This window comes from Tachyglossus aculeatus, chromosome 10, assembly GCF_015852505.1.
Source record: "Tachyglossus aculeatus isolate mTacAcu1 chromosome 10, mTacAcu1.pri, whole genome shotgun sequence".
Classification (NCBI taxonomy): domain Eukaryota; kingdom Metazoa; phylum Chordata; class Mammalia; order Monotremata; family Tachyglossidae; genus Tachyglossus; species Tachyglossus aculeatus.
The window spans coordinates 19,321,488-19,591,015 of NC_052075.1; the positions used below are offsets into that span (position 1 = coordinate 19,321,488).

The following is a 269,528-nucleotide window of genomic DNA, read 5'->3' on the forward strand; positions in this document are numbered from 1 at the left end:
GCTTTCTGGCAAGTTTTTCTTCTTTTCTTCCAAAAAAAAAAGTCTGCCGCATTAGCGGACGATATACCCGTTGCAAGTGAGCTATGTTTGCGCCATTGCGCGATGCGAAGTTCTGACAAACAGAAGGTGACAAGTTTGCACTCAGTTACTCAATTATGCCAAAAAAGAAAATGTTTGAAGAACTCTACTCTCAGACATACGCTGTATTACTACTATTCATTCTAGGTCAAAATAATTCCACGTGTCCAAGCTGCCGTCTTTATGTAAACCTGACTGTTTAGGTTTTTCAAGCGTTGATATGGGAGCTGCCTTATCTCTCGAAGACATTCACTGTTTAACCGAGACGTTTTCCTATCTCTGGCAAAAATGTGTTTATTTATCGAACAAGCTGTATATTTGTGTATAGGGTGACATGAAATGTGAATACCTGCCACCGTACATGTAGTGATTTAGTGTTCTATACAATCAAATCGCATTTGCCGAACTGCAGACAACAGGTTGTCTACCAAGTGACGGCGCGGTCCGTCACCAGTTTTTCGCTTGGAATCGTCACGAGGCTTGCGCTCTTCGTTTCCGAGGGGAGGGAATGGGGACGTGAACCTAAAAACCGGAGAGAACGATGATCGGAGAGCCTCTCGGCTTCATCTAAACAGCCTGCTGCTTTCAGATGTTCTTCAAAATACATATATTCTCATGTAGTAAAATCATCCGCGTACCTGTGCCGGGATGCTCGTCGATCCTACCGTCTTCTGGCTTTTTTCAGTTTTTTCAGGTGACCCAAGTTGCCCCCAATTACAGTATTCGAAACGGAAAAGAGCGCTCTTCACACTCTCACAAATCTCACTTAGATTGCCGACTGCTCATTTCCGTCAGATTCCTAAGCGTGCACATTTGCAGTAGTTTATTTCAGTATGGAAAGGACCACCGAATCCGTCAAGAGAGAAGTACGCCGACGGTTATTCCTAAAGTTGGAAGTTCTGCTGTTTTAGTTCTATGGCTTGATATACATCTTGAATAAAGTCTTAATCTTTTCTTTAAAAAAAAAAAAGCTGCTAGTTCTTCTTTCGATGCTGGACGGACGGACGAAGGTGGCAGAGAAGCGGCGTGGCTTAGCGGAAAGAGCCCGGACCTGGGTTCTAATTCCGACTCTGCCGCTCGTCCGCTCTGCGACCTTCCCTCACTTGCAAAAGGAGGATTCGGTATCTGTGCTCCTTCTTTCTCTGGCTGCGAGCCCCATGTGGGACCTGATTATCTTCTATCTACCCCAGCGCTTAGTACAGCGCTTGGCACACATAGTAAGTGCTTAAATACTCCAAGTATTACTGTGGTTACTATTAAGAGTTTGCCACATGTGAATTCTTTTGTACAGGAGTAAATCTCAAGTCTGCCTTTTGGGAAGGGAAGTGGGTTTCTGGTCCTGGGACAAATGCAGGAGCAATTACAACCACCCATTTTGCTGATGGAAAAGGAGTGAAGCGGCAAGGCCAAGTGGAAAGAGCATGAGGGTGGGAGTCTGGAGACCTGGGTTCTAATCCCAGCTCCTGCTCCTGACCGCTGTGTGACTTCGGGCTAGTTCACTTCGCTTCTCTGAGCCTCAGTTTCCTTATCTGTAAAATGAGGATTCAATCCCTGTTCTCCCTCCCACGAGGTACGGGGGCTGTGTCTGATCTGCTGATCTCATATCAAACCCACCGTGCGTCGTCGTGCCTTTAGGCGCTCAACAGATACGACGACGATTATTATCGGCCCCCGAAGAGGAAGAGATGACCTCACAATTTAGATTCAGAAGCCGTCTCCTGGCCCGGTACAATCCTCCGTTATCCTCTGGCGGCACGTGCGTGAGAAAAATGCTCGCCCATTTCTACTTCCACAGATTTCTGGATCGTGGAACTGCGTCCAGCTTCCTGTTTTTCACAGACAAAACAATTTGGTGGCGACTGCTTTGGAGATAGGGCTGGAGGCTCCTGGGTTTAAGCCGTGTTCCCGGAGAATTCTGGCCGGGCGGTTGCGGTGGACTAGGAATTTCCTAATTGATCCAGAACTCCACCTGTGATACCCATTGCTCGAAAACACATAGAAATACCCCGGCTACCCTCTGCGCCGCTCCCGGTTTGTTATCAGGGTGCCCATTTCGTTCCCGCCAGAATGGGAGATGGGGCAGAGATGGGGCAGAGATGGGGCCGGGAGAGCTCCAAAATGCTCCCTGGCAGCACATCAGTATTTCCATCTCAGAGCTCCTGGAGACGACTGGGGCTTGGCCTAGTGGTGTGGGTGTATGTATATATATGTATGCATGCATGTATGTGTGTGTGCGCACATATATACACATATATAGTCAATCATATTTACCGAGTGCACGTGTGCAGAACCCAGCACCAGGCACTTGGGAGAGAATATAATAAACAATCTAAACAATGTAACAATAAATGGACACATTCCGTGCCCACAAAACACATCCCAAATTGATTGGGATAATAATAATGATGATGGATGATGGCATTAACTAAGCACTTACTATGTGCAGAGCACTGTTCTAAGCGCTGGGGAGGTTACAAGGTGATCAGGTTGTCCCACGGGGGGCTCACAGTCTTCACCCCCATTTTCCAGATGAGGGAACTGAGGCCCGGAGAAGTGAAGTGGCTTCCCCAAAGTCACACAGCCGACAACTGGCGGAGCCGGGATTTGAACCAAGCAATTACCCCTTAATATGTGGCCAAGAAACAGCACGGTCTAAGTGGATAGAGCATGTGGCTGGGAGTCAGGAGGACCTCGGGTTCTGATTCCGGCTCCGCCGCTTGCTGCTGTGTGACTTTGGGCTGGTCACTTCACTTCTCTGGGCCCAAGTTGCCTCATCTGTAATATGGGGATTAAGACTGCGAGCCCCATGTGGGACATGGACAGTGTCCAATACAGTGCCTGGCGCATGGCAAGTGCTTTGATACTATATATATATATATATATATATATATATGTGTATATATATATATATATATACATACATACACATACACACACACACACACACACACACATATAAATAAATAAATTCCTTTAAATGGTCCATATTTTAACATTGTTAGATATTTAGTTCAGGAAAAGAGACCAAGCAGATTTTCTGAACGCTCTTGAAAAGGCTGTGAAAATCCCCAGAGGTATGTGTCACATTTTTAACAGATTGTGTTCATTTTAAAGTTTCTTTTTTTCATGAAGTGCAACACATTCAATAAATGAGCGGTGATGATCTGAGTGAGAATCTGAATTGTTTATTGCCAGCCTTCACATCCCCACGTTTCAGACCAGTTCATACTTCGACATTTCAACCAGCCACGCGCTTCCGCTCGTTTCCGTGCCCGCCTTTAGTGACAACTGAGAAAGCACGAGGGACTTGCCGAATTACTTGCGCGTCTCGGGGCTAGACTTTAAGGTTGGTACGATTCTGATAACGTTGGTAGGGATCATCCACGTACCAATTTCGTCTCTTCCAGAAGGACGTCGTCATTTTATCGAGAAGTCTGCTCTGCGTCTTGCTACAGAACACCAATTCGCGCAAGCGTTTTCTCCTCACGGGCTTCTTCTTCCACAGTTTCTTCTTGTAACCGGCCTGTTGGGCGGCATTAAAAGTGTCTTAAGACTTGGGTACAATTAGAAGGGGGGGGGAAAAAAAGGGCAGGGGCCTGGGATCTGAGACTGGCTCTGCCAACTTGACTGCTGGGCAAGTCACTTCACTTTTCGGTGCCTCAATTTCCTCTTCTGTGTTGAAGCCCCCTCTCCTCCAAAAGGCCTTCCCAAATTAAGCCCCACTTTTCCTCATCTCCCACTCCCTTCTGCATCGTTTGCTCTTCCCCCCTCCCAGCCCCACAGCACTTAATCCATCTTTTTATTTATTTGTACTGATATCTGTCTCCCCGCCTCTACACTGTAAGCCCGAATGTGACTGTTTATTGTTGCAGTGGACTCTCCCAAGCGCTTAGTACAGTGCTCTGCACATAGTAAGCGCTCCATAAATGACTGTATTGAATGAATGAATCTGTAGAATGAGGATAAAATACCTGTTCTCTTGCCTACTTAGGCTGAGAGCTCCATGGGTGTTTGACCCATAGTAATATGTCATCATCATCAATCGTATTTATTGAGCGCTTACTGTGTGCAGAGCACCGTACTAAGCGCTTGGGAAGTACAAATTGGCAACATATAGAGACAGTCCCTACCCAACAGTGGGCTCACAGTCTAAAAGGGGGAGACAGAGAACAAAACCAAACATACTAACAAAATAAAATAAATAGAATAGATATGTACAAGCAAAATAAATAAATAGAGTAATAAATATGTACAAACATATATACAGGTGCTGTGGGGAGGGGAAGGAGGTAAGATGGGGGGATGGAGAGGGGGATGAGGGGGAGAGGAAGGAAGGGGCTCAGTCTGGGGCTCAGTCTAGCATATATATATGCTATATATTACTTATAATACATAAAAAATTATATAGTAAGTATATATAAGTAATTGTGGCACTTATATGCCACTATTAGGAGGGCGATGATTATCGAAATACTCTACCCGCCTGGTATTCATACATCCAAGGGTCTGCAAGCTTATCCTGCAGCAAAATATAAACCGGAGGGCTAAGGAGGCCTACATTTTTCAGGGGAGAGGCAGAGAGGGATTAAACAACCTGCCCAAGCTCACACAAGTCAGTGGTGTCCCTGGAAAGGAAATTCAGGCCTCTCCCTAGGCTCCAAACTGTATCATGCTCCCCTTCCTTCTTTCAGCTGGCTGCCAAACTACCAGAAAAAAAAACATACAAATACCATAAAAAAAAACACCCACCTATTCTGGGTAGCTGAGAGGCAGGGGATGTCAGAGTCCCATTTTCGAGTTAAGGGTAGGTCCAGGGTCAGAGATCATTATTATATTTGTTAAGCACTTATTATGTACGTACTAAGCACTGTTTTTCAAACACTGGGGTGGGTACAGTTTAATCAGGGTCAGACCCAGTCCTTGTCCCTAACTGGGGCTCCTGGTCTAAGGGAGAGGGAGATCAGACATTGAATCGCTGTTTTCCAGATGAAGAAACTAAGGCACGGGAAAGTGAAGGGACTTGCCCAACATCACAGTACAGGCAAGTGGCAGGGGCAGAATTAGAACCCAGGTCCCCTGGCTCCCAGGCCCTGTTTCTTCTGCTCCCCAGCAATGGGACTTCACTTACCCACAGCCTCTCTCTCTGACTGAGCCCCTTCCTTCCTCTCCCCCTCATCCCCCTCTCCATCCCCCATCTTACCTCCTTCCCTTCCCCACAGCACCGGTATATATGTTTGTACATATTTATTACTCTATTTATTTTACTTGTACATATCTACTCTAGTTATTTCATTTTGTTAGTATGTTTGGTTTTGTTCTCTGTCTCCCCCTTTTAGACTGTGAGCCCACTGTTGGGTAGGGACTATCTCTATCTGTTGCCAACTTGTACTTCCCAAGCGCTTAGTACGGTGCTCTGCACACAGTAAGCGCTCAATAAATACGATTGATTGATTGACATGAGGTGACTATAAAGAATCCAGTCCTCCCTGAAATCTCTCAGTAACTGAAAATGTCACCGTATAACCACTGAGATGGGAGAATACTAACTGGAGGTTCACGCTATTACAAAATGACATGAGAGCCCAGCACCGTCTCTCTTTCGAACCCAGAAAGTAACATTCCCTTCCTCTGAAAGAAAAAAAAAATCCTTCTGTAAATGGATCTGACCGCCTCGTTGCCTGGCAGAGCTGGGGTCGTATTTAATCTGTGTTTAAATTTAGGACTGTCTCTTCTATTTGTGTTTCGGAAGAATATGGCGAGAGCGTAGTGATTATGAGGGGAAAAGGGGAAATCCACGTTGTTATGCATGCTCCCTGTCAGGAATCTCAATGGCGAGGCATCGGATGAGGGGACTGAAGGTTTCACACGGCCTGAACCACAACCTTGTAACGGCGGGGAGCTCGCTGTGGGCAGGGAATGCGTCTACCATCCCAGGTGCTTAGTACAGTGCTCTGCACGCAATAAATGCCCCTGATTAACTGATTAAACAAGGGTGCAGATTCAAACGAAGCTTACGGACTTCCTAACGAGATGTGGCCCAGTCCTGGCAGAGATTAGCTAAACTTTGAAGCTTTGTATTTCTCGGCTCCAAGCCCAACCTTCCTCCTTCAGACTTTCCTCAGGCACTGGCATGAAGACTCACCCTTCTCCTTAGCCACAAGCCGGAATGCAGTCGGAGAAATCGGTAGATAACGGGTTTCACCGATTTCCTCTTTCCTTTTTTCAAGCTGCAGTATGTTAAGGTTCTGACCGGCTGGAGACTTGGGAGGACAGGAGCAACGCTAAAATGCATAATTCGAAACAGAGAACAGGAGGTTTTGAGGCGCTCTATGGTGTTAAAGAATCAGAAATAATAAGAATACGCGTTCTGGAATTGAAATGCGGCATCTATACTGCCTTCAATGACCTGATATCTGAATTAGTCAAGTTAGAAAAAAATTACCAGCCCAGGTTGTCATATATTTGCCAATATGTTTGATATATGTTGCCAATTTTGTACTTCCCAAGCGCTTAGTACAGTGCTCTGCACACAGTAAGCGCTCAATAAATACGATTGATGAATATTTGACATCTGATGGTGATGATGATGATGGTATTTGTTAAGCGCTTACTGAGTGCAGAGAAGCAGCATGGCTCAGTGGAAAGAGCCCGGGCTTTGGAGTCAGAGGTCATGGGCTCATTCATTCGTTCTTTCATTCATTCATTCATTCACTCACTCACTCACTCATTCATTCATTTTCTGGGCTTCAGTTCCGTCATCTGTAAAATGGGCATTAAGATGTGAGCCCCCCGTGGGACAACCTGATCACCTTGTAACCTCCCCAGCGCTTAGAACAGTGCTTTGCACATAGTAAGTGCTTTACAAATACCATTATTATTATTATTATTATTATATATACAGAGAGAGAAAGAGATAGAGAGAGAGAGAGAGAGAGGTGTGCATACCCTAGTCACCCCACTCTCAGTCCCACAGTACCTATGTCCATATCTTTAATTTATTTTAATGTCTGCCTCTCCCTCTAGACTGCAAGCTCTTTGTGGGCAGGACACGTGTCTACCACCTCTGTTGAACTGTACTCTCCCGAGTACTTAGTACAGTGCTCTGCACACAGTAAGTACTTAATAAATACCACTGATTGACTGGTAGCCAAAATGAATAAAATTAGCGTTCTTTCCCCCTCACCTAGCATAAAACGTCTATTTCTGAGATGGAAACACAACTTTCATACACAGCAGCTTGGTGAACAAACTTCATCTGCTCTCCAGGTTTCCCGCCTCATTACGCTGCGTGCTCAGTGTGGGGCAGGGACTGTGCCCAAGCTGATTCATCATCATCATCATCATCAATCGTATTTATTGAGCGCTTACTATGTGCACAGCACTGTACTAAGCGCGATTCATCTTGTATCTACCCCAATGCTTAGTACATAGTAAGCACTTCATACCATCGTTATTCTTTCACTGTCCCACCTGCTTCCCCCCACTAGAAATTGAGAGAAGTACGCAGGATTCAAGCCTTGAGGGGAACTCAGCACATTTGCCTCCCTGGGGCATCATAAGTTCTTTCTGTTTTGCAAGGCTGGTGTAATCATCATAAATGATACTTATTCTATATATGAAGCACTTACTATGTGCCAGGCGCCATTCTAACTAAGCCTCGGTGGAGATACGAGTTAATCAGGTTGAACCTAGTCCCTGTCCCACAAGCGGCTCCTAGTCTTCATCCCCATTTTACAGATGAGGCAACTGAGGTTCACAGAAGTGAAGTGACTTGCCCAAGGTCACCCAGCAGACAAGTGGCGGAGCCAGGATCAGAACCCAGGTCCTTCTGACCACCCCCCCCGCCGCCAGGCCCGGACTCTATCCACTAAGCCGTGCTGCTTCTCCTCTGTGCCCACCTGTACGTTTCCCCAAAGTACCTAATTATAAAAGACGACGGTACTTCCCAAGCGCTTAGTACAGTGCTCTGCACACAGTAAGCGCTCAATAAATACGACTGATTGATTGACAGAGTCAGCAACAGAGGCAGCCTATCGGTTTCAAGACCGCCTTCAGGTGATCTTTCAATTTTACGATTTTATTTTCCGTGTGATCTTTCCATTTTAGGATTTTATTTTCCGCGTGATCTTTCCCTTTTAGGATTCTATTTTCCGCGTTTTGTCAGCCGTACCTTTTCAGGATTGCCGCGGGAGAACCACAGGTCAGAGTTCTACCGGCCGGAAGAGGTTTGGAGGCAGCGAAGACATTCGGTACGCGGATAGGATGGAAAGGTTGGGGAGATGCTGCCGAAGCAAGACGGATGTTGCCGAGGGGGCTTCGGCACATCAGAGGGGCCCCAAATCTCAAGGGACGTAGGACTCCTGCGGAAAGAAAGAGAATCATTTTAAGAAAGCCCGAGGAATTACGCTGAATTTGCACATTCAAAATGACCGGTGAGTCAAAACTAAGGAGTTTTGCAAAATCCTGCTCTTGTGCATCCTCTAGCATTTTTTAATGGTAGCTTTTCGGCGCTTACTATGTGTCCGGCACTTTTTTAAGCAGTGGGCTGAACCTCCCCAGCGCTTAGAACTGTGCTTTGCACATAGTAAGCGCTTAATACATGCCATCGTTATTATTATTATCATCAGAATAAATAGAATTGTAGCTATATGCAAGTCAGACTCAGTGGAAAGAGCCCGGGCTTTGGAGTCAGAGGCCATGGGTTCAAATCCCTGCTCCTCCACTTGTCAGCTACGTGACTTTGGGCAAGTCACTTCTCTGGGCCTCAGTGGCCTCATCTGTACAATGGGGACGAAGACTGTGCGCCCCAAATGGGACAACCTGATCACCTTGTATCCTCCCCAGCGCTTAGAGCAGTGCTTTGCACATAGTAAGCGCTTAATAAATGCCACTGTTCTTCTTCCTTCCCAGACTGAGCCCCCTCCTTCCTCTCCCTCTCCATCCCCCCTCTCTTACCTCCTTCCCTTCCCCACAGCACCTGAATACACGTATATATGTTTGCACATATTTATTACTCTATTTATTTACTTTACTTGTACATATCTATTCTACTTATTTTATTTTGTTAATGTTTGGTTTTGTTCTCTGTCTCCCCCTTCTAGATTGTGAACCTACTGTTGGGTAGGGACCGTCTCTATATGTTGCCAACCTGTACTTCCCAAGCGCTTAGTACAGTGCTCTGCACTCAGTAAGCGCTCAATAAATACGATTGATTGATTGATTTTCTGGGCCTCAGTTCCCTCACCTGTAAAATGGGGATGAAGACTGTGGGCCCCCCGTGGGCCAACCTGATCGCCTTGTAACCTCCCCAGCGCTTAGAACAGCGCTTGTCACATAGTAAGTGCTTAATAAATGCCATTGTTATTATTATTATTAATATTATTCTATGTGCCTCAGTTCCCTCATCTGTAAAATGGGGATGAAGACTGTGAGCCCCCCGTGGGACAACCTGATCACTTTGTATCCTCCCCAGCGCTTAGAACAGTGCTTTGCACATAGTGCTTAATAAATGCCATTGTTATTATTATTATTATTATTCTCCGTGCCTCAGTTCCCTCATCTGTAAAATGGGGATGAAGACTGTGAGCCCCCCGTGGGCCAACCTGATCACCCTGTAACCTCCCCAGCGCTTAGAACAGTGCTTTGCCCATAGTAATCGCTTAATAAATGCCATTGTTATTATTACTATTATTCTCTGGGCCTCAGTTCCCTCATCTGTAAAATGGGGATGAAGACTGTGAGCCCCCCGTGGGACAACCTGATCACCTTGTAACCTCCCCAGCGCTTAGAACAGTGCTTTGCACATAGTAAGAGCTTAACAAATGCCATTATTATGTACATAGTTAAGCGCTTAACAAATACCACGATTACTATTATTATTATTATTATTATTATAGACGGCCCCTCCAGAGGAGGAGGAGGAGAAGCGGGAGGGCCCCAGGACTGACCTGCAGCCACCACCACTGCCTTGGCCACCAAAGCACGGCCCGCCATCTTTCCTCCTTCTTGCCCAGCCCCGAAGACGGCGGCCGCGACGGGACATAAGACTTTCGGCCGCGCGCGCGCATGCGCACCCGCTCGCCCGTGAGCACCGCTTGCACGCGCATGTGCACCGCTTGCCCGCCCATGCGCATGCGCACCGCTTGACCACCCGCCCGGCCTGAGGGCGCGGCCTCGAGGGAACCAGTATTTGCTTCACACCCACCCACTCACTCTTCATTCATTCATCCATCCATCCATTCATTCATTCATTCATTCATTCATCCATTCATCCATCCATCCATCCATCTTTATAATAATAATAATAATGATGGTATTTGTTAAGGGCTTACTATGTAACCCTCCCCCTCTCCATCCCCCTCGCCTTACCTCCTTCCCTTCTCCACGGCACCTGTATATATGTATATATGTTTGCACATATATATTTATATATATATAATATATATTTTTAGACTGTGAGCCCACTTTTAGACTGTGAGCCCACTGTTGGGTAGGGACTGTCTCTATATGTTGCCAACATGCACTTCCCAAGCGCTTAGTACAGTGCTCTGCACACAGTAAGCACTCAATAAATTTGATTGATTGATATGTCGCCAACTTGTACTTCCCAAGCGCTTAGTACAGTGCTCTGCACAGAGTAAGCGCTCAATAAATATGATTGATTGATATGTCGCCAACTTGTACTTCCCAAGCGCTTAGTACAGTGCTCTGCACAGAGTAAGCGCTCAATAAATATGATTGATTGATTTGTACGTATTTATTACTCTATTTTACTTGTACATATTTATTCTATTTATTTTATTCTGTTAATATGTTTTGTTTTCTTGTCTGTCTCCCCCTTCTAGACTGTGAGCCCGTTGTTGGGTAGGGACCGTCTCTATATGTTGCCAACTTGTACTTCCCAAACGCTTGGTACAGTGCTCTGCACACAGTAAGCGCTCAATAAATACGATTGAATGAATGAATGAATGTGCAAAGCACTGTCCTCAATCAATCAATCGTATTTATTGAGCACTTACTGTGTGCGGAGCACTGTACTAAGTGCTTGGGAAGTACAAGTTGGCAACATATAGAGACAGTCCCTACCCAACAGTGGGCTCACAGTCTAGGAGGGGGTGACAGAGAACAAAACCAAACATACTAACAAAATAAAATAGAATAGATAGGTACAAGTAAAATAAATAGAGTAATAAATATGTACAAACATATATACATAAATACAGGTACTGTGGGGAAGGGAAGAAGGTAAGATGAGGGGGATGGAGAGGGGGACGAGGAGGAGAGGAAGGAGGGGGCTCAGTCTGGGAAGGCCTCCTGGAGGAGGTGAGCTCTCAATAGGGCCTTGAAGGGAGGAAGAGAGCCAGCTTGGCGGAGGGGCAGAGGGAGGGCATTCCAGGCCCGGGGGATGACGTGGGCTGGGCAACATCTAGAGATGGTCCCTACCCAACAGTGGGCTCACAGTCTAGAAGGGGGAGACGGAGAACAACAAAACAAAACATACTAACAAAATAAAAGAAATAGAATAGATACGTACAAGAAAAATAGAGTAATAAATCCATACAAACATATATACATATATTCAGGTGCTGTAGGGAAGGGAAGGAGGTAAGGCGGGGGGGCGGGATGGAGAGGGAGAGGAAGGAGGGGGGCTCAGTCTGGGAAGGCCTCAATGAAGTGTGAAATGTAATTTCACTTAAAATGTAATTAAAACCAGGCTCTGGTCCTTATAATGGTCCTCTCCCCCTTGTCCCCCTCTCCATCCCCCCATCCTACCTCCTTCCCTTCCCCACAGCAGCTGTATATATGTATATATTTTTTGTACATATTTATTACTCTATTTATTTATTTATTTATTTTACTCGTACATATCTATTCTATTTATTTTATTTTGTTAGTATCTTTGGTTTTGTTCTCTGTCTCCCCCTTTTAGACTGTGAGCCCACTGTTGGGTAGGGACTGTCTCTATATGTTGCCAATTTGTACTTCCCAAGCGCTTAGTACAGTGCTCTGCACATAGTAAGCACTCAATAAATTCGATTGAGGATGATAATGAGAAGCAGAGTGGCTCAGGAGAAGGAGCCCGGGCTTTGGAGTCAGTGGTCATGGGTTCCAATTCCGCCTCCGCCACTTGTCGGCTGGGTGACCCTGGGCAAGTCACTTCACTTCCCTGGGCCTCAGTTCCCTCATCTGTAAAATGGGGATTAAGCCTGTGAGCCCCACGCGCGACCACCTGATCAATCAATCAATCAATCGTATTTATTGAGCGCTTACTATGTGCAGAGCACTGTACTAAGCGCTTGGGAAGTACAAATTGGCAACACATAGAGACAGTCCCTACCCAACAGTGGGCTCACAGTCTAAAAGGGGGGAGACAGAGAACAGAACCAAACATACCAACAAAATAAAATAAATAGGATAGAAATGTACAAGTAAAATAAATACATAAATAAATAAATAGAGTAATAAATATGTACAACCATATATACATATATACCTGATCACCTTATATCCTCCACAACGCTTAGAACAGTGCTTTGCACATAGTAAGCGCTTAACAAATACCACAATTACTGTTATGATTATAATGACCTGCCTAGACATTGAGCTTGGGGGGTGGGGGGGCGGGGTGTCTCTGAGGTAGTCTCCCGCCTCTCCCGTGTCGTCACGTGACATCCAATTCCCAGGCTCCTATTCGCCGGCTTCCCTGTCAATCAAGCCATCGAGGCGCCCGACGGGGAGGAGCCCCGCCGGTTGTTCCTGCGCCTGCGCGCTGCCGCCGGGCCCCGCCTCCCCGATGCGTCACGTGACACCCAATTCCCAAGCTCCTATTCGCCAGCTTCAACTGTCAGTCAACCGATTGATGCTCCCGACGGGGAGGCGGGGCTCCGCCGGCTGCCCCGGCGCCTGCGCGGTGCCGCCGGGCCCTGTCGTCACGTGACGTTCAATTCCCAGGCTCCTATTCGCCGCCTTCAATTGTCAGTCAACCCATTGACGCTCCCGACGGGGAAGGGCCTCGCCGGCTGTTCCTGCGCCTGCGCGTTGCCGCCGGGCCCCGCCTCCCCGAGGTGGCGTGACGCCCAATCCCCAGGCTCCTATTCGCCGGCTTCAACTGTCAATCAACTCACTGACGCTCCTGACGGGGAAGGGGGATTTCCCGGCGCCTGCGCGCTGCCACCGGGCCCTGTCGTCACGTGACGCCCAATCCCCAGGCTCCTATTCGGCGGCTTCAACTGTCAGCCAACCCATTGATACTCCCGACGAAGGGCCCGTCCGGCTGTGCCTGCGCCTGCGCGCTGCCGCCGAGCCCTCGGCCCGTCACGTGACGCCCAATTCCCGGGCTCCTATTCGCCGGCTTCAACCGTCAGTCAACCCACTGACGCTCCTGACGGGGAGGGGGGACCCGCGCTGCTGCCGGACCCTGTCGTCACGTGACGCCCAATCACCAGGCTCCTATTCGCCGGCTTCAACTGTCAGTCAACCCATTGACCCTCCTGACGGGGAGGGGGCGTCCCCGACGCGTCACGTGACTCCCAATTCCGAGACTCCTATTCGCCGGCTTCAACCGTCAGTCAACCCATTGACGCTCCCGACGCAGGGCCCGCCGGCTGTTCTCGCGCCTGCGCGCTGCCGCCGGGCCCCCGGCCCGTCACATGACGCCCAATTCCCGGGCTCCTATTCGCCGGCTTCAACCGTCAGTCAACCATTGACGCAACCGACGGGGGGGCCTCCCCTCCGTGACGCGTCACGTGACGTCCAATTCCCAGGCTCCTATTCGCCGGCTTCAACCGTCAGTCAACCCCCTGACGTCCCCGCCCGGCCCGCGGGTTGCTCCTGCGCCTGCGCGCTGCGGCCGGGCCCCGCCCGCGCGCTCCCCTCACACACACAGGCGCGCGCGCGTGCGCGCCCCCGCCTCCGCTCCTCAGTCGGGCGGCTGCAGAGGCGGCTCCCCCGTCAGCCCTTGCGGCCCCCTGGGTCCCCTCAGCCGAAGCCATGCTGCGGGCCTGTCAACGAGCGGGTGCCGTCACCGCCGCCCAGGTCAGAGCGCGGACCCTAACACCGACGGACGGTCCTGGGTGGTTTTTGTTTTTTTTTGCCCCCCGCCTTGATGGAAGCGGTCCCCGCCCGTCGGGCTGGGCTGAGTTCGGGGTGATTGACGGGGAGGGGGCGGGGCGTCGGCGCCGCTCCGGCCAATGGGCTCCCACGGGGCCGCCACGTGACGGCGCGCGGCCAATGGCAGCCCGCGCTTGGGGCCGCGGGTGGGGGACTACAAGTCCCAGAAGACTTTGCGCCCCGCGGCCCCTAAGCGGGTGGGGCGGGGCGCGCGCGGGGCATGCCGGGAGGGCGAGTCACCTTCAGCCTGACCCCCTCACGCCCCTGGGCCTCAGTTCCCCCACCTGGAAAATGGGGGGGCGGGTCACCCCCTTGGCGCTTAGTACAGTGCACCTAGCGTTTAATTAATGCTATCATTATCATTATTATTATCATCCCCCCATTGACCCGTGTCCGCCCCAGCGCTTAGTACAGCGTCTGGCGCGTGGTAAGTGTTTAAACCATCCCATTATTAGCGGCCAGGAATTGTCTCTCTTGCCGTATCGTAGTTTCCCCGGCGCTTAGTACAGTGCTCGGCACGCTGTAAGCGCTCAATTCATACGAATGAATAAATTAAGAATAATAATTCATTTATCCAATCCTATTTATTTAGTATTTATGTTATTAACGATGATAGTAATGATGGCGTTCGGGTCAGGAGCCCATTCGCGGTTGCACCGAAACTGGCCGATTGCTGTTGAAGAAGGCCCGCCTCGTGGGGATGGAGGAAGGACAGGAGGCGTGTCCTTCTACATTATTATTATTATTATTATTATTATTATTATTTTATAGTGTAGTAGTAATAATAATAGTGTTCGGGTCAGGAGCTCATTCACGATTGCACCGAAACTGGCCGATTGCTTTTGAAGAAGGCCCGCCTCGTGGGGATGGAGGAAGGACAGGAGGCGTGTCCTTCTACATTATTGTTATTATTACTATTATTATTATCATTATTATTGATTACTATTATTATTTTATAGTGTAGTAGTAATAATAATAGCGTTCGGGTCAGGAGCTCATTCACGGTCGCACCGAAACTGGCCGATAGCTGTTGAAGAAGGCCCGCCTCGTGGGGATGGAGGAAGGACAGGAGGCGTGTCCTTCTACATTATTATTATTATTATTATTATTATTATTATTATTATTATTATTTTATAGCGTAGTAGTAATAATAATAGCGTTCGGGTCACGGTCGCACCGAAACTGGCCGATTGGTGTTGAAGAAGGCCCGCCTCGTGGGGATGGAGGAAGGACAGGAGGCGTGTCCTTCTACATTATTATCATTATTATTATTATTATCATTATTATTATTATTATTATTTTATAGCGTAGTAGTAATAATAATAGCGTTCGGGTCAGGAGCTCATTCACGGTTGCACCGAAACTGGCCGATGCTGTTGAAGAAGGCCCGCCTCGTGGGGATGGAGGAAGGACAGGAGGCGTGTCCTTCTACATTATTCTTCTTCTTCTTCTTCTTCTTCTTCTTCTTATTATTATTATTATTATTATTTAACAATGATGATGATGGTGTTCCGGTCTGGAGCTCATATTCACGTCTATCTCCCCCTTTAGATTGTAGGCTCGCGGGCAGGGAACGTGCCTGTTGTACTCTCCCAAGCACTTGTCACAATGCCGTGCAGACTAAATACGCTTGACCGACTGACTTGGCTTCGTAGTTATTGAGCGCTTACAGTGTGCGGATCACTGTACTTAACGCTCCGGAGGGTGCCGGGCAACCCCAAGCGGACGCATTCCCTGCCCACAACGAGCTTACAGTCTGGAGGCGGGGAGACAGACACCAATACAGATAAATCAGCCGTGGATCTGTACGGAAGTTCTGCAGGGCCAGGAGTAGGAAAGAGCCCAGGGAGCAAGTCAGGGCGACGAAGAAGGGAATGGGGGATGAGGAAAGGCAGGGCTTTGTCTGGGAAGGCCTCTTGGAGGAGGCGGCTTGGACCTGGTGAATCGGACACTTGCAACCGTGAGAATCCAGGGAAGGCCGCATGGGACCGAGGACGTTTTCTCCACGGGCAGCGGGGAATCATCATCATCAATCATATTTATTGAGCGCTGTGTGCAGAGCACTGTACTAAGCACTTGGGACGTACAAGTTGGCAACATATAGAGACAGTCCCTACCCCAACAGTGGGCTCACAGTCTAGAAGGCCATCGTTATTATTATTATTGCTATGTGCTGGGCACTGTATTAAGCACTTCCGAGAGTACGACCTAAGAGGATGTGAGTCTCTGTGGCAGGATTTGGGCCCAGGAAAGTGGGCTCGTTTCGGCTCCGGGCATCGTCTGGCCTGGCAGAGCTGCCAATGGAGTTCTGTATTACACTCTTAGTACAGTGCTCTGCACATAGTAAGCACTCAATAAATACGATTGATGATGAGGACTTGGGCAAGGACTGGGAAAAAGGGCAACTAGCACTAGCCCCAAGTGGGTGCCCGCCAGGCCGTAGCGGACACGGGCCGGCTGCATCGTGGTGATTCAAGTGGGCACCGGCCTAGCACGCCGCCAGAAGCAGCACGGCATAGTGGTTAGAGCACGGACCTCTGAGTCAGAAGGTCATGGGTTCTAATCCCGGCTCTGCCGCTTGTCTGCTGGCTGATCTTAGGCAAGTCACTTCACCTCTCTGGACCTCAGTCCCCTTATCTGCCAAATGGGGATTGAGGCTGTTAGCCCCACTTGGGACAGGGACTGTGCCCAGCTTGATTCGCTTGCATCCACCTCGGCGCTTAGTACAGTGCCTGGCACACAGTAAGTGCGTAACAAATGCCGCAATCAGTATTATTATTTGAAGAGCACTCAGTGGGATTTTTGGCCCATCCAGCCCCCCTGAAAAAGGCTTAGGTAGATTGTAAGCTCGTTGTGGGCAGGGAATGGTTCTTTTATCTCCTCACCCTATTCACTCTCCCCTCTGTATCGCCTGTGCACTTGGGGCACGTATATATCACTTTAATAATAATAATAATAATAATGATTGCATTTATTAAGCGCTTACTATGTCCCAAGCTGGGGAGGTTACACGGTGACCAGATTGTCCCACGGGGGGGTTCCCGCTCTTCATCCCCATTTTACAGATGAGAGAACTGAGGCCCAGAGAGGTGACTTGCCCAAAGTCACCCAGCTGACAATTGGCAGAGCCGGGATTTGAACCCATGACCTCTGACTCCAAAGCCCGGGCTCTTTCCACCGAGCCACGCTGCTTCTCTGTGCGCTCTGCCGTTTCCCCCGTGCGTCCTTGATTTTGCTGTCCGTTTCCCCTACTAGTCTGTGAACTCCCTGTGGGCAGGGGACGTGTCTGCCAGTTCTTTTGTGTTGTGTTCCCCCAAACGCCCAGTGCCGCGCACACAGTAAGCGCTCAGTAAATGCCCTTGAGAGATTTACTTCATGAACCGAGAGCAATATCTGGCAGGGATGCGGGCGTAAAAGCAGCGCTGGCCAAATGGCTGGTCCGCTTTTCTTCTCGACGGGAGAATCCGTCATCCGTCATTCAGAGTCCCAGTTGAGCGACGATGGTTCAGTGAGTCGTGATATTCCCCTTTTTTTTTTATAGTTTGTGTGGTGAATAAAAAAAGGCAGCAGCAGGTAGATTGTGCTGCTTATTTACATCTGCTCTTTTTATCATCAATCGTATTTACTGAGCGCTTACTATGTGCAGAGCACTGTACTAAGCGCTTGGGAAGTACAAATTGGCAACATATAGAGACAGTCCCTACCCAACAGTGGGTTTAGGTTTTAATCCCTCAGGAAGCAGCGTGGCGTAGTGGCTAGAGCCCTGGCCCGGTAGTGGGTCGGTCCTGGGTTCTAATGCCGCCTCCGCCACTTGTCCGCTGTGTGGCTTGGAGCAAGTCACTTCGCCAATCTGTGCCTCAGTTCCCTCATCTGTAAAATGGGGATTAAGACGGGGAGTCCCCCCTGTGGGACAGGGACCGTGTCCAACCTGAGTACCTTGTATCTACCCGAGCTTAGAACAGTACTTGGCACGTAGTATCAAGCAGCGTGGCGCAGTGGAAAGAGCCCGGGTTTGGGAGTCAGAGGTCGTGGGTTCTAATCCCGGCTCCGCCACGTGACCTTGGGCAAGTCACTTAACTTCTCGGAGCCTCAGTTACCTGATCTGTAAAATGGGGATTAAGATTGTGAGCCCCACTTGGGACAACCTGATTACCTTGTATCCCCCCCCCCCCAGCGCTTAGAACAGTGCTTTGCACATAGTAAGCGCTTAACAGATGCCATCATTATCATTATTATCATTATGGTAAGTGCTTAACAAATGCCATCATTATTAGCTTATCACTTTTCACAAGCGCTGAAGTTTTTAAAGACCTCACTGAGTAAAGTACTGTTTATCATTATTATTATTTTTGTAATTCAGAAGAAAGAGTTAATTGGAAGTCAGGAGGAAAGAGTCGTTCCCACTTTGTGAACAAATCGTCACGCGCCCACTGGTGAAACAATTTCCAGACTTTTGGGTGTTCATCCAGTAATTGAATCCGTGTTTGTTGGTAGAAACTTGGTTTCCTGGGCTTCCAGCCTGAAATCCAGAACGGTGAATTGTGTGGTGTGGTGAATTTTTTCGCCGCAGGAAAAAAAGTACATTGTCTGCTCATGGAACGAGGCCTACAGAGAACAGTTATAAACGGAAGCCAATTTTGGATCAGTTAGGAAAAGCATTTTTGGATCCTCTAATGTTGGAATTAGGATTAGAGTCCTGCGAAGTAAGAATAATAATTGTGGTATCTATTAAGTGCTTACTGTGTGCCAAGCACTATACTAATCCTTGGGGTAAACACAAGATAATCTGGTCCCATCGGGGGTGCACAGTCTAAGTAGGAGGGAGAACAGGTATTGAATCCCCATTTTGCAGATGAGGGAGCTGAGGCACAAAGAAGTGAAGTGACTTGCCTAAGGTCACACGGCAGACAAGTGGTGGAGTCGGGATTAGAACCCAGGTCCTTCCGACTCCTAGGCCCGTGCTCTATCCACTAGGCCCCCTTTTTCCTCTCCTCCTCCCCATCCCCCCTGCCCTACCTCCTTCCCCTCCCCAGAGCACCTGTGTATATATTTGTATAGATTTACTACTTTATTTTACTTGTACATATTTACCATTCTATTTATTTTGTTAATGATGTGCATCTAGCTTTACTTCTATTTATTCTGACGATTTTGACACCTGTCCACATGTTTTGTTTTGTCGCCTGTCTCCCCCTTCTAGACTGTGAGCCGGCTGTTGGGTAGGGACCATCTCTATATGTTGCCGACTTGTACTTCCCAAGCGCTTAGTACAGTGCTCTGCACACAGTAAGCGCTCAATAAATATGATTGAATGAATGAATGCTGCTTCACTAAAGGGAAACTGGGGCTCACCTGAGATTTGAACCAGGGAAAGAGTTGAAGGGTGGGTATTCTGCTAGAACCAACTGCCTTGGTTAGCACTTTGGAGATTTGCTTAACTGATTGATGTCTTATATTTCCTTTCTTTCCTAGAACTGCCTTTGTGGAAAGTTTGTACTCCGCCCGTTACCACCATGCCGCAGATATTCCACAGCAGGAAGTTCGGGGTATGTAGTGTATTCCTCAGCTACTACCGATTCCTTCAAAATGGTTTTCTTTTGCCCCTCAGATATTGGGATTTGTGGTCAAAGAACTCCTTAGGGTCTTATTCTTTGGCACCTTTTTCTAAGTAGCTTTGGTATCTGCATAGAAACTCTTAGAACCTGGAATGAGGCTACTAATTTGGGGTCTAAAATAGACCTCTAAAAAGTTACGTCTTATGTCACTGTGGCTGCGACCCTCTTTGAGTGGGGGAATGCTGATCAATCTAATCAATAGTATTTATTGAGTGCTTACTGTGCACAGAGCACTGTGCTACGCACTTTTTTTCTTTATAGCAGTTAAGCGCTTACTATGTGCAAGCGCCGTACTAAGTGCTGGAATAGGTAGAAGCTAATCAGGTTGGACGCAGTCCATGTCCGACGTGGGGCTCACAGTCTTAATCCCCATTTTACAGATGAGGTAAATAAGGCACAGAAAAGTGAAGTGACGTGCCCAAGGTCACCCAGCAGACAAGGGGTGGGACCGGGATTGGAACCCATGACCTTCTGAGTCCCAGGCTCATGCTCTGCTCAGTCTGGGAGCATCGGAGGAAGCTGGGAAACCTTCCTTCGTTCCCACTCTGAAGTGACGGGGCTATAGCCGTGTGACCTCATTTAGGTCAATCAATCAATCAATCGTATTTATTGAGCGCTTACTGTGTGCAGAGCACTGTACTAAGCGCTTGGGAAGTACAAGTTGGCAACATATACAGTCCCTACCCAACAGTGGGCTCATAGTCTAAAAGAGGGAGACAGAGAACAAAACCAAACATACTAACAAAATAAAATAAATAGAATAGATATGTGCAAGTAAAATAAATAAATAAATAAGTAGAGTAATAAATACGTACAAACATATATACATATAAACAGATGCTGTGGGGAAGGGAAGGAGGTAAGATGAGGGATGGAGAGGGGGACGAAGGGGAAGGGGTCCTGCAGGTGTTTTCTCCCGAGCAGTTTCTCTTACGCTTTTCCATCACTGGAATGTGTACCCTTTTCAAATCGTAATAATTGTGGTATTTATTAGGTGCTCAGTATATGCTAAGCAGTGCCCTGTGCGCCGGGGTTATGAGATAATCCCCCGTGGGGCTCATAGTCTGGGTAAGGGGGAGAAAAGTTATTTAATCTCCATTTTACAGATGAGGAAGCCGAGGCACAGAGTTGTGGCTTGCCCATGGTCACACCGCAGCCAAGTGGCAACATCGGGCGCATAGCAAGCACTTAACAAATACCCTTTAAAAAAAAAAAAAGTCCTGGAAGGTAGGGGTGGAGTCGTTTTTGTATATTTTGTACATTTTGTACATTTGTGCTTTTGGGAAGCAGCGTGGCTCAGTGGAAAGAGCACGGGCTTTGGAGTCAGAGGCTGTGGGTTCAAATCCCGGCTCCGCCACTTGACAGCTGTGTGACTTTGGGCAAGTCACTTCACTTCTCTGGGCCTCAGTTCCCTCCTCTGTAAAATGGGGATGAAGACTGTGAGCCCCTCGTGGGACAACCTGATTACCTTGTATCTACCCCAGCGCTTAGAACAGTGCTTTGCACATAGTAAGCGCTTAACAAATACCAACATTATTATTATTATTACATCTTCGGCGTGCTGCCTCTAGCCGTTGGTGATGGGGAGACCTTTTTATAATAATAATAGTAGTAGTAATAATAATAGTAGTGGTATTTAAGCGCTATTTCTGAGCTCTGGGTGGATACAAGCAAATCGGGTTGGACAGAGTCCCTGTCCCTCATGGGGCTCACAGTCTCAGTCCCCATTTTCAGGTGAGGTAACAGATAAGTGAACTGACCTGCCCAAGGTCACACAGCGGACGAGTGGCAGAGGCAGGATTAGAACCCATGACCTTCTGACTCCCAGGCTCCTCAAGTTGGGGTGGTGGAGGGAGTTGCCGTGACTCCGTTCCGTTCTCTGCAGCCACCAGGAGATATTTGGGATAGGCTTCGAGGAGGAAATAGGATTACAGCATTTCAAGAGTGAGATTGGATTAAGGCAGGGTGCGAGAGAAAAGATACAATCATACAATCAATCAATCAATCAATCGTATTTATTGAGTGCTTACTATGTGCAGAGCACTGTACTAAGCGCTTGGGAAGTACAAATTGGCATCACATAGAGACAGTCCCTACCCAACAGTGGGAAGGGCAGACAGAAGGACTGTGAGCCCACTGTTAGGTAGGGACTGTCTCTATATGTTGCCAACTTGTACTTCCCAAGCGCTTAGTACAGTGCTCTGCACACAGTAAGCGCTCAATAAATACGATTGATGATGATGATGATTAAAAGAAAATTATGGTATTAAACGCTTACTATATGCCAGGCACTGTTCTAAGCGCTGGGGTAGATCCAAGATCAGCGGCTGCACACAGCCCCTGTCCCACATGGGTTTCACAGTCTTAATCCCCATTTTACAGATGAGGGAACTGAAGCCCAGAGAGGCGAAGTGACCTGCCCGAGATCACCCAGCAGACTGGTGGCGGAGCCAGGATTAGAACCCAGGGCCGTCCGACTCCCAAGCCCAAGAGGCCAGGCGGCTTCGAGGAATTGGTTTGGAGCAGAGAGAGACGAGGAGTCTTAGGTAGACTGAGGCAGCCTGGGGCAGGGCTCTGAATCTGTCTGAGGAAGGAATCAGGTCCCGGTGGAGAGGGCTTGAAGGGGGACCGAAGAAATGGAGGTTTGACCAGAGGTCAGCAACGAGAAGCAGTGTGGTGTAGTAGTAAAGGCATACTTCTAGACTGTGAGCCCGTTGTCGGGTAGGGACCATCTCTATATGTTGCCGACTTGTACTTCTCAAGCGCTTAGTACACCGTTCTGCACACAGTAAGCGCTCAATAGATACGATTGAATGAGTGAATGGGGCCTGAGAGACAGAGGACCTGAATGCCCGGCGCTGCTGCTTCTCTGCTGTATGACCTCGGACAAATCACTTACCTTCTCTGGGCCTTAGTTACCTCACCTGTAAAATGGTGATTAAATCCTCTTCCCTCTGACTTCATAATGACGGTATTTAAGTGCCAGCCACTGTTATAAGCACTGGGATATATAAGCAAGGTGATCGAGTTGGGCACGGTCTCTGTCCCATATGGGACCCACAGACTGAATCCTCATTTTACAGATGAGGTAACTGAGGCACGGAGAAGTTCAGTGACTTGCCCGAGGTCACACGGCAGGCAAGTGGCGGCGCCGGAATTAGAACCCACGACGTCTGACTCCCAAACCTGTGCTCTTACACTAGGCCACGCTGCTTCACTCTGAGTACTTCAGCCGTATGACTTTGTGCTCCGTTTGGGACCGGGATTGGGTCCAACCTGATTATCTTGTATTTTCTCCAGTGCTTAGTCCAACGCCGGGCGCAAAGTAAGGGCTTAACAAGTACATTTAAAAAAATTAAGAAATGAAGAGAGAGTAGTCCAGGTAGGAGATGGGGCAGCACCAAGAATTTGGAGCTGGGAGGCGAATGCAGGCTTTTTCTCTAACTTTGCAGCCCGTGGTATTTATTGAGGGCCGACTGTACCGAAGGCTTGAGGGGAGTTCAGTATAACAGAGTGGGTAGTCACGTCCCCTGCCCTCAAGGAGTGTATAGCCTAGGGAGGTAGACGGTAACAGAAGTAAATAAATAATAGATTTGTACTTAAGTGCTCTATTTATTTATTTATTTTACTTGTACATATCTATTCTATTTATTTTATTTTGTTAGTATGTTTGGTTTTGTCTCCCCCTTTTAGACTGCGAGCCCACTGTTGGGTAGGGACTGTCTCTGTATGTTGCCAATTTGTACTTCCCAAGCGCTTAGTACAGTGCTCTGCACATAGTAAGCGCTCAATAAATACGATTGATGATGATGATGATGGGCTGAGGGGAGGGGTGAATAAAGGGTGCAAATCTAAGTAGCAAGGGTGACAGATGGGAATGCTAATAATAATAATAATGATGATGGCATTTATTAAGCGCTCACTGTGTGCAAAGCACTGTTTCAAGCGCTGGGAAGGTTGCAAGGTGATCAGGTTGTCCCACGTGGGGAATGAGAGGGGAGTGAAGGTTCTTATAATTCCACTGGATTTAACAAAGCTTCTAAATATTAAAATCATTTCTTTCTGTTCCTTAGATCCTCCGCCGGCAAAGTCATCGGAGCAGGGCTTTTATTTATTGGCGGAGGAATCGGGGGGACGGTTCTGTACGCCAACTGGGACTCCCGTTTCCGAGAAAGCGTCGAGAAAGCCGTACCTTATTCCGACAAACTCTTCGAGTTAGTTCTCGGTCCCCCTCCTTACAGTAAGCCGCTCCCGAAGCCGGTAAGATTGAAGAAATGTTTGAATTTGGAGGAGTGTTGTTTCCAAACCCACCTGACATATGAAATATACCAGAATCTCCCTTACCTGTGTTTTTGAGGGGACCAGTTACGTAATCATCATCATCAATCGTATTTATTGAGTGCTTACTATGTGCAGAGCACTGTACTAAGCGCTTGGGAAGTACAAATTGGCAACGTATAGAGACAGTCCCTACCCAACAGTGGGCTCACAGTCTAAAAGGGGGAGACAGAGAACAAAACCAAACATACTAACAAAATAAAATAAATAGGATAGATATGTACAAGTAAAATAAATAAATAGAGTAATAAATATGTAATCTTTTGGGTCACAGACTTCCTTATCGTGTAGTACTCTGGAAATATACATCCTTATGTTGGTATTACAGTTTAGGTTAAAAGCAAATTGATTTCTTCCATGTTGACTGTGTTTGGGTTCCTAATCTTGCATTTCGAGTCTGAAATAGGTCACAGTAAGAGCCTGTTGTTGGGTAGGGATTGTCTCTATTTGTTGCCGAACTGTACTTTCCAAGCACTTAGTACAGTGCTCTGCACACAGTAAGCGCTCAAATACGAATGAGTGAACTCTGTCTTTTTCTGTGAAGTCTTCTTCTTAGTTCACATGGAGTAAAAGCATTTCAAATTTGTAAATCGTTCAGGTAAACCTAGTTTTGAGTAGATTGCGACGGGTCAGAAGTAGGCTCCGTTATACAGCTAATTTTATAATAATATTGTATAGGTCTTCTCGGACGACATCGCGTGTAGTTTCGTTAGCCTTGAAATCTTGTTTCTCCTTCCCAAGGTCCAACCTGGTCCCCTAAAAATCTCCAGCGTATCCGAGGTGATGAAGGAATCTAAGCAGCCCAGTTCAAAACTCCAGCCAAGTAAGGGAGAAACTACGCCGTCAGGAACAGGTATTTAAATTCAAGCTACATTTTATTTTAGCGTCTTCCCTTGAGTCAGTGAATTACTTTGCTCCATTTATGCCTGAAGTGGCCTTGGAAGGTCCCTGGCATTCTTACCGAAGATCTCCTTTCCGCTCAGGTTGCCCTAGTTCTCTGCGTTCAATACCTGACCACTGAGGGAAAGAGGGAAAGATTTCCCTCATCAGTTGGATCTTTCATTTGGAAACTGGGTGGGAGGGTGAGTTCAGTTGGAAGGTGTAGTAAAAAAAAACAAAAACGGGAGAAGAGTTGTTTTAGTCTCATTCTCCACTCCCTTCTTCTAATCTCTTTTCATCTCCCTTCTCTTTCCTCCTCTTCCCCCCCATTATTTTCATGTCCTCTCTTTTCATTTCTCAAATCTCGGCACTCCCCTGAATACTGGTCATCCTTTTCCATCTCTTTTCGCCCTTCCCTGTCTTCTTGAGCCTCTTGAAATCTCTTACTCCTTTTCAGTTTTCACCCAAACCACCCATGCTCCTGCTTCTGACCATCGCACTGCAAAATCAAGCCCTCTCTTCCTCCCTCGTGCCCCTCAGCCTCTTTGGGGAGAGAGGAGGATGTGGGATGAGTAGTGATTTGGGAATCTGGAAGCTTCTAACATCACAGAAGCTCCTTAAGTGGGAGGCATAGGATCTAAGGGTCTGAGCATGCGGTATAAGTGGATTGGGGACATTCTGGAATAATTTGGTTGGGGGTAAACAAGTAATCTTATCTCCCCAGGAACACCAAATTCCCTTTGAGGATAGTCGAAAAAAATTCATCCATTCGTTCATTCGTTTGTCGTATTTACTGAGTGCTTACTGTGGGCACAGCACTGTACTGAGCTCTTGAGAGAGTACACCAGAACAATAACAGACACATTCCCTGCCCACATCGAGTATACAGTCCAGAGGGGGAGAGAGACGTTAGTATAAATAAATTACAGATATGGACATAAGTGCTGTGGGACATTAATTTATGAAAATTTCTAACCAATAGAATTGTGGGATTAAGTCTTAGATGCTAAAACCGCTGTCTTCACGTCTCCCTTCCCTTTTGATTCCTCTGCCGTCCTCCAACCGTGCCTTTAATAATGGCATTAATATTTGACTACCGACTCTGCGTAGATGCTCCTCAAGCCTTCCGCTTATTCCATTATGTCCTGTTGGGTTCTCTGTCTTGGATATCTTCTCGGTGCTCTGCCTGGTGAAGAGAGTTCACGATCTTTCTTCCTATCTCCCCTCCGATGTAATATTCAATTATTGTTGGCAGTGTTTCTGTTACATCTTTTAAAGCGAGTCTTGGGTTGCCATTATACACGTTTGGCCAACTCTGTGTTTTTGGTTTTTTCCCCTTGGCAGTCTTTTGCCTTTCCTCTGTGCCTCCCCACCTCCCTTCCCCTTCTCTCCCTCTCCACCCACCCATCCTGTATTCCAGATTTGGTAGTCAAAAGAAAACTCCTGCTGAAATCCTCTTTCTTTCCCGCCGTTTATGACCGACATCTTCATCCTTTCCATTGCTTTCCCACCTCTTTTCTCGGTGAAGTCCAACTTCCCACCCTCCTGTTTTTGCTTTCATAGTGCCTTTTCCCCCCCGTGCTCATCCTGAGCAAGCCCACCCTCCAACCTACCTGTCCGCCCCCTTCACGTCTTCATCCTTCTCCCGTCTAGCCATCCTCTGCGTTTTCCGCAAGAAATTGCAGCTCCTCGAGCTTGACCCTTTCCATCTGCCCTCTTCAAACTCCTTAAGGTAGCTCTTCCCAGACTCTTTCTGTGAAGAAGATTAGCAACAGCCTCAGTGCCTCTAGGTCATCTTTCTGTCCTCAGTGTATTGTCCAATTACGTCTTGTGTTCTCTTGCTGTCTGCCTAATTCAGGTAGTAAGACACACAGTCGGCCTAGTTGTACGGTCTTGAAAGCCCCTTCGGTTCAGTTTGAGGAGCTTATTTGAACGTGCGGGTGCTAAGCCTGCCGACGAGTATCTGTCGATATCTTTGTTTTTAAGTGTAAAGCCGAGGAAGTCTGAATAGGCAATGAGTAACGTATGTATTTATAGCGTCTACAGAGGCAGCTCAAATTATTTCCGCAGCAGGTGATGCATTGTCCGTCCCAGCTCCCGCGGTTCAGCAAGAGGATTCTGTGAAGACTCATCACCCCGAGCACCATGAAGGGAGACACAAGCCTGGAGGTTCAGGTACTTGGCTGCATTTTTTTTTTTTAATCTCAGTCACTGGTCAGTCAGTACGGGAAAGCCACCTCGTGAAAATGTGTAGTTGGCAGCCAACGTCGGATTTACCTTTGGTAACGTTTGAGTCACGACACCATGGACTCTTAGATTCCGCTCGGGAAGACTTGGAAAAGAGAGGCGAAGTAGCCTAATGGAAAGAGCACGGGCCTGGGAATCAGAAGACCTGAGTTCTAATCCTGGATCTGCCACCTGTCTGCTGTGTGACCTTTTCTGTGCCTGACACTTGCCTCATCTGTAGAATGGGGATAAGACTTTGAGTCCTGTGTGGGACAGGGACTGAGTCCAACCCGATTATTTATTTTTAATTTTTTTTATGGTATGAAGCCCTTAACTATGCACCAAGCACCGTACAAAGCATTGAGGTAGATACGTGCTAATCAGGTTGGACAGAGTTCATGTCCCACATGGGACCCACAATCCAAATCCCCATTTTACAGATGAGGTGACCGAGGCAAAGAGAAGTTACATGACTTGCCTGACCTTTCCCTCCCCTGCTTCACCTTACTACTCTCCTACTGCAATCCAGCCCACACACTTTACGCTCACCGTCTCACTGGACCACTTTCTCTTCTATCTTGCCGCCAACCTCTCGCCCACGTCCTGCCTCTGGCCTGTAATGCCCTCACTTGGCATTTATTAAGCACTTACTATGTGCAAAGCACTGTTCTAAGCGCTGGGGAGGTTACAAGGTGATCAGGTTGTCCCACGGGGGGCTCACAGTCTTCATCCCCATTTTACAGATGAGGGAACTGAGGCCCAGAGAAGTGAAGTGACTTGCCCAAAGTCACACAGCTGACAATTGGTGGAGTCGGGATTCGAACCCATGACCTCTGACTCCAAAGCCCGGGCTCTTTCCACTGAGCCACGCTGCTTCTCTAAGGCTTATTGAAGGCACATCTCTCCCAAGAGGCCTTCTCTGACTTAAGCCGTCTTTTCCTTTCTTCCTCTCCCCTCTGCATCGCCCTGACTTGTTCCCTTTGTTCTTCCCCCCTCCAAGCCCCACAGCACTTACGTACGTATCTGCAATTTTATTTATTTGTATGAATGTCCGTCTCTCCCTCCAAACTGCAAGCTCGTTTTGGGCAGGGAATGTGTCTGTCATATCTTTGTATTGTTCTCCTCCCAAGCGCTTAGTACAGTACTCTGCACACAGTAAGTGCTCAATAAATACAACTGACTGACTGACAGCGTCACACGGCACACAACGAACGGGTGGGGTTGAGATTAGAACCCAGGTCCTTTGGGCCAGTGCTGTGTCCACTAGGCCACACTACCCTAGCGCTTAGTACAGTGCCTGGCCTATAGTAAGGACTTAACAAATACCATTTAAAAAAAACAAAGAACTGCAATTTGATCTTGGGCAAATCTTTGAAAGTTAGCAACCAGAAACTGCCGTTTCTGGGTTCGGGAATGATCAACAGCAGTGGCAACAGAGCAACTGTGGGGCCTTTTCTCTCTCATCCGAGGAATGGGCTGCATTTACTTCAGCGAACAAAGTGAGGTGGGATGGCTTGGCGAATCCCGATGTAAGATGGCATTCTGTGCTGAACTTCGCTTTCCTTTGTTTACTTCCGTTACAAGAAGAGGAGTGTGGGTGTGAAACCTCCCCTTCCCTAAAAGAGCGTTCACCCGAGGAAGTCGCCATCCGCCTGGCCCAGCAAGAAAAACAGGAACGAGAGAAGATTCAGTGTATGTGAACGGACTATAAGTATTCTGAATCCTCGTTATTGGTTAAACGTCTCTCTCTCAGCCAGTCACCACCACGTCTTCTTCCAGTGGTAGTTTTTGGTCCCTTTCACGGTTGGCGAGGTGGCCCTCTGGGGCCGTGACATCCCATCAATCAATCAATCGTATTTATTGAGCGCTTACTGTGTGCAGAGCACTGTACTAAGCGCATCCTAACCCATCCTCCTCCGGGTTTTCACTCATGTTTGTTCTTGGCCTTCCATTTCTGTCACACAAAGTGACAGGATGCTTGTTGGGTGTAGAGTAATTTATGAACATTTCCCACCCTCTGTGTAGCTCCTGGTACATTCTGGAAGTGTCTTTCAGAACGGAAACGGGTTTTTTTTTTAATGGTATTTAGGCGCTTATTAGGTACCAGGCACTGTACTGAGCGCTGGGATAGATAAAAGACAATCAGGTTGGACACAGTCCCTGTCCCACACGGGGCTCACAGTCTCAATCCCCATTTTACAGATGAGGTAACTGAGGCCCAGGGAAGTGAAGTGACTTGCCCCAGGTCATACAGCAGACAGGCGACGGAGCTGAGATTAGAACCCAGGTCCTTCTGAGTCTCAGACCTGTGCTTTATCCACTCTATTATGAGTTGTTTGTATTTTAGAAGTAAGAAATCCGTGATATACGTTAGCACCAACCAGATTAAGGAGTCGCGCTCCCCTGCTCCCCACTCCCGGGCTTTAAATGGTTTGCTGAATCCAGCAATCCATACAACTTCTTTCCTAAAACTGCACCTTTTCAGTAGTAGTTTTAATGGGTGACAAAGTAAAGGTGCATGGGGACGCTTGACAAAGCATCCAATCCGAATCTTAATTTGAAGGATGAATTACAGAAATGTAAGGAGCCTTTTTAAATTTGCGAAAGGACCAACGAGGCCCTTCTTTTCCCGTCCTTTACGTTTCCGTCACATCAGGCGACGCGGCCTCGCAGAAAGAGCCCAGAGGTGGGAGATGGGGGATCTGGGCTCAAATTCTGGCTCTGCCACTAGCCTACTCTGTGACCTTGGGCAAGTGATTTAGCCTCTCTGGGCCTCAGTTTCCTCACCTGTAAAATGGAGATAAGATTGATTGTGAGTTCCCTGTGGGATAGGAATTGGGTCTGGTCTGAGAACCCCGTTCTTCCCCGTGCTTAATAAGTGCTATAATTATTATTATCAGGCTTAGTGAGGAGCAGCATGGTCTAGTGGAAAGAGCACAGATCTGCGTTCTGATCCCGGTTCTGCAGTTGCCTGCCATAATAATAATGGCATTTATTAAGCGCTTACTATGTGCAAAGTACCGTTCTAAGCACTGGGGTATGTGACCTTGTGCAGCTCAGTTAACTACTCTGGGCTTCGGTTCCCTCATCTGTAAAATCAGGATTTCAACACCTGTTCTCTCTCCTTCGTGGACTGTGTCCAACCTGATTAACTTGTATCTACCCCAGTGCTTAGAAAAGTGTTTTGAAACATAGTAAGCGTGTAACAGATACCATAATTAATTAGTGAACCCCACTGTCTCTCCGGTTTGGGCTCCTGGGCTGCCCTCCTCTTATTGACCTCTCTTCAGTGTCCCCTTTTTGAGGAGACCGCTTTTCTTTCTCCCTTGGTTTTCCTCCCGGCTCTATGCTTTTGAGCCTTTCAATTTTTTCCAAATGATCCTCTTAGCTCACTCTTCTCACGGGTTGGGTTCTGCCTGTATAAAGGCGACCTTCGAATCTTGTCCTCTACTGTGGATCTGTCTCTTTCAGACTGCTCCTGCTTATCTGGCTCTCTGGGTGCCTCGCCGATTCCTGCCTTACCTCCAAAGAGCGAAGCTGGCCCTCTTCCTCTCTCCCTGCCAAACTCTCCTCTCTTTTCTCTGCTTCTCCTCAATTCCTCTTGGCCTACGGCATTTTCCTTGGGTCTCAGAAATGTGGTCTAATGGATCGGGTTTCTTCTCCTCACATCAAAACCCTGGCTGAGTTCTCTTTATTTTATTTTGTGTCATCTCCTGCATCTACCCTCCTCCATGCTTCTTGCCACAGTTCTGGCCTTTTTGCTGGTCATATTCCAGTTTGATTATTATGACCCAATTCTCTATCACATCTACTTTGTTTTCAATCCTTTCTAAGTTTGTAAGCCCGCCTGTTCTTCCCTTTTGTTGTTCTTTAAGTCTTTCCTGAATCCCCTTTCTTTCCACCCCTCATCCTTTCCTTTAAAATTCTGTTTGCATCTCCTCTTTCATTTTTGTTTGTCAAGCGCCCCCGATCTCCAAACCCCCTCACCCCCCCCCCACTCTCACTACTTTCTATTTTTCTGTGCTGCCCCATGAATATTTGCTATTCCTTCCTCACTTCCAAATCCCGTCTTCTGAAATTTGCTCCTGGAAAACCTGTGGGAACCACCTCGAAGCCTCCCTCTAGAAGATGAGTGAATTCTGAGGAGATTAGGTATTCCCGACCCTCTCTGAACCAGGTTGATTTCCATTTTCCTTCCAAGATCGCTCCTGTCATTTCCAAAGGTTTGGGGCCTTTGTCTCTGTCTAATTTAGATTGAATGCCCATTGGGTCAAATCCTGTCCAATTCTGTTGTGTCCTATTGCTAGCATCTTGGGGGGAATCAGTTTGTTTAAAGCAATAATTACAGCCTGGTGTATATACACATATTGTTGCCCATTATAATAATAATGATGGTATTTGTTAAGCACTTATTATATGCCAAGCACTGTTCTAAGTGCTGGGGTAGATAAAGGGTAATCAGATTGTCCCACAAGGGGCTCACAGGCTTCATCCCCATTTCACAGGTGAGGTCACTGAGGCCCAGAGAAGTGAAAAGACTTGCCCAGAGTCACACAGCTGACAAGTGGCAGAGCCGGGATTAGAACCCGTGACCTCTGACTCCCAAGTCCGTGCTCTTTCCACTGAGCCACGCTGCTCCTCAGTTTGTCTAGAAACTGCGTTGCCCGTATCAGTGTTTCTGAAGCCATCTTTTCTAATGACCTGTCCCAAGCGCTTAGTACGGGAAGTAGTGTGGCTTAAGAGCATGGGTCTGGAATTCAGAAGCAACTGGGTTCTAATACAGCCCCCCCTATATTTGCTATATGACCTTGGGCAAGTCCCTTCACTTCTCTGGGCCTCAGTGACCTCATCTGTAAAATGGGGATTGAGAGGGTGAGCCTCATGTGGGATTGTGTCCAACTTGATTAACTTGTGTTCGCCCCAGGGCTTGGAACAGTGCTTGACGCTTAACAAGTGCCATAATTATTATTACTAATTATTATTATGACGCTCTGCAGACCTGAAGCGCTCAATGAATACTATTGATTTATGGATCGTGTAGACAGATCTTCCTAAATCCCTTTTTTGAACACTGTTGTGGAAATAACTTGAAGCAGCGTGGCTCAGTGTAAGTAGCCCGGGCTTTGGAGTCAGAGGTCATGGGTTCAACTCCCGGCTCCGCCAACTGTCAGCTGTGTGACTTTGGGCAAGTCGCTTCACTTCTCTGGGCCCCAGTTCCCTCATCTGTAAAATGGGGATTAAAACTGTGAGCCCCCCGTGGAACAACCTAATCACCTTGTAACCTCCCCAGCGCTTAGAACAGTGCTTTGCACATAGTAAGCGCTTAATAAATGCAATTAAAAAAAAATAACTTCTTCCTTTTATCCGCTTTGTTTTTCCCATTTCTTTCTCTTGTCTGTTTTTATGTTGCTCTTGTATGGTGACTAGGTTATACCCAACAGTGCAATAGTCACTAATAACCAAGCCTGTAGTCATTCAGGTTGGAAAAAAAAACCAAAACCCAAAACTTGTGGGTGTATAAGCTCGTTGTGGGCAGGGAATGTGTGTGTTCCCTGGGTTCTAATGGGGTTTTGAAGATGAGGTAACTGAGGCACAGATGGGTTGAGTGGCTTGCCCAAGGTCCTGCTGGAGGAGCTGGGATTGGAGCCATGACCTTGACTCCCAAACCCTTGCTCTAACCATTACGCCATGCTGCTTTTAATATTATAAGTTATTTATTCATATTAATATCTGTCTCTCCCTCTAGACTGTAAGCTCATTATGGGCTGGGAACGTGCCTGCTAATCCTGTTGTATTCTCCCAAGAGACTAGTACAGTGCTCTGCACATAGTAAATGTTCAATAAATACGAGCCCACGGTTGGGTAGGGACCGTCTCTATATGTTGCCAACTTGTACTTCCCAAGCGCTTAGTACAGTGCTCTGCACACAGTAAGCGCTCAATAAATACGATTGAATGAATGAATGAATGTTTCTTGTTTTTATTGTACTCTCCCAAACGCCCAGTACAGTCCTCCTCCCACAGTTAACACTCAGTAAAAATGACTGAAGGAATATATTTGGCATGTGCTCCTGCAGAAATTGCTCGTTTTCACTGCTGTGTGACCTTGGGCAAGCCTCTTCCCCCTCTCCTTCCCCACAGCACCTGTATATATGTATATATGTTTGTACATATGTTTTCACTCTATTTATTTAATTTATTTGTACATATCTATTCTATTTATTTTATTTTGTTAGTATCTTTGGTTTTGTTCTCTGTCTCCCCCTTTTAGACTGTGAGCCCACTGTTGGGTAGGGACTGTCTCTATATGTTGCCAATTTGTACTTCCCAAGCGCTTAGTACAGTGCTCTGCACATAGTAAGCGCTCAATAAATACGATTGATGATTTCACCGTGCCTCAGTTCCCTGAAAAATGGGGATTTGATACCTGCTCTCCCTCCTGCTTAGTCTGTGAACCCCGCGTGGGGCCTGATGATCTTGTATCTACCCCAGCGCTCAGTACAGCGTTCGACACCTAGTAAACCGTTAACGAACACAGGTGTTATTTTCCTTGGAATTAGCACATCCCAGCGATACTTCCTTTGTGGCGCGAAGCAAGAAGTCTAGTGACGAGGGCAGCCAGCGGGGACAAGGAAAGAGAGGCGAGAAAATGAAATCCAGTGGCGTGTGTTTGGTGAGGAGAGAACCTAACTGCGTTTTCTTTCCATTTTTTTTTGTTATTTTTGATCATTAGCCCTAACCAAGAGCTTGGAAGAGACCCTGAGTCGCACGGCTCGGGTGACACTACAGGCAATTGCCGCCCAGAATGCTGCCATCCAGGCTATTAACGTGCACTCAGATATACTTAAAGAGGCCATGGACAATTCTGAGGTAAGTCCGCGGAGATATCAGTCAATCAGTGGTATTTATTGAGCACTGTGGGCAGAGCACTGTAATAAGTCCTTGGGAGACTACGGTACAACAGAGTTGGTAGTCATGTTCCCGGCGCACAGCAGGCTTACAGTCCAGAGGGGCATAGGTTTTAGAAATGTGAATTGCCCTGTGGTCGTTCGTTCCATTCATTAAGTGCTTAAGTATTCGTTAAGTATTAGAGAAGCAGCGTGGCCTAGTGGAAAGAGCACGGGCCTGAGGGTCAGAGGACCTGGGTTCGAAACCCGGCTCCGCCACTCTTTTGCTGTGTGACCTTGGACAAGTCACTTCGCTCCTCTTTGTCTGTTCCCTCATCTGTTAAATAGGGTTTAAGACTATGTGGGACGGTAACAAATCCCCGGGGTATAGTAAATGCTACAGTAGAAGAGTTCAGCCTGTGGATCTCCTGTAGCTTATGTGTGTTCCTTTGTATTTCACTATAACTCTTCCTGTCACTGACTGTAAGCATCTTTCTGGTTTGAAGAGAGAATTGAGACCTGTGTATTGTACTAGCGTTCGGATTATTTAATATTATGGTACTCAAGAAATGCGATCTACTTTAATGCCTTATTCCTGGGATGTGGAGGAAATGAATTCCCTTTGATCTGCAGTGGATTTTTTTTTTCAAATGGCTTGCCATGTGCCAGGCACTGTACTAAGCGCAGGAAGACTTACAAGCTAATCGGGTTGGACGCAGCCCCTGTCCCACAAAGGGCTCACAGTCTTAATCCCCATTTTACGGATGAGGTCACTGAGGCATAGAGAATTGAAGTGACTTGCCCAAGGTCACCCAGCAGACAAGTGACAGTACCGGGATTCGAACCCAGGTCCTTCTGGTTCCCAGGCCCTTGCTCTTTCCATAAGACCATGCTGCTGCTGAGGTTGTGAGATTTAGGTTACCGAAACAGTTCAGGTAACTTTCAGTTGTTGGTCTCTGGCTAAGGTGGGATAAAGACACTTGTCTAAATCGATCTGAAATTATGGATCTCCGCTGTGGGGGAAAGGAGAGGATGTTCTGAGAAAGCGACTGACATAAGCGCTTAATAAATGCCATTATTATTATTATTATTATTAGCTAAACCTAGCCGGTGTGACTACAGTAAAAAGAAATCGGAAGAAATGATTGTGTACCAATTTAAGTATCTGCATTATCTTTTTGCTTTTCTTTCCCCAATAGTACTAGATCGTGGCACGCTATTCAGATGTGTATAATCAGGGCATTTTTATTTTCTAGACTTCGGGTGAAAAGAAGTCGGCGCAGTGGCGCACCTTGGAAGAAGCCTTGAAGGATCGCAGGAAAGCAGTAGATGAAGCAGCTGATGCCCTTCTGAAAGCTAAGTAAGAAATTGGGGCGAACTGCCATCTTTTTTAAAATTTTCCAATGGCATTAAAGTGCTTACTATTCATTCAGTCGTATTTATTGAGTGTGCAGAGCACTGTACTAAGCGCTTGGGAAGTACAAGCTGACATGTGTCCAGGACTTTTCTGAGTGCTTAAGATACAAGTTAATCAGGCCAGACACAGTCCCTTTCCCACTCTAGGCAGAACAGGTCTTGAGTCCCCATTTTGCAGTTGAGTAAACCGAGGCCCAGAGAAGAGAAGCGACTCGCCCGGGGTCACCCAGCCGGCAAGTGGCGGAGCCGGGATTAGAACCTTCTGCAGGACAGGGACTGTATCCAACCTGATTTAAGCTCGTTTCTACTCACAGCTCTCAGTACAGTGCCCAACACATAGTAAGTGCTTAGCAAATACCATTTAAAAAGCAAAGACAGATTTGCCTCTTCCCGAGGAGGGTGAAGCAGTGTGGGCTAGTGGAAAGAGCAAGGGCTTGGGATCATCATCATCATCAATCGTATTTATTGAGCGCTTACTGTGTGCAGAGCACTGTACTAAGCGCTTGGGAAGTACAAGTTGGCAACATATAGAGACAGTCCCTACCCAACAGTGGGCTCACAGTCTAAAAGGGGGAGACGAAACCAAACATACTAACAAAATAAAATAAATAGGATAGATATGTACAAGTAAAATAGAGTAATAAATATGTACAAACATATATACATATATACAGGTGCTGTGGGGAAGGGAAGGAAGTAAGATGGGGGGGATGGAGAGGGAGAGGAGGGGGATCTGTCATTAAGCAAGGGGGGCGCTTGGGAAATGGATCTCTCCGTTGGGGACTTGGAGGTGCTGGGCGAAGGTCAGACGTCGAAGGACGTCTAGTAAGTAGGCTTACTTTGATCTCTGAGTCCTGTCTTGGGTCAGCCTTGTGAGCTTGGGCAAATCGCGTGCCCCTCCTAGGCCCCAAGTCTTCCCACCCGGGTGAAGGAGGAGTCCCCTGGAAGCACAGTGCTCTGCACATAGTAAGCGCTCAGTAAATACGACTGATGATGATGAGGTGACTACTGTCGAGCTGGGTGGTCCGGAGGGTTCCGGCGGGGCACTGGCCGGTAGCTTATCCTGTTTTCAGAGTTGACCCTTCCTGGGAGAAAGGGGAGGGCAAATGGGAGAAAATAGGTTGAAAAACCTTTTGCTTATCGTAAGGTCCTTCCTTTGACCTGCTTTTACGTATCATAGGGGTTGGTTTGCTTCAGGCAAACATTTCTCTGCTGACGGCTTTTCCCAGAAGCAAATATGCTCCCCCTTTCAGTCGATCGGTGGTTTTATTGAAGGCTCACTGTGCAGAGCGGTGTACTAAGCGCTTGGGAGAGTACACTACAACAGAGTCGGCAGCTATATTCTTATATATTTTTAGACTGTGAGCCCACTGTTGGGTAGGGACTGTCTCTATATGTTGCCAATTTGCACTTCCCAAGCGCTTAGTACAGTGCCCTGCACATAGTAAGCGCTCAATAAATACGATTGATGATGATATATTCCCCGTCCACAGCGAGTTTACAGTCGAGAGCTGTTTCCTTGCTAACACAGTGACAGGTTAAGTTGTGCGTATCATGTCTAAATGAGTTTCCACTCAGACCCTTTGAAGACCTCTACGTTTCCCAGCATCCATCAGTAGTATTTATACTATATATGTATATATGTTTGTACATATTTATTACTCTATTTATTTTACTTGTACATATCTATTCTATTTATTTTATTTTGTTAGTATGTTTGGTTTTGTTCTCTGCCTCCCCCTTTTAGACTGTGAGCCCACTGTTGGGTAGGGACCGTCTCTAGATGTTGCCAACTTGTACTTCCCAAGCGCTTAGTACAGTGCTCTGCACACAGTAAGCGCTCAATAAATACGATTGATTGATTGATAGTATTTATCGAGCTCCACCCGTGAGCAGGGCAGTGTACTAAGCACTTGAGAGAGTACAAGAGAACTAGAAGAAGTGGTTCCCTGTCCTCAAGGAGCTTGTAGTCCCTTTGACATCCAACTCCACCCTTCTCACTCCACTGCAGCGGGGTGAGGATGAAGTAGCTGTATTTACTGAGCGCCTGCTGTGTGCAGAGCACTGTTTCAAGTGCCTGGGGGAGTGCACTATAACAATATAACAGACAGATTCCATGCCCGCAACGAGCTTACAGTCTAGAGGTAATCATAAAATAATTGTGACATTTGTTAAGCACTTGCTTTGTGCCAGGCACTGTAGTAAGCGCTAGAGTGGATACAAGCAAATGGGGTTGGACGCAGTCCCGGTCCCACGTGGGGCTCACAGTCTCAATCCCCGTTTTACAGATGAGGTAACTGAGGCCCAGAGAAGCGAAGTGACTTGCCTAGAGTCACACAGCAGACAAGTGGAGGAGCCAGGATGAGAACCCGTGGCCTTCTGACGCCCAGGCCTGGTCTCAATTCACAACGCCGTACTGCTTCTCGAGAGCGTTGGGGTTTTCGTATCGGTGGCTCTAAACAGCCCTGCCAGCGTGGCAAACAACATAGAACTTGTGACTTTTCTGTAGCATATATTCTCTGTCTTTTGCTCTTTTTTGATGTTTGTCTTCCTTGTGTGTCCGTTGTCAGTTCTTTCCCAAACACCTGTTCTAAAATGACGGGTCCCTTGAGAGCCTGGGATCTGATTTCATTTTGAACTGTGTAGTTTTTCCCCAACATATAGTACAGTGCCTTGCAAATAAACACTATCGCTATTATCCTAAAAGAAATTACAGGCGGGAGTAAGTAAAAGACTGTGGAGTTAATGTACACGAATGCTGCTGCGGTCCGCACACAGTAATGGCTTGATAAATTCCGGTACTAATACTTCAGTGGCGTTGTTAGGATCTAAGTGCTCAGGGGGCACGGAAGTACGTCGGAGCCGAGTTTTAATTCAGATTACAGGACGTGCTGATTGTTGTTCTGTGGGTCCCTTTAGAGAAGAGTTAGAGAAAGCTAAGGGCGTCATTGAAACCTCCAAGAAGAGTCAGATGGCCGGGGCCAAGCCTCCCGTCGCAGCCGCTGAGGAGAATCTTCACCACATGATCGTGGACTTGGATAATGTGGTCAAAAAGGTACATTTCCCCAACCTGTCGTGATCGTTTTTTGTTTTTTTTTCCTTCAGATATAACGCAGGGAACTTATTGACCAGCATTCTGAATGAAGAATAGCAGTGTGGTATAGTGGGAAGAGGACAGGGCTGAGAATCAGGAGGCCTGGGTTCTAATTCCCATCCCACCACTTGCCTGCCATGTGACCGTGGACAAGTCGCTTCTCTGTGGCTCAGTTTCCTCCTCTGTAAAATGGGGATTAAGTATGTGAGTCACACGAGGGAGAGGGACTGTGGCAACCTGATTTGCTTGAGTCCACCCCAGGGCTTAGTACAGTGTCTGGCTTATAGTAAGCACTTAGCAAATACCATAATTATTAATTATTATTATTAAAAATCTTGCGGTTTTGATGGTAAAAGCAGCCTGGGGTATCTTTTGGCGTTTGGATGTCATCTTCATCTCTGACTGACTGGAATTTTTTTTTTTTCTTATGGTACTTTGTGCCAGGCACTGTATTAAGCACTGGGATAGGTACAGGCTAATCAGGTTGGACGCAGTCTATATCCCACGTGGAGGTCACAGTCTTAATCCCCATTTTATAGATGAGGTACCCGAGGCACAGAGAAGCGAAGTGACTACCCCTAGGTCACACAGCAGACAAGTGGCAGAACCCAGGCCCTTCTGACACCCAGGCTGGCGCTCTCACCACTGGGCCACACTGCTTTTCAATAATTTGTAAAGGTTGTCAGGACAAGGTCAAGTCTATGAGAAGTGGAGAAGAAGTGGAGAAGAAAGCTTCCTCCTTGATTATGGAATGGATTCCAGGCCTACTGGGAATATCCCACTCCTAAAATCCTCGTCTTAAGTGGCATAAGTGTAGACTCGGCTTTATGAGGATTAGTTCATTTTTGTAGGCTGTAAATTAGAAAAGGGAATCGTCTGTGGTTGAAAACGTATTTAATGAGCTAGAAATTATTCACTTGATTTCATGGATTATGAAAGGATGAACCCGACTCTTTTTTCTTTCTGTAAATCACTCGCCTCCCCCGAGCAGCACAAGAAGACTTAGAAGAGGTGGGAAATGTTACCATAAAATCCAGCTGGAATGAATGTTAGGTGGCCAGATTTGGAAATCAGAATGGCACGAAAAGTTTTATACTGCTTTCTTCCTTTGGGATGAAAGTTTTGTTATTTTATTCTTTAAAATTGTGGACTTCTGTTGCCAGTTATAACCCGTAAACATTTTCTTTTTCCGGTCCAGGTTCAAGCAGCCCAGTCGGAAGCTAAGATAGTAGCTCAGTATCATGAGCTGGTGGCTAAAGCCAGAGAAGAATTTCAGCGGGAATTGGACAGTATTACTCCAGATCTACATCCTGGTTGGAAAGGGCTCAGTAAGTCTGGACTGCCTCATTATTTTGGACCTTAATGAGCTGGAAACCATTTAGTCCATTTGTTCATTCAGTTTTTTGTTTCCTTCAAGAGAAAGGAAAATTAACTCAAGTTCTCTGTGATGTCTGTGTCCCAAGGATGGGCCGAAAGATCTGCTGGCAAAGGGAAATGGAGATTTGAGAGATTTATTTGTCGGAGAATTTCAGGGAACAAAATCTGCTTTTACCTGATATAATCAGATCTTTACCTCATTTCTCCACTTTGCTAGCAGTGATCTGGCACACGGGACAGAAATAGTGAGCTGGGAGCAGTGAAAGTGGAGCTGGCTTCTAGGCAACTTTATTATGCCCAAAGCGGGCAGAGAGCTACACAACACATATGAACCTATCCATAAATTGTATATTACAGATTATTTCTTTGTATGAATGACTGTCTCCACCTCTATGCTGGAAGTTTGCTCTAGACAGGGAACAAACAAACAAACAAAAAACAAACAAAAACAAAAAACAAACAAAAAAAATCACCCCAGTGCTTTAATTTATATCATTAAATTAAATTTATGAGTGGTTGTACTTTGGTAGCGGTCTTGAGTGTAGGTACTGGAGTTTTAGGTTCCGAGTTACCTGTCAATTTTTCTAGACTGTTAATGACTGACAGTAGAAAACAAAACAAAAAAACTCCAAAACAACCTGTAGGTTGAATAACAATTCACCCTATCATTAATTCATTCATTCATTCAGTCAGTCGTATTTATTGAGTGCTTACTGTATGTGAAGCACTGTACTGAGCGCTTGGGAAGTACAAGTTGGCAACATATAGAGATGGTCCCTACCCAACAACGGGCTCACAGTCTAGAAGCGGGAGACAGAAAACAAAACAAAACATGTGGATAGGTGTCAAGTCGTCAGAACGAAAAGAATTAAAAGCAAAATGCACATCATTAACAAAATAGAATAGTAAATATGTACAAGTAAAATAAGTAGAGTAATAAATCTGTACAAACATATATACAGGTGCTGTAGGGATGGGAAAGAGGTAGGGCCCGGGGGGATGGGGAGGGGGAGAGGAAAAAGGGGGCTCAGTCTGGGTTATTGTGGTTTTTAAAAGCAAATCGTTCAAATTCCTAAACTCCCTTTATTGTGTAAGTGGTATAATATTGCCAGATCTGCCTCAACAAAATGTTGATTTTTTTTTTATAAAGAGCTGCCTTACAATCTGTCACAAAGCTATTTTATTCTATATACATTCTACTTGAGAATGTACATTGAGAAGCAGCGTGGCTCAGTGGAAAGAGCCCGGGCTTGGGAGCCAGAGGTCGTGGATTCTAATCCCGGTTTTGCCACTTGTCAGCTGTGTGACTTTGGGCAAGTCACTTCACTTCTCTGTGCCTCAGTTACCTCATCTTAAAATGGGGATTAAGACTGTGAGCCCCCCATGGGACAACCTGATTACCTTGTGTCTACCCCAGTGCTTAGAACAGTGCTTGGCACATAGCAAGTGCTTAACAAATACTATATTTATTATCATTGCTTTGATTCTATTGGATTCTTTAAATTTCTCATGTGTGCATTTTGTTTTCACACTTGTCACATCTCTTTGCAACTTGAAAAGTGAACGTATTAAACCCGAAAAATCTGACCCTTGCGTCTTTAAAATACTTTACATGATTCTGAATTTCGGGAGTGTTTAGTTAGGAAATTAACTTGGGAGTTTCTCTAATACTAAAAATAGCTCATCTCCTTGATACTACTGTATTATTCATTTGTTGCCTCTGCCTTAATATATGCATATAGTAATTTGCTGAAATGAGTGTGCATTAACCTTTCCTCTCCTTTCTTTTTCCTACTGCAGAAATCTCTGATTTAGGTGAGTAGTTACAATGTATTTTTGCGAGGGTTTTTTTTTAAGGGTTCAGCGCTTAGCTCCTCTCAGGGTGATAGTTGCACCGGGTGGTAGGAAGCATGGTTTGTTATCAAATTCTTTTTGTTTCGTGTATGATGTGATCTATAGCGTGTAATTTACTGATGTACCTGTAACAATAGATATAAAATTGTATTGGGAATTTATTTATTTATATTAATGTGTCCCCCACCCCCCCACTGAACTGCAAGCTCGTTTGGGGGAGCAAATATGTCTGTTATATTGTCCTCTCCCAAGCGCTTAGTACAGTAAGCGCTCAATAAATACGATTTACGGATCGATGTCCCGGGACTCTGAACCCTCCAAAGAACGGAATCAAACCTCGAGCAGCGTTAATTTTAAGGGATTAGGGTGAGGAAAAGTGTTTGGTGCTTTGTTTTCTCTGAAGAGGAAGGACCCCCTTTAGAATTATACAGTGTAGAAATAGCTCTATCTTGACCGGTGGTAAAAAATACAGCGCACGCAGGAAATGGTGGTGGCGAAATCTCAATCCCAACCTTTTGACTCTCCCCGGCCCGCCCTCTTTCCACTGGGCCACGCTGCTTCTCGAATCAGAAGTTCATTCATTCAGTCGTATTTCTTGAGCACTTAACTGTGTGCAAAGCTGTATACTGAGCTCTTGGGAGAGTACAGTACAACAACAAACAGACACAGTTCCTGCCCACAACGAGCTCACAGTCTAGAGGTCCTTACAAAGTCTTATTGAAGGCCCATCTCCTCCAAGAGGCCTTTCTTTCCTCTTCTCCCACTACCTTCTGCGTTGCCCTGACTTGCTCCCTTTATTAATAATAATAATGTTGGCATTTGTTAAGCGCTTACTATGTGCAAAGCACCGTTCTGAGCGCTGGGGGGGGGATACAAAGTGATCAGGTTGTCCCGTGTGGGGTTCACAGTCTTAATCCCCATTTTACAGATGAGGTAACTGAGGCTCAGAGAAGTTAAGCGACTTGTCCAAGGTCACACAGCAGACGTGGTGGAGTCGGTATTCGAACCCATGACCTCTGACTCCAAAGCCCGTGCTCTTCATCCCCTCCTTTCCAGCCCCACAACACTTAATGTACCGCCTCCCCCCTCTAGACTGTAAACTCACTGTGGGCAGTATATATGTGCGTTCATTGTTATTTCATGCTCCCCCAAGCACTTAGTGCAGTGCTGTGCACACAGGTGATAAATACGATTGAATTAACGGACTTACAAAGTGCTTACTTTGTGCAGAGCCTTTGGGAGAGTCTTAGAGAACTGGGAAGCACAATCCCAGCCCCCAGGGATCTGGAAAGTTGCCTTGGAAAGTTGAGGAATCGAGGTTGTCCTATTCTCCGTCAGAGAAGCAGCGTGGCTCGGTGGAAAGAGCCCGGGCTTTGGAGTCAGAGGTCACGGGTTCAAATCACGACTCCGCCAACTGTCTGCTGTGTGACTTCGGGCAAGTCACTTCACTTCTCTGGGCCTTGGTTCCCTCATCTGTAAAATGGGGATGAACCTCGTGGGACAGCCTTGTAACCCCCCAGCGCTTAGAACAGTGCTTTGCACATAGTAAGCGCTTAATAAATGCCATTATTATCATGAAGGTATTTACATGATAGCCCCAAATCTTTTAAAAAAGCCAAACCTTCAACATTTGAAACATCCTTTTCAGTTGGAACTTTTTGGGTGGTACTTGTTACGCACCACGTGCCGACCACCCTGTTAGATCCGTGGGACCTTGGGCCCTGAGCCCTGGTTTGTTGGGGGTTTTTTTGCCGCGCCGTAGCGGGCCAGCTGTCCCCAGACGACGTGAACTCCCTGATCGCGCACGCCCACCGCCGCGTGGACCAGCTCAGCAGGGAGCTGGCCCAGCAGAAGGTCCGGGAGCAGCAGCACGTCGAGGCCGCCCTGCAGCAGCAGAAGCTGGAAGACAAGCGGGCCTTCGAGTCCGCCGTGGCCAAAGCCCTGGACCGCCACCGGACCGAGATCCAGACGGAGCAGGACCGCAAGGTACCCGGGAAAGGCTTCGAAGCGTTCAGTAACGGCCGGGCCGGTCATCGAGCGCCGACTCCGGGCCGGACGCTCTGCCGGCCGCCGGGGTGGTTCCAGGCAGATCGGATTGGACGCGATCCCCGCCCCACAAGGGGCTCACGGGCTCGGTCCCCATTTTCCAGATGAGGGAACTGAGGCCCAGAGAAGTGAAGCGACTTGCCACACGGCTGACAGGTGGCAGAGCCGGGATTAGAACCCAGGTCCTCCCGTCCACCGGACCGTGCTGTTTCCCTTGGTTCCGCTGGCTGTGGCGATTCCCTCCCGATTTCTAAAAAAAAAATGAAAGTTGTTTTTGGGGTTTTTTTAAAAATGCTATTTAAGCTCTTACTGCGATGAGTATGGTGCTTGTTAAGCGCTTACTATGTGCCCAGCACTGTTGTTAGCACTGGAGGAGCTACAAGCTAATCAGGTTGGACACAGTCCCTGTCCCACACGGGGCCCACACTCGTAATCCCCGTCTTACAGACGAGGGAACCGAGACCCGGAGGAGCGAAGCGACTTTCCCTAGGTCCCACGGCGGAGCCGGGATTCGAACTCAGGCCCTGTACTAAGCGCTGGGGTGGATTAGGCGGTCGTCAGGGGCCGCCCGGTTGTCGACTTGTCGCGTCGGACTGTACAGGTGGAGGAAGTGAAAGACGTCATGGAGGTTGAAATGAGGACCCAGCTCCGCAGGCAGGCGGCCGCCCACACCGACCACCTGAGGGACGTGCTGAGGATACAGGAGCAGGATCTGAAACAGCAGTATGAGCAGGTGACTGCAGACAGCCCCCAAACTCCTCACCGCCGGACCCCCGCTACTGCTTCCAGGGGAAAAAAAAAGGCGGCAAAAAGCACTAAATGAAGATGACGATGATAAGAATCACGGTATTTGCTAAGCGCTTACTATGTGCCAAGCGCCGAGGGAGATACCGGGTCATCAGGTTGGACACAGTGGGGCTCACGCTCTTGGTCATCAACCGTCGGTCTTAAGATTAGTCGTATAAAGCGTACGGGCCCTGCTCTTGTTTTTGGAATGGTGCTTGAGCTTTTTTGAAAAAATGGTACGGCTTAAGCGCTTATAATAATAATAAATCCCCGCTCTGCCACTTGCCAGCTGGATGACCTTAGGCAAGTCACTTAACTTCTCTGGGCTCGTCTGTCAAATGGGGATGAAGACTTGTGAGCCCCACGTGGGGCAACCTGATTACCTTGTATCGACCCCAGCGCTTGGAACGGTGCTTGGCCCGTAGTAAGCGCTTAACGAATACCAACATTATTATTATGATTATTAATAATGGCACTTACGAAGCGCTTACTATGTGCAGAGCCCTGTTGTAAGCGCCGAAGGCGATCAGGTTGTCCCACGGGGGGCTCACAGTCTTCATCCCCGTTTTACAGATGAGGTCGCTGAGGCCCAGAGAAGCGAAGTGACTTGCCCAAGGTGTCACAGCTGAAAAGTGGCAGAGCCGGGATGTGCCAGGCTCTGCAGTAAGTGCTGGAGTAGATAATAATAATAATAATAATAATAATAATAATAATGGCATTTGTTAAGCGCTTACTATGTGCGAAGCACTGTTCTAAGGGCTGAGTAGATCCAGGTTAATCAGGTTGGACACAGTCCCCGTTCCACGGGGGGCTCACGGTGGAAGGGAGAGAAAGAAGATCAGTTAGGAGGAAATCCATTAGTGCCCAAGATCCAAAGTAGTGACCTAAACAGGGACTAAAATAACCAGCGACGTGATCGAACAGCGATGGAAATGTGCCACCGGTGTTTGCGCACTGAATGAAAGACCTCAGTTTCCCCCCTAATCTTTCACCTCCCCCGAGGTATCGTGTACCGAGGTACTGGGGACCTGCCCTGCCATTATTTACTGATAAATTGAAATGGGCTTTAATCACCCTTCCAAGTCAGCCAGACCCTTTTTCGGAGGGGAGGAATGTGTTAAAGTCAGAGGGCTGTAAAAAGAACTTCCTTCCCTTCCCCCCTTATCGTTTTAAAAGATGCCTGCAGTACGTTAGCCTGCTCGACAACAAAATTGCCCAAGCGTTCACATTAAATAGAATTTGGGGCTTTCATACATCATAACAACGGCATTTGTTAAGCGCTTACTGTATGCAAAGCACTAAGCGCTGGGGAGGATACAAGATGATCAGGCTGTCCCACGTGGGGCTCACAGTCTTCAGCCCCAGTTTACAGATGAGGTGACTGAGGCGCAGAGAAGTGAAGCGACTTGCTCAAAGTCGCAAAGCTGGCAGGTGGCAGAGCGGGGATTTGAACCCAGGACCTCCCTTTCCACCGAGCCACGCTGCTTCTCTATACGTCAACCATTTGTTTGTTTGGAAGTTAACACGTGAGGCCAATTCTGTGAATCTTGGCTATTCAAGATTCAAGCCAGCCTGAAGGAGGGTGGCCGGGGGAGAGGAGGAGTCTTAGGGAAGGGAAAAAAAGGGAGTGAGAACTCATCCTTCTCCTGTCTGCCCTTCAAATCTGAATACTCCCGTCTCAGTCGATATGCACATAGTAAGCGCTTAACAAATACCAACATTATTATTATTATTATTGTTATTATCTGGATAATGAAACGTGTCATCGATTTCTTTCCCTAACCGTTTTCCGCCTTTCAGGGCTTGTCTGAGAAACTGTCCGAACAGGAAATGGAGTTCAGACGGCTCCATCAGGAGCAAGTCGACAATTTCACCCTGGACATAAACACGGCCTACGCCCGGCTGAGAGGAATTGAACAGGCCGTCCAGAGTGAGTATCTCCATTCAGTCCATTCAGCCGTATTTATTGAGCGTTTACTGTGTGCGGAGCACTGTACCGAGCGCTTGTCAGTCAGTGGTATTGACCGAGCACGTACTGTGTGCAGAGCGCTGCAGTACGATTGATGATTGAGCAATCATCATCAAAATACGTAATCAATATGTAAAAAAGTAATCAAAATACGATCGATGATGGAGTAAGTGCTCAGGAGAATACGAGGGTATTCTCAAGGGGGATGGTTTTTGGATGGGTTAAACCCTAACTGACACGTAAACGTCATCCTCATCATCAATCGTATTTATTGAGCGCTTACTATGTGCAGAGCACTGTACTAAGCACTTGGGAAGTCCAAATTGGCAACATATACAGTCCCTACCCAACAGTGGGCTCACAGTCTAAAAGGGGGAGACAGAGAACAAAACCAAACGTACTAACAAAATAAAATAAATAGGATAGATATGTACAAGTAAAATAGAGTAATAAATATGTACAACCATATATACATATATACAGGTGCTGTGGGGAAGGGAAGGAGGTAAGATGGGGGGGATGGAGAGGGGGACGAGGGGGAGAGGAAGGAAGGGGCTCAGTCTGGGAAGGCCTCCTGGAGGAGGTGAGCTCTCAGCAGGGCCTTGGAGGGAGGAAGAGAGCTAGCTTGGCGGATGGGCAGAGGGAGGGCATGCCAGGCCCGGAACGTCGGTTACGGGACTCCTAATAATAATGATAACAACAACTGTGGTACCTGTTAAGCGCTTACTCTGTGCCCGGCCCTGTTCTAAGCACTGGGGGTAGATACGCGTTGATCAGGTTGGACACGGTCCCCGTCCCACACGGGACTCGCACACTCATCCCCGTTCTACGGTCGCGGCAACTGAGTCCCGGGGAAGTGACCGACCCAGGGTGACACGGCGGCCACGTGCAGACACGCCGGTCGGGGGGTCGGGTCGGGGGGGGGGGAGGACGGAGAGAAAGGCAGACGGGCCCTCGGCTCCGGTCCGTAGGTCACGCGGAGGCGGAAGAGGAAGCGCGCAAGGCTCACCGGCTGTGGCTGTCCGTGGAGGCGTTAAAGTCCAGCATGAGGACGGCGGCCGGAGAAGCCCCCACGGTGCCCCTGGGGGCGGCCGTGGCCGCCCTCAGGACCACCTGCGGCCACAGCGAGTTCGCCCAGGCCCTGACGGCCGCCCTGCCGCCCGCCTCCCTGACGCGGGGGGTGTACAGCCAGGAGACGCTCCGGGCCCGCTTCCCCGCCGTCCGCAAGCTGGCCCAGAGGGTGGCCCTGATCGACGAGACCCGCAACAGCCTGTACCAGTTCTTCCTGTCCTACCTGCAGTCCCTCCTGCTGGTCCAGCCGGCCCAGCTGCCCCCGCCGGCCCGGCTGGGCCCCGAGGACCTGGACCCGTTCAGGCTCCTGGCCTACGCCTCCTACAGCCTCGAGCACGGCGACCTGGAGCTGGCGGCCAAGCTGGTCAACCAGCTCAGAGGGGAGGCCAGGAGGGCGGCCCAGGGCTGGCTCGACGAGGCGCGGCTCACCCTGGAAACCAAGCAGGTGCTGGACCTGCTCACGGCCTACGCCAGCGCCGTGGGGCTGGGGGCCGCCCAGGTGCCGGCCGGCTAGCGGGAGGGCGCTTCCCGAAGCGGGCCGCGTCCTCGGCTCCTCCGGGAGGCCCCGGGCGGGCGCCCGGCGGGAAAATCCGGGAACGCTCTCCCCGCCGCTTGTACGAGTAAAGCCCGCGGACCCCGGGCGGGCGGCGGAGAAAGCCTTTCCCCGCCGCCCGCCTGGGTTTCGCGGGTCTCCCCATCCAACCCAGATAACGTTTGCGATCTCTGCCGCTGTTGATTCTGCCGTCCGTGCAAATGGAATAAAACCATGAGACCCCTCAAGTGCTGTTTCGGCTTTTTGGCCCGCTATTTGGTAAAGTACCTACTTAGGCTGGGCCGGGCTGGACGTAGTCCAGTCACTCTCGGTCCTTAAAACAGACGGGATTAAAAGCGCGTCGCTCTGTGCCAGGCGCTCCGCAGGGCACTGGGGTAGATCGATCAATCGTATTTATTGCACGCTTACTGTGTGCAGAGCACTGTACTAAGCGCTTGGGAAGCACAAGTTGGCAACGTACAGATAGAAGGTAAGTGGTTCGGACCCAATCCTCAACATTAGGGCTCGCGGTCTTTATCCCCATTTTATAGATGAGGGAACTGGGGCACGGAGAAGTGAAGCGACTCGGCCGAGGTCACAGAGCAGGCAAGTGGCAGAGCGGGGTTTAAAACCCAGGTCAGTCCGTGGTGCTGACTATGTGCAGAGCACTGTATTGAGCACCTGGGAGCGGACGATAAAGTCCCGCTTACTCCCAGGCTCCCACTCTATCCATTAAACTGCCCTGCTGCTATGTACAGGGGCAGATTGGGGAACTAATTCTCTTACGCTTTATGCTGCATCGCCATACAAAGTTGGTCGCTGTAGCCGGGGGTTTAGACATCGTGCTTTTCTCTAAAGTCTTTGAGCAGAGCAAATAAATAGTAAGACACGTGTCTTATTACGTGTCACCTGTGAAGTAGAAAGGGAGGAAAATTGCTTTTTACAGACAAACTCACTTCTGCAAAGCGCTTAAAAAAGAAAGCAAACTTGGATTTTGTTTTTAGGGAGTCTGCCGACGTTCTGATGAAATCTCACATGCCTTTAACTTAAACGTACTGTACAAATGCTTCAAAATCAGTAGGGGTAAATAATTTTAATTTTCCTTAGAGTGGCATATTTTTGAAGTGGTTAGAGAGTGAAAATATTTCAAGTAGGAGGTGCTTATAAGTTGCGTTCTCCGGTTCATTACTACTAGAGCTTAAGCCGCTGAGTTTTGTGTCCTCTGCCCTGCTCAGCCTCTCAATTTCACGTGGAGCATTAAACGCAGGTGACTTAGTGCCTCTCACACGATAAAGAAGTCCGGAGCAAGCTCGGTTGTGGTAAAATGGAAGACCCTTCTTCCTTCCTCATTTTGTAGCGCCTCACCCGAACCCGATCCTATTTCAGAAAAAAGAACGTGTCTCCCGCCCCGCACCTGAGGCATCCGCGACCAAGGGCGGAGGGGTGGTTTTTACAGAACGACACCGGACCTCTCGTTTATCAGGTCCCGTGCGAAATACACTCACGGACACTTTTCCACGACTCGGAGGAGGGCTCAAAAGGCCCCAGGAGATTCAGCGGCGGAGCTGCCCTTCGAGTTAAGAGTAAAAAATGCCCGCCTGCTGCGTTGCAACGAAACGTAGAGGCCGGCCATGAGGAGGTCCAGCAGGCCAAGCCGTCACTCTTCATCGCTGTCGCTGTCACTGTCGGAGTCTGCTCTCAAGCCTTCCAGGATCTTTCTGCAAGGTAAACGAATTCAAAATTTCAACCAGGGGACAGGGTGCGTGGCCAGGAGTCGGGGCCGGGGATTTAAGCCTGGCTCGGCCATTTTATTTTTTTTAAATGGCATCTGGTAAGTGCTTACTCTGCGCCAGGTTCCGTTCTAAACCCTGGGGTAGATCCAAGGTCATCAGGTTGGACACACAGCTCACAGCCTTAATCCCCATTTTATAGATGAGGTAACGGGTCCAGAAAAGTGAAAAGGATTGCCCAAGGTCACGTGGCAGACAAGTGGCGGAGCCGGGACCGGAATCCAGGCCGGTGCTCTACCCCCAGCCCACGCTGCTTCTTTGCCTGATGTGTGACCTTGGGCGAGTCGCTTAAGTCATTCATTCATTCAGTCGTATTTATTGAGCGCTTACTGTGTGCACAGCACTGTACTAAGCGCTTGGGAAGTACAAGTTGGCAACATATAGAGACGGTCCCTACCCAACAGCGGGTTCACAGTCTAGAAGGGGGAGTTGCCTTTTTCTTCCTACAGGGTCAATTTTTTTTTTTTCTTAAATCATCATCATCAATCGTATTTATTGAGCGCTTACTATGTGCAGAGCACTGTACTAAGCTCTTGGGAAGTACAAATTGGCAACATATAGAGACAGTCCCTACCCAACAGTGGGCTCACAGTCTAAAAGGGGGAGACAGAGAACAAAACCAAACATACTAACAAAATAAAATAAATAGAATAGATATGTACAGAGTTAAAAATATGCACAAACATATATACATATATACAGGTGCTGTGGGGAAGGGAAGGAGGTAAGATGGGGGGGATGGAGAGGGGGACGAGGGGGAGAGGAAGGAAGGGGCTCAGTCTGGGAAGGCCTCCTGGAGGAAGCCAGAATGAAGCCAGAATTCCCCCACAGTTCCTGGAAAATAAATCCTGATTTAAGTCCTCCGTGCTGCCTTCTCCTCCCCGGGGATTCAAGACCCTTCTCCCTCCTGCTTAGACTGGGAGCTCCAGGCGGGACAGTGTCTGGGCTCTACCCAATTATCTTGGGCCCATCCCAGTTTAGCACATCATAAGCACTTTTTCGATAACACTATCACTTAAATCTTAATGATTTCCTGAGGCGGCCGGGGCCTCTCTCATTCAAACCAACCGGCTGCTTTTAGTTGCGGTCCATTCAGAGCATGCCCATCTAAGACTGGCCGTCGCGAGGGACTAGAAAAAGCAACAGATGGTTTTAATTTCAGCCGATGAAGTGACCCAGCACCGCACGGACCCTAGTGCCAGGGCAGACGGCTTTCCAAACGTATTGGATGCCCTGCATCTCGTCGGGGCGGGGGAAAGAGGGAATTCTGGAGATCTGAGCGGATTTCTGGGAAGACGAGAGTCTGGCCCGGTCACTCGCTTGGCTTCCCTTCCTTGCTAAGCCCCATCTCTGTGGCTTGACTCTAGACTGTGCGCTCACGGTGGGCAGGGAATACGTCTGCCGTTATACCGACCTTCCTCGGAACGGCGCTCGGCCCACAGCAGACGCTCGATAAAAACGACTGAACGAAAGGCGGCCGGCGGCTCTCTAACAACCCACTTTGTGAATGAGGGGAACCCGGCCCGCTTACTTCTGGTCTTCGGAGAGCGGGAAGTCCGACAGCACCCTCCGGGCGAGCGCCTCGTGAGCGGGTAACATGAGGGCACTGGCCAGCCGCACAACTTCCACGGCTTGACTTGTGTTGTCGTGCTCCTTCGCGCTGTCCAAGAACTCATTCAGCAGTTCGCTTCTGCAAATGAACGGCCGACGGGAAGGTCCGTCTCCCCAGACCACCCGCCCCTTGCCCCCGCCAGATTTTCCGTAGAGCGCCAAGCAGCCCAGGATGTCTTCCTTCGGCTCCCGTCGGACCGCCGACTGAGTAGGGGCGGCGAGAGGACCCCACTGACCCAAACGGAGGCCGCTGGGCCGGCCCGATCCCTTGAAGGGCTTACCTGGGAATTCTGTTTTGTTTCTTGAACAGCCCCAACGTTTTCCTACGGGAGAAAAGGGAATCGGTAGAGCCACGTCCCCCGTTTCGCTGTTTTTTCCCACCGTCCGTGTGGCGAAGAGCTGGAACCGTAACCGTCCCTGCCGGCCTGGGGCTCGGGGGGAGGAAATCCACGAGAGCCCCGCCGGGAAGGGATGTGAAGACGGGGGAGGAAGGGAGTCGCTGCTCTCCGTTTGGCGCTTTTCCAGAATCAGACTCCCCGAGGGCAGGAACCACGACCTGAACTGGTCTTGCTGACAGCTCCCAGGCCTAGGCTCGGGTGCACGGGGGAGGCTGAAACTTTAATAATAACAGTAACGATTTTGGGATTTAAGCGTTCTGTACCGTACCAGCAAATCGGGTTGGACACACCCGTCCCACAAGGGGCTTACAGTCTTAACCCCCATTTTCCAGGCGAGGGAACTGAGGCCCGGAGAAGTGAAGCGACAGGGGCACACGGCAGAAAAGTGGCGGAGTGAGGGGCAGAGCCAGGCCACTTCCAGGCTCAGATTTAGGCACCAGTCTCATGTAAGTGCTCTCCTCCATCCCACCACATGCAGGACGCAGAGAGACACCTACACTCAGCTCCCATGCTGCAGCTGAGGTCCGTACCCCTGCGCCAATCATCACAGCCACCGTGGGGGCCCCTGGGGGTCCGCACGCTACTGACCCACCACTGCGTTGGTTTCTGTTTTCTTTTTTATAAACGGCACTTCTTCAGCGCTTTCTATATTGCCAGGCACCGGTTTGCAGCACTGGGGCAGATATAAGTTGCCCAGATTATTAATAATAATAATGACGATGGCGTTTGTTAAGCGCTTACTATGTGCCAAGCACTGTTGTAAGCGCTGGGGTAGATACAAGGTAATCAGGTTGTCCCACTCGGGACTCGCCGTCTTCATCCCCGTTTTACAGATGAGGTAACTGAGGCCCAGAGAGGTTAAGTGGCTTGCCCAGGGACGCACGGGAGACAAGAGGCAGGGTCGGGATTAGAACCCACGTCCTCTGACTCCCAAGCCCGGGCTCTTTCCATTAAGCCACGTTGCACAATCCCGGGGCCGCGGTCTTAAATCCCCATTTTAGAGATGACGGAACCGAGGCCCAGAGAGATGAAGTGACCCACCCAAGGTCACACAGCAGACAGGTGGCGGAACCGGGATGAGAACCCAGATGCCGCTAACCTCCAGGCCCGTGCTCTATCCACTAGGCCATTGTGCTTACGCATAATAAGAACAAATATTATAAAAAACAATTAAAATAATAATAATGATGGCATTTGTTAGGCACTTACTATGTGCAAAGCACTGTTCTAAGCGCTGGGGAGGATACAAAGTGATCAGGTTGTCCCACGGCGGGCTCACAGTCTTAATCCCCATTTTACAGAGGAGGTAGCTGGCAGAGAGAAGTTACTTAAGAGAAGCAGCGTGGCTCAGTGGAAAGAGCCTGGGCTTTGGAGTCGGAGGTCATGGGTTCGAATCCCAGCTCCACCACTTGTCAGCTGTGTGACTTTGGGTAAGTCACTTCACTTCTCTGGGCCTCAGTTCCCTCCCCTGTAAAAATGGGGATTAAAATTGTGTGAGCCCCCCGTGGGACAACCTGATCGCCTTGTAACCTCCCCAGCGCTTAGAACAGTGCTTTGCACACAGTAAGCACTTAATACGATCATTATTATTATTAAGTGACTTGCCCAAAGTCACACAGCAGAGCCGGGATTTGAACCCACGACCTCTGACTCCCATCCGTGCCGGCCGGCCAGCCCCTGGCTCAACCGCGCCAGCCGGAGCGCTCCAATGTTGAATTTTCTGCCCGACACGTACCAGGCTTCCTGGGTCCTTCCGGCCCTTAGGAAGAGGATGGCGATGTTGGCCAGGGATGTGGCCGTCCAGTCGGAAGGCCCCCGCCCTCCGTCTTGGTTTTCGTGGGTAGACTTGACGTCGGCAGCGCAGTCGGCGAACACAGCCTGCAGCTGGAAAGACAGGCGGGACACGGGCCCAGGAGCGGCATGGGGGGCCTGGGACTCGGAAGGTCACGGCTCCTAACCTTTTAGACCGCGAGCCCACTGTTGGGTAGGGACCGTCTCTATATGTTGCCAACTTGGACTTCCCAAGCGCTTAGTCCGGTGCTCTGCACGCAGTAAGCGCTCAATAAATACGATTGATTGATTCTAACCCCGGCTCTGCCACCTCGGGCGGGCGTCATGTGGAGCGCGGAGCCGCGTTCATTGCCCGCTTTGAAAGCAGCGTGGCCCAAGGGATGGGTCGTTCGATCCCGGGCCCGGGAGTCCGAGGGACCTGGGTTCTAATCCCAGCCCTGCCCCGCGTCTGCTGCGTGACCTCGGGCAAGTCGCGTCAATTCTCTGGGCTTCCGTCAACTCGCCCGTTAAAGGGGGATTGAGACCGTGAGAGCCCCGCGGGGGACAGGGACTCCGTCCAACCTGATGATCTTGTATCTATCCCAGCGCTTACGACGGTGCTCCATCATCAATCGTATTTATTGAGCGCTTACTGTGTGCAGAGCACTGTACTATGCTTGGCACATAGCAGGCGCTTAGCGAATACCACGGCTGTCGTTATTATTCTTTCGACTGGAGAAGGGTCTAAGAGGGCAGAGAAGGGGTCCCGGCCCGCCGACCCCCAGGGACCGAGGCCGCGTGGTTTACCTCTGGGGAGTGTTTATCTCTCGCCATTAGCTCCAGGATCTCTTCCTTCACTTCGGCTCGCCCAGAGACGCCGAACCCTTTGCTATCTGAAAAGCAACGGGGCAGAGGGAGATGGAGGGGACCGGGAGGGAGATCCGAGACCGCCTGGTGAGGACGGGGCCTCGCCGACTCAGCTAGGCCTCCGCTTCCGTCGGCTCCCCGTGCCGTCCAAAGTCCTGGGCGGGGAATGTGTCTGCTAATTCTGCTGTACCGTCCTCTCCCGAGCGCTTAGTATGGTGCTCTGCGCGTAGTAAGCGCTCAGTAAATACCACCCGTCAAAGCCACGGAGGATTTCTGGGGTGCAAAGAGGGAGGAGAACAGTGAATGGGCCCCACCATCTCTGTTATGGCATACTCTCCCAAGCGCTTAGTACAGCACACGGCACAGAGCTCTCAATAAATAGGATGGATTGATTAATAATAATAGTGGCATTTATTAAGCCCTTACTATGTGCAAAGCCCTGTTCTAAGCGCTGGGGAGGTTACAAGGTGATCGGGTTGTCCCACGGGGGGCTCACAGTCTTCACCCCCCATTTTACAGGTGAGGGAACTGAGGCCCAGAGAAGTGAAGCGACTTGCCCCAAGTCACACAGCTGACAAGTGGCGGAGCCGGGATTCGAACCCATGAACTCTGACTCCAAAGCCCGGGCTCTTTCCACTGAGCCACGCTGCTTGGGGGATTCCCACCCCAAGCGGGACCCCGGCTAGATCCAGCTGAGGTCTACACCCCCCGCTGTTGCTCAGCCCGGCGGCTAAGGGAGTGGAAAGGCTTGTCCCCGAACCGCGCCCCAGACGGGAATGCCACCCTAAACGGAGGGTCACCCAGCCGCTGGGAAAACCGTCTTGGGGAACGGATGGAAAATTGAGGTGAGCGGCATGGCCTGGGACTCGGAGGACCCGAGTTCTACTCCCTGCGCCGCCACTTGCCTGCTGCCACCTTGGGCCGCTCGCTTCACTGTTCTGGGTCTCAGAAAATGGGGATTAAGACTGTGAACCCCACGTGAGACAGGGACCGGGTCCAACCCGATTTACTTGGGTCCACCCCAGCGCTTAATACAGGGGCGGGCCCGTAGTAAGCACTTGCTTGCCCAGTAATGCAATTATCATCCTCACGGAGGGAAAATGGGAAGCCCCGAACGGGCCGCCGGGAGCTCCGGCTCACCTTTCCAGATCTGAGGGATCATGTCTAGTCGGCTCCCCATATCCAGGGCCTGGAGGAGATTCACGATGGCTTGGGCGTGAGGGAAGTAGACCTGGTGGAGACACGGGGGCGAAGCTCGAGCGGCTCGGTCCGCGGGGGGAACGTCCGTCCGTCCGTCCGTCCGTCCGTCCCGCCCGGCACGGAATGCCTCACCGAAGGGATCAGCTCCTTGTACCACTTCAAGGTCACGTCCAGTTGCTCCATCAGGCACAGGAGGCCAAAGAACTTGCCGCTGCGGGGGGGTAGGAGCACATCGACACCGTTCTTTTTCGGTTTGAACGATACCTGGGAAGTGCCTTCTCTCTGCTAGACACTACTATGGGCTGGGGGCGGCGGCGGGGGAAGCCCATCGACGCCTTTCTTTTTTTTATTTATTTTAAATGGTATTTTTGAAGCGCTTACTCCATGCCGGGAACCGTACTAAGGGCTTGGGTACTTTGGATGCTACGAGTCTACTCCGACCGTCCTTTTTCTTAATGGCATCTGTTAAGTGCTTACTCTGTGCCAGGCACTGTATGAAGCGCTGGGGTAGATAGTGGATAATTAGGTTATATTGTATCTACCCCAGCGCTTAGTACAGTGCCTGGCCCGGAGGAAGCGCTTAACACCATTGGGAAAATAAAATAATTCGCCTGGATCTCTGGGGAGGGTCGTGGTGTGTGGGAGGAAAATAGAGGGAGATAAACTGCAGCAGACAGAAGGCCCAAGGGAGCTTCAGGGAGGACGGGCAAGGGGGACCCGTGAGATCCTCTAGATTGTAAGCTTACTGTGGGCAGGGAATAATAAGAATAATAATAAGGATGGTATTTGTTAAGCACTATGGGCCAAGCACTGTTCTAAGTGCTGGGGTACATACCAGGTTAGGATGGATGCAGTCCCTGTCCCACAAGGGCTCCCAGTCTTAATCCCCATTTTCTGGATGTTTGTATATGTTTGTACATATTTCCCCCCTCGTCCCCCTCTCCATCCCCCCATCTTACCTCCTTCCCTTCCCCACAGCACCTGTATATATGTTTGTACATATTTATTACTCTATTTATTTATTTATTTTACTTGTACATATCTATCCTATTTATTTTGTTAGTATGTTTGGTTTTGTTCTCTGTCTCCCCCTTTTAGACTGTGAGCCCACTGTTGGGTAGGGACTGTCTCTAGATGTTGCCAATTTGTACTTCCCAAGCGCTTAGTACAGTGCTCTGCACATAGCGCTCAATAAATACAATTGATGATGATGATTTATTACTCTATTTATTTATTTTACTTGTACCTATCTACTCTATTTTATTTTGTTAGTATGTTTGGTTTTGTTCTCTGTCTCCCCCTTTTAGACTGTGAGCCCACTGGTGGGTAGGGACTGTCTCTATATGTTGCCAATTTGTACTTCCCAAGCGCTTAGCACAGTGCTCTGCACATAGTAAGCGCTCAATACGATTGATGATGATGATTTATTACTCTATTTATTTATTTATTTTACTTGTACCTATCTATTCTATTTATTTTATTTTGTTAGTATGTTTGGTTTTGTTCTCTGTCTCTCACTTTTAGACTGTGAGCCCACTGTTGGGTAGGGACTGTCTCTATATGTTGCCAGCTTGGACTTCCCAAGCGCTTAGTACAGTGCTCTGCACACAGTTAGCGCTCAATAAATACGACTGATTGATTGATTGGATGAGGGAACTGAGGCCCAGAGAACTGAAGTGACTTGTCCAAGGTCACACGGCAGGCCAGTGACGGTGCCAGGACTAGAACCCAGATCCTTCTGCGTCCCAGGCCCGTGCTCAATCCACTAGTAATGTCTGCCTACGGTTATACTGTACTCTCCCGAGCGCTTAGTACAGTGCTCTGCAACTACTGAGCTGAACTGAATATGACAACAGACCCTCTGCCTGCTTCGCGAACCGTCGTCCGGTTGCCTTTCTTTAGACTGCCAGTTCCCCCGAGGGACAGGGGCCGCGTCTACTTCCCAAATTGGGTCTTCTCTCTCGGGGCGCTCATTACAGTGCTCCGCACCTAGTAAGCGGTTGAGAAACACCGTCCCCGTCGGCATCGCCCGCGACGACTGAGTCGCGGTGGCCCGACGGCGGGCTGTTAGTTGAGCGCGGTTTTGGGGGGCGGACTCCGACGGGCCCGCCGTCGTTTGGACTGAGCGCGTACTGCGTGCGGGGCTCTGTACTGAGCGCTTGGGAGAGCCCGCCGCAACGCCAGACACCCGGGACGCGTTTCCCGCCCACGACGAGTGAGGCTGGCGCCCGACTTACTAATAGAAGACCCGCTGACTGTCGCCGCCGATGAATTTCCAGTTGTCCCCCGTCTGCAGCAGGTCGTGTACTTGATAGGCGAGTTCCAGATCCTTCAGGGAAGAGCACTGCAAGGCGCCGCGTGACAAAACGTGGCCCGGGGGCCCCGGCGGTTCAAAAGCTGCCTTCAGCCCTACGGACCGCGCGGACGACCCTTCTCCAAGGGGAGCTGCCGAAAAGCCCCCCAGTACGGTGCTCTGCACGCGGTAAGTGCTCCGCGTTTAAGTGGCCGATCAATCAGTCGATTAATCATAATCGCTCAGCGCGTACTGTGTGCGGGGCACGGGCCTGGGATGCTTTTCGGCATTTGGTATGTGCTCTGCACAGAGTAAGCGCTCAATAAATACGACTGATGATGATGATTTGGTGGACCAGTTCCCTTACCGTCTAGAGGAGCGGTGATTGGCATAAATCAAGAAAAAGAAATTCCATGTAAACTGACATTTACCTATACGGAAATATTCTGAGTGGAAGCCAAAAGGTTCCCCCCACCCCCGGGGTGACCTGCGAATAAAATACTCGGAATACTTGTTTTTAGACTGTGAGCCCACTGTTGGGGAGGGACTGTCTCTATATGTTGCCAACTTGTACTTCCCAAGCGCTTAGTACAGTGCTGTGCACGCAGTAAGTGCTCCGCATTTAAGTGGCCGATCAGTCAGTCGATTAATCATAATCACTCAGTGCGTACTGTGTGCGGGGCATGGGCCCGAGATGCTCTTCGGCATTTTGTAGACCAGTTTCCTTACCATCTAGAGGAGCAGTGATTGCCATAAATCAAGAAAAAGAAATTCCATGTAAAGTGACTTTTACCTATATGGAAATATTCTGAGTGGAAACCAAAAGGTTCCCCCCAACCCCGGGGTGACCTGCGAATAAAACACTCGGAATACTTGTTTTTAGACTGTGAGCCCACTGTTGGGTAGGGACTGTCTCTATATAATAATAATAATTGGCATTTGTTAAGCGCTCACTATGTGCAAAGCACTGTTCTAAGCGCTGGGGAGGTTACAAGGCGATCAGGTTGTCCCACGTGGGGCTCACAGTCTTAATCCCCATTTTACAGATGAGGGAACTGAGGCCCAGTGAAGCTAAGTGACTTTCCCAAGATCACACGGCAGACATGTGGCGGAGCGGAATTCGAACCCATGACCTCTGACTCCAAAGCCCAGGCTCTTTCCACTGAGCCACGCTGCTTCTCTGTGTTGCCAACTTGTACTTCCCAAGCGCTTAGTACAGTGCTCTGCACACAGTAAGCGCTCAATAAATACGACTGATTGAATACAATAATAATAGTGGTATTTACTAAATGTTTACTGTGTGCCAAGCAATGTAGACAGCACTGGGGTAGATAGAATATATCCCTGTCCCACATGGAGCTCGCCACCTTCGAAGGAGGAAAAATGGGTATTTTTAAGCCTTCCTTTTACAGATGAGGAAACTGAGGCTCAGAGAGGCTAAGTGACTTGCCCAAGGTCACACAGCAACCGGTCTTGAAAGGAGAGGGATGCGGGGGACAGGAATGGCTCAGGGAAGAATGTCCCCAAGGGCAAGAAACCCCTTTGCTACTGGAATAGGATGTGGAGGAGAGTCCTGATGTAGGAGGGAAAGGAAGACGGCTTCTAGATCGATTCAGAGCACGGGCCTGCAAGTCAGAAGGACCTGGATTCTAATCCCGCCTCTGCCACTTGTCCGCTGCGTGGCCCTGGGCAAATCACTTCGCCTCTCTGGGCCTCAGCTGCCTCATCTGTAAAATGGGGATTAGGGCTGCGAGCCCCGCATGGGACAGGAATTGTGTCCAACCTAATTATCTTGTATCTTCCCCAGCACTTAGAATGGTGCTTGACACATAGTAAGCGCTTCACAGATACTACTACTATTACTATTGTTATTATTATTATTTAGGGCAAAACCACCCAGTTTGGGACTGTGGAAGAAAAATCCTGCCGTGGCGACGGGAAAGGGGGGAGAGAAATCCATCAATCCATCGATGGTATTTCTGGAGCGCTTACTATATGCAGAGCACTGGACTGAGCGCTTGGAGAGGAATCGGAGGGATAGAGGTGCAAGTCAAGCCGGTCTGGAGTTCAAGAGGTTTTCAAGAGGAAAACCACGAGGGAAAAATGACACTTACCACCCTCATTGCAGCCTGAAAGAATTTATCTGAAAGAAAGTTACGAGAGTTTTGGATTATTCCAGATGAAACGGAGTTGTCTAAATCAGCATGATTAAGAGATGGAGATCAATCATATTTACTTAGCACCGCGCTAAATGTGAGTATCTTAAGAGGATGGCTGTGGTTTGGACGACTTCAAGGTCACACAGCAGACAAGGGGCGGAGCCGGGATTAGAACCCAGGTCCTTCTGTCTCCCAGGCTGCTTCTCCACCTGTGTCCTGTTCTCATAATCTAAATTGAGGGACTGTCATCGTCTAGTGGCTCTTATTTGCAGAACGGGGTGGTAAATCCTTTGGATGAGGTCTGCGCTCTTCGCGCATTCTGGGGAATGAGCGACAGATTTTTCCTCCTAGAAATGAAGATGACCAACGACTACAGAACGTACCGTCATCTAGATCCCGCGGAAAAAATCTCTTTCCTTGTATCTCATTCATTATTTCGTAGATCAGCGGGGCCGGTCCTCTGGTAGATGGAACTGCAAGATCACAAAGTGAATATGGAATTGAACACGGTTGGGGAGGGAGCTATATTCTACAGACTCAGTGCCACAGCACCATAAATACAGCGAAACCAAAACGCCAAAACACAAACACGCCGAAAATCTGCTCCTCCCGCCCTCAAAGTTCCCTCGCCCTCCCTCCTCAGATATGACAGACAATTATTCTTCCCCTTCTTCAAAGCCTTATTGAAGGCCCATCCCCTCCAAGAGCCTTCCCTGACTAAGCCCTCCTTTCCTCTTCTCCCACTCCCTTCTGCGTCACACTGACTTGCTCCCTTTGTTCATCCCCCCGCCCCCAGCACTTTTACACGTGTCTAATTTATATTAATGTTTCCCTCTAGACTGTATGCTTCGTGTGGGCAGGGAACATGTCTGTTTATTGCTGTATTGTACTCCCAAGCGCTTAGTACAGTGCTCTGCAGACAGTAAGTACCCGATAAATACGACTGAATGAATGAGTCTTGGATACAGGCAAACGTCTGCATGTGTATTGTACTCCCAAGCACTTAGTACAGTGCTCTGCAGACAGTAAGTACCTGATAAATACGACCGAATGAGTCTTGGATGCAGGCAAACGTCTGCATGTGTATTGTACTCCCAAGCACTTAGTACAGTGCTCTGCAGACAGTAAGTACCCGATAAATACGACTGAATGAATGAGTCTTGGATACAGGCAAATGTCTGCATGTTCTTAACCAAGTGACATAATAATGATGATACTGATGGTATTTGTTAAACACTTACTACGTGCCAGGCACTGTACTAAGCGCTGGGGTGGATACAAGCAAACCAAAGTGGACACAGTCCCTGTCCCAAGTGGGGCTGCCCGAAGGAAAGGGGAAGCCTAATAAGTCTAGGTGCGACCCACGTGCGTTTTCTTGACTGTCTGATGATTTTTAAAATGCATTTGTCAATCTGTCTTCTCCCTTTGACAGTCTTCATTACAATCTAATAAGGGCGGCAGTGTGGCCGAGTGGAAAGAGCATGGGCTTGGAGGTCAGGGGGCACGCATCGATTCTAACTCCGGCTTTTGCTACTTGCCCTTGGGAAAGTCACTTCATTTCCCTTTACCTCCATTTTCTCATCTATAAAATAAGGATTAAGTCCCTCTTGTCCTATGTGTGTGTCTGTCCTGATGATCTTGTATCTACCTCCCACTCAGTATACCGCTTGGCACATTGTAAGCACATCAGAAACACACAATTATCACCATCATCATCTAAAGGACAGAACGGACACCGTGAAACAAGTTCTCATCGATGGCGACGGGAGTCTACACGGGGCAGATCTAAACTCACCCTCCAGCGTAACAAAGTCTGTGTTCTTAGAAAGAGAGGGAGATACACCCCAGCGCTTAGTACAGTGCCTGGCACATAGTAAGCACTTAAAAACCATATACATATAACAGTTCGGTGATGGCTTCCCGGCCAGCTCCAAAACACTCGGTAAAATCTGCTCCTTTTTATCACCCCTTCCTCCTCACACAACACTAATGTACACGTCCCTAATTTATTTATTTATATGAAAGTCCGTCTCCCCTTCTAGACTCGTCGCGGGCAGGGAACGTGGCTACCGATTCCGTTTTATCGTACCCTCCCAAGCGCTCAGTACAGTGTTCTGCACACAGTAAGCGCTCGATAAATACGATGCAATGAGAGTGAAAATCCTATGCAATGAACACTTCATTTCTGGTCTAGTTTTGCTTGGATCACCTTTTGAGTCCTTGGGTGATTATACTCAAATTAATGGAGAAGGTAATCCTCAAATCACCCACAGACAGAGGGCTTGGATCGTGTGTCTGTCCTCAGGACCACTTTCTTCATTCCAACAGGAGCTGAGGCAAACGGGATGAAGATGGAATACTCTTCTGGAAGAAAACTCACCCAGCTTTTCCAGCCCATTTTAGAGATTCCATAAACCTTCTACAAAATAGAACGACCCACCCAAGGTACTTCCTTACCGTGTTTATAAAAGATCTCAAGGAGATGGTAGTATGTGGCCAGTGAAGGTTCTGAAACAGACACGAGATATATTTTAAAAACTTAAAAACAAAGTAATGACAATTTACACCCCCATGTACACTTTTCCTTTTTTTTGTCCTGTTAGTACATAAATATGATTGGCCTGTGCACTGTCACAAAGCCATAGTTCTTATGAAAAAAAAAGCTTTATTTCCATTCCCTTAACTTGTAAACTCGTTGTGGGCAGGGAAATGTTGAAAAAAAAAGCCTTATTTCCATTCCCTTAACTTGTAAACTCGTTGTGGGCAGGGAAATTATGAAAAAAAAAAAAAGCCTTATTTCCATTCCCTTAACTTGTAAGCTCGTTGTGGGCAGGGAATGTGTCTGTTCCCAAGTCCTTAGTATAGTGTTTTGCACAGTTAGAGCTCAATAAATATGACTGACTGAATGAATAAGGACTATGTTAACCACCTGATTACGCTTACCTTGTAAAGCGGCTAATGAAGCAACACTATTAATTCTGATTCTAGACTTTCTCTAGAAATTTCAAGCTAATATTACGCAAGGAAAAAACTCAAGTGCAATCCCACCCCATTATCATGTAGTCCACCCTTCCTGTGGACACACTTGGAGGCACCTGAATACAGAAATGGTATTTAATGGCTCTGTGAGCTCTCATTTTAGACAGTAAAACCATTGTCCTGCGCTGAGAATGCTCTTGATTTTTCAGTTTTAATCGTGGTTACGTGTCTGGTATCACTGACAGTTATCACAGAACATTATGTAACGAGATGCTACGACGAATGTGAGGCCAGTGGTTTAAAAACAAACCTAAGCAATGTTTCAACACGCCATAAATCCAAACTTAAGAATCAATCACTCACTGTAGGGTATTTATTAAACGCTTTCGATGTGCAGAACACTGAACCGGGCGCTCAGGAGAGCACCACACAGAATGGATGGGACCTTTTCTTATTGCTGCACATCAGCTCACGAATGGAGTTCTTTATGATCCATAAACCTGTCACCATGAAACTATGATCTCGCTAATTGTGACAGCCCAATTCAGTGCCTAGATGTTCATTCTTTCCTTCAGTAGTATTTATTAAGCGCTTACTGTGTGCCAAGGACTGTACTGAGCCCTTGGGAGAGTACAACAAACAGACACATTCCCTGCCCACAATGAGCTCACAGTCTAGTGGGGGAGACGGACATTAATATACATTAATGTATAAAAACAAAACAACAAAAAAACCCATCCTCACCAAAAACCACCCACCCAAATTGATGTCAGTAACGGAATACCAAAACTATTTCTTTTGTGCAAGACCCACGGGCCTTTTAAGCTATCGTATATAGTTGCTAAGAGAATGTCACGAAATACCAGCAATCTAGAACAGTGTTTGGCTTTTAGTGGAGTGCTCAATAACGCCGGTGATTAAGTAACTGCTTAATTCCCATAATTCAGGCCATTCCTCTTTAGGGTAATGTGGCCGTTTGGAAAAAAGATCCAGAGCAGCTTGTGGCCTTAACAAAAACCTTCCAGCTCAGCATTTCCTCAACGGGAAGAGGGGCCCATATGGTGTATGAGAGGGGGAAGTGAGTGAGCTTGCTCTCACCTATGTTGACGGCTTTCATTTCATTCAGAGTCTGTAAGGCAGGGATCCTGCCAGCCACGCCAAGTTTCTTCAGGGTCTTCAGGACGGTGTTAAAAGTCTGCAGGTTAGGCTTCAACCCCTGGGCAGCCATCTGCTTCAAAAGATCCTAGAACATCCAAACCGGGACGATCGGTTCAGATGGATGACCTGAACGGGCCGAGGCGACGACCCTGAATCCCACGATGCCCGGGAGGGCCGGGCTTTCTCTGCCGGTTGGGCCCAGGCGGCCCCGAGTTTACCAACCGATCGGGTTTTGGGAAACAAGCACTCAGGGAAGCTGGTGTTTCCTCTGAGGTAACTGAGGCACAGAGAAGTGAGTGACAGGCACAAGGTCACACAGCAGACAAGTGGCAGAGCCGGGATTAGAACCCACGTCTTTCTGATTCCCGGGCCCTATCCTTAAGACGGTGCTGCTTCTCAGGAATGGGTCTGTTCCTTTGAACAGGCCGGTGTTTTTTAGTTATCTCCTAGATACCCACCATACCCGGGGACTGTCATCAATCGTATTTATTGAGCGCTTACTGTGTGCAGAGCACTGTACTAAGCGCTTGGGAAGTCCAAGTTGGCAGCATATGGAGACAGTCCCTACCCAACAGTGGGCTCACAGTCTAAAAGGGGGAGACAGAGAACAAAACCAAACATACTAACAAAATAAAATAAATAGAATAGATATGTACAAGTAAAATAGAGTAATGACTATGTACAAACATATATAAGACACAAGAAGACACAAGACACAAGCCACTTGTCAGCCGTGTGGCTTTGGGCAAGTCACTTGACTTCTCTGTGCCTCAGTTCCCTCATCTGTAAAATGGGGATTAAGACCGTGAGCCCCACGTGGGACAACCCGATCACTCTGTAACCTCCCCAGTGCTTAGAGCAGTGCTTGGCACATAGTAAGCGCTTTATAAATGTCATAAAATAAGAGAAAGAACCGTAGAGCCCCCCACCTATACTGTAAACTCGTTGTGGGCAGGGAATGTCTGTTATTTTGTTATTACTGTACTCTTCCAAGCGCTTAGTACAATGGTAAACACTCAATTAATATGATTAACTAACCAGACACGTGATTCAAGCTCAGTCGCATCCCCGCATCTTTCAGGTATCTTAAAAATTTCACCTGGGGACAGTTAACGTGTCCCTCAACGGCGCTTAACTTCAATATCTTGGGCCAGGAGGTGAGTCGAACCCTGGTTCTAGTAACGACGATGATAACCATCACGACGGTGGTATCTGCTAAGTGCTCACTATATGTCGAGCCCTCTCCTGAGCACCGTCATCGGGTCCCAAATGGGCCTTCCGATCTGAGGAGGGAGAGCGGGTACTGACTCCCTGCTCTGCAGAGAAGTCAAGGAACTTGTCCAGGTTCGCGCAGCGGACGAGTGGCGGATTCGGGATTAGAACCTGCGTCCTCTGACTCGGTCAGTCGGATTTACTGAGCACCTACTGTGTGCAGAGCGCAGTCCTAAGAGCTTGGAAGAGCACCACAGAACAATGCAACAGACACATTCCCTGCCCATAAGGTGCTCTTTCCGCTAGGCCACACTGCTTCTAGCCAGATTTCCAGCCGAAAACAGCTGCCAGGACAGGGTTGGGGTGGAGTCCCTCTGCTTCCTGTGGCAGAAATCAACGATCGTATGTACTGAGCACTGCAGAGCGCTGTACTAAGCGCTTGGGAGAGTCCAATGTGACCATAAACGGACACATTCCCTGCCCACAATGAGCTTACAGTCTAGAGCAAATCCAAGCAGCAGGGAGGCCTGGCCCTAGGAGGGGGAATGCAGCAGATACAGGCCGTCGAAGGGAAGGATTACTTTGGGTCTCCTCCACCTTGCCCCTCCAATCCGCAGGGAAAGGAGCCAGTGATGTCTGCCCTGCACCTTCCTAAAGAGCAGTAAGAGAAGCAGCATGGCCTAGTACAAAGAGATCGGGCCTGGGAGACAGAAGACCTGGGTTCTAATCCGGCTCTGCCACCGGTCTGCTGTGCGGCCTTGGGCAAGTCGCTTCACTTCTGGGTGTCTCAGTTCCCTCATCTGTAAAATGGGGATTAAGACTGGGAGCCCCATGTGGGACAGGGACTGCGCCCGACCCGATTTGCTTGTATTCCTTCATTTATTCATTCAATCATATTACTTACCCCAGGGATTAGTAACAATGCCTGGCGCATAGTAAGCGCTTAACAAATACCGCTACGAGAAACCAAAACCACCACCACCAAAAAAAAGAACAACTCGGCAGGGGACGGAGTTCTTTTTCCCATCACTCACCCAGCGCCACTCAACAAAACCAGGACCAGGAATGACAATTCACCTCTTGCATTTTCCCCTGCGTACACCGCTATCTACTCTAGGTTGCCGTTTGGTGAAACAGGGGCTTCTTTCCTTACCACCATAAGAGCCCACTTTTCCTCATGGAGATCTTTCATTGCCGCAGCCGCTTCAATCAACGCATTGAAGGTGTGCACGTCGGCTACAGAAGCAAAAATAAACAAACACAAAGAACTGAGCTCTGCACGGAGAAGCGGGTGGGGGACGTAGAGGATGGAGAGGGGTCTCCCTCAGTGTCCAGTGGCTCAGTTCCCGGCGAAACTCTCATGTGAACGTGCTCCCCGGGGCCAACCACACGTCCGCCCGAGGGAAGGCGCGGCTCACATTCAGCTCCCATGATCCAGCTGAGGTCCGTACCCCTGCGCCAATCATCATCGCCACCGACGACGGGCAGGAGCCCTGCCACGTGGGCCCGACCGACCGAACGTTTTATTTTTTACCGGGATCGGTTAAGCGCTTGCTTTGTGCCCCGCGCCGCTCTGAGCGCTGGGGAAGATACAAGTTAATCGGATTGGACACAGTCCCCGCGCCACGTGGGGCTAGCAGTCGTAATCGCCATCATCCCGAAGGGACTCAGAGAAGTCAAGTGACTTGCCTGAGGTCACACAGCTGACAAGTGGCGGGGCCGGGATTGGAACCCAGATCCTCCTGACCCTCAGGCCCGGCCTCTAGCCACTAGGCCACGCTGCTTCTCTTGTTCCCAATAGGGAACGAAATCCACCTGCCCACGTCGATATTTAAAAAGAACGCTCACCTCTCAGCCGGTTGTTCAACAGGTCTGTGTACACGCTGAACGCCTTCTTGTTAGCTCTGTACTGGAAGAGGGCAATAAGACCCAATCGCCGTGTTAGAAGGTACCATGGCGACGCCACCCACAGATGGATGAGTCAATCAATCAATCAATCATATTTATTGAGCGCTTACTATGTGCAGAGCACTGTACTAAGAGCTTGGGAAGTACAAATTGGCAACATCCCGATCCCGAAGCCCGGGTTTACCTTCACCATCCCGCGGATCAGCGTGCAGTAGGAATGGGCATTTTTCTCTGGCATTAGGTTAAAGATCCTTTCTGCGTTGTTGTTGGCTCTAGATCCCCAGAGAAAAACAAACGGGAAGAGGAAAAAACGGTGTGAGAAGACGCAGGATTTTGAATGAACTATCGCCAAGCTCCCTAACCTTCCGTTTGTCTGATCCACCTCTCGAGAGGGTAAAAGGTTGATTCCAGTGAACCCAAGTTCAGTGCCTTATGAAGATGGTCATCCTTGTCACTTAGCCCACGCTCTACCGCTTGTGCAGCCCAAATTTTGACATTTCACCGCATGCAGGGACATTTTCCACTTCGGAGGCAAGCGATTCTCTGTCGATCCGCATGACCAGAGCTGTCGAAAATCCAGCCTCTTGGTGAGAGAAAATTACAATCCCTGGTTTTTTTTTTTTTTTGTCTAAAATTTAGAATCCTTGTGGGAATGTCTGAAAAAATGGAACGGCCAAAGTGGCAGTTCTCAATTTTGAGATGATCAGTATGACGAATTCCAGATTTCCCAAATGCCTTCTATTTAGCACTTCACATGTGTTTGCACCTCTTGTGCAATCATATATTGACGTTAACAATACCACCAAATACCTCCAATTCTTTCCAAACTGACCAACGCCTTTCCGCCTAGATGTAGTCTCATTTTCCTCTTCTGGGTCTTCCTCCTGAGGTAATTGTAACCAGAAATGAGGCAGTTAATTAAACGTCAAATGGTCACCGCTTGTTAAATACAACAGGGAATCTGTGAGTCTGAAAGATAACCTCAGCGAAAAAGGCTTCAAAACCGAAGAGAAGGGAAGCCATTTCCTCTGAAATGCTGCAGCAAAGTCCTAGGGGACAAGCGATCAGCTCCGTAACCTGGCAGTCAACCAGTCGATGGCATTTATTGAGCGCCTACTGTGTGCAGAACACTGTACTAAGCACTTGAAAGACCACAATGCAACAGAGTTGGTAGACACGTTCTACTGACTGTTCACCCACTCGTCCACTGAAGTGATTATGGCACAAATGATTGGGTTAAAATACTTTGCAGAAACTCTGAATCTTCAAAGCAACTGCTACAAGGTAGATGAAGGGGAGACAGAATTATCTTTATAGGTTTATTATGTGATATAGTCATACAAACACTCACGGATGTGTGCGTATAGATTCTGAAGCACACAGCGGCGGAGCCAATCTTGTGCTCTTTTCACTAAAATTAAGCCCCTTTCTTTCACCGGAAAACTACAGTCCCAGAGAGGTTCCTAAGAAAGACACTGCTAAAACAGGGCAACCAGTCCCAGGATCCTATGACTATAAGCAGCCATTCTGGCATTCAAGCTCCAAACGATCCCAAAAGTCGCTAAAAGCTCTGGGGAAAGGGGGAATTTGATAAATACCATTTCTCCCAATTCTTCCCTTTGCCGAGGCTGATCTTCCCTGGGGGGCTCTTGGTCGCCGTAGAAGCACAATAAATCCAAAAGTTGGTTTGCTGTTTCCAATGACACGGGGGATCCTATGAGGAAAAGAGACACCAAGATGAACTTTGGAATGTATGAAAGTCAAGGCGTTTCTGGTTAAAACGACTCCATAACCTCACTTTAAACCTGCCCTTCACACTTTTGTAAGCTTCCTTGTCAGAACACTACGATGGAGGAAGGCGGGTCATCGTGAAAGGCCACTTTGCGGAGGGTCTGCTTAAGTGCCGTGGAGAAGCAGTGTGGCCTGGTGGCAAGAACACAGGCCCGGGAGTCAAAGGACCTCAGTTCTAATCCCAGCTCTGCCACAAGTCTGCTATGTGAACTTGGGCGAGTCATTTCACTTCTCTGTGCCTCAGTGGCCTCATCTGTAAAATGGGGATTAAGACGGCGAGCCCCGTGCGGGACAGGGACTGTGTCTAACCTGATGGTCCCGTATCTACCCCAGCACTTAGTTTGGTGCCTGGCACACAGTAAGTCTCCTGTCTCTTCCCACTCCAGTCCATACTTCACACTGCTGCCTGGATAATTTTTCTCCAAAAATGTTCAGTCCGTGTTTCCCCACTCCTCAAGGACCTCAAGTGGTTGCCCAACCACCTCTGGATCAGACAAAAACTCATCACCATTGGCTTTAAATCAGTCCATCACCTTGCCCCCACTCCCCACCACCTCACCTTGTTTCTCTCCTTCTACAACCCAGCCGGCATACTTCGGTCCTCTGCCGCTAACCTTCTCACTGCCCCTCCATCTCGCCTGCCTCGCGATCTGCAAAATCCCCCCGGGTCTGCAAAGACCCCCAAATCCCCCTTTTCCCAGCCGCTTCCAAGTGGCTTTGCTTCTTCCTCGGACTACCTGCTTGTAGGAGCTGGTCAAACATGTCCACCGAAGCTTTCACTTTGCGAAGCTGGACGCGCTCCTGCAGGGCCGCCTCGCTTATTTCCTCGATCTGAGGCTCGACGTGAGGTCCAAAGTACTCGGGCATCAGGCACTGAAAAAACACAAAAGCTTCTCAGTCATTGGCCAGAGGTAGCTTGGGGAAACATGGCCAACTGACATACAAAACGATCCAAACCGCTCCTTATCGCTCCCCATACTCAGCCCCCCTCCGAAACAAACAGCACAGATTGGGCAAAGCGGAATGCTCAAAACCTTCAGAGAGCTCATCTTCTGCATCTTTAAACACGCCGTCAAGCCCAGGACCCTTCTTCACCCAGAGATCCACAACAAACATGAACTTTCGCACCGCTAATACGCTAAATTAGCTAACATTTAACATTTTTAACATTTTTCATTTAACATTTTTCTGCAGGCCAGAACGTAGAGAGACCACCTAGGCTTACCGGAATATGAGGATCAGCTATGTCCTTTTCAAAGAATTTTGGGTATGTTCTGATAACGTATTGTGCTGCTTTCTCCCCAGACTCCTTGGCCAACAAAAACAAGCGCTATACAGGTTCCGTGCGGGGGTGGTGGTGAGGGAAGAGAGAGAAAAAGGCAAGAGACACATTGAGACATGAGTCATTATATTTGTATTAAAGGGGACAGCAGGGAGGAAATAAGAACCCAATTTCGGCACCCATTCTGGCCCAAAGAGAAAATGCCACAACTTGACCCGTTCCAGAATGCAAATGATTTAAAGGCTCTCCGGGCCTGCTGAAGCCATCATCAAACACCGCAACTCAGAAAGTTCACTTTTCCTTCTTCTCACCCTTCACTGCACTAGGAGATCTTAGAACAGCACGGCACTCTCTAGGCCGTAAGCTCGCTGTGGGCAGGGAACGTGTCTGCTAATTCTGTTGTGCTGTACTCCCCCTCGAGCGTTTGGGACTGTGCTCTGCACAGTCTAAGTGCTCCATAAATGCCATTGATTAAATACTGTTCTCATCTGAAGACGGTTCTGGGTTGACCAGGTGGCCTGATGTTGGACCAGGGGCAAATCACTTTGCCGCTCTGTAAAATAGGCACTTGAGACCTGTCCTTCCTCCCCTTTGGACTGTGAGCCCCACAGACGGGAACTATGCCCAATCAATCAAAGGCATTTATTGAGCGCTTACTATGTGCAGAGCACTGTACTAAGCACTCAGGAGAGTACACTATAACAAGAGTTGGCAACATGTTTCTTGCCTTCAAGGAGTCCAAACCGATTAACTTGAACCTATCCCAGGGTCAGACAGTGCTTGGCAAAGAATAAGCACCCAGACCCCATTTATTATGATGATTACTGTTGGAAAATAGGAAGAGATTTTTAGCAGAGAAGAAGCTGAGACTGTTTACAAACCATTCAGCCAAGTCGCCAACTACCTTCTCCATTCCTAAACCACATTACCGTAGATTCACACACTCCATAATAATCACACGGAGTTATTATCCCTTAGACTATGGTATTTTATCTACTGATCCTATTGTACTTGCTCCAAGTGCAAAGTGCTACGCAATAGACACTCTGCTGACTGCTTGACCCACACGTTCCTTAAATCGGAGGCAGGCCAACCAAAAGGTCCATTTAAAGTTCTAAAAGTGCCAGGTAAATCACGACCAAAATTACGCTCTTCTGATACAAATGGACATCATTCCCAGGAGGATCAGTTAAGCCTTTCGAAAACAGTGGGAAAGGAGCTACTCACAGATTCACTAGAGGATGTAGGGATGAGGAAAGGGTCATCTTGAAATGCATAATGGGCGGCTGTAGGATCCTGTGGAAAACAATAGCTAAGTCACGGAAGGAGGCAGGTCTGAATATTATTTGTACCAAATAATATTTCCATTATTAGCCCTTATTCTAGGGTTGGGGAACTGGGACAACTGCTAGCATGTGGGTCCAAGCCCCATAGCGAGAAGATTTTCCCAGTCCTTTCCGTCTCGGCAGAGTACATTTCAATCTAAGCCTAGGCCAAACTGAACTGCAAAAGAACGAACACCCTTTACCCCTTAGATTCTGGGGAAAAAAAAAACCCCGAAACGCTAAGTTTTTAAAAACAGATGTGATTCTTGCATCTGAAGAACAATAGACTGAAACCCGTTACCCTTCTGCAGATTCTGAAAAAAACCAAAACACTAAGGTTTTAAAAATAGATGTGATTCTTGCTTCAGTAGTTATAATTTGTGGGCACAACTCTGACCATTTTCTCTGCTTCACTCCGCCTATGACCCAGTTTTTGAGGAACCAAACCAATGCCAGGTGCTTAATACAATAAATTACGTGGCAGAATGTTGCTGCTGTATAACATAATAATAGCCCGGTGGGGAGGCGAGCATATACAGAATGAACAGGACAAGGAAGATAACAGAGATCCGAAATAAATGTCTCAGATACGGAAACCTCAAGTCACTTACCCTGTTCACGGTGGACGCCAAGGCTTGGAGAACTGCTAATTTATCCCTGAACAGAAGAAACTTAAATGAATATAGAATTTTTCCACTCTTATGAGCATCCCGCCCCATAATAAGGGAAAGAGATAGCAACACAACCGGCTTCCCTTCATCGGCATCTCAAAGATCAGCACCGAGTAACCAATCGCTTGAGTGTCTACACTGAATACTGGGTGGCTTGCAGACTGTACACTCCTTGCGGTCAGGGACCCCATCTACGAGCTCTCCTCTATGGCACTTTCTCAAGTGCTTAGTACAGAGCTCTGCACATAGTAGGTGCTCAATAAATGCCGCTGATTGTTTGAAATGAGATGTGCTTCTGTAAGGCATATGTCAGGCAAAATGAAGCCCATTATCAAAGTACATATTTGGAACAGACACTTAGGCATCCCTTAACAGGATTCCATATGCAGCAATGTCCACGCTGTAGGAAAGTTGGTCGACCAGCGGCTTTTCCGCCAAATCCTCGGCCAAAAGGTCAATTCTAGGGAAACTCCGGAGTGTACGGCCCCATTCCCGAGTGATTCTGAGGGAGGCCGTGGGGCGCCGGGAGTAGGAAGCAGTGTGGTCTAGTGGATAGAGCATGGGGATCGGAGGAACTGGCTTCTAATCCCAGCCCTGCCATTTGTTACCTCAGGCAAGGCACTTCATCCTCCGGACCTCAATTACATCATCTGTACAGTGCAGACTCTAATCGTGAGCCCAAAGTGGGTCAGGAATTGTGTCCCACCTGACACCCTCTTTTCCACCCCCTCAAAACCCACTGAAACAACTCACCACGTTTTCCTTTTTGGAATGACAATCTCCTCTTCGGTACCTGGAGGGACAGAATTTAATACCGTAAGCCAAGTTCTCCCGATAAAGGGAAATTCCACGACGCTTTAAAAACCAATTTTGGTCAACACCGTTAAACGGCTGTACCTGTGGGACCTGTCGTTGCCCTTGGGAGGGATGCAGCTCCAGAATAAAGCCTAAAAACCCAAACGTGACTGTAAATGCTTGAGGTACAGTATTTGAAAGACATGGCTGGTAAAATGTTTTATCTCCCCAACTGCCCCTTCGGTATTTACATAGTTTCAACCCTCTGTAGCATTAATATACCCATTTTACGCAACCCATTACTTAAGCACTAATCACGCACATCCTCCTATTATTCTTCCTAGGTGTACTTTATTTCTGTCTCTCCCTTTGGATTACAAACTTCTTGAGGGCAGGGATCTTGCCTACTAATTCTATTGCAGTCTTCCAAGTGTTTAGTATATGCTGTGCACACAGTAGACCAAGAAACTCTTTGACTGATAAAATGGGTCCATGTAAGGTGCATTTAGGACTGTTCAGCAATTGCCTTCATTTTGGGTGGGTAATCGCATCGGAGAAGTCAACCAACAGAAAAGTGGAGAGTTGCTTCCTGACATTATCAATCAATCAATCAATCGTATTTATTGAGCGCTGACTGTGTGCAGAGCACTGTACTAAACGCTTGGGAAGTACAAGTTGGCACCATATAGAGACAGTCCCTACACAACAGTGGGCTCACAGTCTAAAAATGTACTATAATAATCTATGTATTGGGTGATCCTACCCAGGGAGAGGGAACAGAAGGAAGACTCTAAACTGAAAGCTCGTGGTGGGCGGGGAACTTGTCTACCAACTGCTATATTGTACTCTCCCAAGCGCTCAGTACAGTGCCCTGCATACAGTAAGCGCTTAGTTAAAATTGAAAGAAGGAAAAGTCACCTTTCAGGCAGGAGAGATACCATGTGGTGAAATGGTGTCCTCAATCCCAATGGCCGGCCCCAGTGCGTGTTTCGAATTCTACAGCGTGGCTCAGTGGAAAGAGCCCGGGCTTTGGAGTCAGAGGTCACGGGTTCAAATCCTGACTCCGCCAATTGCCAGCTGTGTGACTTTGGGCAAGTCACTTCACTTCTCTGGGCCTCAGCTCCCTCATCTGTAAAATGGGGATTAAGACTGTGAGCCCCCCGTGGGACAACCTGAAAGCCTTGTAACCTCCCCAGCGCTTAGAACAGTGCTTTGCACATAGTAAGCGCTTACTAAATGCCATTATTATTATGAGGTCACTGAAGCACGGAGAAGTGAAGTGACTCTCCCGAAGTCACGCAGCTGATAACTGGCGGAGCCGGGATTTGAACTCATGACCTCTGACTCCAAAGCCCGGGCTCTTTTCCACTGAGCCACGCCTAGACAGTGACTGGCACATGGTAAGCACTTTATAATAATAATGGCATTTATTAAGCGCTTACTATTGCAAAGCACTGTTCTAAGCGCTGGGGAGGTTACAGTGATGATGATGATAATGGCATTTATTAAGCGCTTACTATGTGCAAAGCACTGTTCTAAGCGCTAGGGAGGTTACAAGGTGATCAGGTTGTCCCACGTGGGGCTCACAGTCAACCCCCATTTTACAGACGAAGGAACTGAGGCCCAGAGAAGTGACTTGCCCAAGGTCCCACAGCAGGCAATGGGCGGAGCCAGGATTTGAACCCGTGACCTCTGACTCCAAAGCCCGGGCTCTTTCCACTGAGCCACGCCTAGCGAGTGACTGGCACATGGCACTTATTTTTAATTATGATGGTACTTGTTAAGCGCTCAGTACGTGCAAAGCACTGTTCTAAGCGCTGGGGGGATACAAGGCGATCAGGTTGCCCCACGTGGGGCTCACCGTCTTCATCCCCATTTTCCAGATGAGGGAACTGAGGCCCAGAGAAAAGAAGTGGCTTGCTCAAAGTCACCCAGCTGACTAGTGGCGGGGCCGGGATTTGAACCCATGACCTCTGACTCCAAAGCCCCAGCTCTTTCCAGTGAGGCACCAGGCTTAACAAATACAAATGCTTGACAAATTAGGCGATTAACAAATGCCATCATCATTATTATTATCGGTCCTGGAGCCCTTCTACCTTCGGACAGCTGGTCCTCGGGGCGGGCAGGCCCTCCTTCCTGTGAGCAGCAGCTTCAGGCAAGGACAACGACTTGACATCACCGACGCCATGATGGGCGCCCGCGCGAGGCAGGCCGGGAAACGCCACCCCCTCTCTCTCCTCATGGGCAGGCCCAAGGAAACCGGACGAGTCCATCTACGCAACGGGGGGAAGGGGCACGTTCTCCAGCTTTTTCTAGCATTACAAAGGGCCAGACCGGGGCCTAAATTATTGTCTCTTATATAAATTAATGCTGTTAATTAATTAATTAATTATTCTAATTAATTTTTTTAAAAGGGACGAGGTCGGGGGTGAGGTTGGACTATCGTCGTCCCCCTCCTTGAAAGTGGTACGGTCCGAGGCGGGCTCGCGCTCCGCCCCGCGCAGGCGCAGAGCGGGGTCGCGCAGGCGCAGAACGCGGTCGCGCGGAGCGTCGGCGTGGCCCGAGGGAAGGACCGGCCGCTCCGTCCCGTCGCCGCCATCGTCGTGACTCTCCCGTCGTCTTCCCGTCCCGGGGCCCGGACATGTTGGTGTTCAAGGATGTGCCATGGCGGCGGCTGAAGGGAGTTTCCTTTGGGATGTACTCGGCCGAGGAAATCAGGTTCGGGATGCTGGGGGGTGAGGGGGGCTGGCGTGAGGCCCGAGCCGGGAGACTACAACTCCCGGCAGGCCTTGCGGCTCCCCCAGCCAATGGGGGCCGCCCGCGCGGGGGCTTTCGGGAAACGTAGTTCGGCCTCCCAGGAGGCCTCGTGCTACCACTAATAATTATAATGATGGCGTTCGCTCATTCAGTCGGATTTATCGATGATGATGGCATTTGTTAAGCGCTTACTATGTGCAAAGCACTGTTCTAAGCGCTGGGAAGGTTACAAGGTGATCAGGTTGTCCCGCGGGGGGCTCACAGTCTTCATCCCCATTTTCCAGATGAGGGAACTGAGGCCCAGAGAAGTGGAGTGACTTGCCCAAAGTCACCCAGCTGACAAGTGGCGTAGCTGGGATTTGAACCCATTGAGCGCTTACTGTGTGCGGAGCACTGTACTAAGCGCTTGGGGAGCACAAGTTAAGCGCTTACTATGTGTCAAGCACTGTTCTAAGCGCTAATCAATCGATCAATCGGATTTATTGAGCGCTTACTATGTGCAGAGCACTGTATTAAGCGCTTACTATGTGTCAGGCACTGTTCTAAGCGCTAATCAATCAATGGAATTGAGCGCTTACTGTGTGCAGAGCACTGTACTAAGCGCTTGGGCAATAGAAGTTAAGCGCTTACTATGCGTCAAGCACTGTTCTAAGCGCTAATCAATCAATCAATCGGATTTATTGAGCGCTTACTATGTACAGAGCACTGTACTAAGCGCTCGAGGAGCACAAGTTAATTGCTGACTATGTGTCAAGCACTGTTCTAAGCGCTGATCAATCAATCGGATTTATTGAGCGCTTACTATGTGCAGAGCACTGTATTAAGCGCTTACTATGTGTCAAGCACTGTTCTAAGCGCTAATCAATCAATCAATCGTATTTATTGAGCACTTACCGTGTGCAGAGCACTGTATTAAGCGCTTGGGGAGTACAAGTTCAACGCTTACTATGTGTCAAGCACTGTTCTAAGCGCTAATCAATCAATCAGTCGTATTTATTGAGCACTTACCGTGTGCAGAGCACTGTATTAAGCGCTTGGGGAGTACAAGTTCAACGCTTACTATGTGTCAAGCACTGTTCTAAGCGCTAATCAATTGTACTGAGCGCTTACTATGTGCAGAGCACTGTATTAAGCACTTGGGGAGCACAAGTTAAGCGCTTACTATGTGTCAAGCACTGTTCTAAGCGCTAATCAATCGTGTTTATTGAGCGCTTACTATGTGCCGAGCACTGTACTAAGCGCTCGGGGAGCACAAGTTCAGCGCTTACTATGTGTCAAGCACTGTTCTAAGGGCTAATCAACCAATCAATCGTATTTAGTGAGCGCTTACTATGTGCAGAGTACTGTATTAAGCGCTTGGGGAATACAAGTTAAGCGCTTACTATGCGTCAAACACTGTTCTAAGCGCTAATCAATCGTATTTATTGAGCACTTACTATGTGCAGAGCACTGTATTAAGCGCTCGGGGAGTACAAGTTAAGCGCTTACTATGCGTCAAGCACTGTTCTAAGTGCTAATCAATCGTATTTATTGAGCGCTTACTATGTGCAGAGCACTGTATTAAGCGCTGGGGGAGTACAAGTTAAGCGCTCACTATGTGTCAAGCACTGTTCTAAGCGCTAATCAATCAATCGTATTGAGTGCTTACTATGTGCAGAGCACTGTATTAAGGGCTTGGGGAGTACAAGTTAAGCACTTACTATGTGTCAAGCACTGTTCTAAGCGCTAATCACTCAATCAGATTTATTGAGCGCTAATTGTGTGCAGAGCACTGTGTTAATCGCTTGGGGAGTACAAGTTAAGTGCTTACTATGCGTCAAGCACTGTTCTAAGCGCTAATCAATCATCAGTCGGATTTATTGAGCGCTTACTGTGTGCACAGCACTGTATTAATCGCTTGGGGAGTACAAGTTAAGCGCTTACTATGTGTCAAGCACTGTTCTAAGCGCTAATCAATCAATCAATCGGATTTATTGAGCGCTTACTATGTGCAGAGCACTGTATTAAGCGCTTGGGGAGGACAAGTTAAGTGCTTACTATATGTCAAGCGCTGTTCTAAGCGCTAATCAGTCAATCAATCGTATTTAGTGAGCGCTTAGTATGTGCAGAGCACTGTATTAAGCAATTGGGGAGTACAAGTTAAACGCTTACTATGTGTCAAGTACTATTCTAAGCGCTAATCAATCAAGCCAAGCTGCTTCCATTGAGCCAAGCAGAGAAGCAGCGTGGCTCTGTGGAAAAGAGCCCGGGCTTGGGAGTCCGAGGTCATGGGTTCAAATCCCGGCCCCGCCACTTGTCAGCTGGGTGACTTTGGGCAAGTCACTTCACTTCTCTGGGCCTCAGTTCCCTCATCTGGAAAATGGGGATGAAGACTGTGAGCCCCCCGCGGGACAACCTGATCGCCTTGTAACCTTCCCAGCACTTAGAACAGTGCTTTGTACATAGTAAGCGCTTAATAAATGCCAACATTATTATTATTATTATTATTATTATTTTCCAGTTGTCATGGTGCACAGACTTGCCCTGACTTGCTCCCTTTATTCATCCCCCCTTCCAGCCCCACAGCATTTCTGCACATCTCTGTAATTTATTTCTATTTACGTCTGTCTCCCTACATCTTTGTAATCACGTCCATCATCACCATCAATCGTATTTATTGAGCGCTTACTATGTGCAGAGCACTGTACTAAGCGCTTGGGAAGTACAACTTGGCAACATAGAGAGGCGGTCCCTACCCAACAGCGGGCTCACAGTCTAAAAGGGGGAGACAGAGAACAAAACCCAACATACTAACAAAATAAAATAAATAGAACAGATATGTACAAGCAAAATAAATAAATAAATATTAAAAGTAAATAAAGTAAATAAATATTTGAAGTATAAAATAAGTAAAATAAAATAAAATAAGTAAATCTCCCCTTCTAGTAATAATAGTAATGATGGTATTTGGTAAGCGCTTACTATGTGCCAGGCACTCTTCTAAGCGTTGGGATGGAAACAATAATAATAACAGTAATAGTAATGATGGTATTTGTTAAGCGCTAACTATGGGACTGTTCTAAGCGCTGGGATGGTGACAGTACTAATAATAGTAATAATTATGATGGTATAAATGCTTACTATGTGCCCGACACCGTTCCAAGCGCTGGGGCGGATGCAGTAGTAATAATAGTAATAATAATAGTAATAGTAATAATAATAGTAATAATACTAATGATGGTACTGGTAAGTGCTTACTATGGGTCAGGCATTGTTATAAGCGCTGGGGTTGATATAATAATAATAATAATAATAATGATAATAATAATGATGATGATGATGGTATAAACACTTGCTATGTGCCCGGCAATGTTCCAAGCGCTGGGGTTGATACAGTAGTAATAATAGTAGAAGCAGCGTGGCTCATTGGAAAGAGCCCGGGCTTTGGAGCCAGAGGTCATGGGTTCAAATCCCGGCCCCGCCAAGTGTCGGCTGGGTGACTTTGGGCAAGTCACTTAACTTCTCTGTGCCTCAGTTACCTCATCTGTAAAATGGGGATGAAGACGGTGAGCCCCCCCATGGGGCAACCTGATCACCTTGTAACCTCCCCAGCGCTTAGAACAGTGCTTTGCACATAGTAAGCGCTTAATAAGTGCTATTATTATTATTAGTAATACTAATGATGATGATGATGGTATAAACGCTTGCTATGTGCCCGGCAATGTCCCAAGCGCTGGGGTTGATACAGTAGTAATAATAGTAGAAGCAGCGTGGCTCATTGGAAAGAGCCCGGGCTTTGGAGCCAGAGGTCATGGGTTCAAATCCCGGCTCCGCCAAGTGTCAGCTGTGTGTCTTTGGGCAAGTCACTTAACGTCTCTGTGCCTCAATTACCTCATCTGTAAAATGGGGATGAAGACGGTGAGCCCCCCCATGGGACAACCTGATCACCTTGTAACCTCCCCAGCACTTAGAACAGTGCTTTGTTAATAAATGCTATTGTTATTATTAGTAATACTAATGATGCTATTGTTAAGTGCTTACTATGGGCCAGGAATTGTTATAAGCGCTGGTGTGGGTGGATATAATAACGATAATAATAATGATAATAGTAATAATAGTGGTATATTTTAAGCGCTCGCTATGTGCCGGCCACCGTTCTAAGCACTGGGGTGGATACAAGCAAATCGGGTTGGACACGGTCCCTGTCCCGTATGGGCTCACAATCTCAATTCCCCATTTTACAGATGAGGGAACTGAGGCCCAGAGGAGTGAAGTGGCTTGCCCAAGGTCACGGCAGAGAAGTAGCAGAACCGGGATTAGAACCCATGACGTCTAGACTTTTAGACTGTGAGCCCACTGTTGGGTAGGGACCGTCTCTATATGTTGCCAACTTGGACTTCCCAAGCGCTTAGTACAGTGCTCTGCACACAGTAAGCGCTCAATAAATACGATTGATTGATTGATTTAAACTCATTGTGAGCATGGAATATGTCTGTTTATTATCATCATCATCATCAATCGTATTTATTGAGCGCTTACTATGTGCAGAGCACTGTACTAAGCGCTTGGGAAGTACAAATTGGCAACATATAGAGACAGTCCCTACTCTTCCAAGCACTCAGTGCAGTGCTCTGCGTACAGTAAGTGCTTAGTAAATACTATTGACTGGCAGACGTGAGCGTAGTGCGTGCTCCTATTTCACATTCGTCCGTCAGAAGCAGCGTGGCTCAGTGGAAAGAGCCCGGGCTTGGGCGTCAGAGGTCCTGGGTTCTAATCCCGGCTCCGCCACTTATCCGCCGTGTGACTCTGGAGAAGTCCCTTCACTTCTCTGGGTCTCAGTTGCCCCATCTGTAAAACGGGGATTAAGACCGTGAGCCCTGCAACCCGATCACCTTGTAACCTCCCCAGCGCTTAGAACAGTGCTTTGCACATAGTGAGCGCTTAATAAATATCATTGCTATTATTATTATTACGTGGGACAACATATTTATTACTCTATTTTACTTGTACCTATCTATTCTATTTATTTTATTTTGTTAGTATGTTTGGTTTTGTTCTCCGTCTCCCCCTTTTAGACTGTGAGCCCACTGGTGGGTAGGGACTGTCTCTAGATGTTACCAACTTGTACTTCCCAAGCGCTTAGTACAGTGCTCTGCACATAGTAAGCGCTCAATAAATACGATTGGTGATGATAATGATGACCTTGTATCTACCCCAGTACTCAGAACAGTGCTTGGCACGTAGAAAGCGCTTATTTTACTTGTACCTATCTATTCTGTTTACCCAACTTGTACTTCCCAAGCGCTTAGTACGGTGCTCTGCACACAGTAAGCGCTCAATAAATACGATTGATTGATTTTATTTTGTTAGTATATTTGGTTTTGTTCTCTGTCTCCCCCTTTTAGACTGTGAGCCCACTGTTGGGTAGGGACCGTCTCTAGATGTTGCCAATTTGTACTTCCCAAGCGCTTAGTACAGTGCTCTGCGCATAGTAAGCGCTCAATAAATACGATTGATGATGATGATGATGACCTTGTATCTACCCCAGTACTCAGAACAGTGCTTGGCACGTAGAAAGCGCTTATTTTACTTGTACCTATCTATTCTGTTTACCCAACTTGTACTTCCCAAGCGCTTAGTCCAGTGCTCTGCACACAGTAAGCACCCAATAAATACGATTGATTGATTTTATTTTGTTAGTATATTCGGTTTTGTCCTCTTTCTCCCCCTTCTAGACTGTGAGCCCACTGTTGGGTAGGGACCGTCTCTATACGTTGCCAGCTTGTACTTCCCAAGTGCTTAGTACAGTGCCCTGCACACAGTAAGCGCTCAATAAATACGATTGATTGATTGATTGATTAACAAATACCATCCTTATTATTACCGTACCCTTCCCGTGTGCTCAGTGCAGTGCTGCGCACACGGTAAGCACTCGATAAATTCGATTGAATGTTCGCCGTGTTACACGTACGCGCCCGCCACAGATGACACGTGTGGGCCGGGAATCAGTCGGCCGCGTTTATTGAGCGCTTACTGTGTGCAGAGCACGGAGCGAGCCAGGGAAGCGCTCAGCGCAGGGGATTTCTCCGACTCGGCCCGCTTCTCCGTGTCCTTTCTCCTCAGGAAACTGAGCGTGAAATCCATCACCAACCCCCGCTACCTGGACGGCGTGGGGAACCCGGCGCCGAACGGGCTGTACGACCTGTCCCTGGGGCCGGCCGACAACAAGGAGGTGTGCTCCACCTGCACGCAGGACTTCCAGAACTGCCCCGGACACCTGGGCCACATCGACCTGCCCCTCACCGTCTACAACCCCCTCTTCTTCGAGGTACCTGCAAGCCCCGGGGGGCTCCGCGGAGGAGGTGGCCCGGAGGGACCGCCTTTTCTGGCCCGGCGGATAGAGCCCCGGCCTGGGACTCAGACAGTGGTGGCTTCTAATCCCGGCCCCGCCACTTGTCTGCCGTGGGAAAGTCACTTCGCTGCTCTGTGCCTCGGTTCCCTCGCCTGTAGAATTCATTCACTCATTCAGTCGTATTTATTGAGCGCTTACTGTGTGCAGAGCACTCTACTAAGTGCTTGGGAAGTACAAGTTGGCAACATCTAGAGACGGTCCCTATCCAACAGTGGGCTCACAGTCTAGAAGGGGGAGACAGAGAATAGAACAAAACATATTAACCAAATAAAATAAATAGAATAGATATGTACAAGTAAAATAGAGTAATAAATCCGTACAAACTTATATATGTATATGTATATATGTATGTGTATATATATATGTATATATGTATGTATATATATACATACATATATGTATGTATATATATACATACATATATATATGTATATATGCATGTATATATATACATACATATATATGTGTGTATATATATATATATATATATATATATACAGGTGCTGTGGGGAAGGGAAGGAGGTAAGGTGGTGGGGATGGAGAGGGGAAGGAGGGGGAGAGGAAAGAGGGGGCCATATCACCAAATAAGCAAGAGATAAAATCCCAGTAGAGCCTTAGAGCTTCCAGTCTAAGCATGAGGAGGGGGAATCAATCAATCAATTGTATTTATTGAACGCTTACTGTGTGCAGAGCACTGTACTAAGTGCTTGGAAAGTACCAATTGGCATCATATAGAGACAGTCCCTACCCAACAGTGGGCTCACAGCCTAGAAGGGGGAGACAGAGAACAGAACCAAACATACTAACAAAATAAAATAAATAGAATAGATATGTACAAGTAAAATAAGTAAGTAAATAGAGTAATAAATATGTACAAACATATATACATATATATAGGTGCTGTGGGGAAGGGAAGGAGGTAAGATGGGGAATGGAGAGGAGGACGAGGGGGAGAGGAAGGAAGGGGCTCAGTCTGGGAAGACCTCCTGGAGGAGGTGAGCTCTCAGTAGGGCCTTGAAGGGAGGAAGAGATGGGCAGAGGGAGGGCATTCCAGGCCCGGGAGAAGAGAAAGAGGAGACGGCGCTTTCCTCGCTTGATTTTTTGCACGGCCTTCATCGCCTCTGTGATGTTCCCTTGTGGCGCTCAGTCCACCTGGAACGGTCCTGTCACCCCCCCCCCCCCCGCCTTGTCTTCCCTGTCCAGAAACTCTTCCTCCTGATCCGCGGCTCCTGCTTGAACTGCCACCTGCTGACGTGCCCTCGCCCCGTGATCCACCTCCTGCTCTGCCAGCTGCGGGTCCTGGAAGTGGGGGCCCTCCAGGGGGTCTACGAGCTGGAGGCCACCCTCAGCCGGGTAGGGGGGGGGTCGCCTGCCGCGCGGGCTGGGGCCGGGAGGCGGGAGGGCACGCCGGGTGACCTCGGACGAGTCACTTCACCTCTCTGGGCCTCGGGGCCCTCATCATCAATCATCAGTCGTATTTACTGAGCGCTCACTATGTGCAGAGCACTGTACTAAGCGCTTGGGAAGTACAAATTGGCAACATATAGAGACGGTCCTTACCCAACAGTGGGCTCCCGGTCTAAAAGGGGGAGACTGGGAGCCCCAACTGGGACGGGGACCGTGTCCAACCCGATCTGCCTGTATCCACCCCAGCGCTTAGTACGGTGCCTGGCACATGGGAAGCGCTTAACAAATATTATTATTATTATTATTGTTATTTAAGCGGCCAGAAGCTGAGGCGTCAGAAGACGCGGGTGGGAGGAGAAATGGCTCCAGGGCAGCACCTTTAGGCTTCCCCCAACCAGATCCACCCCTCACCCGAGGAGGCCTTCCAGCCGGCTCCCTTCCCGGGGGGAGATGTTGGGGAAGAGGGAATGCGGAGGTCGCCCCAGTATCTGAGGCCTAGCTCTCTGCACGAAGGGGCTCAGTCAGTCAGCGGTATTTACTGAACACTTCCCGGGTGCGGAGCACCGTACTAAGCACTTGGCAGACTTACAGGGCAACAGAGTTTCAAGAGCAGCTTTCTGGCTCTGAGATGAGGCCTGGCATGGTTTCCCCACCCCAAAACCGATTTTTTTTTTCCCCCTTTAAAGGATAATCAGGTCAAATTTTATCCTGGACCCTAGGGTGGGGGAGAGGGGCAGTGTTAAAACAATTCCAGAAAGAGCAGTACTTCTCCCAGGGAAAGCCAACTCAGGAAGCTGAGAAACAACATGGCCTAACGGACGGAGCCCAGGTCTGGGGCTCAGGACCTAGGTTCTAATCCCGACTCTGGTGCCTGCTTGCTGCGTGACCCTGGGCAAGTCACTTCACTTCTCTGGGCCTCGGTTACCTCGTCTGTGAAACGGGGATTAAGGCTGTGAGCCCCACGCGGGACGGGAACAGTGACCATTCTGATTAGCTTGCACCTACCCCAGTTGTTAGTAGTGCTTAGGATTCCCAGGCCCGTGCCCTACCCACTAGGCCACGCTGCTTCCCTCTCAGCTGAACCGTGGCCCAAAGGACACGGATTTCCCCTTTGTCTTTCCAGTTTTTAGAAGAAAATCCTAATGCCTCCGCCACCGAGATTCAGGATGAATTGGAGCAGTACACGAGGGAACTACTGGACAACAACCCGCTGGGATCCCAGGGCTCTCAAGTGAGTAAGGGGGGCACCCGTCGGTCACCCCGCATTCAGACGCGCTCGGTCCCGATCCCGGACCGGAACCGGGCCCGGCGCGGCGATGCTTTCCGGTCTTGGCTTTTGGTTTTCCAGGTGAAAAACGTGTGCGAGAGCAAGAGAACGCTGATCGCCCATTTCTGGAAGTCGAGCATGACCTCCAAGCGATGCCCTCACTGCAAGTGAGTACCCCCGGCGGTCGGCCTCCCTTCCCCGCCGCGGCGGCCCCGCGGCCGAACCCCCGCCACTGCTGTTCCCCGACGCCGTTCTTCCCCCTCCCGCCTCCCCTCCCCGCCAGGACTGGGCGGTCGCTGGTGCGAAAAGAGCACAACAGCAAGCTGACGGTCACCTACCCGGGAGTGGCCCGCAGGAAGTCCAAGAAATCCGCGAAGGACTCAGAAAAGGACCAGGAGAAGACCCAACCGTCCTCAGGTAAGCTGCCCCCAGATCAATCCCCCACCCCCGGAAGAAGCTGGCAGTTTGTCGATCGTGGGAAAGCCCTTCGGACAGAGGCTTCGTGAGGATTGTGAGACAGGGACGAAAGGGAAAACAATGCCAGGCGCTGCAGACGGTGCCCAAGAGGATGGTGGATGCGTGGGGCGGTCCGGTCTGAGGTTCCCGCGGGGGCCATTTCAGTCACACGCGTACTCTGAATCTCGCCATCCGTGAGGTGTTCTTCAAGCGTGTTGTGGGGGCGGGTGAGGGGGATCTTTAGAGCTTGGTACCTCCTCCGTTAACTCTCCTCTCACCACCTCACCCCTCGCTTTTTGACCCTCTGGCTGCCCACTTCTCAGTCCACTCCTCCCAGGCCCTTTCGGGTGCCATGGTGGACGCCGCCGGGGGTGTGTGTGGCACTAACTCGGTGGCCTCAAGAGGGTCAGAGCGAGTGGAAAGCTTTCGCCGGAGCCTGTGGTTTACTTCCATCCCCAGCTATCGATGACGCTCAGTTGGGAAGACGAGGCTACCTGACTCCCGACACAGCCCGAGACCACATCGTGGCCCTGTGGGAGAACGAAGGTAAAATTCAAGTTTCCTTCCTACTCGGTTGGGAAGCTCCTCACCACCCTTCCCGTTTTTCCTCCATGTCGAGCGCTGGTCACTGCAGGGTGGAGGCTTGGACCCGCTCTGTATTGTCAGATTTCTTCCTGGGGTCCTAGGCGCACTTAAAATGCAGCATGGCCTAGTGGAAAAAGCCCAGGCCTGGGACTCAGCGGACCTGAGTTCCAATCCTGGCCCCGCCGCTTGTCTGCTGGGTGACCTTGGGTTCGTCATTTCACTTCTCCGGGCCTCAGTTCCCTCACCTGCAGAGTGAAGATTCAGTACCTGTTCTCGAGGATTCAGTCAATCAATCAATCGTATTTATTGAGCGCTTACTGTGTGCAGAGCACTGTACTAAGCGCTTGGGAAGTACATAGAGACGGTCCCTACCCAACAGTGGGCTCACAGTCTAGAAGGGGGAGACAGAGAACAAAACCTCCTACTTACACCGTGAGCCCCATGTGGGACCCATTTATCTTGTATCTACCCCAGTGTTTACCTTAGTGTTTGGCATATATTAAGCCCTTAACAAATACCACTGTCATTATTAATATTATTATTAATAGTAAAACATAGCTCACTACGCCCTTGGCCCTGCCCTCTGAGAGCGTCCGTTCAGAGGCGGCTCTGTTATGAAAGGTGGGATTGTATCAATCCATCAGTGGTATTAACTGAGTGTTTATTATGTGTAGAACATAATACTAGGCGCTTGGGATCAGTCAGTCATATTTGTTGAGCTCTTACTGTGGGTAGAGTACTGTACTAAACTCTTGGGACTAGTCAGTCATATTTATTGAGAGCTTATTGTGTGCAGAGCACCGTACTAAGCGTTTTGAGTTTATTATTGTTGTTACCTCTCTGGGCCTCAGTGACCACATCTGTAAAATGGGGATGAAGACTGTGAGCCCCACGTGGGACAGCCTGATGACCTTGTATCTACCCCAGCGCTTAGAACGGTGCTTGGCACATAGTAAGCGCTTAACAAATACCAGCATCATTATTATTATTGTTATTCACCTTACTGGGCCTCAGTGACCTCATCTGGAAAATGGGGATTGAGACTGTGAGCCCCACGTGGGACAGGGACTGTGTCCAACTTGATTTGCTTGTATCCACCCCAGTGCTTAGTACAGTGCCTAGCACATAGTAAGCACTTAACAGATACCATCATTTCTCCCTTCCTCCTCTTTTTCCTCTTCCCTCTCCTCATTGACATGAACAAAAACCATAAAAGCTCCAGCAGTTTCCTTGAAAGGGAAGATTTCCTCCACCGAAAGCGTACCCTTTTTGGTCTATATGTATGTATGTCTGTACATATTTATTACTCTTTATTTATTTATTTTACTTGTACCTATCTATTCTGTTTATTTTATTTTGTTAGTATGTTTGGTTTTGTTCTCTGTCTCCCCCTTTTAGACTGTGAGCCCACTGTTGGGTAGGGACCGTCTCTATATGTTGCCATCTTGTGCTTCCCAAGCGCTTAGTACAGCGCTCTGCACACAGTAAGCACTCAATAAATACGATTGATTGATCTTGGGAGAGTACAGTAGAACAATAAACAGATTAACATCCTCCCAATAATGGCATTTTAGCGAAAGGACAGCCAAGGCCAAGAAGGATAAGTGGTAGCGTGTCGGGCCCGCAGCCCCAGGGGCTTCTGTCCCCTCCCAAGGCCGAGACCCCTCCCCGGTCGTGTGGTGCTTGGTTGACGCCACCCTGCTTTGATTTGAAGGTTTCTTTCTGAATCACCTCTTCTCAAGAATTGAAATCACGGAGAACGTGGAGGCGGGCTTCAACCCGGAAATGTTCTTCTTAGACCTCGTGGTGGTCCCGCCGTCCAGGTAACGTCCCCGAGCCGCGCATTTGGAAGGGGGGGGCGGGGACGGGATGTTGCCGTGTTGGCCGTCAGAGAAGCTGGGTCGGTGGTAGGGGGGAAAGTGGGGGAGAAGTTGCCACTCTTCCCGTCTTCGTTTATTTATTTATATGTACTTTTTAGACTGTGAGCCCACTGTTGGGTAGGGACCGTCTCTATGGGTTGCCAACTTGTACTTCCCGAGCGCTTAGTACAGTGGTCTGCACCCAGTAAGCGCTCAATAAATACGATTGATGATGTACTAACGTCTGTCTCCCCCATTAGACTGTGAGCTCGTTGTGGTCGGAATGTGTCTGTTTTAAATTGTAGTCTCCCAGTTTCTCAGCACAGTGCTTCACACACAGGCGCTCAGTAAATACGTTTGAATGAATGAATCGACTCTGCACTTGGCTGTGTACCCCTTAAACACTCTGATGCTCATCCCAACCCCACACTACTTACGCAGATATTCGTAAAATCTATCGTTTCCCTTATCCCTAGTGTACTTTAATGTCTGCCTCCCCAGCTGACCGCCAGGTCCTTCAGGACAGAGGTGTAGTTTACTAAATTTGTTGTACTTTCCCAAGCGCTGAGTTCAGTCCTCCGCATTAAGGAATAATTAAAAACTACCTTCGTCTTGGGGGGTTTTTTTGATGGTGTTTGTTAAACGCTGAGGGGTAGTTGGGCACAGTCCCTGTCCCACATGGGGCTCACAGTCAAAGCTGGAGGGAGGAGGGTTTAATCCTCATTTTAAGGACCAGGTAACCGAGGCACAGTGAAGTAACTCGCCGAAGGTCACACAGCAAGCGATTGGTAGAGCTGGGATTAAAACCCGGGTCCTCCGACTCCCTGCCTGTTCTCTTTGCAGCAGGCCACGTCACTTCTCTTTTAGACTGTGAGCCCACTGTTGGGTAGGGACCGTCTCTATATGTTGCCAAGCGCTTAGTACAGTGCTCTGCACACAGTAAGCGCTCAATAAATATGATTGATTGATTCTCCGCTGGCTGGTCGATGGGACTGCTCCCTTTCCTCTTCTCCCACTCCCTTCTGCATCGCCCTGACTTGCCGTCTTTGTTCTACCTCCTCCCAGCCCCAAAGCCCTTTTGTCCGTTTCTGTCATTTATTTGTATTGACGTCTGTCTCCCCAGCTTTAAGCTCACTGTGGGTAGGGAACGTGTCTGCCCATCGTACTTTCCCGAGCACTTAGTACAGCGCTCGGCTAAGCGCAGAATAAATACGATGGGCCGAATGAACGTCCGGCCGGTCGTTACCAGAGGGGAATGAGCAGAGCTGGAGTGCCAACCGTTCCCTCCTAGGTACCGCCCCGTCAATCGCCTAGGGGACCAGATGTTTACCAACGGTCAGACGGTCAACCTGCAGGCCGTCATGAAGGACGTGGAGCTGATCCAGAAGCTTCTGGCTCTGATGGCCCGAGAAAAGAAGCTGTGTCGGGAGACGGCGGAGACGGCCGCCGAAAAGGTCGGGGCCGCCCCTCGGGGCATCGGTTGAGGAGTAGGAGGTCCGCGGAGCCGGGCCCGGAGTCGAAGCGTTTCGGAAGCCGGCAAGCCGGGGGGTGGGCGATGAACGAAGCAGCGTGGCTCAGCGGGAAAGAGCCCGGGCTTTGGAGTCAGAGGTCATGGGTTCAAATCCCATGCCGGGTGACTGTGGGCAAGTCACTTCACTGGGCCTCAGTTTCCTCCGCTGTAAAATAGGGATGAAGACTGTGAGCCCCCCGGGGGACAAACCGATCACCTTGTATTCCCCGATGCCTAGGGGTTTGGGGGAGATGGTGGCCGGTGTGGGAGGAAGGGGCGGGAGGGCTGTATATATGTGTCTGCGCGCAAACTGGCGAGAGAGAAAGTTGTGTTTGTGTTTCTGCGCGCACATGTGAGAGAGAGAGAGAGGGAAATAGTGAGTGGATGTGTGTTTTTTTCCGGGGGGGTTCATGCTAGATTCAGGCTTTTTTTTTTTTCCCCGTCTGATAGTCATTCATTTTTTTTTTTTGAATGGCATTTATTAAGCGCTTACGATGTGCAAAGCACTGTTCTAAGCGCCCGGGGGGAATACAAGGCGATCAGTTTGTCCCACGTGGGGCTCCCAGTCTTCATCCCCATTTTACAGCTGAGGAAACTGAGGCCCAGAGAAGTGAAGTGACTTGCCCAAAGTCACGCAGCTGGCAAGTGGCGGAGCCGGGATTTGAACCCCATGACCCCTGAGTCCCAAGCCCGGGCTCTTTTCCACCGAGCCACGCTGCTTCGTTCATTCAGTCGTATTTATTGAGCGCTTGCCGCGTGCAGAGCACTGGACCAAGCGCTTGGGAAGTCCAAGTCGGCAACATATAGAGACGGTCCCAACCCAACAGCGGGCTCACAGTCTAGAAGGGGGAGACAGACAGCGAAACAAAACATGTAGACAGGTGTCAAAACCTGCTTTGCACATAGTACGCGCTTAACAAATACCATCGTTATTATTACTGTTAAAACCGTCAGAATAGATAGATACAATTATAGCTGTATGCACATCATTAACAAAATAGAGTAGTAAATATGTACACGTGAAATAAATAGAGTAATAAATCTATACAAACATATATACAGGTGCTGTGGGGAGGGGAAGGAGGTAGGGTGGGGGGGATGGGGAGGAGGAGAGGAAAAAGGGGGCTCAGTGTGGGAAGGCCTCCTGGAGGAGGTGAGCTCTCAGTAGGGCTTTGAAGGGAGGAAGAGAGCTAGTTGGGCAGGTGTGTAAGCGCTTAGTACAGTGCTCTGCACATAGTAAGCGCTCAATAAATACGATTGATGTGTGGAGGGGGGGCATTTGAGGCCAGGGGAAGGACCTGGGCTTTTTTAAATGCTTACTATATGCCAGACACTGTTACATTGTACTGTCTCAAGAGCTTAGTACAGAGCTCTGCACACAGTAGTTTGCTAAATAAATACCACTGTTGGGATCATTATCATCATCATCAATCGTATTTATTGAGCGCTTATTATGTGCAGAGCACTGTACTAAGCACTTGGGAAGTACAAATTGGCAACGTATAGAGACAGTCCCTACCCAACAGTAGGCTCACAGTCTAAAAGGGGGAGACAGAGAACAAAACCAAACATACTAACAAAATAAAATAAATAGAATAGATATGTACAAATAAAATAAATAGAGTAAAAAATATGTACAAACATATATACATATATACAGGTGCTGTGGGGAAGGGAAGGAGGTAAGATGGGGGGATGATCCACCATTGGGATGATCCTTTCCGGTTGACGTTTGGCCTTGCCTCCAATCAATCAATCGTATTTATTGAGCACTTACTGTGTGCAGAGCACTGTACTAAGCGCTTGGGAAGTACAAGTTGGCAGCATATAGAGACAGTCCCTACCCAGCAGTGGGTTCACAGTCTAGCCATTTACTCGTCATGGGCAGAGAACCTGGCTACCAAACTGTTGCTTTGTACTCTCCCTAGTACTTATTACGGTGCTCGGTGCACAGTAAGAGCTCAATAGGTACCATCGATGGATTTACTGTCCAGACTCCTGTGCGATAAGAGAGGCAGCGTGGCTCAGTGGAAAGAGCATGGGCTTTGGAGTCAGAGGTCATGGGTTCGAATCCCGGCTCCGCCACATGTCTGCTGTGTGACCTTGGGCAGGTCACTTAACTTCTCTGAGCCGCAGTTACCTCATCTGTAAAATGGGGATCAAGACTGTGAGCCCCACGTGGGACAACCTGATCACGTTGTATCCCCCTCCAGCGCTTAGAACAGTGCTTTGCACATAGTAAGCGCTTAACAAATGCTATTATTATTATTATTATTATTATTATTATTATTATTATTATTATTCCAACCCCCGCAGCCTGAATTTTTCACCGTCTTGGCTACTTTCCGGGCTGTGAGCAAAGAATCCGCCATGAGGTGGCGCCTCTTTCCATTATCTGTAAAATAATAATTACCAGATTTAAGCGCTTACTATATTCATTCATCCAGTCGTATCTATTGAGCGCTCACTGTGTGCAGAGCACCGGACGAAGCGCTTGGGACGTGCAAATCAGCAACATACAGAGACGGTCCCTACCCAGCAATGGGCTCACAGGCTGAAAGGGGGAGACGGACAACAAAACAGGTAGACAGGTGTCAGTACCGTGAGAATAGAATTATAGAATTATAGAGATATAAATAGAATTATAGCTATATACCCATCATTAAAAAATAGTCATAAATATGTACAGATATGCACAAGTGCTGTGGGGAGGGGAAGGGGGTAGGGCGGAGGGAGTGGGGGGCGATGGGGAAGAGAAGGAAAGGAAATGCCAGTATATGTAAAACTCCTGTAAGGGGAGGGCCAATGTAAACCATCTTGATCATCAGAGTAAATTGTAAATAGTGTCTTTCGGAGGCCCTGCTGTTTTCAGAGCATTGGGTCAAGTGTTTGGAGGAGACTCAGAAGGGTAAATGATAGCCCTGCCCTTGAGGAGCTTATAATCTAACAACCATCCAAATGTATTGTTTCCTGTTCCAACAGATTCCCTGGTGATTTTAATGGGGGCGCTTAATATGTTTCCCCATCAATCAGTCAATCGGTGGTATTTTTTGAGCACTTACAATGTGCAGAGCCCTATACTTAGTGCTTGGGAGAGTAGACGAAGTCGTGGTTTGTAATTTCAGCTCTGCCGCTTGCCTGCTGTATGACCCTGGGCAAGTCATTTCTTCTCTGGTCCTCATTTCCTTCATCTGTAAAGTGGGGATTGGGAGCGTGAGCCCCATGTGGGACAGGGACCGTGTCCAACCTGATTTGCTTGCCTCCACCCCAGCGCTTAGTACAGTGCCTGGCACATAGTAAGGTTAACAATACCGTCATTATTATTATTATTATTTATTAGAGTTGGTAGACACGGTCCATGCCCACAAGTAGCTTAGAGTCTAGAGTGCAGTTTCCCAAAATGGAGGGGGCTCGTGATGCTTTAAGGGGAAGGGAGGTAATGAGAGTGATATTTCAGGGGCTTCCTTAGCAGCCAAACAGTGGGGTCCTGCATAGCAACGGCAGCTTTAAAAGAAGCTTTGACTTCTTCCGTTTCAACTCCTTTTACCATCAGGGTATCTTTGTGAGGAATGGCAGCCTGCTTGAAAGTAATTTTTTTTTAAACAGTACTTCTTAAGCGATTACTATGTCCCAGGCTCTGTAATAAGTGCTGAGATAAATCAAGTTAAAGAGGTAGGAAACAGTCCATGTCCCACATGGGGATCACAGTTTTAATCTTCAGGTAATCGTTGTTTCTTATGTCCACCGCTGCTGTAGAATCCCGTCTTCCTTTGCGACCTGACTCGTGATTTTGTTTCTTTTTTGATGGTATTAATCGCATACTCTGTGCCAGGCGGGGGTAGATAGAAGCCAGTCAGGTTGGACACTGTCCGTGTCCCACATGGGGCTCACGGTCCTATTTGTCATTTTACAGATGAGGGAACCGAGGCACAGAGAAGTGAAGTGACTCGCTTACGGTCACACAGCAGACAAGTGGCGTGGCCGGGATTAGAACCCAGGCCGGGGCTCTTTCCACGAGGCCAAGTCGCTTCTCTGCTTTAGAGAGAATAAAGAGGATATTCTTTGGTGCTTTTCTTTAACCCTAGGAGTCGGAGGAGCCCGAGGAGTCCTCGGTCCCAATGGATCGGTCGTTCCTGGGGTTGATCCCGGGACAGTCGCACACGGACAAACTCTACAACATTTGGATCCGCCTGCAGAGCCACGTGAACATCGTATTTGACAGTGAAATGGACAAGCTAATGACGGACAAGTATCCCGGCGTCCGGCAGGTGAGCGGCGTTGGGGCATTTCTGACCTTCCCGCGAGGACGAGCGGTGGGTGTGATTTAGGCGCTCGTCTCCTCCGCGACCCCTCACCATCCCTCCTTTCCTCCGAAGATCCTGGAGAAGAAAGACGGCCTGTTCCGGAAGCACATGATGGGGAAGCGCGTGGACTACGCCGCCCGCTCGGTCATCTGCCCGGACATGTACATCGGCACCAACGAGATCGGGATACCCCTGGTGAGCCCGAGGACCGGGTGGCCGGGGTCCCCCGAGAGCCGGGCGGACCCTCCCGCGTCCCTCCCCTCCCCGCTGGTCCACCCGTCTTTGTTCATTCATTCACTGAATCCTATTTATCGAACGCTTATTATGGACAAAGCACTGTACTAAGTGTTTGGGTGTCTACAATAAAACAGACACATTCCCTGCCCGTCTCGGTTGAAGGATCTAGGTGGAAGGAAGCAGCGTGGCCCCGTGGAAAGTGTGTGGACCTGGAGTCTGCCGCTTGCTTGCTGTGTGACCTTGGGCAAGTCACTTCACTTCTGGGCCTCAGTTTCCTCATCTGTGAAATAGGGATTCAGTGCCCCCCCTCCTGAGACTGAGCGCCGGGTGGGACAGGAACTGTGTCAGGTTCATCAGGGAATGTGTCTGTTTCCCGTTGTACCGTCCTCTCTCAAGCGCTCAGTAAGCAGCGTGGCTTAGTGGAAAGAGCCCGGGCTTTGGAGTCAGAGGACATGGGTTCAGATCCCGGCTCCGCCACTTGTCCGCTGTGTGGCTTTGGACACGTCACATAACTTCTCTGTGCCTCAGTTCCCTCATCTGGAAAATGGGGGTGAAGACTGTGAGCCCCAAGTGGGACAGCCTGATCACCCTGTAACCTCTCCAATCAATCAATCAATCGTATTTATAGAGCGCTTACTGTGTGCAGAGCACTGTACTAAGCGCTTGGGAAGGCCAAGTTGGCAACATAGAGAGACGGTCATCATCAATCGTATTTATGGAGCGCTTACTATGTGCAGAGCACTGTACTAAGCGCTTGGGAAGGCCAAGTTGGCAACATATAGAGACAGTCCCTGCCCAACAGCGGGCTCACAGTCTAAAACGGGGAGACAGAGAACAAAACCAAGCATGCTAACAAAATAAAATAAATAGATATGTACAAGTAAAATAAATAAATAGGGTAATAAATGTACAAACATGTATACGTCTCCAGCGCTTAGAACAGGGCTTTGCACATAGTAATAAGCGCTTGGTAAATGCCATTGTTATTATTATTATTACTATTAGAGTGCTGTGCACACAGGAAGCGCTCAATAAATGCGACTGACCGTCCGCCACTTGTGTTCCTCTTGGTCCTGAAGCTCGGCTGTCCGTTCGCAGGTGTTTGCCACCAAGCTGACCTACCCGCAGCCGGTCACGCCGTGGAATGTCCAGGAGCTGAGGCAGGCGGTCATCAACGGCCCCAACACCCACCCCGGGGCCTCCATGGTCATCAACGAGGACGGGACCCGGACGGCCCTGAGCTCCGGCAGCCCGTCCCAGCGGGAGGCCGTGGCCAAGCAGCTCCTCACCCCCGCCACCGGTCGCCCCAAGCCCCAGGGCATGAAAGTGGTGAGTGCCGCCGCGGCCGACTCGGCTCGCCTGCGCGCCTCCGCCCGTTCGAAGGCCTCTGGGACGGCGCCCCGCCCGCCCGCGCCCGGTTCGGCTTTCCCTCTTTGGCCGCTCAGCGGGAAGCTTGAGTGGCCTAGCGGATAGAGCAGGTGCGTGTGGGAGCCAGAAGGTCGTGGGTTCTAATCCCAGCTCCACCACTTGTCTTCCGGGTGACCTCGGGCAAGTCGCTTCACTTTTCGGGGCTCACTTCACTTCTCTCCTCGGCTTCAAGGCTGTCCGTCCCCTCGCCCCCTCCTACCTCACCTCCCTTCTCTCCTTCTCCAGCCCAGCCCGCACCCTCCGCTCCTCCGCCGCTAATCTCCTCACCTTGCCTCGTTCTCGCCTGTCCCGCCGTCGACCCCCGGCCCACGTCATCCCCCAGGCCTGGCATGCCCTCCCTCTGCCCATCCGCCAAGCTAGCTCTCTTCCTCCCTTCAAGGCCCTGCTGAGAGCTCACCTCCTCCAGGAGGCCTTCCCAGACTGAGCCCCTTCCTTCCTCTCCCCCTCGTCCCCCTCTCCATCCCCCCCATCTTGCCTCCTTCCCTTCCCCACAGCACCTGTATATATGTTTGTACATATTTATTACTCTATTTATTTTACTTGTACATATCTATTCTATTTATTTTATTTTGTTAGTATGTTTGGTTCTGTTCTCTGTCTCCCCCTTCTAGACTGCGAGCCCACTGTTGGGTAGGGACTGCCTCTACATGTTCCCAACTTGTACTTCCCAAGCGCTTAGTCCAGTGCTCTGCACACAGTAAGCGCTCAATAAATACGATTGATTGATTGATTTACCTCCTCTGGAAAATGGGGATGGAGACTGTGAGCCCCACTTGGGACCTGGACTGGGTCCAACCCGATTTGCTTGTATCCACCCCGGCGCTTAGCACGGTGCCTGGCATATAGTAACCGCTTAACAAATGCCATAATAATTATTATTATTGCCCAGGGGATGGGAAAAGACTCCATGCTCATTGACCAAACAGGCCCCCTGCCCCTCTCCCCGGAGCCTCGCCTTTCTCTTCTCCAAGGGGAGCAAAGTCGCAGGAGCAGAGAGGAGGAAGGGGACCCCTCATCCTCACAAGCTCATCTTAGGCTCCACAGAGGACTCGATGCGGCCCCTGCCTCCCGGCTCTCCGCTGAGGAAACCGGGGCGCGGTCACCCGTGTCGGCGGGGTGTCGATTGGCACTGGCTTTGTAGCCGTGGGGCGACGCGAGCTGCTCGTGCATTGAGAGAAAAGACTCCAGTCTCCCCTCTCTTCGGCTCACCGGGCCTTTGCCAGTTGTTTGTGGAGGGTTGAGCAGTGGCCCTCCTTTTGGGGTTTGAGGTCAGTCCCGGTGCCCGCCTCTCCCCCTCACTCGGTTAGTCAGAGCAGGTGGATCGTCATCATCAATCGTATTTATTGAGCGCTTACTATGTGCAGAGCACTGTACTAAGCGCTTGGGAAGTACAAATTGGCAACATGCGTGGATGGTGGCCACGGCCCTCTCGTTAGTGCTTTGCACATAGTCAGCGCTTCACAAATGCCATCGTTATTATTCTTTGCTTCCCCGCCGCTGGTGCTAGTGGATGTTGCGGCCTCTGTCTCAGAGCTTGCCGGTCTTCTGTGATATGTTTATATGATGCTACTTGTTAAGCGACCCCCCCCAACCCCCCCAAACTATAGTAATGCTAATAATCGTATGTAAGCACTTACTATGTGCCAAGTACCATTCTAAGCACTGGCAAGGTAATCGGTTGGACACAGTCCCTGTCCCACGTGGGGCTCCCAGTCTTAATCCGTGTTTTACAGACGAGGTAACTGAGGCCCAGAAAAACGGCATCACTTGCCCAAGGTCACACAGCAGGCAAATGGCGGAGCCTGGATAAGACCTCACGTCCTCCGACAGCCAGGCCCATGAGTTTTCCACTAATAATAATGTTGGTATTTGTTAAGCGCTTGCTGTGTGCCAAAGCGCTGTTCTGAGCACTGGGATAGATACAGGTTTATCAGGTTGCCCCACTTGGGACTCACAGTCTTAATCCCCAGCTTACAGATGAGGCAACTGAAGCACGGAGAAGTCAAGTGACTTGCCCAGCGTCACACAGCCGACAAGTGGAAGGGTAGGGATTCGAACCCGCGACGCCCTCCGACTCCCAAGCCCGGGCTCTTTCCACAAGGCCACGCTTCTTCCCTATCCGACAGGCAATTACTTTCCCCCTCTTCAAAGCCTTACTGCAGGCACGTCTCCTCCAAGAGGCCTTCCCTGTGACCAAGCCATCATTGCCTCTTCTCCCACTCCCTGACTTCCTTTATTTACCGCCTCTTCCCTCCCCCGCCGAGCCCCATGGCACTTACGTACACATCCCTAATTTATTCGTTTATATTAATGTCCGCCTCCCCCTCTAGACTGTAAGCTCGTTGTGGGCAGAGACTGTTTCTATTATATTGGGTCACACTCTCCCAAGTGCTCAGTACAGTCCGGTAAGCGCTCAGTAAATACGATCGACTGCCGACAAGCGAGGGGAGAAGGCCTCAGTTCAGGTCAACAGGGCAAGACTGAAAAATGTAGGCTCGGCTCGGCAGCCGCTCCCAAGCAGCTCTGTGCAGCCTAGTCGACTTGGTGTTTTGTTTGTTCCACGGCGGCGTTTCTATGTTTGGGAATGTGGGGGTGGGAGGCGAGCTGGGGATTTTTGGTCCTCGGCCTTGGCGACTTCGGCCGCCCCCGCCTCCTTGAGAGGCCGAGGAAACAAGAGCTCCCCGGGCACCGCGGGGGCCGTGACGCAGTCGAGCCGTCAAAGGCCCGGCGGGACCCTCGTGGGAATCCACAAGTCAGCCTCTCCTTGGAAACCCGGAACTCTCCGGGACCTCATCCAAGAGAGTGTCTTCCAGGGAGCACGCCGGTTTTCAGGCCTTCCCACGGGGCCGGGGCCGCTCTTGCGGCCAGAGGTCGTCTTGGGGCAGTCGGATGCGGAAACGAGACGGGCCCAGTCCTGGCCGTCGGACGCTCCGCCTGCCCACAGGCCGAGTCGAACGGGAGAGGCGGCGTGGCTTAGTGGAAAAACCCCGGGCTTGGGAGTCAGAGGACGTGGGTTCTAATCCCGACTCCACCACTTGTCTGCTGTGTGACCTTGGGCGAGTCACTTCTCCGTACCTCAGTTACCTCATCTGTAAAACGGGGATCAAGACTGTGAGCCCCACGTGGGACAACCTGATCACCTTGGATCTACCACAGTGCTTGGACAAATACCGTAATAATTATTACTATTATATCTGATGGGAGTCGGTCAAAGAGAGCCCACTTGCAAATCCAATAACAACCATCCATGAGTGTGTCAGCCCGCATATTGCTAAAACACAACCGGGTCTTCCTACAGTTGAACGGAAAGAATTTTTTTAAGGCTCCTCCTTGACCCCAATAAATACGATTGATGATGATGACTAGGCCTCTCCCAATAGCCTTACCCGCCTCCTTCTTTGCAGCCGCCCGCACCCCTAGATCCCCTTCTCCACCACCCCGAGATCCCGCAGCTTGGGTTCAAGACCCACTGCAGCTTCCGACTGATCCGTGTATATATGTATATATGTTTGTACAGATTTATTACTCTATTTATCTTACTTGTACATAGCTATTCTATTTATTTTATTTTGTTAGTATGTTTGGTTTTGTTCTCTGTCTCCCCCTTTTAGACTGTGAGCCCACTGGTGGGTAGGGACTGTCTCTATATGTTGCCAATTTGTACTTCCCAAGCGCCTAGTACAGTGCTCTGCACATAGTAAGCGCTCAATAAATACGATTGATGATGATGATGATGATGACCCCGAGGCTTGGTGTCAAAGAGGGCGGCTAAGCCCTTAGTCTTCAGTCGTCCGATTGGCACTGTTGACAGAGCGCTGGCCTTGGTGCAGCATTGTTCTGACCCAGAATTGGCGGCACATACTCTGCTCTAACGTCCGCAAACCCGTGGTGCCGGAAAAAACAACAACTCTGCGGAAGCGATAGTCCTCTGGCACGTATTTTAGCCAGTTTTATGTCTTCAGGTCACGGGTCCTTTTGGGAGATCACGACGCTTTAAATCTCCTTTCCCCTAACTCTCTGTGCTCCCAGGCGTGATGATTGAATTGGCTGTATCGAGGTGAATTATTTAAGACACTGATTCAGCTCTCTCCCTCTTACCTAGCTTCTCTCCTCTCCCACTAAAATCCAGCCCACACATTTCTCTAGCACCAGTCTGGTCACGGGGCCTCGATCTCCTCTATCTCCCTGCCGACCTCTTGCTCTCAAACCTTCCCTCCTGGGACTCTCTCCTCACCTTCAAAGCCCTACAGAAATGAATTGCTCCTGGAAGTCTTCCCTGCCTAACCTCTCATCTCCCCATCCTATTCTCCTCCCTTCTGAGTCAGTACGCACTTCATTGAGAACTCCCGTGCACTTATACAGATATCCTAATCCTCTGTTGCTTCTCCTATCAGTAATTAATTTGAATGTCTCCGCTTCTGCATCAAACAGAAACTCCTCACCGGTAGCTTTAAAGTACTCAATCACCTTGCCCCTCCAACCTCTCACCTCACGACTCTCCTCCTACAATCCAGCCGGCATATTTTGCTCCTCTTATGCTAACCTTCTCAGTGTACTTCAGTCTCGTCTCTCCCGCCCACACCCTGCCTCTGGCCTGGAACGCCCTCCCTCCTCATATCTGAAACTCTCCCCAGTTTCAAAGCCTTCTTGAAGTCATATCTCCTCCGAGAAGCCTTCCCTGACTAAGCCCTCTTTTCCCCTTCTCCCACCCCCAGCTGCATCGCCCCGACTTGTTCCCTTTATTCATTCCCTGCTCTCGGCCCCACTGCACTTCCGTACCGATCTGTAATTTATTTACATTAATGTCTGTCTGCTCCCCCACCCCCGACTGTAAGCTCACTGAGGGCAGGGAACGTGTCTGTTATAATGTTACATTGTATTTTCCCCAGTGCTTAGTACAGTGCTCTGCACACAGTGAGCGCTCAAAAGCTTCTCCTATCTCGCTGGCTGCTCATCTGGAAAATGGGGATTAAGACTGTGAGCCCCCCCGTGGGACAACCTGATCACCTTGTATCCTCCCCAGCGCTTAGAACAGTGCTTTGCACATAGTAAGCGCTCAACAAATGCCATCATCATCATCAAGACTGTAAGCTTGTCCCTATGGACTGTGAGCTCATCGTGGGCTGGGAACATCTGCTTATTGTTATATCGTACTCTCCCAAGCTCTTAGTACAGTGCTCTGCACGCAGTAAGTGCTCAAAAAATATGATTTAATGAATGAATGACCGAGTGAGTACCGCACCAGATTGTCATTTACTTGAAAGCAGGAATCGGGTACTCCCCGAAGCACTTAGTACAGTTGCGGTGCACATATTAAGCACACAGTAAACCCCACTGATCGACGCCTAGGTTTACCGCCACGTGAAGAACGGGGACGTGCTGCTGCTGAACCGCCAGCCCACCCTGCACAGACCGTCCATCCAAGCCCACCGAGCCCGGGTCCTGCCCGGAGAGAAAGTGCTCAGGCTGCACTACGCCAACTGCAAAGCCTACAACGCCGACTTCGACGGCGACGAGATGAACGCCCACCTCCCCCAGAGCGAGCTGGGCCGCGCCGAAGCCAACGTCCTGGCCTGCACGGACGAGCAGTACCTCGTCCCTAAGGTGGGTCACGCCCGCCTTCGATCCCGGGGCCGGGAGACCACCGCCCGCTCCCCTCCTTTCTCCCCCCGGCTCCTGCCCGTCTGAGTCTGAGGGGAGACCCGGGAAATGGGGCTCCATGAGCCGACCTGATCCTCTAGACCGTAAGCTCCCTGTGGGCAGGGAACGTGTCTACCAGCTCTGCCTAACGGATAGAGCACGAGCGAGGGAGGCAGAAGGTCATGGCTTCTAATCCTGGCTCCCCCCGCTTGTCTGCTGGTGACCTTGGGCAAGTCACTTCATTTCCCTGTGCCTCGGTTACCTCACCTGTAAAATGGGGATTAATCACCCCTACTCCCTCCCTCTGCTGTACCCCCCTTCCCCGCCCCACAGCACATGTGTATATTTGTACGTACTTACTGCTGTATTTATTTTGTTAATGTGTATATATCTATAATTCTACTCACCCATTCTAATGCTATTGATAATAATAATAATAATTTTGGTATTTGTTAAGCGCTAATTATGTGCAAAGCACTGTTCTAAGCTCTGGGGGAGGGTACAAGGTGATCAGATTGTCCCATGTGGGGCTCACAATCCTAATCCCCACTTTACAGATGAGATAACCAAGGCACAGAGAAGTGAAGTGACTTGCCCAAAGTCACACAGCTGACAAGTAGTGGAACCGGGATTTGAACCCATGACCTATGACTTCCAAGCCCGTGCTCTTTCCACTGAGCCACGCTGCTTCTCTGTTGATGCCTGTCTACTTGTTTTGTTTTGATGTCTGTCTCCCCCCACTTCTAGACTGTGAGCCAGTTGTTGGGTAGGGATTGTCTCTGTTCGTTGCCAAATTGTACTTTCCAAGCGCTTAGTACAGTGCTCTGTACACAGTAAGCGCTCAATAAATATGATTGAATGAATGATTGAATGACAGGGACTATGTCCAACCTGCTTTATTTGTATTCCCCCCTCCAGTGAAGCAGCGTGGCTCAGTGGAAAGAGCCTGGGCTTTGGAGTCGGAGGTCATGGGTACAAGCCTCGGCTCCACCAAGTGTCAATCAATCAATCAATTGTATTTATTGAGCGCTTACTGTGTGCAGAGCACTGTACTAAGCGCTTGGGAAGTACAAGTTGGCAACATATAGAGGCAGTCCCTACCCAACAGTGGGCTTACAGTCTAGAACAGTGCCTGGCACATAGCAAACACTTAAATATCAGGAAAAGAAAATTGGGTGGGCAAAAGGAAAGTGGATGAACTGAATTGTGAAGAGTTGAAAAGAATGAACCGTTTAAATGAGGGTGAGAAGGAAGTGGACTGTATCCTTTGCAACGGGCTAGTTTTATAAGTAATAATTGTGTACTGAGCACTGGGGTAGACACCAGGTCATCGGGTCCCACATGGGGCTCACCGTCTAAGTAGGAGGAAGAATAGTTACGCTCCCCATTTTACAGATGCGGGAACTGAGGCACAGAGAAGCTAAAGCGACTCGCCCTTGGTTCACACGGCAGACGAGCGGGAGAGCCGGGATTAGAACCCAGGTCCTCCGATTCCTCGGCCGGGTGCTCTTTCCCCTAGCCCATGCTGCATCTCTGTTAATGTTGTTGTATATATGTATATATGGTTGTACATATTTGTTACATATTTGTAACAAATTTGTAACATATTTGTACAAATATGTACATATTTGTACATATTTATTACTCTATTTATTTATTTATTTATTTATTTTACTTGTACATTTCTATCCTACTTATTTTATTTTGTTGGTATGTTTGGTTCTGTTCTCTGTCTCCCCCTTTTAGACTGTGAGCCCACTGTTGGGTAGGGACTGTCTCTATGTGATGCCAATTTGTACTTCCCAAGCGCTTAGTACAGTGCTCTGCACATGGTAAGCGCTCAATAAATACGATTGATTGATTGATTGATTGATTGATTGATTGTTAAGCGAGGAGCCTCTGGCGTAGGTTGAGGGAGGGCTGGGCACTTGTCGGCGAGCCATTCGGGGTCACTGGACAGATTTATCAATCAATCAATCAGTCGTATTGAGCGCTTACTGTGTGCAGAGCACTGTACTAAGCGCTTGGGAAGTACAAGTTGGCAACATCTAGAGACAGTCCCTACCCAACAGTGGGCTCGCAGTCTAGAGACTGACTTTGTGACTATGGCTTTGGCCGGAAACCTAGAAGAAAAATTGGCACCGGGCCACCCCCGGATTTGGTTTTAGTGGCTTCTTTTAATATACTAAAAAGCGCCCCAGATTAATTCCAAGACATTGGGCGTAATTTATACCCGAAGAACTCGTCGCCGTCGTAGGGAAAGCGGGCCGTTTCTGAGTTTGCTTTCCGCTGAGGAGCGGCGCCGTCTCAGAGGTAACAATGACATGGGCTCCGTCGGTATGTGGTCCGTCTGGCCCTTCCCCTTGGTTACAGATGTTTTGTACGCTCTGGGTTTTTGGACAACTCCGTTGTGTAATTTGGTCAGGATTGTAAAATGTAACCAGCACAGCGGTGCCAGACCCATTTACATCTGGTGAAAAGTCGGTAAAACCTTTTTGGTTTTTTTGTTTGTTTTTTAAAAAGACAACCGAAGGCACCGAGGCGAGAGCAGTTCCTACAAATTCCCCTTCTTTGTAGGAATTGGGGAAATGCAAACAGGCAGAGAGATAGTTCCTCACAGGAATAGTTTCTGTTAGTCTGCTCTGAACATCTTTGGTAAACACTGGTGAATAGTTTTTTGTTTTTTATGGGTTTTTATGGCTTATTATGTGCCCAGCACTGCAGTAATAATAATGATGGTATTTGTTAAGGGCTTACCGCGTGTCAAGCGCTGTTTTAAGCTTTGGGGTAGATGCAAGCTAATCAGGTTGGACGCAGTCTGTGTCCCATTTGGGGCTCACGGCCTTAATCCCCATTTTGCAGATGCAGGAACTGAGTCACGGAGAAGTGAAGTGACTTTCCCAAGGTCACACGGCAGACAAGTGGCCGAGCCGGGATTAGAACCCCGGTTCTTCTGACTCCCAGGCCTGTGGTTATTTATAATCTTTTAGACTGTGAGCCCACTGTTGGGTAGGGACTGTCTCTATATGTTGCCAATCTGTACTTCCCAAGCGCTTAGTACAGTGCTCTGCACATAGTAAGCGCTCAATGAATACGATTGATGATAATCACATATTTATAATTACCATAAATTATTATTATTATTTTAAATACTTATTTATAATAAGTATATAATAAGTATATAATATTTGATTTATAATAAGTATATAATAATATTATTATAAATAAGTATTTATAATAATCACTAGGCCACATTGCTCCTCCGCTAAGCACTGGGGTAGATACCGGCTAATCAGTTCAGAAACAGGCCACGTCCCACACGCCGGTCTAAATCCCCGTTTTACAGATGAGGGGACTGAGGTCCAGAAAAGGGAAGCAACTTGCCCAAGGGTCACCCAGCGGAGAAATGGTGGAGCCGGGATTAGAAGGCAGGTTCTCCTGATTCCCAGGCCCCCGCTCTATCCCGTAAGCCGCGCTGCCTCTTTTCAGCTATTTTGACTCAGTTAAACCATTAGCACAAATACCGCGCAGATAACCCTGTTCCTTTTCCAGCCACGCTTTCCCATGGCCACTTTCCCAGCTGGCCTGGTGACTCCAGCCTCATTCCCAGCCCTCCCTCCTCCCTCAGTCTACCTTCCTCTTCAGTATTGCTCTTTTTCCTCCTTTTCCCCCTCTCCCTTACCTCAGCCCCTCCTAAGGCCCAGCCAGTCACCTCCCAGGAGCTGGAGCCGAGCCAGTCGGAGCCCTTGGCAGGGTCCCAGGTGGGCATCTTCTCTCTCTATACCTGCCAATCAATTGAGCACTTACTGTGTGCAGAGCACTGTACTAGACGCTTGAAGAGTACAAGGTGACAGAGTTGGCAGACACTTTCCCAGCCACACTGACCGTACGGTCTAGAGGAAGACAGCCGGGTCGGACACAGTCCCTGTGGACTGTGGACGCGGGCCATGTCCCATATTGAGCTTGCGGTCTTTATCCGCACTTTGCCGATGAGGTCAGAGAAGCAGCGTGGACTAGTGGGTAGAGCACGGGCCTGGGAGTAAGGGCTAACAGTATTAATTCCCACTTCACAGACGAGGTAGTTGAGGTACAGAGAAGAAGAAGAAGACGACGACGATGGTATTTGCCAAGTGCTTACTTTGTGCCGTGCACTGTTCTAAGCGCTGGGGGAGATACAGGGTGATCAGGTTGTCCCAGGTGGGGCTCGTAGTCCTAATCCCCATTTTACAGATGAGGTAACTGACGCCCAGAGAAGTGAAGTGACTCGCCCAAAGTCACACAGCTGACGAGTGGCGGAGCCGGGATTACAACCCACGACCTCCGACTCCCAAGGCCGGGTTCTTTGCTTTAAGCCACGCAGCTTCTCTTCTTGCCCATGGTCTTCTCTTCTTCTCTTCTTGCCCATAATCACACAGCAGATAAGTGGCGGAGCCGGGTTTAGAACCCAGGTCCCCTGATTCCCGGGCCCGTGTGCTTTCTACTCGGCCACACTGCTTCATGTCATACCGTGTGTGCTCACATGTTCTCTCTTTCTCTCCCTCTCCCCCTCCCTCCCTCTCTCCCTTTCTCCCTCTCTTCCTCTCCCTCTCCCTGTGTCTGTTAAATACAAGCATTCATATTGTATATTTGCAAATCCGTATTTCTAAACCCACATCTGGGAGAGTACTAGTAGGAAAGGCCTGGTGGAAACCGCATAGGACCGAGAGCCAGGAAACCCGAGTTCTAATCGCCGCTCTGCCGTTCGAGTGACCTTGGACAAGTCCCTTTGCTTCTGCGGGGTCTCAGTTTCCTCGTATGTCAAATGGGGATTTCATATCTGTTCGGTGGGACGGGGATTGTGAACCATCGGTTTATTCTGTAGCTGCAGCCGTGCTTAGCCCAGTGCTTTACGCAGAGTTAGCACGCCGAGAAGCACCATGGCCTAGAGGATAGAGTACGGGCTTGGGAGTCGGAAGGCCCTGGGTTCTAATCCTTGCTCTGCCAGTTGTCTCCTTGCATGACTGTGGGCAAGTCACTTTACGTGACTTTTAGACTGTGAGCCCACTGTTGGGTAGGGACTGTCTCTATAGGTTGCCAATTTGTGCTTCCCAAGCGCTTAGTACAGTGCTCTGCACATAGTAAGCGCTCAATAAATACGATTGATTGATTGATTGATTTACGTCTCTGGGCCTCACTTCCTGTTGCCGAATTGTACTTTCCAGGCGCTTAGTACATATTAAGCCCCCTTTTAGACTGTGAGCCCACTGTTGGGTAGGGACTGTCTCTATATGTTGCCAATTTGTGCTTCCCAAGCGCTTAGTACAGTGCTCTGCACATAGTAAGCGCTCAATAAATACGATTGATTGATTGATTGATTGATTTACGTCTCTGGGCCTCACTTCCTGTTGCCGAATTGTACTTTCCAGGCGCTTAGTACATATTAAGCCCCCTTTTAGACTGTGAGCCCACTGTTGGGTAGGGACTGTCTCTATATGTTGCCAACTTGTACTTCGCAAGTGCTTAGTACAGTGCTGTGCACACAGTAAGCGCTCAATAAATACGATTGATGATGATGATGATTAAACGCATAGTACATATTGAGCGCTTACTGTGCGCAGAGCACTGCTTGGCACGTGCTAAGCGCTTAATAAATACCATCAGTATTATTTAGGCACTGGAGCCCAAGGGTTGAGACTCAGAAAATAATAATAATAATAAGGATGGTTTTTGTCAAGTGCTTCCTATGTGCCAGGCGCTGGGATGGATACAAGCAAACTCAGTTGGACACAGTCCCTGTCCCAAGTGGGGCTCACAGCCTCAATCCCCATTTTATAAATGTGTTAACCGAAGCCCAGAAAAGTGAAGTGATTTGTCCAAGGTCACACAGCAGACAAGTGGTGGAGCCGGGATTATTCCCAGGCCCGGGCTCTATCCGCTTCCCGAGCATGAAAATGGACGAGGCTGTGTTCATTTTTTTTGTTCTTCATTTTTTTTTAGAGAGGTCTCCTCGAAGCGTAGACTAACGCATCTTCCCTTCCATGTTTCCCTGTGTTCTGTCGTGGCCGCCCAGGATGGCCAACCACTAGCGGGGTTGATCCAGGACCACATGGTAGCCGGAGCAGGCATGACCACGCGAGGCTGCTTCTTCACCAGGGAGCAGTATATGGAGCTGGTGTACCGGGGGCTGACCGACAAGGTGGGACGCGTGAAGACCTTCCCTCCCGCTATCCTGAAGCCGTATCCCCTGTGGACCGGGAAGCAGGTAACCGGAGCGGGCGGCGGCCTGACTGGAAAAGTTGATCCCGGGATCCGGAGTGGGACGGAGACTGTGTCCAGTTCCGGCCAGTCGTATTTATTGAGACCTTACTGCCGCAAAGCGCGGCTCACCGGAAAGAGCACGGGCTTTGGAGTCGGAGGTCATGGGTTCGAGTGCCAGCTCCACCACGTGTCTGCTGTGTGACCTTGGGCAAGTCACTTCACTTCTCTGAGCCTCGGTTACCTCATCTGTAAAATGGGGATTAAGACTGTGAGCCCCACGTGGGACAACCTGATCACCTTGTATCCCCCCCCCCAGCTCTTAGAACAGTGTTTTGCACTTAGTAAGCGCTTAACAGATGCCATCATTATTATTATTATTATTATTATTATTATTTAAAGCCCAGCGCTTAGAACAGTGCTTTGCACATAGTAAGCGCTTAACAAATACCGTCATCATTATCACCATTCTAAGCGCTTGGGAGAGCACAGCAGAACAATAAATAGGTACATTCCCTGCCCACAGTGAGCTTACAGTCTTGAGGGGGAGACAGACATGAATATAAATCACTAAATGACAGATATGTCCATAAGTGCGTGGGGCTGGGATGGGGGGATGAATAAAGGGAGCAAGTCAGGGTGATGCAGAAGGGAGTGGCAGAAGAGGAAAGAGGGCTTAGTCAGGGAAGGCTCTTGGAGGAGATGTGCCTTCGGTAAGGCTTGGAAGCAGGGGAGAGTCCTTGTCTGTCGGATGTGAAGAGGGAGGGCATTTCAGGCCGGACGGAGGACGTGAGCGAGAGGCCGGCGGTGAGATAAAGACCGAGGTACAGTGAGATGGTTAGCATTAGAGGAGCAGAGTGTGCCGTCTGATTGTAGTAGGAGAGTTGTGAGGTGAGATAGGAGGGAGCAAGGTGATTTAAATGCTTTAAAGCCAATGGTGAGGAGTTTCTGTTTGGTGCGGAAGGATGGACAACCACTGGAGGTTCTGGAGGAGTGGACTGAATGATTTTATAGATCAGTGATCCGGCCAGCAGAGTGACGTATGGGCTGGACTTAGGAGAGACAGGAGGCAGGGAAGTCAGCAAGGAGGCTGATGCAGTAATCACAGCAAGGTAGGATAAGATTGCTGCTTCTTCTTATCTACATGCGCCATTTCAGTGGCAGTAATAATCAGTGGGTTTACTTGGCATATTGCAGGGCACATGGTTGGAACATAGTAAGCACTTTGTAAGAAACACAATTAATGTTATAAGGGAGCCAACTGGATTAGACTGGAGAGAGCTCACTCAGTTTGGGGAAAGCATGGTCTTTCTTCCCTGTAAACTTGGGTTTTGCTGCTTTAATTTCCCACACTGAACCCATTCCGGTGCAAACCCAGGCTCCTGTGCCCTTCTCAACCCATAGAAATGACTTTCTCTTCTTACGATGATTGTATCTTGGTTAGAGTGCCATCTCCTTGGGGACAAGGCCTTTAAAACCCAGTATCAATCAGTGGTATTTATTGAGCGCTCACTGTGTGCAGAGCATTGTACTAAGCACTTGGGAGAGTATAGTAAAACAATTGGTAGACACATTCCTTGCCCACAATGAGCTTACAGGCTCTGGTGGTTACCTTTTTAACCCTGGTGATGAGCAGAATCACGAACTGGGTGGAGATGGATTTTTCTGGGCAGGGGATGAACTGATTTGTAAGCTGTTGCTCTCTAGGTCTGTTTTTCCTTAGACCACACCAACATCATTTTCAAAAAGGGAACAAGTTTCAGAACTTTTTTTAGGGTCCCGAGAAATAAGCCGCAAGCCCGCCGAGCGGGTTACAACCTCGGGGCATTTCTCGGAAACACTTTGTTTACTCCTCCTTCCCCTTTCCCACTGAAAGTCATCCGTCTCTGTCACCAGTAGCCAATGCCAAAATAGGTCACTTTAGAGAGATGGAGTGTCTCTTCACTTCGCTCGTAGACTTCCTGCCTTTCGGATTGGAACCCAAACCCCCGGGAAGCATTTGTTTCCTCTGTGGGCAAGTTTGCGGGTAGGTATTTGGGAGGCGCGTACGTTCAGCCGCTCGCACCGTGGTAACAGCGACAGATCACGAAGTGCTTACATTTGGTGCAGATTTAATCTCGTCCCTGATTGCAGCTTCCCCAGGCTGATCTTGGGGCTGGGCAGCTGTTTCCCTTGATTTACCGTCCAAGTATGCTTTCCCCCGAAGCCTTGAGCTTAAATACCCTTAAATACAAGGGTATTTAAGCTCTTAATGTGGACAGAGCACTACTGAGCACCTGGAGAGAATACTAGGCATCGTCCCCGTCCCTACAGTGACGGAGAAGTTGATTCCCCTAGTCTTGCTGACCGATGTCTCTTTCATCGCTATGATGGCTATTTCTTGATGACCGTTTGCCTCGACTTGTGTCCATCTTTCGCTCAGCCTAGTGGATTTGGCAAGAGTGGCTTCAGAGCCTGTTGCAGGACTGACCACAGATAACCTCTCACCATTTATTGAGCACCCGCAAGTCCTCGCTGCTAGACTGTAAGCTCACTGTGGGTGGGGAATGTGTCTTTTTATTGTTATTATTGTACTCTCCCAAGTGCTTAGTACAGTGCTCTCTCTCTGCACACAGTAAGTGCTGAATAAATACATTTGATGGGTGTCTTAATGGGACTGGGGGATTTAGGAGGGAAGAATTATCTGTCCACACGATCCGTTTTCAGCGGCCAGGGGTGTGTTTGGGCTGGTTCAGGCCGAGGGTGGTGATGACCCAGCCAAGGGGTGAGTCGGGTGTCTGTATGATTTGGATCCGAGACTAGCACACATCATTGAGGAAAAATTTGGGTAGACAGAGTCTTGATTTTGTGGGTTATCTTTTTCCATTCCCTGAACTAAGTTTGGGTGACCACACCATGCAGATAAGGTGATGGAATGACCAGTTCAAAGCTAAGGATTACGGTCTCTAGACTATAAGCTGCTTGTGGGCAGACATTGTGTCCGCCAACTTTATTTTTTTTTTAAATCATATTTCTTAAGCACGTACTATGTGCCAGGCACTGGACTAAGCGCTGGGGTAGTCCATGTCCCGCATGGGGCTAACAGTTTTAATGTCCATTTTGCAGATGAGGCAACTGAGCCACGGAGAAGCAACGTGGCTTGCCCGAGGTCACACAGCAGACAAGTGGCAGAGCTGGGATTTGAACCCATGGCCGGTGCTGTCTCCATTAGGCCACACTGCTTCTGTTGCCAACTGGAAATGAATTGAGCACCGGGGCCAACTGTGAACAATTCTAGATCCTTTTGTTAAAACGAGTGTGGGTTTGTGGGTGAATGGGGGTGAAAATAAGTTCAGAAAGGGTCGCCGGCGTATGTCCTCCGTGATAGAGAACCCGAATGTCGTTTCCGTCCCCTCCGATTGTCCGGGGAGAGACCCCCAAAACCTGACCGCCCTCTGCTCCTTTGCAGATCGTCTCTACGCTGCTGATCAACGTGATCCCCGAAAATCACCTCGCGCTGAATTTGTCGGGGAAGGCGAAGATCAACGGGAAGGCCTGGGTGAAGGAAAGTCCCCGAGCCACTCCTGGCTTCGACCCCGAGACCATGTGCGAGTCCCAGGTACATTCCCAGGGTTTTGACAGGGTCACGGGGAGCCTGGGTGGTTTGTTGGTTTTTCTTGTAAGAGGAATTAATGAGAATCAGGGTATTTATTAAGTGCTTACCGGGTGCCAGCCACTGTTCTAAGCACTGGGGTAGTATGCAAGATAATCGGGTTGGACACGGTCCCTGTCCCACGTCGGGTTCACAGTCTTCGTCCCCGTTTGACAGGTGAGGGAACTGAGGCGCAGAGACAGTGAAGCGACTTGCCCAAGGTCACACAGCAGATGAGTGGCGGAGCCGAGATTAGAACCCATGACCTCTGACTCCTAGGCCCGCTCAGTGGGAAGAGCCCGGGCTTTGGAGTCAGAGGTCACGGGTTCAAATCCCGGCTCCGCCAACCGTCGGCTGTGTGACTTTGGGTAAGTCACTTCACTTCTCTGGGCCTCAGTTCCCCTCATCTGTGAAACGGGGATTAAAACTGTGAGGCCCCCCGCGGGACAACCTGATCACCTTGTCACCTCCCCAGCGCTTAGAGCAGTGCTTTGCACATAGTAAGCGCTTAATAAATACCATCATTATTATTATTACCCACTAAGCCACGCTGCTCCTAATGAAAGGAGAGGAAGGAGGAGGGAAGGCGGGGCTGGAGAGGAGCGGCTAAGACGTTTGCTAGTCTGGTTCTCCCTGCTTCTCTATCACAAGCACAGATTGTATGCGTTTAACAAATGCCACCGCAATAATAATAATAATAATAATAATTATTATTATTATTATTATTATTAGGTGATCATCCGAGAAGGGGAGCTGCTCTGCGGGGTGCTGGACAAAGCTCACTACGGCAGCTCGGCCTACGGCCTGGTTCACTGCTGCTACGAAGTGTACGGGGGCGAGACCAGCGGCAAAGTGCTCACCTGCCTGGCTCGCCTCTTCACCGCCTACTTACAGCTCTACAAGGGTTTCACGATGGGTGAGCGACGCCTCCTTTCCCCCCCCCGACCCCCCGGGCTCCTACGGGGTCAACCGGCCCGAGAGTCGCTTTGGAACAACGCCGATCATTTTTCAAATTGTGGTTTTTAAGTCCCGACAGTGGGTCGAGCCCTGTGGTAAGCAGCGGACACGTCGATGGTATTTATTGATCCGTCCCTCCATCTTCAAAGCCCTTCTATACTCCTGCCTGTTCCGTGAAGCTTTCCTGAATTCACGTCCCCTGTCTCCCGGGTCACACCCTCCCTTCTGTCATCTCAGCCCTTTTGCTCTCACTGTTTGCATTTTCATCATTCCGTCGTATTTATTGAGCGCTCACTGTGTGCGGCGCGTTGTGCTAAGTGTTTGAGAGAGTGACATGTAATAATAAGCAGACAGATTCACATTCCCTGCCCACAACGAGCTTACTGCATATCACTGTAATAATAATAATAATAATGGTATTAAGCGCTTACTATGTGCAAAGCACTGTTCTAAGTCTACTATTGGAACCCGTTTGGTAAGGAATTCTTAAGTGCTTACTATGTACCAGGTATTTGTGTGCAAATTTGTTGTCTATTTATTCATATTAATGTCTGTCTCCCCCTCTAGAATGTAAGCTCACTGTGGGCGGGGGATATGTCAGTTTATTGTTGCGCTGTACTCTTCCAAGCGCTTAGTACAGAGCTCTGCGCATAGTAAGCGCTCAATAAATATGATTGAATGTACTGAGCAGTCGGGCAGATACAAGGTCATCTGGTTGACCTGTCTCACATAGGGCTCAGTCTTAATCCTCGTTTTACAGACGAGGTAACTGTGGCACAGATCAGTGAAGTGACTTGCCCCAAGTCGCACAGCGGGCAAGTGGCAGAGCTGGGATTAGGACCCAGGTCATCATCAATCGTATTTATTGAGCGCTTACTGTGTGCAGAGCACTGTCTCTGTCCTCTGTCTCCCAGGCCTGCGCTTGTTCCTTTAAGCTATACTGCCTCTAATCTCTGCCATCGGCAAGTCATTTATGATGACGATGATGCTGGTGGCATTTATGAAGCGCTTCCTCTGTGCAAAGCACTGTTCTAAGCACCGGGGAGGTTACAGGGTGATCGGGTTGCCCCACCGGGGGCTCACAGTCTTAATCCCCATTTTCCAGATGAGGGAACCGAGGCCCAGAGAAGAGCCGGGATTCGAACCCATGACCTCTGACTCCCAAACCCGGGCTCTTTCCACTGAGCCACGCTGCTTCTCAACAGAACCGTTCAGGTCACGTTTCCCCCCTCTTCAGGAACCTCCAGTGGTTGCCCATCCACCTCCGCGTCCAACAGAAACTCTTTACCGTTGGCTTTAAAGGCCTCCATCAGATCACCCCACCCTACTTCACCTCATTAATCTCCTACTGCACCCCACTACTGCATCCCCTACTACACTCTGCTCCTCTAGCACCAGCTCCCTCACTGTGCCCTGACCTCATCCATCATCATCATCATCATCGTCATCATCAATCGTATTTATTGAGCGCTTACTATGTGCGGAGCACCGTACTAAGCGCTTGGGAAGTACAAATTGGCAACATATAGAGACAGTCATCATCATCAATCGTATTTATTGAGCGCTTACTATGTGCGGAGCACCGTACTAAGCGCTTGGGAAGTACAAATTGGCAACATATAGAGACGGTCATCATCATCAATCGTATTTATTGAGCGCTTACTATGTGCGGAGCACCGTACTAAGCGCTTGGGAAGTACAAATTGGCAACGTATAGAGACAGTCGCTACCCAACAGTGGGCTCACAGTCTAAAATCCATCTTGCCTCCGACGCCTTTCCCACATCCTCCCCCAACCTGGAACTCCCTCCCGCTCCGTATATACGCCAGTCCACCCCTCTTCTTCACCTTCAAACCATTACTAAAGTCAAATCTCCTCTGAGGCCTTCCCCCGAATAAACCCTCTTTTCCCTGGCTCCCTCTCCGTCTTCCATTTACTTCAATCTGTGACCTCCGGACACCCCACAGTGCTTGTGTACGTATCTCTGAATTATAAATGGTAAGTTATTTATTCATAAATAAAGCATTCGTTTATTCAGTCAATCAATCGTATTTAGTGAGCGCTTACCGTGTGCAGAGCACTGCGCTAAGCGCTTGGGAAGTACAAATCGACAACATAAAAGAAGCAGCGTGGCTTAATGGATGGGGCACGGACCTGGGAATCAGAAGGACCTGGGTTCTAATCCCGACTCCGTCTGTGAGCCCGTTTTTAGACTGTGAGCCCACTGTTGGGTAGGAACTGTCTCTATATGTTGCCAATTTGTACTTCCCAAGTGCTTAGTACAGTGCTCTGCACACAGTAAGCGCTCAATAAATACGATTGATGACTCCGTCACATCTGTGTATATGTATATATACATGCACCTGTATATATGTATATATGTTTGTACATATTACTCTATTTTACTTGTACGTATTTATTCTATTTATTTTATTTTGTTAATACGTTTTGTTTTGGTGTCTGTCTCCCCCTTCTAGACTGTGAGCCCGCTGTTGGGTAGGGACCGTCTCTATATCATCAATCGTATTTATTGAGCGCTTACTGTGCGCAGAGCACTGGACTAAGCGCTTGGGAAGTCCAAGCTGGCAACATATAGAGACGGTCCCTACCCAACAGTGGGATGTTGCCAACTTGAACTTCCCAAGCGCTTAGTCCAGTGCTCTGCACACAGTAAGCGCTCAATAAATACGATTGAACGAATGAATGTCTGCTGCGTGACCTCGGGCAAGTCACTTCACTTCTCCGTGCCTCAGTTACCTCATCTATAAAATGGGGATAAGAGTGTGAGCCCCATGTGGGACAAGGGACTGTGTCCAACCCGATTAACTTGAATCCATCCCAGCGCTTGCAACGGTGTGTGGCACAAAGTAAGTGTTTAGCAAGTACCATCATTATTATTATTGTTATTCTATTAACATCCGTATCCACCTCTAGATTTGTAGTCTTGTTGTGGGCAGGGAACGTGCACGCTAATTCTGTGGTATTGTACTCTCCCAAGCACTTAGTACAGAGCTCTGCGCATATTTATTTATTTTACTTGTACATATGTATTCTATTTAATTTATTTTGTTAGTATGTTCGGTTTTGTTCTCTGTCTCCCCCCTTTTAGACTGTGAGCCCACTGTTGGGTAGGGACTGTCTCTATATGTTGCCAATTTCCCAAGCACTAGGTACAGTGCTCTGCACATAGTAAGCGCTCAATAAATACGATTGATGATTGATGATTTATTTTACTTGTACATATCTATTCTATTTATTTTATTTTGTTAGTGTGTTTGCTTTTGTTCTCTGTCTCCCCCCTTTTAGACTGTGAGCCCACTGTTGGGTAGGGACTGTCTCTATATGTTGCCAACTTCCCAAGCGCTTAGTACAGTGCTCTGCACATAGTAAGCGCTCAATAAATACGATTGACGATGACAGTCAGGGGGGAGAAAATGCGACCAGTCGATCAGTTGCGTTTGTACCTTCGCAGGCGTGGAAGACATTCTGGTCAGACCCCAAGCCGACATCAGGAGACGCACCGTCATTGAAGAGTCCACCCTCTGTGGCCACAGGGTAGGGTCCTGGGGCGGGGAAGGAGGGGGTCGAGGAAGAAAGGGAAGAGGGAATTGCAAATCGTGGGGGCCCTCTTGGACTGAGGCCCGGCAACCTCCCCTTTTCTCCTCCCAGGCGGTCAGAGCGGCGTTTAACCTGCCAGAAACAGCATCGCAGGAGGAGGTCCAGGGGCGCTGGCAAGACGCCCATCTCTCCCAAGATCAGAAGGATTTCAACATGGTAGATCTGAAGTTCAAGGAAGAAGTGAACCATTACAGCAATGAGATCAATAAGGTTAGCTCCCTTGATTACCGTGACGGGGAAGGTGAGTGCGCTCGCTTCCCTCCTTTCGGGAACCGGGAGAGTTTTGGGGAGAGTCCAGGCTCTGCAGATTGGGAAAATCCAGGTAAACCTGACCCTATCAGGTACGGGATTATTTCTTTATATTAATGTCTGTATCCCCCTCCAGTCAATCAATCAATCAATCAATCAATCAATCGTATTTATTGAGCGCTTACTATGTGCAGAGCACTGTGCTAAACGCTTGGGAAGTACAAATTGGCAACACATAGAGACAGTCCCTACCCAACAGTGGGCTCACAGTCTAAAACTGGGAGACAGAGAACAGAACCAAACATACCAACAAAATAAAATAAATAGGATAGAAATGTACAAGTAAAATAAATAAATAAATAAATAAACAGAGTAATAAATGTGTACAACCATATATACATATATACAGGTGCTGTGGGGAAGGGAAGGAGGTAAGATGGGGGGATGGAGAGGGGGACGAGGGGGAGAGGAGGGAAGGGGCTCAGTCTGGGAAGGCCTCCTGGAGGAGGTGAGCTCTCAGCAGGGCCTTGAAGGGAGGAAGAGAGCTAGCTTGGCGGATGGGCAGAGGGAGGGCATTCCAGGCCCGGGGGATGACGTGGGCCGGGGGTCGACGGCGGGACAGGCGAGAACGAGGTACATTGAGGAGAACGAGGTACAGTGAGGGTATCAAGAAATCAAGGGTATTTCTTGAGCCCTTACCATGTGTAGAGCACCGTACAACGGAATCAATCCGTCAGCTCTTGGGCTGGGAATGTCTCTACCAACTCTGTCCTATTGTGCCCTTTCCAGTGCTCTGCACATAGTAAGCGCTCGATAAATACGATTGATTGATAGTACAGAGCTCTGCAACAATAAGTGCTCAATGAATACCACTGGTTGATCGGATGGTGTGGTCTCGCTAAACATTCGGGAGCGCAGTGGAATCTGTGAAAATGAGAACCCCTTCCTTCATAGTAATAATCGCGCTGGTATTATTAGGCGTTACTTTGTTCTGAGCACCAAGGTGGATACATTCAAATCATACGCCATCCCTCTCCAACTTGGGGCTCACAGTCTGAGGGGGATCCGCGGGTGTCTTTTCCCGTCTCTTCCCACCCCGCTCCACTCCGAAAACCCTTTCCCGGCCCCCGAGGCTGAGCTTGAGGCCGAGAGATCGTTCAGGCCAAAGAGATTGATCGAGCATCTAGTGGAGGGGACACGGACCTGGGAATCAGAAGACCTGGTTTCTAATCCCAGCTCCACTTTTCTGTGCCTCAGTTACCTCATCTGTTTTTTTTTAAAAAAAAACAAAACACCCAAAAAAACAGGAATTAACTCCTACTCCCTATCTAGACCAAGGACAGGGACTGCATCGAAAGTGATAACCTTGTAATAATAAGAGTAATGATGGCAGATTGAGCCCCTTCCTTCCTCTCCCCCTCATCCCCCTCTCCATCCCCCCTTCTTACCTCCTTCCCTTCCCCACAGCACCTGTATATATGTATATATGTTTGTACATATTTATTACTCTATTTATTTTACTTGTACATATCTATTCTATATATTTTATTTTGTTAGTATGTTTGGTTTTGTTCTCTGTCTCCCCCTTTTAGACTGTGAGCCCACTGTTGGGTAGGGACTGTCTCTATATGTTGCCAATTTGTACTTCCCAAGCGCTTAGTACAGTGCTCTGCACATAGTAAGCGCTCAATAAATACGATTGATGATGATGATGGCATTTAAGTGCTTACTATGTGCTAGACAGTGTCCTAAGCACTGGGGTGGATACAGGCAAATCAAGCCTTCCCAGACTGAGCCCCCTTTTTCCTCTCTTCCTCTCCATCCCCCCCGCCCTACCTCCTTCTCCTCCCCACAGCACCTGAATATAGGTTTGTACAGATTTATTACTCTATTTCACTTGTACTTATTTACTATTCTATTTCTTTGGTTAATGATGTGCATTTAGCTTTAACTCTATGTGTTCTGACGACTTGACCCCTGTCCACATGTTTTGTTTTGTTGTCTGTCTCCCCCTTCTAGACTGTGAGCCTGTTGTTGGGTAGGGACCGTCTCTATATGTTGCCGACTTGTAATAATAATAATAATAATAATAATAGCATTTATTAAGCGCTTACTATGTGCAAAGCACTGTTCTAAGCGCTGGGGAGATTACAAGGTGATCAGGTTGTCCCACGGGGGGGCTCACAGTCTTAATCCCCATTTTACAGATGAGGTAACTGAGGCCCAGAGAAGTGAAGTGACTTGCCCAAAGTCACACAGCTGACAGTTGGTGGAGCCGGGGTTTGAACCCATGACCTCTGACTCCAAAGCCCGTGCTCTTTTCCACTGAGCCACGCCGCTTCTCTCCCAAGCACTTAGTACAGTGCTCTGCACACAATAAGCACTCAATAAATACAACTGAATGAATGAATGAATGAGTGCATTCCCTGTCCCATGTGGAGCTTTACAGCCTCACTCCCCATTTGACAGATGAGGGAACTGAGACACATAGAGGTGAAGTGACCGGCCCAAGGTCGCACAGCAGACTGGTGGCAGTGCTGGGATTGTCTACCCCAGCGCTTAGAATAGTGTTTAACATGTAGTAAGCGCTTAACTAATGCCATTTAAAAAACAATCGAGCATCCTTCTTGCCTTTAAGGTGGCAAAGGGTGCGGCTATGGGGAGAGAGAAAGCGCAGTGGAAATCGGTAGGGTCTCACGGTGCTAACCTTCTCATTGTGCCCCGAACTCGCCGCTGACCCCTGACCCACGTCCTGCCTCTGGCTGGAACGCCCCCCCTCCTCAAATCTGACAGACAATCACTCTCCCCCCAACCTTCAAAGCCTTATTGAAGGCCCATCTCCTCCAAGAGGCCCTCCCAGATTAAGCCCCACTTTTCCTCATCTCCCACTGCTTTCTGCATCTCCCTGACTTGCTCCCTTTGCTCTCCCCCCACCACAACCAGCCCCAAAACACTTCTGAAAATACACGTAACTTTATTTATTTGTACTGATGTCTGTCTCCACCCTCCTCTAATAATAATAATAATAATGATGATGGCATTTATTAAGCACTTACTATGTGCAAAGCACTGTTCTAAGCGCTGGGGAGGTTACAGGGTGATCAGGTTGTCCCATGGGGGGCTCACAGTCTTCATCCCCATTTTACAGATGAGGGAACTGAGGCCCAGAGAAGTGAAGTGACTAGCCCAAAGTCACAAAGCTGACAACTGGCGGGGCCGGGATTTGAACCCGTGACCTCTGACTCCAAAGCCCGTGCTCTTTCCACTGAGCCAGGCTGCTTCTCTAGACCGTGAGCTCATTGTTGGCAGGGAATGTCACTGTTTATTGTTGTATTGTGCTTTCCCAAGCGCTTAGTACAGAGCAGTGCTCACAGTAATAATAATGATGGCATTTATTAGGCACTTCCTAGGTGCAAAGCCCTGTTCTAAGCACCGGGGAGGTTACAAGGTGATCAGATTGTCCCACGGGGGGCTCACAGTCCTCACCCCCATTTTACGGATGAGGGAACTGAGGCACAGAGAAGTTAAGTGACTTGCCCAAAATCACACAGCTGACAGTTGGCAGAGTCGAGATTTGAACCCATGACCTCTGACTCCAAAGCCCGTGCTCTTTCCATTGAGCCATGCTGCTTCTGTATATATGTATATCACCGGTATATATGTATATATGTTTGTACATATTTATTACTCTATTTATTTATTTATCTTGTACATATCTATTCTATTTATTTTATTTTGTTAGTACGTTCAGTTTTGTTCTCCGTCTCCCCCTTCTAGACTGTGAGCCCGCTGTTGGGTAGGGACTGTCTCTATGTGTTGCCGACTTGGACTTCCTAAGGGCTTAGTACAGTGCTCTGCACACAGTAAGCGCTCATTAAGTACGATTGATTGATTGAGTCTTTATTAAAGCACTTCTCACAGTAAGTGCTTAATAAAAACGATTGAGTGAGGGAATGAGTGAGGAGTCCTGCATCAGCCGCACAACTTGCAACGGCTGGACCGAAGAGCACGGCCACGGGATTTTTCAGGGGTGATTGTCCCTTGGAGGGTTTACCCGTTTCCGCCTTCTGATTTGGGCGGTGGAGCAGGGCAAAGGGGGTGAAATTCAACCCAGTCCATTTCACTCCCAGGCAGCAGATCCGCTAAACGCTGTAGAGGGGAAAGAAAATTTTAAGTTGCGGCTGACGTGGGGGGATGCTCCGTGGATTGCGGTCGCCTTTGTCCGTCCCCCCGCCACGTTGGCACGACTTTCGTGGAGGTGGCGTACAGTCCCGGGGTCCGCCGGCACTGCGTCACCCTTCCTTCCTCCCCGCCGTCCCCCGCGTTGACCTGCCGGTATCTCTTGTCAGGCCTGCATGCCGTTTGGCCTTCACCGGCAGTTCCCGGAAAACAACCTGCAGATGATGGTGCAGTCGGGAGCCAAGGGATCGACCGTGAACACGATGCAGGTGAGAATCGGAGGAGGCTCATCTCCTCCCCGGCTGGTGGGACCCTCCTGAACGGGAAGGGGGGTCGGTGTGAGGTTCGGTGCCCGTATTAGGACCCCTGGGCAGTCGGAGGGAGACGGAAGAAATAGAGGCAGCGTGGCCTAGTGGATAGAGCACGGGCTTGAGAGTCGGAAGGACTTGGGTTCTAATCCCACCTCTGCCCCTCGCCTGCTGCGAGACTTTGGGGTGGGGTGGATGCAAGCAAATAGGGTTGGACACAGTCCCTGTCCCACCTGGGCCTCAGGATCTCAATCCCCGTTTTCCAGATGGAGGAACTGAGGCCCAGGGAAGCGAAGTGACTTGCCCCAGGTCAGCCAGTGAAGCTGAAGGGTAGAGGGAACAAAGGAATGATCTAGATACGGTGCGGGAAGCAAGGGTGATGATAAATGCAGTTGGGGGGGGCCCGGTGGGTTGGGTTTTTTTCTTTCTTTTTCCTTTTCCTGCTCCCAGCATCGTCCCCAATTTTGCCGGATTGACTTTTTCCTCCCCCAGATCTCCTGTCTGCTGGGTCAGATTGAATTGGAAGGCCGAAGACCTCCACTGATGCCCTCTGGAAAGTCGCTGCCGTGTTTCCAGCCCTATGAAGTGACCCCCCTATCCGGGGGCTTCGTCACCGGCAGATTTCTCACCGGCATCAAACCACCAGTTTGTCATTCCTCGTTCCTCCTCCGCTCCCCCCCGGCTTCTGTCTTTAGTCACGTCCCACGAATAGGGCTCCGGGCATCCTTCATTCATTCAGTCATACTTACTGAGCGCTCACTGTGTGCCAAGCGCTATACTAGGCGCTTGGAAGAGTACACTACAACAACAGACACATCCCCTGCCCACAGCGAGCTCACAGTCTGGAGTGTGACTGTGAATGCAGACCGTGAACGCAAACAGCCAAGCCCTAGCAGACACCATCAGAGGGGCCGCGGCTCATTTAGGCTACACTGGGAAGTCGGAGGTGGACGGGAACGACCCAACTAAATCGGAGTTTTGGCTCGCGGGGCTAAGTCTCGGCGGGTCCCTGTGGCAGGGAGTAAGGGCTCGTGCCATCGGGGCCACCGACGAGCTCGATATGGGCAGGGAATGTGTCTGTTGTACTCTCCCAGGCGCTCAGTACAGTGTTCTGCGCACAGTAAGCTCTCGATCAATACAATTTTATGAACGAGTGAGTGAAAAACAGCCCCTCCGTGGAAAGCGAGAATGGGGACACGTGATCAAGCGCGTGTGAGCTTGCGGGCTCTGGGGACGGAGAGAGATCATTTCCCCCGTGAGTGATAATCAGCCCGTAGGTATGGCTTGGTAATGGATCCCTCAGAGAGGCATTTTCCACACTGGGATTTGTTTGGAGTTGCCTTTGGCTTGTGTTTAGAAGTTTTTACCATCTAGACTAATGAGTCTCCCTGTGGTTTGTTGTTTTTCTCTCCCTCTCTCCCCCCGGCAGGAGTTCTTCTTTCACTGCATGGCCGGGAGGGAAGGTTTGGTAGATACAGCTGTCAAAACCAGCCGATCGGGATACCTCCAGAGGTAAAAAGCTGATTATAATATCCTCCACCACTTTTTCCTCTCCTTTTTTTTTTAAAAAAAAATGGTATTTGTTAAGCACTACTGGGGTAGATACAAGATATTCATTTTTTCCCCCTTTATTTTGAAAGGGTATTTAAGTGCTTATTATATGCCAGGCACTGTACTAAGGGCTGAGGTAGATACAGATCATTAGAGTTGTGTTTATTTTTATGGGATATTTCTTACGTGCTTAGTAGGTGCCAGGGATTGTACTAAATGCTGGGGTAGGTACAAGATAATCAGGTTTTTTTGTTGTTGTTGTTATAAATGGTATCTAAGTGCTTACCATGGGCCAGGCACTGTACTAAGTGCTGGGGTAGATACAGGATAATCAGGTTGGACACAGTCCATTTCTTACAAGGAGCTCTCAGTCTCAATCCCCGTTTTACAGATGAGGGAACTGAGGCTCAGGGACTGGCCCAAGGTCACACAGCAGACACGTGACAGAGGTGGGATTAGAACTCAGGTCATCCAACTCCCAGGCCCGTAGTCTTCTCATTGAGCCACACTGCCTCCCTGCTTGGGTTCTTAGCTGCTCTTTCACCTTTCATTCATTCATTCAGTTGTATTTATTGAGCGCTTGCTGCGTGCAGAGCACTGGACTAAGCGCTTGGGATGTACAAGTCGGCAACATCTAGAGACGGTCCCTACCCAACAATGGGCTCACAGTCTAGATCTAACTGTATAACTATATCTGATAGGGCCTGTGTGCATGCCATGAAAAGGGATCAAATTTCAATTTAAGGCTGATGTTCCTCCTATAGGAAACATTTGTTTGCATTAATATATTTCCATTATTTCCAATAGTATATTGATATATTCAGCAGAAATTGATTAGACAAGTCACTTGACTTCTCTGTGCCTCCATTTCCTCATCTGTAAACCGAGGATCAGATATCTTGCCTCTCCTTAGACCGTGACCCCCATGTGGGACAAGGACGAGGTCTGACCCATCTGTGCCTCCATTTCCTCATCTGTAAACCGAGGATCAGATATCATCATCATCAATCGTATTTATTGAGCGCTTACAGTGTGCAGAGCACTGTACTAAGCACTTAGCGTTAATATATTTCCATTATTTCTAATAATATATTAATATATTCAGCAGAAATTGATTAGACAAGTCACTTCTCTGTGCCTCCATTTCCTCATCTGTAAACCGAGGATCAGATATCTTGCCTCTGCTTAGACCGTGAGCCCCATGTGGGACAAGGATGAGGTCTGACCCATCTACCCCAATGCTCTCAGACTTAATTCGTATTTTACAGTATGTAGTTGTCCGCTGTGTAACCTCGGGCAAGTCACTGGAACATAATAAGCGCTTAACAAGTACCATTTGGAAAAAAATAATCCAAAACCCCGATTAGCTGATATAATGAGGTAACTGCTCCTCAGCCATCTCATCTATAAAATGGGGATTGTCTGTGAGCGCCACGTGAGGCTTGAACTACGTCCAGTCTTAATAGTAGTAATGATGGCATTTATTGAGCGCTTACTATGTGCAAAGCACTCTTTCTAAGCGCCAGGGGAGGTTACAAGGTAATCAGGTTGTCCCACGGGGGGGCTCACAGTCTTAATCCCCATTTTACAGATGAGGGAACTGCGGCCCAGAGAAGTGAAGTGACTTGCCCAAAGTCACACAGCGGACAGTTGGCGGAGCGGGGATTTGAACCCATGACCTCTGACTCCAAAGCCCGTTGCTCTTTCCACCGAGCCACGCTGCTTCTCAGTCTTATTAGTCTGTATCTATCCCAGCGCTTAGTAACCGTGCCTGGCACATAGTAAGTGCTTATCAAGTACGCTTCATCATCATCATCAATCGTATTTATTGAGCGCTTACTGTGTGCAGAGCGCTGTACTAAGCGCTTGGGAAGTACAAGTTGGCAACATATAGAGACAGTCCCTACCCCAACAGTGGGCTCACAGGCTTAAACTCCCCCCCTCCGACCCAAATCCTCACAGTTATTCTTTTTCCCACGTGCATTTTAACGCTCAATGCCCCGACCTCCGTCAGAACCCAGGAGGCCAGGCCCTGTAGCTTCCGATCAGCCACTCGGTGGTACTTATTGAGCGCCTGCTGTGGGCAGAGCACTGTACTAAGCGCCGAGGAGAGTGCCCTCCAACAGAGTTGGTAGACCCGTTCCCTGCTTCTGACGGGCTTCGGATGGATCCGTTTCTGCCCTAGGTGTATCATCAAGCATCTGGAAGGACTGGTGGTCCAATACGACCTAACGGTGCGAGACAGCGACGGCAGCGTGATTCAGTTTCTGTACGGGGAAGACGGGTTGGACATCCCCAAGACACAGTTCCTGCAGTCCAAACAGTTCCCTTTCCTTGCCGACAACTACGAGGTAGAGCCCGGCCACGTCGCGGGGGTCGGGAAGGGGATGGGGCTGGAGGGTCAGGGAAGGGATGGGAGAATTAGGTTCCACGGTCCTGGCTGCCTTGGTCTACTTTGACCCACCTCGGCCCCAGTTATCGATCAGTCAGGGGCATTTATTGAGCACTTAAAAAATAATGGTACTTGTAAAGGGCTTACAACGTGCCAAGCACTGGGGTAGATGTAAATTAATCTGGTCGAATGCAATCCCCGTCCCACCTGGGGCTCACCCTCTTAAATCCCCGTTTTACAGATGAGGTAGCCGAGGCCCACAGAAGTTAATCGAATTGCCCACGGTCACACAGCAGACCTGCAGCCAGGAAGGGATGGGAGAATTAGGTTCCATGGTCCTGGCTGCCTTTTTCTACTTTCACCCACCTCGGCCCCAGTTATCGATCAGTCAGGGGCATTTATTGAGCACTTAAAAAATAATGGTACTTGTAAAGGGCTTGCAACGTGCCAAGCACTGTTCTGAGCACTGGGGTAGATATAAATTAATCTGGTCGAATGCAATCCCCGTCCCACCTGGGGCTCACCCTCTTAATCCCCGTTTTACAGATGAGGGAGCCGAGGCCCACAGAAGTTAAGTGAATTGCCCACGGTCACACAGCAGACCTGCAGCCAGGAAGGGATGGGAGAATTAGGTTCCATGGTCCTGGCTGCCTTTTTCTACTTTCACCCACCTCGGCCCCAGTTATCGATCAGTCAGGGGCATTTATTGAGCACTTAAAAAATAATGGTACTTGTAAAGGGCTTGCAACGTGCCAAGCACTGTTCTGAGCACTGGGGTAGATATAAATTAATCTGGTCGAATGCAATCCCCGTCCCACCTGGGGCTCACCCTCTTAAATCCCCGTTTTACAGATGAGGGAGCCGAGGCCCACCAAAGTTGAGCGAATTGTCCAAGGTCACACAGCAGACCTGTGGCAGAGCCGGGATTGGAACCCAGCCCCTTCTGACCCCCAGGCCCAAGCTCCAGCCGCAAGGCCACTCCCGTGACCCCTCTGGTTCGGGTTCATTTTTGTTGACCGAAAGTCTCGTCTTTCCAGGTGATCAAGAGGTCAAAGCACCTGGATGAAGTTTTATCCAGAATGGATCCGCAGCAGGGTCAGCAGCACTTCCGAGCCCTCCGGAGGTGGCAGAGAAAGCACGTGGCCTCCCCGCCGAGGGAAGGGGCCTTCTTGAACTTTTCGCAGAAAATCCAGGCTGCCGTCCGGGCGCTGAACCTCTCGGGAGGCAATAAAAACGGGCGCGATCCCACGGCCCAAGAGGTAATGAGCGCATTTTAGACTGTGAGCCCACTATTGGGTAGGGACTGGCTCTATATGTTGCCAACTTGTACTTCCCAAGCACTTAGTACAGTGCTCTGCACACGGTAAGCGCCCAATAAATACGATTGATGATGATGTGGGGTTTCTCAAAGCCAGGCGTGGCGACCGGGAGCACCGTGGCCTAGCGGTTAGAGCCCGGGCCTGGGTTCTAATCCTGGCTCCGCCCCTTGTCTGCTGCGTGACCCTGGGCAAGTCACTTCACTCCCCTGGGCCTCAGTTCCCTCATCTGTAAAACGGGGGTGAAGACTGTGAGCCCCATGTGGGACAGGCTCCGTGTCCAACCCAATTAACTTGCATCTACCCCGACACTTAGGACAGTGGCCGGCGCGTAGTAAGCGTTTAGTAATAATTATAATCCACCTCGCCGCCTCTGCTTCCGTTGCGGGGAGAGGATGGCGGTAAAGGCGAGACGTGCCCCTTCCCGGCCGTACTTCTGGGGTGGGCCGCTGTTGTAAAACTTTTTCTTTTCATGAGGTTGTTTGTCTTCTCTTTAAGTGGCAGTCGGTTTTCCGGCCTCTCCCCTCCCGGTGCCTTTCTAGTGGCTCTTTGATTCCGGGGGACACAAATAAATAGGCCTGTAAATTTGAGTGACTCCTCAGGCAGAATTGAGGCTGTTGTGGGGGATCTATTTTGTTGCTTCCTTTTTTTTTTTCCCCTCTCTCGGTATTTGTGAAGCACTTTCTACATTCCAAGTAGTGTAATGAGCACTGCGGTAGATATCATCATCATCATCATCATCAATCGTATTTATTGAGCGCTTACTATGTGCAGAGCACTGTACTAAGCGCTTGGGAAGTACAAGTTGGCAACATATAGAGACAGTCCCTACCCAACAGTGGGCTCACAGCCTAAAAGGGGAGACAGAGAACAAAACCAAACATACTAACAAAATAAAATAAATAGAATAGATATGTACAAATAAAATAAATAAATAAATAATAGATAGATAAATAGATATAAGCTAATCAGGCTGGACTCAGTGCATGTCCCGCTGGGGGCTCACAGTGTTAATCCCCGTTTGACAGGTGAGGTGACCGAGGCGCAGAAAAGTTAAGCGACTTACCCAAGGTTACACAGCAGACGTGTGGCAGAGCCGGGATTAGAACCCAGGTTCCTCAGGCTTTCAAGCCCACGCTCTCTCCATTAAGTCACGCTGCTTCTCAAGTTTCTTCTGTAAGCTCCTTGTGAGCGGGTATCACACCTGCCAACTCTGTTGTATCCCCAAGCCCCAAGTTCGGTGTGAGCGGGTATCACACCTGCCAACTCTGTTGTATCCCCAAGCACCAAGTTCAGTGCAGTGCACACAGTAAGCTCTCAATAAATACCGCTGATAGAACGGATAAGCATGGGGCCGCCTAATAATAATAATTTTGGTAGTTGTTAAGCGCTTACCATGTGCCAGGCACTGGGGTGGACACAAGTAAATCAGGTTGGTCACAGTCCCTGTCCCACGTGGGGCTCACATTCTCAATCCCCATTTTACAGACGAGGTAACTGAGGCCCAGAGAGTGAAGTGACTTCCTAAAGGTCACACAGCAGGCAAGTGGTGGAGCTGGGATTTAAAACCCGCGACCTTCTGATTCCCAGTCCCGGGCTCTAGGAAACATCCTCAAGGAGGAGTATCGTGGACACAGCTGGAATTCGATCCACTCCTTTCATTCATGCCGGGGGAGATTTGAGTGATTTTACCACCATCTCCCTGTTTCCCTCCCAACCTGGCTGCATCTTGGAATTCGAGCCACTCCTTTCATTCATGCCGGGGGAGAGTTGAGTGATTTTACCACCATCTCCCTGTTTCCCTCCCAACCTGGCTGCATCTTGGAATTCGAGCCACTCCTTTCATTCATGCCGGGGGAGAGTTGAGTGATTTTACCACCATCTCCCTGTTTCCCTCCCAACCTGGCTGCATCGTTGCATGGGGGGACCCGCTGGATTTCTTTCGTTTGTTTCCCCTACCACCTGCAAGCGCTTCTCTTCTTGTCATCTGCTCGTCCCGGCCTTGTTTTCCAATTTTGCTTTCAGCACTCAGCCTCCTCGTTGACCTCTCATCCCGCCGCCCTTGACCTGGCCAAGTGGTGCAGTCTCCCGCACGCAGTCCCAGCCAGCTGCCTACTTGGCTTCTCTAGCAGCTGTTGCTAGGCAGAAATGCTCAGGGTCATGTCTTTTCAGCCATCCCCATCCTCGCCCCCTTCTCTTGCTTTGCACATAGTAAGCGCTTAATAAATGCCATCATCATCATTATTATTATTCTCTGAAAACATCGGTAGGATCCCATTTCTTTCCCCCGTAGGCCTAGAGTGGAATAAAAGCTCCTTTCTGAGGAAGGAAAACAGGATTCAAAGCCTTGCGCTTTCGGGTTTGTTCTATTGGCATTTGTAAGCACTTACTATGTGCCTGGCACTGTACTATGCCCTCTAGACTGCGAGCTCGTTTTAGGCAGGGAATGTGTCGAAGTTAGGTCATACTCTTCCAAGCACTTAGTACAGTGCTTTCCATACAGTAAGTGCTCAGTAAATGCGATTATTAATAATGATCACGCCCTGGGGTCGATAAAAGGTAATCAGATTGGACCCAGTCTGTGGGGCACACATGCTTAGTCCCCATTTTACAGAGGAGGGAACTGAGGCCCAGAGAAGCTTAGGGACTTGTCTAAGGTCACACAGCAGACAGATGGCGGGGACCCCAGGTCCCCCGGGTTTCCTGTGCTCGTTCCACTAGCTGATGCTGCTTCTCCTCGCGGTCTTGAAAAGCGGAATTGGGATTCCCTGAAATCCTAGTCTGGACTTTTACGTGGACAAGCTCAACCTGCCCTGCGTCCTTTGGCCTTCTTGCCAAACCTCACGTAAAGCAAACTTCATTCGCTTGCCCATTCCGACGCCAGGTGCGGGCATATGTTTCTCCCGTCGCCACAGCGCACCAAACTCGAACAGTGTGCCTTAGTGGTTAGAGCCTGGGCGTGGGAGTCCGAAGGACCTGAGTTCTAATCCCAGCTCCGCTACTTTCATTCATTCATTCAATCGTATTTATTGAGCGCTTACTGTGTGCAGGGCACTGGACTAAGTGCTTGGGAAGTACAAGTTGGCAACATATTCATTCAGTCGTAAAGTACAAGTTGGCAACGTATAGAGACGGTCCCTCCCCAACAGCGGGATAGTTGTCTTCTGTGTGACCTCAGGCAAGTCGCGTCATTTCTCTGGGCCTCAGTTCCCTCATCTGTAAAATAGGGTTAAAGACTGGGAGCCCCACGTGGGACAGGGACTGTGTCCAACCTGATTACCTTGTATCTACCCCGGGGCTTAGAACAGTGCCTGGCGCGTAGTAAGCGCAAAGCAAAGACCATAAAAAAAACCAATAGATTGATATCGTGGGACAAACGATCCCTAATTCCCTCCAGGCGTTCTAGCTAGATTGCATAGTGGAGACCCACTTATCAATCAATCAATCAATGGTATTTATTGAGCGCTTACTGTGTGCAGAGCACTGTACTAAGTGCTTGGGAAAGTACAATATAATAATAATAATGGCATTTATTAAGCTCTTATTATGTGCAAAGCACTGGTCTAAGCGCTGGGGAAGTTACAAGGTGATCAGGTTGTCTTCCCAAGCGCTTAGTTGTACTCCCCAAGCGCTTAGTACAGTGCTCTGCACATAGTAAGCGCTCAATAAATACGATTGATTGATTGATTGATTGATTGGGAAGTACAAGTTGGCAACATATAGAGACAGTCCCTACCCAACAGTGGGCTTATTACAGTGCTCTGCAAACAGTAGCACTCAATAAATATGATTGGCGTATTGGCAGAACTGGGTGTATGCTCTAATACATTTAATTTCATTCTATTTATTGGATGCTTACTGTGTGCAAAGCACTGTACTAAGCACTTGGGAGAGTACAATATAATAATAATAATAGCATTTATTAAGCTCTTATTACGTGCAAAGCACTGTACTAAGCGCTTGGGAAAGTACAATATAATAATAATAATGGCATTTATTAAGCTCTTATTATGTGCAAAGCACTGGTCTAAGCGCTGGGGAAGTTACAAGGTGATCAGGTTGTCCCACGGAGGGGCTCACAGTCTTCATCCCCATTTTACAGATGAGGGAACTGATGCACAGAGAAGTGAAGTGACTCACCCAAAGTCACACAGCTGACAGTTGGCAGAGTTGGGATTTGAACCCATGACCTCTGACTCCAAAGCCCAGGCTCTTTCCACTGAGCCACGCTGCTCCTCTCTATAAAAACAAATAGACACATTCCCTGCCCACCGCGAGTTTACAGTCTAGAGGGGGAGACGGACATTCATGCGAACGCATAAATAAATAGAAAAAATGTACATAAGTGCAGCGGGACTGGGATGGAGGAGGATGAATATTTATGAAGCGATTACGGCGTGCAGAGCACTGTACTAAGCACGTGGGCAAGGATGATAATAATACATCAGCGTTGGCAGATGCAATTCATGCCCATGAGAAATTCCTGCCTCCACCTTCAAAGCGTTATTAAGGTCACAATATTAAGGGAGATGAATTTAAGCGTTATTAAGGGAGGTGAATTCCAACAAGCGGGCTCTCTTCCAAAGCGCCTCCCCCATGCCCACGGGGTGTTTCTGGTGGCCATTCTTCCTTCCCAAGCGCTTAGTACAGTGCTCTGCACATAGTAAGCGCTCAATAAATGCGATTGATTGATCGATTGATTCTGCCATCTTCTCTTGTGCTCCAGATGTTGAAGATGTGGTACGAGTTGGACGAGAAGAGCCGAAAGAAATACCAGAAGCGGGTCGTCCCTTGCCCCGATCCCAGTCTGGCCGTCTGGCGTCCAGACATCTACTTCGCCTCCGTGTCCGAGACGTTCGAAAGCAAGGTCGACGCCTACGTGACGGAGTGGGCCGCCCAGGCTGAGAACAGTTGCGTGAAAACCGAACTCTCTCCCGAAAGGTGATTTTCTGGGGGCGGGCAGGGGGATTTGTTTGTTGTTTCTCCCTTTTTGCACAGTATTCATGGGTCACGTGTAGGGAAAGTAACTGGAGGTATATGAAGGCTTGGACTCGGGCTGGTAGGGAATTACCTCGAGAAGAAAAAGATCGGGGGATAGTGGGGAACGATTAAAGGAGCAAAGTGGCCTGGTGGAAAGAACATGAGAGAACCTGGGTTTTAACCCTGGCTGTACCACATTTATTTTTTTTTCACTGCTGTGCATCCTTGGGCAAATCATATAACATCCGTGCCTCAGTTTCCTCATAGGCAAAATGGGCAGAATGACTCCAGGATCATCATCAATCGTATTTATTGAGCGCTTACTGTGTACAGAGCACTGTACTAAGCGCTTGGGAAGGACAAGTTGGCAACATATAGAGACAGTCCCTACCCAACAGGGCTCACAGTCTAAAAGGGGGAGACAGAGAACAAAACCAAACATACTAACAAAATAAAATAAATAGAATAGATAGGTACAAGTTAAATAAATAAATAAATAAATAGAGTAACAAATACGTGCAAACATATATACATATTAATTGGGGAAGGCTTGCTGGAGGAGTTGTGTGGTTTTTGGTTTTTTTTTTAATCCCACAGTCTCCTACTTAGGCTATGAGCTCCATGTGGGACAGAGCGTGAGTCCAACCTGATCAACTTGTTTCTACCCCAGCGCTTAGTACAGCGCTTGACGCACAGTAAGCATTTAATAAATGCAATAATAATACTAATAACAGCCCAGCTGACCATCCGTCCCCCCTGATGGCAAAGCCTCTCAATGGGTCTGAGAGTTAGGAGATTCTAAAAATTGTTAAAGCACTTACTGTACTAAATGCTGGAGTAGATGTAAGGTAATGAGGTCAGACGCAGTCCCTGTCCCACGTGGGGCTCGCAGAAGAGAAAACAGATTTTGAATCCCCTTTTTCTAGGTGAAGAGTAGAGAAGTCAGGTGACTTGCCCAAGGTCAAACAGATGGCAAGGGCCTAACCAGGATTAGAGTGGAGTCAGGATTAGACCACTCCCAGGCCCGTGCTCTTTCCACTGGGCCACACTGCTTCTCGGGGGGCTGACCCTCTTAATCGGGGCAACAGACTTGCAAATAGCAGGAGCTGTAGGAAGAATAAGGATCGGATAGGGAGTAGAGTGAATGTATGTGCCTGGGTGAAATTGTCGTATTGAACCCTCCCAAGCGCTAGTACGATGGGCATAGTAGGTGCTCAACAAGTAGCATTGATTAATGGATTGAAATATCAAAGTCAATCAATGAATGCCAGACACGTAGCTGCGGACGATGGGTAAACGTTAGGGGCAGCCATTGGGCTGGTAAAATAATAACGGTGGGATTTGATTTGGGGGAAGCAGCATGGCTCAGTGGAAAGAGCCCGGGCTTTGGAGTCAGAGGTCACGGGTTCAAATCCCGGCTCCGCCAATTGTCAGCTCTGTGACTTTGGGCAAGTCACTTAACTTCTCTGAGCCTCAGTTCCCTCATCTGTAAAATGAGGATGAAGACTGTGAGCCCCCTGTGGGACAACCTGATCGCCTTGTAACCTCCCCAGCGCTTAGAACAGTGCTTTGCACATGGTAAGCACTTAATAAATGCCATTATTATTATTATTTGATAAGCACTTACTATGTGCCGGCACTGTACCAAGCGCCGGGGTAGATAGAAGCAAATCGGGTTGGACGCAGTCCCTGTCCCACATGGGCTCACAGTCGTAGTCCCCATTTTACAGATGAGGTAACTGAGGCCCAGTAAAATTAAGTGACTTGACTAAGGTCACAGCGGGCGGGTGGTGGAGCCGGGATTAGAACCCAGGTCATTCATTCAGTTGTATTTAATGAGTGATTGCTGTGTGCAGAGCACCGTACTAAGCTCTTGGGACAGGACAGCGAAGCAGTAAACAGACACATTCCCTGCTCACAATAAGCTTATAGTCTAGAGCGTCAGTCTACAGTCAGAAGATATTACTGGTCTTCTGATTCCCAGGCCTGTGGGCTTTCCATTAGGCTACACTTCAGTGACTCCAGGATGTTGGGAATTAATTGGGGAAGGCTTGCTGGAGGAGTTGTGTGGTTTGTTTGGGGTTTTTTAAGGGCTTTTTGGATTGGGGGGCAGCGCTAGGCCCGGGGGAACGGCAGTGAGCGAAGGAAGGATCAGAGCTGGATGAGTCAAGAATGGCACATGGAGTGAGGATTTGGGGAAGAAAGCAGAGACGTAAGATGGAGACAACAGGTAGAGAGCCTTGAAGGCCGGAGAATTTTTTTTATTGGATGCAGAGGGAGGCGGGTAGTCATTGGAGGTTTTGAGTACAATTTCTGGGGACAGCATAGGAAGGCTTTCATAAAGGAGAGTTATTAGTTGTGGTTTTTTGTGCCCTAAGAACAGAAACAGAGGAAATCTGCCCCAGCGTTTAGTGCAGCGCCTGGCACATATTAAGCACTTAACATATACCATAAAGACAATCAAATTGGCTTAAGCCACAGCGTGAGAGGGCAGTAGAGCTTATTAGACTCAGAAATGGGCTAATGAGGGAGGTTAGGGACTCTTAGTCCCTGGAGGGCTTTTAAAAACGGAGAAAGACTCACGTCAGTGGGATGAGTTGCGGTGGACCTGCCTGGTGGCGGGGGAATGGACTAGTTGACCCTCCGTGGGGCAGGAGATTCCCTGCAGCCAAAGATATTGGCCTCAATCAGCAGCTAATGGACTAGCCCAGAGGATTTCCTGTTGTCAGGGCAAAGAGAAAGGAGGAAATTCCAATCGCAGGAAGTAGAGAAGGCACGGATGATGAGAGAATGCCCGTATGACCCCAGGATGAGGGCGAGGGTGTGGTGTCTTGCCCTTTCATGGATCTGGATGTGTTCCTTCTCAGCTTTCCTTGGAGTCCCCTTTTTGCCAGAGACAAGAAACGGGAGTTTCACACCGACCCCTAAGAATGAGAATGGCTTCAGTTCTTATCTGGTTTCTATCAGTCAGATCATTCATTCATTCATTCAGCCGTATTTATTGAGCGCTTACTGGGTGCAAAGCGCTGTACTAAGCGCTTGGGAAGTACAAGTTGGCAACATATATCATCATTGCGGGCTCACTGTGTGCAGAGTACCATGCAACAGAGTTAGTAGATAGGACCCCTGCCTGCAAGGCGGCTCACAAATTGGGGGAGAGAGGCGTGGACGTAAATTACAAAGCAGGGAAGCCGCACGTTGTAAGCAGATGTTCATAATTGTTGAGGGGCTGGGGGAAGGTGAGTATCAAGAGTGTTGAAGGGGTGCAGCGCAGGAGGGTGAATAGGATGGGAAAACAAAAAGTTTTGCAGTTTGTAGTGCTCTCATCTTTCTGCGGAAGGGGTGTTTTGAGTCTTTTCCAGGCTCTGTATTAGTCGAGAGGTTGGTGCTATTAATAATAATAGTAGTGATGATGATGATAAGCACGTAGTACAGTGCTCTTCACAAAGTAAGCGCTCAATAAATGCGACTGAATGAATAATAATAATAATATTAGTATATGCCGAGCACTGTAAGAAGCAGCAAGGCCTCGCCTAGTGGATAGTCAGAAGGACCTGGTTCTGATCCCGACTCTGCCACTTGTCTGCTGTGTGGCCTCAGGCAAGTCACTTCACTTCTCTGGGCCTCAGTTCCTTCATCTTGCTTTTCCCCCCATCTCCCCTCCCCACGGCACTTACGTATATATCTAACTTTATACCGCGGTCCATTTATTTGTAATGATGTCCGTCTCCCCCTCTCTAGACTGTGAGCTTGTTGTGGGCAGGGATTGTCACTCGTTATTGCTTTATTGTATTTTTCCAAGTCCTTAGGACAGTGCTCTGCACACAGTAAGCACTCAATAAATAGGATTGAATGAAGGACTGTGAGCCCCATGTGGGACAGGGACTGGGTCCAACCCAGTATCTACCCCAGGGCTTAGAACGGTGCCTGGCATATAGTAAGCACTTAACAATTACCACATTTATTATTTTTATTGTACTAAGTGCCGGGGTAATCAGTCAATCGATTTATTGAGCGCTTGCTGAACACTTCATAAGCGCCTTCCCTGCCCACAATGAGCCTCACAGTCTTAGTCCCCATTTTACAGATGAGGGAATTGGGGCGCAGAGAAGTGACTCTGTGTATTGGGCTCTCCCAAGCACTTAGCACAGTGCTCTGCAAACAGTAAACGTTCAATAAATACCATCGGTTGCTTGCTTGCTTGATTGATTATGCGTCTACTGGAATGAACGGGGGAGATAATCTGGAGCCCAAGTTCCAAGGCCACAGCTATGGGCCCTGGGCCATGTTTTCAGATTCAGCCGGTCTGTTCTAATTTGCCAAGGTGTTGTAATTATTTATTGTTGAGATAAAGATCTCAGCCTTCCTGGAGGCTGCCTAATAAACCGCTGCCAGCATAGGGTGAATTTCCTTTTCATCCAGCGGTATTTATTGAGCGCTTACTATGTGCGAAACACTGTACCGGGTGCTTGGGAGCATACAGTAGAACAATAAACAGACGCATTCCCTGCCCACAGTAAGCTTACAGTCTAGAGGGGCAGACGGACGGTCATAGAAATTGAGGACCGGGACGATTGGTCTGGTTTGGGATGCGCTTCAGCCTCCGTCCGGTCCTGTCACCCGAGCCCCACCCCGATACCACTCGGCTGCCTGCGTTCTCTACCACCTTGTCTGCTGTGTGACCTTGGGCAAGTCACTTCACTTCTCTGTGCCTCAGTTCCCTCACCTGTAAAGTGGGAATTGAGACTGTGAGCCCCACATGGGACAGGGACTCTGTCCAACCCGATTTGCTTATATCCACCCCGGCGCATAGTAAGCACTTAATAAGTACCACAATTATTGTCATTATTATTAGTCCACGCAGTCTCACCGAGGAAAATCAGTAAGCTGCTCCGGGACGGGAGTATCGCTCTCGCTGTGGGCAGGGAATGTGTCTGTTCATTGTACTCTCCCAAGTGCACACGGAAAGCACTCAATAAATACGATTGACTGGTGGACTGACTATCGGACAGGGTAATGGTTCTCATTATTCCCTAAGATGCCTTGGGAACACAGAAAGAGGCTCTGTCTGCAGGAGGGCAGTTGACGGAGGTCAAAGGGTGGTCGGGGGTGGTCCGGGAATACTCCCCTTCCCCCCGGGGTCTCCAGCTCGGAAGCTCCAGGGCCCAGCCTCGCCTGGGCTGACCATGGGCCAGATCTCGATCTCTCTCTCTTTCTCTCTCTCTCAGCTTGAGGACCCTGCTGCATCTGAAGTGGCAACGTGCTCTGTGTGACCCCGGAGAGGCGGTGGGCCTGCTAGCCGGCCAGAGCATCGGGGAACCCTCCACCCAGATGACCCTCAACACCTTCCACTTCGCCGGCAGAGGAGAGATGAACGTCACCTTGGGGATCCCCAGGTAAGACTTCAGGGGAAGCACCGGAGCGGTCTGTGAAGCACCGTACTCAGCACTGGGGTAAAATCAAGATGATCAGGACAGAACCTGTCCACCTGTTTTGTTTTGTTGTCTCTCTCCCCGTTCTGAGCCCGTTGTTGGGTAGAGACCGTCTCCAGATGTTGCCGACTTGTACTTCCCAAGCTGTGCACACAGTAAGCGCTCAATAAATATGAATGAGTGAATGAAAGAACCAGTTCCCCGCCCCATATGGGGCTCACAGTCACTGAGGCGGGGAGAGAGAATGTGTATAGTATCCCCATTTTACATATGAGGAAACTGAGGCCCAGAGAAGTCAAGCGACTCGCTCCAGGTGACACAACTGACACAAGTCCCCCGTCACCCGGGCTCTTTCCACTAGGCCTCTGATTTGGGGGACGATAGCCAAAGAGTATGTCAGGCCAGGCTGTCCATCTAGTAGCTCCTGCTGGTGTTCGAGATGCCCTTCCATTCTTCAGCCTCGCCTTCACCAGTCTCCCAGCTCTCAGTCGAAGAGTCTCAGTAGGGATAAAGGTGGTGTCTCTCAAACCGGGTCCCATCCAGCCAAGGAGGGGCGATTGGATGCTCTTTCAGTGCTCGTTGGGGCGAGGAAAGGAGATGGGGCAGTTGTGGTGATGTCATTCTCTCCAGCCACCTGCTCCTCTCGATTCCTGAGCTTTGGGCACGAGGAGACTGTAAGCTCATTAAGGGCAGGGAGTGTGTCTGCTAGTGCCGTTGTATTATAATAATAATCGTTCTTTTTGCTAAGTGCTTGCTACGCGCCAGGCACTCTACTAAGCACTGGGGTAGACACCAGCTAATCAGATTGGATGCAATCCCGGCCCCACGTGGGGCTCACGGTCTTAATCCCCATTTTGCTGATGAGGGAGCTGAGGCAGAGAGAAGCTAAGCGACTCTCCCAAGGTCACACAATTGGCGGAGTCGGGATTAGAACCCAGGTCCTTCCGACCCCTCAGGCCCGTGATTGATCCACTAGGCAACCTGGCTTCTCGTATTGTAGTCCTGCAAGCACTTAGTATAGTGATCTGCACCTAGTAAGCACTCAGTAAATATCACTGATTGATTGAGTAGCAAGACCAACCCCGCTGACTACCGGGTCTTGATAGGTCCATCTGGCAAGCCAGAGCACATCTTGGAGTCCCAAGAGCTTGGTGGGGAAGGGAAGGGTGAACTGATCCTTGCTAGTCCCCTGAGCTTGGCGAGGGAGAAAACTCAGTGTCATCTCAGACCTCCAGGAGTAGATGGCCACCGGCGCCGGGACGGGAGCGCCCTTACCGCATCATCATCATCATCATCAATCGTATTTATTGAGCGCTTACTATGTGCAGAGCACTGTACTAAGCGCTTGGGAAGTACAAATTGGCAACATATAGAGACAGTCCTTACCCAACAGTGGGCTCACAGTCTAAAAGGGGGAGACAGAGAACAAAACCAAACATACTAACAAAATAAAATAAATAGAATAGATATGTACAAGTAAAATAAATAAATAAATAAATAGAGTAATAAATATGTACAAGTATATATACATATATACAGGTGCTGTGGAGAAGGGAAGGAGGTAAGATGAGGGGGATGGAGAGGGGGACGAGGGGGAGAGGAAGGAAGGGGCTCAGTCTGGGAAGGCCTCCTGGAGGAGGTGAGCTCTCAGCAGGGCCTTGAAGGGAGGAAGAGAGCTAACTTTGCGGATGGGCAGAGGGAGGGCATTCCAGGCCCGGGGGATGACGTGGGCCGGGGGTCGATGGCGGGACAGGCGAGAACGAGGCACCGTGAGGAGATTAGCGGCGGAGGAGCGGAGGGTGCGGGCTGGGCTGGAGAAGGAGAGAAGGGAGGTGAGGTAGGAGGGGGCGAGGGGATGGACAGCCTTGAAGCCCGGGGTGAGGAGTTTCTGCCTGATGCGCAGATTGATTGGTAGCCACTGGAGATTTTTGAGGAGGGGAGTAATATGCCCAGAGCGTTTCTGGACAAAGATAATCTGCACCTAGTAAGCACTCAGTAAATATCACTGATTGATTGAGTAGCAAGACCAACCCCGCTGACTACTGTGGCTTGATAGGTCCATCTGGCAAGCCAGAGCACATCTTGGAGTCCCAAGAGCTTGGTGGGGAAGGGAAGGGTGAACTGATCCTTGCCATTCCCCTGAGCTTGGCGAGGGAGAAAACTCAGTGTCATCTCAGACCTCCAGGAGTAGATGGCCACCGGCGCCGGGACGGGAGCGCCCTTACCGCATCAGAGAGGCAGACCGTACAGCAGGCAAAAATTGGGTGCATCTGCTTGGTGACCCTAAATAACACCCCATCCCTGTTTCTTAGATGTCTTGTCAGGAAAAGCAGCGTGGTTTAGTGGATAGAGCACCGTCTTGGGAGTCAGAGGGACCTGGATTTTAATCCCAGCTCCTCCACATCTGCTGTGTGACCTTGGGCACCTTCACTTCTCTGGGCCTCGGTTACCTCATCTCTAAAAAGAAAAATAGGGATTAAGAGCGTGAGCCCCATCTGGGACGGCCTGATTAACTTGTTTTTACCCCAGCGCTTAGAGCAGTGCTTGGCACCATGCAAGTACCGTAATTATTTAATGACAGGTAAATTTTTGACTTGGGATCCTGGCAGGAGCGTGATGAGAATTAGTAAAATGACAGCAGTGGAAGTAATTCAGGTGGGCTAGGTAATCTCACCCTGAGCCAGGGCCCCGCCAGTCTCGTCCTCACGGGATTCGACGGCGTCCATTAGCTTGCTCTGAGGTTTGCCCTAGGTGTCACCCAGCAGGCGGTGGCCGGACTCTCGTCCCTCCGTAACGGTCGCGGGAGAGCTCGGAGCTGCGGGAAAGGCAGCTCTTGTGAAGCGCGAGGCCTTGCTTTCCTCAGTGCAGAACGTTTGCCGAGTCTGCCTGTTGATTCCGGTTTACAGGTTGAGGGAAATCCTCATGGTGGCCAGCGCCAACATCAAAACTCCCATGATGAGCGTTCCAGTGCTCAACACCAAGAAGGCTCTCAAGAGGGTGAAGAAGCTGAAGAAGCAGCTGACCCGCGTGTGCTTAGGGGAGGTGAGTGTGTTGAAGGCCTCTTCAGTCTGAGGAGTTGTGACATATCCCCCCCCATCTTACCTCCTTCCCTTCCCCACAGCACCTGTATATATGTGTATATGTATATTTGTACATATCTATTCTATATTTGTACACATCTATTCTATTTATTTTATTTTGTTAGTATGTTTGGTTTTGTTCTCTGTCTCCCCCTTTTAGACTGTGAGCCCACTGTTGGGTAGAGACTGTCTCTATATGTTGCCAATTTGTACTTCCCAAGCGCTTAGTACAGTGCTCTGCACATAGTAAGCGCTCAATAAATACGATTGATGATGATGATGATATATGTTTGTACATATTTATTACTCTATTTTACTTGTACATATCTATTCTATTTATTTTATTTTGCTAGTATGATTTTGTTCTCCGTCTCCCCCTTTTAGACTGTGAGCCCACTGTTGGGTAGGGACTGTCTCTATTTGTCGCTGAATTGTACTTCCCAAGCGCTTAGTACAGCGCTCTGCACACAGTAAGCACTCAATAAATACGATTGATTGATTGATTGTTAACCGGGGGTTTTCAGCCCTAAATCCCGGTCGAAAGATTCCCCGGGGGTCACTCTGAGAACGCCCAAACCCTGCTCAGCGTCTGCAGAGTCCTAAATTAGGTATCCCATTCTTCCTTCATTCATTCAATCATATTTATCAAGCGCTTACCTTGTGCAGAGCACTGTAGTGAATGCTTGGGAGAGTACAGTACAACAATAAACAGACACATTCCCTGTTCACAACGAGCTTACAGTCTTCTACCACAGTAGTTTGGGGGTGAACTCACTGTCCTTCAAATCCGCCTTCCCTTCTTGCTTTCACCATTTTACGACTGAAAAGGCGTCTCCCCGAGGCGTAGAGGTCATTGGGGACTAGCCTGTCACCGCTCCTCCCGCCCTGCCCGGGCAGGATGTCCACAGACAAAGCATTCCCACCTGCGATTCTCCAGATCAGTGTCCCCCCCGGGCACTCAGAGCTTCCGCCCAAGCTACCACTGCAAGCAGAATCCAAAAATTGGGATCTTTACAATATGAAATAATAGTAATAATGATTACGGTACTTAAGTGCTTATTCTGTGCCAAGCACTGTTCTAAGCACTGGGATAAATACAAATTATCAGGTTGGACACAGTCCCAGACCCAGATGGGGCTCACACTCTTAATCCCAATTTTCCAGAGGAGGTAACTGAGGCCAAGGGAGGTGAAGTGACTTGCCCAGGATCACACAGCAGACATGGGGAAGAGCTGAAATAAGAATCCAGGTCCTTCCGACTCCCAGGCCTGTGGTCTATCAGCGAAACCACGCTGCTTCTCTATATTTTCTTAGTAATGTAACAGCTGAAGCACTTCCAGGTTAAACTGCCTTTCCCTGGATCTAGTCCTGTTGTCCCTCTAGACTCCTCAGTACCTTCTTGCAGGTGTCCTGGTGCTCAGGTTGTTCTTCTGTCAGGGGCAGGAGCCCCGTTTCTCCAGAGTCCTGTCCACCGGCCTCTGAACCTTCACGCGTCCTCTCCGATCTCGCCTTATGCCTCGCGTCCATCCAGGACGAGCTGTCCCAGGCACAGCAACTCACTTCTCCTCCCGTCAAGAGGGCTGAGATTCTCTTCTTTCCCGACCTTCCCATCTACTCCTTCCCCAAAACCTCTCTCCGACGATTCGACTGCCGCTTCAGGGAAGGGCCCCCAGGAGTGACCCTCCTGGCTTCTTCCTCCCTCCCTAAAGCGTGGGAGCCGGTGAGGTTGGTCCCATTAACGGACCTTGGTCCCTCAGGAGTCCTTGCCAAGAGTTCTAGGCCCCAGACTCCAGGTTCACAAAATGGGAAGCGCTGCTTAAGGTCAATCATTTTAGCTGTAACGGAAACTAGAGTTTTCAAGTGGTGCTTCACATAAAGATGGAATTGGGGGGCAGGGAAGCGCCTAGAGAATGATAGATCGTAGATAAGTTTTCCAGTCATGGGCACTGACCTAAAGGGGGATCCTGGGCAATTAATCCCTTAGGGACTCAAGGGTGGGGTGGGGAGGGAGTGTCTCTGTATACAATAAACACTCAATTCATTCATTCAATCGTATTTATTGAGCGCTTACTGTGTGCAGAGCACTGTACTACGCGCTTGGGAAGTCCAAGTTGGCACCATATAGAGACGGTCGCTACCCAACAGCGGGCTCACAGTCTAGAAGGGGGAGACAGATAACAAAACAAAACATATTAACAAAGTAAAATCAATCAATCAATCAGTTGTATTTATTGAGCGCTTACTGTGTGCAGAGCACTGTACTAAGCGCTTGGGAAGTACAAGTTGGCAACATATAGAGACAGTCCCTACCCAACAGTGGGCTCCCAGTCTAAAAGAATAAATAGAATAAATATGTACTAGTTAATACATACAATTGAATGACTGTCCAGTGGAATTGGGCAACCTATTGAAAAGCAGCCCCATTCTGTGTCACACCGCTTCCCGCTGCTCCTGTTCGGCATTTGGGTTTTTTTTTTTTGTTTTGTTTCGTCTGTTTTGCTTGTTTTGTTTTCCTCAGAGTAACCATGGTTAGCTTGAAGGCTGGGAGACAGCAGTGAGAGATCACAGTGATTAGCAGCATTCCTAAGTCTGCAGCCCATCTGGCTAAGCAAACATTGGGAGAACTATGGACCGTCCACTTTGGGAATTACTTTGGTCTCTAGTGGATTCGACAGCCTCAAAAGCCGTCAGTAGGATGTTTATTTGCGTTGGTGGGAGGGCTTGTAAATACCGAGTAACGAATGGTATTTCTTCCAAAGCCAACTCAAATACTGAAGTGGGTTTTTTTTTAAATGAGGTCCAGAGAATTCAGGTGGACATAAGAGCCTGCCGATGTGAATTTTCCCATTGGATCGCACAGACATTTTAGAAGTCCAGCTTCTTGGTAGTCAGGGTCTCAGAGAGGGGGGCCTCAACTACAGGAATGCTTTGATGACTTCTTTCTGTTCCTGCTAGAGCCCAGAAGGGCTGAGAAGCAGGAAGATGCTACATGAGAGCAACCATTTAGGAACTCAAGGGCTGGAAGTGCAAACCCACCTCTTCCCTTTGGCTGGGTCGCTCCGGGTCCTTCCTTATGGTACTTGTCGGGCGCTTACTACGTGCCAGGCACTGTTCTGAGCTTTAGAATTTCCCTCGACTTTCCCAGCCCCCTCTTTCCTTGCTCAAATCCTCCCCTGTACTTGGCCAGGCAATACCAGCAGGAGAATTTCATTCATTCATTCAATCGTATTTATCGAGCGCTTACCGTGTGCAGAGCACTGTACGAAGCGCTTGGGAAATACAAGTTGGCAACATATAGAGACGATCCCTACAGTGGGCTCACAGTCTAGAAGGGGGAGACAGAGAACAAAACATATTAACAAAATAAAATAAGTAGAATACATATGCGCAAATAATGAGAAATATCCTGTGCCAAAGAGCTTTTCCTCTGACGCTGAGGGTCCTGAGGATTGAAAACAGAGTCAGGTTCTGGAGCTGTCTGGACCTTTCCCTCTTTTCTGTGTATGAAGCCACCCTCTGCGTCTAGCTGTCTGCTTTCACTCCACTAAATCCTCGTACTTTCCCAGCTTGAGGCAGGCTGGGCTTATAGGCATCTCCCTCTTACTAATAATAATGGCAATAAATGTGGTATTTAAGTGCTTACTCTGTGCCAGGCACTTTACTAAGCGCTGGGGTAGATACAGCGTAATCGTAATCGGGTTGGACGCAGTCCCTGTCTTACATCATCATCATCAATCGTATTTATTGAGCGCTTACCGTGTGCAGAGCACCGTACTAAGCGCTTGGGAAGTACAAATTGGCAACATATAGAGACAGTCCCTACCCATGGGCCTCACGGTCTTAATCCCCATTTTACAGATGAGGTACAGAGAAGTGAAGCGATTTTGCCGAGGTCACACAGGAGACAAGTGGCGGAGCTGGGATTAGAACCCAGGTCCTTCTGCCTTAGCAGGCCTGAAATAAAGGTTTGAAGTCGGGCTTCCCCGGTTGTCGCTTCAGCCTCCCCCCACTGCTGGGCTATCCTTCTCTTCCCACCCCCTCGTCTCCAGGTGGTGCAGAAAATCAACGTCCAGGAATCGTTCTGCACGGAAGGAAAGGCGAACAAGTTCCACCTCTTCCAGATCCGGTTTAACTTCCTGCCGCCCGAGTACTACCAGCAAGAGAAATGTCTGAAGCCGGAGGACATTTTATATTTCATGGAGAACAGGTGAGATTTAAAACATCTCCGGGACCCCCGTTTGCCTCAAAGGACGCTCAGCAGGGCTCAGCATTTTGGCAGTACGTTTTCACCGTAGGACCCGGCGGAAGTCAAAATATCCTGCCTCCTCCAGCAAGCCGACTAGACTGTAAACTCACTGTGGGCAGGGAATGCGTCTGCCAACTCAGTTGTATATTATAACTCTCCCAAGCGCATAGTATAGTGCTCTTCGCACAGTAAGCACTCAATAAGCGTTTTGTTGTCCGTCTCCCCCTTCTAGGCTGTGAGCCCGATGTTGGGTAGGGACCGTCTCTATATGTTGCCAACTTGTACTTCCCAAGCGCTTAGTCCAGTGCTCTGCACACAGTAAGTGCTCAATAAATACGATTGAACGAATGAGTGAATGAATTGATTAAGCCCCCTCTGAGCACCTGGGCATACCCAAACGACTCAATGGTTCGATATTATTTCTTGAGTCCCCATGTGCGGAGTACTGTACGAGGCGCTTGGGAGAGCTCAGTAGAGTTAGCAGGCACTGAAGCAGCGTGGCTCAGTGGAAAGAGCCCGGGCTTTGGAGGCAGAGGTCATGGGTTCAAATCCCGGCTCCGCCAATCGTCAGCTGTGTGCCTTTGGGCAAGTCACTTAACTTCTCTGGGCCTCAGTTACCTCATCTGTAAAATGGGGATTAAGACTGTGAGCCCCACGTGGGACAACCTGATCACCTTGTATCCTCCCCAGCGCTTAGAACAGTGCTTTGCACATAGTAAGCGCTTAATAACTGCCATCATCATTATTATTATTATTATTATCCCTGGCCTCAAGGAGGGCAACCATGAATCAGGAGGTGCCAGTTCTCCTTCAGGATCGGCATTTATTGTGATAAGCGCTCTGTCTCCTGAGGTCAATGTACTCGCTTTCCGTCGTCTCCCGACTCGTTCCTTCGCCTCCCAAGGGCTTGAGTTCCTTCTGGGGACTCTTCAGCTCGGTTCATTTCCCCGTGTGTGTCTGTTCCTGGTAGTCCGGGTTTGTGGGGAAACCTCGGCGCCGCGGTCAGGAAGCCAAGCCCTGCGTCTGCACGTCTTGGAGACCTCCCCCACTTCCCTCAACTCCTCGTGCATCGGTGGGGTCAGAGAAGGAGAATGGGGAGAGGCTGCTGAGAGTTAGATCGCTCTTTCCCCACTCTGCCCTAGTCTCGGCCAACATAGGTCGGAGAAGTTTGAAGCTGGGACAGGTCCTGGGAGCGCATCTGCTTGGGGGCTCTGAGAGCCAAGAATAATAATGATGATAACGATGGTGTTTGCTAAGCACTTACTATGTGCCAACCACTGTCAGAAGATCCGCTTCAAGAGCCCAGGGGTTGCAAATGACAAACTGATGCTCGGGAGCAAAGCCGCGGAGGCCTGAGGGGCTGGGGAAGGAAGGCACAGCCAGGAGTAGTAGTACAGTGCTCTGCACACGGTAAGCGCTCAATAAATGCGATTGACTGATTGATTGATAGTACAGTGCTCTGCACACAGTAAGCGCTCAATAAATACGATTGAATGAATGAATAATAATGGTACTTGTGAAGCGCTTACTATATGGCAAGGGATTTTGTAAGCGTTGGGGTAGATAGAAGTTAATCAGGTTGGACACAGTCCCTGTCCCACACGGGGCTCACACCCTCCATCCCCATTTTACAAATGGGGTAACAGAGGCCCGGTAGACTGAAGTGACTTGCCCCAGGTCACACAGCAAACACGTGGCCACGCTGCTCCTCTAAGACACTGGCTCCCCCCAGCCCCAGCGGGACTCAGTATTGACTAAAAGGGGAAGGAGGTGAGGGGAGAGAGGCAGGCCAGAAAGCTCTGTCGCTCTGGGGCGTAAACTGATGGGGCCGAACAAGATTTGGAAGGGTAGGTGTGGGATGAGGAAGAAGGCTCAGGAGGAAGCCTGCAGCTGAGGAGAGTCAGCTCCACCTTCCTTTCCGGACATGGCCAAGGCCATCCATCCCCTTGCCCATCCGGATGGTATCACGCCCATGAAACCTTCCCGGCGTATCCCAGCCTGTCCTCTGGCAAAAGACCAAATCCTAACCCCACGTATTATTTTGGACAGGGAGATAGTGCTGGAGAAAGGAGAATCACCCTTTGAGGTTTTTCACCCTCTATTTTTTCTGTCTTTCCCCAAAGCCATCAACTGTGGTCTGTGGGGCAGAGTGAATTCCCTTCGAGGTGGAAAGTTATACCTACCCTTCCCCCTCTAGACTGTAAGCTCGCCGTGGGCAGGGAATGGGTCTGTTTATTGTTCTCTTGTGCTCTGCCAACCACTTAGTACAGTGCTCCGCACACAGTAAGTGCTCAACAAATACGACTGATTGAATGAATGAATGACTTAGCGGCGAGCTTTTGAAGGCACCAACGCCGAGCCGCCGGCTGTTAGCTTCGAGAAGGCCCCAAGAGTTGAAATGTAGGCGACGTTGCGGTTGCCCTTCGGAGAGTTGAAAGGATGACCCTGTGGTGGTCCGGCTCCTCACTGCCCCCACCCCTCACCCCCCAGGAGCTCATCAAGCTTTTTTTTAGACTGTGAGCCCACTGTTGGGTAGGGACTGTCTCTATATGTTGCCAATTTGTACTTCCCAAGCACTTAGTACAGTGCTGTGCACATAGTAAGCCCTCAATAAATGCGATTGATGATGATGATCAAGCGACTGATTTTCCGAGGACGCTCAACTGGCTGGCGTCGCTGAACCAAGCCATCCTTTCTTGCTCCCTGGAACAACGAGGGTGCAGAACAACCCGGCTCTGGTCTCTCTCGCAGGTTCTTCAAACTTCTGATGGAGACCATCAAGAGGAAGAGCAGTAAACTGACTGCTTTCAACCTGGTGAACTCGCGCAGAGCAAACCAGCGGGATCTGGATACCGATGAGGATGCTCCCGCCAGTCAGGTGAGCAGGAGAAGGCCAAGTTCCCAAGGGGGTGCGGCCCCGGCCCCCCCATTTCGCCTCCTGCCCCGTCCCTCTGCCCTCTGTCCAATTGGCCATGCCGCCACTCCAGCCCATTCACCTTGAAGAAGCAGCATGGCTCAGTGGAAAGAGCCCGGGCTTAGGAGTCAGAGGTCATGGGTTCTAATACCGGCTCCCCCACATGCCTGCCGTGTGACCTTGGGAAAGTCACGTAACTTCTCGGAGCCTCAGTGACCTCATCTGTAAAATGGGGATCAAGACTGTGAGCCCCGTGTGGGACAACATGATTACCTTGTATCCCCCGAGCGCTTTGAACAGTGCTCTGCACATAGCGCTTAACAAATGCCATCGTTATTATTATTATTATTGTCCAATTTACGTGCCCTTTGATGTTTCGCAAAGCAAAGAAACTATCCTCCAAGGACCATTTCAAGTTAGCCTTGAAATGGGGTGGTCACTCCTTAGAGGGAGGCCAGGATTGAGGGGGTGGGGCACTGGTTTATTTCACCCAAGAGCAGAGCTCTCGTTAAGTGGGCCATGCGCTTCTCCCGTTCCGAGAATCTTAAGTGGTTGGGAGGTGGAGGAAAGGAAAGGATTGCGTGAGAACAGTCACTCAGCAGCAGAGCCGAACGGAAGAATGTTGGAGAAATTGTCTCCCTAAGCATCCGTTAATGGATTGGTCCCACGAGAAAGCAGCCGGAACATTGAACCAGCCCGGGATGCCTCGGCTCGCCCAGGGTAGAGGGTTGGCCTCAACCTTGGCAGGCCTCGACTACGCTTCTGAGCCAGGGCTGCCGGGGTGGAGAGGCCTGAAAGAATCAAGGAGAAGAAGAGGGAGGAAGCGGCGATAAGGGGAGGCGTTCCGGGAGGAAAAGAGCTGGCGCTGAGTGGTATTGGAGAGGACGGGAGAAAGCAATCAGAGAGGCCTTAAGGAAGAAATGGTATCGGCTGTTTGTTTTTTATTCCGTGGTGGAACTGGAAGGCTGAGAGGAAGAGCATTCTCTGTGCATATATAAAGAGGTGCCAGTGTGATCGTGGGCAAGTGCCAAAGAGGTTCTGTGTGTGGATAAAGTCCCGAAACGCCGAATGGCTTGCTGAACCAAGCCCTGCGTAAGAGAGCTGTGCGTCCCTAGAGAGAAATGGTGGGAAGCAGCGTGGCCTAGGGAATAGATCACGGACTTGGGAGGCACAGCGTGGCTCAGTGGAAAGAGCCCGGGCTTTGGAGTAAGAGGTCATGGGTTCAAATCCCGGCTCCGCCAACTGTCAGCTGTGTGACTTTGGGCAAGGCGCTTAACTTCTGTGTGTCTCCCAAATACAGCTTAGTGGGAGACAGAGGACTTTGGTTCTAATCCTCTGTCCCTTTGCTGCTGTGGGACCTTGGGCAAGTTGTTTAACTTTTCCCCCTCGTCCCCCTCTCCATCCCCCCATCCTACCTCCTTCCCTTCCCCACAGCACCTGTATATATGTTTGTACATATTTATTACTCTATTTATTTTACTTGTACATATCTATTCTATTTATTTTATTTTGTTAGTATGTTTGGTTTTGTCTCCCCCTTTTAGACTGTGAGCCCACTGTTGGGTAGGGACTGTCTCTATATGTTGCCAATTTGTACTTCCCAAGCGCTTAGTACAGTGCTCTGCACACAGTAAGCGCTCAATAAATGCGATTGATGATGATGATGATGATGAAGGACCTGGGTTCTAATCTCGGCTCCATCACTTGTCTGCTGTGGGCGGGTCACTTCCCTTTTCTGCGTCTGTCACCTCATCTGTAAAAATGGGGATTAAGACCGTGAGCCCCATGTCAGACATGGACCGTAACCACCCTGATTATCTCCTTCTACCTCCATGCTGAATACAGTGCCTGACACATAGTAACTGCTCAAATACCATTTAAAATTTAAAAAGCCGTGCTTTTGATGCAGCGGTGCCCATCGGGCTCTTGGGGGAAAAAGGGAGTCTTGAAAAGGTGGAAGGGGCCATGAAAGGCAGATAGAAGGGCTTTTCCCCCAGATTCTCTGTGATTCCTTTAGGGGCTGGGTGTTCTTTGGCCAGTAGAGTTCACAGGTTTAATATTTGTTTAATTTGAGAAAAGAAATTTATTTTAAAACCATCGGATACGGGCTGCAACCCTGAAAGGGAGGAAACTGTGGACAAAGAGCTCGTCTACCAGCTCTGTTATGTTGTACCTTCCCGAGCGCCCAGTACAGTGCCCTACACACAGTAAGCACTCAATAAATACCAGTGATCGATTGAGGAAGGCCGCCGGTTATTTAGCGTTTGGGCAGTTTCTCATGGCTCATGTGAAGTACTAGATTTGGTCCCTCATAGGGCTTGGAGTCTGATAGCAGAATCTCAAAGAGGTAAACACGCGGTCCCTCCAGCGAGGGACAAGAATGAATTGAGCGGGAGGAGTCGATCCCTTCATCCCATTTGAGGACCAACCCCCGGAAGCTAACGTTTCTCCTCACGCCATTCCTCAAGCTGCAGGAAAATTTTGAGGACGACAAGGAAGTGGAAGGGCCGATCGTTGACGGCGAGGCGGAAGAAGGAGATGCCGACGCCACTGACAAGAAGCACAGAGAAAAGCAAGAGGAAGAGGTAGGGTGGGGATCTACCTCAGAGGGCATTTTAGTTCTGGGGGATGCCGATCCAGCCACCGATGAGTGTCTCGGCTGGGGTCAGTCAGGGGAAGTGAATTTGCCGTCTCTTGCACCTCCTTAGCGATCCCCGGTAGGCCTTGAATGGACCGGCATGACTGCTCAAGGGGAACAGGTCATGTGGTGAGTTACCTCTAGGTCGGGTGAACTTTTGGGGTCTTGCCAGGCCTGGCAGTAAAGTTTTCCGTCCTCCGGGAGAACCAAGTTCCGTTGCCTGAATACCGTCCCAGAATTCCAGGAAGGCCCGTAAAGTTGCCCTTGTGAATGTCACTGCTGAGATTAGGAGTCAGGATAGAGTAGAAAAGCAGTGCAGCCTAATGGATAGAGCATGGGCTTGGGAGTCGGGAGGACCAAGGATCTGTAGTCCCGGCTCCGACCCTTGTCCGCTGCGTGACTTCGAGCGAGTCACATCACTTCTCTGGGCCTCGGTTCCCTCGTCCGTAAAATGCTGATTAAGACCGCGAGCCCCGATTAGCTTGTGTCTACCCCAACGCTTACAAGAGTGTGGGGCACATAGTAAGCGCTTAACAAATACCATTAAAAAAAAAAAATGAGTCGGACACCAACAACTTCATTTGCAAGATGTGGGTAACGGAAGGCCAGAGAATGATTAAGGTAAGGTCTCCCAAAAAGAGTCAGGGCCAGGAATCGTTTCGTACAGTGCTCTGCACATGGATCGATTGACTAGAATATATCTGGCCCCCACCCAGGTGGACTACGAGAGCGAAGAGGAAGAGCACGAGGAGAACGACGAGAACGAGGACGAACAAGAGGACGAGGAGGGCGACGGCGAGGAGCGGCAGGAGGACGAGGAGGCCGGTCTGCTTCCGGAGGGAGATGGCCAAGCGCCTTCCTCCCTCAGACACGTCGGGAGAAGAAAGTCCGGAAGCCAGGCAGATGGAATGGCCGAGCTGAGGATTCAGGCCGTGAGGAACGTCCATCCAAACATACAGGACTACGCCTACGACCCAGTGGAAGGTCTGTGGTGTGAGGTAAGGAAAAGAGCCCAGCCTCGGTGGGCTGGGATTGTTTGTGATGGACGTGAAAGAATGCGAGGGTGAAACCAGGAAGACTCAGAATCCTGGTTTTTTTTTGTTTCTGGAGGGTTTTTTGGAGGTGGTGGTGGCAGGGTTTATGGCTTTTATTAGAGTTTAGTATGTGCCAGGCACTGTTCTAAGCGCTGGGGTAGGCCCCTATGTTAATTAGGTTGGACACAGTCCCCGTCCCCCAAGGGGCTCGCGGTCTATGTAGGAGGGAGAATAGGTATTGAATTCCCATTGCACAGTTGAGGAGACTGAGGTACAGGGAAGTGAAGTGACTTGCCTGAGGTCCCGGAACAAGCAGTTGGCAGAGGCAGGATTGGAACCCAAGTCCTCTGACTCCCGGGCCCACGCTCTGTCCGCTAGGCCACACTGCTTCCCAAGGAGAAATTTAAAGCAAGTTCACCGGGTTTTACCGTAGATGCCTCCTCCTCCCTCTCCGGGTCGAGCCCTTTAAGGAGCCAAAGATCTAGAACCAGGCGGGCTGGGAGTCAGAGGATCTGGGTTCTAATGTCAGTTCTGCCAGCTGTCTGCCGGGTGACCTAGGGCAAGTCACTTCCCTTCTCCTGGCCTCAGTTACCTCGTCTGCCAAATGGGGATCAGAGCGGGAGCCCCATGTGGAACAGGGACCGTGTCCAACCTGCTTAACTAGTACCGACCCCAGCGCTTGGAACCGTGCTTGGCACCTAGTAAGCGCTTCAGTGCTTTTGTTATTCATTTATTGAGCGCTTACTGTGGGCAGAGCACTGTACTAAGCGCTTATGATCGTTGTTGGTATTATTGTTATTATTGAGTGCTATTGGGAGAGTCCTGGAAGTCGCCCCATCACGATAGCCAGGCCAGATGACATACGACGACCTTTAGTTAACGGCTGTTAACTCACCGGGGGCGGAGGATGTGTCGGTTATACTGTTCTGTCGTACTCTCCCCAGCCCTGCACGTAGTCAGCGTTCAGTAAACGTGACCGACTGCTCGACCAAGCATCGTCATCCCCAAAAACTGGTTGCCACCCCCCTCGTCGGGTCAGGATTTGGGGTCCCAGCTCCCCTAAAGGGCCTGACCCCCGCCCAGAGAAGCTCCCGACCCCTTCCTGTGCTTCCTCTCCAGGTATCCCTGAAGCTGCCCCTGATGAAGGTGCACTTCGACCTGTGCTCCCTGGTGGTCTCCCTGGCCCAGCACGTGGTGGTCTACGAGACCAAGGGAATCACCCGCTGCCTCCTGAACGACGCCACCAAGAAGAACGGGGAGAAGGAGCTCGTTTTAAATACCGAGGGGATCAACCTTCCGGAGCTCTTCAAATACGCCAGCGTACGTAAGCTGCCGTCCGGGCGGGCTCCGGCCGACGAGCGGAGCCCCTTGATTTCAGCAGCGGACCCGCTCTTCTCTGGCAGTGATGCGGCGATGACTCAGGGGGGCCAAAATAGTCTCTTGAAGCTCCGCCACTTCATCATCATCAATCGTATTTATTGAGCGCTTACTGTGTGCAGGGCACTGGACTAAGCGCTTGGGAAGTACAAGTTGGCAACATATACAGTCCCTACCCAACAGTGGGCTCACAGTCTAAAAGGGGGAGACAGAGAACAGAACCAAACATACTAACAAAATAAATAGAATAGATATGTACAAGTAAAATAAATGTGTGACTTTGGGCAAGTCACTTCTCTGGGCCTCAGTTCCCTCATCTGTAAAATGGGGATTAAGACTGAGCCTCACTTGGGACAACCTGATCACCTTGTAGCCTCCTCAGCGCTTAGAACGGTGCTTTGCACATTGTAAGCGCTTAACAAATGCCTTCATTCGTTCGTTCATTATTATAGTATTTCTCGAGCGCTACTTTTTTATTCTTCTGATACTTGTTAACCGCTTACTATGTGCCAGGCACTGTTCTAAGCGCTGGCGCAGATACGAGGTAATCAGGTTGGACACAGTCCCTGTCCCACGTGGGGCTCACAGTCTTCATCCTCGTTTTACAGATGAGGGAACTGAGTCACAGAGAAGTAAAGTGGCTTGCCCAGGGTCAAGCAGCAGACAAGTGGCAGAGCCGGGAGCAGAACACAGATCTTTCCCAGGTCCCATGGTCCATCCATTAGGTCACGCTGCTTCTGACCTACTCTGGGCCAAGCCCTGTGCTAAGCACTAATGTCGATACCGCATTAGCAGGTCAAGACAACAGTTCCTGCCCCCGGCAGGGCACTTTGTCAAGCAATACGTAGCCTCGAAGGAAGGCTGGGCCTCCGAAGTCAATGAATTGAGCCTCCAAGGGGCCAGTGGGAGCCTAGTTTACTGCAGAACCTTCATCTTTCCCAGAATTCCCAAGGAAGTTTAGAGTTGCCTAAGCCACGCTGAGGTCTCCGGGAGAACAAGTCGGCATGGCCTGTGAGCCCGTTGTTGGGTAGGGACCGTCTCTATATGTTGCCGATTTGGACTTCCCAAGCACTTAGTACAGTGCTCTGCACACAGTGAGCGCTCAGTAAATACGATTGAATAGCGGAAAGAGCGTGGCTGGGAGTCGGAGAACTTGGGGTCTAATCCCAGCTCTGCCATTTGCCTCCTGAGCCAAGTTACTTTGCTGCTCTGTGCCTCGGTTTCCTCATCTGGAAAACGGGGACTCCCTCCCTGTTCTCCCTCCTACTTCGACCGCGAGCCCCACGTGGGTCAGGGACTGAGTCAGATCTGATTGTCTTGTATCTGTTGCGTAAGCACAGTGCTTGGCACATAGTAAGCATTTAACGAGCACCACGGTTGCTCTCATTATGAAGTCGGGGCGGGAATCTCCCACCCTACAGGGTCCCATTTTTTTCCCTACGGCCCGAGCCCAGAGGTCACATCGATCCCCTTGCCCCCAGCTCAGACCGCTCCTCTCCCGCTCCTCTGGTCCCTTGAAATTCCTTCTGAGCCGCTACCACCCTCTGCAATTTCCGGCGGATCCCGTCCATTCGAGCAGTCCTTTCCTGTCAAAGCGCCCTTCTTCCGTAGTCTCCCGCTGGGCAGCCTCCCCCGGAGACTGGGAAAACAGGGAATAAAGAGATCCCCGTCCCCGAGATTCACCTCCGCTTCGCAGGGTTCATTTCCCGTCTGGATGGTTTTGTCTGTGGAAATTGGACAGCAGACAACCGGGCTCTGTCCGGGCGGATCGCCTGGTTAGGGCCGGGCACGACCCAGCTCTGCAAACCGTAATAGCAGCGACAGTTGAACGCCAGTTAGGCTGAATCCCCGGTGGGTCCTGGCTGGAGTCAAGGCTCTTGTTTTCTGGGGCTGATTCATCTCCATTGATGGCCCTTCCTTCTCTTTCTCGGGGGATTTAGCCGGCAGACTTAATAGATCCACCCGGGAGGAAATGGCTTCCCGCTAATGAGCTTCAAGCTGGCTTTGTTTCACCTCATTCCTCTGGCGCTGGAGGAAAGTGTGATTTCGTGTAGCGCCAGTCCACGCTGGCGTCACCGGGGCAAGCTTTCTTGTCACCAGGCCGAAGGATGGAAGGCAGAGGGAATCATTCATTCATTCAATCGTATTTATTGAGCGCTTACTGCGTGCAGAGCACTGTACTAAGCGCTTGGGAAGTTGGCAACATGTAGAAACAGTCCCTACCCAACAACGGATTCACCTTATCATAACCCCACTCTCCAAACCGGCCTATTACCACAAATCAGACCCTAACCCAGGCGTGCTTGAAAACGGTGACAGTCTGCAAGTTTGACGGTCTACTGTGGTTTCCTCTGACCTAAAAGCCTCTGGAGGAACATGGCACTTTTCAACTGAGAAGCCGGCTTTTTCTCGGGCGTAATAAGTGAAGGGATCATCACAGGAGCAGGAAGCTTGAGAGCCAAAGATCAGAGCTCAGGGATGTCCAACTACTTAGCAGTTACCGGGATTTAACTCCAGCTTCCTTTCAGACAGCACAAATTCCCAAGGATTTTCACCTCTTTCTTCACTGTCACATAACTCGGTGCTTACTGGGTGAAGAGCACTGTACTAAGCGCCTGGGAAAAGACTATAGAGTTGGTAGGCGCAAACCCCATCCTTTACGGTCTAGCCGGGGAGGTGGACATTAAAATAAATTACGGGTTTGGGGGAAAGCAACAATATATACATAATTGCAGTGGGTGTGGGGAGAGCGCCCAAGACCATAGGCGATGCAGAAGCAGTCAGGGAAGACTTCCTGGTGGAGAAATGATTTTAGTAGGGCTTTGAAGATGGGAGAGTAGCAGTTGGTTGGATGTGTTGTTATGCATTCTCCCAAGTGCTTAGGAGTGTATTGTACTTTAGCATAAGCGTTTAGCATGGGGCTTTGCACACAGCAAGCACCCAATAAATACCACTGATTTATTGATAGGAGAGGGAGTGCCTTAAAGCCGATGGCGAGGAGTTTCCACTTGATCTTTTCTACTCTCCTAAGCGCTCAGAACAATGTTGTGCACATAGTAAGCACTCAATAAATACCACGGATGATGATGCGGAGAGGCAGTCCCCGGAACAGACCCTTTAACCGGCTGTTTCCTTCTCTCCTCCCCTGACCCTCCCCCGTCCCCAGGCCCTGGATCTGCAGCGTCTCTATTCCAACGACATCCACGCCATGGCCAATACGTACGGCATCGAGGCGGCCCTGCGGGTGATCGAGAAGGAAATCAAAGACGTGTTTGCCGTGTACGGTAAGGAGCCTGCCCGGGGGTGGGGTTGGAGGAGGTGGGGGCTGGCTTGTTCGGCGACTGCCTGAGGGAAATGGTAAAAAATTATAATCATCTTAAGTACTTGCTAAGCTTCCCCTGGCCATCCGGGAGGTTGATGCCTTTTCTTCATCCCCATTTAATGGTTGGGGAAATGAAGGCCAGGAAGATGCTAACCCCTCGCCGAAGGGTGTGAGGCTGGCCCAGGAGCCAGGCCCAAGCCCTCCCGGAATCCCATGCTGAGGCGGCATTTCCCCGGGAAAACAGACCAGAAGCAGCATAGCTTAGTGGTTAGAGCACGGGCCTGGGATTCGAAAGGACTTGGGTTCTAATTCCGACTCTGCCGCGTGTCTGCTGTGTGACCTTGGGCAAGTTCCGTGACTTCCCTGGGCCTCAGTTCCCTCATCTGGAAAGTGGGGATTAAGAGTGTGAGCCCCCCCCGACTGTCTGGCAGCTACCCCAGCATTCAGTACCTTAACAAACAATGCAACTATCATTATTGCTTAAAATGACTTCTGAAGGATGAGGGAGTGTGCAGTCTGGGAAGGGGACAGGGACCGAAAGGACCTTGAAAAATCAAGCGCGTTCTTTGAGCCGATTAAAAGAGGCATCGTGAGGTAAAGTAGCCTTTGATGCGAACCTCCCAGGAAAACCATTAAGAATAGAGTCTGGGCCTGGTCAGAAGGACCAGGGTTCTAATACTAAAATGCCTTCTAATAATAATAATAATAATAATAATGGCATTTATTAAGCTCTTACTATTTGCAAAGCACTGTTCTAAGCGCTGGGGGGGATACAAGGTGATCAGGTTGTCCCACGTGGGGCTCACAGTGTTCATCCCCATTTTACAGGTGAGGGAATGAGGGACAGAGAAGTTGAGTGACTTGCCCAAAGTCACACAGCTGGCAAGTGGAGGAGCTGGGATTTGAACCCATGACCTCTGACTCCAAAGCCCGGGCTCTTTTCCACCGAGCCACGCTTCTAGACTGTGAGCCCGCTGTTGGGTAGGGACCATCTCTATATGTTGCCAACTTGGACTTCCCAAGCGCTTGGTACAGTGCTCTGCACATAGTAAGCACTCAATAAATACGATTGAATGAATGAATGAATGAATACTGACTCCTCCATTTGTCTACTCTGTAACCCTGGGCAACCTGCTTCTCTTCTCCGGGCCTCCGTGACCTCATCTGTAAAAGGAGGATTAAGATTGTGAGCCCTATATGGGACAGGAACCGTGATCCACCCTGACTATCTTGTATCTACCCCAGCACTTAGTACAGCGCCTGGCACGGAGTAATTACTATTATCATCAAGTACCGTCCCGAGTCATTTCCGATTCATAGCGACTCTGTGGATATATTTTCTCCAGAACGTCCCATCTTCTGCCATAACGGTGAACGCTTAACAAATACCATAAAAAAAACCCAGCAAGGGACAGGTCCCCGACCCATTTTTTTTTTTTTAAAACCATAAACCTTTAAACTTTTGTTAACCACAGGGAATTTCAGGAACCTTGTCCGTGCTTCGGGCCCGCAAAAACCGGGCCCGCTCCCGTTTCATGAGTTTCTTTGCTCGGGAGAGGAGCCGTCCAGACAGCCTGCCTTTCCCATTCGGGCCTCGGAATAGGAGGATGGTTCAGGGGGTCGGGAAGGAACGGGATGGCCCCCCCTTCACTCGGAGACAGCCCCCGCACGGAAAAGCCACTTCCCTTTGCCCTGGAAGATTCCAGTGGACGATTTCGGTGCTTCCCCCAGCGCCACTCTTATCTGAGCTTTGGATTTGTTCCTTTTGGGAACCGATCCAGATGTCCGGATGTTTTCTTTTGTTGTCTGCCTCCCCCTTCTAGACTGCGAGCCCGACGTTGGGTAGGGACCGTCTCTACTTGTACTTCCCAAGCGCTTAGTACAGTGCCCTGCACACAGTAAGCGCTCAGTAAATACGACTGAATGAATGAATGTCTGTGAAGCAGCAGGGCTTAGCGGAAGGAGGCTGGGCTTGGGAGTCAGAAGGCGTGGATTCTAATCCCATCTCCGCCACTTGTCTGCTGTGTGACTGTGGGCAAGCCACTTAACTTCTCTGTGCCTCCGTTACCTCATCTGTAAAATGGGGATTAAGACTGTGAGCCCTACATGGGACAGCCTGATTACCTTGTTATCTACCCCAGCGCTGAAAACAGTGTTTGGCACGTAGTAAGCGCTTAACAAATGCCATAATTATTATTATTATTACATCTGCATCTTTGTGAGGTCAAACGTGCACCTCGTACTCTCACCAGGAGGCTGAATTTCCTGGAAGTGGAATGCTCTAATCTAGGTGGTTGCTGTGTAAAGTGTGGATCAATAAAACCAAAAACTATTTTGAAGGAACAAATGGTCATTCCCTCGCCATTTGGGTTCCCCATTTTTGCATCCTCTCTCTCTTCCGCTCCCCCTCCCTCAGGGGTGACCTGTCGTTCATTCACTCACTCGTATTTGTTGAGCGCTTACCTTGTGCAGAGCACTGTAGTAAGCACTCGGGAGAGTGCAATATAATAATAAACAGACACATTTCCGTGCCCACGGTGAGCTTACTGTCATGTGCTAAAAAAGGCCATGCCTTTGAAACGGAAAGAGCACCATGAAGGTGGTGTAGTGGATAGAGCACGGATTTGGGAGTCCGAAGGTCACAGTTTCTTTCCCCGGCTCCCCCACGTGTCTGCTCTGTGACCTTGGGCAAGTCACTTCACTTCTCCGGGCCTCATTTCCCTCATCATCATCATGATCAATCGTATTTATTGAGTGCTTACTGTGTGCAGAGCACTCATCTGTCAAATGGGGAGTGAGACTGTGAGCCCCAGGTGGGGCAGGTTCTGTGCCCAACCCAATTTGCTTGTATCCACCCCAGCGCTTAGTACAGTGCCCGGCACACAGTAAGCGCTCAACAAGTACCATAGTTATCATAGTTGTTACTCTGTCTGTCAGTGGAGTTGGATTACAGGTGGAGGGTTTTCCAAGGAAGGCAGAGCTTGTGGGAATTGCTGGAACTCCGTTGGATGTCCCTACTCCTGCTCCCAGCCGCAATTCCTTGCTTCCCACCCCGATCTGTCATCTCCCTAGCTGGGGGCTCGGGGCCCGCTCTGTCTGCCAGTCACATGGGAGTAATGTTAGTGGACATGTGGCGTCATGGGTGGGGAATGGGGGCTTGGCCCAGCGCCAGCCTGGAGAGAGGGCCGGGGAGGGGAACGTAGCCAAGGAAGTACCGGGTCTGAGCTGTGGGGGAAAATTTAACGCTTTATCCTTCATCTCCTCCCCCTCACCTCTCCTTTCCCGATCGCCGATTCTCCCCGACGGTGCTCTGCCCGGCAGGAATCAAGGTTGATCCTCGCCACCTTTCCCTGGTGGCAGATTACATGTGCTTCGAAGGCGTCTACAAACCACTGAACCGCTACGGGATCCAGTCCAACTCGTCCCCCCTGCAGCAGATGACGTTCGAAACCAGCTTCAAGTTCCTGAAGCAAGCCACCATGATGGGTCAGTGCTTGGCCCTGAATTACCTCTACGTTACCCTTCCTTTCCCTCGCCCGCCCCTCCCCTTGGGCTCTTCGGTGCCAAACCCCCCCGTCCTTAGAGGCTGGGCGGGGTGAAAGCCTTTATTTAGGGTCCTCGTCCCCTCCCTGTCCCCACCCCCTGGGGGGTCCTGGCGGCCCCTGAAAAGCTGCCCCATAATCAGAGCCCGTCTTTGTGGTCGGAACAGGTGCGCAGGACGAGCTGAGATCGCCTTCGGCGTGCCTGGTGGTTGGGAAGGTGGTCAAGGGCGGAACTGGCCTGTTCGACCTCAAGCAGCCCCTGAGATAACGGCCGGCCGAGGCGACCGACAGCCGGAGGCCGCACTGGGGAGACGCCAACTAGACTCGGGGGCCTCGCCACGCGGCCTCCTGGCCCGGAGAGGAGGGTCCCGGGGCGGCGGGCCAGAAATCGGACCTCGGCACCACCGTTGACTCTCCGGACGGCCTTGGGCGTTCTCCGCCTCGGTGTCCCCTTGCGAAAATGGGGGGCGTGATCCCTGCCCCTTCCCCGCTTCAGGGGGAGGTGGGATCACCTGCAGAGTGCTTTTGATCCCCTCAGCGAAGTTGTAATTTATGTATTACTAAAACCGGGTTTTTTTTTTCCCCTTCATCTCCCCCCAGTGCTTTCTGGTCAGTCATCTGAGCCAGTCGTTTTAACTCAGAGGACATGAGGCCTTGCAGCTTGGCAGGGTGGCTTCGAGAGGCACGGAGGCGAGCTGGGCTCGCCTGATGATCGGGATTCACATCTAATTCCGACCTCAGCGCTGGAGGACTCGGGCTGAAGTGCTGGCCAAGCCAGCCGGAGCCGGAGGGGAGCTCGCTTAGCAGGGGGAAGGGGAGCCTTACCTAGGAAAACTCCCAAAGCTTACAACTCCACGATCGGGGAGCTATGCTGCGGAGCCAGCGGGTGGGTGGGCATCTGCTGAGGGAGGAGCCGGGCCCAGGGCGGATGACTGACCCCGAGCCATCTCCCTCACCGCATCCGCAGACATTCCTTCCCCCCGGGAATCCGCCTTGCTGCCTTCAGGGGAGTTAGAAAGACGTCAGAGCCTTCCAAGTCCATAGGCTGACTCCCTCGGGCTGCAAAAATGCCGAAGGCCCACTTTCCCGGCTGCTTTGTGAATCCCCCAAGTGAAGCAGCTTGGTCTCGTGGAAAGAGCACAGGCCTAGGAGTGAGAAGGACATGGGTGCTACGTGTCTGCTGCGTGACCTTGGGCAAGGCACGTCCCTTCTCTGTTCCCCAGTTCCCTCATCTGGAATTTGGGGATTAAGGACTGTAAACCCCACGTGGGACAGGGACTGGGTAGAAACTGATTCCCTTGCTTCCACCCTAGTGCTTAGAACGGTGCTTGGCACAGAGTAAGCACTTAACAAATATCACTATCATTATTATTATTATTATTAAGTACAAGTTGGCACAGAGTAAGCACTTAACAAATATCACTATTATTATTATTATTATTAAGTACAAGTTGGCAACATACACAGAGACGGTCCCTACCCAAGAGCGGGCTCGCAGTCTAGAAGCGCTGACTATGTGCAAAGCACTGTTCTAAGCGCTGGGGTGATCAGGTTGTCCCACATGGGGCTCAATCAATCAATCAATCAATTGTATTGAGCGCTTACTGAGTGCAGAGCACTGGACTATTAGTGCTATTCATTTGAATGAGTCATTCGTTCAGTCAATTGTATTTAGTGAGCGCTGACTCTGTGCAGAGCACTGTACTAAGTGCTTGGGAGAGTACAGTGCTTGAGTATTATTAGGCTATTAATAGTAATCCCAGTGGCCTTCGGCCATCATGTAGGATGGACGTCTTTCTGGCAAGTTTAGCGCTGCAGTTCCCCAGCTCTGGGCCTCTGGTCTTTTTTCCTCGTCCTTCTCCTCCCCCTCACCCCCTTTTTTTTGGTATTCGTTAAGCGCTTACTATGTGCCAAGCACTGTTCTAAGCGCTGGGGATGTTACAAGGTGATCAGGTTGGCCCACGGGGTTAGCTCACAGTTTCAATCCCCGTTTAACAGATGAGAGAACTGAGGCACAGAGAGGTGAAGTGACTTGTCCAGAGTCACACAGCTGACAGTTGGCGGAGCCCATGACCTCTGACGCCAAAGCCCGGGCTCTTTCCACTGAGCCACACTGCTTCTCCAAGTGACTATGAGGAGGTGGCGTCTGTGACCCAACGCCTGATTCATCTGTCAAATTCATTCGTTTGAATGAGTCACTCATTCATTCATTCAGTCGTATTTAATGAGCGCCGACTGTGCAGAGCACTGTACTAAGGGCTTGGGAGAGTACAGTGCTTGAGAAGCAGCATGGCTCAGCGGAAAGAGCACAGGCTTGGGAGTCATTCGATCATGGATTCGAATCCCGGCTCCCCACTAGTCAGCTGGGTGACTTTGGGCAAGCCACTTCACTTCTCTGGGCCCCAGTTACCACATCTGTAAAATGGGGATGAAGACTGTGAGCCCCACGTGGGACAGCCTGTTAACCTGTGTCTACCCCAGCGCTTAGAATAGTGCTCGGCACGTAAGAAGCACTTAACAGACACCATTATTTTTTAGAAGCAGCATGGTTTAGTGCAAAGAGTCCAGGCTTGGGAGTCAGAGGTCGTGGGTTCTAATTCCGGCTCTGTCACTTGTCAGCTGTGTGACTCTGGGCAAGTCATTTAATCAATCAATCAATCAATCGTATTTATTGAGTGCTTACTGTGTGCAGAGCACTGTACTAAGCGCTTGGGAAGTACAAGTTGGCAACATCTAGAGACAGTCCCTACCCAACAGTGGGCTCACAGTCTAAAAGGGGGAGACGGAGAACAAAACCAAACATACTAACAAAATAAAATAAATAGAATAAATATGTACAGGTAAAATAAATAGAGTAATAAACATGTACAAACATATACATTTAACTTCTCTGTGCCTCCGTTCCCTCCTCTGTAAAATGGGGATTAAGACTGTGAGCCCCACATGGGACAACCTGATCACCTTGTAGCCCCCGCAGCGCTTAGAACAGTGCTTCGCCCATAGTAAGCGCTTAATAAATGCCATCATTGTCATTATTATTACAATACAACAATCAGCAGACACAGTCTCTGTCCACAACGAGCTTACAATCTAGAGGGGGAGACAGACGTTACTATAAATAAATGACAGATATGTCCATAAGTGCTGTGGGCCTGGGAGGGGGAATGAATAAAGGGAGCAAGTCGGGGCAGTGCAGAAGGGAGTGGGAGAAGAGGAAAGAAGGACTTGCAGACTGTGAGCCCATTGTTGGGTAGGGACCGTCTCTATATGTTGCCGACTTGTACTGACCAAGCGCTTAGTACAGTGCTGTGCGCACAGGAAGCGCTCAATAAGTATGATTGAATGAGTGAAAGGTAAGGTCTCCAGGAGGAGACTTGCCGTCAATAAGGCTCTGAAGGCGGGGAGAGTCATTGTCGGATCTGAGGAGGCCAGAGGCAGGACTTGGGCGAGGGGTCGGCGGTGAGTCTCTATATGTTGCCAACTTGTGCTTCCCAGGCGCTTAGTACAGTGCTCTGCACACAGTAAGCGCTCAATAAATACGATGGATGATGATGATGATGAGACAGAGGCCCAGTGAGAAGAGTAGCACCGGAGGAGCAAAGCGTACAGTCTGGGTTGTAATGGGAGTAGTAACATGGTGAAGTCACGGGACTTGAAATGGGTGTGTTGGAAAGGGAGAGAGGAGGGGCAATAATCAAGTTTGGGGAAAGGTCACATCTGTCGCTCATTAATTTATTTTCAGTTCAACCATTGAGAGCACAGGATGTTGGGGAGGAAGCAGTGGAGGGGTGATGTTCACTGCTCCCTAAATTCCTCCGTGGCTTCACTAGCCAAATGTAGCTTGTGCTCAGGGCCACTGGGCAACCCTTCCCATCATTTGGCTCTCTTACTCATATCCTGGTGTTGGGGGGGACGCTTGCAGCCCCTCCCCAACCTTCAGATTGCTCTCAGGCTTGTGTGATGATGATGATTGTGGCATTTGTCAAGTGCTTACTATGTGCCAGGTGGAAGCAGCGTGGCTCAGTGGAAAGAGCCCGGGCTTTGGAGTCAGAGGTCATGGGTTCAAATCCCAGCTCCACCACTTGTCAGCTGTGTGACTTTGGGCAAGTCACTTCTCTGTGCCTCAGTGACCTCATCTGGACAATGGGGATGAAGACTGTGAGCCCCCCCCATGGGACAACCTGTTCACCTTGTAACCTCCCCAGCGCTTAGAACAGTGCTTTGCACATAGTAAGCGCTTTATAAATGCCATCATTATTATTATTATTACTACTAAGGGCTGGGAGAGATCCAGGCAGATCGGGTTGGATACAGCCCCTGTTCCTCATGGGGCTCAGAGTGTCAATCTCCATTTGACAGATGAGGTCACCAAGGCCCAGTGAAGTGACTTGACTCGGGCCACAAAGCAGACAGGCTGCAGAGCCGGGATTAGAACCCAGGACCTCCTGATCCCAGGCCCGTGCCCTATCCACCGGGCCTCGCCACTTCCCTGCCCGTGTGCGACCGGGGTGGGTCCGAATCTGCAGTCAGCAGCGTGGCTCAGTGGAAAGAGCCCGGGCTTTGGAGTCGGAGGTCATGGGGTCGAATCCTGGCTCCGCCACATGTCTGCTGTGTGACCTTGGGCAAGTTACTTCTCTGAGCCTCCATTCCCTCATCTGTAAAATGGGGATTAAGACGGTGAGCCCCACATGGGACAACCTGATCACTTTGTATCCCCCCCGGCGCTTAGAACAGTGCTTTGCACATAGTAAGCGCTTAACAAATGCCAACATTATGTGATGCCAATTTGTACTTCCCAAGCGCTTAGTACAGTGCTCTGCACATAGTAAGCGCTCAATAAATACGATTGATTGATTGATTGATTGATTATTATTATAGGCCACCAAGGGCTCACTGACTCAGCCTCAGAAAACAGCTGGGCAGAGCCCCCTTCTGCCGGGCAGCCCCCCAGGGAGCGGAGGTTAAGTCCACAACCTCCCCACCCCAAGCCCCTTGCCGCCGACAGTGGCCTCCGTGGCTTTCTGCGGATGGCCCCGGTTTCGAGGGGGCCGGCCCGGGGTCCGAACGAGCCGAGGGCCCCGGATAACGTTCAGACACAGCGGATAACGTTCGGACACGGCGGCGGGCCCGCCGGGGACCCAGGAACAAAGAAAGTCAGCGTTTCCTGGCACGGGGAGCAAACACAAGATCCAAAACTTCCTGGAACTGAATTCTTTAAACGCTCCCTTGGTCCGGGGAGCCTGTTTCGAGTCTTGTTTCACGCCGACAGCCCACACAAGTGGCTTCCTTTATTGGTCGCCTTCCTCTTTCCGCAGCCGGGACAGAAAAGGCCCCTCTCCCCCATCCCCTTCCCCATGAGTTCCTCCCCGTCACCTTCCTCTTTCCGCAGCCGGGACAGAAAAGGCTCCCCTTCCCCACGAGTCCTTCCCAGAGCCGGTCCCAACCCCAATCAGGTGGGAGCTAGAGGGCAGAGACACCCCTTCCCCCCACGGTTACGGCTGTCATCATCATCATCATCATCAATCGTATTTATTGAGCGCTTACTGTGTGCAGGGCACTGTACTAAGCGCTTGGGAAGTACAAGTTGGCAACATATAGAGACAGTCCCTACCCAACAGTGGGCTCAATCATCATTAACGGCATTTACCGGGCGCTTACTGTGCACAGAGCACCGTACTAAGCGCTCGGGAGAGTACATTACACAGCAACAAGCCTACAGTGTAGGCGGGAAAGACCCCCATTCATTCAATCGCATTTCTTGAGTGCTTACTGTGTGCAGAGCACTGGGCTGAGTGCTTGGGAGAGGCCAACAAAGTAGATATGATCACTGCCCTCAAGGAGCATACACTCTGGCCGAGGTAAGGAAGGCTGGTAGTTGATTAATAATAAGGGGATTTGTTAAGCCTTACTGAATTAAGCAGGGAATGTGACTGCTAATTTTATTGTATTGGACTCTCCCAAGTACTTAGTGCAGTGCTCTGCGCATAGCACTCAATGAAATAATAATAATAGTAATGATGGTATTTGTTAAGCGCTTAATATGTGCCAAGCACTGTTCTAAGCACTGGGCAAATACGCTTAGTGCTTTGCACATAGTAAGCGCTTAATAAATGCTATTATTATAAGGTAATCAGATTGCCCCTCATGGGCTCACGGTCTTAATCCCCATTTGACAGGTGAGAGAACTGAGGCCCAGAGAAGTGAAGTGTCTTGCCCAAGGTCACACAGCAGACTGTGAGCCCGCTGTTGGGTAGGGACCGTCTCTCTATGTTGCCAACTTGGACTTCCCAAGGGCTTAGTGCTCTGCACACAGTAAGCGCTCAATAAATACGATTGAATGGATGAATGAATGAAAGTGGCAGAGCGGGGTTGAGAAGCTAGATCCTTCGGTGCTCTAACCACTCCACCATACTGCTTCGCTGCTGGGTTTACCAGAGCAGCTGGACCCCCTCATCTGACAAGCGACGTGACAGATCACGGGCCTGGTCGGCCAAAGGACCTGGGTTCTAATCCCGGCTCCGCCGCTCGTCTGCCGTGTGACCTTGGGCGAGTCACTTCATTTCTCTGGGCCTCAATTCCATCATCTGTATCGTGGGGATTAAGCCTGTGAGCCCCACGTGGGACGGGGACTGGGTCCAACTGGATTAGTTTGTAGCTACCCCAGCACTTAGAACGGAGCTTGACAGGTAGTAAGCGCTTAACAGATCATCATCATCATCATCAATCGTATTTATTGAGCGCTTACTATGTGCAGAGCACTGTACTAAGCGCTTGGGAAGTACAAATTGGCAACATATAGAGACAGTCCCTACCCAACAGTGGGCTCACAGTCTAAAAGGGGGAGACAGAGAACAAAACCAAACATACTAACAAAATAAAATAAATAGATAAATAAATAAATAAATAAATAAATAAAATAAACAAATACCATCATTATTACTACTACTACTAATAATAATAATAATGATGGCATTTATTAAGCGCTTACTATGCGCAAAGCACTGTTCTAAGCCCTGGGGAGGTTACAAGGTGATCAGGTTGTCCCCCGTGGGGCTCACAGTCTTCATCCCCATTTTACAGAAGAGGGAACTGAGGCCCAGAGAAGTGAAGTGACTTGCCCAAAGTCACCCAGCTGACAAGTGGTGGAGTCGGGATTCAAACCCATGACCTCCGACTCCCAAGCCCGGGCTGTTTCCACTGAGCCACGCTGCTTCTCCAACTACTACTACTTCTCCAATTGCTACTACTAAGAGAAGCAGCGTGGCTCAGTGGCAAGAGCCCGGGCTTGGGAGTCAGAGGTCATGGGTTCGAATCCCAGCCCCGCCACTTGTCAGCTGTGTGACTTTGGACAAGTCATTTCTCTGTGCCTCAGTTACCTCATCTTAAAATGGGGATTTAGGACTGTGAGCCCCATGCGGGACAACCTGATTACCTTATATGCCCCCCAGTGCTTAGAGCAGTGCTTGGCACAGAGTAAGAGCTTAACAAATGCCATCATTATTATTATTACCATTACTATTATTAAGTACAAGGGAGGAGTCCAAACCCTCTCCGGACCCTCCCGGCTCCATCTCCAGCTTCTCGGTCGGTGTCGGAGGACGCCTGCCGACCGAATTCCCCCGCCAAGGTCCGGACCGGGAGACAGATAAACTCATCGTCGATGGAACGAGGACGCTCCGGGAGAGGTCGGAAACCCGCTGAAGCCCCGGCGATGATGGTGTCGGTCCAGGCGGCTGCATTTCCTGTGGGTGGAAAGCAGCGTGACTCAGTGGAGAACAGCCCGGGCTTTGGAGTCAGAGGTCATGGGTTCAAATCCCAGCTCCGCCAAATGTCAGCTGTGTGACTGGGCAAGTCACTTCACTTCCCTGGGCCTCAGTTCCCTCATCTGTAAAATGGGGATGAAGACTGTGAGCCCCCCGTGAGACAACCTGATCACCTTGTAACCTCCCCAGCGCTTAGAACGGTGCTTTGCACGTAGTAGGCGCTTCATAAATGCCATCATCATCATCACCTGCAGTTCCTTCACTGACGCCAGTCCCTCCCCTCCTCCTCGTCCTCTTCCCTGATCAGCTGGGATCCAGCCCTCCATCCCTCAGCAATGGCACAGTGATTATTCCCAGCTCCCATCTGCACTGGATGGGAATCACGGCCCGGCCCCAGGCCTACCTGTCGACCTCCTATGGGGCTTCTGGTCACCCCAATGAGCATCGGGGTTCTAATCCCGGATCCACCACATGTCTGCTGTGTGATCTTGGGCAAGTCATTTCACTTCCCTGGGCCTCAGTTCCCTCATCTGTGAAATGGGGATGAAGACTGTGAGCCCCCTGTGGGGCAACCTGATCACCTTGTAACCTTCCCAGAGCTTACAACAGTGCTTTGCACTTAGTAGGCGCTTCATAAATGCCATCATCATCATCGTCACCTGCAGTTCCTTCACTGACGCCAGTCCCTCCCCTCCTCCTCCTCCTCCTCCTCCTCTTCCCTGATCAGCTGGGATCCAGCCCTCCATCCCTCAGCAATGGCACAGTGATTATTCCCAGCTCCCATCTGCACTGGATGGGGATCACGGCCCAGCCCCAGGCCTTCCTGTCGACCTCCTATGGGGCTTCTGGTCACCCCGATGTAATCCCGGATCCGCCACGTGTCTGCTGTGTGATCTTGGGTAAGTCATTTCACTTCCCTGGGCCTCAGTTCCCTCATCTGCAAAGTGGAGGTCCAATACCTGTTCTCCGTCTTAGGAAGCAGTGCGGCCTCGTGGATAGAGCCCTGGGCTGGAAGTCAGAAGGTCCTGCGTTTTCCCAGCTCCACCACTTGTGTGCTGTGTGACCTTGGACAAGTCACTTTACTTCCCTGGGCCTCAGTTCCCTCATCTGCAAAACGGGGGGTTCAATACCTGTTCTCCCTCCTACTAAGGAAGCAGCATGGCCTAGTGGATAAAGCCCGGGAGTCGGAAGGTCCTGGGTTCTAATTCCGGCTCTGCCACTTGTCTGCTCTTGGGCAAGTCACAACTTCTCCAAGCCTCAGTCTCCTCACCTGTAAAATGGGGATAGGGACTGGGTCCACCCACGGCCGCGGTTCAGAAGCAATGCCAAGGGAGGGGAATGCAGCGCGGTGGTTCTGGACCTAAGTGGGGTATCGAGGATTTCAACAGAGAACCATTTTGGGTGTCCTATTGCCATCTTGATGTTCCGTGATGTTCGTCTTGGAGTGTCCCAAGTTCTCTACTGCTGGCCCTGAATCCCTGTTGGGTCTGCTTTGGGAATAAAAATAATAATAATCAATAATAATAATAATTGTGGCATTTGTTAAGTGCTTCCTATGTGCCAGGCACTGTACTAAGTGCCAGGGTGGAAAGAAGCAAATATTGGGTTGGACACAGTCCCTGTCTCACCTGGGGCTCACAGTCGTCAGCCCCATTTTACAGATGAGGCAACTGAGGCCCAGAGGTGAAGTGACTGCTCTAAAGGGAACATTTGAGAGCAAGGAACTGTTGCCATGGCAAATGGATGGGGGGAGCGTTTCGATTTGGATGGAGTTTGCAAACCACGGCAGAATCACCCAATCGATTCTGCCCCCAATCCCACGCTACTTGCTCCTGGGACAAGGGTAATTTGGCTTGCAAACGAGAAGCAGCGTGGGCTAGTGGATAGAGCACGGGACATGGAGCCAGAAGAATCTGAGTTCTAATCCCCCGCCTCTGCCGCTTGTCTGCTCTGGGGCCTTGGGCAAAATCATTTCACTTCTCCGGGTCTCAGTTGCCTCATCTGTAAAATGGAGATGAAGGCAGTAAGCCCTGTGTAGGACATGGATTGTGTCCGACCCGATAAGCTCCGATCTACCCCTGCGCTTAGTACGGTGACTGGCACATGGCACTGAAGAAAAACCACCAAAAAAAAAAACTGCGGGGGGACGGGAGAGATCATGAAATCTGCCGTCTATTAATCATCATCAGTCGTATTTATTGAGCGCTTACTGTGTGCAGAGCACTGTACTAAGCGCTTGGGAAGTACAAATTGGCAACATATAGAGACAGTCCTTACCCAACAATGGGCTCACCCCTCCTCAACTTCTGGCTTTAAATAGGGCTGGGCCCTGACCATTGTTTTGAATGAGAGGCAAATGGGTTACTTAACCCTGGCCATTCATTCATTCTTTCATTCATTCATTCATTCATATTTATTCATTCATTCTTTCAATCGTATTTATTGAGCGCTTACTGTGTGCAGAGCACTGGACTAAGAGCTTGGCAAGTCCAAGTTGGCAACATATAGAGACGGTCCCTCCCCAACAGCGGGCTCACAGTCTAGAAGGGGGAGACAGACAACAAAACATATTAACAAAATAAAATAAAAAGAATAAATATGTACAAGTAAAATAAATAAATAGATTAATAAATCTGTACAAACATATATACAGGTGCTGCGGGGAGGGGAAGGAGGTAAAGCGGGGAGATCATCATCATCAATCGTATTTATTGAGCGCTTACTATGTGCAGAGCACTGTACTAAGCGCTTGGGAAGTACAAATTGGCAACATATAGAGACGGTCCCTACCCAACAGTGGGCTCATGGGGAGGGGGAGAAGGTGGAGAGGAAGGAGGGGGCTCAGTGTGGCCATGGAATGGAGGGGGGAGGATTTGCCTTTGAAATGGTGACAGCCAGGTGATAAACACCATACTAACACAGGCCAATCAACCACGATTATAAAAATAATAATTCCGGTACTCGTTAAGCTCTTACTATGCGCCAAGCACTGTTCTAAGTGCTGGGGTAGATATGAGTTAGGTTGGACACAGTCCTGCTTTTACAGATGAGGCACAGAGTAATGAAACGACTTGCCCAAGGTCACACAGCAGACGAGTGGCAGAAAAAAAAAGCATTAGTAAATCCGTTGTCCAATGCTGTCGCGTCGTCTCCAGGCCACAGCAACGTCAATGGACACGTCTCTCCGAGAACACCCCACCTCCATCTGCAATCGTTGCGGTAGTGGATGCAGAGAGTTTTCTTGGTCAAAATAGGGACGTGGTGTAGTATCGTCTTCGACTCTGTCCCGCGCCGCGTGTAGTATCGTCTTCGACTCTGTCCCGCGCCGTTGCTGCCCAGCACAGGGGAATTTTGACTCGGAACAGATGGCCTTCCACTCGGTAGCCACTGGCCAAGCTGGGAACGGAATGGGCAGGCCTCTGCTTGACTCTCCCTCCCGTCGTCGAGACTGGTAGAGGACTGGAAACTCTCCAGTTGCCATCCTGAGAGGGGGTAAGTCCATTAGCAAACTGGTAAATCGAGAAAGTGGCAGAGATCTTTACCGAGAAGGTCCGGACGCCTGCTAACCAACCCGCCTAAAAAGGGAACTGGACCTACCAGAGGAGAGGAATTTTTCATCCCAGTTTGGTGAGTCAGAGTCTTTGGAAACACAGCCACGTTTTTAAAAATCAATCAGTCGCATGTATTGAGCGCTTACTGTGTGCAGAGCACTGTGCTATAGCGCTTGGGAAGTACAAGTTGGCGACATATAGAGACAGTCCCTACCCAACAGTGGGCTCACAGTCTAGAAGCTTAAATTAGTATTAATAATAATAATAATGATTGTGGTATTTTTTAAAGCACTTACTATGGGCCAAACACCAGTCTAAGCACTGAGGTAGATACAAGGTAATCAGGCCCCTGTTCCACATGGGGCTCATAGCCTTCATCTCCATTTTACAGATGTGGTAACGGCGACTGAGCCACAGAGAAGCAAATAATGATAATAATAGTTATGGTACTTGTTACTCCGCCTCTCCGCCTTTGTCCTCATTTCCGAGAAAGCAGCCTGAAGTCAGTCAGTCAGTCGTATATATTGAGCCGCTTACTGTGTGCAGAATCAATCAATCAATCGTATTTATTGAGCGCTTACTATGTGCAGAGCACTGTACTAAGCACTTGGGAAGTACAAATTGGCAACATATAGAGACAGTCCCTACCCAACAGTGGGCTCACAGTCTAAAAGGGGGAGACAGGGAACAAAACCAAACATACTAACAAAATAAAATAAATAGGATAGATATGTACAAATAAAATAAATAAATAGAGTAATAAATATGTACAAACATATATACATATATACAGGTGCTGTGGGGAAGGGAAGGAGGTAAGATGGGGGGATGGAGAGGGGGATGAGGGGGAGAGGAAGGAAGGGGCTCAGTCTGGGAAGGCCTCCTGGAGGAGGTGAGCTCTCAGCAGGGCCAAACACTAGTCTAAGCACTGAGGTAGATACAAGGTAATCAGGTCCCTGTTCCACATGATTTTCTCTTGTAAACAAGGGCCCACTAAGAATTGCACGAAGCTTTTTGGCTTCCTCCAGCCAGGGCATTGAATCATCTGTCAGAGGTTAATCCTTTCAATTTTGATTTTAGAATTAGAGAGGGCAGATCAGACATTGAAGCTTGAGCAGAAATTTTATCTATATATATGTGTGTGTTTCATATATGTTTCATATTACTCTATTTTACTTGTACATATTTATTCTACTTATTTTGTTAATGTGTTTTGTTCTCTGTTTCCCTCTTCTAGACTGTGAGCCCACTGTTGGGTAGGGACCGTCTCTATATGTTGCCAACTTGTACTTCCCAAGCGCTTAGTACAGTGCTGTGCACACAGTAAGCGCTCAATAAATACAATTGAATGAATGAATGGGGCTCATAGCCTTCATCTCCATTTTACAGATGTGGTAACGGCGACTGAGCCACAGAGAAGCAAATAATGATAATAATAGTTACGGTACTTGTTACTCCGCCTCTCCGCCTTTGTCCTCATTTCCGAGAAAGCAGCCTGAAGTCAGTCAGTCAGTCGTATATATTGAGCCGCTTACTGTGTGCAGAACACTGTACTAAGCGCCTTGGAGGGTACAATAGAACAATAAACGCACATTCCCCTCCCACAGGGATGGCAGTGTGTCAGGCCCATCGGGCTGTGTGACTGCAGGCCATGTTTATCTCCTGACTAAAGAGCAGTCTGGTGTTCTAGAAAAGCAATGTGAACCTAATGGATGGATCACAGACCTGAGAGCCAGAGGGACCTGGGTTCTAATCCCGGTTCCGCCACATGTCCGTTGTGTGACCTTGGGCAAGTCGCTCCACTTCTCTGGGCCTCAGTTACCTTATCTGGAAAATGGGGGTGAAGACTGCGAGCCCCACATGGGGCAGGGATTGTATACAACCTGACTTCATTGTATCTACTGCATTGCTTAGGCCCGACTGAGAGCTCACCTCCTCCAGGAGGCCTTCCCAGACTGAGCCCCTTCCTTCCTCTCCCCCTCGTCCCCTTCTCCATCCCCCCATCTTACCTCCTTCCCTTCCCCACAGCACCTGTATATATGGATATATGTTTGTACATATTTATTACTCTATTTATTTATTTATTTATTTTACTTGTACATATCTATTCTATCTATTTTATTTTGTTAGTATGTTTGGTTTTGTCTCCCCCTTTCAGACTGTGAGCCCACAGTTGGGTAGGGACTGTCTCTATATGTTGCCAATTTGTACTTCCCAAGCGCTTAGTACAGTGCTCTGCACACAGTCAGCGCTCAATAAATACGATTGATTGATTGATTGATTGATTGGTTGTTGTGTGACCTTGGGCAAGTCACTCCACTTCTCTGGGCCTCAGTTACCTTATCTGGAAAATGGGGGTGAAGACTGCGAGCCCCACATGGGGCAGGGATTGTATACAACCTGACTTCCTTGTATCTACTCCATTGCTTAGTACTGTGCTTAGCATATAGCGAACACTTAAAACCATAAAAAAATTAAAAAGGCGGAAGGGAGATCTGACCCCTTGGTTCGTAGTAACATCAATAGTAATGATAGTAGTATCTAAGTGCCACTATGTGCCAAGCATTGTATTAAGCACTGGGGGAGATACAAGATATTTAGATCAGAAACAACCCTGCATGGAACTCACAGCCTAAGCAGGAGGGATCGAATCTCCATTTTACAGATGAGAACACCGAGATGCAGAGAAGCGAAGTGACTTGCCCACGGTCACACACAGGAGGCAAACGACGGAGCCAGGATGAAAACTCAAGTCCTCTGACTCCCTTGGGCCGCACGGGAAAGCGAAGCGATCCAGCTCCTCTTGCCAGCACCGAGGGCAACCGAGATGAAGGGAATTTCAGCAATGCCACGTTTATTCTAGAGCAGGACTCGGCTCGGCCGATCCCAGCTCAGACAACCCGGTTTGTTTTTCTTGGGCGCTGGAAATGCTAACCACGCTCCGCGGCTAGAGAGAGAGAAAGCAGCTTTGGGCCAATGCTTTGGTTGGCAGGTCAGCCAACCCTTCGTCCGGTCTTATTGTCGGTTGCCATGAGCACGGAGCGTCTTTCTTTCCCCCCGGGTGATGCGATTTGGCAGATCTCTGGCCCTGGGCTCGCTTTGAGTTGGGGATCACCGGTGGAACACAGTCCCGTCCTCGGGTAAACAACTACAATGGGATCAAGCTCTCCCTCTGGTCCCTTGAGTTCCTTCGTTCAATCGTATTTATTGAGCGCTTACTGTGTGCAGAGCACTGGACTAAACTCTTGGGAGAGGATAATAGAACCAAAAACGGACACGTTCCCTGCCCACAGTGAGCTTACAGTCCAGAGACGGCGAGTGAGATTCCACACTGGTCTCGACTGTAAGCTTGTTGTGGGTAGGGAACTCATCTGCTACCTCTGTTCTATTGCACTCTTCCAAGCGCTTAGTACGGTGCTCTGCACATAGTAAGTGCTCAGTAAATACCACTGACTAATTGGTTGGTCTAGGACCGTACCAGACTCCTCCGCGCTGAGCAACAAAGGAGGAAGGGCGAGATCAGGCTTCAGATTGGGCGTGGACACGATTCCACTCGACACTAGACAGGTAGTCGGTGGGTTGGGATGGGCGGAGGGGTGGCAGAGAAACTGAGGCACATAGAGGTTGAACGACCTCTATTTATTACTCTATTTATTTATTTTACTTGTACATATCTATTCTACTTATTTTATTTTGTTAGTATGTTTGGTTTTGTTCTCTGTCTCCCCCTTGTAGACTGTGAGCCCACTCTTGGGTAGGGACCGTCTCTATATGTTGCCAACTTGGACTTCCCGAGCGCTTAGTACAGTGCTCTGCACACAGTAAGCGCTCAAGAAATACGATTGACGATGATGATGATGACTTGCCCAAGGTCACACAGCAGGAAGCTTGCAGAGGTGGGGATTCGAACCCAGGTCCTCTGAATCCCCGGCCTGTGTTTTTTTCCACTAGGCCATGCCGCTTTTCGGAAGTTGGTAGACGTGATTCCTGTCCTCAAGGAGCTGACAGCCTAGTTGAATTCAATCAGATCGGACACAATCCCCATCAATCAATCAATCGTATTTATTGAGTGCTTACTATGTGCAGAGCACTGTACTAAGCGCATGGGAAGTACAAGTTGGCAACATATAGAGACAGTCCCTACCCAACAGTGGGCTCACAGTCTAAAAGGGGCTCCCTCATGGGGCTCCCAATCTGAGAGAGAGAGAGGGAGAACAGGTATTTAATTCCCATGTTACGGGTGAGTAAACTGAGGCTCACTGTTCCTTGCCTAAGGTCACACACAGTTAAGTGTGTGTGTGCCCGGGCTTGAGAGTCAGTGGTCATGGGTTCTAATCTCAGCTCCGCCACTTAGCTATGTGGGTTTGGGTAAATCACTTAACTTCTCTGTGCCTCAGTTACCCCATCTGTAAAATGGGGATTAAGACTGTGAGCCCCACGTGGGACAACCTGATCACCTTGTATCCCCCCAGCACTTAGAACAGTGCTTGGCGCGTAGTAAGCGCTTAACAAATGCCATTATTCTTATTTTTTAGAGAAGCAACATGGCTCAGTGGAAAGAGCCTGGGCTTGGGAGTCAGAGGTCGTGGGTTCTAATCCCGGCTCCATCACTTAGCTGTGTGACTTTGGGCGAGTCGCTTAACTTCTCTGGGCCTCAGTTACCTCATCTGTCAAATGGGGATTAAGACTGTGAGCCCCACGTGGGACAACCTGATCACCTTGTACCCCCCCCCCCCCCGCCGAGTGCTTAGAACTGTGCTTGGTGCATAGTAAGCGCTTAACAAATGCCATTATTCTTATTTTTTAGAGAAGCAGCATGGCTCAGTGGAAAGAGCCTGGGCTTGGGAGTCAGAGGTCGTGAGTTCTAATCCCGGCTCCGTCACTTGTCAGCTGTCTGATTTTGGGCAAGTCACTTAACTTCTCTGGGCCTCAGTTACCTCATCTGTCAAATGGGGATTAAGACTGTGAGCCCCACGTGGGACAACCTGATCACCTTGTATCCCCCCAGCACTTAGAACAGTGCTTGGCGCGTAGTAAGCACTTAACAAATACCATTATTCTTATTTTTTAGAGAAGCAACATGGCTCAGTGGAAAGAGCCTGGGCTTGGGAGTTAGAGGTTGTGGGTTCTAATCCCAAATCCATCACTTAGCTGCGTGACTTTGGGCAAGTCACTTAACTTCTCTGGGCCTCAATCCCGGCTCCGCCACATGTCTGCTGTGTGACCTTCGGCAAGTCACTTAACTTCTCTGAGCCTCAGTTACCTCGTCTGTAAAATGGGGATTAAGACTGTGAACCCCACATGGGACAACCTGATCACTTTGTATCCCCCCCAGCGCTTAGAACAGTGCTTTGCACATAGTAAGCGCTTAACAAATGCCAACATTATTATTATTACCTCATCTGTCAAATGGGGATTAAGACTGTGAGCCCCACGTGGGACAACCTGATCACCTTGTATGCCCCCCGAGTGCTTAGAACTGTGCTTCGCACATAGTAAGCGCTTAACAAATACTATAATAATTATTATTATTATTAAGCGGCAGAGCCGAGATCAGAACTCGGGTCTTCCGACTCCCTGGCATGTGCTCTTTCCATTAGGCCACACTGCTTCCCGATTCTACTGGCCCCTTCCACCTTGTGAAATTGCCTCAGTGGTCCTACAGCCAGAGGCCTTCATGGGAGCCCCTACTGCTGCCGATTCCTCTCCCCTCCTCCTCCTCACCCCACAGGAAGATGTGGGGCAGACTTTGAGGCAGCGGCGGAGGGAGGGGAGGGCGATCACCGAATATAAATAAACTCAAATGGAGGCAGTCACTTTGATAGGCAGAATAATCTTGGGCGGAAAGGCCTCAGTGGGGTTATTTTGGCAGGTTGGAGGATGGTGGGGGTTAAATCGGTGGGAGGGGTGGGGGGGGCTTAGCCGTGATTTAAAAGAGATAATAATAATGGTAACTGTGGTTTTTGTTAGTGCTTAAACACTGCACTAAGCGCTGAGGTAGTTACAAGATAAGGCAGCTTCAGTTCCCGTCCACCTCTGGCCCCCAATCTAAAGGGGGAGGGACGTCGGAGAGAATAATAATAATGATAACTGTGGTTTTTTGTTAGTGCTTAAACACTGCACTAAGCGCTGAGGTAGTTACAAGATAATCAAGGCAGCTTCAGTTCCTGTCCACCTCTGGCCCCCAATCTAAAGGGGGAGGGACGTCGGAGAGAATAATAATAATGATAACTGTGGTTTTTGTTAGTGCTTAAACACTGCACTAAGCGCTGAGGTAGTTACAAGATAATCAAGGCAGCTTCAGTTCCTGTCCACCTCTGGCCCCCAATCTAAAGGGGGAGGGACGTCGGAGAGAATAATAATAATGATAACTGTGGTTTTTTTGTTAGTGCTTAAACACTGCACTAAGCGCTGAGGTAGTTACAAGATAATCAAGGCAGCTTCAGTTCCTGTCCACCTCTGGCCCCCAATCTAAAGGGGGAGGGACGTCGGAGAGAATAATAATAATGATAACTGTGGTTTTTTGTTAGTGCTTAAACACTGCACTAAGCGCTGAGGTAGTTACAAGATAATCAAGGCAGCTTCAGTTCCTGTCCACCTCTGGCCCCCAATCTAAAGGGGGAGGGACGTCGGAGAGAATAATAATAATGATAACTGTGGTTTTTGTTAGTGCTTAAACACTGCACTAAGCACTGAGGTAGTTACAAGATAATCAAGGCAGATTCAGTTCCTGTCCACCTCTGGCCCCCAATCTAAAGGGGGAGGGACGTCGGAGAGAATAGTAATAATGATGATGATAATTGTGGAATTTATTGAGCGCTTACAATGTCTTGGCACTGTACTAAGTTCTGGTAGATACAAGCAAATCAGGTTGCTCATGGTCCCATGTGGGGCTCGCTGTCTTAATCCCATTTTACAGATGGGGGAACTGAGGCCCAGAGAAATGAAAGGACTTGCCCGAGGTCACCTAGCAGAGCTCGTTGTTGGGTGGGGACTGTCTCTATATGTTGCTGGATTGTACTTTCCAAGCACTTAGTACAGTGCTCAGCACGCAGTAAGCGCTCAGTAAATACAATTGAACGGATGAAAGTGGTAGAACTAGGATTAGAACCCAGGGCCGCTCTGCACACAGTAAGCGCTCAGTAAATGCTATTGAACGGATGAAAGTGGTAGAACTAGGATTAGAACCCAGGGCCGCTGCTCCCCGCCCCGGGCTCCTTCCATTTGGCCACACTGCTTCACGGGGACTGGGGTGTGACACCCTCCATTAATTCACTCAATCGTATTAATTGAGCACTGTGTGCAGAGCACTGTACTAAGCGCTTGGGAAGCAGCAGAGAAGCAGCGTGGCTCAGTGGAAAGAGCATGAGCTTTGGAGTCAGAGGTCATGGGTTCAAATCCCGGCTCCACCACTTGTCAGCAGTGTGACTTTGGGCAAGTCACTTCTCTGGGCCTCAGTTCCCTCATCTGAAAATGGGGATTAAGACTGTGAGCCCCACGTGGGACAACCTGTTCACCTTGTAACCTCCCCAGTGCTTAGAACAGTGCTTGGCACATAGTAAGCGCTTAATAAATGGTATTATTGATATTATTGGGAGAGTGCAGTACAACCATTGAACGGACACATTCCCTGTCCACGATGTGCTTACAGTGTAGAGGAGGGGAGACGGACATTAATATAAATAAATTACAGCTATGTATCTAAGTTTTCCGAGGTGCTGGGAGGGGGGAAGAACAAAGGGAGCAAGTCAGGGCGCTGTAGAGGGAGTGGGTAGTCAGGGAAGGCCTCTTGGAGGAGGTGGGCCTTCAATAAGGCTTTGAAGCAAGGGAGAGTCATTGCCCATTGGATTTGAGGGGAGAGGGCATTCCAGGCCAGAGGCAGTTGGAAAAGTACTCATTAAGCTCCAAGTGGAGCTTTTCTCTGCATAATAATGATGGCATTTGTTAAGTGCTTACTATGTGCTGGATTGCAGCTCTTTCATTATTACCCCCATTTTCGAGCTCCCCTATTCCACGACTGAGATTTTTATTAATCCAGCTTCCACGTGGATCAATTTCCATGCATCTTTCTTCCAAGGAGAAGCAGCATGGCTCAGTGGAAAGAGCCCGGGCTTTGGAGTCAGAGTTCATGGGTTCAAACCCCGGCTCTGCCAACTGCCAGCTGTGTGACTTTGGGCAAGTCACTTCACTTCTCTGGGCCTCAGTTACCTCATCTGGAAAATGGGGATGAAGATTGTGAGCCCCCCATGGGACAACCTGATCACCTTGTAACCTCTCCAGCGCTTAGAATAGTGCTTTGCACACAGTAAGCACTTAATAAATGCCATTATTATTATTATTATTATTAAGGATGCTCGGAAGGACTTCGTATATATTCATTCATTCAATCATATTTATTGAGCGCTTACTGTGTGCAGAGCACGATACTAAGCGCTTGGGAAGTACAAGTTGGTAACATATAGGGACAGTCCCTACCCAACAGTGGGCTCACAGTCTAGAAGGGGGAGACAGGCAACAAAACAACACATATTAACAAAATAAAATAGATAGCATAGTAAATATGTACAAGTAAAATAGAGTAATAAATCTGTACAAACATATATGCAGGTGCTGTGGGGAGGGGAAGGAGGTAGGGCCCGGGGGGATGGGGAGGGGGAGAGGAAGGAGGGGGCTCAGTCTGGGAAGGCCTCCTGGAGGAGGTGAGCTCTCAGTAGGGCTTTGAAGGGAGGAAGAGAGCGAGCTTGGCAGATGTGCGGAAGGTGGGCATTCCAGGCCCGGGGGAGGATGTGGGCTGGGGGTCGATGGCGGGACAGGCAAGAACGAGGTACGGTGAGGAGATTAGTGGCGGAGGAGCGGAGGGTGCGGGCTGGGCTGGAGAAGGAGAGAAGGGAGGTGAGGTAGGAGGGGGTGAGGGGATGGACAGCCTTGAAGCCGAAAGTGAGGAGTTTTTGCCTGATGCGTAGGTTGACTGGTAGCCACTGGAGATTTTTGAGGAGGGGAGTAACATGCCCAAAGCGTTTCTGCACAAAGACGATCCGGGCAGCGGCCTGAAGTATAAATTGAAGTGGGGAGAGACAGGAGGGTGGGAGATCAGAGAGGAGGCTGATGCAGTAATCCAGTCGGGATAGGATGAGATTCATCTCGTAGATCTTTCCACGAACTATTTAGGAGAGGCAGGGAAATATTATCCTTATTTTCCAGCTGGGGGTAAGAGCACCTGCTCAAGGTCACACACAGCTCATCACCGGTGGAGCTGGAAATCAAATCCAGGGCCCAAGAGTCCCACCCTTCCGATTTGGTTGGCTCATGGAATTTTTCCACGAGAAGCAGTGTGGCCTAGTGGATAGAGCCCGGGCCTGTGAGACAGAAGGTCCTGGGTTCTAATCCCGGCTCTGACACTTGCCTGCTGTATGTCCTTGGGCAAGTCACTCCACTTCTTTGTGCCTCAATTTCCTCATCTGTAAAATAGGGATTAAGACTGTGAGCCCCTCGGGGGACGGGGTTGTGTCCAACCTGATTAGCCTGGTTCTACCTCAGCGCTTAGTACAGGGCCTGGCACATAGTAAGCGCTTAACAAATACCACGCCCCACCCGCCCCCAAATAATAATAATAATAATAACAACATTTATTAAGCACTTACTATGTGCAAAGCACTGTTCTAAGCGCTGGGGAGGTTACAAGGTGATCAGGTTGCCCCACGGGTGGCTCACATGCCTGTGTGCCTTCCCTTCTGTTAAATTGCACTCTTCTATAATAATGATGGCATTTATTAAGCGCTTACTATGTGCAAAGCACTGTTCTAAGCACTGGGGAGTGCTTTGTATGGCTTTCTGCACATGGTAAGCGCTTGATAAGGGCGATTGATCGATTGATTAGACTCTGAACCTCATGTGAGGCAGAGATAGAATCCAATCTGATTATCAGTGTTTGGTAGGTGGTAAGTGCTTAGCAGATGCCATTATTTATTTTATTTTATCATCTCTCTACAACAGTCAGCCCTCAGCTGCAGTCAGCTTTGCCTATTCCCCCTCCCTGCTCCATTTTCCTATTTAGTATTCATACCTGAGGACAAGGATTCGCATCTTTCTCTCCCAGGGACTTGTTTCCTCTTCCCGACCGTCCCGCTACACCGCTGATTTGTCACTTTTCTTCAAGCTCTGGTGCCTTTATTAAGTGCAGCTCAACTGCTATTACATTACAGAATTTAATCTTGCACCAATCAGGCCCTGGCTCGGGTCCAGAGTGGCAGAAATCCAGAAGCAGAGAAACTCTCTCTCTCTGTTCTGGGGTTTTGTTAAGAGGCGAAGTATTTAACTGCTGGTTGAAAAAGCATGAAAATATTTGGCCAGTTTGACCGGGGACTCCCTCTGCTTTCTGGATTCATTCATTCGTTCAATCGTATTTAATGAGCGCTTACTGTATGCAGAGCACTGTACTAAGCGCTTGGGAAGTACAAATCGGCAACATGTAGAGATGGTTCCTGTCCAACGACGGGCTCCCAACAAGGGACTGCGAGGTCCCTGTGGCATAGGGACTGTGTCTAACCTGAATATCTTGTATCTACCCCGGTGCTTAGGCACATACGTGGCCTACTGGAAAGAGCACAGGCCCAAGAGTCAGAGGGCGTGGGTTCTAATTCCGGCTCTGCCCCATGTCTGCCGCGTGACCTTGGGCAAGTCACTTCACTTCTCTGGGCCTCAGTTACCTCATCTGGAAAATGGGAATTGAGACTGTGAGCCCCACATGATTTGCTTGTATCCACCCCAGCGCTTAGTACAGACCCTGGCTGTAGTAAGCACTTAACAAATACCACAATTATTATTATTGTTTCTGGCAAATCCCATGGCTGCGGACTGGATTCCAGCAGCTTTGACTCGGAAGAGAACGGGGAATGGAGTCAGTTTCACTTGGATCTACGACCTGCAGTCGACCTGTGACCTATGGACGTTCGATATTCACCCCGCCCTCAACCCCACAGCACTTGTGGACATATCTTGTCTTATGCCGTCGAGTCGTTTCTGACCCAAAGCGACGCCACGGATGCATCTCTCCCAGAACACCTCAGCTCTCCATCTGCAATCGTTCTGGTAGAGGATCCATAGATTATCCTTGGTAAAAATATAGAAGTGGTTTACCACTGCCTCCTTCCGCGCGGTAAACTCGAGTCTCCGCCCTCGACTCTCTCCCGTGCCACTGTTGCCCAACATGGGTGAGTTTTGACTTGTAGCAGATTGCCTTCCACTCGCTAGCCACTGGCCCAGCTAGGAATGGAAGGGGTTGCTTGACTCTCCCTCCCTTAGCCGAGAATTCATTCATTCATTCACTCAATCGTATTTATTGAGCGTTTACTGTGTGGCAGAGCACTGTACTAAGCGCTTGGGAAGTACAAGTTGGCAACATATAGAGACGGTCCCTACCCAACAGTGGGCTCACAGTCTAGAAATGGTAGAGGACTGGAAACTCTCTAGGTGTGACTCTGAGAGGGGGGTGGGCATATCTACAAATTATATACTTGTATTAATATCTGTCCCCCCTCTAGGATGAGAGCTCACTGTGGGCAGGGAACACATCTACGAACTCTGTTGTACTCTCTTGTATAAGTAAACAGAGACTCCACTCTGGTTGATTACAAAGCAAAGTCGTTATTTGAGCAATTGCAAGCTGGGGAGAAGGAACATTTCGGTATGCTCTCTCCCAATCAATCAATCAATCAATCGTATTTATTGAGCGCTTACTATGTGCAGAGCACTGTACTAAGCGCTTGGGAAGTACAAATTGGCAACATATAGAGACAGTCCCTACCCAGCAGTGGGCTCACAGTCTAAAAGGGGGAGACAGAGAACAAAACCAAACATACTAACAAAATAAAATAAATAGAATAGATATGTACAAATAAAATAAATAAATAAATAGAGTAAAAAGTATGTACAAACATATATACATATATACAGGTGCTGTGGGGAAGGGAAGGAGCACTAAAAGGAGCATGCAGGCAGCTTTTATTCCTGTGAACAAACGAGTCTTCAGGCACTGGATATTTTGTCCCTTTCCTTATCTCACCGAAAAGCCAAGGTCGGCAGCTGAGGCCGGGAGGATCCCAGGGATATCTGCCCCCTCTGAGCTGCTCTCCCTTGCCTCAGGAGTGTGAACTAAACAAGCCCATTTACAGAGTCCATACTTTACTCCGCTGCCCGGATCATCTTTCTACAAAAACGTTCAGGACACATCACCTGCTATCCTCAAAAATCTCCGGTGGTTGCTTATCCACCTCAGCATCAAACAAAAACTCCTCACCATTGGCTTTAAAGCTCTCCGTCATCTTGCCCTCTCCTACCTCACCTCGCTTCTCTCCTTCAACAACCCAGCCCACATACTTCACTCCTCTAGTGCTAACCTTCTCACTGTGCCTCCATCTCGCCTGTCTCCTGCTTCTGGCCAGGAACACCCTCCCTCCTCAAATTCACCAGACAAGTACTCTCCCCGATTTCAAAGCCTTACTGAAGGTCCACCTCCTCCAAGAGGCCTTCCCACACTAAGCCGCACTTTTCCTCATCCCCCACTCCCTTCTGCACCCCCTGACTTGCTCCCTTTTCTCTTCCCCTCCCCTGCCAGATCCACCCACTTATGTACATATCTGCAATTTTATTTATTTGTATTGATGCCTATCTCCCCTCCTCTAGACTGTGAGCTCACCGTGGGCAGGGATTGTCGCTGTTTATTGTTGTAAAGGGCTTAGTACAGTGCTCTGCACGCAGTTACTGCTTAGTAAATACGATTGAATGAACCAATGCCTGATTCAACAGATCTAAGATGGAGTTCAGCCTCACAATTGTGGGTCTTTTACTTTCACACTCTCAAGTGCTTAGTAGAGTGCTCTGCACTCTATCAATAAGTACTATTGATGATGATGATGATGATGCGGTGATAATAATGATGATGCTAATATGTGTTAAGCGCTTACTATTTGGGAAGCAGCAGTGGAAAGAGCCCGGGCTTTGGAGTCAGAGGTCATGGGTTCAAATCCCGGCTCCGCCAATTGTCAGCTGTGTGACTTTGGGCAAGTCACTTCACTTCTCTGGGCCTCCGTTCCCTCATCTGCAAAATGGGGATTAAGATTGTGAGCCCCCCGTGGGACAACTTGATCACCTTGTAACCTCCCCAGTGCTTAGGACAGTGCTTTGCACATAGTAAGCGCTTAATAAATGCCATTATTATTATTATTATTTGTCAAGTTCTGTTCTAAGCACTGAGGTAGATACAAGCTAACCAGGTTGGACACAGTCCCTGTCCCGCGTGGGGCTTACAAGTCGTAATCCCCAATTTACAGATGAGGGAACTGAGGCCCAGAGAAGTGAAGTGAGTTGCCCAAGGTCACACAGCAGAGAAGTGGCGGGTCCAGGATTGGAACCCAGGTCCTTCCGGCTCCAGGCCCGGACTTTATCCACTAGGCCATGCTGCTTCCCAGGAGTTCCATATTAAGCAATATTAAGTCCCAAAGGAGAGCCGAGACAGTCCCTTCCTCAATCCTTGGAAGTTAAGAAGGATGGAGTGGGTTCTGTGGGAGGGCTGGGGGAAAGCTTCTTGAGGAAGGTGGGCCCTTCTAGACTGTCAGCTCGTTGTGGGCAGAGAATGTGTCAGGTTGTTATATTTTACTCTCCCTAGCGCTTAGTACAGAGTTCCCGCACACAGTAAGTGCTCAATAAACATGACTGACTGCCTGAGATGGGTTTAGAGTGGAGAGTTGCCTTCTGGCACCAAGGTGCAGAAAAGTAGGTGCAGAGCTGAGACCCACAGGCTGCTGTCAGGGAACAAAAAAAAGCCTTTCAGCCTTTCCCTGTCATTCAGTCATTCATTCGATCATATTTATTAAGTGCTTATTGTGTGCAGAGCGCTGTACTAAGTGCTTGGGAGAGCCCAATACAGCAATAAACAGTCACATGCCCAGTCATAGCATGGCCTAGTGGCCTGGAACATTCATTCCTTCATTCATTCAATCGTATTTATTGAGCGCTTACTGTGTGCAGAACACTGTACTAAGCACTTGGAAAGTACAGTTTGGCAACATATAGAGATGGTCCCTTCCCAACAACAGGCTCACAGTCTAGAAGGGGGGAGGCAGACAACAAAACAAAGCAAATAGACAGGCATCACTAGCATCAAAACAACAAAATAGAATTATAGATATATATGCACCATTAATAAAATAAATAGAGTAATGAATATGTACATAATAACAGTGACCTCATAATAATAATGGCATTTGTTAAGCACTTACTAGGTGCAAAGCACTGTTCTAAGCTCTGGGGAGGATACAAGGTAATCAAGTTGTCCCACATGGGGCTCACAGTCTTAATCCCCATTTTACAGGTGAGGGAACAGAGGCCCAGAAAAGTTAAGTGATTTGCCCAAAGTCACACAGCTGATAATTGGCGGAGGTGGGATTTGAACCCATGACCTCTGACTCCAAAGCCTGGCCTCTTTCTACCAAGCCACACAGCTTCTCAGTAAGCCACGCTCCTTCTCACCGAGCCGCGCTGCTCCTCATCTGTAACATGGGGGTGAAGACCGTGAGCCCCATGGGGGACATGGACTGTGTCCAACTTAATTAGTACAGTGCTCTGCACACAGTAAGCGCTCAATAAATACGATTGATGATGATGATTAGCTTGTATCTACCCCACTGTATGGAACAGTGCCTGACACATAATAAGTGCTTGACAAATACCATAAAACAAAACAAAAAACCTCAGAGGACCTGGGGGGGGTAGGGGGTCTAATCCCAGCTCCCCCAGTTGTCTCCTATGGGATCTTGAGCAAGACATTTCACTTCACTGAGTCTCAGTTTCCTTCTCTGTAAAACGGGGATTCAATGCCTGCTCTCCCTCCCCTTTGGACTGGGAACCCCAAGTGCAAGAGGGACTGTGTCTGAAGTGATTATCTTACATCTACCCTGACATTTATGGCAGTGCTTGCTACAAAGTAACCACTTAAGGACCATAAAATAATAAAGAAACAGGTCCAGAGAGTTTAGGCAGCGTGGCTCCTTCCTCTGATTTCCCATTCTGGCATATTCATTCACCTCCTTATCCGATCCTTGTTTTTCCTATTGCTATGTGTAAACATAATAAAGTCATCGTTGTAGTAATAACTGTGATATCTGTTAAGCTCTTTCTATGGGCCAAACTCTGTACTGAGATCCAAGATAATAAGATTGGACACAGTTGGCAGTTCTTATCTCAGTCCTCCCTGTTAGATTGTGGGCAGGACACTTGTCTTTGAATTTCTCATCGTGGGCAGGGAACGTGTATTTTACTCTCCCAATCTTTTAGTACAGTGCTCTGAATAGAGTAAGTGCTCAGTAGATGTCAGCGTGGCTCAATGGAAAGAGCCCGGGCTTTGGAGTAAGAGGTCATGGGTTCAAATTCCGACTCTGTCAGTTGTGTGACTTTGGGCAAGTCATTTAACTTCTCTGGGCCTCAGCTACGTCCTCTGTAAAATGGGGATAAAGGCTGTGAGCCCTCTTGGGACAACCTGATCATCTTGTAACCTCCCCAGTGCTTAGAAGAGTGCTTTGCACATAGTAAGCACTTAATAAATGCCTTTATTATTATTATTATTGTTATTCCAATCGCTCAGTTGTCTGCCGTTTGACCTTGGGCAAATCACATCACTTCTCTGGGCCCCAGTTCCCTCATCAGAAAAATGGGGATGGAGACTGTGAGCCCCACGTGGGACAAGGGACTGTGTCCAACCCAATTAGCTTGCATCCACCCCAGTGCTTAGTACAGTGCCTGGCACATAGTAAGTGCTTAACAAATACCATAATTATTGTGAGCTCATTATGGGCAGGGATTGTCTTTCTTGCTGTATTGTACTGTCCCAAGCGCTTAGTACAGTGCTCTGCATACAGTAAGCCCTCAATAAATATGATTGAATTGAATTGACAGGGACTGTGTCCAACCCTATTCACTTGTATCCACCCCAGTGCTTAGTACAGTGCCTGGCACATAGTAAGGGCTTAACAAATACCACAGTTATTGTTAGGAGCATCACTGGAGCATTGCCATTACAATACCTAGGGAGGTAAGGGAATTTTTCTCTCTGGAGGTGATTGAGATGGCCTCCTGTGTGGAAGCAGAAGCATGGGCTGGATGACCTTTGAAGATTCACTTCAGCCGCAGAAGTCTAGGGTTCAGAGATTATTGACAGAGATTGTTCTGGTTGAAGAAGTTTGGCATAATCCGGGGTTTGAAAACAATGGCCTTCTGAGTCGCCCTGGGGTTGTTATATGGGTGTAGGTGAATGGTGGGTGTTTTTTTCCCCTTTCAGTTCTTTAACAAAAGAGCCTTTTCTTTCCAGGGGACCTGGCAAAAAATCATGGCCTTTCCTCCTGCATCCTTTTGGGCATACATTGACTTTGAGGTGCTGATGGGCCATTCAAGTGGAGATGTCCTGGGTGTGAGAGGAGACTTAATCCCGGAGAGGTGAGGGCTGGAGTCTGCAAAGAGGTGGTAGTTTCTGGTAGGGAGGCATTGTGGCCTAGTGGAAATCAATCAATCAATCAATCAATCGTATTTATTGAGCGCTTACTATGTGCAGAGCACTGTACTAAGCGCTTGGGAAGTACAAATTGGCAACACATAGAGACAGTCCCTACCCAACAGTGGGCTCACAGTCTAAAAGGGGGAGACAGAGAACAGAACCAAACATACCAACAAAATAAAATAAATAGGGTAGAAATGTACAAGTAAAATAAATAAATAAATAAATAAATAGAGTAATAAATATGTACAACCATATATACATATATACAGGTGCTGTGGGGAAGGGAAGGAGGTAAGATGGGGGGATGGAGAGGGGGACGAGGGGGAGAGGAAGGAAGGGGCTCAGTCTGGGAAGGCCTCCTGGAGGAGGTGAGCTCTCAGCAGGGCCTTGAAGGGAGGAAGAGAGCTAGCTTGGCGGAGGGGCAGAGGGAGGGCATTCCAGGCCCGGGGGATGATGTGGGTAGTGGAAAGAACATGATCCTGGGAGTCAGAAGGACCTGGGTTCTAATCCCGGCTCTGCCGCTCATCTGCTGTGTGACCTTGGCAAGTACTTCAATTCTCTGGGCCTCAGTGACCTTGTCTGTAAATTGGGGATTGAGATTGTGAGCCCCAGGTGGGACAGAGACTGTGTCCAACCCAGTCCAACCCAGATTTGCTTGTATCCACTCCAGTGCTTAATACTAATAACAATAATGATGGCATTTGTTAAGTGCTTACTATGTGCAAAGCACGGTTCTAAGCGCTGGAGAGGTTACAAGGAGATCAGGTTGTCCCATGTGGGGCTGCTCCCAGTCTTCATCTCCATTTTACAGATGAGGGCACCAAGGCACGGAGAAGTCAAGTGATTTGCCCAAAGTCACACAGCTGACAATTGGCGGAGCTGGGATTAGAACCCATGACCTCTGACTCCCAAGCCCGGGCTCTTTCCACTGAGCCAAGCTGCTTCTCTTAATACAGTGCTTGGCACTTGGTAAACGCTGAATGAGTACCACAGTCATTGTGATTATTATTGGCAGGAACCATTGAGTTCCCTGAGAGAGTGAGTGTAGAGTGAGAAGAGGAGAAACTCAGAACAGAGCTTGGAAGGAGGGAGAAGAGCTGTCATAAGAATCCAGGAAGGAGCAGGTCAAATAGGTGATGATAGTGGTTGGGGCATTTGTTGCATGCTATGTGCCAAGTACTGTAATAATAATAATAATAATAATAATAATAATAATAATAATGGCGGTGGTATTTGTTTAGCACTTACTATGTGCCAAGCACTGTTCTAAACGCTGAGGGGGATACAAGGCGATCAGGTTGTCCCATGTGGGGCTCTCAGTCTTAGCCCCCATTTTGCAGATGAGGGAACGGAGACCCAGAGAAGTGAAGTGACTTGCCCGAGGTCACACAGCTGACAAGCGGCGGAGCCGGGATTCGAACCCATGACCTCCGACTCCCAAGCCCGGGCTCTTTCCACTGAACCACACTGCTTCTCTGCCAAGTGTTGGGGTAGGAATTAGGTCAGACACAATCCCTGTCCCAAACGAGGCTCACAGTCTAAGTAGGAGGGAGAACAGGTATTGAATTACCATTTTACAGATGAAAGACCTGAGGCCCGGAGAAGTGAAGCGACTTGTCCAATATTACAGGCCAGTGGCACTTGCCACTCTGTGCTAAGCACTGTACTAAGCGATGGGGAAGATATAAGATGATCAGGTCTCACACGGGGCTCCCGCCTTAAGTAGGAGGGAGAACAGGTATCGAATCCCCATTAAGTGGATGAGGGAAATGAGGCACAGAGAAGTGAAGTGACTTCTCCGAGGTCACACAGCAGGCGAGTGGCAGAGCCGGGATTAGGACGCAGGTCCCCTGACTCTGCGTCCTGCGTTCTTCACAATAGGCCATGCCACTTCAGTGGCTAAGGATGTCAGAGGCAGCCGAAAGCTCAGGAAGGATTAGGACAGCATGTTGAATTTATCTTAAGAGGGCAGGGGCTGGAATTCTCTAATTTCCAGTGTTCGGGACTCAAAGCAATTCCACCTGCCAGTGGACAAATTAATAAGCCACAGTGTCCCCATGGGGAAGATCCTCTCTGGGGAAAAAAAAAAGAGTGAGGCACTTTGGAAAGCTGCATTCAGTCTTTCCAGACTCCAGGGCACCATTTAGAAAATAACCCTTTTGCTGCACTAAATGGTGACTTGAAGGAATTAATGAGTCTGTTAAAGGAGTTTGCTTTAAGAGTAAGTTGCTTAGCCCACTGGGAGAATGGCTCTAGGTGAATACTGGGGGACCGTCTCTATATTTGCCGATTTGTACTTCCCAAGCGCTTAGTACAGTGCTCTGCACACAGTAAGCGCTCAATAAATACGATTGAATGAATGAATGATGATGATATCTTTGCTTATGCCATTTCCTCTCTTGCCCCAAACCTTAAGCTTAGTATTTCCAGAGGTCTCTCTACTTAACAATAACGATAATTATAATTGCTTCTACTTGCAAAGCACGAGCTATTTATAGGCTAAGGTTGTTCCATCCAGACTGTGGCTGCCAATGAGGCACGGGTTATTATTAATAATAATAATTGTGGTATTTGTTAAGTGCTTGCTATGTGCCAAGCGCTGGAGTGGATAGAAGGAAATCCCTGTCCCACCTGGGGCTCACAAGCCTCAATCCCCATTTTACAGACGAATTAACTGAGGCCCAGAGAAGTGAAGGGACGCGCCCAAGTTCACAAAGCAGACAAGTGGCGGAGCCAGGATTAGAACCCATGACTTTCTGACTTGGAGGCTCTATATGACCTGCGAAGAGAAGGCTCTTTGTTGGCAGCACTTTCATACTGAAGAAGCAGTGTTGCAGAAGGAGCACTGGGCTGGGAGTTTGAAGGCCTGGGTTCGTTCATTCATTCATCCAATCGTATTTATTGAGCGCTTACTAATGATGGCACTTATTAAGCGATTACTATGTGCGAAGCACTTTTCTAAGCAGAACACTGTACTAAGCGCTTGGGAAGTACAGTCGACAACATATAGAGACGGTCCCTGCCCAACAACAGGCTCACAGTCTAGAACTGGGGCTCACTAACCTCAACTTTATCACTTCCCTGCTGTGTGGCCTTGGACAAGTCCCTTGATTTCTCTGGGCTTTGCTTTCCTTATTTGTTCAAAGGGGGATAACACCTGTTCTCCCTCCTCCTTGACTAGGAACCCCATGTAGGACAGAGACTGTGTCCATCCTGATTATCTTGGCTCTGTCCCAGGGCTTACTATCTTGGCACATAGTAAAGGCTTAACAAATACCCTTATTGTTATTTCAGGAAGTTAAACAGATTCTGGAGAAGTGCTTTTCCCCCCCCCGCAACTTCTAGGTTTATTCATTCATTCGATCGTATTTATTGAGCGCTTTCTGTGTGCAGAGCACTGTACTAAGCGCTTGGGAACAGATAGAGACAATCCCTACCCAACAACGGGCTCACAGTCTAGAAGGGAGAGACAGACAATGAAACAAGTAGACAGGCATTAATCTGTCATATGGCCTAGAACAAGCCCTTCGATGCCAATCAAAATGCACTAATAGGCTGGATCCCATTATTATACTATCATTATATTATAATATTATAATAATGATAATATTTGTCAAACACTTACTATGTGCCAAGCACTGTTCTAAGCACTGGGGTAAATACAAGCAAATCGGGTTGGACACAGTCCCTGTCCCCCATGGGGCTCCCGGTTTTAATCCCCATTTTACAGATGAGGGAACTGAGGCACAGAAAAGAGAAGTGACTTGCCCAAGGTCACACAGCTGATAATTGGTGGAGCCAGGATTAGAACCCACATCCTCTGACTCCAAGCCCGTGCTCTTGCCACTAGGCCATGCCGCTTCTCATGACTTACTTCTCATAGTAAGCACTTAGCAAGTGGTATTATTAATGATGGTATTTATTAAGCGCTTACTATGTGCAAAGCACTGTTCTAAGCGCTGGGGAGGTTACAAGGTGATCAGGTTGTCCCACGGGGGGCTCACAGTCTTAATCCCCATTTTCCAGATGAGGGAACTGAGGCACAGAGAAGTTAAGTGACTTGCCCAAATTAATTAATTAATTAATTAATGATGGTATTTATTAAGCGCTTACTATGTGCAAAGCACCGTTCTAAGCACTGGGGAGGTTCCAAGGTGATCAGGTTGTCCCACGTGGGGCTCACAGTCTTCATCCCCATTTTCCAGAGGAGGGAACTGAGGCCCAGAGAAGTGAAGTGACTGGCCCAAAGTCACACAGCTGACAAGTGGCGGAGTCAGGATTCAAACCCATGACCTCTGACTCCAAAGGCCGGGCTCTTTCCACTGAGCCACGCTGTACGATGTCTCCTGAACCAGGTGACCGCTCAGGTTCCCTTCCGGTCAATCAGTGCTATTTATTGAGCGCTTACTGTGTGCAGAGCACCGTACTAAGTGCTTGGGAAAGTTCAGTGCAATAGAATTCTCATCCCAGAGAGATGAGGTTGAATGGGTGAGAATAAGATGGCAGGGCTAAGGGGCCTCCTCGTTCTCGGGCCAAGTCCGGTAGTGTTCCAAGGCCCAGCTAGCTGTCTACTGTTGATCGTTACCGCTTCCTGCCTAGAAGGGTAAGTTATCACAACAAACCCACACTGCCCGGAACCTACGCACGGGGAATGAAGCTGGCATGAGTTCCCCTTAGAAGACAATTGGGCCTCTTGTCGATCAGCGCTGACTGGCCCTCAAGACAGGGAATTGGCTTGGTGGGGAATGGGAGGAGGAGGAGGACCCCCCTTGGGTGGAAAGTCGGGAAGGTATGGAGTCACTGGGAGTTGTTTGGGAGTGGTAGTGATGGGATGGAGTCAGGAAGGGGAGACTGGTTCCCGGAAGGGACGAGGAGCTCGATGCTTTGGTTAAGCCCACTGACAGACATCCTTTTAAAATAATAATAATATTAACAGTGGTGTTTCTTAAGCAGTCACTCTGCGCCAGGAACCGTACGAAGCGCGGGGGCGGCTTACAGGCAAATCCGGTTGGACGCGCTTACTGTCCCGCATAGGGCTCACAGTCTTAATCCCCATTTTACAAAAGAGGTAACTGAGGCCCAGAAAACTAACGTGACTTGCCCAAGGCCGAACGGCGGAAAACTGGCAGAGCCAGGATTACTTGCTCTACTGTACTCTTCCAAGCTTTCAGGACGGTGCTCTGCACGCTGTAAGCACTTAATAAATAGCACTTGATGAACTGATTGATTTTCAGTTGGGGGTGGTAGATGCGTTCCAGAAGATTCTCTCTGCTTAATCTGTTACCAGAAATCGTGGCCAAGCCTAGACCTGTTTACTCTCCTGGTTAACAAAAGAATGGAAATTGATGGAAAAGGTCACGGGAGTGAGTGAAGCACAGGGAAGCACACTGGTTTCCAAAGAATTGATAGACTCTGTGGACTTGAGTCAGGGTGAGAGAGAAACCAAAGAAAAATGTTCTAGGGTATAGCTGCCCCTGTTTCCATTTTTCCCTGATAATAATAATAATAATAAATAATAATAATGTTGGTATTTGTCCCCCTTTTAGACTGTGAGCCCACTGTTGGGTAGGGACTGTCTCTATGTGTTGCCAATTTGTACTTCCCAAGCGCTTAGTACAGTGCTCTGCACATAGTAAGCGCTCAATAAATACGATTGATTGATTGATTGATTGTTAAGCACTTATTATGTGCAAAACACCGCTCTAAGCGCTAGGGCGGTTACAAGGTGATCAGGTTGTCCCATGGGGGACTCACAGTCTTAATCCCATTTTACAGATGAGGTAACTGAGGCACAGAGAAGTGAAGTGAACTGCCCAAAGTCACACAGCTGACAATTGGCGGAGCCGGAATTTGAACCCACGACCTCTGACTCCAAAGCCCGGGCTCTTTTCACTGAGCCACGCTGCTTCTCTGCTTCCCTAATTCTTCATTAGGAAAATGCGTAATTTCCCTCATTTCGCTTTCTCATTCTTTCTCCTCTCCTTGCCATTTCTCTCCCTCCCCCCTCAGGTGCTTAATTTGTTTTGGAATAATAATAATGATGATGATGATGGTATTTCTTAGGCGCTTATTATGTACCAGGCACTGTAGTAAGCATTACGGGGAATACAAGCAAATCAGGTTGGATAGACTCCCTAGTCCCACCTGGGCTCATGGTCTCAATCCCCATTTTGTCTTGTTTTATGCTGTCGAGTCGTCTCCGACCCATAGCAACGCCACAGACACATCTCTCCCAGAGCGTCCCACATCCAACTACAGTCGTTCTTGTAGTGGCTCTAGAGTTTTTTGGGAAAAATACAGACGTGGTTTACCATTGCCTCATTCTGCACAGTTAACTTGGGTCTCCACCCTCAACTCTCTCCCACGCTACTGCTGCCCAGCATGGGTGAGTTTTGACTTGTAGCAGATTGCCTTTCACTCGCTAGCCACTGCCCGAGCTCGGAGTGGAGTGGGAAGCCCTCTGCCTGACTCTCCCACCCATAGTTGAGTACTGGAAACTCTCCAGGTGTGACCCTGAGAGAGGAATCCCCCTTTTACAGATGAGGTAATTGAGGCACAGATAAGTGAAGTGACTTGCCTGCTTCATTTAATTCAGGGGTCCTGATTCCCAGGCCTGTGCTTTTTCCACTAGGACACGCTGCTTTGCAAATCTCCAGAAGGGCCTTGCTGACCCTGAGCCTAGAAATATTTGAACATGGGACATTTGAGCCCAAGTCCGGTCCTTCTAGACTGTGAGCCCGTTATTGGGTAGGGACTGTCTCTATCTGTTGCCAAATTGTACTTTCCAAGCACTTAGTACACAGTAAGCACTCAATAAATAATAATAATGATGGTATTTGTTAAGTGCTTACCATGTGCTAGCACTGTTCTAAGTGCTGGAGTAGCTACAAGATAATCGGGTTGTCCCACTTGGGGCTCACAGTATTAATCCCCATTTTTAAAGATGAGGTAACTGAGGCACAGAGAAGTTAAGTGACTTGCCCAAAGTCACATTCATTCATTCAGTCGTATTTATTGAGCGCTTACTGTGTGCAGAGCACTGTATTAAGCGCTTGGGAAGTAAAAGCTCGCAACAAATAGGGATGGTCCCTACCCAACAGCGGGCTCACAGTCTAGAAGGGGGAGGCAGAGAACAAAACAAAGCATATGAACAAAATAAAATAAATAGAATAAATATGTACAAATACAATAAATAAATAGAGTAATAAATACATACAAACATATATACATATAGCTGACAATTGGCAGATCTGGGATTTAAACCCATGACCTCTGACTCCAAAGCCCGGGCTCTTTCCACTGATTGAATGAATGAAAGTCCAGTGTTCTAGAGCCAGGTTTCACAGGGGCTTCTCTAGCCTCCACCTTCAAGCCCGGTGCCCACCTGGAGAACACTTTACAGCCAAGTGAATCCACTTTGCAAAAGCTTTTGTCAATAAAATATTAGAGAAATAAACCATTAACCCTAACAATAATTTGATATCCAGAGGGCTCTTTTGCCTATCATCTACACTTTGCAAGAATATAGCTTTTCCCTCCGAAGCTTCAGAAAAATGTCAATCAATCAATCATATTTACTGAGCGCTTACTGTGGCTTACAGATGTGATGAGGCCAGGAGAGCTTTGATGATACCAAAGTCTAATGCAGTAAGTGGATCTATGGGGTGTGTGTGATATATCTGTGGGTGACAGATATTTAGAGAGATTAAATTGTGTGGTAGGAAGTTCAATTCCAGGAGAATAATGTGAACAGTGAGACTGAAGTTGTTTAGAAATGTCAAATGTCCCCACCCAATTTTCGTATCTGTTCAAATCCCGTGTGTTTGCTTAGGTTCATGGATCGGATTCTGAGTCGTGGTCCCTCACATGACTAACCCACGCTTATTTGGACTGTGGATTCTCCTTGTAAATGTGAATTCTCCCTGCAGAATGAAGAGGGGAAAACCGATTAAGGTGGAACAAGATACCTGAAGATACCTGAAGCTCACTGTGGGCAGGGTATGTGTCTGTTTATTGTTATTTTGTACTCTCCCAAGTGCTTAGTACAATGCTGTGCACACAGTAAGCGCTCAATAAAGACGATCAAATGAATAAATGAGCATGAAGTTGAAGAGGGAGGACCTTTTTTCACCCATTGGTTTAGAATATCATCCTTTGCTTCTGACTTATTCTCTTCCACGTCATTCCACCTCAGAACCTTTTGGTTTCCTCGTCTGTCTACAAAAGCTATTTGGGTCCAAGGCCTGAGCAGAAGCAGTTTCCGTGGCATGAAGTGGGCGGAAGCCAGATTGGAGGGGGTCAAGGAGAGAATTGGAGGAGAAGAAGTAGAGGCAGTGGGTGTACACAACTCGCTCAAGCGGTTTGGAGCGGAAGAATAGGAGGAGGAGAGGAAAAGGGGAGGCTCAGTGTGGGAAGGCCTCCTGGAGGAGGTGAGCTCTCAGTAGGGCTTTGAAGGGAGGAAGAGAGCTAGTTGGGCAGATGTGAGGAGGGAGGGCATTCCAGGCCAGACGGAGGATGTGGGCCAAGGGTCGATGGCGGGACAGGTGAGAACGAGGCACAGTGAGGAGGTGAGCACTGGCAGAGGAGCGGAGTGTGTGGGCTGGGTTGGAGAAGGAGAGAAGGGAGGTGAGGTAGGAGGGGGCGAGGTGATGGGAGAGGCTTGAAGCCGAGAGTGAGGAATTTTTGCTTCATAAGAAGGTTGATAGGCAACCACTGGAGATTTTTGTGGAGGGGAATGACATGCCCAGAGTGTTTCTGTACAAAGATAATCCGGGCAGCAGAGTGAAGTATAGACTGAAGCGGGAAGAGACAGGAGGATGGGAGATCAGAGAGGAGACTGATGCAGTAATCCAGTCGGGATAAGATGAGAGATTGAACGAGCAAGGTAGTGGTTTGGATGGAGAGGAAAGGGTGGATATTGGCGATGTTGCGGAGGTGAGACCAGCAGGTTATGGTGACAGATTGGATGTGTGGGGTGAATGAGAGAGAAGAGTCAAGGATGACCCCAAGGTTGCGGGCTTGTGAGATGGAAGGGATGGTAGTTTCTTCCACAGTGACAGGAAAGTCAGAGAGAGGATAGGGTTTGTGAGGGAAGATAAGGAGCTCAGTCTTTCGGAGAGATGAACGAGTGGCAGGGGAGATTTTAGGGAACTCACACCTAATGGTTTCAATTTTATCAATAAAGTACATGCCAGGTCATTGGGGCAAGAGACATGTCTGCTGTGTGACCTTAGACAAGTCACTTAACTTCTCTGTGCCTCAGTTAGCTCATCTGTAAACTGGGGATTGAGACTGTGAGTCCCATGTGGGACAGGGACTGTGTCCAACCCGATTTGCTCGTATCCACCCCAGTGCTTAGTACAGTGCCTGGCACATAGTAAGTGCTAAATATATAGCCCAATTATTACTATTATTATTATTATTAAGAGTATTATGATGATTTGAGAAAATTGGAATGAGTCAAACGACCCAAACACCCAATCCCAAACCACCCCCACTTCCTTAGCCAGAGTGAGAAACGGGTCTATAGGAATGATTTTGGCTCCGTTGATGTGGGCAGTTAGCAACGCAATCTCTTGATTTATAAATCTGAATTTTCTGTTGAATTTGTGGTTGAATTGTTTGCTGGATCACGCTCCCTATGCCCAAGAATACTTTTTCTTCGCTGTGATAAGGTTGCAGGTTTAACTCTCAACTGCTTTTAGAAGAGTCCTCCCTTTGTGGGTCAATATTTCCAAAATAGAGATATGTGTTTCCATCCCTGAAGGGAAACAGACATTCATTTTTTTTTTTTTTTTGGCTGTAGGGTGACAGTTAATAAACATTTCCACGGGGCTCCGTGTCTCTTCCTGTTAACTTTCCAACTGGCCGAGAACTCTTCGAATTTCAGCGTCTTCCTGGTGGGAACATGTGCAGAAATATTTCTGCTACTGGCATGAGGCCCAAGTGTTTTCATAGTTGGCTGAGACAACTGGGGAGTTTTAAGTTAAAGTTTAACAGATCACACTTCGATGGTGAGATGATCTGACTGTCATCATCTTTGAACGTGAAGGCAGCCCTGGTTATAACAATAATGACTGTGGTATTTGCTAAGAGCTTACTATAAGACTGTGAGCCCCACATGGGACAACCTGATCACTTTGTATCCCCCCCAGCGCTTAGAACAGTGCTTTGCACATAGTAAGCGCTTAACAAATGCCAACATTATTATTATTATTTTTTTATTATTATTACTGTTGTTATTATAATTATTATTATTATATGCCAGGCACCGTACTAAGCCCTGGGGTAGATACAAGGTAATCGGGTTGGACACAGTCCCTCTCACGGTCTTAATCCCCATTTTGCAGATGAAGTAACTGAGGCTCAGAGAAGTGTGTTCTTATGATTTCTCTGTGATAATTTTCATTCTACTCTTCAAGGCTTCTGATCCTTCCAAGCTCATACCGTGACTGGTATCAGATGGTTAGTGCAATCAATCAATCAGTGGTATTTATTGAGTGCTCACTGTTTTCAGAGCGCTGTAGTAAGCATTTGGTAGAGTACAATACAACAGAGTTGGTAGATAGTAAAATGGTGTTTTCAACTTTTGCTTTTTCCAGCGTAAATTTAAACGTAAAAATTGCAGTCCTGATCTTTTTCAAACCTCATTTTTGGCGTCCATTAAAATAGAACTACTTGATCGAAAACTGTTGAGTAACCAAATTAGCATAATAAGAGCACACAGCCTAAAAATTTTCTTCTTTATCGTTTAGAAAATGTAAGCTCTCAATTTTGGTGTCAAGACTACGCCATCTTCTAGACTGTGAGCCCACTGTTGGGTAGGGACCATCTCTATATGTTGCCAATTTGTACTTCCCAAGTGCTTAGTACAGTGCTCTGCACATAGTAAGTGCTCAATAAATACGATTGAATGAATGAATGAATTGGGACTCCTGCAGATATAGGAGATCCGGCGAGCTTCCCCATCCCTTTCCCTTTCCCTCCAACCCTCCTCCCAAGGGCCGATCCATAAATGAAATGAGGAGGAATAGAAATTTAGGAGTTGGGAGGAGGGGGCCTGTTCTTCTTTACTGATTATTTTGCTGCAGTGATGCCTCCACCCTTGTGGGATCAGGCCAGGGAGGGGTTTTTGCTGGCATTTTTCTATGTGTCCGTCCCAAGTGAGCATTTAAAGTGTGCAAAGAATCAGCGACATTTATTGAACACTTTCTGCAGGCAGAGCACTATGCAAGTCACTTGGGAGAGCACAACACAACATGGTAGGTGCAATCCTGCCCTTTAGAGCTTAAGTCGAGAGGGAGAGACAGACAAGAAACTGAAATGGAGATAAGGGAAGTAGCAGAGTATAAGGCTATGTACATAATGTGCTGTGGGGCTAGGCGTGAGGCGGCCAACAAAGAGGATTTCAGAGATACGGGCTAAAGTGCTCCGGTGATGCAGAAGGGAGGGAGATTATGTTGGGGAGATAGATAAATAAGAATGATGATCATGGTATTTGTTAAATCCTTGCTGTTTGTTGTTGTATTCTCCAAAGGGCTTAGGGCAGTGCTTTGCACACAGTATTTATTGCGCTCAATAAATACGAGTGAATGAATGAATACTGTGTGCCAAGCACAGTTCTAAGCACTGGGGCAGATACAAAGTTCTCAAGATGGACGCATTCCCTATCCCAGCTGGGGCTCAAAATCTTCATCCCCATTTTCCAGATGAGGGAACTGAGACACAGAGAAGTGAAGTGATATGCCCAAGGTCACACAGCAGGCAAGTGACGGAGCCAGGATTAGAACTTGGATTCATTCATTCGTTCATTCAGTCGTATTTATTGAGCGCTTACTGTGTGCGGAGCACTGTACTAAGCTCTTGGAAAGTATAGTTCGGCAACAGAGACAATCCCTACCCAACAATGGGCTCACAGTATAAGAGGGGGGAGACAGACAATGAAACAAAACAAAACAAGTAGATGGGCATCAATATAAATAAATGGAACAATAGATGCCCTTCTGACCCCCGGGCCCGTGCTTCATCCACTAGGCCATGCTACTTCTCATACAACTGAGTGTCTGATGGTGCTGGAAGAAACAGCTGGGCACAGTGCCAGGTGATGCCAATTTTCTATAACATGAGATTCTAAAAGACTCCAACCCCCACTTTCTATGAGAGCTGGATGTATTTAGCTTTCCTACCAAGAAGGAGACAGCCAGCTGTTCTCCACCCCCACTAAAGACAGAACAGAGAGAATTAACTCTAAGTTACAGTGTGAGAGACTCAGTCACCCGGAACAATCTCCAGCTGCCAGGTGTTGTGAAATGCCAGTAAATATTACAGAGTGGACTTAAGTAACCACCTCTAACACCATCTAAAAATAGATCAGTTCTTATCTGTTTCAGATCATTTCAATAGGGCCCTGTTGACATACCAAAGAAACCTGAAAAAAAAGTTTGGAGGCAAGAAGCAAGAACTAGGGTTTTCTGATTGCCACCAGCCAGTTCAGCCAATTCTCTACACCATTGAAAAATTGAAAAACAGATAAAAGCATTTTTCTGAACCATTTACAAAGTTGCTATTACAGGCTGGACTTTAACTCGAGAGTGCCTTTTAATAACAGAGTGGGTCTTTTCATTTTCTTGTGTGATCGAGTAAACCACTGCAGAGGAGAGAAATCATTTTTCTGTTTCATAGGGCCAGTCTCATTCGTCACTGCTGGACAGGGAAGGGTTCTTGGTGGAGATCTGATTTTGGCAGGGCTCTGAAGATGGGGAGGGTTGTAGTTTGTCAGATACGAAGGGGGTGAGAGTTCCAGACACGAGGGAGGATGGGAGCAAGGGGTCGGCGTGAGAGAGACGGGATTGAGGCCCAGTGTGTGGGGGCTGGGTTGTAGCAGGAGAAAGGTGAGGAAAGGTAGGAGGGAGAGAGCTGATTGAGTACCTCAAAGCTGTCGGTGAGGAGTTTCTTTTTGTTGAGGAGATGGATGGGCAAACATTGGAGGTTTTCGAGGAGTGTGGAGATGTGAGCAGAGTGATTTTTTTTAAGAAAAATAATCCAGGCAGCAGAGAGAGATCATCATCATCATCATCAATCGTATTTATTGAGCGCTTACTGTGTGCAGAGCACTGTACTAAGTGCTTGGGAAGTACAGCAGAGAGAGATATAAACTGAAGGGGGGAAAGGCCAGAGGCAGGGAGGACAGTGAAGAGGCTGATGCAGTAGTGGAGGGGGCCTATGACATGGGATTAGACCACCTTGGTAGCCGTTCGGAGGGAGAAGGAAGGGTGGACTCGAGAGATGTTGTGAAGATAGAACCGATAGAACTTGGTGACTGACCAAATCTGTGGGCTGAAGGAGAGAGACTGGAACAAGGATAATGCCCAGATTACAGGCTTGTGAGACGGGGAAGGTGGTGGTGTTGTCAACAGCGATGAGGACGAAAGCGTTCGGGTGGGAGGATGAGGAGTTCTCACTCTTCCTTTCTCTTTATAAGGAGCTCAGTCTTGGACATGTTGAGTTTTAGATGGCAGGCGGACATCCAGGTGGAGATGTCCTGAAGGCAGGAGTAGATAGGAGCCTGGAGGGAGGAAGAGAGAACAGGGGCGGAGATGTAGATTTGGGTGTCATCAGCGTAGAGATGATAGTTGAAGCCGTGAGAGCCAATGAGTTCACCCAGGGAGTGAGTGTAGATGGAGAACAGAAGGGGACCAAGAACTGACCCTCGAGGAACCCCTACAGTAAGGGGATAGGAAGAGGAGGAGGAGTCCGCGAAGGAGACGGAGAAGGAACGGCCAGAGAGATGAGAGGAGAACCAGGAGAGGACGGAACGTGGGCAGGGAACGTGTCTATCAACTCACGTGTACTTTCCTAAATGCTTAGTACAGTGCTCTGCTCACTAAATACAATTGATTGATTGATTTTTGAGTCAGAAGTTTTGCGGCAGGTCAGCATCTGGTATTCTTTTAGTCATTTTAATTGCTTCAGTTATTTCCTAACTAAATCAGATTTGATCTCTCCCAACCACATTTCTTCAGGCTTGTGACATTTAGAGATTTCCCAAAATCTGACCAAAATGTCCTAACCTTTTCAATCTCTTCTCCTTCCTCACTACAATTGCTTTTTTTCAACTGTTGCAAATCCTGCTAAAATGCCTTGTAGTTACTTCAGAATCCCTGGTTTTAATATTTTCTGCCTTGGCTTTCTCTAACGATTTATGATATTTTGAATGAACTGTTAAGCTTCGAGAGCTTTGAGTGACTCTCAGTTTCTGCTTGTGTATGCCATGAGGATAAGAGGAGGAATTCATTGGACAGCTTTATTCTTCTTCTAGACCAATTGCTGTCTGTGGCGGCTAACATTCCCAGTTGTTTTCTCAGCCAGACGATCTTTTTGTTTGAACTGTTTTCTCCATTTTTGCTCATATATCACCCTTTTAAGTCACTTACTGCTCTCCTGAGGAAGATTTTTTAGACCATTTATCTCTTTGTTGCAATCGCAATGTAGTAAATTATATAATGTTCACCTTCCAAGGTCACTAAGATAATGAAGGAAAACCTGGTTCAGATATGGCCAGCCCAATACAGTACCGTGTTTATAACGGTGAATAGCCATTTCCTCCAAAAGCCGTGTGGAAGCTTAAAATTATTTCTTTTCCCGTACCTTGACGTGATCATGACTCCTCACTCTTAAAACCCTCCAACAGTGACCCATTCCTCTCTGCATCAAGCAGAAACTCCTCTTTGAGGTCACTTGGTACAAATCTCTTATCCGCTCTCCTCTCCCATTACACTCCAGCTCACACTCTTTGTTCCTTTCACTCAGTGACCTACTCATTTGTGTTCCATCCTCCTCTCTCCAGCCACAGACTTCTTGTTCCTTGTCTCCCCTGGAACTCCCCTCCCCTTCTTCTCCAACAAGCTGCCGCTCTCCCCTTCACAACTCTTTCAGGGGACTGAATTTCTCATCTCCCTGATTTATGCTTTCAGCTGCCACTTCAGCAGTTCCGTGCCAACCTCCCCCAGCACATATGTACGTCTCTTAAATATCGTTTTTCTTGCAACTCATATACGTGCCTCCTTTTTTTACTTCCTCCCATCTGCTTCCGCCCCAAAGCAGAAGTGGAGAAGTAGAGTGGCTTAGTGGACAGAAAATAGGTCTGGGAGTTAAAGGAACCTGGGTTCTAGTCCTGGCTCCACCGCATGTCTGCTGTGTGACCTTGGGCCTCCACTTTTCTGGGTCTCCGTTACATTACCTGTGAAAAGGGGATTAAGAATGCGAACCCCATGTGGGACACGGACTGTGACCAACCTGATCAACTTGTGTCTATCCCAGAGCCTAGAACAGTGCTTGGCATATAGTAAACCCTTAACAAGTGCCATAATTTTTATTATTATCTGTAAATTATTTCATTGTCTGTCTCCCCTTCTAGAATGTAAGCTCCTTGAGGGCAGGGATCCTGTCTGATATTTATATTTTAATCTCCCAACTACTCAGTGGCATGCTCTGCACACCGTAGGTACTCAAAAAATGCTTTGCGAAGATTGATTTTTTCTTCAGTAGTCAGGAGTAGGTCTTTATATTCGGCTTCCTTATCAACCAGCTCTTCATTTGCTTTTTTGTCCATTCCTAATCATTTGGAGACCTATATCTGATTATATTGATCTCAATTTTAACGGGTTGATTGTTTGTCACAGAGACCCTCCTCTCTGATCCACTAACTTATTATTTATTTTATTTATGGTATTTATTAAGCACTTTGTTCCAGGCACCATCCTAAGTGCTGGGGTGGATTCAAGCAAATCGAGTTGGACGCAGTCACTCTTCCACATGGGGCTCACCGACTTAATCCCCATTCTACAGATGAGGGAACTGAGGCACAACGAAGTGAAATGACTAGCCCAAGGTCACACAGCAAGTAATTGGAAGAGCTGGGATAGAAGCCAGGACCTCTCACTCCCAGGCCCATGTTCTTCCCACTAGAGCACACTGCTTCCATTCCGCTCAGTTTACTGGCAGTTTAGCTTTAAAATTCTTGCTATGCTGCCGGTCTATACACTGCCGTCTTTGTTTCCGATTGCGTACTTTTAAAATAGCAAACGACTCTCCATCTTTAGATCAATCAGTAGTATTTAGTGAGAGTTTACCGTGTGCAGAGCACTGTACTAAACACTTAGGAGAGTACAACAGAATCGGTAGACACGTTCCCTGCCCACAACGAGCTTACAGTCTAGAGACAAGATTCTTAATCATTTTGCTGTCTCGGCTGTTCGGTTGCGTGGTGATGGCCTGTCTTCTACAAGTCAATACTTGGATCATTGTCACTCTGTGGCTTTAAGTGAATATCTGGTTTCTTGTGGTTCCAGATGTTTAATATTAATAATGGTAATAATAGTAGTGTTAAGCTATTACTGTGTGCCCCGCACTGGGGTAAATACAAGATAATCAGGTTAGACACACTCCCTGTCCCTCATGAGACTCATTAAGTAAAGGGAGTATTTAATCCATTTCACAGGTGAGGAAACTGAGGCACAGCAAGGTGAAGTGACTTGCCCGAGGTCACAAAGCAGGCACGTGATAGAGGCAGGATTAGAACCCAGGTCCCCTGATTCTCAGGTCTGGCCTCTTTCCATTAGCCACACTGCTTGAGGAACTGCACTTGAGCCCCTTTTCACTACGTGGGGCTGTCCTTCAGGGGAAGCAAGATCAGTCTTTGCAGCCACTTCAATGAAACAATGATATTTAATCAATCAATCAATCAATCAATCAATCAATCGTATTTATGGAGTGCTTACTCTGTGCAGAGCATTGGGAGAGTACAACAGAGTCAACTTCACCTCCAATTCTCCTTTACTTTGTCCCAGGAATTAATTCCAAATTCAGTTATGAGTTTCTGACTTATTTGGGGTAACCAGAGCCCTCATAGCAGGCCTTCCTAATCTCCTCACGTTTTTAAGGACATAAAATCCCCCAAGGACAAGGGGCTGCATTTCTTATATTCATGTCTATCTCCCCCTCTAGACTGTAAGTTTGTTGTGGGCAGGGAACATGTCTATTTGTTACCCAGTAAGAGCTCAATAAATAGGACTGACTGTAGTGATTATTATTGTCAAGCATGACTGTACCATGACTATCTCCTGAAGGAGTATTTTCAACACTCTCCAAATACTCTATGAGGTGTTAAACTCTACATGATACAGACATAGATTATGTCTCTCCACCTATAAATATGTATATACGTATATACACATTCCTACATAAACATATGCAGGATATTATGAGTTCCCCAGAGCATTTAATTTCAAACAGGAATTTTGTCTTGCCAACTTGCTCAGCAGGTGACATGGGGAGATCATAAAGGTAAGTGGTGAAAAATAAACTTAGTCTATTTATTATAAATTACTTATTAGCGTGGCCCAGTGGAAAGAGAACGGGCTTAGGAGTCAAAGGTCATGGGTTCAAATCCCGCCGCCGCCACTTTTCAGCAGTGTGACTTTGGGCAAGTCACTTAACTTCTCTGTGCCTCAGTTACCTCATCTGTAAAATGAGGATTAAGATTGTGAGCCCCACGTGGGACAACCTGATCACCTTGTATCCCCCCAGCACTTAGTGCTTTGCATATAGCGCTTAACAAATACCATCATCATCATCATCATTATTGATTCACATTAATGTCTATCTCCCCCTCTAGACTGTAAGCTCATTATAGGAAAGGAATGTGTACATTATGTCTGCTTATTTTGTTGTACTGTACTCTCCCAAGCGCTTAGAACAGTGCTCTGCATATAGTAAATGTTCAATAAATATCACTAATTGATCGACCGTTTGATAGTTTAGAAGCAGGAATAAGGAGAAGACCCGTTAGAGATAATAATAATGATGATGGTAATAATGATCATTAATGGTATTTGTGAAGCCTGGGTTTCTCGTGGAGAGCAAATTCCTAGCTAACATACATATTAGCAAGTAGGTTTTATTGTTCCAGGACAACCTCTACAGATTTTCATCTCCATGAAATGTTGAATATTCTACCAAGCACAGAAGATTTTTGTACTCTTTCCAAAAGCAATTTTAAAAGAAACACCCCCTTTCCTGACAACCAAATGCACAAATGTTTATTTTGCATAAAACGCCCACCCGTTAGAGTAGTTGCAGATATTTTCCTGCATTTGTTTTGGTGAGGAAGAGGAGATTGTAGTCTGGGTTTAGGAAGACTGTGACTTCCGAGGCTATTTTCATTCAGTACATTTTTTGCTTTCACTAATGCCCAAGTTGTCCTCCACAGAAACTGCCAGCTCCCCCGTCTTTTTCCAGTGTGTGGTTGTCTTATTCTTTTGATCAGTGGTTTTCCTTTTCATTCCTATCAAAGACCTCTGTGTGTTTTAGTTATGTCTTCAAGTAGTCCTCAAATATTACTCAATATTACAATAATCATATTGTAATAATATTAATAATAATATTACAAATATTCAAATAGCCTTCATGGTCTTCAAATATTACTCTATTTTATTTGTACATATTTACTCTATTTTGTTTTGTTAATACGTTTGGTCCTCTGTCTCCCCCTTCTAGACTGTGAGCCCACTGTCGGGTAGGGACCGTCTCTATACGTTGCCAACTTGGACTTCCCAAGCGCTCAGTACAGCGCTCTGCACCCAGTAAGCGCTCCATAAATGCGATTGAATGACTGAATGAATATCAAGCACTGCTCTAAACGTTGGAGTAGATAATGCAATAATCAGGTTGGGAAGCAGCATATCTTAGTAGTTAGAGCACAGGCCTGGGTGTCAGAGGGACCTGGGTTCTAATCCAAACTCCTTCACATGTCCTCTGTGTGACCCTGTTATCTCATCTGGAAAATGGGGATTAAGAGTGCGAGCCCTAAGTGGGACAGGGACTGTGTCCAACCTCATTAATTTATATCTACCCCAGGGCTTAGAATAGTGCTTTGCACATAGTAAGCGCTTAACAAGTACCATCATCATCATTTTAGACTGTGAGCCCACTGTTGGGTAGGGACTGTCTCTATATGTTGCCAATTTGTACTTCCCAAGCGCTTAGTACAGTGCTCTGCACATAGTAAGTGCTCAATAAATACGATTGATGATGATGATTAATATTATTAGAGTCCCTGTCCCACGTGAGGCTCACAATCTGCTCAAGCCTGGCCGATGGCTTCGGCGTCAGTCAACGTCCAACGACCCACAGGCTTGCAGCAGGTGGGTGTTGTGGGGTGGGAGAATGAATGTGCCTCTTAAGCATTTAACATTTTATCTCCTCTCAGAGAGCAACTCAAACCCAGAGTCCAGGTTTCGGTTTTTTTAAAAAAACTCAGGAAGTTATTAACGATTAACAGAAGGCCGAAACGAGGCATTCCTTTCTTTCCGGACAGATTGGAGCGTGGCGTGGGAAACCGGACGTGGGATGCAGACTGTTTACAATCCGATTAGTTTAGTGCTTAGTACAAGAGCTTGGCCCATAGTAAGCACTTAACAAATACCAAATGAGAATAATTTATTGAATGTCGACTTGCACTAGGCATTTGGGAAGTACAGAATAACGGACAGACGGGTTCCCTGTCCTCGGGGAGCCGACACGCTATTGGACGTGTGTGTGCCTGCGTGTGTGTGTGTGAGATGTCAGCTGTGTGACTTCGGGCAAGTCACTTAGCTTCTCTGGGCCTCAGTTGCCTCATCTGTAAAATGGGGATTAAAAGTGTGAGCCCCACATGGGACAACCTATCTTGTACTCCCCCCAACGCTTAGAACAGTGCTTGGCACATAGTGAGCGCTTAACAAATGCCGTCATCATCATGTATGTGCGTGACAAACACAAAGGTGTTTACAACTCATGATCTCTATTCCTCAATTACCTCTTCCTCAATTACCTCATCTGTAAAATGGAGATGAAGACTGGCTCAACGGAAAGAGTTCGGGCTTTGTAGTCAGAGGTCGTGGGTTCAAATCCCGTCTCCGCCAATTGTCAGCTGCGTGATTTTGGGCAAGTCACTTCACTTCTCTGGGCCTCAGTTCCCTCATCTGTAAAATGGGGGTTAAGACTGTGAGCCCCCCCCCCCCGTGGGACAACCTGATCACCTTGTAACCTCCCTAGCACTAAGAACAGTGCTTTGCATATAGTAAGCGCTTAATAAATGCCATTATTATTATTATGAGGGACATAGACTGTGTCTAACCTAGTAACTTGTATCTACCCCAGCGTTTAGGACAGTGCCTGGCACACAGGCTCAGGAGCTGCAAGCAATAAACACGAAAGCTCAACAAAGGACCATCTTTGTGTGCGCAGAGTAGAGTTAGGACTGAGCGATGCATTTAATACTCACCCCACCCTCGGCCCCACAGCGCTTCCATCTTGTCTTATGCCTTCGAGTCATCTCCTACCCGCAGCGACTCCACGGACGCATCTCTTCCAGAAAGCCCCGCTCTCCATCTGCAATCATTCCGGTAGCGGATCCAGAGACTTTTCTTGGTCAAAATATGAAAGTGGTTTACGATTACCTTTTTCCGCGCAGTAAACTTGAGTCTCCTCCCTCGACTCCGTCCCGTGCCGCTGCTGCCCAGCGCAGGGGAGTTTTGACTTGAAGCAGATTGCCTTCCACTCGCTAGCCCGTGGCCAAGCTAGGAATGGAATGGATAGTCTTTTAGTCTGTGAGCCCACTGTTGGGTAGGGACTGTCTCTATATGTTGCCAATTTGTACTTCCCAAGCGCTTAGTACAGTGCTCTGCACACAGTTAGCGCTCAATAAATACGATTGATTGATAGGCCTCTGCTTGACTCTCCCTTCCATAGCCGAGACTGGTAGAGTCCTGGAAACTCTCCAGATGCCATCCTGAGTCGATTTCTTTATATTAATGTCCGTCTCCCCCGCTAGACTATAAGCTTTCAGTGGGCAGAGAACATACCTACCAACTCTGTTCTATTGCACTCTCCCAAACACTTAGTACAGTGCCCTGCACACAGTCGGTGCCAAATGAATACCAGCGATGTTTTTTTTTTAGCCATACATGCACTCAGGGATGAATTTCACCATCCGTGAATCCTTTGAGCATGCACACATGGGTCTGTGTTTCCTATATGCCTACTTGGTACGGAGAACTTATATTTGGAGAGTACAGGTTGTGACCTTGGGCAAGTTACTCAACTTCTCTGTGCCTCAGTTACTTCATCTGTAAAATGGGGATTAACCTGGGACAGGGACTGTTGTCCAACTTGAGGACAGCATTTGGGAGAGTACAATCAGTTCTTCTATAATGTGCGCGTGACAGTTTTGAAGGCCCTCCTATAGAAATCCCATCGTATCAGTCGGTGGTATTTCTTGAGCTCTTACTGTGAATTCCTACTGTTCTAGTTACTTGAGAGCTCTATACAAGCTCTATACAATCTAATCCCAGCTCTGCCAACTGTTGGCTTTGTGCCTATTTTGTTTTAGACGTGAAGCTCTCTGGGGTTGGGACCAATACTTAGAAATTCTCTTAGTTCTGGGAATACTAAAAATAATGATAATAATGATATTGATAATAATAAGTGGTATTTAATAATAATTATTATGGTATTTGTTAAGTGCTTACCATGTCCTAAGCACTGTTCTAAGTGCTGGGATAGAAACAGAGTAATAATAATAATAATAATAGCATTTATTAAGCGCTTACTATGTGTAAAGCACTGTTCTAAGTGCTGGGGAGGTTACAAGGTGATCAGGTTGTCCCACGTGGGGCCCACAGTCTTAATCCCATTTTCCAGATGGGGTAACTGAGGCACAGAGAAGTTAAGTGGCTTGCCCAAGGCCCCACAGCTGACAAGTGGCAGAGCCGGGATTCGAACCCATGACCTCTGACTCCAAAGCCCGTGCTCTTTCCACTGAGCCACGCCGCTTCTCTAATCAGGTTGTCCCACACAGGGCTCACATTTTTAATCCCCATTTTACAAATGAGGCAACTGAGGCCCAGAGAAGGTAAGTGATTTGCCCAAGGTCACGCAGCAGACAAGCGGTGGAGGCGGGATTAGAACCCATGTCCGCAAACTACCAATCCCGTGCTCTTTCCACTGAGCCACACTGCTTTAAGCACTTACTTTGTGCCAGGAACGCTTCTAAACACTGGGATAGATACAAGATATTTGGGTTGGACACAGTCCCTGCCCCACGTAGCGCTCACAGTCTTAATCCTGGCACATAGCGCTTAACAAAAACCATTATTATTTTTAATAATAATAATAATGATGGCATTTGTTAAGCGCTTACTATGTGGGAAGCACTGTTCTAAGCACTGGGGGGGATACAGGTGATCAGGTTGTCCCACGTGGGGCTCACAGTTTTAATCCCCGTTTTACAGATGAGGGAACTGAGGCCCAGAGAAGTTGAGTGATTTGTCCAAAGTCACCCAGCTGATAAGTGGCAGGGCCAGGATTAGAACCCTTGACCTCTGGCTCCTGAGCCCGGGCTCTTTCCACTGAGACACGCTGCTTCTCGTTTTTACAGACGAGGGAACTGAAGCTCAGAGATCAATCAATCAATCAATCGTATTTATTGAGCGCTTACTATGTGCAGAGCACTGTACTAAGCGCTTGGGAAGTACAAATTGGCAACACATAGAGACAGTCCCTACCCAACAGTGGGCTCACAGTCTAAAAGGGGGAGACAGAGAACAGAACCAAACACACCAACAAAATAAAATAAATAGGATAGAAATGTACAAGTAAAATAAATAAATAGAGTAATAAATATGTACAGAGATGTTTCGTGACCTGTCCGAGGTGACATAGCAGACAAGCAGCGGAGCTGGGATTAGAACCCAGGTCCTTCTGACTCCCATAAATGTTGTGGGCGCTTACTAAATAGCCGTGGTTGACAGCACTGAGACAGCTGCATCCTGTACGTGGTTAAGGGAATGGTGGCATCAGAGTTGTTTTAGGAAGTTCCAGGAAGAATTCTTCCTAAACTGAGGAAGGTTTCAGTTGTTGAAGAGGAGAGAGATTGTAGGCTTTAGTAATCGTCTTGCACTTTTACAGACATTCTTTTCTGCGCTAAGCCAGGATTAAAGGAAAAGAAATCCAGAAAAAAACGGACTTTCTACCCTTTTGTGCGCGCAGTCGATTCGGGTTCATTTATTTATTTTATTTGTACATATTTCTTCTATTTATTTTATTTTGTTAATATGTTGTCTGTCTCCCCCTTCTAGACTGTGAGCCCACTGTTGGGCCGTCTCTAGATGGTGCCAACCTGTACTTCCCAAGCGCTTAGTACAGTGTTCTGCACACAGTAAGCGCTCAATAAGTACGATTGAAGGAATGAATGATTCATCGTCACTCAAAATGAGCCCAGCTAAACCATGATTCCCCTCGCATGATTCTGGTAGCATGTGAGCTTGTTTCGCACTTGCTCATCTTCCCTTGCCCGGAGACTTTGAGTGGTTAGGACGGTCACCAAGGACTCTTGCTTCCGTGAGATGAGAAGCGTGTGTGGTCTCATGTGAGGCCTCATGTGAGGCATGTGAAGCTCACTGTGGGCAGGGACTGTGTCTGTTTATTGTTATATTGGGCTCTCTGCACACAGTAGTTGCTCAATAGGTACGATTGGATGAATGAACAGGCACTGTGCTAGACGTGTGGAGCAATGTGATTGTTTCAGGGCAAGGGCCTCATGAATCCAGTGTTCAAGTCATGGGACTTGGCAGCAGGAGATAATAATATAATAATAATAATAATGGCATTTGTTAAGCACTTACTATGTGAAGCAGCGTGGCTCAGGGGAAAGAGCCCAGGCTTTGGAGTCAGAGGTCATGGGTTCAAATCCCAGCTCTGCCAACTGTCAGCTGCGTGACTCTAGGCAAGTCACTTAACTTCTCTGGGCCTCAGTTACCTCATCTGTAAAACGGGAATGAAGACTGTGAGCTCTCAGTGGGACAACCCGATCACCTTGTTCTCTGTCTCCCGCTTCTAGACTGTGAGCCCACTGTTGGGTAGGGACTGTCTCTATATGTTGCCATCTTGTACTTCCCAAGTGCTTAGTACAGTGCTCTGCACCCAGTAAGCGCTCAATAAATACGATTGATTGATTGATTGTAAGCTCCCCAGCACTTAGGACAGTGCTTTTGGGTAGGGACTGTCTCTATATGTTGCCAACTTGTACTTCCCAAGCGCTTAGTACAGCGCTCTGCACACAGTAAGCGCTCAATAAATACGATTGATGATGATGATGATGATGCTTTGCACATAGTAAGCACTTAATAAATGCCATTATTATTATTATTATTATTATTATTATTATTATTCTGTGCAGAGCACTGTTCTAAGCGCTGGGGGGATACAGGGTGATCAAGTTGTTCCCCGTGGGGCTCACAATCTTAATCCCTGTTTTACAGATGAGGTAACTGAGGCTCAGAGAAGTTAAGTGACTTGCCCAAGTTCACACAGCAGACATGCGGCGGAGTCGGGATTCGAACCCACGACCTCTGACTCCAAAGCCCGGGGCTCTTTCCACTGAGCCACGCCGATGGAGGGAGAGGGATTTGGTGCTGAAAACGAAACGAAGACGAGTCCTGTTCCATTCATTCATTCAACCATATTTCTTGAGCGCTTACTGTATGCAGAGCACTGTACTAAGCGCTTGGGAGGTACAGCTTTGAGACACATCGAACTGTGCCGTATATTGGCTTAGTTGATAAAGCACGGTCACGGGTTCAAATCCCACTCCGCCAATTAATAATAATGATAACAATATTGGCATTTATTCTTTTAGACTGTGAGCCCACTGCTGGGTAGGGACTGTCTCTATATGTTGCCAATTTGTACTTCCCAAGCGCTTAGTACAGTGCTCTGCACATAGTAAGCGCTCAATAAATACGATTGATGATGATGATTTATTCAGCACTTACTATGCGCCCAGCACTGGGGGGTTCACAGTATTAATTGAAGCCAGACTGTCCACTGTAGAACTGGACAAGTGGCCACCCTCAGTCCAGGACATTTTGGCATTTCATTCATTCAGTCGATCATATTTATTGATATTTATTATATGATCATATTTATTGATCGACTTACTGTGCGCAGAGTGCTGTACTAAGCACCTGGGAAAGTACAATAGACTGTGAGCCCAATGTTGGGTAGGGACTGTCTCTATATGTTGCCAATTTGTACTTCCCAAGTGCTTAGTACAGTGCTCTGCACATAGTAAGCGCTCAATAAATATGATTGATTGATAGATTGATTGATTGTCTCTCTCTTGTCTCTATGTCTTATCTCGAGAGAAGCAGCGTGGCTCAGTGGGAAGAGCCCGGGCTTGGGAGTCAGAGGTCATGGGTTCAAATCCCGGCCCCGCCACTTGTCAGCTGTGTGATGTTGGGCAAGTCACTTCACCTCTCTGTGCCTCAGTTCCCTCATCTGTAAAATGGGGATGAAGACTGTGAGCCCCACGTGGGACCACCTGATCACCTTGTATCCTCCCCAGCGCTTAGAACAGTGCTTGACACGTAGTAAGCGCTTAACAAATGCCACCGGTATTACTATAATTATCTGTTTCTAGACTGTGAGCCCGTTGTTGGGTGGGGACTGTATCTATGTTGCCGACTTGTACTTCTCAAGCGCTCAGTACAGTGCTCTGCTCACAGTAAGTGCTCAATAAATACGACGGAATGAATGAATGTTGCCGACTTGTACTTCCCAAGTGCTTAGTACAGTGTTCTGCACACAGTAAGCGCTCAATAAATGTGATGGAATGAATAGCTATAATTCTATTTGTTCTGACGATTTTGACACCTGTCTACGTGCTTTGTTTTGTTGTCTGTCTCCCCCTTCTAGACTGTGAGCCCTTTGTTGGGTAGGGACCGACTATATATGTTGCCGAACTGTACTTTCCAAGCGCTCAGTACAGTGCTCTGCACACAGTAAGCGCTCAATAAATACGATGGAATGAATGAATGTTGCCGACTTGTACTTCCCAAGCGCTTAGTACAGTGTTCTGCATGCAGTAAGCGCTCAAAAAATATGATGGAATGAATGAATGTTGCCGACTTGTCCATCCCGAGCGCGTACAGTGCTCTGCATGCAGTAAGCGCTCAATAAATACAATGGAATGAATGAATGCTGCCAACTTGTACAACCCAAGCGCTTAGTACAGTGTTCTGCACGCAGTAAGCGCTCAATAAATACGATGGAATGAATGAATGCTGCCGATTTATAATGATAATATAATGATAATGATGGCATTTATTAAGCGCTTACAAGGTGCAAAACACTGTTCTAAGCGCTGGGGAGGTTACAAGGTGATCAGGTTGTCCCACAGAGGGCTTGCAGTCTTTATCCCCATTTTACAGATGAGGTAACTGAGGCCCAGAGAAGTCAAGTGACTTGCCCAAAGTCACACAGCTGACAAGTGGCGGAGCCGGGATTTGAACCCACGACCTCTGACTCCAAAGCCTGGGCTCTTTCCTACTGAGCCACGCTGCTTCCCGGTGCTCTGCACGCAGTAAGCGCTCAATAAATACGATTGAATGAATGAATGTTGCCGATTTGTCCTTCCCAAGCGCTTAGTACAGTGCCCTGCACACAGTAAGCGCTCAATAAATATGACTGAATGAATGAATGAATGTTGCCGACTTGTCCTTTCCAAGCGCTTAGTACAGTTCCCTGCACACAGTAAGCGCTCAATAAATATGATTGAATGAATGAATGTTGCCGACTTGTCCTTTCCAAGCGCTTAGTACAGTTCCCTGCACACAGTAAGCGCTCAATAAATACGATTGAATGAATGAATGTTGCCGACTTGTCCTTCCCGAGCGCTTAGTACGGTGCCCTGCACACAGTAAGCACTCAATAAACACGATGGAACCGATGAAGCAGTGTGGCCCGGTGGAAAGAGCCCGGATTTTGGAGTCAGAGGTCATGGGTTCTAATCCCGACTCCTCCAGTTGTCAGCTGGGTGACTTTGGGCAAGTCACTTGACTTCTCTGGGCCTCAGTTCCCTCATCTGTCAAATGGGGATGAAGGCCGTGAGCCCCCCGTGGGACAACGTGATCACCTTGTCACCTCCCCAGCGCTTAGAGCAGTGCTTGGCACGTAGTAGGCGCTTAACAAATACCACCAATCAACCAACCAATCAATTGTATTTATTGAGCGCTTACTGTGTGCAGAGCACCGTACTAAGCGCTTGGGAAGTCCAAGTTGGCAACATCTAGAGACGGTCCCTACCCAACAGTGGGCTCACAGTCTAAAAGGGGGAGACAGGGAACGAAACCAAACAGGCTAACAAAATAAAATAAATCATCGTCATTCATTCAATCGCATTTATTGAGCGCTTACTGTGTGCAGAGCACCGTACTAAGCGCTTGATCACGATGATCATCATGAAGGCGCAAGTGGCAGCTAGTGAAGGCTTGGCAGATACAGTTATAAAGGCCCAAGTGGTGCGGGGCCGAGGGCGAATAACAATACTAATCATCATCATCATCATCAATCGTATTTATTGAGCGCTTACTATGTGCAGAGCGCTGTACTAAGCGCTTGGGAAGTACAGATTGGCAACACATAGAGGCAGTCCCTACCCAACAGTGGGCTCCCAGTCTAATAATGACGGTGTGTGTTAAGCGCTTACTATGTGCGAAGCGCAAAGCGGATCATTACTCTATTTGACTTGTCCATATTCTATTGATTTTATTTTGTGAATGTGTCTTGTTGTCCTTCTAGGCTGTGAGGCCGCTGTGGGGGAGGGACCGCCTCTAGATGGTGGCTTCCCAAGCGCTCAGTCCAGCGGTCTGCACACGGTAGGCGCCCAATAAATAGGACGGACTGACTGACTGAATGGCAAGGAGCGTTCTGAGCGCCGACTTTTGGGTGTTGGGGGGGCGGACGAAGGCCGGTTTGGGGCCGTGAGGCCGGGCCTCCTCACCCCCCCCCACACCAAGGTGGGCTAACGGCCGGCCTCGCGCGCGCCTCTCCCCCGCCCCCCCCGCGCTTGGCGTCCGGGTGGTCGGCGCCGGAGCTCCGCCCCCCCCCCCCCCCCGGAGGGCCCAGTGGTACGGGCGGAGCGCGGCGGGGGCGGTGATTGGCCGGGCCGCGCCCCTCCCTCCCTCCCCCCCCCCCCCCGCGGCCCCCCGCGCCCCGTTATTAGGAGGAGAAGCGGCGGCGGCCGGGGCGATGGGCAAGCGTGTGCGCGTGCGCGCGCGGTGGAGCGGGACCGTCTGCAGCCGCCCAGGTAGGGGCCCAGCCGGGGCACCGTCCCCCCCTCCCCCTGCCCGCCCCCCTTCCTCCCCCTTCCCTTCCCCCCTTCCCTTTCCTTCCCCCCTTCGCTCTCCTCCCCCCTCCCCCTTCCCCCTCACCCCCTTCCCCCTCTCCCCTTTTCCCCCCTCCCCTTTTCCCCCCCTCCCCTTTTCCCCCCTCCCCTTTTCCCTCTCTCCCCTTTTCCCTCTCTCCCCTTTTCCCTCTCTCCCCTTTTCCCTCTCTCCCCTTTTCCCTCTCTCCCCTTTTCCCTCTCTCCCCTTTTCCCTCTCTCCCCTTTTCCCTCTCTCCCCTTTTCCCTCTCTCCCCTTTTCCCTCTCTCCCCTTTTCCCTCTCTCCCCTTTTCCCTCTCTCCCCTTTTCCCTCTCTCCCCCTTTCCCCCTCTCCCCCTTTCCCCCTCTCCCCCTTTCCCCTTCTCCCCCTTTCCCCCTCTCCCCCTTTCCCCCTCTCCCCCTTTCCCCCTCTCCCCCTTTCCCCCTCTCCCCCTTTCCCCCTCCCCCCCTTTCCCCCTCTCCCCCTTTCCCCCTCTCCCCCTTTCCCCCTCTCCCCCTTTCCCCCTTCCCCCTTTCCCCCTTCCCCCTCCCCCCTTTTCCCCCTCCCCCCTTTTCCCCCTCCCCCCTTCCCCCCTCCCCCCTTCCCCCCTCCCCCCTTCCCCCCTCCCCCTTTCCCCCCTCCCCTTTTCCCCCCTCTCCCCTTTTCCCCCCTCTCCCCCTTTTCCCCCCTCTCCCCCTTTTCCCCCCTCTCCCCCTTTTCCCCCCTCTACCCCTTTTCCCCTCTCTCCCCCTTTCCCCCCCTCCCCTTTTCCCCCCTCCCCTCTTTCCCCTTCCCCCTTTCCCCTTTCTTCCCCCTCCCCCTTTTCCCCCCTCCCCTCCTCCCCTTCCCTCCTCCTCCCCTTCCCCTTCTCTCCTTCCCTCTCCCCTCTTTCCCTCTCCCCTCTTTCCCTCTCCCCTCTTTCCCTCTCCCCTCTTTCCCTCTCCCCTCTTTCCCTCTCCCCTCTTTCCCTCTCCCCTCTTTCCCTCTCCCCTCTTTCCCTCTCCCCTCTTTCCCTCTCCCCTCTTTCCCTCTCCCCTCTTTCCCTCTCCCCTCCTTCCCCTCCCCTCCTTCCCCTCCCCTCCTTCCCCTCCCCTCCTTCCCCTCCCCTCCTTCCCCTCCCCTCCTTCCCCTCCCCTCCTTCCCCTTCCCTCCATCCCCCTCCCCTCCATCCCCCCTCCCCTCCATCCCCCCTCCTCTCCCCTTCCTTCCCCCTCCCCTCCTGCCCCTTTTCCCTTCCCTCTCCCCTCCCCCCCGTCCCCCTTCCTTTCTTCTCCTCCCCTTCCATTCCCTTTCCTCCCGCCCCCCAGGATCCCCTCCCCCGCATCCCCCCCCCCCCAGACTGCAAGCTCTTTGTGGTCAGGCGCCTCTTCCAAGCGCTTAGTACAGTGCTTGGCACACAGTAGGGACTCAGTAAAGACGATTGAATGAATGGATGGGACTCGTCTGGAATGTAAGCTCGTCGTCGTGCTCAGGGAGTGTGCCTGTATAGTGTTTTATTGCCCCCTCCCAAGGGCTTAGTACCGTGCTTTAGTGCTTTGATGATGATTATGGTATTTGTTGACTGGAAGCCGGCTGTGGGCAGGGATCCGGCCTGCTAATTTGTTCGTATTGTGCTCTCCTAAGTGCTTAGTACTGTGCTCTGCGCTTAGTAAGTGCTCAATAAATATCTGATGGATTTGTCTGTCAAGTACTGATCTAAGCGCTGGGGTAAGGTCGTTGTGGGCAGGGAATATGCTTACCAACTGTGTTGGACTCCCCTAAGCACCTAGTACAGTGCTGTGCTTACAGTAAGTGCTCAAGAAATATCAATGATGGTGGTGATGCTGATGATGCTGATGATTGTGGTATTTGACTGTCAAGCACTGTTCTAACTGCTGGGGTAAGCTCGTTGTGGGCAGGAAGTTGGTTGTATTGTCCACTCCCAAGCACTTAGTACATTCATTCATTCAGTCGTATTTATTGAGCGCTTACTGTGTGCGGAGCTCAACACATAGGGTCAGAGGTCATGTGTTCTAATACCGGCTCTGCCACTTGTCAGCTGTGTGACTTTGGGTAAGTCACTTCACTTCCCTGTGCCTCAGTTACCCCATCTGTAAAATGGGGATTAAGACTGTGAGCCCCCCGAGGGGCAACCCGATTACCTTGTACCACCCCCTCCAAGGCTTAGAACGCTGCTTGGCACATAGTAAGTGGTTAACAAATGCCATTATTATTATTATTATAGTAAGTGCTCAATAAATGCCATCAGATGATGATGACCCTGGGGCTCCACCCTTATGTTTCAGGCTCAGGGCGTCCAAAATCCAGTGATCGCCTCTCAAGCTGGCTGGGAGATTTGGGCCATCCGAGGCCGAGGTTCCTTGGGAAGACTGCCTGGACACCAGGTTTCCAAGAGCTCATGGATTGGAATAATTGGAATATCTGTTGACCGCTTATTTCCTGCCAAACAGCCGGATATTCGTTTCCTGATTTTCGCCTTGGTTTCGTCTCTTTTGAAGAAGTTGTGAGTTTCCTCTCTAGATGTCTTTTCTGCACTATGCCCTTTCTCTTGGGGCAGACTTTTCTTTTTTCTTTTTTCTTCTTCTCTCCCCGCAGCCGGTCAGGATGGGATCCCACCCTCGGACTAACTCGGTGCGAATAATTGGGGTTGGTGGGGAGGCTGGTTGAGGGTGCCGAATTCTATTTTTTTTCCTCCTTTTTTTTAAATGGTGTTTGTCAAACGCTTCCTGTGTATCAGGCACCTTACTAAATGCACTTGTAGATACAAGCTAATAAATACCAGTCCCCGACCCACGTGGGACTCACAGTCTTTATCCCCATTTTACAGGTGCGGTAAGTAGAGAAGTGACTTCCTCAAGGTCACACGGCAGACGTGTGGCAGGGTCAGGATTAGAACCCAGGTCATCAGACTCTCAGTCCCTTGCTCCTTTCACTAGGCCACGTTACTGCCCTTTCAGAATACTCTGGGCCACGGACGGGTCCGCTAACTCTGTTGTGTTATACTCTCCCAAGTGCTTAGTACAGTGCCCTGCATGTAGTAAGTGCTCAATAAATACTATTGATTAAGTTGGTTGATTGATAATATAACGAGTTAGGGAGCCGTTGACTCTTTTGAACTCCCCTAGGAGTCTGGGTTAGGGTAGAGGGAGAGGGTAGATCGAGGACTAAGTTTTGCCATATGTTGCCAATTTGTACTTCCCAAGCGCTTAGTACAGTGCTCTGCACATAGTAAGCGCTCAATAAATACGATTGATGTTGATGAGAGAGATGAAAGGGATTCTTTGCTTCCCTCCTGGGGAGATTTATTCCCAGACCTGGATCCCCACATCCTGGTTTTCTGTCAGGTTCTCGAAACCGTTTGAGGAATGTTTTCCTGAAGATGCTGAGCTTCGGGAAGTTTACAGCCCTGTTTTGTACAACCATCTGTCAAGAATCGTCAAAAAGAAATCAGAACCAATAGTACCACCTCCCCCCAAAAAAACTGAGGACAAAGAGAAGGTCAAGGCAAATGTCCCTGTTGGGGATGGTTAAAAACAGATATTAGTTGTGTAATGCGTTAGAAAATTGTTGCATAATAAAATGCTCTCTGTTTAATATTCATAACGGTAATCATCTCTTGGCTGAATAATATATAATCAATGGCATTAAGTCCTCTTCACTTGAAAAACCCTGTATGAAACTCCAGATAGATTGCATGGTCTCTGATTCAGACACGATCCCTGGGCCTCAGAGGCTCCTCACTTCAAAAGGAGGGTGGAATAGACACAAGGTATTTACTGAACGCTTGCTGTCTGTGCTGCTAGTTGCTTGGGAAGAGAACAATATAGTAAAATACTACTAATGATAATTATAATGATAATAAAGGTGGTAGACACCGTTTCCTGCCCATAAGGAACCCTCAAAGTCTAGAGGAAGAAATATTTAAACGAACCCCCCCGAGGTAAACAAATCAATGACAGAAATAGTGCAATTATAGATGTGCCAGGTTAGTAAGAGGGTTTAGTCGTCGACCTAACCCGAGCTCCTCACCCGAGTGAAGCCAGGGGACAAGCTCTTGACCGTACCCATATTTCCAGATTCATTTATTCATTCAATCGTATTTTGAGGGTGAAGGTAGGTAGTCTTCGCTCCTCCATCCTTTCCCGGTTATTATCAGCCGGAGACCCAAGCCCCAGTTGTACTTCCACAACAGACACTTAGTCTGTTCTGACTTAGTGGGGCAAAACCACTCTTTTTTTAATAACTTCCCCTCCAAAATAAATTTATGTCTTCCTGTGTAGCAGCAAAGCAGTCTCATCATGATGCTTGGAGCCATAGGCTTCAACAGCCTCATTTCGGCCAGGAACGCGTCTGCTCATTCTCATGTGTCGTACCCTCCCAGGCACCTAAAACAGTGCTTTGCACAGAGTAAGCGCTTAATAAATACCCCGGTTGAATCAAGCACAGATGTGTCAGAGGCGTACCTTTTATGTAGAAGTGCAATGTGTAAAGCCGAACCCGCTGGATGGATATAGTAAAATTGAATTCCCTGTGTGTTTAAGCTACTAGAGCCCGGGCCTGGGAGTGAGAAGGACCTGGGTTCTAATCCTGACTCCGCCACGCGTCTGCTGTGTGACCTCGAGCAAATCCCTTCACTTCTCTGGGCTTCAGTTCCCTCATCTGTTCAAACGGGGGTTAAGACTGTGAGCCCCATGTGGAGCAGGGACTGCGTCCAAGCTGATTAGCTCTTATCTTGCCCAGTGCTTAGTATAGTGCCTGGCATATAATAAGCACTCAACAAATACCGTTTTAAAAAATGACAGAAGTTAAGTGAGTTGACTTTGAAGTTTTACCTGGGCCAGGGCTTGGGGGATGGGAACAAAGAAAGAAATATGGATTCTTTCAAAGCCATCTTAAGCTTTTTTAGCTAAATATTTGTACACACAATTAATAAGCTCTTAAATATCATCATCAGCAACAATTGAAGATGCTAGGCTTTTTTGTGGATATCATTAAAGAAACAAAGACGATACTATACACCACCCATTAAGAAAACATTACCCAACTGGCATCACCTTTCCCTCTGTTTAGCTGCATACTATTTCAAGGGTTGAGACAAGGCAGCTCCATTTTCTCCCTTTTCCTTTCTTTCTTTAGAAGAACATTTCACATGAGCCAAAAGAATAAAAAGCTGAACTGGGGGATGCCAGATGATTATCTCTTAATTGCTTTGTCGAGCTCCAGAGCCAGGCATAGTCCGTCCATTATGATAATAATTAGAATTGTCATATTTGTTAAGCGCTTACTCTGGGCCAAGCACTGTTCCAAGTGCTGAGGTAGATACAAGGTAATCAGGTTGTCCCACATGGGGCTCACACTCTTAATCCCCATTTGACAGATGAGGGAACTGAGGCCCAGAGAAGGGAAGTGACTTGCCCAAGGTCACACAGCAGATGTGGCCGGGCCAGGATTAGAACCCACATCCTCAGACTCCAAGGCCCGTCTTCTTTCCGCTAGGCCAGGCTGCTTCCAAGAGCTTACTGTGTGCATCATCATCATCAATCGTATTTATTGAGCACCTACTGTGTGCAGAGCACTGTACTAAGTGCTTGGGAAGTACAAATTGGCAACATATAGAGACAGTCCCTACCCAACAGTGGGCTCACAGTCTAAAAGGGGGAGATAAAACCAAACATACTAACAAAATAAAATGAATAGATATGTACAAGTAAAATAAATAGAGTAATAAATATGTACAAACATATATACATATATACAGGTGCTGTGGGGAAGGGAAGGAGGTAAGATGGGGGGATGGAGAGGGGCAGAGAGAGTATAGTGGGTAAGAGGGAGTAAGGATGATGTCCCCAACTCCTCATCCTCCCCATCAGTGCTGATTACCATTAATTCATTCAATTGTTCAATCGTATTTATTGAACGCTTACTGTGCGCAGAGCACTGTACTAAGCACTTGGAAAGTACAATTCGGCAACAGATACCCAACAACTGGCTCAGAGTCTAGAAGGGGGAGACAGACAAGAAAACAATCAGACAGGCAAAATTATCGAATGCATTTAAAGCAAAATTACGCCGAGCTCTCGTGGAAGAGTAGAATAAGACACGTATTCACTGCCTTCCAGGAGTTTCCTGCGTTCAGGCCATTCCTTGGAGAAGCTGCTGCCCTGTAGTTGCCTTTTGACTCAGCCACCCCTCTATGCAGGGGATTTGGCATTTGTTAACCATCTGGAGGCTAAGAAATTTGGAGAAATAAGCCCATTTTTGTCTGTTCTAGTGAAGACATTGGTGATCATTTTCCCAGTACTTTTAAAGCACTTTTGGGTGGCGTTGCTAGCTCCATATTCAGCCTATTTTAAAGCTGCCTCAGAATCCACCAGAAGCAGCATGGTTGAGTACTGGGAGTCAGAAGGGTTGTGGGTTCTAATTCCAGCTCCGCCCCTTGTCTTCTGTGTGACCTTGGGCAAGTCACTTCACTTCTCTGAGCCTCAGTTCCCTCTTCTGTAAAATGGGTAAGACTGCGAGCTCCACGGGGGACATGGGCTGTGTCCAACCTGATAATCTTCGCTCTACCCCAAGCGCTTAGTACAGCAGCTGGCACATAGTAAGCGCCTAACAAATACCATTTAAAAAAAAAAAACCGAGGCCCAGAATGGAGAGAAAATTAGGCTAAGCCTTTTAAGTCTTAAGGCAAGCTGAGAATTTTAATAGAAATGGAAATTACAGCCATCTGCAGTATTCTATTTCTCCATGCTCATTGTCATCCAAAGTATCTAAAAATTGTGGGCTAGCAAATTTTTGTGTGATGAAACACTTTAAATTTACAATATTTACAAACTGTTTTTAAGCACTTTTCCAAAATCAGTTGCCCTACTGAGAGCTCACCTCCTCCAGGAGGCCTTCCCAGACTGAGCCCCCTTTTTCCTCTCCTCCTCCCCATCCCCCCACCCTACCTCCTTCCCCTCCCCAAAGCACCTGTATATATATTTGTGCAGATTTATTACTCTATTTATTTTGCGTGTACACATTTACTATTCTATTTATTTTGTTATTGATGTGCATGTAGCTTTAATTCTATTTGTCCTGACAATTTTGACACCTGTCTACGTGTTTTGTTGTCTGTCTCCCCCTTCTAGACTGTGAGTCCGTTGTTGGGTAGGGACCGTCTCTCTATGTTGCCAACTTGTACTTTCCAAGCGCTTAGTACAGTGCTCTGCACACAGTAAGTGCTCAATAAATATGATTTATTTATGGAGAAGAGGCGCGGCTCAGTGGAAAGAGCCCGGGCTTTGGAGTCAGAGGTCATGGGTTCAAATACCGGCTCCTGCCAATTGTCAGCTGTGTGACTTTGGGCAAGTCACTTCACTTTTCTGGGCCTCAGTTCCCTTATCTGTAAAAATGGGGATGAAGCCTGTGGACCCCCCGTGGGACAACCTGATTACCTTGTACCCCCCAGTGCTTAGAACAGTGCTTTGCACATAGTAAGCGCTTAATAAATGCCATCATTATTAATAAATGCGATTGAATAAATGAATATTCATTCAGGCTTGAGTGCTGTGCACCAAACACTACTAAGCCCTTGGAAGAGTACAATTTAACAGGGTTGACTCATTCTTTGCTCACAAGGAGCTTACAGTCATGAATATGGGCATAAGTGTCCTGGGGGTGAATAAAGGGTGCAAAGGAAATGCAGAAGGGAGTGGGAGAAAAGAAAAGGAGGGCTTAGTCGGGGAAGACCTCTTGGAGGAGCTGTGATGGGGCATGCTTATTGGACTTCAAGTGAAAAAAAATTGACAGATATTTTAAAAACATAAAATTATAGGTTTTAGAGGGCATAAAGGATGTGAGATCCCAGTTTTCATTTGGTTACTTCTGCTGCTGGAGTGGAATTTTAAATATAGAATAAGGGGTTCTTACCACCTCAATTTTCTATTTTGGTTTCTTCAACTGTCTCGAAAATTTTCTTCCCTGGCGGTTAAGGCTGTGCAGTAGGTTTTGAGTTCATTTAAGTCATTCCTCTTTGGACAAAGTTCAAAACCCATTATATTCTGGTTAACATGTCTTCTATTTAGGGAATGAAGAGAATACTTGCTTTAAGGTATAGTGGTTTGCTCACAGTGACATAATGACAGAAAACGTGACAGTGTGGTTAGTAGGGATGTGCTCACACTCTGTCCTCCCTCCATGCCAAATCATCAATCATATTTATTGAGCGCTTACTGTGTGTAGAGCACTGTACTAAGCACTTGGGAAGTACAAGTTGGCAACATATAGAGACAGTCCCTACCCAACAGTGGGCTCACAGTCTAAAAGTGCCAAATGAGATATCTCCTGGGTCACGTGTGTGATTGTTTTAAGCACTATGAGCTTTGTGTCCTTGATGGTGGAGATAAAAGTCCCGAAAGTTCTGGGGGTGGATGTAGTGCCCGAAAAGCTTTGAAATTTATGGTGGAAAGTCATGGCCAAGTCAGGCCCGTCTCCCTGGCCTTCCCATCCTCCAAATCTGCCGATTTCCTCAAGAGGAGTTGGGTAGGGGGCTGTTGCTGCAACTAAGTGTTGTCTCCCCTCACCATTCGTCGGTAGTCGATTTAGTCCGTGCCATATACTGCACGCTCTACCAAGCACCTGGGAGAGTACAGTAGAATTAGTAGACTTGAATTATTTATTTCTAGACTGTGAGCCCATTGTTGGGTAGGGACTGTCTCTATATGTTGCCAACTTGTACTTCCCAAGCACTTAAAACAGTGTTCTGCACACAGTAAGCGCTCAATAAATACGATTGAATGAATGAATGAACTTGATCCCTGCCCTCTCAAGGAGTTGATAATCTAGTAGGGGACACAGACACTAAAACACAGGTAGGAGGATGTAATAGATTTATGACAATTAGGTCGATTTACAAGGATTATGTTGATTTATAAAGATTGTGAAGATTTATAACGAGTGTATATCTATATCTATATTTATAAAGATATTGTATCCATTTGCTCTGGAGGCAGTATAACAAGTGCATAGGCATTTCAGAAGTGCCAAAGTGGTAGTTGTAGAGGATATAGAGTCAGGAGATGAGACTAATTAGGGGAGGCTTCTCAGAGGAATTGTCTTTCAGAAGAGAAGAGCGTGCCAGAGGTGAATTGGGAGGGAGTTGCAAGCTGAAGGGAGGTGGAGGGTGGGAAAATTGAAAATGAGGCACCATGAGTAGGTTGGCTTGAGGGGGGGGAAATGTTTGGGAATGGGCGGTGAGGGTGGTGGTCCTGGGAGTCAATAAGAGAGGAGAAGAATTGTTGTCAAGGGAAGAAGAGGGTAGAATTATAGCAGCTGAGGATGAATTGGAGAAGGCCGAAGTTGGCCTAGTGCCTGGATTTCTTCTAACCGCGCTTCTGTGGCACTAGGGAAGGAGCGGAAGACGTGTACTGTGGAGGCGAGCCAAAGCTAGGGGGTGATGGTGCGGGATCATCTAGAGGGACAAGGGGACGAGGGAGAGTTTGGTCGAGAGGGTGGAGTTGGGGGCATCAAAAGGTGGGAGCCCAAATGGGGGATGGCTGGATGTTGCTAATGGGGGAGGGAGTCTCCAGATGAGAGTTCTCTGTGAAGGGGGAGAGAGATCAGTTTGGTGGGGAAGGGTGGGTGTGAGAGAGAAGGCAGATTGGGAGGTTGTGATTGGAGAGCGGCATTTCAGCATTGGCGGCGTTAGAGATGGCATCTGACTAGTGATAATGAGAGCCCAGGGGTCTCCGAGTTGGTGAGGGAGTGAGGTGGGGCAGGTGGGGAAGTATACTGAGTTGAGGAGTCATCAGGAATATCCCCATGGAAGTTGAAGTTAGGATCAGATTAGAGGAGGAAAAGGAAGGTGAGAAAGATGTCAAAATCTGTCAGGAGATTGCGAGTAGGGCCAGGAGAGAAGTAGATGATGGCCAACTAGTGATTGTCCAGAATTTGCTAGAATCTGCACATTCCTCTCCATCCAAACTGCGCTGATCCAAACACTCATCGAATCCCACCTTGACCAGAGCATCAGCTTCCTTGCTGACCTCCCAGCCTCCTGTCCCTCCCTTCTCCAGTCGGTACTTCACTCTGCTGACCGGATCATTTTTCTAAAAAAAAGTTCAGTCCGGGTTTCCCCACCCCCTCGAGAACCTCCAGTGGTTGCCCAACCATCTCCACATCAAACAGGAACTAATTACTCTTGAGTTTAAGGTGGACAAGCAGCTCTCCCACTTCCTATCTTACCTGGCGGATCACCTTCTACAGCCTAGTCTGCCCACTTCGCTCCTGTATGCCAAAGTCATGGTAAAGTGATTTTGCTACCAACTCCTTACCCACATCCTGCCTCTGGCCTGGAACTCTCTCCCCCTTCACAGCCAGCAGGCCGCCGCCACTCTCCCCATCTTCAAAGCCCTACTAAAATCATATCTTCTCCAAGAAGCCTTGAATTTCCCAAATTTGTCATTTTATTTTAATAGCTGGCTAATTTTGGGCGGTGATCCCGCCTACCAGCTGTATTTTAAGCACTTAGTTCCATGCTGTGCACACAGTGAGTGCTGAATGAACACCACTGATCGATAGTCTGAGCATACAGGCTGATGTGGTCTTCAAAAGAAGATTTAAGCGAAGGAAGGGGGCTGATGGTTTGATAGAGGGAGTGAGGAGCTGGGCGGATGGTGGGAGAAAGTGAGCCAGGCCTCGGTGGGAACAGGGAGGAAGAGGAACCGGGCCAAAAACAGGTCGTGGTTAATGGCGTGGTTTCAGGCCGGAGACCAGGTCGCAATCTTGAGGGAATCGGCTGTAAGATTCGGTCTGGTGGCTCATAGCGGAGGGTTGCGGGGGGCGGTCCCTCGTTGCGGTGACAAAGGAGCGGGCTGTGTCCCTCTCCTCCGTGCCCCATCCCATCCCCCATGTTTTGTGTGTGCGCTCCCAGCTCTTGTAGCATGCTGCAAAAACTTTCAGGCCGGGATGACCCACGGAGAACCAGATGGGGCCTAAGGTCCAAAGTTGGGCCCTTATTTGCAGCCACATCGGGTCCTCTAATCCATCTCTTAGCGTTGAAGTTACGCTGGGGGACACACGTGAGAATGAGCGGCAACAGGATACCCAAACAACTGCCAGATGGCAAGGCTAACTGAAAGCGAGGCGGGCAGAGGAAACACTTATAAAACGCAGTCAAACTAAGTCTCAACAATGCCGCATCTCCCCGCTGAAAACGGGGTGTCGGCTGGTAAGGACAGATGGGCCTGGTGCAACAAGAAAGGAGTGGTCCTTGTGGAGTTAAAGCTTGGTAAGGAGCGGGAGGCTAGGAGGCAAGAGTGAAAACGGTCCCAGGCACGGCAACCGTAGCACAACATTGTTTCCGGGACTGTGGGTCCCATCTTGGCCTTGTCAGTCACGCCCACCGCGGACATTGGTGTCATCTTCTGTTATGAAGGCCGTTGTCAGGCGGGGATTGTCTCCATCTGTTGCCGAATTGTACTTTCCAAGCGCTTAGTACAGTGCTGTGCACACACTAAGTGCTCAACAAATATGATTGAATGAATGAATGAAAGGACAACTCTATAAAACTCTGATCGATGTGCATCCCCAGCAGCTGAACCAATATGGTTGTATACCGCAAGGCCAAATGGAAGATAAGCAGCAAGGTGCTCTCATAGTCAAATACGTTTGGGCATTTTTATTTTGTTGCTGAGAGTTACGTAGACCATGGGGAGCCCTAATGAGCCCCATGAGATCTAAAAGTTTTGAGGTCTGTTGCTCTGTTTAAATCCCACTGGCTCATCTAGTCATTCAAATCACGCTGCTTCAATGTGTGCAGACACATTTCGAAGAGGAGGCAGTGGATTTCTGGAAATGAAAGGGAACAGTGAATGGAATGCTAGCTCTACATGGAGAGAGGTTGCAAAATTTGGCCCTACTAAAAGCCCAACGGGGTATCTTGTCCACTAGGTCTCGGTCTTGCAGAAGATCTTACACCCTCATGCTCACACCCTCTCTTTGAGATAAAAGGACAAGATGTGACAGTTAAAAAGCCCATTGCTGGGAGATTGGATTTGGATTTCTGGCCGGGCAGCTTTCCAGAGGCAAAGTGGACAACAGTGTGTGCTTCGCTCAGAGACTAAGCTCGTAGATTAAAGCAGAAGTCACCAGACTCTGAGACCACCGACTTGAGTGCCTTGCCACATGAAGTGTTTCTAGGTCAGCCTCCCTCTCTGCACTGTGTCTCAGTTGGATTGGGCTTCATTGTGATGGCCTAGAAAACGGGCTAAAGGCCCAGTCACTGAAGTACCGGGAAGCAGCCGAAGTCAATAAATCATAGTTGTTGAGCAAAAGTACGGTTTTTAGCAAATAACATCCCATGTCGTGTGGCTGATCTGCAGTTACCCAAACTGAGATGGGGAATAATAAGGTTACAAACGAATTAAAAGATCTCAGCTCTTCCAAGAGGCCTACTCCAATTTCCAATTGATTCATTTTATAACCTCCAACTGCCAAATCAGCATTTTCACGCCCCTTAAGAACTCAAGTGCTCATAAACCCATGTAGCACTTAAGTGCATATCTTATATACTTTTGTCTGTAGCATGCTTTATTCTCCATCTGACCTGCTAGATCGTCCCTGAGGACGATCCCTAGTCCCTGAGGGCAAGAATCATGTCCACTAATTCAGTTATATGCTTCCAAATACCTAGAATAGTGCTTGGCACACAGTAGATGCCCAGTGGATATTACTGGTTGATTGATTGGAAGACATTAAAAGAAGAGGCTACATTCTCTTCTGATCTTTTCTAGATCTTTTCTAGATCCCCTTCTAGACTGTGAGCCCGCTGTTGGGTAGGGACCGTCTCTATCTGTTGCCAACTTGTACTTCCCAAGCGCTTAGTACAGCGCGCTGCACACAGTAAGCACTCAATAAATATGACTGAATAAGTGAATGAATCTTTTGCTCGGTGACCAAAGCTTTTTCTGTAATCACCTTCATGTATGTCAAAGTCGTCTGATGTCTTTTCAATCCTGGGACCGATAGTACTCTGCGTAAAACAGCCATTACAAATGATGAAGAAAATTGTGCTTGAGATATGTTTAGTAGAAAGTTTATATTTCTGTCCTTCATATTCAAAGATGGTGCCACTGACCGAGAAATCCTAACCATGAGCGCGGGCGTGACTGAAAAGACCTACGTTTGGCCGACTCCGTTTCCCACAACTTCCAGGTAAAGGTGGTCCTTGGTTACACGGTGGCTTTTGCCACTTTGCTCCCTCTAGACTGTAAACTCACTGTGGGCTGGGACCAACTCTGTTGTACTCTCCCAAGCCCTTAGTGCAGAGCTCTGCACACAGTAAGCACTCAATAAATATGATCGATGGATCGCAGTGCCTTCAAATTTGCCCTCTTGATATCCTGACCTTCCCAAATCTTGTTTTTGTAGAGAGTAACGGCTCCTCTCCCGAGGGCCGGATGCCAGGATGGTGGTCTGTATTCTGCCGTTGGCTCGCGATCGTCTGCTTCTCCGCCACATTATTTCAGCCCCTGTTTTTCCCATGCCTGTAAAACATTTGTTTTGCTCTTCTGGCTCGGGGAGGCTCCAACTCAGTTTGCCAGGCAGGGTCTCCTGCCAGCATCCATTCTCCTGCCATGGCCTGCCTAACCAGGGGACACTGTGATGAGCGCTTTGCACATAGTAAGCACTTAATGAATGCCATTATTATTATTATTATTATGAGCATTACTTTGCACCTGGTCGGCCGCTGCCATTCTCAATTTCGGTCATCCCCTCTGGGCACTTGATATTCGGGAAAGCTGTTAGGTGACTCTGATGTGGCTGTTCAAGACACTAAATGTGCTTTTTTTTTTTTTAATGGTATTTGTTAAGTACTTACGGTGTGCCAGGCCTTATCAAGCGCTGAGTTAGATACAAATTAATCAGGTTGGACACAGACCTTTTCCTGCCTGGGGCTCACACTCTTAATCTTCACTTAACAGATGAGGGTACTGAAGCACAGAGAAGTGAAGCGATTTGCCCAAGGTTTACACAGTAGACAAGTGGCAGAGGTGGGATTAGAACTCAGGTCTTGCTGGCTCCCGGGCCCGTCCTCTATCCACTAGACGCTTCTGTGCAAGGGCCTGATCTCAGCCTTTTAGGAGATTGAAGACACTCCAGTTTGGGAAACCTTCAGCTCGATAAGTAGCCAGATGCCCAGACTGCCAAACTCCGTTTATCTCTCAACACACACGATGCGTTTCTTGATTTAGTTTGCATGTCTTCTTCAACCAGTGCTCAGTGAGGTATGTCTACTCCCCCAGATGTCCAAATATGGTGATGGAATTGAGCTTGCTGTTGAAAATGAAAATCTGCGGTGAGATATAGAGGTTTCTTGGTACAGGGTGGTACCAAAACAGGGTGTTTTCATAGTCATCTGCCTGTCTTTTTGTGTATGTTTCTCCAGAACACAGAAAGTCTTGCTGGATTACGGTCTGGGGGAGATGCTCAGAGGTCATCTCCCAACCCCACAGCACTCATGTCCTTATCTTTAAATTATATATTAGAAATTATTTATATTAAAGTCTGCCTTTCCCTCTAGACCATCAACTCATTGTGGACAGGGAAAGTGTCTGCCAACCTGGTTGCATTGTACTCTCCCACACACTCAGTACAGTGCTCTGCACACAGTAAGCGCTCAAAAAATGCTACTGATTGATCAGTTGATCTAGATCATCTTCCTGCTTCCAAGCCTGGGTATGTTAAACTGATCCAAGTTTTTTTTGAGGAGGCTTGTAGTGGGTTCTGAATGGCTTTTAGGAAGATGATCTGGGCAGAAGACTTTAGGGTAGCAATAATAATAATAATGATAATTATGATATTTAAGCACTTACTATGTGGCAGGTGCTGTACTAAGTGCTGGGGTAGATACAAGCTAATAATAATGGCATTTATTAAGTACTTACTATGTGTAAAGCACTGTTCTAAGTGCTGGGGAGGTTACAAGGTGATCAGGTTGTCCCACGTGGGGCTCACGGTCTTAATCCCCATTTTACAGATGGGGCAACTGAGGCACAGAGAAGTTAAGTGACTTGCCCAAAGTCACACAGCTGACAAGTGACAGAGCTGGGATTCGAACCCATAACCTCTGACTTCAAAGCCCACACTCTTTCCACTGAGCCACGCTGCTTCTCTAATCAGGTTGGACACGGTCCATGTCCCACATGGGGCTACCAGTCTTAATCTCCATTTTACCGATGAGGTAACTGAGGCACAGGGAAGTGAAATGACTTACCCAAGGCCACAATGCAGACAAGTAGCTGTGAGCTCCTGTGCTAATGTGAGCTCCCTGTGGGACAAGGACTGTGTCCAACCTGATCAGCTTGTATCTATCCCAGCCCTTAGTACAGTGCCTGGCACATACTAAGTGCTTAACAAATACCATTAAAAAAAGTGGAGACAAAGGGAAAATATTCAGAAGGTCTAGAGGTGGATCAAATGTTGGGAAATAGGATTCATTGTTTATCAAGATGAGAGCAAACCTAAGGCCGATCATAAATTGTAGTCGGAGGGAGCCTAATATCTATCCTAAATTGTAAGAAAGGTGATCCAGAGGCTTACCTAGTTGCTCTTTTCCGTCTCTACTAAGGACAGAATAAGAGGAAGTCGGTGCAAATTAGATCAGGGAAAGTTTAGATTTAGACATGAGGAAATTTTAGACTGTGAAAATGGACACTGTAATGGTTTAGGAAAGCAATCATCTTTTCTGATGATCTTTAAGAATAAGCTGGCTACTCTTCTGTGCAGACCATGCACTTATGGCTACTTAATATAAATATACCAATCAATCAGTCCATTGTTTTTCTTCAGTGCTTACTCTGTGCGGAACACCAGTGTTTGGGAGAGTACAATATAACAGAGTCGGTAGACATGTTTCCTCCCCATAGTAATACCATTAGGTGACAATAATTTATCTTATGGGTCTTTGAAATACATTTAGAATGGAACAAATAATCAAATTTTTCTTTTCAATAAAAGTGAGACAGTAGATGGGTCTCTTACAGTATCTGGGATGCAAAGTTTGGATAGTTGTATTAATATTTTTCTCTCTCACCCCGCCCTTCCTATTTATTTTTCCTCTCCTCAGCAATGCCAAATGAGAATAACTCTGTGAAACAGAAAAGCGATTTCCCTCCTTCTCTGCAATGGTTTACTCGATCACACAAGAAAATGAAAAGACCCTCTTTGTTATTAAAAGGCACTCTCAAGTAAGTCCAGCCTGTAATAGAAACGTTGTAAATGGTTCAGAAAAATGCTTTTATCTGTTTTTCAATTTTTAAATGGTGTAGAGAATTGGCTGAACTCTGTGGTGGCAATCAGAAAATCCAAGTTCTTGTCTCTTGTTGCCTTCAAACTTTTTTTTTAAGATTTCTTCACTATCTCAACAGGGCTGTATTTAAATAACCTGAAACAGATAAGAACTGATCATCATCATCAATCGTATTTATTGAGCGCTTACTGTGTGCAGAGCACTGTACTAAGCGCTTGGGAAGTACAAGTTGGCAACATTTCTGACATAACTGATCTTTTCTTAGAGCTCATTAGTGGAGATTACGTAAGTCCACACTGTAATATTTATGGCATTTCACAACACCTGGTAGCTGGAGATTGTTCCGTATGACTGAGTCTCTCACATTGTAACTTAGAGCCACTTCTCTGCCTTCTGTCTTTAGTGGGGATGGAGGGCAGCTGGCTGTCTCCTTCTTGGTACAAAAATTAAACACATCCAGCTCTCCTAGAAGGTGGGGGTTGGATTCTTTTAAAATCTCATGTTATAGAAAATTGGCATCACCTGGCACTATGCCCAGCTGTTTCTTCTAGCATCATCAGTCACTCAGTTGTGAGAAGTAGCTTGGTCTAGTGGATTGAGCACCGGCTTGGGAATCAGAAGGATCCGGGTTCTGTCACTAGTCGGGTGTGTGACCTTGGGCAAGTCACTTCACTTCTCCGTGCCTCAGTTCCCTCATCTGGAAAATGGGGATTAAGACTGTGAGCCCCACATGGGCCAGGGACTGCATCCATCCTGATAACCTTGTATTTATCCCAGTGCTTAGAACGGTGCTTGGCACATAGTAAGCGCTTAACAAGTACCATTATTATCATTATTATTATTTGAGCAGTCACCCTATGCAGAGCCCCGATCTAAACAGCATGGCTCAGTGGAAAAGAGCACGGGCTTTGGAGTCAGAGGTCATGGGTTCAAATCCCGGCTCTGCCAATTGTCAGCTGTGTGACTTTGGGCAAGTCACTTAACTTTTCTGTGCCTCTGTTACCTCATCTGTAAAATGGGGATTAAGACTGTGAGCCACCCATGGGGCAACTTGATCACCTTGTAACCTCCCCAGTGCTTAGAACAGTGCTTTTTTTTTGCACATAATAAGCGCTTGATAAATGCCATTATTATTATTATTAAACACTTGGGAGAGTACAATATTTAGAAGACACTGTTCTTGCCCCCGAGGAGTGTACAGTCTAACTGGAAAGACAGGCACAAAGTAATTTAACAGATAGAGGGAGATAAAGACTGTGAGCCCACTGTTGGGTAGGGACCGTCTCTATGTGTTGCCAACTTGTACTTCCCAAGCTCTTAGTACAGTGCTCTGCGCACAGTAAGTGCTCAATAAATACGATTGAATGAGTGAATGAACTAATGAAGATATGTCTGGGTAAGCGTTGAACTAGTAGGGTAGGTAAACCAACCCATTCCAAAGTACTAGGGCTGGTTGGCCGGGCTGATGTGCATCATCAATGGATTCATTCATTTTAATTCAGCCATATTTATCGAGCACTTAATGTGTGCAGAGCCCTGTGCTAAGCGCTTGGGAGATTACAGTATAACAATCAACAGACACATTCCCTGCCCACGACGAGCTTGCAGTCTAGAGGGGGAGACAGAACTGAGGCCAGAGTGAGAGGTGATCTAGGGAAGAGAAAAATTAATTGGGGAAGGCCTCGAGGATGCAGCCAGGTAAGTGGCAGAGAATTTCAGGCAGCGGGGAGGATGCGAACAAGAGGTCGGTGGAGGGAAAGGTGAACAGGGAACAGTGGGTAGCTGAGCTCCAGAGCAACACAGAGTGCAAATTGGGCTGAGGTTGGAGAAGACTAGATGAAAGGGAAAGATCTTCCGCTGAATTCAGCCAGGCGAGCGTGGTCAGAACAACGCTGTGTAATTTTGACATCGTGTTCTAGCCCAAACCAGAGTGAAAACACATGTTCTGGTAGTGTGTAGGAGCAAGTACTGTGGGAAGTGCTGGTGGTATTTTAACATTTGACGTTTCGATCACTCTCTTCCCTATCCCGTGCCTTTGCTTTAACCACTGTGCTTCATTCTCTTCCCTCTTGCTGGCCACCTTCGGGCCTCCCTCCTGCCTGGAACTCTTTTTCCCTCCACGCTCCCGACTTGAAGGCCCTTCTGAAATCACATCTCCGTCAGGAAGCCTTCCCTGATCAATCTCCATCTCTTCACCCAGTAATTCCCCATCCTTCTACTGCCTCTTCAGTACTCGGGCCCTCATCCCCTAAGAATTTGGGTACATAGCACTCCACCTAGCATTGAAGTACTTGTCTTTAAGCCCTGTTGCTCTCCCCACAAAGCACACCTGTAATTTATTTTAGTGTCTGTCTCCCCGTTCTTTGAGGGCAGGATCTTGTCTACTGAGTCTTCTGTACTCTCCCAAGAGTTTAATACAATGTTTTGCTCAGAGGAAGCGCTCAAAATACTATTAATCGATTCTCCCATCTTTTCCTGACATTAATAATTGTTTTTCTTAAATTTTTCCTCCTTTTAAGTGTTCAGCACAGCCTCAACCTTCCCCTTTCTCATTCCAGCCCTAATCAGTTTTCTCCCTTACCGTGGAGTTCCCCCTCCCATTTACAGGACCCCTTTCTTCCTTTCCTTTTTCTGGAACCTACTGGCCACCCCAACTGCTCTTACCACCCCACACTCCCTCAAGTCAGGCAGAAGAAACACAAAGCAAGACCTCAGGCAGTGTGGATTATCGGGTGGAAACAGTGGTAATCGATTTAGCCTGGCACGTGGGAGTCAAATTTTGGCTCTTTTTGAGCCAACCTGTGGTCAAACTTCAAGTCAGAGAGGTGTTGGGCTCCAAGGAGGGCGTAGCTGGATCCTCAGACTGGAGGACAGTATTGAGCGGGTGCTCAGTGTAGAAGGGGTGTTAATCATGCAGGGTCTTTTCAGGTACAGATTGATCTTCAGACACACTCCCATAGGGTCAACAGCAGTATCCTTCCATGTGAAGGACAGCTATACGGGTTTGTTCTTAGACTAATGATTTCCCATGTGGTAGATAAGGAGTCCTCATTCCATCACAGATATTTTAGACCCATTTCGGTTTTTGAAGGAATCCGATCGACTTTCTAGTAAGGGAGCGAAGGACCCCACAATACCATCCGGACTGTGCAAGAGCCCGTAAAGCAGTGATGGCCTCACTGCCTCAGCTATCAGGCAGTAGCGTTCATTTTTAAGGGATCGGCAGGACCGCAGAGTGATTTAAGCGGTCTTTATTTTTCCCACATCTTGGAGAAGGATCGTTTGTGCCATCTTCACTTCAGGTAGTCCCTGCAGAAATTGTGGTGTGTGTGATTATTCTTCAGGTAGCTAGCGAATGACCTACATTCATCTTTCCCTCCCTTAACCTTTTTGTGAATAGTATCTCTTATTTTGATGACGATGGGGTGGAGGGAAGCAGGTTGGGTCTCTCAGAATATTACGTTGTTTGGCCACTCCGTAGTTGGGTTCAGATACTGTAAATGGTGTTAGCCTGCCTCAATGAAACTCAACTATCAATCGGTCAATCGTATTTGAGCACTCACTGTGTGCAGAGCATTATACTGTGAGCTTTGAAAGGCGAAGTACAATTTTGTATTTTCCTGAGAGCTGAGGCCATTTTGACACTCTTAGTAATGTGTTATGTGATGGCACTACAAACTTTGCCATATTATGAATCATAGTTTGAATTACTAAGGAACTTCCTACCACATATTTACTCATGGAAAAAAAATGACCCTTTCTTTTTTTTTCCAGATGTGTACTATTATTTGTGATTGGAGTGTACATCCTTTACATCCTCAAGTTTAATTATAGCCCCGAAGAATGTGACATGAAGAAAGTGCCCTATGTAGATCCTGATCGAGTGAAGGTTTGATAGGCTTTATGTACCTACACTTATATATTCTACTAGTTTGATATCTATTGAAGGCAAAAGTCTATTTAAAATCCTACTCTTGAGCGGTTAGTATGATCTGCAAAGAATTTTAAAGGCTTTTTGCATGTGTTCTTCCCCCCCTATCTTTTTAGTGTTTTGTGATTTTAAAATAAACCTGCATTTATTCACAGTTAACCAGCGTTAATGCACATTTCATGGGATCCCGTTTGCTTGGCATCTAGGGCCTCCAAATGATAAGCCAAAATTTTCATTATTAATGATTATATGATAATTGTGGTATTTATTAAGCACTTAGTATATGACAAGCACCGTAGTAAGCACTGGGGTAGATCCAAGGTAATCAGGGTGGCCCCAGTCCGTGTCCCCCCTGGTACTCAAAGTCTAAGTAGCAGGGAGAACCGGTATCGAACCCCCATTTAACAGATCAGAAAGCCGAACCTCAGAGAAGTTGTGTCGTGCCTAAGGTTACACGATAGGCAAACTGTGGAGCTGGAATTAGAAGTTAGATCGATCAATTCGACAGTGATATTAAGCATTTCCTGTGTGCAAAGTACTGTACTAAGCACTTGGGAAAGACCTAGTACTACTAGAATTGGTAGATGCAATCACCACCCACAGGGAGCTTAGGCTACAGATGGAGACAAATGTTAAATTTCCTTTTCCCTAAGCCAAGCATTCCTATGGAATGAAGGCATATACCCAGTTGCCGAATTCCGGGAGATGGCGTGTTTTGCAAAGTGTGTGTTAAAAGAGTCTTCCCATATTTAATCCCCAATCTTCTTTTATGCCTGAATATACACACACCCACACACATCGCACTTTTGTTTTTGAAGGTGGTCTCACCGGGCTCTCTCCGGGTGTGTGAGTGTGATTGGAAAGACTATTGCATACCAAAACACCTTGCCATTTTGTTCGCATTTAAAGTTAGACTGTTGCAATGTTAATGGATTTGTCCCATCTAGGATCTGTTTTTTTTTTTTTTTTTTGAACCTGCCTCTAGATATCTGATTTTCAGGAAGCCTCTGTCCTAGGAGAGCAATCCTTCTCACGACTTTTGTGTGCCAGACCGATCTGTTCACTGCAGTGGTCTCCCAACTATTTGTGTTTTTCTTGGTTTGTTTTGGTATTTGTTAAGCACTTGCTATGTGCCAGGCACTGAATTAAGTGCTGGAGTAGATACAAGCTACTCTGGTTGGACACAGTCCGTACCCCACATGGGGCTCACAGTCTTAATCTCCTTTTTATAGCTGAGGAGACTATAATCATCATCATCAATAGTATTTATTGAGCGCTCACTGTGTGCAGAGCACTGTACTAAGTGCTTGGGAAGTACAAGTTGGCAACATATAGAGACAGTCCCTACCCAGCAGTGGGCTCACAGTCTAAAAGGGGGAGACAGAGAACAAAACCAAACATACTAACAAAATAAATAGAATAGATATGTACAAGCAAAATAAATAAATAGAGTAATAAATATGTACAAAGATATATACATATATGACTTCCCCAGGGTCATACAGCAGACCAATGGGGGAGTCAGGATTAGAACCCAGGTCCTCTGACTCCGAGACCTGGGCTCTATCCACAAGGCCATGCTGCTTTTCATAATTTGAGACTGTTCTTCGTTGTATCTTTATCTCGTTATTGTGCCCGCCTGGCTTGCTCATGCGCCCTTTCGGAAATCAGGCACATGGGCATCCTCCTGTCATCTTTTCATCTCACACACCCTGCCCAGTGGGGTTAGGTGACTGTTTACACCCCTTCGGTGCTGGCGAGCCATCTGCATCCCAGGACTTCTTAGTTGGTAATCTTGAGATTGAGAAGCAGCGTGGCTCAGTGGAAAGAGCATGGGCTTTGGAGTCAGAGGTCATGGGCTCAAATCCCGGCTCTGCCAATTGTCAGCTGTGTGACTTTGGGCAAGTCACTTAACTTCTCTGTGCCTGTTACCTCATCTCTAAAATGGGGATTAAAACTGTGAGCCTCCCGTGGGACAACCTGATCACCTTATAAGCTCCCCAGTGCTTAGAACAGTGCTTTACACATAGTAAGTGCTTAACAAATACTATTATTATTATTAATCATCTTACCTTTTGATGCGGACTTTTCATCCTATGTGGCTCTCATGAAACTGTTCTAGAAGCTGGGAGTGTCTTCTGTAATAGGTTCAGTTCTAAGGGGCATAGTTGCTCTGCACACAGTAATTGCTCAGTAAATCCAATTGTTCCATCACAGTCCTACAGGCTTATGTCTTTTTAATAATAATAATAATAATAATAATAATAAATGATGGTATTTGTTAAGCGCTTACTATGTGCCAAGCACTGTTATAAGCCCTGGGATAGATACAAGGTAATCAGGGTGTCCCACATAGGGCTCGCAGTCTTAATCCTCATTTTACAGATAAGGGAATTGAGGCACAGAGAAGTTAAGTGACTTACCCAAGGTCACTTGCAGTGGCAGAGCCGGGATTAGAACCCATGACTTCTGACTTCCAAGCCCAGGCTTTTTCCACTAAACCACACTGCTGCTTTTTGTGCAGAAGCACCTTTGCCTTCCCCTTCTGGTTTGGGGTCTGCTGAAAGTTTCGATTCTGTTTTCGCTCTCTGTGCATCCCACACCCTGCATAGGTAGGACAGTTTTGTGATCCTTTAAGTTCTGTGTCCCTGATGAAACTCCTTGATTATAATAATACCAATTATTGATTATGCGTCAGATTTCCCGGGCGTGGGCTGGTACTTAACTTTCATTTTCCTCAGACTTACTGTTGGGCTGCAAAGTAACTTATAATCATTTGCCTGGCCTCTTGTTTGGGTGCCTGTAGAACACAGTCCCCTGGAATTAAAGAGGTGGGTGTTGTGCTTCTATTCATCCCCAGTGGTATTTATTGAGCGCTTACTATGGGCAGAGCACTGTACTAAGCACTTGGAAGAGTGCCGTGCAACAGACTTGGCAGATTGAGAGCGTCTGGTATTTACTGAATGTAGTGTAAGACTCCTCACCAACACAGTCCCCTGGAATTAAAGAGGTGGGTGTTGTGCTTCTATTCATCCCCAGTGGTATTTATTGAGCGCTTACTATGGGCAGAGCACTGTACTAAGCACTTCGAAGAGTGCCGTGCAACAGAGTTGGCAGATTGAGAGCATCTTGTATTTATTGAATGTAGTGTAAGACTCCTCACCAACAAGATACATCCAGTAATCTCTTTTCAGAATCCCTCTAAAAACAGGGTATTTCCCTACAAGGGATCTGTAAGAAGTGGTCGCTTGGTGTCTGCTACCATCTTCCCCGCAGTGGGGAGCTGGGGAAATGTGACTTCCCAGGTGTTTTTTCTAATGCTAAAGCTAATTCTTAGAATTTTCCCTTTGAATTTTCTCCCCTGCATCTCTCTTCCTCCACCAAAAGAGAAAGAAACCACCTCCCTGTGGGAAATTCCTCTAAGGTAACTTTCAGGGAAGTAGCTCTAGCCTAGTGGATAGAGCCCAGGCCTGGGAGTGAGAAGGACCTGGGTTCTAATCTCAGCTCCGCCACTGGTGTGCTAGGTGACCTTGGGCAAGTTGCTTCCTTCCCTGAGCCTCGGTTCCCTCACCTGTAAAATGGGGATTAAGAATGTGAGCCCCATGTGGGACAGGGACTGCGTCCATCCTGATTACTTTGTATCTACCCCAGCGCTTAGGACAGTGACTGGCACACAGTAAGCGCTTAGTAAATACCATTAAACAAAATAGAAAAACAAAGCAGAAAGCCCTCTTCCCTCTCCCCCGGGGTTGCCAGTATCCTTGGGGCAATTGCCTATGATGACTTCCTCTAGAAGGTGTGGGAAGATGGATGGGATCTCTGCTCTCATAATAGTAATCTGTAATACCAAACACTTAGAACAATGCTTGACAATCTATCATTTGTTTTTATTTACTTATTGCTGTGTGCAGAGCACTGTACTTAAGTGCTTGGGAGAGTACAATATAACAATATAAGACACATTTCCTGCCCACAATGAGCTAGCACTTAACAAAAACAGTAGTAATAATAATAAAAGAAGGTGATGTCAAGGTTTAAGCGAAGAGCTTAGCGTTACCATCTTCATTCTAGCCCTGTGCAAGTTCAAACCCTTAGTAATAATACTAATTGTGGTATTTAAGTGCTTACTTTGTATCAAGTGCTATACTAAGTACTGGGGTGGATACAAGCAAATCAGGTTGGACACAGTCGCTGTCCCAGGAGAAGCAGCGTGGCTCAGTGGAAAGAGCATGGGCTTTGGAGTCAGAGGTCATGGGTTCGAATCCCGGCTCCGCCACTTGTCAGCTGTGGGACCTTGGGCAAGCCACTTAACGTCTCTGTGCCTCAGTCACCTCATCTGTAAAATGGGATTAAGACCGTAAGCCCCACGTGGGACAACCTGATCACCTTGTATCCCCCCAGCGCTTAGAACAGTGCTTTGCACATAGTAAGCGCTTAATAAATGCTATTATTATTATTATTATGTGGGGCCCACAGTTTCAATCCCCGTTTTACAGATGAGGTCACTGAGTCACAGAGAAGTGAAGCGACTTGCCCAAGATCACACAGCAGACATGTGATGGAGCCAGGATTAGAACCCAGGTCCTTCTGTCTCTCAGGCCCGTGCTCTGTCCACTAGACCATGCTGCTTCTCTACCCTAAGTACTTCCGTATAAGCAAAACCCCAGTGTGAGGGTTGAAAAAGATTCCAAAATATGTGTTATAACCCAAGTTTGCCTTATGTAAGAATTACCACATCTCTGAATAAATTGCCTCTTGGTTCTCACTGAAGGCCATACTTGTTAAGTTGAGGTTTTATCTCTATCTGCTTAGCTATAGTGCTGTGTAGGTAATGTTTCAACCATTTAAAAGGAAGCTTTTTACCGTTTTTTTTTAGATTCCTCCCCCTGCTCGCCACAGAGTAAGTGTTTACATATCCAATTGTCATACCTTTCCAGTGAGGCTGAAGTTGATTTTGTTTCTGGCGGTCACAGTGACTCTGCCCCAGAATCTTAAGGTTGGAGGCTGTGATTTTCTTCCTGGCCCCTGGCAAGTCATTAAGTCTTGTTGTGTCTAGTAGTTAGTCAAGCCTCTGTTTAACAGAAAGCACATGGAAGTCATTACCAGAGGAGGTTGTGCAGGCAGAAGATATCAGGCGATTCAAAAGGGGTGTGGATAAATTCGCGCATGAGTGATCCACAGTGGATCCGTGCCAGTCTGACCAGGCCTATGAGGGCTAATTTTTTCCTCTTTCCCTGTGCTGAAACTGTTTGTAAGCTGTTAAAATCAATCAGCAATTCCGCTCCTATTTCCCTTGCCTCTCTCTCTCTCTCTCTCTCTCTCTCTCTCTCTCTCTCTCTCTCTCTCTCTCTCTCTCTCTCTCTCTCTCTCTCTCTCTCTCTCTCTCTCTCTCTCTCTCTCTCTCTCTCTCACCCTACTGAGAGCTCACCTCCTCCAGGAGGCCTTCCCAGACTGAGACACCTTTTTCCTCTCCTCCTCCCCATCCCCCCAGCCCTACCTCCTTCCCCTCCCCACAGCACCTGTATATATGTTTGTACAGATTTATTACTCTATTTTACTGGTACATATTTACTATTCTATTTATTTTGTTAATGATGGGCAAGTAGCTTTACTTCTATTTATTCTGATGACTTGACACCCGTCCACATGTTTTGTTTTGTTGTCTGTCTCCCCCTTCTAGACTGTGAGCCCGTTGCTGGGTAGGGACCGTCTCTATATGTTGCCAACCTGTACTTCCCAAGTGTTTAGTACAGTGCTCTGCACACAGTAAGCGCTCAATAAATACAACTGGATGAATGAATACAACCCAGTGAGCACGCTTCATTCCTCTAAAGCTAACCTGGATGTCGTCGTCTTTATCTCTGACTATACCCCTCTCCAAAGCCCTCTTAAAAAAAAAAAAACACACACACACACCTCTTCCAGGGAGCCTTCCCTGATTGATCTCTCATCTCCCCAACCTGTTGCCCTTCAAACCCACTGCCTCATCAGCAATTCTGTGTCACTTTCATTCATTCAATCGTATTTATTGAGCGCTTACTGTGTGCAGAGCACTGTACTAAGCGCTTGGGAAGTACAAGTTGGCAACATATAGAGACGATCCCTACCCAACAACAGGCTCACAGTCTAGAAGCGGGAGACAGACAACAAAACAAAATATATTAATAAAATAAATAGAATAGTAAATATGTACAAGTAAAATAGAGTAATAAATCTGTACAAACATATATACAGGTGCTGTGGGGAGGGAAAGGAGGTAGGGCAGGGGTGGTGGTGAGGGGGAGAGGAAGGATGGGGCTCAATCTGGGAAGGCCTCCTGGAGGAGGTGAGCTCTCAGTAGGACTTTGAAGGGAGGAAGAGAGCTAGCTTGGCAGATATGTGGAGGGAGGGCATTCCCTGTTGCCAACTTGTACTTCCCAAGTGCTTAGTACAGTGCTCTGCACACAGTAAGCGCTCAATAAATATGATTGAATGAATGAATGAATTCCAGGCCATGGGGTTGACGTGGGCCGGGGGCCGACGGCGGGACAGGCAAGAACAAGGCACAGTGAGGAGGCTAGTGGCAGAGGAGCGGAGGGTGCGGGCTGGGCTGTAGAAGGAAAGAAGGGAGGTGAGGTAGGAGGGGGCGAGGTGATGGACAGCCTTGTAGGTGTAGGTTGACTGGTAGCCACTGGAGATTTTTGAGGAGGGGAATAACATGGCCAGAGTGTTTCTGCACAAAGATGATCCGGGAAGTTGCGTGAAGTATAGACTGAAGTGGGGAGAGACAGGAGGATGGGAGATCAGAGAGGAGGCCGATGCAGTAATCCAGTCAGGATAGGATGAGATTGAACCAGCAGGGTAGCGGTTTGGATGGAGAGGAAAGAATGGATCTTGGCTATGTTGCGGAGGTGAGACTGGCAGTTTTTGATGACGGGTTGGATGTGAGGAGTGAACGAGAGAGTGGAGTTGAGGATGACACCAAGGTTGTGGGCTTGTGAGACGGGAAGGATGGTAGTGCCGTCTACAGTGATGGGAAAGTCAGGGAGAGGGCAGGGTTTGGGAGGGAAGATACGGAGTTCAGTCTTGGACTTACTGAGTTTTATATGCCGGGCAGACATCCAGATGAAGATGTTTTGAAGGCAGGAGGAGACATGAGCCTGAAGGGAGGGAGACCTGTACACTTGTGTGCTCACCCCTTAATAATAGTAATAATAATGATATTTGTTAAGTGTTTACTATGTGTGAAGCACTGTTCTAAGCACCGAGGTAGATACGAGGTTATCAGGTTGTCCCACGTGGGGCTCACAGTCTTAATCCCCATTTTACAGATGAGGTAACTGAGGCACAGAGAAGTTAAGTGACTTGCCCAAAATCACAGAGCTGGTAAGTGGCGGAACCAGGATTAGAACCCACAACCTCTGACCCCCAAGCCCCTGTTCTTTCTTCATCATCATCATCATCAATCGTATTTATTGAGCGCTTACTGTGTGCAGAGCACTGTACTAAGCGCTTGGGAAGTACAGGTTGGCAACATATAGAGACAGTCCCTACCCAACAGTGGGCTCACAGTCTAAAAGGGGGAGACAGAGAACAAGACCAAACATACTAACAAAATAAAATAAATAGAATAGATATGTACAAGTAAAATAAATAAATGGAGTAGCCACGCTGCTTCTCTTAGGCCCTGTTCTCCATAGCACTTAGGTGCGTATCTTAATACTGGGTTGGTTCCCTTACCTGTAATTTATTTTAGTGTTTATGGATCCTGCCAGATTGTAAATTCGCTGAGAGCAGGGATCGTGCTTAGTACAGCACCTGGCACATAGTAAGTACTTAACGAATACCATGATTATTATTATTACTAACTTTACTGTACTCTCCCAAGCACTGTAGAAACATGTTCTGCATGTACCAGTCTTCAGTGAATAGGCTTGATGGATTGATTGATAATAATAATAATTATAATCTCAAACTTTCTGTTAAGCGCTAGCTCCTTGTGGGCAGATCTCTGCTCTCATAACAGTAATCCATAATACCAAACACTTAGAACAATGCCTGACAATCTATCATTTGTTTTATTGAGTGCTTGCTGTGTGCAGAGCACTGTACTTAAGTGCTTGGGAAAGTATATTATATAACAATATAATATAACAATTGTCTTATATAACAATATAAGACACATTTCCTGCCCACAATGAGATTTAACAGTTAGGTAAGTGCTGGAGTGGGCAACCATCATTTGGACCCTCCAGGCATTGAAAGCAGAACACTGGCTTGACTGACCATTGATCTGGCTCATAATGATATTATTCCTGTTTTTAGTATTTTCTAGTTTAACCGGGCCTGGCCTGAACTTCCACAGCAGAAGGGAATATGTGGCTAACGTGACGCTGTGGTTTTTTTTTAATTTCCTATTTGAAAGGGGTCAGTTAATATGCCAATTTTAAAGACCAAAATTGGACTCTTCTCTCCCTCTCCCTCCCTCCATCTCTCTCTCCCTCTTTAAAGAAGCCCAAGTACCTGGAAGTGAGACTGGAAAATGAAATCACATTTATATATTACTAGAGGAAAAAAGGCAGGTTTCCTCATAGGTGCCATCTTTTCATTTTGGGCTGGCAGGTGGGGCATGCACGACACGGGCGGGGATTTTAGTGAGCATGGCAGCTGGCAAGGCAAAGTCATCAAAGGTCAAACGGGGCAGGAAGTCGTCATTTTCTGTCTTTTCAGTTCTGTTTGGACATGGTCAAGTCTTGGTCAGAGTCCTGAGGCAGGCAACGCTGGTAGTTTAGGACAGAGAGCTGTGGGATGGCGATGTCCTCATTGCATCCGGGGAGTTGGGATCTGTAGGTGTACTGATATGCACTCCTATTTTTCACCATTTTTTTTTTTTTGTTGTTGTTTTTGAGAGTATTTGTTAAGCTCTTATGTGCCAGGCACTACACCAAGCACTGGGGTAGATTGGACTTCCTTCCTCCCTTCCTTCCTCTCCCCCTCATCCCCCTCTCCATCCCCCCCATCTTACCTCCTTCCCTTCCCCACAGCACCTGTATATATGGTTGTACATATTTATTACTCTATTTATTTATTTATTTGTACATACCTATCCTATTTTATTTTGTTAGTATGTTTGGTTTTGTTCTCTGTCTCCCCCTTTTAGACTGTGAGCCCACTGTTGGGTAGGGACTGTCTCTATATGTTGCCAATTTGTACTTCCCAAGCGCTTAGTACAGTGCTCTGCACATAGTAAGCGCTCAATAAATACGATTGATGATGATGATGATGACACAGTCCACATCCCACATGGAGCTCACAGTCTTAATTCCCATTTTACAGGGGAGATAACTGAGGCACAGGGAAGTAAACTGACTTGCCCAAGGTCTCACAGCAGACAAGTGGCGGAGCTGGGATTAGAATCCGAGTCCGCTAGGCCCTTGCTCTAACCATTAGGCTGTGCTGCTTCCTGGTTGAGAGCAGTGAAAATGGATTTGGACTTCCCTTTCCTATATTAGATTGCTCTAGTCCATATAGCTTCCTAGGATTGCATAGTATGTTTATGCAGCTAAATATTAAAATTTAGCCGTAATTAACCTTTACTATGAAGGAGGCTTTTAAAATATATTACTTTAAAGAATATCAGGGTAGGAGGGAGATGAGCACTTAACCATGGGAAGTGACTGAGGTGGAAAAAAAATCTCTCTATATAAAACAGTAACCTATAAATAAAACATTTACTGAGGAAAACAACACATCTGAAGCACACTTAAATGTGGCATAAAATAACGTTTTTGGATTTTCGAGGTGGAGTTTTAATCCCAGACAATAAGAGGGTTCATTCAATGCAGATTTACCCTGTTTTCTCACTAATCCAACAGTATGTAAGAAATCACATGGGTTTGGAAATATCCAAGCCTTTTTTGGTTTATATCATCTCATATTTACATTTTATTTTACCCATTTCCAAGAATCTACTTGCGTAGTAAGCATGACTGTGGGATTTTTTTTTTTTAAATCTGGAGACATTGTTTTAAGACACTTCTTTCCTCGTGATTTGGCATTGCAACCAGATAAAAATGGAAAAGAGAAACCAGGGAAAATTTAGTTTCCATAGCAGAAAAGCAGCCCATTTGGCTAGCGTATTCAAAATTTGCTGAAGTTGAAACTTTGAATTTTTACCCGAAGTGGTAAACGGAGCACAGCCTGGTACTTTGGGTAGAAGTAGAGTTATGCAGTTATAAATTCAAAGAGTAAGTGCTAGGTAAATGCTGTTTATTGATTTGACTAGATGGGAGAGAGCTGATCGAGTGCCTTAAAGCACTCAGTGGTCAAGTGTTTCTGCTTCATATGGAGGGGGTTGGGTAACCATCAAAGGTTTTTGAGGAATGTGCAGATATTTGCAGAACACTCCCTTCTGTGTCACCCTTGCACTTGGTATTGCACCCTTTATTCCCTCTTCCCTCAACCCCATAGCACGTAGGTACGTATCCAGAATTTATTTATATTGATGTCTGTATAAGACGGTAAGCTCTTGGACTGGGAGTGTGTCTGTCTGCCCTCTCTGTTATACTGTACTCTCCCCCAGCATTTACTACAGTACCCAATAAGTGTTCAATAACTATGGTTCGGCGATTGATTGAGAACAGTGAACGTGAGGTGCCGGTAGGTTATTCGTGTCCTGGAGGTAGGACCCGTTGCGATATGGCACAGGAGGAGAATGGTTGGAGCTAAGGAGACAGACAGCATGGCCTAATGGAAAGAGCCTAGCCTGGGAAATCAGAGGACCTGGGTTCTAATCCATGCTCCTCCACGTGTCTGCTGTGTAATCACTTGACTTTCAGTTCCCTCATCTGCCAAATGGGGATTCAATGTCCGTTCTCCCACCTACTTACTCTGTGAGCCCCAAATGGAAACTGGTTATTCATTCATTCAATCATATTTATTGAGCGCTTACTGTATGCAGAGCATTGTACTAAGCACTTGGGAAGTACAAGTTGGCAACATATAGAGACGGTCCCTACCCAGCAGTGGGCTCACCGTCTAGAAGGGGGAGACAGAGAACAAAACAAAACATATTAACAAAAAATAAATAGAATAGTAAATATGTACAAGTAAAATAGAATAATAAATCTGTACAAAAAAGAGCACAGGAGACCTGGGTTCTAATTTCGGCTCCATCACTTGTCTGCTGAGTGACCTTGGGCAAGCCACTGAACTTCTCTTGTGAGCCCCCCGTGGGACAACCTCATCACCTTGTAACCTCTCCAGCGCTTAGAACAGTGCTTTGCGCATAGTAAGCGCTTAATAAATGCTATTATTATTATTATTATTGTATATACAGGTGCTTTGGGGAGGGGAAGGAGGTAGGATGGGGGGATGGGGAGGGGGAGAGAAAGGAGGGGGTCTCGGTCTGGGAAGTCCTTCTGGAGGAGGTGAGCTCTCAGTAGGGCTTTGAAGGGAGGAAGAGAGCTAGTTTGGATGTGTGGAGGGAGGGCATTCCAGGCCAGGGGGAGGATGTGGGCCGGGGGTTGATGGCGGGACAGGCGAGAGCGAGGTATGGTGAGGAGATTAGCGGCGGAGGAGCGGAGGGTGCGGACTGGGCTGGAGAAGGAGAGAAGGGAGGTGAGGTAGGAGGGGGCAAGGTGATGGATGGAGAGCCTTGAAGCCCAGGGTGAGGAGTTTCTGCCTGATGCATAGATTGACTGGTAGCCACTGGAGATTTTTGAGGAGGGGAGAGCGTTTCTGCACAAAGATGATCCGGGCAGCAGCACGAAGTATAGACTGAAGTGGGGAGAGACAGCAGGATGGGAGATCAGAGAGGAGGCTGATGCAGTAATCCAGCCGGGACAGGATGAGAGATTGAACCAGCAGGGTAGTGGTTTGGATGGAGAGTAAAGGGCGGATCTTGGCGATGTTACGGAGGTGGGACCGGCAGGTTTTGTGATGGATTGGATGTGAGGGGTGAACGAGAGAGCAGAGTCGAGGATGACACCAAGGTTGTGGGCTTGTGAGACGGGAAGGATGGTAGTGCCCTCTACAGTGATGGGAAAGTCAGGGAGAGGGCAGGGTTTGGGAGGGAAGATAAGGAGTTCAGTCTTGGACATATTGAGTTTTAGATGGTGGTCAGACATCCAGATGGAGATGTCTTGAAGGCAGGAGGAGACAGGAGCCTGAAGGGCGGGAGAGAGAGCAGGGGCAGAGATGTAGATTTGAGTGTCATCAGCGTAGAGATGATAGTTGAAGCTGTGGGAGCGAATGAGTTCAAGGGAGTGAGTGTAGATACAGAACAGAAAGGGACCAAGAACTGACCCTTGAGGAACCCCTAAAGTAAGGGGATGGCAGGGGGAGGAGGAGCCCACAAAGGAGACTGAGAATGAACAGCCGGTGAGATGAGGAGAACCAGGAGAGGACGAAGTCTGTGAAGCCAAGGTTGGCTAGTATGTTGAGGAGAAGGGGGTGGTCCACAGTGTCCTCAAAAATCTCTAGTGACTACCAATCAACCTACACATCAGGCAAAAACTCCTCACCCTCGTCTTCAAGGCTGTCCATCACCTCGCCCCCTCCTACCTCACATCCCTTCTCTTCTTCTACAGCCCAGCCCGCACCCTCCACTCCTCTGCCACTAATTTCCTCATTGTGCCTCATTCTCGCCTGTCCCTCCATCGACCCCTGGCCCACGTCATCCCCTTGGCCTGGAATGCCCTCCCCCCCCACATCCATCAAGCTGGCTCTCTTCCTCCCTTCAAAGCCCTACTGAGAGCTCACCTCTTCCAGGAGTCCTTCCCAGACTGCGGCCCCTCCTTCCTCTCCCCCTCCCCACCACCCCACCTTACCTCCTTCCCCTCCCCACAGCACCTGTATACATGTATACATGTTTGTACATATTTATTACTCTATTTTACTTGTACATATTTATTCTATTTATTTTATTTTGTTAATATATTTTGTTTTGTTGTCTGTCTCCCCCTTCTAGACTGTGAGCCTGCTGTTGGGTAGGGACCGTCTCTATATGTTGCCAACTTGTACTTCCCAAGCGCTTAGTACAGTGCTCTGCACACAGTAAGCACTCAATAAATACTATTGAATGAATGAATGAAGTCTCGAAGGCAGCTGAGAGGTCAAGGAGGATTAGGATAGAGTAGGAGCCATTGGATTTGGCAAGCAGGAAGTCATTGGTGACCTTTGAGAGGGCAGTTATCCTGTTTCTACCCCGTGCAGTGATTAGCATATAGTAAGCACTTAAACATCACAATTATTATTACTGTTATTATTATTATTGTAGAGTTGGTAGTCGTCATCAGGGTGGTAGCTTTAGAGCCCACCCTGAGGCCTCAATATGTTACCTTATCGTCCTTATTGCATTGCTGGTTTAATCAGTCCCCAGGCCCCAACTGTCTTTCTTTCCTTCCTTCCTCCCCCTTTTGCCGCCTCCGTGGAGCCTCATGGTAATCTCCAGGGTCCAGGCAGTCGTGGGTTCTAATCCCGGCCCCGCCACTTGTCAGCTGTGTGACTTTGGGCAAGTCACTTCACTTCTCTGTGCCTCAGTGACCTCATCTGTAAAATGGAGATTGACTGTGAGCCCCACGTGGGATAACCTGATCACCTTGCATCCCCCCCAGCACTTAGAACAGTGCTTTGCACCTAGTAAGTGCTTTACAAATGCCATCATTATCATTATTATTAGTGAAGTGAAGAGACTTATGTAACCCCTGGGCAAATTCCATGTCCCCAGGGGTCTAATATATAACAAAAAGGTCTCTCGGTTTATTAAAATATCTCTCTCGATTTCCGATTCTGAAAATTTCTATTTATAATGTGGAAATGTGTTGACTCCATTTGATCAAATCCCATGTTCATCTTCGTTTCAGCGAGCCCAGAAATATGCCCGGCAAGTATTACAAGGGGAGTGTCAGCCCTCTTTTGTGAAGAAGGGAATGGACAGATTATTTAAAGAGAAGTATAGTTTGGGACTGTCACCTTTTGTAAAGCAAAACTCAGAAGAGAATGAAGCTGCGTATCAATATGATCCCCCGTTTGGATTTCGCAAGTTCTCCAGAAAACTTCAAAATCTTTTGGAACTTTTACCCGAACATGATTTGCCAGAACACTTGAAAACGAAGAGCTGTAAACGTTGTATTGTTTTAGGAAGTGGTGGAATTCTTCATGGATTGGGACTGGGCCCTACATTGAATCAGTTTGATATTGTTATAAGGTAATTCTCTTTCTTCTCATTATCTTCATATTCATTCAGCCCCAAGCTCTCTTATTCTACTCTGGTCGTGGTGTATGGCGAGGAGAAGGTTGGTGGGAGCAGGGAGTTACACTTATAAAACTGCATTTCAATACAACATTTTTTATGTTTCAGTATTTGTCTCTAATTCCCAGTGATTTTGCCCTCTAATAATTAGAGAAGTTTGACCTTAGGGCCTCTCCTTTGAATAGGTCAAAGTACCTTTTTGTATGTGCTATTTCACTGACCGTCCCAGCTTCCTAGTGAGGTAGGCAGGCATATATCATTCCCAGTTTTACAAACAAGAAACTGATTAATAAGGAAGATACATTTTACTCATGGTACATCCTTTCCAGCAGATCTGGAAATAGAGCCCCAATCCGCTGACTTGAGGTGAAGCTTTGTGTCCCCAGGATCAGGGTGGACAACACTTCTACACGCTAAGGCTTGGGGCTGATTCCCAATCGATCAATCAGTCGTCTTCATTGAGTGCTTACCATGTGCAGAGCACTGCCCTAAGCACTTGGAAGAGCATACTATAACAGAGTTGGTAGAACCGTTCCCTGCCCACATCATGTGTACAGTCTAGGGGGAATTCAGAAACTACTATAAATACATTTCAGATATGTACTTAAGTGCTGTGGGGTTGAGGGAGGGGTGAATAAAGGGTACAAATCCAAGTGCAAGGGCGACACAGAAGGGAGTGGGAGAAGAGGAAATGAGGGCTTAGTTTGGGAAGGCCTCTTGGAGGAGATGTGCTTTGGAGGTGGGAAAAGTGGCCATCATCATCATCAATCGTATTTATTGAGCGCTTACTATGTGCAGAGCACTGTACTAAGCACTTGGGAAGTACAAATTGGCAACATATAGAGACAGTCCCTACCCAACAGTGGGCTCACAGTCTAAAAGGGGGAGACAGAGAACAAAACCAAACATACTAACAAAATAAAATAAATAGAATAGATATGTACAATTAAAATAAATAGAGTAATAAATATGTACAAACATATATACATATATACAGGTGCTGTGGGGAAGGGAAGGAGGTAAGATGGGGGATGGAGGGGGGAGGAAGGAAGGGGCTCAGTCTGGGAAGGCCTCCTGGAGGAGGTCACTCACCCACCCATCGTGGCCCAGAGCCCAAACTACAGGGGCATAGACCACTATCGCTCCCAGATCACTGGTTCAACACCCCCATAAAACTACAGTTCAACCACGAGATACCCACCTGATGAGTTTGGTCCTGGCTCCGCCTTGGGGTTAGATTGCCTTTCTGGCTCCACAGCCTTGGCCTATAGAGCACAAACCAGTGTTTATCAAATGTACAGTTGGCTCTCTTCCATTGCTGTTTTGGTTTTCACCACACGCTTTCAGGGTGATTGTCAGGCCCTGGGTGTTTGTGGCTCAGTCATGCTTTCTGTTTGGCTCCGTTTCTGGTTTAACGTCCCACTGTGTATTATCATTGGCTGAATTCTCTGTTGTTGCCACACAGTGACACGTTGACTGTGTTGGTGTGTCTGTTGAAATCGACTTATTCCAGTTTGCTGGGTTATTCTGGAGAAAGTGTCTGTGGTGGGCTTGGTGTTCTGCTTAGGTTTTGACCATTTATGGGGATTGGGTGAGCCCCACACGGGACCGTGTCCAACCTGATTTGTTTGCATCCCCCGTGCCCCCTTGAACACTTAGTACAATGCCTGGCACGCAGCAAGTGCTTAGCAAATACCCCAATTATTATTAGAGTTTCTCAGTCACAGCCATGTTGTCATCTCTCCATTGTCATGACTTTTTGTTCTGTTTCTGAGCTGGTTGATTGGGTTGAGATAGTGTTTCAGTGTGCTTGTGAAGTCCATATTGAGCTTCAGTTCCAAGAAGTATATAAGTTCTGCTAGTACTGCTGGTGATATTTTTGTTCCTTTGCTGCTTTTCTCCTTCCAAAAAACTTGAATGGAGGAGTTAAAAATTATCAATGGCTTCTGAATGTAAGATCAATCAATCAATTGTATTTATTGAGTGCTTACTGTGTGCAGAGCACTGTACTAAGCGCTTGGGAAGTACAAGTTGGCAATATAATGGAAATGGATGGAGAGCAAACAGAATTGGCAAGCATCTGAGAGAACGTGTGTTGAAGACAATATAGTCAAACCATCTAAAAATCAAAAATGTGCCGAGACCAGTAGAAAAAGATATTACTTTAGGAAAACCTAATCAAATAGGAGATTCCATGTTACTCACGCACTGTACTAAAGAGGTGAGATTGAAAGGCCCTATCTGACAAGATCACATTTTAGTGTGAAGAAAGAATACTCCCAGTATCACCAGTAATACAGCATGCAGGATAAGGGAATAAAAAGTTCGACTTTGAAAGCAAACAACTTTTGATCTACTTAACCAGCTCAGAGGCAGGATGAATTGAGAGCAGATGAAGTTTAGAAATTATTAAAAAGAGTAGTGCTGATCAGAAATTTTCTCAAACATGGAAACTTCTTCTAAACCAACAAAACTTTAGCCCACCAAAAATTCCCTCAACTAACTCAGCTGTATGGATGAACTTAATTGCTTCAGGCCAAGTAGCAAGCAAAGGAACCATGTAAACATAATTTTTATGATATTTAAATACTTACTATGTGTCAGGCACTGTACCAAGTGCTGGGATAGATACAAGATAATCAGGTTGGACACAGTCCCTGTCCCACCTGGGTTTCACAGTCTTAATATCCATTTTACAGATGAGGTAACTGAGGCCTAGATAAGTGAAGTGACCTGCCCAAGCTCACCCGGCAGGCAAGTGGTGGAGCCAGGATTAGGACTCATTTCTATGCTCTATCCACCAGTCCATAGTATTTCTCTATTCATACCTTGCAGTTGACAGTGATGACAACTTTAATTGTGAAAGCACTGCTATAGAAGTTAACAGGTCAACTCCAAAAGAGTAAATAAACTGAAGTAAAATAAAAACGAAAAGTCAGCCCAAGTATACAGGGTTGCGTGTCTGAGAATCATCCCAAATATGATATTTTGTATATTGCTTTGTGTAAGTAAGATTGCAAATAGTTATCCACACGTTTGGAGGTATTTTTAAGCTTCTCTACCTTTTTAAAAATAGGCTAAACAACGCACCAGTCCAGGGGTACGCAGATCACGTGGGGAATAAAACTACGATAAGGATGACGTATCCAGAGGGAGCTCCGCTTTCTGACCATGAGTATTATTCAAATGGACTATTTGTTGCTGTTTTATTTAAGAGCGTTGACTTCAACTGGCTACAAGCAATGGTGAAAAACGAATCTGTGGTAGGTGACCAAAATCATCTATAAAAACGCATGCTTCAGGATTCCTCCACCCACCGCGGAGTCTGCAACTAAGAGCAAAATGGTTGTTTCTCAGAGGTGACTGGCTCAGCAGTGTTGTGGAGTCTTTCTGGGCTGGAATTGTCACTCCTCAGTTGAGAAAGGGCAGTCAAAGAGGGAATAAAAGAACATGAGCTTCCAGGGCTATGGCTCAGAGTTCCAGTGAGATGGGTCTTGGGCTAAGAAAGCGGGTAGGGGGAGAAGAAAGGGCAATGGAGGGGCTCAGCGTGGCTGGGAGGGAGGCTTGGAAATGGCTCAAAAGACGTGGATACTCGTAGCTGAAGTGAATTGAAAATGGCTGAGATTGGAAGCTCTCTCTAGGCTCCAGATAGCTGAGAAAAGTGAGAGGAGGCTCACAGTAGGTAGAAGGGGTGAAAGCCAGTGGGTAAGTTTGTGGTGTTTGAGCGCTTACTGTGTGCAGAGTACTAGACTACGTACTAAGTGCTTGGGAGAGGACAGTGCAGGAGGGTACAGAGCTCTGCACATGGAAATTTAATAAATATGATCGAATGAATAAATGAACGACGGTTAACATGATTCCAGCCTCCAAGAAGCTTATGCTCTAGTGGGGAAGGTGGACATTGAAATGAGTCTTTTTATTTGTTTATTTTATGGTGCTTGTTAGGTGCTTACCAAGTGCCAGGCACTGTTCTAAACGTTGGGGGTGATACTGGGTAATAATGCCGGACACAGTCCTTGTTCCAGAGAGTTCGCAGTCTCAATCCCCATTTTCCGGATGAGGTAACTGAGGCACAGAGAATTGAACTGACTTGCCCAAGGTCACACAGCAGACAAGTGATGGAGCAGGGACTAGAACCTAGGTCCTCTGACTCTCTGGCCTGTGTTCTTTCCGCGAGGCTAATTGGCCCAGGGTAGCCTCATCCCCTGCGAGAAACCAGGCATCCAGTGTCATGGAAGGCCAGTTTGTAGAAGGGGTAAATAAGTAGGCGAGAAAGTACCTGGAAAATGGCCTTCTGATAGTATTTTGTTTCTCACACAGCCATTAAAAAATACCCTTCAGTGGTTACCCATCCACCTCTACATCAAACAGAAACTCCTTACCGTCTGTTTGTTGTAGAGGTGGATGGGTAATCACTGGAGGTTTTTTTTTTTGTGGGGGTGGCGGTATAGACTGAACATTTCCAGTGCTTAGAACAGTGCTTTAAACATAGTAAGCTCTTAATAAATGCCATCATTATTTCTAGAAAAATGATCTGGGCGGCAGAGTGAAGCGTAGACTGGATTGGAGAGAGACAGTATGCAGGGAGGTCAACGAGGAAGCTGAGGCAGTAGTCGAGGCAGGATATAAGTGCTCAGATCAGCATAGTAGCAGTTTGGATGGAGAGGGATGGACTAATTTATTGAACCCACATGATTTGGTGACAGATTGACTATGTGGGTTGAATGAGAGAGATCGATCAATCAATCATATTTATTGAGTGCTTACTGTGTGCAGAGCACTGTACTAAGCGCTTGGGAAGTACAAGTTGGCAACATATAGAGACAGTCCCTACCCAACAGTGGGCTCACGGTCTTAAAGAGAGATGAGTCAAAGACAGTGTCAAGATTATGTCAATGTAATTATGACAATGTCAATGTCATTATGCCAGTGCCAGTGTTATTGTGACAATGTCAAGACACCCAAATCTACATCTCCAGCCCTGAGACTGAGGTACAGTGAGTAGGTTAGTGTTAGAGGAGCAAAATGTGGGGGCTAGGACATGAATGAGGGGGAGAGCTGATTGAGTGCCTTTAACCCCACAGACAGTAATTTCTGTTTGATTATTTAGAGCATTACTCCTAAAGTTCAAGTGTAGCATATAACTCTCGTGAGATCGTGATGGAAATCTTGGTCAGCTGTTGTGCCACCTTTGGGAGTCTGTTTCTGGAAGTCTGGTAGTGGGAGCTGGCACTGTGATAGCAACTTATCTACACAGCCAGAAGCATTCACCATTGGGTTCTCTTGAGGGGGACCAGTCTTCCACCTCTGAAATTCTCTCCTACACAACTCACAACAGCGTAGGTGATGGCTTTTAGTTGGCATTAGGGCAAAAAGTCAGGTCACCCTTCAAACAGGCCATTGCCGAGTGGCTGCTAAAAGGTAATTAACCTCTCTCAGATTTTAGCGTACCCCTGTTAGAGAGTTTCTGCTCCAAGCAGAATTTGGCCGTCACCCGACTCCCAGCTACCTATAAAATCTCTAACTTGCGAAAATCTCTTTTCCTTCCCTCTCTAGCCACTGTGGGTGCGACTGTTCTTCTGGAAGCAGGTGGCAGAGAAAATTCCACTACAATCCAAACAGTTTAGAATTCTGAATCCAGTGATCATCAAAGAAACAGCCTTGGATATACTTCAGTATCCACAGCCACGATCAAAATTCTGGGGTTGGGATAAGGTATGCCATCTTGTTTCTGAAAATGCTGATTACAACACAATGACCTAACTCTTCATCTAATCCAATCCCTGCCTCAAAAGTTCCTAATGGATGAAAGTAAAAGGATACATTTGGTCACCCAGTGCTCAGTGAACTCCACCAGTAGATGATTAAACAAAAAAAATCAGTTACAAAAAATTTAAAAAATGACCTTAATGACTTTAGTCATTTATCTAGCATTGGGTTGAATAATTTGGTGCTATTTCCTCCAGTGCTTCACTGCTTTCCTTATGCAGCAAGTTGAGAAACAGAGCACATTTCTTCCTGGAAGTTGAGACTTACTGCTCAGCCTCCTGATGTTGGCTATCATTTTCTTTAACAGTGCCCGAAGTGTGTATTCTCTTCATTTGAGATTTCCATAATCTTAAATTAAATGCAATTTAAGTAATCTTAAATCAAAATGTCTCAGGCGACATCTTAGAGATCCAAAAGAATTAATGTAACTCTCTAAAGGGCCTTATTGCTGTTATATCCAAGGAACTACTTGAACATTGAGGAGAACTTAAATTCACTGCTCTGTTTTTAAATAAATAGTCCTGTTTTAATACTGGTTAAATACTCAGATCCCCTAAAGTCCTGTAGCACAGCAGTTATTTTTTTGAAGGACCCTAGGCTTTGGGGAAATTTTATTATAGTCATTGATTCAGTGGATTAGGGGTTGATGTTTGGAAGATACGCCCACGATTGACATCTTTCAGTTCCATTTTCTATATTACTACATTGCCACCTTTGCCACCATCGTTATTGGACTGTTTTAACACAGATATGACCTGGATGAGGCAGAGGTTGGGAAGAAGTACAGCATCCTGCCTTATGATAATGATAGTATTTGTTAAGCACTTACTATGTGCCAAGCACTGGGGTAGATACAAGATGATGAGTTCCCACAAATGGCTCGCAGTCTAAGTAGGAGGGAGAAGAGATATTGAATGCCCGTTTTGCAGATAAGGGAACGGTGACCCAGAGCGGTTGTATTTTTATTTGTTTTATACTTACTATGTGCCAGGCACTGTACTAAACCCTGGGGTAGATGCAAGATAATCAGGTTGGACACAGTCCATATCCCACGTGGGCGTCACAGTCCCCATTTTACAGATGAAATTACAGAAAAGTGAAGTGACTTACCCAAGGTCACAGAGTGGACAAGTGGCGGAGCCGGGATTAGAACCCAGGTCTTTCTGGCTCGCAGGCCTACGCTCTGTCCCCTAGGCCATACTGCTTCTCAATAATGCTTAAGAGCAGATGCTGCATAACAACGTAAAGCAAGTAACCCGCTGTGGACGTAGGGTAAGCTGTCCCAATTCTCTCCAGGAAGTCATGATTTCAAACATCCAACAGAAACTCCTCACCATCAGCTTTAAAGCACTCAGTCACGTCGTGTTCTCAGCTGGCATATAAACAAGCGTATTTTTGACTTCAAATCGTGTTTTTTAAACCAGATGGCAGTCACGAACAGGACTCATAGAAATGCCATTTGAAATTTCAAAGCCGTTGTCTCTCACTTGTCTTGCCTATAAACAGGAGGGTGGATTAGGTGACCTTTTGAGTTACCCTCTAGTCCCGTTATTTAGTTTCGTCTCAAAATGCCATTTAGAGCTCACAGCTAGCTGTTTCTTCTTTCAGAATCGTTCATTTAAAGGTGATTTGCCTTGTACTCTAAAATCCAAAACTAATAGAGTTTTGAGAAACAGCGTGGCTCAATGGAAAGAGCACAGACTCTGGAGTCAGGTCATGGGTTCAAATCCCGGCTCTGCCACTTAGCAGCTCTGTGATTTTGGGCAAGTCACTTAACTTTCTCTGTGCCTGTTACCTCATCTGTAAAATGGTGATGAAGAGTGTGAGCCCCCCATAGTGATCACCTTGTAACCTCCCCAGCGCTTAGAACAGTGCCTTGCACGTAGTAAGCGCTTAATAAATGCTATTATTATTATTATTATTATTATTCATAGCCTATTAAAACTATATGGAAGTGATCATGTCCAAGAATGGTACCATGTTTCCCTTTTGCAAGCCTCTACTTTGTGGAAAAGCGAGCTTTGAATGAAATCTCCAAACCCCACATTGGTTGCCGGAGACTCGAAAGGGGCAAAATTGCTCTTCACACTGGTTCTCCGCTCTCTTTCAGAATGTGCCCACAATCGGGGTTATTGCGGTTGTCCTGGCCACCCACTTGTGTGATGAAGTGAGCCTAGCGGGTTTTGGATATGACCTCAGTCAACCCAACACACCCTTGCACTATTTTGACACTCTCTGCATGGCTGCGATGAATGGACAAACTATGCACAACGTGACAACAGAAACCCAATTTCTCCAGAAACTGGTTCAAGAAGACATTGTGAAAGACCTCAGTGGAGGAATTCATTGTGACTTTTGTAAAAAGGAAAGCGAACAATCTAAACGGAAAACGCCTTCGGGAATCTGACTCTACCAGCCCGTTGGATGACATTATTCTCAATCATTTTCACGCTGCGGACATTTTTGAAGAACAGCTGGTCTCTGTTTCTGTAACTTTATTGAAGTGTTCACTTCTTTTTTGTGTGTGTTTTTTAATTTATTTGAGTCCAGGGTTTGTTTTTGCACAACCTTTTGGTGAGTTAATTATAAGCACTCTATCGAGTAGGAAATATTTTGGTTTTCTTAAAGCGTATAAGTGATAATGTTTTATTCTATTTTAAGATAGTAATTTAATTTTTTATCTCCTGTCTCTAAACTGCGTATAATCCCAAGTGTCTGAAGGAAGAAGACATGGCCACCCTTTCCCGTCACAGTTCTGCAAGACTGTTTTCCCCATATAATTTGATTTGGGTTGTACAAATTCCCAAAATGCTGTGGCTCTTCCAAGGTCACATCAGGTTTGTTTGCCATTTTTGAGTTCCGCAGTGCTCTTCCAATTTTTAAGTGATGAAAAATGCTACAGTCTTAAAAATCTTCCATACCCTTTTATGGCATTTAGTACAAAAATCTCTTGCACACATATATTTTGCAGTGAAACAACTTTGGGAGAACTTCTGCTTTGTGCTGCAGCTTACTTTAATGAAGCTGTGAGTTGCTGAGTAGATTTTAATATCTATTGGTAAAAAGAGCAGTGTTTATTCGCAGTAAAAAACACTGCTGCTTTAGTGTCAGTTCTGCGATTGGGACCTCCTAACACACAACAATAGTGGAAGAAATAGCTTTGCTTTTATCAATTGACTAAAGGCAGGAACCTAAGAGGTCCCTAGAAAATAACTTTGGGGACTAATGTGTGAGGACCTGAATGTTTAGTTTCTTGACTTTTTAAATAACATTTGAGTCTAACTTTTACAGAGGAAACCTAAGTTTTCTATGGATTGGTGTGCTGTCTTGTTCGTTGTTTTTTTTTTAATCTGAACTGGATTCTCTTTATTCCAAAGTGGAATAAATTAAAGTAGAAAAGAATGAAATAATGGAATTTTAAAGGCAGAGTGAAAAAACAAACTTGTTTATTCTGGAATATACTGCAAAGCTTTGGGATTTTACACAATACCAAGAATAGTGTAATTCTCTCCCTGAACTGTTCACTTTTTCCAGAAATCTATAGAAAAATCTATTAAAAATATTAAAGTTGTGAGTCAGAAGCAGGACAAAGAACCATGAGTTGTTTTTTTTAATCATTGTTCACGGTTTTTAGATTTGCATAATTGCTTCCTCTGCATTCTATCATTTCCATTGCCTTGTATGGTGAATCAGATGCTGAAATAGTGCAAATCTGGGGAAAAGGGATTTTCCCCATGTCAAATACGTTTCTCTGTGAAAATTACTTTTGAATCTTTATACGATGATGGCGTAGCACTTTAAGATTTATGTAAAACCTAGTCCCTTGTTAAACCTTGTACACGGTCTTGTTTTGACTGGAAATAAGAGTAACACAGAGAAAATGGCACTTCAGTTCATCCGCAAGAATTAACCGCTAGTTCTGGGGAGTTGATCTTTTGAATAGTTAGATCTGATTTGAGTAAAGCCATTGCTTTTTGTGATCATTTAAATGCATTTGAAACATATGCTCTCTTAGTATGAAAACGTGTCATTACTGGTGATAAAGCAGGAAGAATGGGGCTAAGCGACTCTGTGACATTCCGGCATTCACTTTGATTTTCAAAGTGAAAAAATTTCTGGTGAAGAATCACATTTTTAAAGATGGGATGTATCAAGAAAATAGCATGTAAGAAAGCATGTCCTCAAATCATCTCCCCTTAGGAGTTCATCTCAAGTTTAAGTGGTATTGTGTATTATAGTTTTGATTGCAAGATCTGCCAACCATTGGAGTTATCTAGTATACTGCAAACATTGTGATGAAAACTTGTTTATACACCCAGGTGTCCATGTCTTAGCAGCAATAGTATTAAAAACCTGGTTGTTTCTTTATAATTTGGAGCAGACGTTCCAAAGCGCAATATATTTCTGTTCCATGGAGTATCTTGGGCTTCCACATTCAGCAGAAAAGAAGTTTGAGAAAGCGTGTATCGTGAGAATATGGTGAATTAATTTAAAACGTAGATCAGGCCGTACTGGAAAGAAGCCCCAACTACAGTCAGTATTAGGGATGTGTAATATGACAGAGAAGGATATGTGAACAAGAAACTAAAGCCAGCCAGCACTATCAACCAAGTGGGAATTTGCACTGACTAATCTTTCCCCATGGCACTTGTTATTGGAAACGGACTGCTCTGAAAATAAATGTGAAGTTAAGAGAAAAGGGACACAAGTGTGATTAATTCTTAAAAATTCACGCTGGGATGCTTCTCTACTGCTCTAAGTTAAAATTTCACGATGGGGTTGAAGAGCTTTGGGTGCTTTTTAGAAAGTTGGTACAAAACCACTGTCGTTAGTAGCAAATCATATTGCCCAGTTCATGCTACTTTATTGAAAAAAGCAATAAAAGTGATGAAGCTACAAGCTACTCTCACCCTTTAAAACCATATTGGAAATCACAATTCCTTTTATTTATTTAGCCTTGTAGATATCATTTATTGAATCTATAATAATAATAATGATATTTGTTAAGCGCTTATTATGTGCAAAGCACTGTTCTAAGTGCTGGGGGGGATACAAGGTGATCAGGTTGTCCCACGTGGGGCTCACATCTTCATCCCCATTTTACAGATGAGGTAACTGAGGCTCCGAGAAGTTGTGACTTTCCCAAGGTCACACAGCAGACATGTGGCGGAGGTGGGATTAGAACCCATGACCTCTGACTCCAAAGCCCGTGCTCTTTCCACTGAACCATGCTGCTTCTCTAAGAATATTGACATTTGGGGATGAGAAGTAGCAGGCAAAATGTCAAACATTGATTATATAGACATATATCCTGCCTTTGTAAGCAGAACAAAGCTGAAAGAGTAAATGGAAATGGTAGTGTCGCCATTAAATTAAGTGGAAGGTTGTACTTTGAGGGACGTTTAAAGTAGAACCTAATGGTGCTTTATATGCCCAGACTGCTTTTATTCACCCTATCCGTATTCATCCTTATCCTTAGCTCCTATTTGATGAAAGCAAAATGTGAAATAGATGGCTTTCTCTTTCGAACTGGTTTTTGACAGTCTTAGGATATGTATAGGAAAAAGCCCCTTCAGGCTGGAAATGACCTCAGCCTGATTGCTAAGTTTTGACCTCTCAGAGTAACCATTAACTTCTTATAACCTACCACCCTGGAATGTTCTGAAGTTTTTTCGTCACAGGGTTTCCAAGATCCAGCCATCACACCCAATCTACAAAGTAAAGATAACTCACAGATGGTCTTCATTGCTGGGAGGAGAGTAGCCTGAAGTCTTTCAGGAGAAGATTCTGAAGATTATCAGAAATCAGGAGATCCCAGAATTGCATTGTTGCTTTGGGCCACACAACAAGATACTGCGATCGGGTCTTGGCTGGATGGCAGATAGAGGAAAATGCAGGGAACATCATCCATCAGGGCCTCTGGACTGTGCCGATAAGCCTTAGAAAAGGGCTTCAGTAACTTCTAAAAATAACCTTGTCTCCTTGAGAAATTGTTGGAGATCCTAAGGCGACTCCCTCTCCACTCACGTGGGAAGGACCTCAGCCCCTGCCTCTGCCTCTTCAAAGCCCTTCTGAAATCACGTCTCCAGGTGGCCTTCCCAATTTAACTTCCGACCTCCTCTCAACTACCATTTTGACACTTCTGTGTCACCCAAGTTCTCCCTGGCCCTTGCGCTCTCTACTACGCCAAGCTGCTGGAGCAGGGGCCAGTGGTAGTTTCAGAAGCAGATGGGTGGGGGTAGCCATCTCCTACATCTCCCCCCTTCAAGGCCCTGCTGAGAGCTCACCTCCTCCAGGAGGCCTTCCCAGACTGAGCCCCTTCCTTCCTCTCCCCCTCGTCCCCCTCTCCATCCCCCCATCTTACCTCCCTCCCTTCCCCACAGCACCTGTATATATGTATATATGTTTGTACATATTTTTTTACTCTAACTTATTTGTACATATCTATTCTATTTATTTTATTTTGTTAGTATGTTTGGTTCTGTTCTCTGTCTCCCCCTTTTAGACTGTGAGCCCACTGTTGGGTAGGGACTGTCTCTATATGTTGCCAATTTGTACTTCCCAAGCACTTAGTACAGTGCTCTGCACATAGTAAGCGCTCAATAAATACGATTGATGATGATGATGGCTTAATAATATAACAATTGTGGTATTTGTTATGCGCTTTGTGCTAAGCACTGTAATAATTGCTGGGGTGGATACAAGCAAATCGCATTGGACACAGTCCCTGTCCCACGTGAGGCTCACAGTCTCAATCCCCATTTTCAGATGAGGTAACAAGTGGAGAAGTGAAATGACTTACCTAAGGTCACACAGCAGAGAAGTGGCAGAGCTGAGATTAGAATCCATGGCCTGACTCCTGGATTTGAGTATTATCCACTATTCCATGCTGGCATATTCCGGCTACCCATGTCAGGATATTGGGTGTGGGCTAACTTTACTGCCTGTCTTTTGAATTCTTCCTGGGCTAGAGAAGAGGCTACTGGGAGCCCCAATAGCATGTATTTTCCCAAGCTCCTTCTGTGTGTAGTAACCTTTGTTTTTTGGGTTTTTTTTAATGGTATTTGTTAAGCACTTACTGTGAGCCTGACACTGTTCTAAGCCCTGGGGTAGATACAGGGTAACCAGGTTGTACACAGTCCACATCCCACATGGGGTTCACAGTCTTAATCCGCATTTTACAGAGGAAGACATTGAGGCCCAGAGAAGTGAAGTGACTTGCCCAAGGTCATTCAGAAGACAGGTGGTGAAGCTCGGATTAGAATCTAGGTTCTTCTGACTCTCAGGCCGTGCTCAATCCACTAGGATGTGCTGCTTTTCTGTGTCTGTTGATGGATCTCTTGTCACCAAGTTTCATAATATTCCAAGAATAAATCCTCATGTGAAGCTGAAATATCTCAAATGAAGGTCAAGGAAGCGGTATGGGCTAGTGGTTAGAACACGAGCCTGAAAGTCAGAAGGACCTGGATTCTAATCCCGGCTCCGTCACTTGTCTGTCGGGTGGCCTTTGGCGAGCCGTTTCACTTCTCTGTGCCTCAGTTACCACATCAGTAAACTGGGGATTAGGACTGTGAGCCCCATATGAGACAGACTGTGTCTAACTGGACAATGTTCTGTATACCCCAGTGCTTGGCACATAGTAAGCCCTTAACAAATACTATCATTATTATCAATGAAATGATTGTAGATGTAATCAAGTGAAAGCTGCAGCTATTTGGGTCCATGTTTAAGAGAAATGAAACTACCCTTTGACCATATTCAATAATAATAATTATGATACTTTGTGCCAAGCACTGTTATAAGCACTGGGGTAGATACAAGCTAATCAGGTTGGACACAGTCCCTGTCCCACATGAGGCTCACACTCTTAATCCCCAGTTTACAGATGAGGGAACTGAGGCCCAGAGAAGGGAAGTGATTTGACCAAGGTCACACAGCAGACATGAGGTGGAGGCGGAATTAGAACCCAGATCCTTCTGATTCCCAGGCCTATGCTGTATCCACTAGGCCATGCTACTTCTTGAGCATTTGAGGCTCGCAGGCTTAATTCCCATTTTACAGCAGATAAGAGGTGGAGCTGGGATAAAACACAGGTCCTTCTGACCACTAGGCCATACACTCCCATATTTCCCCCATTCCAATTATGTATATATCTTTATATTTTACTACCCTCTCCTTTGTGTATTTTTATCTCCATATCCTCACATTTGTGAGCTTCTTGAGGATGGGTCATGTCTTCTAATTCTATATTCTTCCAAGCAGTTAATGTAATAATAATAATAATAATAATAATAATAATAATGATATTTGTGGTATTTAAGTGTTTACTCTGTGGCAGGCACAATACTAAGCCCTGGGGTAGATACAAGATAATCAGATTGGGCACGGTCCCTGTCCCACATTGGACTCCTAGTCTTAATCTCTATTTTCCAGATGAGGAAACTGAGGCACAGAGTGTGTGTAGTGCTCTGTCCCCACTAAGAATGAGAGATTGATGATTAAGCCATACTTTTTTCCTAGACTTTTCCATGTAATTAAATCCCTGGAGTGAAGGCAGAGAAAGGTTAAACGAGAAATGAAAACGCACATTTCAAATGTCAGCTGGTTAGCACATCTTCCAACTCTCACTGCCTTCTTTATAAAGAAAACAGCTCTTGAATATGAGTCTTTCTTCATTAAATTCTTAGTGTTGGTTTTCCAACTGTTTCCTTATTTTAACCAGCCTGGATTTTTTATGGTATTTGTGAAGCGCTTGCGACGTCAGAGATTGTACTAAGCACTGCATGGATACGAGCTAATCAGGGTGGACACAGTCCCTGTCCCACATGGGGCTCACAGTCTTATCCATTTTACAGATGAGGGAACTGAGGCCCAGAGCAGTTAAGTGACTTACCCAGGGTCACACGGCTGACAAGTGGTGGAGCAGGGATTAGAGACCTTTAGATTCCCAGGCCCATTCTCTATCCACTACGGCATGCGGATCCTCAACAATGGTGATCTGGAATGCAGACAGTTCAGTAGTGTTGAGGCAATCCTCATTACCACACAGCTATGCTGAGGGAAACTGATGACTGTGGGCCCACTGTTGGGTAGGGACCGTCTCTATATGTTGCCAACTTGTACTTCCCAAGCGCTTAGTAAGTACAGTGCTCTGCACACAGTAAGCGCTCAATAAATACGATTGAATGAATGAATGAGGGAAGGGGATGATCGCATGCTACTCAAGCAGTTATTAGGAACCAGCATGTTTGCTAGCAGTGGGGTGGGGAGAGCAGAAAAAATTATCTTTTTAAAGATGAGAAGCTGAATCTCCAACAACTTAGCTTTATAGCGAACCAACCTGACACGTGGAATTTAGGAGTTGATTGGATCTCCACAGCTGAAACTTTGGGAAAAATTCAGTTTACCAAGGGGAAGATGTATCACCTGTATATATGTATCACCTGTATATATGTTTGTACATATTTGTTACTCTATTTTACTTGTACATATCTATTCTATTTATTTTTGGTTTTGTTCTCTGTCTCCCCTTTTTAGACTGTGAGCCCACTGTTGGGTAGGGACTGTATATGTTGCCAACTTGTACTTCCCAAGCGCTTAGTACAGTGCTCTGCACACAGTAAGCACTCAGTAAATATGATTGATGATGATGATGATTAAAGAAAAAAAGCAAGTACTTCCCAAGCACTTAGTACAGTGCTCTGCACCCAGTAAGCACTCAATAAATACGATTGAATGAATGAACAAGTACTGCACCTGCTCAGCAACAGACTATCTTCACGTGGGAGCCCTGTGAGGGACAGGGACTGTGTTCCACCCACTTACCTTGTATCTATCTCAGCGCTTAGTACAGTGCCTGGCACATAGTAAGCCCTTAACAAATAAAGGAAAAGAACAGAATTAACAGAATTATGTTTTTCAGGTCCTCTCTGACCCAGACTGGTAGCGAATCCAACCTCTGGAGTCCTTGTTCCATTCTCCTCTGGGTGATTGATGGCAGTGACACTTGGGCAAGAGATACAGAGGAGAGCTTGCCCACGGACTAGGAATGTGGCTAATGTGGCTTTTAGATTATGCATTATAAATTATTTATATTAATGTCAGCCTCCCTGCTAGACTGTAAGCTCATTATGGGCAGGAAACACATCTACCAACTCTGTTATATTGTACTCTCCCAAGTGCTTAGTACAGTGCTCTGCATTTGTTAAATTGTTATTATTCCTCAAGCACGTACGAGATAATCACGTCAGGCACAATCCCCGTCCTACACGAGGCTCTCAGCCTAAGTAGGAGGGAGAACAACTATTTAGAGAAGCAGTGTGGCTCAGTGGAAAGAGCCCGGGCTTTGGAGTCAGAGGTTAGGGGTTCAAATCCCAGCTCTGCCAATTGTCAGCTGTGTGACTATGGACAAGTCACTTAACTTCTCTGGGCCTCAGTTCCCTCATCTGTAAAATGGGGATGAAGACTGTGAGCCCCCACCGTGGGGCAACCTGATCACCTTGTAACCTCCCCAGTGCTTAGAACAGTGTTTTGCACATAGTAAGCACTTAATAAATGCCATCATTATTATTACTAATCCCCATTTTGCAGACGGGGAAACTGAGGTGCAGAGAAGTTAAGCAACTTGCCCAAGGTCACACAGCAGGCAGGTGGCAGAGACAGAATGGCCCGTGCTCTTTCAACATCAATGGGTATTTGAGTGCTTATTGTGCAGAGCAATGTACTAAGCACTTGGGAAAGTACACTACAACGGAGTTGGCGGAAAATTCCCTGCCCACAACGAACTCGCAGTCTACTAGCCCACACTGTAATACCGAGGGGAGTGTAGGGACTTGGGAGTTTGATGTAATCAATTAATAAATCATTGATATTTATATAGTGCTTACTAGTCAATCATATTGAGTACTTACTGTGTGCAGAACACTGTACTAAGCACTTGGGAGAGTACAATATAACAATAAACAGACACGTTCCTTGCCCACAACAAGTTTACAGTCTAGAGCACTGTTCTGAGAGTACAATATAACAATAAACAGACATATTTCTTGCCCATAACAAGTTTACAGTCTAGAGCACTGTTCTAAGTGCTTGGGAGAGCAGACTACTACAGAATTAGCAGACACGTACCCTGCCCCTAATGGGCTTACAGTATATGGGGGGAGACAGACATTAATATTTATAATAAATAATTTAAAGATAGGTACATTAGTGCCGTGGGGTTGGGGCGGGGTGACTATCAAGTGTCCAAAGGTCACAGATCCAAGTACATAGATGACACAGAAGGGAAAGCCAGCTGGGGAGAAGAGGGTTTAATCGTGGAGATCAAGAGAAGATATGATCTTAATTGTGATTTTGAAGGTGGGGAGAGTGGTGGTCTGGTGTATAGAGATGGGGAGGGATTTCCAGGCTTGGGGAGGATGTGGGAAAGGGGTCAGTGGTGAGACAGATGAGATGCTGATTGTGCGGACTGGGCACACTCTAGATTATTGAGGTGAGATAGGATGGGGTGAGGAGTTTCTGTTTGATGTGGAGGTGGTTGGGCAACCACTGGAGATTCTTGAGTGGGGAGACATGGCCTGAATTTTTTTTTTCATAGATGATCTGTGCGGCAGAGTGAAGTATGTACCGGAGTGGGGAGGGATAGTAGGCCTGAAGATCAGCGAGGATATAGATGCACTAGTCAAGGCAGGGTAGGGTAAGTGCTTGGATTAACAGGGTAGCACTTTGGACGAGAGAGGAAAGGGTGGAAACTGGCAGTGTTGTGAAGGTAGAACCGACAGGATTTGGTGACATTGAATTTGTGGGTGCAGTGAGAGAGATAATAATAATAATGATGGTATTGGTTAAGCTCTTACTATGTGCCAAGCACTGTTCTAAGCACTGGGGAGGATACAAGGTAATCAGGTTGTCCCACAGGGGGCTCACAGTCGTAATCCCCATTTTACAGATGAGGGAACTGAGGTGCAGAGAAGTGATTTGCCCCAAGTCACACAGCTGACAAGTGGCGGAGCCGGGATTTGAACCCATGACCTCTGACTCTAAAGCTCTTTCCATTGAGCCATGAGGGTTTCGAACTTGAGAGATAGGGAGGATAGTGGTGCTGTCTACAGCAGTGGGGGAAAGCAGGGGGAGGACAGGGTTTGGGTTTTGCTTAACTGCAGCCCAAGCAAGGCAGTGGTAACAGAAAGGGAAACAGTGGGTTCCTTAGTGCTAGACCTGACAGACAATTATTTTCTCCCACTTCAAAGCCTTATCTAGGGCATGGGCTTGGGAGTCAGAAGATCATGGGTTCTAATCCCGGCTCCTCCACTTATCTGCTGTGTGACCTTAGGCAAGTCACTTCACTTCTCTGTGCCTCAGTTACCTCATCTGCAAAATGAGGAATAAGATTGGGAACCTTATGCAGGACAGGGACTGTGTCTGATTTGCTTGTATCCACCCCAGCGCTTAGTACAGTACCGGGCATGTAGTAAGCGCTTAACAAATACCATTATTATTTTTCTTTTGCGGAGAAGCAGCGTGGCTCAGTGGAAAGAGCCCGGGCTTGGGAGTCAGAGGATGTGGGTTCTAATCCTGGCTCTGCTACTTGTCTGCTGTGTGATCTTGAGCAAGCCACTTCACTTCTCTGTGCCTCAGTTACCTCAGCTGTAAAATGTGAGCCTGATGTGGGACAACCTGATTACCTTGTATCTACCCCAGCACTAAGAACAGTGCTCAGTAAACACTTAACAAATACTGTAATTATTATCTTCTCCAAGAGGCCTTTCCTGACTAATCCCTCCTTGCCTCTTCTCCCACTCCCTTCTGTGGTGCCCTGACTTGTTCCCATTATTTGGATGTCCCGAGTTGCTCTGTTTTCTGCCTCTTTAGCATGCCAGGCAGGACACCCCTTGGCCACCCTCCCTTAATGGACCAACCTGTAGTGGGGTGAGGGGAGATGAGCTGAGCAGGTTTCACTGTGGGCAGGGAATGTGTCCATTTATTGTTGTATTGTAATAATAATAATAATAATAATAATAATGATGGCATTTGTTAAGCACTTACTATGTTCTAAGGCTGGGGGAATACAAGCTGATCAGGTTGTCCCATTTGGGGCTCCCAGTCTTCATCCCCATTTTACAGATGAGGTAACTGAGGCTCAGAGAAGTTAAGTGATTTGCCCAAGGTCACACAGCAGAAATGTGGCGGAGTGGGGATTAGAACCCATGACCTCTGACTCCCGAGTCTGGGCTCTTTCCACTGAGCCACGCTACTCTCCCACGCGCTTATTACAGTGCTTTGCATGCAGTAACCGCTCAACAAATACGATTGAATAAATGGATAAATCTACACTCCCAGCCCCGCAGCCCTTGTGCACATATCTGAAATTATCTATTTCTTATTAATGACTGTCTCCCTCTCTAGACTGTAAGCTGGTTGTGGGCAGGGAACGTGTCTGCTAATTCTGTTGCATTGTACTCTCCCAAGCGCTTAGTACAGTGCTCTGCACCCAGTAAGCCCTCAATAAATAGCGACTGAATGAATGAATGAGGCCTGGGATGGATTTTGGGGAGGAAATATTCCAATTTCCATGAAAATCTTCAAGTTAAGTCACTATTGCCACCTAGCGTCCACCGTGAGTATAATTTGCTAATTTACTGCGCCACTCGCGTCACCTTGATTTCTTTTATAATAATAATAATAATGATAATAATAATAATAACAATAATGTTGGTATTTGTTAAGCTCTTACTATGTGCAAAGCACTGTTCTAAGCACTGGGGGGAACACAAGGAGATGAGGTTATCCCATGCTTGTATAAGCACTTAGTACAGTGCTCTGCACATAGTAAGCGCTCAATAAATACGATTGATGATGATCCCACGTGGGGCTCACAGTCTTAATCCCCATTTTACAGATGAGGGAACTGAGGCACAGAGAAGTGAAGTGACTTGCCCAAGGTCACACAGCAGACATGTGGGGGAGGCGGTATTCGAACCCAAGACCTCTGACTCCCAAGCCCGCGCTCTTTCCACTGAGTGATGACGTTTATTAAGCGCTTACTATGTGCAAAGCACTGTTCTAAGCGCTGGGGCGGTTACAAAGTGATCAGGTGGTCCCATGGGGGGCTCACAGTCTTAATCCCCATTTTACAGGTGAGGGAACTGAGGCCCAGAGAAGTTAAGTGACTTGCCTAAAGTCACACAGCTGACAATTGGTGGAGCTGGATTTGAACCCATGAACTCCGACTCCCAAGCCCGGGCTCTTTCCACTGAGTCACGCTGCTTCTCTGCTGCTTCTTTGACTGAGCCCACGAGGCAAAGGCCAACTGCAAAGGTCTTTCTAGTCAATCAATCAATCAATCAATCAATCATATTTATTGAGCGCTTACTGTGTGCAGAGCACTGTACTAAGCGCTTGGGAAGTACAAGTTGGCAACATATAGAGACAGTCCCTACCCAACAGTGGGCTCACAGTCTAAATATCAATCAATGAGCCAATCAATCAATTGTATTTATTGAGCGCTTTCTATGTGCAGAGGACTGTACTAAGCACTTGGGAGAGTACAAGAATTAGCAGACATGTTCCCCACCCATAACAAGCTTACAGTCTAGAGGGAGCTATTATTATTACTACTAATAATTAATTATACTATATTAATTAACACAATGCTATTAATACATAATATAATTATATTATTGATAATATGTGTTGAGCGCTTACTGTATGCAAAGTCCCGGCTTCACCACTTGTCAGCTGTGTGACCTTGGGCAAGTCGCTTAACTTCTCTGTGCCTCAGTTGCATCATCCGTAAAATGGGCATTAAGACTGGGAGCCCCACGTGGGACAACCTAATTACCTTGTATCTTCCCCAGCGCTTGGCACATAGTAAGCGC

General features: G+C 48.0%; 5 protein-coding genes and 2 non-coding genes across 21 annotated transcripts; 3 read left to right on the top strand and 4 right to left on the bottom strand.

The window, feature by feature from the left end:
• Positions 1–3,243: 3,243 nt before the first annotated feature.
• Positions 3,244–10,101, bottom strand: MRPL35 (mitochondrial ribosomal protein L35). Its single transcript, XM_038752656.1, has 4 exons — positions 10,026–10,101; positions 8,249–8,438; positions 6,221–6,359; positions 3,244–3,601 (listed from the first exon to the last, which is right to left on the bottom strand). The coding sequence occupies exons 1-4, from the start codon at positions 10,069–10,071 to the stop codon at positions 3,413–3,415; spliced, it is 564 nt and encodes a 187-aa protein (XP_038608584.1). The 5' UTR covers positions 10,072–10,101; the 3' UTR covers positions 3,244–3,412.
• A 3,867-nt stretch (positions 10,102–13,968) lies between these two features.
• Positions 13,969–48,520, top strand: IMMT (inner membrane mitochondrial protein). 9 transcript variants are annotated; one of them, XM_038752421.1, is made up of 15 exons: positions 13,969–14,112; positions 19,660–19,733; positions 23,876–24,062; positions 24,882–24,993; positions 27,057–27,194; positions 28,833–28,937; positions 33,978–34,114; positions 35,388–35,491; positions 38,467–38,602; positions 39,840–39,969; positions 41,819–41,833; positions 43,635–43,858; positions 44,520–44,651; positions 46,505–46,634; positions 47,645–48,520. In XM_038752421.1, exons 1-15 carry the CDS (start codon positions 14,068–14,070, stop codon positions 48,256–48,258), a joined length of 2,283 nt encoding a protein of 760 aa, XP_038608349.1. In that variant the 5' UTR covers positions 13,969–14,067; the 3' UTR covers positions 48,259–48,520. The 9 variants fall into 9 exon arrangements, with proteins under 9 accessions (XP_038608349.1, XP_038608354.1, XP_038608353.1 ...); XM_038752425.1 differs by having other exon boundaries at positions 13,970–14,112; positions 27,093–27,194; XM_038752420.1 differs by having other exon boundaries at positions 13,972–14,112; positions 28,830–28,937.
• Positions 48,521–49,350: 830 nt separating this feature from the next.
• Positions 49,351–75,678, bottom strand: PTCD3 (pentatricopeptide repeat domain 3). Of its 3 annotated transcripts, none has more exons than XM_038752819.1 (24): positions 75,582–75,678; positions 73,588–73,637; positions 73,444–73,483; positions 72,631–72,676; positions 71,922–71,990; positions 70,638–70,742; positions 70,150–70,285; positions 69,220–69,335; positions 68,432–68,505; positions 67,806–67,893; positions 67,562–67,622; positions 66,867–66,949; positions 64,442–64,586; positions 62,822–62,872; positions 60,748–60,837; positions 60,320–60,348; positions 58,150–58,256; positions 56,045–56,123; positions 55,853–55,943; positions 54,653–54,738; positions 53,811–53,959; positions 51,959–52,000; positions 51,598–51,756; positions 49,351–49,994 (listed from the first exon to the last, which is right to left on the bottom strand). In XM_038752819.1, exons 1-24 carry the CDS (start codon positions 75,671–75,673, stop codon positions 49,934–49,936), a joined length of 2,049 nt encoding a protein of 682 aa, XP_038608747.1. In that variant the 5' UTR covers positions 75,674–75,678; the 3' UTR covers positions 49,351–49,933. The 3 variants fall into 3 exon arrangements, with proteins under 3 accessions (XP_038608747.1, XP_038608749.1, XP_038608748.1); XM_038752821.1 differs by lacking the exon at positions 75,582–75,678 and adding an exon at positions 74,404–74,539; XM_038752820.1 differs by lacking the exon at positions 49,351–49,994 and having other exon boundaries at positions 51,594–51,756.
• On the bottom strand, positions 52,494–52,629 carry LOC119933922. Its single transcript, XR_005452788.1, has one exon. It is a non-coding gene; the product is annotated as a small nucleolar RNA SNORD94 (small nucleolar RNA).
• On the bottom strand, positions 67,048–67,188 carry LOC119933923. The gene has a single exon (XR_005452790.1). It is a non-coding gene; the product is annotated as a small nucleolar RNA SNORD94 (small nucleolar RNA).
• A 392-nt stretch (positions 75,679–76,070) lies between the features above and the next one.
• Positions 76,071–158,920, top strand: POLR1A (RNA polymerase I subunit A). Of its 2 annotated transcripts, none has more exons than XM_038752372.1 (34): positions 76,071–76,203; positions 82,345–82,549; positions 83,837–83,986; positions 85,164–85,271; positions 85,389–85,474; positions 85,591–85,724; positions 86,223–86,309; positions 88,063–88,171; positions 89,499–89,661; positions 93,803–93,985; positions 94,094–94,216; positions 95,357–95,587; positions 101,036–101,290; positions 107,376–107,567; positions 111,009–111,158; positions 111,924–112,107; positions 115,621–115,703; positions 115,818–115,976; positions 120,365–120,463; positions 120,995–121,147; positions 121,932–122,014; positions 124,239–124,404; positions 125,483–125,704; positions 130,488–130,702; positions 135,970–136,137; positions 139,080–139,215; positions 143,303–143,460; positions 146,251–146,377; positions 148,882–148,998; positions 149,768–150,049; positions 151,205–151,405; positions 154,629–154,746; positions 158,106–158,270; positions 158,494–158,920. In XM_038752372.1, exons 1-34 carry the CDS (start codon positions 76,127–76,129, stop codon positions 158,592–158,594), a joined length of 5,190 nt encoding a protein of 1,729 aa, XP_038608300.1. In that variant the 5' UTR covers positions 76,071–76,126; the 3' UTR covers positions 158,595–158,920. The 2 variants fall into 2 exon arrangements, with proteins under 2 accessions (XP_038608300.1, XP_038608301.1); XM_038752373.1 differs by having other exon boundaries at positions 148,888–148,998.
• Positions 158,921–214,287: 55,367 nt separating this feature from the next.
• ST3GAL5 (ST3 beta-galactoside alpha-2,3-sialyltransferase 5) lies at positions 214,288–259,351 on the top strand. Of its 4 annotated transcripts, XM_038752524.1 has the most exons (9): positions 214,311–214,372; positions 216,714–216,931; positions 227,532–227,622; positions 230,537–230,657; positions 234,494–234,608; positions 248,495–248,838; positions 251,960–252,146; positions 254,440–254,598; positions 256,763–259,351. In XM_038752524.1, the coding sequence occupies exons 4-9, from the start codon at positions 230,539–230,541 to the stop codon at positions 257,057–257,059; spliced, it is 1,221 nt and encodes a 406-aa protein (XP_038608452.1). In that variant the 5' UTR covers positions 214,311–214,372; positions 216,714–216,931; positions 227,532–227,622; positions 230,537–230,538; the 3' UTR covers positions 257,060–259,351. The 4 variants fall into 4 exon arrangements, with proteins under 4 accessions (XP_038608453.1, XP_038608455.1, XP_038608452.1 ...); XM_038752525.1 differs by lacking the exon at positions 216,714–216,931 and having other exon boundaries at positions 214,288–214,372; XM_038752526.1 differs by lacking the exon at positions 234,494–234,608.
• Positions 259,352–269,528: the final 10,177 nt, after the last annotated feature.

What these genes read in the sequence shown, in the direction of transcription:
- MRPL35 (XM_038752656.1), bottom strand. Translation starts at nt 10,071, where the DNA reads ATGGCGGGCCGTGCTTTGGTGGCCAAGGCAGTGGTGGTGGCTGCAG. An exon ending in CCCGCGGCAATCCTGAAAAG is followed by an intron (nt 6,360 to 8,248) that starts GTACGGCTGACA and finishes TATGCATTTTAG; the next exon opens with CGTTGCTCCTGTCCTCCCAA. An exon ending in GCTTGTGGCTAAGGAGAAGG is followed by an intron (nt 3,602 to 6,220) that starts GTGAGTCTTCAT and finishes GCCGCCCAACAG; the next exon opens with GCCGGTTACAAGAAGAAACT.
- PTCD3 (XM_038752819.1), bottom strand. Translation starts at nt 75,673, where the DNA reads ATGGCGTCGGTGATGTCAAGTCGTTGTCCTTGCCTGAAGCTGCTGCTC. An exon ending in TGATCCGCGGGATGGTGAAG is followed by an intron (nt 67,623 to 67,805) that starts GTAAACCCGGGC and finishes GCCCTCTTCCAG; the next exon opens with TACAGAGCTAACAAGAAGGC. An exon ending in GATCCCTCAGATCTGGAAAG is followed by an intron (nt 54,739 to 55,852) that starts GTGAGCCGGAGC and finishes GTTGCTTTTCAG; the next exon opens with ATAGCAAAGGGTTCGGCGTC.
- ST3GAL5 (XM_038752525.1), top strand. Translation starts at nt 230,539, where the DNA reads ATGCCAAATGAGAATAACTCTGTGAAACAGAAAAGCGATTTCCCTCCT. An exon ending in TAGATCCTGATCGAGTGAAG is followed by an intron (nt 234,609 to 248,494) that starts GTTTGATAGGCT and finishes TCTTCGTTTCAG; the next exon opens with CGAGCCCAGAAATATGCCCG. An exon ending in AATTCTGGGGTTGGGATAAG is followed by an intron (nt 254,599 to 256,762) that starts GTATGCCATCTT and finishes GCTCTCTTTCAG; the next exon opens with AATGTGCCCACAATCGGGGT.
- IMMT (XM_038752420.1), top strand. Translation starts at nt 14,068, where the DNA reads ATGCTGCGGGCCTGTCAACGAGCGGGTGCCGTCACCGCCGCCCAG. An exon ending in AACTACGCCGTCAGGAACAG is followed by an intron (nt 24,994 to 27,056) that starts GTATTTAAATTC and finishes ATGTATTTATAG; the next exon opens with CGTCTACAGAGGCAGCTCAA. An exon ending in AGGCCATGGACAATTCTGAG is followed by an intron (nt 34,115 to 35,387) that starts GTAAGTCCGCGG and finishes TTTATTTTCTAG; the next exon opens with ACTTCGGGTGAAAAGAAGTC.
- POLR1A (XM_038752372.1), top strand. Translation starts at nt 76,127, where the DNA reads ATGTTGGTGTTCAAGGATGTGCCATGGCGGCGGCTGAAGGGAGTTTCC. An exon ending in TACTCGGCCGAGGAAATCAG is followed by an intron (nt 76,204 to 82,344) that starts GTTCGGGATGCT and finishes CTTTCTCCTCAG; the next exon opens with GAAACTGAGCGTGAAATCCA. An exon ending in AGACGTGTTTGCCGTGTACG is followed by an intron (nt 154,747 to 158,105) that starts GTAAGGAGCCTG and finishes TCTGCCCGGCAG; the next exon opens with GAATCAAGGTTGATCCTCGC.